This window comes from Anolis sagrei, chromosome 3 (genome assembly GCF_037176765.1).
Source record: "Anolis sagrei isolate rAnoSag1 chromosome 3, rAnoSag1.mat, whole genome shotgun sequence".
Classification (NCBI taxonomy): domain Eukaryota; kingdom Metazoa; phylum Chordata; class Lepidosauria; order Squamata; family Dactyloidae; genus Anolis; species Anolis sagrei.
This window is the reverse complement of record NC_090023.1, coordinates 32,834,034-33,122,391: the sequence shown is the minus strand read 5'-3', so window position 1 is coordinate 33,122,391 and position 288,358 is coordinate 32,834,034. Positions and strand designations below refer to the sequence as shown.

Here is a 288,358-nt window from a genome sequence, read left to right as displayed (position 1 = left end):
GGGCTTTGAAGCACCCAGCCTTCGTCCGGGAGGGGTGGGGGGTGGGTGAAGCCTCCCTCCCCCAGGACCCCTGTACAGACCTGTAGATGCTCTTCTTATCCCCTTAACCTCTTTTCTTTTCTTCTCTTCTTTGCTGAACCTCTTCAGGCTTCTTGTCTTCGCTCTTCTCTGCGACCTCTCTCCCCAACTTCCAGGCGCGGAATGAGCCTGGGAGGGCCTGGCCTGTGCTAGCAGGCCACGCCCCCGGATGTTCTGGAGGGTTCCTCCAGAACTCCTCCCTGCCTCGTGTGAGGCAGACAAATGTTTTTTCTCTCCCCATTTCTTGGGGAGAGGAAAACTGTTTTGTTCAGGCTTCAGCTACGCAGGTGTTCAAAGAGATTCAGCGAGAAGCTGAGAGAAACAGAGTTTGGAGTGTGTTCTTGCTTCATGAGATGCTGAAGGAGTTTATCCACATGGACAAAAAAGACCATTTTAAAGCACTCATAAATGGACATTATGTGAGTAGATGAAACTGATCGCATTGTACATATGTCATTCTGAACTACGAAGAACTACTTGTTCTTTACTGTTCACCTGCGTGGCATATTTTCTTTCTCTGGCAAGCTAGTGTGTGGGCTGATCAAATGTGAACTACATGTGGTTTATTTTACATTATACCACAGTTTTATATCAAGTCATTTCTGGTTTATGGCTACTGTTAACACAGAGTTTTCTTGGGAAGATTTGTTTGAAGGAGGTCTGCTTTGCTTTCCTTTGATGCTGATAGAATGACTTGCCCAAGGTCACGGAATGGGTGGCCATCACTGAGTGGGATTCAAACCCTGGTCTTCAGAGTCATAGGACTTTATCACATGAGGGAGGCTGACATTAAAGTAGGACTGTGTCTCATTTAATGATGAACTCTATCACGTAAGACCTTATGCATCTTATGGCTGGCCTGCCTCTTCCCCAGGATTAACCCTTCACATACTATTGATGGACAAAACTCACCAATAGCTGCCGATCCTATAACAGTGTCATCACCTACTGTATGTATGTATGTATGTATGTATGTATGTATGTATTTACAGTATTTATATTCCACCCTTCTCACCCCAAAGGGGACTCAGGGTGGATCACAGAACACAAATATGGCAAACATGCAATGCTGTTATACAGACAACTGTACATAGATAGAGGTATATATTGGCTTTCCCATCTTTTCCATCTTGGAGGGGCTTGTGCTCGCTTCCGGCCATGCATATGTGTGTGTTGTCTCTTCATCTTCCCTGCCAAAGAACTTTGTTCATAAACTTCCTCCTTGATTAAATTGCCTGCATTTTTCTGGTGTTTCCTTATGGGTGCCTTAAATACCTCCTCACTTTAAGTGATACCTATTTACTCACATTTGCTTTTGAATTGCTAGGTAGGCAAAAGCTGGGCTAAAGGCCAGGAGCTTACCCTGGCCCGGGCTTTGAATTGTCAACCTTTCGATTAGCAAGATTCACTACAGTTGGCTGTTAACCTGGTGTGCTAAAGCCCGGTCTTTATGTGATGGTACTGTTCTCCTTCTGTGCTAACATGATGCTACTGAAGTGATGTCAAGGGGCAGGATTCTTTTGGTTTCCCACTCCCATATAAAAACTTTATATAGTTATTTTTTAACTATACACTCAATTTAAAATAATAAATTAAATATTACAGATCAGCAAAAGGGCAGGAAGGCACAGTTATGAGGATATGTGGAAAAATGGCTATGGGACTATGGATCAGTGAATCAGTTCTTTTTTGCAAATTGAAGGAGATGGGATAGCGAGAGTGCTCATGTATCTGCTATGACTGCTGCTATGACTGCTGTGGAATAGTGGTCTTATGCAATAAAGTCCAAAGCCCAATGCTTAAGCCACTCTATCACGCTAGCAGTCATGCATTTAATTCCACTAGTGTGGGATGAGCTGCTTGGATTAGAGCTCACCAAAGAGGCTTCAGCTTAGATGATAACATGGAGTTATATCTCTAGCTCTGTATCATACACAAAATAATAATATGAAATGTGATGTTTGGAACTGTAGAGTCAAGGCATCTTGGGCCATTTGGCAAAAACAAATGTTGGTCTCAGATTATGCATAGGAATATGACTGTAATGTTACCATTGCACCACTGAGAACTCTTACAGACTTCACCTTGGGACTCCAAATGTAAACACCCAGTTGCATTTACAGCCTCATTGCATCCCAACAAGTCTAACTGCCAATGAAGAGGGGGGTACCAGGTAAGCAAGGGAAGGAGCAACCTTGCTACAACACCCAAACATTTTAATTACCGTTTGAAACAGAGAACTGAACCCACATTTAATTCCACTCAACCTTTGTAAATAAATGTAGTTCTAAAATACTTAAATAGGACTTGATCGTGCTTACAGAGTTCATAAAAACTCTGTGATCCAGAGCTTTAGTCTCTTATTTATCAAATGAGATACTTCACGTGGAAGAAAGATCCTCTTCTTGTCTTTCCGAGACTGAAGGAATGAATGAAAGTTAATTACTGATCAGGTACATGTCAAGATGTCAGTTCAGGAAGAGAAATGCTTGCTTGAGGGAGAAACCATGGCTCCCATAAAAATACTGTTTTCTTTGTGAGGGCAATTTAATCAAATCAGAATTCTACCGGAAGAATTGCCAAAGGAAGAAGGAATTGACCTAAAGTTCCCAGTGAACAAACTGCAGAGATCTGAACATCCAAGCTGGTAGGGAGGGAACTTATGAAACTGACAAAGAGCTCAAAAATCTGCTGGCTGAAAAGCAGAATCCTGTGGAAGTCGGTGTGCCAATGTGTGTCTGTGGCTACATCTACACTGACAGTTTGATGCAGTTTCAAATCAGTATTGAAGAAAGTGTTTTTGCTATGCAGATGATTACATAGGAAATCTGGGTCTAGCTTCAAACTACATTAAATGGCCATTGTAGATGGGGCCTCTGAGTGTGAGAGAATCTCCCATTTCACACTGCTCCCCTTGAATATTAACAAAATATTTTGGCTGGACCACCCTATAGAACTGGTTTGTTAATGATACCACATCTGATATCATCTGATTTGGAAGTTTATCAGGATCAGACCTCCTTTGTACATGGATGGAAGGTCACCAGAGAGCTCCAAGGAGTAGAACAAAATTCTGGCTGACACTCTGTAGAGCAGTTGCCAGTTAGAATTGACAATAGTGGGCCAGACATATTCCTCTGTTCAAATAAGGAAAAGAAAAATGGAACAGGTCTGTGATGTGAGCCATATTTAGGTCAATGAAAAAGCATTGGGTATGTTTAAAATCTTACAGTTTAATGCTAGAGTAGTTCTTGTTTAACTAGGCATACTTAACTATGCCTGGAGGCACAGCCATAATGTTCTTTTTACTGCCAAAGCGAAATTTTGTTGTTTATTTGTTCAGTCGCTTCCGAATCTTTGTGACCTCATGGACCAGGCCACATCAGAGCTCCCTGTCAGCAGTCGCCACCCCCAGCTCCTTCAAGGTCAAGCCAGTCACTTCAAGGATAATATCCATTCATCTTGTCCTTGGTCGGCCCCTCTTCCTTTTCCCTTCTATTTTCCCAAGCATCATTGTCTTCTCTAAGCTTTCCTGTCTTCTCATTACATTGCCAAAGTACTTCATCTTTGCCTCTAATATCCTTCCCTCCAGTGAGTAGTTGGACATTATTTCCTGGAGTATGGACTGGTTGGATCTTCTTGCAGTCCACTCTCAGAATTTTCCTCCAGCACCACAGTTCCAAAATGTCTATCTCCCTTTGGTCAGCCTTCCTTATGGTTCAGCTCTCATATACATAGGTTACTACAGGGAATACCATTTGCTTTAATTATGCAGATCTTCATTGCCTTTGTGATGTCTCTACTATTCACTATTTTATCAAGATTGGACATTGCTCTCCTCCCAAGAAGTAAACGTCTTCTGATCAGTCTGGTTGCCATAATCTTGGTTTTTTTATGTTTAACTGCAACCCAGCTTTTTGCACTTTCTTCTTTCACCTTGGTTATAAGGCTCCTCAGCTCCTCCTCACTTTCAGCCAACAAAGTGGTACCATCTGCATATCTAATGTTGTTAATGTTTCATCAAGCAATTTTAACTCCAGCCTTGCATTCGTCAAGCCCTGCACATTGTGTGATGTGTTCTGCATACAAGTTGAATAGGTTGGGTGAGAGTATACAATCCTGTCATACGCCTTTCCCAATCTTGAACCAGTCTGTTGATCCATAGTCACTGCTGCTACTTGATCCTCATACAGATTCTTCAGGAGAGAGACAAGGTGATTTGGTATCTCCATACCACCAAGAACTTGCCACAATTTATTATGATCCACACAGTCAAAGGCTTTAGAATAGTCAATAAAACAGAAATAGATGTTTTTTCTGAAACTCCCTGCCTTTCTCCGTTATCCAGCAGATATTGGCAATTTCTTGCCAGTTTGTGCACCTGGCGACATTCTCTCCATGTATTGCTGGAGTCTATCTTGCAGGGTCTTGAGCATTACCTTACTGGCATGTGAAATAAGTGCTACCTATAAAAGCGAAGTTTTACTTAAGGTCAACTACTTACCTAAATACCTTTAAAACACCAAATCCCATCTGATCTTGGAAGCTAAGCAGGGTGAGCCCTGGTTAGTACTTGGATAGGAAATTTCCAAATAATACCAGGTGTTGAAGGATATAAATTAGAGGAAGGAACTGGAAAAATACCTCTAAGCAGTCCTTGCCTAAGAAAACACTGAAATTCATGGGATCACCATAAATTGGTAGTCAACTTGCTAGTGTGCACATACACAAATCTATCAGGCTTCATCCTAAGGACTGTTGAAAGCTTCCAGAAACTTTTCCAGCACCTGCTTCATATGGAAATATTTCAATAATGTGAATGGAGGGATTGTTGAAAGGAAAACCAGAACATACTCATCTATGCATGTTTTTTTCTTCTTCTTCTGAAAGCAAAATATAGAGCTGAATTTCACAGTTGACTCACTTCTTCAACAAATCATATCCAACCCCCAGGCAAACATGTATGACCTTTGGGGAGAAAAATCTGATCCAAATCTACATTTACAATTCAAGCTCTGTTTCAATTTCTCAAGCGAAAACAATGAATGAGCCAGACGCCACATGAAATCCGCCTAGGTTTAACTCATTTTTCTACAGCAATAAAAGTCACATCGCTCTGCATGCAAAGGTTTATTGCATGGCTTTACAAAGGAAACATCTAATGTTTCCAATATAAAATCCTACAAACATCTACACGCTGTTTTAAACATTATGTAATCCTACAGCAATTTGCTTCTTCTTAGCATATAGTAAAAGTGTGCTGGTGGAAACACATATTCATAAAAAGGTCATCCTGCTAGAAACAAATTGATTAGATTTTGAATTAATGTCATTGCATTCTAGTACCATGTCTATTATGCTGATAAAGAAATAAACGATGTCTGCATTGTTGTTGTTAATTTGAGATGTTGCCAATGTATACTGTGCCTTGTGTTTGCCAGTTGTTTAGATGGCCAACAAGACACTGTTATTCTACTAACACTACAATACAAAAATAAATTGAATTTTTTGTGAAAACCAAAGGGCAGAATAAAATAAATAGCAGCAACAACATTATAGCGAAGTGGGAGAAGATAAATAGATTATCCTAGAACAAAAGTGGGCACCATTTTGAGATGGATTAAATAATAAAACTGATGTATTCGGGGGTAGTACAAGATTCTGCATGTGTTCTGTAGTTTCATGTTTACTGCACCTTCTTCCTTTTCCACCCAGGATTTTAAAACTGAATTTCGAATAAGTATCATCATATATTCCAGACTTTTAAAAGTTCCAAGTAAATATGCATAAACTGGATTTTTGGGTTTTTTTCCTGCTTTGCATTGCTTCTTCTGAGAATGGTAAATATTCAAAGAGGCTATTTTGAGAATGCTTTGCCGATGTGCATTTTCTCAACAATGATTTACGTTTGAGTAAAATGCACAGCACTATAAAATAATGCAAATCATGCTCTGTTATCATCTTATTCCATGGATTCTTATTAATTCTGTGGACATTATTTACAGTGTACTGGAAGTGATTTAATAATAGTAAATAGCTAATTCATAAACATGACAATTGAAGAATGCTGCTGGATCAAATCAAATGTTTATAATTTAGCATCTTATTTCCCCAGAATGGCTAGCTAGATCCCTCCAGGAAGCTCATAAACATATTATTCTCCAAGAGCCAACATTACATGTCAAAGAGCTGAATGTAGCTTCTAAGCTGTGGTTTGAGCTTCATGACTTCCCAAAAATTCTATGTTGGATAGAGAATGCATTGGTAGATAGAATGCATTGGCAGTGATCCTATTGTATAAAATTGTGTAAAATACAGTTCTAATGGACATGTGGTCACACACCTGCAGAATCATTAAATGGATAGTGATGCATTACCTAAGGGACATGCTGAGCAAGATCGAGTCATGACCATGTGACATTCATGACAAGGGTTGCATCATTCATTTCATCCCTGGCTGATGACAGGTCAGAGTGGATATAAAAGAAGGCAGGAAATGCTTATTCTTTCTCTTACCATGCATCTCTTGCAGAATTATTTTGCCCGTGCATTTCATTGACTGTATCAGTTGCTTACGTCATGAGTATATCGCTGTATATGCCATTGACTGATTGGGAATCAAGGGATCCTAATCTCTCTGTGTGTATTTGTATACAAAGCAACATGTTAAGAATAAAAGCCTCCTGAATTTGGATGGAAACTGAATCAGATAGTTTTTCTAAATAGTGTGCAGAACAAGGTCAGATGGTGCAGTTACATTCTGCAAATAAGCACTCTGCTCTGCTGTGTGTTTATTAGAGATGGATAGTTCATTCGGATATGGCGGAACTCATAATAAAATTGGAAATTTTAGCTTTCTGAAGGGACTTCCAACTCTTCCTTTGAAGCCAAAAGTCCCTTATAGTTTTGAACCACATTGTGCTCTTTTGCTTCGGAATGAGGAAGTGAGTCGGAAGAATGATGAAGCATTTTTTATTTCAATTAAGCCTGCTGGGAGGTGAAGCCTAAGATGCTTGCCTCCCAGCCAATGAGGGGATACGTTTTGGGGACGGAAGGGGTTTTGACAGCCATTGCTCTATATAAAGGGAAGCACGTGGTTGGGAGGCTCATTGTGAGCCGGGAGAGGGAGAGGGCAGGTTGTGTGTGAAGGAACTGTTGCCTTGGTGTTGTTAGATGTGTGGGCCTGAGGTGGATGAAGGATTGCAGGGAAGAAGAAAAAGAGGGGCTGGGAGAAGGGAAAGTTTTGGGAGAGGGGTTGTTGCCTGCCCTGCCACTTCTTGTATGTTGTTGTTGGGGTTAGGGTGGGCTGCGTGGATCTTGGGGTGTGTGGGTGTGCGGCATGGGTGGAAGGAGTATGGAGGAAGGGAAGGGAAAAGGGAGGGTTTGTATTGTTATTTGTTTGGCACCACGAGCCAGGGGAGAGAAATATCGTGTGTAATTGTGTGTGTGTGTGTTTGTATTTTGCCACCAAAATTTACATCTCCCATTCCTTCAAGCCTCCAAACACATATTTCCAATGTGTTGGAAAGGCCCTGGGGCATTGCTGTGTGTTGTTCTTCTCTGAGGGCTGTGTGTTTGTATATTGCCACAAAAAACTACAACTCCCATTCCTTCAAGCCACCCCAAAAACTCATTTCCAACATTTTCAAAAGGCCCATGGCCACTGCTGTGGGTTGCTCCTCTCCGAGGACTCTGTGTTTGTTTCTCCAGTGCCAGTGCAGTTTTCCATGTATTGCGCAATAGTGTCCACCATTAACAAAGCGATTTGGAAGTTTCGGAAAGTTCTGACTTTTTTCGGAAAAATTTGGAAATGACTTCCGAATTGAACCACCAGTGCCCACTAGATCTGAAACGAGCTTTGAACCAATTTTTTTGTATCAACCTAGCCTAGTGTTTATTTTTGCTTCCCTCTGAGGCATTCAGTCCAGTACACAGCATTTCCAGGGAGGGCACGACTGGGAAAACTATAAATCACACACCTATTCTGTTTCAACATTCTCTCTCATTACAAATAACATGCCTCCATTGCCAAGATTTGGAGATTTTACCTCAAGAATGGAAACCACTGCATTGAACATCCAAAACAAGACCCCTCTCTCTGCCTTTGGTGGAGGAGATCACCTATTCTTTATGATCCCAGACGTGCACTCCTAAAAACATAGGATTGCTCTCCTGCGGCTTTTAAAGACACAAGTTTGCCATCCAATTCATACACACCATAAACATATTAAAGGTTTATTTTGTGCAAACATGATTGGGATTGCATTTCAAATGTACAAGCATCATTAGTACAGTACTTGGTCTAAGCAAAATGTAAAAACATCATCAAGCTATTTGAAATCATTGGATTGCAATATAGATACATAGCAACAGAGTCATTTGGTCACATTATCATGGCTTAATTAAACAGGGGTGAAAACTGTGTTGTCCTTCAGAGGTTGTTGACTTGCAACTCCCAGCATTCTTCACCATTGCCTATGTGAGCTACGGATCCTAAGAGTTGTGTTTCAACAACCTGTAAAAGGTTGTTGAAAATACATAGCATTCAAAGGGATGCCCTTTGCACCTTCTGTAAAATTAAACTCTGCAAATGTACTTCAGAGCATACTGCAAGTAAATTACACTGAGGAATTCATTATTTCCACTTTCCCTGGGGTTAGGGATGCAGGAGCACTGCAAAAGTGGAAAAATGTGAATTAAAAACCACCTCTCTTGGAATCCCTAGGTCTGGAAGATAACCATGAATCACCCTGAAGAATCTAGAGATTCCTAAAGAGATCATATTTATTAAATGCAGGAACAATCAAGTACGCAAAAGCTAAACCTGCAAATGTGGAGTATATAACGAACAATATTACTGAAGAGCCTTTGCTCAAGATATTTACTAATCAAAGGGATATATCAGCTGCATTTTAAATAGCATGTGAGATAAACCAAGTAAATGGGAAACTACGCAAGCATCTTCACGTCTTAGATTTTGTATTGCTTTCCCATTATATATAGGTAGCAAGCAATAAGCTGTGAACAGTTAAGTGAAATGCCTATATATTGATGCATACTACTGTCAAATTATTCAGCATTAGAAGTCCCAAGGCTCCTCTACAGGGGATTTTTGATCACTTTTACAATTCACAGCATCTGTATCAAACTCATAATATGCATGCGCAGACACTGATTTAAACATTTTCTTAGATAATTTTTTTTAAAAAAAAACAACAGCATTTTTTCTGGTGCAAGAGAAAAAAATAGTGCTTCCTGAAAGTTTTGGCCATTATAATCTAGTGGTGTTTAACAGCTTCCATGTCAGTGGAACGGAGAATCTGCTCTGGGTTTTAATCCAAACTTTGAAGGAGCTGTCCTAGGTGCAAAACCCTACACTACAAAATTGGGTCAGCACCATGGATAGCTACTTTGCTGTTTGGCCTGGAACCTAGAATAGCCAAGGCATCATTGACAAGTAAATCACCTGTTGTCATTGCATTGGTCTGTCTGGCTAAGCAATATCTAGAGATTCCTAGACAGAATATGTCTCTGGGCATTTGTAGGTTCTTCAGCATGATTCTGTCACAGTTTCATTGCTTGTTTTTCAAGGGCAAAGCTTATTCTAGTTTTGAAACTGAAGAACCAAGTATTCAGATTAGATAGCTTTATGAAATGCAAAAATCTCAGCATTTTAAACTCATGACATTTTCCCACCAATTTTATATTCATGGCTGAAAAGATGTGTTATGCTAAATAAATATGATGACATTTTGCTCTCTGAGATGTGAAGTCTACGTAATGGGATTTTCCAACAAATGTAGGAAAGGTGCTTATAATTTTGTGATGGCACGCCCAAGCCTTTGGGAAAACTATAGTGCCTGGCTTTACTCGGGGGCTATCTGTATATCTTCTGTTTAGATTAAGACCCTTTAACGTACAGAGACATTTTAGGCAAGGTGAAAAGGTAACCAAAATGAGTTTACTGCAAACAAGATGAATAAAGGGTTAACTCCACATGGAACTATCATAAGGTAACTTAAAACAAAATGTTAGAAAAAGAGATTTTGCTGGTTGCAGTCATTTCTCTGGAGTCATCTGCCTCTGGTGCAAAGCGATGGTTTACAATTTGGTGCTTAAACTGTTTCAATCTTTTTTCTTATGAGGGTTAAGCTGGTAATAAGCTTCTGTTGTCCTTTAGACTGCTGGTATAAAAATACTGCTAAATGCAGGTGCTAAGGAAGCCTGTTTTTGGATTGCTTGGGCCTAGGATTACTAAACAATGCCCCAAGCCTCTAGTGATTGTAGAAAAAGGGAGAAGTCCAGCAATAGAGCTCTATACAGACAAATGGCTGACCTTGGGGGGGGGGGTGTGTTATGCTCCACCCAAAAACAAATACAAAGGAAAATATCTGCACTATTGGGAAAATCTATGAACAGAAGAAACTGAAGCAGAGGAGAGGAAAAGTCAGAGTCAAGACTTCACAAATTTCTTCCTAACATGATCGAGTAGGCACTTCTGAGGCTACACTGTACATCTAAGCAGGGTAGGTTTATTAAATCAAGCTATCTAAACAATTCCTTGGCGTAATTAGTGATTTCAGATTCTAAGTTAAGGAACCCCATTTCTGGAGGTACTTAACTTATTTCTAAAGTAGCAAGCAAATCAGACTTTCTCCAGTTCCAGAGGTTTCGGTGCAAAAGCCAAGGCCCAGGGATGACTTTTGTGATGTCACAGTAGATGGCTTCCAATGATGTCATTAAGATATGATCCAATGATGTCATTTATGATAAATGAATCATAAACCACAGTTGCTTAGAATGTGCAATTAAAACCATCAGACCTAACAAATGAAGAATGCATACACACATGCTTTGCAAGACAGTGCTCTCACCCTGATATTCTTCTTTCTTATCCTGAGCACTGGCGTATGGTCAAGCCCTGAGATCTAGCAATCGTAAATCTTAGATGTGGGTCCTAAAGTTGTACTCTGATGGCACCACTGGCATGATCTATACCTGTGTGGATGCAGCTACACACGTATCTTTTTCTAGCTATACCTTCACGAACAGATGTTTCTATGGTTTGCTGCTGAGTAAAGCCAATGCTGTATTGGTTTCTGGTAAGGCTGGCTGTAATCAGAAGGAGGTCACCTCCACAGGTAACTGATGTTAGAAAAGGAAGATATTGCTGTTTATTCATCCAGATGCTTCAGATTCTTCATGACCTCATGGACCAGCCCACGCCAGAACTCCCTGTCGTGCTGTCACCACCCCCAGCTTCTTCAAGGTCCCCAGTCACTTCAAGGATATCACTCATCCATCTCGTCCTTAGTCGGTTCCTCTTCCTTTTTCCTTCAATTTTCCCAACCATCATTGTCTTCCCAAAGCTTTCCTGTCTTCTCATTATGTGGCCAAAGTACTTCATCTTTGCCTCTAATATCCTTCCCTCCAGTGAGCATTCGGGCTTTATTTCCTGGAGTATGGACTGGTTGGATTTTCTTGTGGTCCAAGGCACTCTCAGAACTTTCCTCCAGCACCACAGTTCAAAAGTGTCTATCTTCCTTCGCTCAGCCTTCCTTATGGTCCAGCTCTCGCATCCATAGGTTACTACGGGGAATACCATTGCTTTAACGATGCGGATCTTCGTTGCAAGTGTGATGTCTCTACTCTTCACTATTTTATTGAGACTTGGGAGCTCTCCTCCCAAGAAGTAAACCTCTTCTGATTTCCTGGCTGCATCTGCAGTAATCTTCACTCCTAGAAATACAAAGACTGTCACTACCTCCATGTTTTCTCCCTCTATTTGCCAGTTCTCAATCAGTCTGGTTGCCATAATCTTGGTTTTATTGATGTTTAGCTGTAACCCAGCTTTTGTACTTTCTTCATTCACCTTGTTTAGAAGGCTCCTCAGCTCCTCCTCGCTTTCAGCCATCAAAGTGGTAAGGAAGGAAGATGGTAAATATAATATAAAGTAGTGTTAGGTGACTATTTAACTTGATCAGCCTTGGCTAATATTGATATGTGTATTGAGTTTTTGGACTGGAGAGTTCATACTTGTCTGCCTTAGGCAGTGACATTTCTTGCTGAAGGATCACTATTCTCCTTACAGGCTTGCAGTTTAAGAGAGCAACTCTGTATCATTTGATATATGCCCAGTTTAAGCTAAATAAGTAATATAGGTTATGAATTTTGGAATATATATATATATATATATATACACACACACACACACACACACAGAGAGAGAAATATCTCGCAGCCGGGACCCATGTCTAAACACTAAATTTGTTTATGTTTCATGGATACATCATACACATAGTTTGAAGGTGATTTTATACAGCACTACAGTCTTAATAATTTTGTATATGAAACCAAGTTTATCCAGAAATAAAATGTTCACTATTTCAGACATCCAGGTGGACAATTTTAAATTTTTGAGTATTTTGTATTTCATAATTCTTGATAAGAGATACTCCATATGTAATTATTAATCTTTTCTGAAATCCTGCATGGAAGACATAGCTACCATGAGATAGTTATTCTCCATCTCCTGAACTGACCCCCTAAACCTCATTTTAAAAAATAGTCAGTCAAAGCAGACAGATGGTGAGTGAAATGCTGAAAAATAATACATTCAGACTGCTTCTAGCAGTGAGCCATCATGAGGTGGACGGAACCTCCTTTGTAGCTCCTCGGTGCATAGCAGGTCACAGAAGTTATCTGAACACAGAACTCCTTTGGATGGTATGACTACCTGGTTCTTAGGGTGAGGTTTAAGGAGCATTTGCAACCATGACAATGCTGTCATGATCATAAATATGTACCAACATTTACAAGATTGTAAATCTAGCTTATAATATCATCATAAATTCTGAACAGAATGCCAGCCATTTGATATGAGCTGGAAACTGATCTGGTTTTTGCTGTTAATTGCTGACAGATTGACTTTAATTTATGATATGAATGAGAGACCTTCAAGCCACCTTATCCTCAATAACCCTGCTTAGGCCTTGCATGATTCAAAGCCATGGCTTCTTTGATTGAAGACTGTATTTAATCTGTATTGCATTCTTCCTCTATTTCTGCTGCTTTCTGCTATTCCAAACATTATTGCCTTTTCCAGTGATCCATGTCTTTTCTCAATGTGTTCAAAGTGCAATAGTCTCATTTTAGTGATCTTGGCTTCTATGAAGAAGTCAGGCTTAGTTTGCTCTAGAGCCCATTTATTTTTCCTTTTAGCAGGCCACAGTATACATAGAACTCTTTTCCAGCACTACATTTAAAATGGCTTGGTTTTCTTCCTATTCATTTTTTTTTTAGTGTCCAGCTTTCATAACCATATATAGAAATGGGAAATATGATGGTGAAGACAATCTTAACTTGAGCATTAAAAATTATATCTTGAGACTTGATGATCCTTCATAGCTATCCTTCCAGGTCCTAGTCATCTTCTGTTTACTTGACAGCAGTTTCCATTCTGATTAATGTCTGAATCAAGTTCTTCATTTCAATGCCTTCATCGTCTACTTCAGTGTTTCTTAACCTTCCTAATGCTGCAACCCCTTAATACAGTTCCTCATGTTGTGTGACCCCCAACCATAAAATTATTTTCATTGCTACTCCATAACTGTAATTTTGCTACTGTTATGAATCATAATGTAAATATCTGATATGCAAGATGTATTTTCATTCACTGGACCAAATTTAGCACAAATACCTGATATGCCCAAATTTGAATACTGTTAAGCTTTTTTTTGTGGGGGGGGGGGGATTGATTTTGTCACTTGGGAGTTGTAGTTACTGGGATTTATAGTCCACCTATAATCAAGGTTATTCTGAACTCCACCAACAAAGGAATTCAACCAATCTTGGCACACAGAACTCCCATGACCAACAGAAACTACTGGAATGGTTTGGTGTGCATTGGCCTTGAGTTCTGGAGTTGTAATTTACCTACATCCAGAGAGCACTGTGGACTCAAACAATGATGGATCTGGACAAGACTTGGCACAAATACTCAATATGTCCAAATGTGAACACCAGTGGAGTTTGGGGAAAATGGGCTTTGACATTTGGGAGTTTTAGTTGCTTGGATGTATAGTTCACCTACAATCAAAGAGCATTTTGAACCCCACCAATGATAGAGTTGGGCCAAACTTCCCACAAAGAACCCCCATGACCAACAGAAAATACTATGTTTTCTGATAGTCTTTGGTGACCCCTCTGACACCCCCCTTGTGAATACCCCAGGGGTCCTGACCCCCAAGTTGAGAAACACTTATCTACTTAATTAAATCATATTTGATCATTATTTTCTTTTTTTAATGTTCAACTATAGGCTTGTCAGTCCATTTTCCTCCTTAACTTTTTTCAGTTATTATTTCAAGTCTTGTTTATCTTTTATTAGTGGTATGCTATTAAGAAAAATAAAATAGTTTGAGAAGAAATCAAACCTGAACACTCCCTAGAAGACAAAATTATTCAACTAGCATGCTGTTGGTTAGTTCCAACTACAATAGATCCATTAAATTGAGTGTTGAATAATATGTCAATGCACAGGTAAATCCTATTGATTCAGTAAGACTATCATGACTGCTCATTGGAGGGAAGGATACTAGAGACAAAGTTGAAGTACTTTGGCCACATCATGAGGAGACAGCAAAGCCTAGAGAAGACAATGATGCTGGGGAAAGTGGAAGGTAAAAGGAAGAGGGGCCGACCAAGGGCAAGATGGATGGATGGCATCCTTGAAGTGACTGGACTGACCTTGAAGGAGCCTGGGGTGGTGACGGCCGACAGGGAGCTCTGGCGTGGGTGGTCCATGAGGTCACGAAGAGTCGGAGACGACTGAACGAATGAACAACATCATGACTTGGAAGGTGCTGAACAGATTGTGCTGTGGCACCATGAGATGCAGAGCCAACCTTAAGAAATGGGGCCACAAAGTGGAGTCCATGACATGCGAGTGTGGAGAAGAGCAAACCACAGACCACCTACTATAATGCAACCTGAGTCCTGCCACACGCATAATAGAGGACCTTTTTATAGCAACACCAGAGATACTCTAAGTGGCCAGCTACTGAACTGTGGGTACAGTTGTAATGTATTTAAAAACACAAATAAAGTTTAAAAACTTGGCATTATACCAAGTATAATGCCAAGTTTTTAAACTTTATTTGTGTTTTTAAATACATTACAACTGTTCCCACGGTTCAATTCTGACATGATAAATAAATACGTGAGGCTATCTTAGTGAAGACTAACATAATTTAAGCCACCATGAGATAATATGATTTATTATTAAAGACAATCATTCTTAGTGCTGCAAGTTGTTAGGAAAGTGGAAGACCATATTACAGGTTGAAACCATCAAGGAAAGCATGCCCTTAGTTTGCAAGACCTTAGCAGAGCAGTTATTAACAATGTTCCTTGATATTCATAGAATAACCTTAAGTCAAAGCCAACTTGATGGCAGTTAACAATAGCAATACATAGTATCCCCAAGCCTTAACAACATCTGGGATGAAGGGGAGGTTTTGCATCTCTGTGTAGATATGATTCCACATTAATTGAGGTGTCCATATTAAAAAAATTAAATTTAACAATTGTAATGATGAGATGATTTCAACATGTACAGTTTGTCATCCAGATGATCCACAAGAGAGGGAAAAGTCAGAAAATATTTTAACAAGGACTAAGTAAAATGACACAAATGCACGCATGCTTTCAAGACTTTTATAGGACATTTTTACAAGTTAGATGGTAGAAAATTATGGGATGGGGAAAAAAACAGATGATCCAACATTTTGGGAAGCTTACTTTCAAAATGTAAGTAAGCTTCAGACCAAATTAATTAGTCATTAATTGGTGTGACTGGTGTCAGATTGTGCCTAGCAACATGTTCTGTGACTGTGAAACAGTGGTGAATTTTCAGTTCTCAAACCAAAACAAACATAGGGAGAGGTTAGAAATTCACATCTGTTTTTTGCACCTTGGGCAAGATACCTAATTTCCGAAGTAAGCAGAGAGCAGATAAATGAGGGTTTAGTCGGAATCACTCACTGTCACTCAGCATTTTTACTGTGCAGGGTAATTACATATCATGGGTTTCTCGATCTTCTAGGAGGTAACTGTGTGCATGTTCTTTCTAGTTAGGATATAAAATGACCATTTCTTTCTTATTTAGACATTTAAAACAGAGTCTTGTCTCTTTGACCACTAGAGAGCAGTAATACACCATATCTTTTTAATAGTTTCATCAAAAATGCTAACTCTTAGCATAACATAATTCTCAGAAAGTTAACCAATCATGGAAGGTAATGACAGCTGTTTCCCCCAGGTATTGTTCAATACAGGTATTACTTGACTAGTGTTTCTGTGCATAAACTCTTTAAGTATTGTGCATGTTTGCCATAACCTTAGAATGACAGGCAAAAAAACTAATTGGGTTTTTACTAATGAGATATCTCAGTGAATGAGGAATTACCTGAAAGATACAGTTCAAAAGGCTTCCAAATACATTTTCTATTAATATAGGGTCATTTATCTTCATTAAGGACACATGAAACAGAATAGCTAATAGCACAAACTATGGGATCCTGATTCAATCTCACCTAGAATAATAAAATCATAGAATAGAGTTGGGAGAGATTACATGGGCCATCTAGTCCAACCCCCTGCCAATCAAGAAAAACACAACCACAGAACTTCGACAGTTAGTCATCCAGCCAATGATTAAAAGTTTCCAAGGAAGGAGCTTCCACCACACTCCAAAGCAGAGAGTTCCACTGTTGAATAGCTCTTACGATCAGGAAGTTCTTCCTAATGTTCAGATGGAATCTCTTTTCATGTAATTTGAACCCATTGCTCCAAGTCCTAGTTTCCAGGGCAGCAGAAAACAAGTCTGCTCTCTCTTTCATATGACATTCTTTCACATATTTATGCATGGGTATCAGGTCTCCTCTCAACCTTCTCTTCTGCCAAAAAGCCAAAAACCTATCTAAAACAAACATTTTGCAGTGGTTTTACTTCTGAAAGTTAATACAGTGAATAATTTAAATCAGTGATTCTCATCCTTCCTAATGCTGCAACCCCTTAATACAGTTCCTCATGCTGTGGCGACCCTCAACCATAAAATTATTTTAGTTGCTACTTCATAACTGTAATTCTGCTACTGTTATGAATTGTAATGTAAATATCTAATATGCAAGATGTATTTTCACTCACTGGACCAAATTTGGCACAAATACCCAATACGCCCAAATTTGAATACTGGTGGGATTGGGGGGGCGGGAGGGAGGCGGGGTTGATTTTGTCATTTGGGAGTTGTAGTTGCTGAGATTTATAGTTAACCTACAATCAAAGAGCATTTGGAATTCCAGCAATGATGGAGTTGCACCAAACTTGGCACACAGAACTCCCATGATCAACAGAAGATACTGGAAGTGTTGGTGGACGTTGACCTTGAGTTTTGGAGTTATAGTTTACCCACATCCAGAGAGCACTGTGGCCTCAAACAATGATGGATCTGGACTAAACTTGGCATGAATACTTCATATGTCCAAATGTGAACACTGCTGGAGTTTGGGGAAAATAGACCTTGATATTTGCGAGTTGTAGTTGCTGGGATTATAGTTAACCTACGATCAAAGAGCATTATGAACCCCACCAACGATAGAATTGGGCCAACTTTCCCACACAGAATCCCCATGACCAACAGAAATACTATGTTTTCTGATGGTCTTTGGTGACCTCTCTGACACCCCTCCTTGTGATCCCCCTCAGGGGTTCTGACCCCCAGGTTGAGAAATGCTGATTTAAATGGTGGGCTGCTGAAAATAGTTGATACAACCTGTGCAGAAGTTATGGGGCAAACTAGCAGAGGTATGGAGGTAGGTCGCTTCCCGGCTGCCCCCTCATTCCAAGGGATCAAAAATATTGAAAAAGTTGTGAATGATAGATCAGGGAGAAATATTAGTCATGCTCTCCAAAGTTGAAGTATTACAGATGGTCCTCTAAAAAGGATCCTTGTAAAATAATTACACTCAGAGTGTAACATTAACCAGTTGCCCCAGTGTTTAAAAACGTTCATTTCCCTTCTTTCATTTCTATTAAAGTAAAAGTGGTGGGATGAACCACAGCCCCTGTGTGTGTGTGTGTGTGTGTGTGTGTGTGTGTGTGTTAAATACACAGTATCTCCAAGCAGAGTCACAGAACCCGAAAAGGGCTGTGTAACCTGAGCTAAGATTCTATCTCTGCAAACTTTAATCTATATCCATTCCTCAGCAGATACCTAGACATACAAACGCCTTCTTATCAACTGGATCACAACGCTAACATGCCTCCTAGAAGCAGAGAGCAGAAGCAAATAAAGTACAGCTCACTAGTCATGCCTCAAGGCAATGTGTGCTGTGGTTTAATAACAATTTGCTGGATTAAGTTCCTTGGCTGCATTACTTGCTACAACCATGCTATATCCAAAGAAAACATCCACAGTCACTTGGCAAAACAGGAAAGTTAGGTCCTGAACCAATGAACTTATTTTATCGACTGAGATTTTCTTGGCTTCTTGGATGCCCAAATCTGTTGGCCATTTCATTTTTCCATCTCCTAGCAACTATTTCATCCCACTGACTTTAAGTCCCCTTCTATCTCTTTCTATGTTGTAAAATTGTTAATGATGTGGTCTACTGGTCTACATTTATTTAAGTCAAACTGCAGCAAATAAATTTGACTTTTCCCCTTTCAGACAAGTTAGTTTTCTACTGAGTCCCTGCCAAAGGAATAGGGTGGTCCAAGGTATTTTCCTGCCTGAAGGACAAGAAGGTGCTCCTCCCCCATCTCATATACAGAGGCTGCTAGGCTGACAACTGAAGCTTATTTCTAATACTGTTGGTAGGGTGTTGTTTGTGAAAGAGCAAACTTATTTAGGGGTTCCAGAACAGATTGTGTAGCTCAGGGCCCTTCCACACAGCCATATAACCCAGTATCAAGGCGGAATAACCCACAATGTCTGCTTTGAACTGGGTTATCTTAGTTCACACTGCCATATATTCCAGTTGAGGCACGAATGGAGGGCGAAAGAGAAAAATGTGCCAAGAGGAAGGCGTGTCAAGCCAACCCCGACCGGGACCGCCTTCTACCTGGAAACCGATGCCTTCACTGTGGGAGAACATGCAGGTCAAGAACAGGGCTCCACAGTCACCCACGTACCCACCGCCAGTACACCGACCTTGGGAAACAATCTTACTTGGATAATGAGGGATCGCCTAACTAATGAACTAATATTCCAGTTCAAATCAGAAAATTTGGATTTTATTCAGCTGTGTGGAAGGGGCCTAAGTCTTCTAACAATAACCTAGCCGCTGCTCTTTACACTAATTGTAATTTCCAAATTGTCTTCCAAGGCAGTCCCATGTAGAACGCATTGCAGTAATCCATCCAGGATGTAACTAAGGTGGCCAGATCTAGCTTTTCAAGGTACGGGTGCAGGTGGCATGCAGGCTTTAATTGTCCCTCACAGCTACTGCCAACACCTGAGTTTCAAGGGTCAGTAGTGAGTCCAAGAGGATATCAAGCTGTGGAACTGCATCCTTAGGGGGAATTTTACCTTATCCAGCATAGGTTGCCACCCTATACCCTGATTGGCCTCCTGATTGACCTGAAGGACCTCTGTCTTATCTGGATTGAACTTGAATTTATTAATCCTCATCCCAGCCATCACAGCTGCCAGGCACTGGTTCAGAACAAGGGCAGCTTCCTTGGCTTTAGGTGGAAATGAGTACTAGAGCTGAGTGTCACTTGCATACAGATGGCACCGAACTTGAAAACTCTGGATGACCTCCCCCAGCAGTTTCATGTAGATGTCCAATAGCACGGGGGATAAGACTGAGCCTTGTGGGACTCCACAAGCCTATGGCCAGGGGTTCGAGCAGGCACCATCTTCTGGGTCTGGCCCTCCAGGAACAAGCTGAGCCACTGTAGAATAGTGACTCCAAGTCCCATCCCAGAGGGTCAACCCAAGAGGATGCCATGGTCAATGATATCAAAAGCCACTGTGAGGTCCAGGAGAACCAAGGCGTACACAACCCTCCTGTCTAGCTCTCTAATTCTTAAACTCAGTGGAGCTGCTCCATGCAACAGAGGTCTATGGCATGGTCCATTGAGGCACTTTGGTATAATGTAACTAGTCTCCTTCTGACCTTAGGCTATTCTGAGATGAGCCCTCTCCTGTCCCCAAAGCCACAGCATAATGAGCAGAAGCTTTTACTCATCAAACCGCGGCTTAAGGGCTAGCAGCATCCTTGTGACATGCCACACTTTACTGCATTTCAGACCTCCCTTGAGTTTATGGTGGGTTCTGACACTCGATTCTTTAGGTCATTTGTAAGTATGTTTATGTAGTTACAAATGTGATGTAGGATCTTGGCTACCATAAATGATATAAAGTACAATTAAGAGTCAATTTCTAAAAGTAGTAACAAAGGTTGAATACCACCGAAAGACATGGACAGAGAATTTACAGCCATAACGTCATCATTCAAGGAAACATAATTTGTTGGATTTTGTTTATTGAACTATTTCTCAGAATTCAGAAGGCAATATTTTTTTTGTCTGATTGTCAGTGCAGCAGAAATTAGCATTTTTTTCTTCATTCCCATCCTATTCCAAAATAAAACACACATACAAAAAAAAAAAAACAACACAAAAAACCCTGAATCCATAGCTAAGTAAAAAGATAAAGGAAAAAAGAATACCTCTGGAAAAATGAACATCGTTTTTCATCTTTGTTATCTTGTTTTTTGGAATCTTTTCAGAAGAGGGGAAAATCCCTGTTTGATATTTGCTTATTGGTGAGATAACATTCTGGGAATGCTAAATTAAAATAAATTTATATTACAGAGCAGGTTATATTAACATTTTAAATGTTTTATGAATAATAGGATGTTAATAAACTTGAGGCTCACTCATGTTAAACATTTATTTGAGGCATAAACACATCACACTTTGGCTGCTGATAAAAAGCTTCATCCAATATTTTTATTATTGCAAAGCACATATTTTGAAAGGAAACTAAGCAATCGTCTTGCTTCTCATCAATATTGACCCGTAATGACAAAGAAATTATGTTTAAATAATTGTCAATACATTAAATAAAGATCTAAAGAAATATTAAGTGTCTTCTGCCATACCATAACATGCAAAGAGAAAGAATGAAGAAGGCAAGCTGGTTTACGGTATTTTTAGAACAAGCTTTCTTCTATATCAGTTCATTTCTTCAGTTGCACTAATGGAGTTTGAAGCACAGCGACAGGTATATTATTGTTACTTATGCAGTTTGACTCCTGTATCCACTGGGGATACATTCCTGGTCTTAGAGAGATTAGCAATAATAATAGCAAATAATAATAGTAATGGGTTGTTGTAGGTTTTTTCAGGATATATGGCGATGTTTTAAAGGCATTTTCTCCTGACGTTTCGCCTGCATCTATGGCAAGCATCCTCAGAGGTAGTGAGGTCTGTTGGAACTAGGAAAAAAGGCTTTATATACCAAGATCTTTTTCACACGTACTGCTGTCGAGCCAGGCATTCTCCATTCTGTGGAATCCTGGTTTTCTAGTCTGCTTGAGAATTCTAGATAATTCTTCTTGAACTGCAGATCTCAAGATAGAACGATGAGAATTAAAGTGGAATCATTGTATATAATCGTGTGATGACTCTCTTTACATTCTTTGTTGAAAGAATAGTCTACCATTCTGTTTGGAAATACTAGAATCCTAGAAATACTAGAATCCTAGGAAGAGACAACAAGGGGCATCCAATCCATCTGTGGCTTTGAACTGACAGTCAAGCCTGCTTTGCTATGTAAATTTATGCAAAACGGATTTTAGAACTCTTCATTTACAGTCTTCCATTAGGTGTTACAAATATTGTTCTCTGATCTGTGAATTAGCTGAGATGGATAAACTGACTTATGCTGATTAAGGAGCAGTCTTTGATTAATTTCATGAAATATTGGGATTTATTTATTGCTTTTTCACAACAATGACAGGAGCAAGTGTTGGCTTTAGATTTATGAATTAGAAAAGTGTTACCAAAAGTAAAAGTGTGGTTATATAATTTAAAGGGAGTAGAATAATAAGCATGAAAAGGCTTCAGAAAGTGAGTGTGAGGTTCATGGAATTGTTGTTTGCTTGTCAGTGTAGTTTGTGTGTTTACATGTCTATATGCTTTGTCTGTGTTTATGTTTTGCTGTACTTTTGTAGTAGCTAGAATTTAGTTGCATACCTTTAGCATTCCTTGTATTATTACTGCTTTTCTGTTTTTTTTCTTTAGGAAAATAATTACCTTTAAAAAGCAAAAGCGAACATTCTTCTGTGTCTTAACATATTTCTAAAACAATATACTGTAGATATAGATATAAATATAGTTAGAGATATATACACATGCACATATGCCCGTGCGCGCATGTATTTTGTAGGAGACTCCTTTTCTTCTTCTTTTTGTTCTTCTTCTCTAGCATTTGGATCCTCGGGGGAATTTATTTTAAACTAAGTTGCCAGATGGAGATGAAGGCATTATGATGCATCTTGGATAGCAGTCTGAAAACATCAGTGCTTACCAGACAGGGAGGGATGTGCCCAGCACCTTTGTTACCAGTTGTAGAACAGAGAATTGCAAAAACAATGTCACAGTGCAGTCATTTCAAATCCTGCTGCATCTATGACTCCTTCATCTTCAAACAAATACATCATAGCAAAAAGAAAGGAGGAAGAGGGGAAGAGTATTGCATCTCACAAAGTATATTGAAATCCATGAGAGCTCAGGCTGAAATAAATCAGTCCGAAAGGTTCTGCCAGGTTCCTTCTCTTGCTATTCCCCTTTTCGTTTTATGCAGTAGAAGTTGGTCTAAATTCTGGGATTTATGAGCTAATTAACTCAAAATCTATTATCATTTCATCAAATCATGAACCAAGGATGTGGCTTTTGGAGAACTCCACACAAAATAGACCTACTGAGAAAAAAGAAAGATCTGAAATGGGTTGTTGTAGGTTTTTTTGGGCTATATGGCCATGTTCTAGAGGCATTATCTCCTGACGTTTCACCTGCATATATTCCAAAATCCAAAACTATCGACTTGAATAATTATAATAATGACTCATTTGATTACTGATGATTCAATGTACACAAACTTTGTTTCATGCACAACATTATTAAAATATTGTATATAAAATTATCTTCAGGCTCTAAGATGTATACGAAATACTCTACTACTACCAGATTACTAACGGGTGGGGGGGGGGGGGAGCTATAGGGAGAATTCCATAACCTTATTAAAATAGCTCCACTGGCTGCTGACAAGTTTCCAGTCCCAATTCAAAGTGCACAGTCCAACCTATCTTTGTGACCACATCCTCCCTAAGAATCTACATGGGCTATAAGATCGGTCGGGAAGGCCCTCCTCTTGGTCTCACCTCTGTCTCAAGCACGGTTGGTGGAGACGAGGGGGAGGGCCTTCTCGGTGGTGGCCCCTCAGCTTTGAAATGCCCTCCCCAGGGAAATTAGACAAGCCCTGCACTTCAGTGTTTTTGGAGGGAGTTGAAAATGTGGCTCTTTAGGCAGGCCTTTAAAAATGACTAAGACATCAACTAATCTAGAGGACAAAAGAAATTGATATTAACTCTGGCATTTTAGTATTACTTGTAATTTGGTGGTGGCTGGGATGTTTTACATGGTTGTACTGCTCATTTTAACAGTAACTATTGCTGAGTTTTATTGAGTGTTTTATTTAAATTGAGCTGGGCTTTTTATCTTTTGTAAGTGTTGTTTTATGCTAATTGATATTGTTATTGTTTAAATGTTGGTATAATTTACTAGTATTTATATGTGTTATATGGCGCTATTATGTGCTGTGCTGTAAGCCACCCTGAGTAGCTTCTGGGAGATGGTGGCAGAATACAAATAAAGTTGTTGTTGCTGCTGTTAATGCCATGTTTAGATTTTGGTCCCATCTCGAAGAAATTTCATTATGCATGTATATGCAAGTACAGATATTCCAAAATCTAAAAAAATCAGGAGTTCCAAACATTTCTGGTCCTATGCAACTAGTACTGTTCTGCTTAGTGATCTCAAGGAGGTAAAAAGCTTCAAGTAGGAAGGAGTATCGTCCTCTTAACCATAAAATGACACAAGAGTAAAAAAGAAAGGTGGGGAGTATTCTGTGAGAAGCCATCATATTGTTGGCCATCAACAATGCTGTCTAGTAATATATTGTTGCCGGCCCCACTTTTGAGTTTCTGTTGAGTGTTCTGGCCTTGACATATTTATTTTCTGCCAGGCAATTTTATCTGTGATTATCTTCTTTATTTGATGTGATACAAAATATCACTTTGGCCTTGAGAGAAGGGAAAAAATTCTTCAAAGAAAATGTTAAGAAAATATAATTCCAAGAGCATATTATTGTGAATGTTTTTCTGTTTCTAGATAAATGCAAGAAAAAGGCTACATCTGCTTTCTAAGGAGCTTGCAGTCCAGATTTTGAGAAAAGGGGACTGTATATACTCGAGTATAAGCCTGGTTTTACTGCTCTTTTTTAGGGGTAAAAAGCCCTCCTCGGCTTATAAGCAAGTCAAGGTTATTTATTATTTTACTCTGTTATTATTATTATTATTACATTTACTAGCTGTCCCCTGCCGCGCATTGCTGTGGCCCACATGTGTGGGAAGTTTGGCCCAATTCTATTGTTGGTGGGGTTCAGAATGCTCTGTGATTGTATGTGAACTGAAAATCCCAGCAACTACAACTCCCAAATGTCAAGATTCTATTTTTTTGAAACTCCACTAGTGTTCACATTTGGACATATTGAGTATTCTTGTAGAGTTTGGTCCAGATCCATCATTGTTTGAGTCCTCAGTGATCTTTGGATGTAGGTGAACTACAACTCCAAAACCAAACCCTTCTAGTATTTTCTGTTGGTCATGGGAGAACTGTGTCCCAAGTTTGGTTCAATTCCGTCGTTGGTGGAATGGTTCAGAATGCTCTTTGATTGTAGGTGAACTATAAATCCCAGCAACTACAACTCCCAAAGACGAAATCAATTTTTTGAGTGAAGGACATACATTGGGTTGTTAGGTGTCTTGTGTCCAAATTTGGTGTCAATTCATCCAGTGGTTACATGTTTATTTAGATAGATTATTACACTAGCTGTCCCCTGCCGTGCATTGCTGTGGCCCAGTCTGTGTATCTGTGTTTTTTTGGTTTATACATGTGGTTTTGCACATGTGTTGTAATGTATTTTTTATTTTTTGGCTTTTTAAGACTCTTCAGTTGTGTTTTTCAGTGTTTTTGTGAATGACGGTGACTCATTGGCCTGATAGGTATATTGTGTCCAAATTTGGTGCCAATTCGTCCAGTGGTTTTTGAGTTATGTTAATCCCACAAATGAACATTATATTTTTATTTATATAGATTTATTATTTTACTCTATTTATTATTATTACATTTATTATTTTGCTCTTTGTATTATTATTGGAAGGATACGTAAGCACATTTACGTTGAAGAAAGTCAAAATAAACATTTAATCAGAGTTGGACAGTCTTATCTTAAATTAAAGTTTTATGTAAATATTCAAAAACATTTAACCTACTGATGCCTCAATTAATGTAATTTTATAGATATCTATTTTTTATTTTGAAATTTACCAGTAGTTGCGGCATTTCCCACCCTCGGCTTATACTCGAGTCAATATGTTTTACCTGGGTTTTTTTGTGGTAAAATAAGGTGTCTCGGCTTATTTTTGGGTTGGCTTATACTCGAGTATATAAGGTAGTCGGCAACAATATGAATTTTGCAGATTTTCAGATTGTAAAAATATGTGGTATATGCATGCGCAAGGGAGAGCGATTGTCTATGCAGAGTACCTACTTTCCATTTTACCCCTTCCTAATCATCTGCAGTGGTTCAATTATTCCCAGTTCTGACACTTTCTGTAGCAGGACTGGAGATGCTCTTCGCTATGACAAAGTCATTTTTGCGCTCTGTAGATTGTTAATGATGCTGTCTGCAGTCTCTTTCATGGGCAAGTCGATTTCTATTCATTATTATCCACCTTTTCAATTATTTGTCTTGAAATGAAGGCATGACTACTTCCTATCTCACTGAGAGTGGGCTGTTCAACTGAACAATTTGTATTAAAGATCACCAAGCACAGCACATTGCCAACTTACTGCCTTTCTGTTTGCAGGGCTTAGCATGTTCTTGGCAATATGTCATTTCTGAATCAAAAAGCCACCAAAAAGAAAACAGGGAAAATGAAAGAAAATTCCAAAACACTGGCTGACATGCCTTTAGTACATTGTGTATACACGTGCGTATCTACAAGTCACATTTCTTAGGATTTTCTTAAGCAAGGTATACTCAGAGGGAAGTATTCCCAGGAGGGTATACTCTCCTGGGAAGTTCCAGAAGAACATCTGAACACCCACCCCAGAAATCACACACTTTCAGGGGTGTGTGTGGATAGGGATCCAGGAACATCTGCGTTTTTTAAATGTGGATGCTCCTGGGATAAAGGGCTGTGTGGAAGCGCCCTGAGTCCACACTCAGATAATGTGGGATTTTTTACCTTGATATTATGGGATATAGGCCAGTGTGGAATGGCCTTTAGATGTGAAGAAATACAATAATCATGCATTTCCCAAGGTGGGGGTGATGAACAAAAATGCAAACCACTTATTTTAAAGTTTTGAACTTGAAGCAGTGCTCTGATACTATAGGAGCTGAAAACTAAAGTCCGGTTATGCATACAGTGGTAAATATCTGTTCCATCTCTTTTTTTAAAAAAAAAAAAGGTCTCAGAGAAGCTCCTACTCTGCATTCACGTTTTGTCAGGAGAAATAAATAAGAAAGATTTCTTTTTGTTAAACAAATTAGATTACTAAGCAGTATGTGTGTGGTTGACATTTTATGGATGGGAATGATAATAAACTCAATTCCCAGAGGGCTAGCAGTGCGGGCAGACATCAGTAAACACAGTCTTGTGGCACTTTTTCCTACAACAAAATGGGATAAACTTTCATTGATAAGACTCTACTTCACCAGGCAATAAACTCAGTGTGTCTTTGGATGTGACCTCTGGTTCAGAGCAAGAGGCAATAACTGGAAAAGAACATGGATGAAACCCAGTGTTCATGAAGATTTTGGGGTGGAAACTAAGTTTTGTAGTTGGACTGTACATCCATGGGGAATGCTGTGCTTCTGGAAGGTTTATAAGTTTTCTCTTTCTCGCAGCTCTCCCTCCTCCTCACCCTTAAAAAGAAAATCCTTCTCCGGTGTCTCCATGCATGTACTCGTTTCTGGATCCATGAACATAAAGTTCATTTCAAGAAAGAAGTGTCAGCCCTGCAGTTCTCATTAATCATTCCCATTAATCACCGCCAATAGTCTTACAGAAAATCAGCCTTGCTGAAATATTTGTCAGTTAATTATTCAGCTGACTGTACATCATCCATGTTTGCCAGGGCGTCTTGACAAGACATAATTTTAGCAATAACTGCAAATACGGTCTCTGTTGTCCACATAAAGACAATGATTCTTTTCGGCATGATGCCTTGTGAAAGGAAGCCATGCCCGAGGCTCTGAAAACACACTAGCTACTTTGCAGTGGATTGCAGGGAAACTGATGGTAGACTTTATTGAGAAGTGGCCTAATATTAGCAACTGCTGAAATCAACACATTGACTTAATTTTCAGTTCTTGTGATTATGTGTGAAACTTATGTTGATTAGCAAACTGGCAAATGACTCATCAGGGAAGGAAGACTGTGTGGTATTTGCTTTCATAATGAAGCAGATAAAATGAGATGAAAATGAAAAAAAGTCGTATGACCAGATGTCGGGAGCTATGCATTCCTCTGAATGGTCCCAAACGCAGCTGAAATGGTAGCTCCTTGCCAGTCTTCTTTAGTGCTTCAATCAAGCCCAGAATGAAAGAAAATCAAGAGCAAATGTTGTTTCTGGGATGTTAAGGGGACTAACATGAGGTGAAGTTATGGGCCCTCCCAGATTGGTCTAACGAAGCATGAGTTCCTATCACGTTGAGCCTTGTCATCAACTCCTTGTCCACTCTCTCCATTCTTTGTGTGTTGGGGAGGGTGTGTGTAGCAATTTCTTCGATCTGCAATGAGACTTTTCAAGATTTTTTTTAAAAATGGGCTCATGGCAATGATGGAGTGTGGGAGGGGGTTTCACCCTCCCCCTCAAGAGAGAGGCAGCCAATCATAAAAAAGAGAGAGGCGATACAAAACAGTATGTGTCACATTGCCAGGGCTCTACCTTGTTTAGGTAGAGATGAATCAAAACTCCTAGTTTAATCAAACAGTTTAATTAAAACAGCACTTACTTGCTGGCTGTTTTAATAGACCAAAATATAAAACACAAAGATAGCACTCAGCTACAGAATAAACAAAAACGGATAGCAAAAATAAATTTGCAGTCAAAAGGGTCCAGTCCAGTGGTCAAATGCCGAGAGTTCAATAACAGAATCCAGGGATCAAGAGTCTACACTGTAGTCAAAAGCCAGTCCAAAGGTTCAAGGTTCCAGGATTCCAAGATTACAGGAGACAGGTCAGGACACCAAAAAATCCAACAGACCTGGGGGAAAAACCAGCAAAATTCACCACCAAAATGCTTTCACCCATGAACTCTTACTTACAGATTACTAAACCCTTTACATTTACCCTTCCATCACCAAGCACCATCAACTGCAGAACATATGACATTATGTAAATCACAGCCTTATAGCCCCTTTCTTATAGCTAGCAAAAAAAAAAAAAAAGTGCGTGGTGCCTTTAAATCTCTCCTCACTTCTCTCTCACCCACGGAATGCGATTTATAGATATAGCATCCCTACTTCATGGATTTTCACTTTTCGTGAGTGTTCCTGGAACGTAACACTCACAATACGTGAGGAAACACCGTATCTCATTGTGTTCCTATACAGAAATACAGGTATTCCCAAATCAGATTTAAAAAATTGAAATCCAACACATTTCTAGTCCTGAGCACTTGTACCCCTCTGTAGAGAAGGTTAACTGTAACACTAAATGTATCTACATTACAGTATAAGTAGTTTGATACCACGTTAAATGCCAACTCTCCAACGAAATCCTGGGATAAGTAGCTTTTTTTTGTCGTGTCAGGAGCAACTTTAGAAACTGAAGTCGCTTCTGGTGTGAGAGAATTGGCCGCCTGCAAGGACGTTGCCCAGAGGACGCCCGGATGATTTGATGTTTTTATCATCCTTGTGGGAGGCTTCTTTCACATAAGTAGCTGATGAGGTACTAAAGAATCTTTGCTATAAAAAACTCTACTCCCTAAAGTACAGTTTCCAGGTTAAGAAAATGCAGGGGAAGGTCTGAAGCCTGCAGCAGAATTTGGATCTTTTCCTGTGCGGGGCAGTGGAGACACTGATACTGGATTTTGATGTGGAATTCAGGATCGATGTCCCCACAGCCACTGACAACTCCCCAGGCTCAGGCAGCTTGCGGAGATTGGGTAGCCGTCCATCTTGCCCTCTGAACCTCCTATTATCTCGCCTCCGCCAAAAAGACTGAAAATTGCACTTATCTGAGCTCTGGGATATTTACTTCCTGGTCCTGCCATGTGACTGAGCAAGTCATCTTGGGGAAGAAGGAGGGGGTCTTGCAACTGCGCACTGAAGAAACGTGTCATATTGGTATGTTTCTGCTATCAATGATAGAGCAACTGTAATGAAATAGTAGTCTCATGAAGTGTAGGACTTTGTCACAAGAAGTTGACAAACTGGCATAAAGGTTGTATGGAACTTTTATGCATGACTCTGTGAAAAATCCATTGCTTGTCTACCACCGTTCCATGATGCAGCCGTCCCCAGTTATTGATAGGAAAATCCACGAGTAGGCCCTAATTGCATCCCAAAACTACAAACTAACTTGTGTGATGATCCCAGGTATTTGTAGCATCATGTTAATGATATCAGGGGCCAAGATTTTTTCCGTACTCACTCTGTTATGAATAACTTTTTAATGAGTTTAAAGCATAGGTCCTTTTTATTGTGAGAGGATATATCAGAACTGTGACATAACAACATTTATACAAGGAACAATATTTGACATACAGACATACAGATTCTATGCAACTACATTGGATTCACAAACAACTTATAGTTACTTACATTGGCTAACAAGCAAACAAAGGAGAATTACATTTTTACACAGCCTTTACGCACATATACATGCATTTATCCTCATGCATACATCATCCTTTCTCCTGCTGTCTCCTGGAGAAGAAACACCTGCTAGGCCAGACCCTGCTTCCCTACAGTCCGCCAACACATTGTTCCAAAACTTCCAGAACTTCTCAAATGTCAAAACTTCAAAATGCCAAAATGCATCATTTTCCTAAGAACAATGCTAAGGACCAGATCTGTGTTTTCCCTACAGCAGAACCTGACTTCCCTGCACAAAATCCAAGACTCCAAAATTGCACTCCTTCCTTTTCCCTTGAGAAAAGGTGGCAGTGAACAGAATCCTGCTTCCCCATAGCAGATCTGACAGTCTCTATGGTACACTATCTCTCTCCTTCCCAATGGAGTAGAGCATAGTATTTGGAACAGACTCCCACAGTCTGCCACACTTGAGAATTATTAGATTGAGTATTTTATAGGAATAGTCTGCTGATGTAGTAAATAATTGTCCTGTTTGAAATTATCTTGTCCTAACATGGATGTTTGTCTTCAGGTAATGAACCATCGTGTTCTGGGTTTGGCTTGAAAGAGCATTGTCTTTGACTAATGTAAACAGAGATAATTTCCTTTAGAGTTAATCTGGTTTCTAGTCAGTAAATGTTGACAGATGTAAACATTTCTCTTATCACTGTCACAATTATTATCACAGTTTACTATGGCAGGTCAAGCATTTCCGTTTTCATTAGCAACTTTTAATTACAGTTCCTCAAGCAGGTAGTTAGTCCTTGCAGGCCTTAATCTTCAAAATGGTGTTTCCAAAATTATTAGTTCTCATTCATTCATCTTTCATGCAATTCCATTCAAACCATATATAGTATATCAAATCCACGTTTATCAAATCTGTGCATTATATTTTCGTGACCCTCTCCAGCTGTAAAAGGACAATGTCTTTTTTTAGTATGCCGGAGTAAATAAAATAGAAGTGGGAAAGTGGGAGAGCAGAGCCTTATCTCTCATTCAACATGATCTCGTACTGAGGAAACATTGTCAGGAGTGGTGTGATGAGGAAAGTCACTATGTCAGGAAGCTGCCACTATCCCTGATGGCCTGGGTTAGTAGCAGCGTGCAGTAAAGTCCAAAGTCTTATGTCAAAAAGATGTTGCCGTTTGTACTTAACCGTCACTCACAATTTATTTTTGACTTGTTGACTGTAATATTTTCAGAAAATTAACTTTCATATACTTTCAGGCAGTTTCTGAATGTTTCGACAAATTCAGAGTTAGATTCATTAGGTCGCTTCTTAGGTCAGCAATGAAGGAAATTGCAGCTGCTGAAACATCTGCAAGGGACTTTTGTGTCCCAAGTGTTGCCTGTTCTAGTCATTTACAATCACATCAGTATGTATGTCTACGTGTATAATTTTACTTGGGACAATGATGTCCCTTCCAAGGGAGGGAGACCTGATGTTATCTCTCATCACAGACCAGGCATGTAGCCGGGGGGGGGGGGGCAGCTTGGGGGGCTTCAGCCCCCCCGAAATTCTGATGGTGGTCCGTGAGAAGGCCTTACTGGTGCATTATTTAAACTGCTATGTTTATTCATATCATGATCTGATCACTATACTCAATATATCCCATATGCATGGGGGTATTGGGGTAACGATACAAAAGGTTTGCTAGGGTAGACCCTCTTTCACTCAGACTCAGCCCCCCCCTCCCGAACCAAACTCAGCCCTCCCGAACCGAACTCAGCCCCCCCCCCCCCAAAAAAAAAACAAAATCCTGGCTACGGGCCTGTCACAGACCTTACAAAAATCTCCCCTCCAGCTGTGATCCACCCAAGAAGCGAGGTTTCAATTGATGTGAACAAGAGCTTCTCTTCCAGGACTTAAGAGCAGCTGACAGCATTATGTGTATTGTGGGTGTGTTGCAGAGAGAAAGATTAGATCTCCCCTGCTCCCCCGAGTCTGTGGTTTGTGTTTGTGAGACAGATACAAAAATACTCAGTTCATTTTCTCTCCACTCCTTTTCTAAGGAAAACACAGCACCATGAGTAATGTTTCAGAAACATATATTCAGTCTTAGTCAAAGAATATGAGAGGTGGAAATAATCTGAAAACCTAAGAAGCTTTGGTTTTGGACTACTCATTTGTAATTTAGCAGCAAACAGGCCAGGATTACAGATGTTCAGTGGAGTGTACTTTCAGGGAATTAAACATGATTGCCTAAATCCATCTCTCCTCCCCCTCCCCCTCCCCCCAAAGAACTATTGGATCTATGGGAAACACATAAGCATTGGTTTCCCAAACAAGCTGAATGGGTCTATTATTTTTGTCATTAACAATTATTATTTTTAGTTGTTATTATTTATATGTCACTCTGTCAGGCCATCTGTCAGGGGTGCTTTGAATGCAATATTCCTGCTTCTTGGCAGGGGGTTGGACTGGATGGCCCATGAGGTCTCTTCCAACTCTATGATTCTATGGTTCTTTCATTCTTAACAGAGACTCAAAGAGACAATGTATAGCCTGTGTGTATAGTAGGTATGGGCAAACCTTCTAACTCTGGAGCCACATGGCAGTCCAGAATGGGGTGGGCGGGCCCAGAGGAAAGGGGTTCTCCCCAAGCCCCCTCCCTGCCCTTTCCTCCCCTTTCTTTTCTCTTTGTAGGCAAAAGTGAAAAAAAGACTGGGAATGTTTGGATCCCAAAAGAGTTAGCCTTGGTCAGGATGGGATGGTGTATCCATTAGACCCCGTATTGCCTACTCCTGATATAATCCTAGAATCCTAGAACTGGAAGAGACCCCCAAGTCCAACCCCCTGCTATGCAAAAAGGCACAATCAAAGCACTTCCAATAGACAGCCACTGAGGAAAAGCCTCCACATTGTCTTTTGCAGTGAGAACATACATTTCTAGATGGAAGGTGGTCCTGAAAAGGGTTTGCTTGACATGCCTTCCTCTTGACAGGTGTGGTCTAACACAATATTCCAGGTGTGGTCTAACCAAAGCAGAATAGAGGGGTAGCATGACTGCCCTAGATCTAGACACCATGCTCCTATTGATGCAGGCCAAAATCCCATTGGCTTTTTTTGCCGCCACATCACATGTTTAACTTGTTGTCCACGAGGGCTCCAGGATCTTTTTCACACGTACTACTCTCGAGCCAGGCATTGTCCCCCATTCTGTATCTTTGCATTTTGTTTTTTCTGCCTAAGTGGAGTATCTTGCATTTGTCACTGTTGAACTTCATTTTGTTAGCTTTGGCCCATGTCGCTAATCTGTCAAGATCCTTTTGAATTCTGCTCCTGCCCTCTGGAGTATTGGCTATCCCTCCCAATTTGATGTCGTCTGCAAACTTGATGATCCTGCCTTCTGACCCTTCATCTAAGTCATTAAAAAAGATGTTGAACAGGGCCGGGCCCAGGACAGAACCCTGCAGCACTCCACTTGTCACTTCTTTCCAGGATGAAGAGGAAGCATTGGTGAGTACCCTCTGGGTCCGTCCATTTAACCAATTACAGATCCACCTCACCGTAGTTTTGCCTAGCCCACATTGGACTAGTTTCCTTGCCAGAAGGTCATGGGGGACCTTGTCGAAGGCCTTACTGAAATCCAGGTACGCTACATCCACGGCATTCCCCGCATCTATCCAGCTTGTAATTCTATCGAAAAAAGAGATCAGATTAGTCTGGCATGACTTGTTTTTGATAAATCCATGTTGAGTATTAGCGATGACCGCATTTGTTTCTAAGTGTTTGCAGACCACTTCCTTAACAATCTTTTCCAGAATCTTGCCTGGTATCGACATGAGGCTGACCGGACGGTAATTGTTTGGGTCATCCTTTTTTTCCCTTCTTGAAGATTGGGACCACATTGGCCTTCCTCCAGTCTGCTGGAACTTCTCCCATTCTCCAAGAATGTTTTCAAACTGTTAAGTTGGCAGAAGCTGGGGCTAACAGCAGAAGTTCACCACACTCCCCGGATTTGAACCGCCAATGTTTCGGTCAGCAAGTTCAGCAGTTCAGTGGTTTAACCCGCTGCACCACCAGTGAGCCCTCAGTAAAAGTTACTCCACAGTAAAAGGCTACAAAAAGTTTGATGTCCTAAAAGAAGAAGCAAACTGTGAGAATGATATTTATTGGAATGAGTTCCTTCATATATTATCTAACCAAACAGATTTGTTTGATGGGTTTCAATATAGAGGGTGATTCAGATGATATGATTAATTTTGCACACACTTTGTTGTCTTGAAAGATGAGGGCTTTTGAAGTTATCCTAGTTCCAGAGAGAGAAATGTCTGAAAAACAACTGGGTATATTGAGAATAAGCCTTGTAAAATCAGTCCTAAATGTCAACAATCTAGGGAGGGCCCTGAGAAATATAATTAAAAGACCTCACCATTTCCTTTTTGCTGCATAAGAGAGCTAACTAAAATCCAATCCTCAGTTCAATGTTTGCATTGTAAATGCAGTACTAGCTCAGACTGAGTGGGAAGAGATCCACTTGTAATTTGATGTGCAATTGTGTGGAAATTATGTGTCAGTGAAATAGACCATGAAATGTTAAAGACACGAACATATTTTTTTAAAAAACTTTTTTACAACTTGTCATTTTTATAGCTAGCCACACAAGAATGTAATTGGTTTATGATTTCCGAATGCTGTTTTGTTTTTCACTCCACTGTTTTAGCTCTCAATGTCATCCACACATTGACACTTCAGTAAAGTGTCGGCTTCCCCTCACTGTGTTTCCTGAGATATTTTATACGTAGACAGATTTATGTCCTGCTCAATGCTATCTGGGGTGTTACGAATTGTAGCATGCCTTGGGTGCCTGTTAAAAAATTATTTCTTCATGCAGGCCTTTCTTGAATGCTACGGAAGGATTGCACTGCACAGATTGCTAGTGAATGGTTGTACTATTTTCAAATTGTTGTATTCTGTATTTCCTCCTGCCCTTGATGTTCTTTTTCTAAAAATTCAATTATCTAACTGATGGCGATTTTTTTTTTGCCGTGTTTTTGCTACATTTTCTATTTCATCATATGTTGTGTATTTTGTATTGTGCTATTGCTGGATATGGCTATGTGGGGTGTCTGTACATTTATGGTATTCAATCAAACTTTGTGTAAATATCCTGAAAAGGAAAAAAATGAGCTGTCTGTATTCCTGTTTCCCTAAGTACAATGGGGAAAGTGATAAAATTTCCACTTATCATGTTCCCAAACTCAGTATTCCAAGACTCTACCCTTGGAAGACAATAATGTTTGGCCACAAGTGATCTCCAAGAATGTAATTACAGTTTGACACTAATTTCACTGTCATGGATTCATCCCATGGAGTTACAGAATATGTTTTCTGAAACACTTAAAATCCTCTACTAGAGAACTAGAGTACAGTTCTACTCAATCTTCAGTCCTTTAGATCAGCGGTTCCTTTATTTTTTCAGTCATAGAACCCTTCAGAAGACTTTTTTTCAATAGAACCTAACTCTACCCATGTTTTTGCTAAGCATTATGGACTCACACATAATGAGAAGACAGAAAAGCTTTGAGAAAATAATGACGCTGGGGGGAAAGGAAGGAAAAAGGAACAGGGGCCGACCAAGAACAAGATGGATGGATGGTATTCTTGAAGCCACTGGCTTGATCTTGAAGGAGATGAGGGTGGCCACGGCTGACAGGGAGCTCTGGCATGGGCTGGTCCATGAGTTCATGAACAGTTGGAAGCGATTGAATGAATAAACAACAAATGGACTCACAAAGTTCTACCTTCTTTCTTCTAATCCTATTACTAAGAAACTATGGAATTCCCTCCCCAGGGATATTAGATCGTCCCCTCCCTCCTGACTTTCCAAAAAAGGGTAAAAACCTGGCTCTTTGAGCAAGCTTTTGAGAATACAGTGGAATAGGTAACATGAAACTATGAATGATGAACATGAAATGGTCAGACGATGTTACTGGAAAATGATTTTAACAAGATGACATTGGTGACTACATGTTTTAATGGTTTTATATACGTTTTTATATTGTTATGTTGACTGTTTTCAATCGCACTTTTATGAATGCATGGCATTGAATCGTGCCAATCTGTAACCCGTCTTGAGTCACCGTATGGTTGAGAAAGGTGGGCTATAAATGTCATAAATAAATAAATAAACAAGCAACTGTTTTATATAATGTAGTAGGTTTGGAAATGAGAAGAAAATATTTTAACTATAACCACACATGTGAGATTGCCTTGAACTGAATTGAATGAAGAGAGTAATGACACACTAGTGTTTATAAGACAAAGAAACTTTAGGATGTTGCTAGAGAAACCAAGAGCAAAACTTCTGTGCGCTTTCCCTGGAGAGGCTGTGCAGGTCTGAAATGCTGGGCTGTAACAAAAGAACTTCTATTGGTGAGTGGATGTTTGGAGATAACCTGTACATTAGAGACAATAAAATAGTTGGGCATTGTGTGCTTTAATTTTTAAATCTATTTGAAATGCAATTTTGATAAGTTCTTTTTGTGGAATTTCTACCATGCTTGTGTGGAGCCCTAGGGTTTCAAAGAACATAGTTTGGGAACCACTGATTATGGGTGGCCAAAGTAAGGCCCGTGGACTGGATGAAAAATGGTTTCTAGAAGAAGTAGAAGGTATTTTCACCATGTTTGGGAACTCCTTGTACCCTCCTCCCCAGGTGAAGACAACTTTTGTAAAATATTTGAATAAAATTAATTTTATTAAATGCATCTTTTATTTAATGCATCTGAAAATGCATTAAAATCTCTTCTAAGGGTCCAAAGTGGGGCTAAAAAACATGCTCAGAATGCCCCTGTGTCTCCTAGAGCAGTGGTTCTCAACCTGTGGTTCCTCAGGTATTTTGGCCGCCAACTCCCAGAAATCCCAGCCAGTTTACCATCTGTTAGGATTTGGGGATCCACAGGTTGGGAACCACTGCCCTAGAGGGTCTTTGAGGACATATTAATAGAATCAAAGAATCATAGAGTTAGAAGAGACCACAAGGACCATCCAGTCCAACCGCTGTCAGTAGTTTGAAGGAGTCTTTGGGTTGATATGGTTCCCTAACCTTCCATAGTTGCCCATCCTTGGTCTATATAGTTTAGACTGCAGACTGCAGACTACTAGCTACCAGCCAAGTCAATATAACTTGGGGAAAATACCTCCATCCTCTCCATCTCAGGTCAGTTGCAGAAGTTAGTACTAAAGATCATTTATAGATAGCTCTGACAACTGAAAGTTGTTGACTTCTGGGACCAAGCAGAAATATTCTTTGAGGATATTACCATACAATCTGTAAATGTGACCTTTTACTTTTATTATTGATATTTCATGTCACAAACATTTGGATTTCATAGCAGCACATCTTGAGATAATGATGCATTGAAGACAGTCTAGACAGAAAAAATGTTCATGCCTGGTTAAACAGAATTTGGAATTTAGTCTTGACATTTAAATTGAGCAGAAAATCTAGACTTTTTAGTATTGTAACTACAAGAGGAAGCTTTGAATTGACGTGGTACCCCTTTATTAACTTTCCAAATGTGTTAATAGTCCTTCTTGGACTTTTGAAATAATCCATAGTATTGAAAACATAATATAATAACCGAAAGCCTTCAACAACACAATATGGTAATCCATATCCTGGCTGTATGATGAAGTGTAGTTAATTATTGGTTGTACTATTTGTTGTCCATTTTTTAAACCCCACCAAAACCAAATCAAATAAATATAAAGTGTATTTATACCCAGTATCTATACCCTTTAGGGAGGAGAACAATGACCAATCTCGATAAATTAACTAAGAGTAGGAGTAGAAGATCTGCATAGTTGAAACAATTGTATTCCCAATAGTAACCTATGGATGCGAGAGCTGGACAATAATGAAGGCTGAGCGAAGGAAAATACAGACTTTTGAACTGTGGTCTTGGAGGAAAATTCAGAGAGTGCCTTCAGACAGAAGGTCCAACCAGTCCATACTCCAGGAAATAAAGCCCAACTGCTCATTGGAGGGAAGGATATTAGAGGCAAAGATCAAGGACTATGGCCACATAATGAGAAGACAGGAAAGCTTGGAGAAGATAATGATGCTGGGAAAAATGGAAGGAAAAAGGAAGAAGTGCCGACCAAGGGCAAGATGGATGGATGGTATCCTTGAAGTGACTGGCTTGACCTTGAAGGAGCTGGGGTGGTGACGGCTGACAGGGACCTGTGGCGTGGGCTGGTCCACGAGGTTGTCTTCTCAGGTAAAAAAAAAAAGCAGTTCCTTTATTTGCAATTTTTCACTTTCATGGGGACCTTGTGGAGAGCTAATTGTAACTTGTGACTTATTTCCCTATTGATAATTTTCAGGACTACAGACCAGTGGCATGCACTTCCATCATCATGAAGTGCCTTTATATGTCTATAGGCATATGATTTCTTGCCTTCCATATACATTTGATAAGCACCAGTTTACATATAGAACTAGCAGATCTACGGAGGATGCTATAGCCATCACTCTCTGACTCATCTGGAAAAATAGGGAAACTATGCTTTTTTGCAGACTTTTGTTCCATGTTTAACACAATCCTTCCACATAGACTGGTGTCTAAACTTATCGATCTTGGACATTCATATTCAATTTGGTTTTGTATTAGACTGGTAATCATATCTTTTTGACTCTTATTCTCAACACTGGTATGCCACAGGGCTGTGTGCTGAGTCCTCTACTTTATACTCTTTGCACATATGATTGTACCCCTGTTCACCATAGTAATATCATTGTCAAATTTGGAGGTGATACGACAGAGATGGGGCTTATCTTTGAAGGGGATGAGTCTGCCTACTGTATTGATATGGATTGGCTGCTTTCTTGGTGCAGGGACAATAATTTGGTTCAATAATAATAATATTTCTACATAGATAATTGTTTTCTAGGTAGAAGATACTGTTGTCTGTTCAAAACAACCATGTCTTGATTTTGCTTATAACAAGTCCAGAATTGCTAATAGACTTTGAAAACTGTGTGGTGTACAAAGACATTTTCAAAGCAGAACAAACATTGATAGAATTATTCATTGTTTCATTCAAGAATAACATTAGTGAAGAATTATATCCCTGTCTTACATACGAGGGTTGAATGAAAAGTAATGCCTCCACCTTCGTTACTTGGGTTTGGATGGGAATATTTTAATAAGTCAAATGCAGAAATAATCCTTACAATGTGCTCTTTTACTACTGCTATTCACTTTTCATCATAATTACCGGACAATTGGATACATTTCTGCCAACAATAAACAACTTTTCTGAAGCCGTCACAGAAGAAGTCAACACTCTGTTTCCATAACCCATCATGCACAGATCTTCCGATAGCCAAGCAAAGCAATAATGTGACCACACATTCTTGTAAAATGCTGATTATGCTTGAAATTTCTCTATTCCTGCTTCTTGGCAGGGGGTTGGACTGGATGGCCCATTAGGTCTCTTCCAACTCTTTGATTCTATGATTCTATGATTCTGGGTGATATGACAATCATCCTGAATCAATCTGTCAACCTTTTGCTTGTGAAAACCCGGTGATGGCTGTGACAGGACTTCCAACTCTTTGTTTGTCAAGCGAGTCAGATATTCCCACCTCAACATCTTTAAACTTACTTGCCCAACTACACACAGTACTCACATCAACACAATCACCATAAAAGGCTTGCTTGCATTCTCTGATGAATCTCCTTTGGAGTGACACCTTCTGCTGTCAAGAATTCAATGACTGCACGTTGCTTAAGTCGCATTGACCCACTGTCTGTGCAGGGTTCCATATTTCGCACTTTAACAACACAACAGTTCAATGCTAAGGCTTCCTGCCAAAATGAAACCGTAGAGGAGAGTCTACTGAACAAGCCAGTACTTGCCGCATACCAGTACTGCCATCTGTTGAGGAGTTACGAAGGTGGAGGCGTTACTTTTCATTCAACCCTCGTACATATACACACACACACATTTAGTTCTGGGCATCACGTCTACTGCACTCACTTTTTTTATATAGCTCATGGAATTAATGAAGCAATAATAGAAATATAATAGGATAGTTGCTTCTTTGAGTAACAGTCCTGGCTGGAGTTGCAGTCCAACTAAATAATATATCCAAGCTCCGATCTCAGACCATTTTCATGTGCTTCTCTCATCAGAGATTTAGACTGTTATCCCTGGAGTGGCTTATTCAATGCTGAATGTTTCACCTTCTTAGTACCCAGTGAAAAATTTATTTTATGTTTGAAATGAGTTAGTTGACAATGCTGTTGGATGAATGACACCACACTTCAGTCTCCTTGGCCTAATGCTTTCCAGGTGGACTACAAATCCTAGAAACCAAATCCAGTCCAAATGCAGAAAACCCAGCTTGGATTGCTTCCAGACTGATTTCTTCTTTTGCCCTCCTCTATTTATTGGTAAGTTCTCCCTCTTTAGAAAATTTATTCTGTTTTCAAAAACTTGTTGTAAATCACTCAGACTTAAGTGTGGGTTATTAAATGCTTCAAATAAATATAGTTTCCAAAATATTGATTTTCAGAAAGAGCTAACTGTATTTCTTTTACTAAATGTGGTTAATATAAAAATACATAAAAATGAACAATCTTGGCAACCAAGTGATCTATATATTATATACAGCACAAAGTTTATTTTGTTGGGGGTGTGGAATAAGATGGTGCATCAAAATTATATAAAGAAATAGAATAATAAACCAGATGATATTTCTGACTGCAGTTTACTAGTGTTGCATTAGTCATTTCTCTAGAGTTCCTCTTGACCTTCAGGAATATCTTTTGGGGGCACATGAAGAGCCTTTTAAAATGCAAGGTGAGTGCGTAAACGTCCGTATGCAGTCATCTGGATCTTAGCCATTCCTCCAAAGGGAGACTTACCGCATTAGGAAAAAAAATATTTCAAACATTTAGTTTTCTTTATGACCATATTTCTATTGATGTACTTGGGGAAACAGGATTAAGATATGTCCTATTTTATACTTTTCTAGGAGAACGCTCCCAAGAGACAGAAATTGCAAGCAGACTTTATTGAGCTATAACTTTCATCTGATTTATAAAAAGGACTTTTTGCTTCATGTATAACAGAAATAAAAAGATTCATCCAAGCAGGGACTTTGTGACTTAAGCTCATGGACATTTCGCTTCTATGTTGGTTCAGCACTAAACATGGTCAGGCCACAGTCTGTGTATATATTATCTAGGAAACAATAGTCCCAATCCCAATTGAAAGTTACACAATGTAAACAGAGAAGGTAAATTGATCTTGGATTATGGCAAAAAAAATGTTTTAGTGAGATCTTCAGACGCACCAAGACGCCCCCCCCTCCAAAGCACTAAAATAAGAGTAAACTTACCGGGCCACCATGATGCCTCTCTGCACATCTCCTGGAGCATATTAATGACTTCCTCGTGTGACACTGGTACATTCCAGGAGGTGTGCAGGGAGGTCTAATGGCAGCCTGTTACGTTTATTCTTATTTTTAGGGTTATTTTGGGGAGATAGTTGGGATTGGGAAGGAGGTTGGGAAGAGGGTCCCCAGGACTACTGGGTAGTCAATCCCCATAGGGCCCATAGCCCATTAGAACCAGGCCTTTCAGGAAGGCCCAGATCTAATGGGCTACCTAATTAATTTGGAATAAAGCAGGGTTTTCTTGCTTTGTCTCAAATTAATTCATTTTACCGGAGGCATCATTTGGATGCCTCCTGTAAAAGTGCGAGAGCTCACACATTTTGTGAGCTCACATGACATTTAAGGTGCATCAAAGAGTATTGATTCTACAGTGTAGATGCACCTCAAATGTGGTCTGACCAGCATCGAGCAGAAGAATTTTCAGTTTAATTCTAATGCATCCTAAGATAGCACTGATGAGGCCTAGAAAAATTGGAAGACAGTAGTAAAAGATTAAGGCTGCATTATAAGTGAATTGATTTAATCAAGGAAACGACGGATTTTGCAAGATCTGAGCAGGGCAGTTGATGATTGGAGATCTTGGAAGTCACTCATTCCTCAGTTCACCAATTGACTTGATGGCAATTAACAATGACAAATACTATGCTACTGGCTTATTATTAAGTCCTCAAAGTCCCTTTTACTCATATTTTGGTACAGACACCCTTTCTCTCTCATCCTATACCTCTCCCTATGGCTTTTCTTTTCATCCTAGAATTATGGCACCATTTTATTTTGTTCCTAAATGCAAGTGTTAACATACATCTCCGTTGACTTCCCCTTCCTGGTACTACTAATTCCTGAGAATCTCTAAAGAGGTCAGACCATAGAATATTCACAAGCAGGTGTAACAGATGATGAGTATCCTTCCAGAACATTATAATATTGTGGATTGCTTTATATCACTACATATGCTAGCTGTCTTCCTTTGATGAACCATCCATTTGCCTTTCAAAAACTGTGAATTCCAATTAGTGGTACATTCTGGCAACTGCTTTAAGAAAACTACCCACAATCGCATTTAGCAATGTATAACCTAATCCAGTTCTAGAATGCAGAGTAACTCGATTGAACTGTATTATATGAGTTGACACATCCATATAAGGCAGTTCAAGTCAGTTAATCTGTATTCTAAAACTGAAAAAAATCTAAAATTGACAAGCTGGAATATCTCCAGAGAAGGGTGACTAAAATGACCAAGGGTCTGGAGAACAAGTCCTATGAGGAGTGGTTTAAAGAGCTGGGCATGATTAACCTGCAGAAGAGAAGGCTGAGAGGAGACATGATGGACATGTATAAGTATGTGAGGAGAAGTCATAGGGAGGAGGGAGCAGGCTTGTTTTCTGCTGCCCTGGAAAGAAGGATGCGGAACAATGGCTTCAAACTACAAGAAAGGAGATTCCATTTGAACATTAAGAAGAACTTCCTAACTCTGAGAGCCCCAGAGTGTGGTGGAGGCTCCTTCTTTGGAGGCTTTTAAACAGAGGCTCTTCCAACTCTATGATTCTATGATTAACTGTAAATCCTGCCATATAATTACTTATTTGTGTCAAGTTTGTATTTACAATCCCCATGTATTCTCTAGTATGTACAGAGCTCATAAAAATGCCTCAGCAACAGGACTGTTCTTTAGTTAGTTGGGAAGCAGCTGACTCGTACTTCAATCCCATGTGTAGTCTCATGTCCTTGGGTTAAATACAAGATCCCCATTGTAATTTCCCACTGCCATGGAAGAGGGTGATAGAAATGTCAGTCTGTGATCTAAGGAGAACAGAACACTGTTGCTTGCTGTGGCTGCTACCCAGAAGAGCTGGGCAAGGATACACGATTTAGCTACATAAGTAGGGTAGTTAGGTTCCCTTTTCAATGAAAAATACCAACCTTTATTGTACCTCACAGCCCTTCCAGACTGGCCCTATATCCCAGAATCTGATCCCAGGTTTTCTGTTTATCCCAGATTATCTGGCAGTGGGGACACATATAATCCAGTTCAATGCAGAAAATTCTGGGATCAGATCCTGGGATATAGGGCCTGTCTGGGAGGGCTCTCAGTCCTATAACACTTTGCATCCCTGCTGTTTTGCATCAACATTCATTCATTGCCATCATGTTTAGTCTGGTTCGAGTATAGCAGTGATTGAGGAGGGGCTGGGAAGGTTGCAGCTTTCAAAAAGATGCTTACTGATAGCTTCAGGCCCGTAGCCAGGATTTCGATTGGGGGGGGGGGGGGGGGCTGAGTTTGTTTCAGGGGGGAGGGGCTGAGTCTGAGTGAAAAAGGGTCTACCCTAGCAAACCTTTTGTATCGTTACCACAATACCTCCATGCATATGGGATATATTGAGTATGGTGATCAGATCATGATATGAATAAACATAACAGTTTAAATAATGCACCAGTAAGGCCTTTTCGTGAACCACCATGAGAATTTCGGGGGGGGGGGGGCGAAGCCCCTCAAGTCCCGCCCCTGGCTACAGCTTCGTTTCTTCTTTCAATTAAGTAAATAAAAAGAAGAAGTTTAGTTGCTTCTTTTAGGGTCAAAATCTGCCAAAGGATAGCTGAGAATTGCATGTTCTAACATTCTTATTATGGAGAACCATATATATCCGCTTCTGACAGCCACATTAGCTTGAGGTTAATGTTTGCTCCAGCTTTTATATTTAGATCAAGTGATACTGGCCATTTCACTGAATACCAAATAACTTTTTTTGCATCTGCATAATATTGCTGGAGGTAATGGAAATAAAACAAGAATGCTTGTGGTCAATTAACAGCGAGTCACTTTGCTGTTGTCATCGTTATATTAATTGGGTCAGAGCCTCTGTGGGTCTCTTGCGAATGGGAGTTTGCACTTACTACGTTTTTCTGTTGTTTTCTGTTAGAAAGGCCCTTGAGGATCTTTTTAATTAATTTTGCCTAGGAAAATAACAATTTAACACACACAGACATGCACGCACAAACATGCACATTTCTACCTTGCTGAACACCACCAGCAACAAAAAAAACGAAATGGGAAAAGGCTGTGGGCAAGATCCTACATCACCTCCTTAGGGCGAGTCTGCGTTGGCCAGTCCAGAGAAATGCGACTTGCAAAACAGTCAAATGCAAATGCACAAAGAAACACAACATACAAACTATCTACAAACCCACCAAGAAAATCCAACAAATGCTATGCTCAGCAAAGGACAAGAGGGATCCCTTCACCTCTGCAGGAGTCTACCGTATACTTACTTACTTACTTAGGCGATCCCTCGTTGGACGAGTAAGATGGTCTTCCATTATGGATTTCCCTGTGGGTCCGTATGTGGCTGTGGAGCCCTATTCTTGCTCTGCATCTTCTTCCGCAGTGAGGGCATTGGTTTCCAGGTGGAAGGCGGTCCCGGTCGGGGTTGGCTTGACGCGCCTTCCTCCTGGCACGTTTCACTCTTTCACCCTCCACTTGTGCCTCCTCAAATTCTGCAGCACTGCTGGTCACAGCTGTCCTCCAGCTGGAGCGCTCAAGGGTCAGGGCTTCCCAGTTCTCAGTGTCTATGCCAGAGTTTTTAAGGTTGGCTTTGAGCCCATCTTTAAATCTCTTTTCCTGTCCACCAACGTTCCGTTTTCCGTTCTTAAGTTCGGAGTAGAGCAACTGCTTTGGGAGACGGTGGTCAGGCATCCGGACAACGTGGCCGGCCCAGCAGAGTTGATGTTGGAGGACCATCGCTTCAATGCTGGTGGTCTTTGCTTCTTCCAGCACACTGACGTTTGTCCGCTTGTCTTCCCAGGAGATTTGCAGGATTTTCCGAAGGCAGCACTGATGGAATTGTTCCAGGAGTTGCATGTGACGTACTTTGGTGGAGAGGTGGCTGCCAAGGTCTTTTTCGGGCAGTCCCTTCCAGAAGAAGGTGTAGCCTCCTTTTTCTTCCTTCAGCTGTCCCTCTCCTGCTCTCAGGGTCTCCTGAAGGGCTGCTATGTCGATGTTGAAGCGTCCCAGCTCCCTTGCAATGATGGCAGTTCTGCGTTCGGGGCGTTCACTGCCACTGTTGTCCATCAGAGTCCGTACGTTCCACGTATCGAAGTTCATTTTCCTTTTTTGGCCGCAGGGTGGTGACCCCACTGGACGCGGCAGTCCAGTCAGGGATAAGTCTACATAGGGACCACCAAAAGCAGCATTACCCAAACACGAATCAAGGAACATGAAAGGCTCTGCGGACTACTTCAGCCAGAGAAGTCAGTCATAGCAGAGCACCTGATGAACCAACTTGGACATAGCATTTTATTTGAGAACACAGAAATGTTGGACCACTCTAACAACTACCATGTCGGACCACACAGAAAAGCCACTGAAATCCACAAGCATGTGGACAATTTCAACAGAAAAGAGGAAACCGTGAAAATGAATAAAATCTGGCTACCAGTATTTAAAACCTCGAAAATCAAGACAGTAAATAAAGAGCAATGCTCAAGAAGCAGGGGAATTCCAGACAAGAATCAATCAGGGCTAGCTAACACCTCCCAACAAAGGATTCCCCCTGGCAGCAACCAGTCAGGCTTTGAGGCTGCTAGTCTATTAAATGCTAATCAAGGTGGCCATTTGCAACATTCACACTTGCCTCAAGCAGACAAGAGTTCTTTCTTCCACCCTGGACATTCCACAGATATATAAGCCTCACTTGTGTAGTTTCCAACAGATTTCTCAACCTCTGAGGATGCCTGTCATAGATGTGGGTGAAACGTCAGGAGAGAATGCTTCTGGAACATGGCCATACAGCCCAGAAAACTCACAGTAACCCAGCACAATGCTGAAATGTCCTCAACAAGCAAATCTGAATATCTTAAAATTTTAGCAGGTTCATACTGGAAGATGCATTCATTCAGATAATATGGTCCTAAAACCTTTGTATAGCATGACCAACACTTTGAATTATTCCTGGAAAACTGGTAGACAGTGATGCTGTTTTAACAAGGGTTATTTGTTTTAAAGGGGAAATTACATAAGAAGCTGTAACAAACCCATAATTCTAGTTATAAATCCATAATTGCACAAATCCATAACTGTAATGTCGGATCCTGCTAGCATTTGTAGCAACACTCAGCAATCCAATGTTTTCCAGATCAATTACTGTTATACAGCTCCTATGACATTCCATTTGTGGTTGTACATCCATGTACCCTTGTAACTGTTTTCCTATACGATATTATTATTATTATTATTATTATTATTATTATTATTATGCAATTCTACAGTTACTTTATCTCAGTCCCTGACATACTTCAGTGATTTTATTTCCATGTCAGGAGCAACTTGAGAAACTGCAGGTCGCTTCTAGTGTGACAAAATTTGCCGTCTGCAAGGACGTTGCCCAGGGGACACCTGGATGTTTGTTGTTTTATTAACCTTGTGGGAGGCTTCTCTCATGTCCCCTCATGAGGAGCTGGAGCTGACAGAGGGAGCTCAACCTGCTCTCCTCTGATTCGAACCGCTGACCTGTTGGTCACTTCAGTGATGGCATGCCGGCATAGATGCAGAATCCTTGTGGGAAGCTTCTCTCATGTCCCCGCATTAGGAGCTGGAGCTGATAGAAGGAGCTCATCCACACTAAGGGCTAGTTTAGGGGCTACATAGGGACCATGAATACATAACAGTTGTTAGTGTGTAACTGCAGGTAACTGATACAGGATTCCTGCCATAATGTGTTTTTGGAAATACCTGTTTTACAGCATCCTATTTTTTAAAGCCTACTGCCAGTTTACACAAAGGAACCCGAGTGCTCAAATGGGTGCATTATAAATAGTTAAAGGTATGTTTCTGTACCGTGTTACTTGCTTTTGTCTCTGTACGTGCTTCCATTGTGCGGTTGCTATTTTAATAATATAGATAAAGGTGGTTAGACTAGAGCCCTGTGTCATGGTGAAGTGCTGTTCTGAAAGTATGCAATTAAAAAAGCAAAGCGGGTTGGCAGCCTAGCCGTGGAAGGAGAAGAAAAAGAGTCAAAGAAAGAAAAAAGTAATCAGAGAAACCACACATAAAGTCAAGGAAGATGGGCATCTGGGTTTTCAGGCAGAGCAATCATTTTCTAAGGCAATTCTGTTGTCGGAAAAGGAGGAGAGGAGAAGGGAAGAAGCAGGATATAAAAAATGTATGTGGAAACAGAAGAAGTAGAAGCATCATAGAAATGCATTGCTTTTTTAGCCATGAGCAGAGAACACAGACATCCACAGGCAAGAAAGAAATTAGACACCTCTCAAGATGTTGAGAAGATGGTGCTTTTATTAGTAAAATGGCCCAACCAATTTTGATTTGTGTGGCTTCTTAAGGCCATTTTCTGGATTTATGTAAAATTATAAGACGACTCATGAATAAGTGATTTCACATTATATAACATCATGATTATATTGATACATTGCCCGTGGCCTGTACATAGCCATTTATAATCAAAATTGAGAAATTTCTAGACCAGGAAATCTCAAACCATTTAATAGATAAAGGAAATGTGTACAAAACTAGAATTTGTGTGTGCGTGTGTGTGTGTGTATTAGAAGGGGAGAGAGAATAGCAAACTATGTTTGGGAGTTGCAGTTTGGTGAGGTACCAGCCCTCTTTGGCAGAGAAGGCTAAAGATCTTGTAAAACCATAATTTCTGGGAATCCTAGCATTGAGTCATGGCAGTTTAAATAATAATAATAATAATCATCATCATCATCATCATCATCATCATCAACCCCTCCCCCTACATCCATCAAATGTAAGTCTAATTGTAAAAATATAATCCCTATTCAAACCAGCCAGAGGTATGTGTTGGGCAACTAGAATTTGGTGTGTGACTCTTTGGACCTTATCATAGAATCATAGACTCACGGAGTTGGAAGAGACCTCATGGGCCATCCAGTCCAACCCCCTGCCAAGAAGCAGGAATATTGCGTTCAAATCACCCCTGACAGATGGCCATCCAGCCTCTGTTTAAAAGCTTCCAAAGAAGGAGCCTCCACCACACTCCGGGACAGAGAGTTCCACTGCTGAACAGCTCTCACAGTCAGGAAGTTCTTCCTCATGTTCAGATGGAATCTCCTTTCTTGCAGAGAACGAATCCACTTAAAAAACAAACAATAAAATAGAATGGAAGGGAAGGGAAGGGAAGTGTTTGTAATGACAAAATTAATTAATAATTAATAATTATTATACCAAGTTCTTACTTCTTGGGAGGAGAGCAATGACCAATCTTGATAAAATAGTGAAGAGTAGAGACATCACACTGGCAACAAAGATCCGCATAGTTAAAGCTAAGGTATTCCCCATAGTCACCTACGGAGCTGGAGCATAGGGAAGGCTGAGCGAAGGAAGATAGATGCTTTTGAACTGTGGTGCTGGAGGAAAATTCTGAGAGTGCCTTGGACAGCACGAAGATCCAACCAGTCCATACTTTAAGAAATAAAGCCCGACTGCTCATTGGAAGGAAGAATAGTGGAGGCCAAGATGAAGTACTTTGGCCACATCATGAGAAGAAAGGAAAGCGTAGAGAAGACAGTGATGCTGGGGAAAATGGAAGGAAAAAGGAAGAGGGGCCGACCAAGGGCAAGACGGATGGATGGTATCCTTGAAGTGACTGGATTGACCTTGAAGGAGCTGGAAGTAGTGACAGCCAACATGGAGCTCTGGCGTGGACTAGTCCATGAAGTCACAAAGAGTCGGAAAAGACTGACAAAATGAACATCAACAACAATACCAAGTTCTTTATCTATTTTTTCTCTAGTTAGAGCTTTGGGTTTTTGTTTTTCTCTAATGGACCTCATCAGACTAGAGAATGAATCCACTTTAAATCCAGTTTCTGCATCCCACAGAATTCTGGGGCTTGTGGTTTAGCGAGGCTGTTAAAGGCTCCTCCCTAAACTACAAACCCCAGAATTCTGCATGGGAGTTTTTCTCTCTTTTCATTTCCTCATAGATGAAAACTGGGACATGCATGGCCAATATAGCCACAGTTATTTGTGAGGAAGAACTCCCAAGTTCAGAGAGGTTGGTGCAGTTTGCTTTTGCCCGATCCTATAGGGAAGACCACGATTCTGCCCCTAGCGGACAACCTATTCCTAGGAAGTGGGAAAGTTATCAGAATCGTTGACCACATTTTTTAAATACCAGATTATAAAAACTGTGCAGTTTCCCAATGCTTGAAAAAAAGCATAAGAATCAGGTTAAGGCAGTTAAAAAAAAAAAACCTTCCTCAGTATGGATTAGATAAATGGTACTAGCACATAAATTCCTGTGAAATAGAAGTTGGAAATATTATTAAGACGGAATGGATCAATTTCTCAGTAGTGTCAGGTTTAAAGAAGAGTGTGCCATCAGGCTTATTAAGAGGAATGGTACTTGTAAGCCATGTTGCAGGGCTGAAATAAAGCTGACCTACAAACATTGACCGAGTTCCAGTGTATTGTTTGCAGTCAAACTGGGGCAGCCGTAACCATTTTTTTTATCATAAAATGCACACAAGGATGAGATTTTAATAGAAGTATTATAGGTGTTCCGAACCATTGATATTCATTAAATCATTCAATTACTTCTCATTACCAACCTGTCTAGATGCTAAAATTGTCAGGAGAAGCTCTCTTGAGAATGATGGGCATGTGGGAAAAGCTGTCTACTCTGTTACATTCAGAGCGTGGAAGGCACGTCCTTCAAAAGTTCAATCAGTTCTGAATGCCTCTGGATTTGGGAAGAGCATAAAGACTCATCTCTTCAAATTGGCTTTTCAAATTGTTTGGATGTGAGCCGATTATTGTGATGATTTTAATAGCTTTACGGCCTAATTTGCTTTAATTAATGTTTCCTAGCTGCCTTGAGAGCATCTTTGATTTGTGGAAAGGAAGGATAAGAATGCAGTCGACTGCAATATGCCCAATTAGTGCTTTACGTTCACATTTGACCAATCTGTAAGAAGATATCTCCACTGGCACATAACCCAGAGGTTTCCCAGGGTTTTAAAGGGGCACCGTGGGTTTCGCCACAAAGATCCCACTCCCTGTTCTCATTCTTGTGGAGGCAGTGGAGTCTAACGGAAGTATATATTTGAAGGTTTAAGTTTAGCAAATCTGATCGAATCATCAAGTTGGAAGACACCAAAAGGGCCATCCACTCCGATCCCATTCTGCCAGGCTAGGAAAAATATCAAAGCAGGTGGATTCTTTTTTCCTGCAATTTGAATCTACTGCCCCGTGTCCTAGTTTCCAGAGCAGGAGAAAACAAGCTAGCTCCCTCAATATGACTTTCTGTATATATTTCAGATTTCAATATTGATGTCAAAAATACATAATATGATTTTACATAGGATTTGTGCTGCATTAGAACAGTAAAGACAAATATCACTTAAGCAAAATAAACATTAAATATTAAATAACCAGAAAAATAAAATAAGGTGTAAACACTAAACTAATCTGGGAATCTGCTATTGCAACACATCCAATGAAGTGGTTTAAAACATGGCTATCACGTTCCCTCTTCTTTTCTCCAAACTAAACATATCCACCTCCTCCAGTCATTTCTCATAGGGCTTGGCTTCCAAACCTTTGATTATTTTGGTTGCCCTTCTCTGGATACGCTCTAGTTCAGGCATGGGCAAACTTCGGCCCTCCAGGTGTCTTGGACTTCAACTTCCACAATTCCCAACAGCCCACTGGCTGTTAGGAATTATGGGAGTTGAAGTCCAAAACACCTGAAGGGCTGAAGTTTGCCCATGCCTGCTCTAGTTGATGATTTATGAATCTGATTAATCTGTCCTCTTTTGGAATTTAGGTTTTCCAGCAAAATTCTATGAAGAATTATAGAATCATGCTGGAGGACCTAGAAATTCTTAGAGACATATCTTAAGAATACCTAGGTCCTCCAATGTGCTTCTGTGGTCAGCTTCAGCTGGGCGTTGATCCACCACCTAAAGGTGTAGGAGAACTTCGAGATTCCTACAAAGGGGGTCTTCTAATTTTTTTTAAGAGAGTTTTTTAATGGTTCTACACCTCTAACTCTCATGAAAATGTAAGTCCTACTACCATTCAACCCTGGCCATAGGATTTCACTGAAAAGCATTCAGAGGATAAGATAGCAAAGTCAGATGATGAAGCAAACCAGCAGAAGTGTGGAGGAACACACCTTTAAACAACTATGAAGATCATTTACCATTTAAAGTATGGCACTGAAAGTTATCAAATTGATAGTAAGGTTGTTGTCAAGATATCGACTCCCCATGAAGCGATTCTCCTATGCCATCAACTCCGCTAGACCGGCCACATTGTCCGAATGCCCGATCACCGTTTCCCAAAGCATTTACTGTACTCCCAACTCAAGAACAGGAAACGTAATGTTAATGGACAGGAAAACAAATTTAAAGACAGGCTTCAAGCCAATCTTTAAAACTGTGGTATAGTCACTGAGAACTGGGAAGCCCTGTCCCTTGAGCGTTCTACCAGGAGGTCAGCTGTGACCAGAGGTGCTGCAGAATTCGAAGAGGTGCGAATGGAGGGCGAAAGGGAGAAATGTGCCAAGAGGAAGGCTCATCAAGCTAACTCTAACCAGGACTGCCTTCCACCTGGAAACCAATGTCCTCGCTGCAGGAGAACATGCGAATCAAGAATAGGGCTCCACAGCCATCTATGGACCCACTGCTAAGACACTACACTTGGAGGACCATCATCCTCGGGGTTCGAGGGATCGCCTAAGTAAGTAAGTAAGTAAGTAAGTACCCCCCCCCCCAAGAATAAACACAAGTTGCAAAAGTCAATATGAATTTTATTATACCATAATTTTTATACTATATGAAGTTTCGAAATATCGAAGTATTAGCACTTCCCTAATCTGCAAGAGCAGCCCTGATGGAAAACTACACATTCTGGAGAGGATTAGTCAGCCTTTCATCAACATAACTGAGGAAGAAATGCATGTCCACAAATTCCAGACGAAGCGCGGAACTACTAATCCCCTAACAAAAGAAGCTTTGCTCTGTGCTTCAAAACTATACATCTCTGGTTTGTCTTAAAACATGATTTATAATATTCATATGGTTATAACCCTCTTGAGACCCACAGATATATGTTATATATTAAGATAACTAAACTGTGTTGAAGTGGGAAATCATATCTGTACATATGCAGTCCAGAAAAATCTAAACAAAATCTCCTGCTTGTGTATATGTGTGACTGAGGGGCTTTTCTGGCTTTCCACCGACCAGAAAGTCCATCAAGAGAAGACAATGCAAGTCAGAAAAATTAATTTTATCAACAGAAACTTCAATCTCCTGGGGGAATCTGGAAATGAAATGCTGCCAGACACCAACAACATATAGATAAAATTATTTACATAAGAGCCACATTGTGTTTCTGAGGCTCACCCTTTGTGCAAACTGGACTTGGTCAATAATCTCATCAGGGACTGTTTTTACATATTGTCTAAATACATGTTACCTGTCTCCCCCTTTTTTGGTGGACCGTTCCAAATGACTCTGGATGCAAGCCGTTGTAATGACAATGTATTGTCGAAGGCTTTCACGGGCAGAATCACAGGGTTGTTGTAAGTTCTTCGGGCTGTATGGACCTGTTCCAGAAGCGTTCTTTCCTGACGTTTTGCCATCTATGGCAGACATCCTTAGAGGTTGTGAGGTCCGTTGGAGACTAGGAAAAGGGGTTTATATGTCTGTGGAATGTCCAGGGTGAGAGAAAGAACTCTTGTCTGTTGGAGGTAGGTGTGAATGTTTCAACTGGCCACCTTATTTATTTATTTATTTATTTATCTACAGTATTTATATTCTGCCCTTCTCACCTTGCAGGGGACTCAGGGCGGATTACAATGTAGATACACATGGCAAACATTCAATGCCATAGACACACAACATATGATTAGCATTTAATGGCCTAGAAGTTCCAAGGTGTGGCTTCTTATTGCCTGGGGGAATCCTTTATTGAGAGGTGATTAGCTGTCCCTGGTAGTTTCTTGTCTGGAGTTCCTCTGCTTTTGAGTGTTGTTCTTTATTTACTGTTATGATTTTAGAGTTTTTTTAATACTGGTAACCAGATTTTGTTCATTTTCATGGTTTTCTCCTTTCTATTGAAATTGTCCACATGCTTGTGGATTTCAGTGGCTTTTCTGTGTAGCCTGACATGGTAGTTGTTAGAGTGGTCCGCCATTTCTGTGTTCTCAAATAATATGCTGTGTCCAGGTTGGTTCACCTGTTATGGCTGACTTCTCTGGTTGAAGTAGTCTGCAGTGCCTTTCATGTTCCTTGACTCATGTTTGGGCAATGCTGTGTTTGATGGTCTCTATGTAGACTTGTCCACAGCTGCATGGTATACGGTAGACTCCTGCAGAGGTGAGAGGATCCCTCTTGTCCTTTGATCTTGTCCATTTGTTGGATTTTCTTAGTGGCTCTGTAGATAGTTTGTAGATTATGTTTCCTCATTAGCTTCATTGACAGCTGTTTATTTTTCCTACCACGGAGGAGACTTCATCAATTCCTGACATCATGAGGATTCCCATCCAACAGGGGCCCATATTGAAACTGGGTCAGTTTCCGACCAATCAGGGGAGGGCGCGGGGAACTCAAATGGCTGTCAAATAGGATAAAATGTCATTCACTGCATTGCATGGTTGTTTTTTTTATAGCACAGACTCTGTATCAGACATCCTTTCAGGCCTGAAAGCAATAAACCCCTATTCCTTTTGCCTTCAAACTCAATTTTGTGTGTTGATCCGGTCTGCAAGGTAGTGGGGCACACCAGGCACCGAATTCTCAGTCCACTCCTTAGCGAGTTGCTGGATTTCGACTTTAAGGGTTTTTTAAAAAAGATTATCAAGTAACAATGATATTTTTTTCTTGTCTCAGATGACCAAATAATTGTACTTTCTCAACTACTAGGAAACTCAATTTTGTGGGAGCCATTTGCTGCTCTGTTTCTGACCTTAATGTATATGGCTGGCAATGTCTTCTCAAAAAGTATGTCCAATTAAGTTTAATGGAACTTTTTCCCAGAATCAATGAAACAGGAGTGTAATCTCAAGAGCCAGACATGTATACCCGAGTTGTATACTGATGTAATTAGATTGCCCTCTAAGCATCAAGTCCATGTCAGATCTTGAAACAGCTTCCCATGGCTAGTGGCTATGCCGCTATGGGAGTTGTAGCCCAAAAAAGCAACTTTCTTGCACTCTGTCTAAATATAATATTGAGATCCGTAATGGTAAAATAAGTACTGCAGTTTTCAATTGCTGATAATTTCAATTCAACAGACAACTGATTATGTTAGATCTGTAATAATTTCTCTACCTTTTATTGTATAGTATTGCACTGTATTTTTTTTTTGCTGTTGTACCAAATGTAGTTTGTATGTGGTTGATGGAGAGAGAAGCTTCAGAAGGCTGCATGTATTTAATTTCCCTTGCTACATTGTCTTGATCTGAATAATTCATCTCATAAATGCTAATTGTTTTACAGCAGAGGAATATCAGTTCTTCTGTCAGGCTTGTGCCGCTTTCCCTATAGAGCAAATAACAGTTTGTGGAGATAGGTGATTAAGGCAAGGAAAGATCCTTGCCCTAAATCCAATAATTATTGTGCTAGAACTTTTTTCCCTCTCCTCTGCACTGCAACTCTCGGAGCCTGTGCCCCAAATAAATTATCTCTGGAGGATCTGTAAACCCTATACCCACCCAATGGAGGAAAGTCTCAAGTATTTCAGTTTGTCATTTTCCTCTTTCCAGCTGTAGTTAGTAAAAATAAGTGAATAAGAAGAATTAGAAAACCAGTCACGGATTTTCCAACAAAACATAGTTTGTCTTAAGCAATATAACTGTAATTGTTTTATACGGTAATTGTGGCTGGGACGAAGGGGCAACGGGTCATCAGGCAAACTTTCATATGAAAGGGAACAATGCACCTGTGCCTTAAAAAATATCAAGGCTCATTTATTAGACATTTAACTGTTCTGGGTTCATGGAATATAAATAACGTACAGTACTTATCTTGTAGAAACATGTTTAAATGCTATGCACCATTTGACCCACAGTTGCATATTTTCAACCGCATATTCAATGAATCTCGCTATACTGAAATGAAATAATCAAATGGGCTGTTAGAGCTGCAATGTAATTTCCAAAGGGGAAAAAAGAACAATTGGCCCATCTTAAGATTCTGGATGGCGTGATTTTAATAACTGGTTTTAAATTGTGTTGTTTTAATGTTTGGTTTTAATGTAAATGTTCATTGTATTGTAGGTTTACGTTTTGGCATCGAATTGCTCCCTAATTTGTAACACTGCTCTGAGTCCCCTTCAGGGTAGAGAAGGGCGGGATATAAATGAAGCAAACAAACAAATAAATAAAAATACTGCCAGTTTAAACACATTGAAGAACTGGGCTGTGGCACAGCTAGTTAGTAGCCAGCTGTATTAAATCACTACTGACTAAGAGGTCATGAGTTCGAAGCCACCCCGGGTTGGAGTAAGCTCCCGACCATTAATAGTCTAGCATGCTGTTGACCTATGCAGCCCAAAAGACAGTTGCATCTGTCAAGTAGGAAATTTAGGTACCGCTTTATGCGGAGAGGCTAATTTAACTAATTTATGATGCCATAAAAAACCTTCAAGCAGCATGCAGAAGAATGAGGAAGTACTCCATCAAAGGACCCGGTGTCACAAGTGGACAGTAAGGCAGCAGCTCCCCCTGTGGCCAGAATTGAGCATACCCCCATGAAGCCCAAAAAGCTGGAAAGTTAAATTGCCTCTGTGTCTGTCTATATATGCTGTACAGTATGCCTAAATGACATTGAATATTTGCCATATATATGTGTGTTGTAATCTGCCCTGAGTCTCCTGCAGGGTGAGAAGGGCGGAATATAAATACTGTAAATAAATAAATAAATTGAATAGCATTATATGAATCTACACTGACCAGATAATGCAGTTTCAAATTGCATTATATGGCGGTGTCATTGGGTACTGAGTCTTCTCTTCAAAATTTGGAGATAAATGTTCCAATACTTACAAGGTTGGGCAAAATGAGACCCATGGATACCATGCAGTCCTCAAACCCCTCAGATCTCATATTTGTGGGGCAAAAATTCAATAAAAGGGTAATTTCTATTATTTTAAAGTCCTTCCCCACCCCACCCAGGTATTAGTATGTGAACTTCAAGACATTTCTGGTTTCAATTTCCCCCTGCTGGGTCTTTCACTTTAATTTCGGAAAACCACTGGTCACATAACCCTTTGGATGAATGCAAATCTCTAGAATCTTTTGGAAATTCTATGATCTTTGGAAAGGCATGACCTTGTTAGAAGGCAAAACATTTTGGAAAAAAAATGATGCCATAGCCTATTGTTAGAGTCATAACTCTTTTGAGAAAATGACATTCACTAGCATTCATGCAAGGCAGCTAGGTTTCTCAGCTGTTAAACTGATGTGTTTAGGTCTTTGAACTGTAAGGGACAAAGATATGCCGATGCACAAACACACACACACACATATTCAGCAGTTTCAGAAGTGTTCCTTTTAGTTGCCCCAAAATCTACTCTCCTTTAAAATATAGTTGCCTTCAAATCATGCTCTCAAGAGACAAAAATAAGTAGACTTATTTAGAAGAAACATAGTTGGTTTACTCAAAAACTTCATGTATTCAGCATACATGTACTTTGCTTATCAATCCAGTTACAAATAGTTTTGAAGTAGTTTCTCTGTGTAGGTAACACAGGGCATCATTCTTAGAATCAATAGTCCAAAGTCCAAAGCATCTTTCTGTTCTTAGAGTCTCTGTCTAGTCTCTAAACATACAGTTCCTACATTGAAGCCTAAAACGTACTTCTGTTCCTACTGTAGTCTAAAGGCACCTGAGATCTAAAATGGAGTCTGTGTCCTGAACATGCCCAGTTCTGATCACATGGTCTGCAGCTCCTCCCACAAAAAAGAGAGTAAAGAAAACTGCAAACCAATGCACACATTTACAATACAGTAAGCAATTATATACTTTTTTGTTGTGTCAGGAATTACTTGAGAAACTGTAAGTCGCTTCTGGTGTGAGAGAATTGGCCGACTGCAAGGACGTTGCCTAAGGTACGCCTGGATGTTTTGATGTTTTATCATCCTTGTGGGAGGCTTCTCTCATGTCCCTGCATGAGGAGCTGGAGCTGATAGAGGGAGCTCATCCATGCTCTCCCCGGATTTGAATCTGCGACCTGTTGGTCTTCAGTCCTGCACCACCAGGGGCTCCATAATTATATACATAATAAATAACTAGCGGAGGCTTGAAAAGGCTGCTATTTCCAACATTTAATGCCTGGTGTGCTTCACATTGAGTCTCCAAGCCTTGACTGCCCTTGTGGTAACAGCTCCAAGAAGCAAAATCATCTCAGATGTTATTGATATCAAGGAGTTTTTTTCAGGGGTATTGTAAACTGTGAGAAGGATACCTCTTGGATCTCTTTAGGCCAGAAGTATCAAATGTAAATAGGACTATACTAGCCAATGCCAACATGATGCATTTTTCTCACAAGCAATTCTTCACTGTCCCCACTCTTAATATGATACGCTGCACTTCATTCTTTGCCATTTTGCATGCTGTCTGTCTTGAGTTATATTAAGCCTCTTTTGGAGCAAAAAATAAGGATAGCTTGGGCAAATATTATAGCCCATTATTTCTGACTTGAAATTGTTTCATTTTATTTTTATTATGCCTCTCAATATCCCACTAAAAGTCTTGCCTGTCCCAGATCCATGTTGTGTTCCAAGACCAGCACAGAAATTTATGCTAGAAGACATTCCTTATATATGCAGCTTTAAAACACATTTCCTGCATTGACTAAACTCTGCAGAGTTTTCATAGAAATATATTTTTAGTCATGTGCACTTTTAAATTTAAGAAGGTCCTTGGCCATATTTTTCATCACTGAAATGCATCATTAGCCTTGAAGACATGGAATTCTGAGGCAAGATACAATTTGTCTTGTCACTGGACTTGGGAGGTGTGAAATCGATATTTCCATTAATAAATTTGAACCACAAAACTGCTCTTTCAACCCTTTTTTCAGCTGTGAAGGGAATTAAAATATTTTATATGGATTGTGCTAGGGATGTTGTGGGCTGTTCTGTGTCACCTTAAAGTTACCATCTTCTAAAATGATGCTTCCATTTTAGGAGCATATCAAACAACAGTAGTATTCTACAATTGCACTGCATAGGTCCAGTTTTTTCTGGAGTTTATCACACAAAATCTTGGTTCCCCTGGTGTTGTAATATGCTGCTACCGGGTCTTTTGGAAAGAAATTCTTTTCCCACTAGAAATAAATCATTAATGGCCTTACTATGGTTTAATAGCCACTCTGTATGTGAACGCCTCATTCTGCATCATTGTGACATCAGGAATATAGTTAAGTGCACTGCAGGTGTGAGTTCATTCTGCCCACACTACTTCTGGTAATTGTGCTCAGAAGGCATTGGGATTCCCAAGAGTGCCCGAGTGAACATTTGTTCTTCTGCTATTTTTTAAACATCATTTTTTATTTTTTTCAAAATTAGGGAGTGGCACAATTGCATAATTCTGATATACTCATGTTAAAGAATAATGTCAAAAGAAGCTAGGACTCCAGTGACTGCTTTCACACAGCCATTGAATCCAGAAGAGAATGTGGATTTTAGAGATACGTTTTGCTCCGGAGTGCCTACACAGAAGTTTCTGCAAGCTCCCATGGAGTCCACAAAGAGCCATTGGATCTCTTAATCAACTTCTGATCCTGATTGGCTCTATTGAAACCTAGGATTATCTTCCCTTACCTAATGGCAGACACAAACAGTTTTCCCAGGTTAGCTTCAGAGGCTGTAAAAGCCTGAAAAGGGCTTTAAAATCTGCCTATTCATGGGAACACTGTGTTTTCATTGCTGGGACAAGAGTGACTGCTGCTTGCTCCAGTTCCAACTCCTCTGTTTATATTTTCCATTCATATTTAGCATTTAGATCCTTCCTGTACCTGGTTATACTCAGGAGGGCTTCTGTGGATTCTATACCTGGATTTGATGAGTCTTTCTGTCATGCGGTTTCTAGGTGAATGTGAGTTGGAATTTGCATGGTGCGATGTTTTGTGGACACTCTGGCCTTGAACTAGCTTTTAGCTGGATTTTAGTGCCTGTGGGAATGGGGCCAAGGAGTAATATAAAAAATCAGAACAAGGCAAATGCTGGTTTGCAGTGAAAAGCACAAGCTAAAGATGTGAAAATTGTGCAGTGTGGGTTCATATTCCTTATCTGAGTGGAGGATAGCATTTCCCCATCATCCCATAATGCACAATATGTCCAGGATGATGTAAATAGTATTGTCCTATTTCAAATCTAAGGAGGCAAACACATAACGCATGCCACTCAAGTGTAAATGTAGTGATGGTGCAAGAGCATCCGTTGCCATTCCGCTAACATTCCAAGTGTGGGTGAAGCAGTTCTCAAGCTGAACAGCTCAAAATGACTGACTAGTGTGATAAGCACTTTAGGCAAGAGTCAACGGCTCCACAAAAAAAGATATATCCCAGCCAGGAACTTCCATTTGTCAGGCGGATGGTCAGCCAGATTGCTCAGTGATTAAATTCTGCCAGTGATACTGGTTCTAACTCAGCTTTATGGAACTAAACAAATGGCAATACTGCCACAGCCCCCAACAACAGCTCTGAATTGACACCACAATTTTCAGTTTTGTTTTAAGGTTTTTATGTGCTCTTTTTCAGATGTGTTCATAACCAGGCTAATATGCATACACTGCTGATGCAGATGATATTCCCATTTCACAGTCCTGCCTTGGACCCCCTTGCTATTTGGCACTTCCATAGATAGTGGTCCTACTTGGGAAACACATGATACAACACTGGGTAAAAAGCATTCTCTGAATTTGCTCCTATTTCTCTTCCCTTTCTGTTTCCTTTGTAATATGACAGACTGTGTGCCATTACTTTAACTCACCAACCACCTTGGAGTGCATTCATAGAAGGGAAGTGTACTAAATAAGTCCCATGAAGCAATGATGACCACCAACCACCCATTCCGTTTAAAAATCTGTAGAACTGTATGCATTTCTAGGGGTTTCTTTGTTTGTTTGTTTAATTTCTCCCTTGGTTTATATACACGACATTTTAACCTATCCTTCTTTTTGACTGAAGCAGGCATTTTATGCCGAAATGTTTCCGATTTTATAAAAGCTTTATGTTTAGAAAGTTCTGTGAACTTATAAACTGGATGTGAGATTGATGGCAGTAATTGCTGTTTCGGAGAGCTGTTCACATCACACCGCCTACACATAGGTTGAGTTCAGTGCAATAAATATTGAATTAACTGGATTTGGCTTTTGAAAGCTGTGCTATGGAGCAGCAGTTTGAAAAAAAAATCAGATTGTTTTATTGCTGCAGAGAAAGAACCCCAGCTCTCAACTGGTGCAACTAATTTTGAGCTGAAGTCACCAAAGGTCTCCCCTGGAGGTGGGGTTCTGTAGCACCTACGACCTTGGTGGCAATTATAAATGGTTTCCACAGATTTCATAGTAAGATTAATACATTCATTAATTTACCTGAATTCACTGTATTTTAAAACTGGAGCAACCAATGTAGTGCAGTAGTTTAACTGGTGGAAATGATTCTGGCAGACCAACAATTGAATGCATACTAACTCACACATGGAAACCCTCTAAATGACATTGAGTAAATCATACTCACCATCAGAGGAAGACAAAGGCAACCATCCTCTCAAAAATTCTATCAAGAAAACTATCAATGCAATTTGATGGCCAACTTGCTTCTTATCATCCAATTAACTGACTTCAGACAGTTGTTTCTACTTCATCAGCGGTTTTTATCTTTATTTACATTCCATAAATGATAAAAACCTGATGAAAGAGTCATCTTAGTCAGAAACAGCTTGAAAGCTCACAACACTCAGACATCATATTAGAGGTTTCAGAGTAATATAAAATGAAGTAAAGTTAACAAATGCTATCAATTATAGTTAAGAGAAATACCTCAGTAAAACAGCCATGTTGCTTGGGTTTGTATTTTGGCATTAAATAGGCATAAGTGCATGGACCTATTGAATTCTAAACTACAAAACCAAACATCTGTAAGCAATATAAACAAGTAAGAACCAGTGAAATGGTTTGGTCACTGGACTACTACTCTGGAGACTAGGTTTCAATTCCCTGCTTAGCTATGGAAACCCACTAGATGACATTGGGTGAGTTGGACACTTTGAGCTCTAGAAAGCCCCATGATAGGTTCACCTTAGGGTCAACATAAGTTGGAAATGACTTGAAGGAACACAACAAGAAGTGTACAGGGTGTTGTTTGGCAAAATTACAGGGTCACAAATCTTTGAATTGTGCTCAGAAACTACTTAGAAGGCACACATATTTTGAAAAATGTTAAACATGATGGGAATGGAATATGCTAAGCACTGGATATCAGGTGACCCATCTGAATGAGTGGCGGACCATAATATGAAATACACAAGTGCTGGAAAAGCCCTTAGCAAATATTAAAAAAACAACATAAACACAAGAAAAGTGACACATTCATCACAGACTGGATTGCCTTTAATGCGATTTATATTATCTTTATTGAAAGTTTAAAAGGGTAAGCATTAAAAGGTAAAGTCAGATGTGGGTTGGGAAGGAAAGGGAGGAGGGAAGGAGATGATTAAGGGGCTTGAAGGAACAGGGAATATAGGAGGAAAAGAAGAAGAAAAAAGAGAGAGAGAGAAGAGAAAAATTGTTTTTAAACTTCCAGTCTTCTGTTTAATGGTGCTTAAAAAAGTAGAAACTGTGTTGTCTTCCTTCCTCCTTTCTAGGTTGTTCAGCATCTGTAGTTCTCAGCTCTTAGTCTCTGTTCATAGTAACATCTTGAGATTATTTTATTTCATCCATTCTTTAATGGGGGTCCAATTCGTTGTTTTGACATATTTGCTTTGTGATCTTGCTAGCAAAAATGTCAAGTGGACCATATTAATTATGTTTAGTATCTTTTCTAACCAGTCTTCCTTCGTTGGTATTCTGTTTCCAAACACTTGCATATACAATCCAAGCTGCTGATGTCAAGTAGCCGAATAGTTTATCTGTATTCAAGTCCCATTCGGTAGTAACCATTCTTAGTAGATAGTGCTCAGATTTTAGGGGAATAGTTGTTTTCAGGATCTTTTGACATGCTTCTTGGATTGCTTTCCAAAAGGACTTGGCTTTTTCACTGGACCACCACATATGGTGGAAGGTCCCTTCATTTTTCCCAATTTTCAGCATTTGTTTATGTTTTTTGAAAATGTTGCCAATTTGACTACATCAATGAGCACTCTTGTTCCTTGCTTTCACTACAGATTTACTAAGATTTTTAGACTGACATCTTATCACTGGACTTTGCGTTTTCAAACATTAGTAGTCAAGCCATCATACATCCATAAAACGAATTATGATATGTTATGATTTATGTATTTATTATATACTCTCAGCAGATTTTTTTATATCCATTGGTATTGTCTTCTAGTGTTAGGTTTCTAAAATGGGAGGCAATATGGACCAAAGTCAAAAGGTAAACTGCTAATGCCTGTGATGATCACACATATTCCTTAAAGGAGCAATCTAGAAAAATATTAAATGTTCTGGCAAAGTACTGTTATCTGTAATGGTTACATTTATTATATGTTCTCCACACTTAAGAAAGAAGAACATTTCATAAGGATTTGACAACTTGTATTCTATCCTTGCAACTTTTTCAGCTTCCAGACATCACATTAACCAAATATAATCAAAATATCTATAAAATTCTATTGAGAATACCATGAATTAAGATTCTTTTTACAAGCCAGCAGATGTTATTGAGACAGATCCCCTTAGCTATACATCATATTAGCTTCTAATCAGCTACACATCATATAATACTAGCTGCAATTCAACAACAATTACTTGTAGAAGCCTGTTATTTCTAGTCAAATACTTTTTTTTGTTTCCAATAGGTCACTGTAACCTTTTAGTGCTTGAACATGTCAGCAATCATGATCTAATCTCAAACATGTCAAAGAACCTTTTTGGTTAAGGTATTGTATGCAGTTAATGTCTACCATCTATTTGTCTTCTTGTTAAATACATTCATCATAATAAATTGATGGTTTTTGATGGTTGTGTTTATATCAGCAGTCAGGCATGGCTAATATACAAAGCTATCTATGCCAGAGTCTTGCTAGGGCAAAAAAATGTGCAAACAGTTGTGCTTTATCAGCAGATGCATAAGTGTGCTCCCTTGAACAGGCAATCATTTTGTAATTGCCCACACAACCCTGTCTCTCACTTTTGACTTGGTAGATGGGGAGATAAGTGATCTTATGCAATGGATGAGCTCAAGGTCATAGCATGAAATGTAGAATCAGTTGGGCAGCTCCAGTGTAACTACATGACACATATTTGTCCTAGAATAAAACAGTATAACACCTTGAGTGATACCTTTTTAATTGGATAGCTAGAGGCCATAATTATTTATCTGCTGTTCATTCCTATTCCAGTGTGCACACATATACACATGCATGTATTATTTATATAAAGATATATACTGAAGACTGGACAATGAAAAGCACCTCTCTTGTTAAAAGTCAATTTCCAAAGATTTGCTGGAAGTGAAAGGTCTTTATCTGCCACCAAAAAGGAACCATTCTAGCTTCCTGGGCATTGGAAGTTTGCCTTTTACATGTATGTAAACCCTTTGGGGAGAGAGGGAGATCTAGAAATAATAATAATAATAATAATAATAATAATAATAATAACAATAATAATAATTCATAAAATCATTGAATCACAGAGTTGGGAAAGACCTTGTGGGCCATCCAGTCCAACCGCCTGCCAAGAAGCAGGAAAAGCACCCCTGACAGATGGCCATCCAGCCAAAAATTTCCAAACATTTTAAAAATGCAGCCCAATGGAAAGTGCATTACAAAAATCCAATCAGGGTGTATACAGCTAAGTTATATGTCACCATAGCTTAGGCCAGACATCCCAAAGAACATCTGCATCTGTTGCACTGCATAAATGCATCACTGGTCACTCCAGAACCCTGAATATCCAGGATCAGGGCTGAATCTAAGAGTACAGGCAGTACAGGTACTTAAAAACAGGGGTGATACAACAGGAGGTGAGAGGAATCTATCCCTCAGATGGGAAATAAGCTCCTGAAGAAGTTATCATGGGGAAAAGGTGTCTCAACTGAAGCTCATCAATCCTTGTTTCCACAACAAGCTAGATATTTCAAAATCCAATGATCACAGGGACAGAAAGTGAGGTGATATCTTCTGAACTGGGGCACAGACAGCAAAACAAATACCACAGGGTGTTAACCCTTTCCTATGCTATCCAAAGCTTTTGTGTATGTGTGTGTGTGACTGGAGTTACACTTAAAAATATACCTGTCTTGACTTACAAACAAATTCAACCTAAGAACATACCTAGAGAACCTATCTTGTTCATAACTTGGGGACTGCCTGTACACTCAAACTACAAATTTCTGTCTTCATGGTGAATCTAAGGACTTTAGTTTTTAAATGCTTGTGTGTTATTGTTATTGTTTATTTTTTGTTTATGATATTTATATTAACTTTTTTGCATTGATTATTTTGTTATTGCCTTTGTTTATTGATGTACTGTGGGCTTGGCCTCATGTAAGCTGCACCGAGTCCCTTGAGGAGATGGTAGCGGGGTATAAATAAAGTTATTATTATTATTATTAGTAGTAGTAGTAGTAGTATTAGTATTGTACGAGGCAGGCAAACTGGCATTGCAGCTAGACCAAAGATGATGGTCTCTATGTGCACCCCCAACAATCTGCTTCCTCCCCATGACTCTTCTGTTCCTAGCTATTAAGAGATAAAAACCCTTTTATAGCTCCCAGTCCCACAATGTTCCCATCACTTATCTTGGTGCAATGCATCCCTTCCACTTCTGAGCTGGCATGCCAACAATCAAGGGGCATCAGGGGGCAAGACTCTCTCTCCCCACTACCTTCCCTCACTCTTCCCAAGCCTACTTTTTCCTTTTATTTTATATTTTACATTAATATTTGTCAAGAAGGGTTAAATCCTGGAATTGTGTAATTGCACTAAAAAAATTAAAAACCCAAACAGCAGTATGTAGGAAGGTGAAGTTATGAGGGCATGAAGATTGATAACAAGACCACAAATTGGCAAAATTGTGCTAATAAGGCAAAATAAAGTGAGATGCAATATCGAGGTTGTTCCATACCATATGTATCTACTATCAACTATAAAGCAACTGTAGGGGAATAAGGTGTGTGTGATAAAGCCCTGACCCCATCCAACACAGGTTGAATTCTGGAGGCTGTTCTGCCTTTTAATTAACTGGAAGCACTGCTGTCTTGTCTGGATGGAGTTTCAACTTGTTCACCCTCATGCAGTCAATCACTGCCTACAGGCACTGGTTTGGATCATTCACAGCTTCCTTGGATTGAGATGGAAAGCAGAGATACTGCTGGCTATCAGCAGCCTGCTGTTGACACCTGATCTCAAAAATATCTCATCCTTTCAGTGTATAGTCATGCTGCTATTTCTTGCTTCGTTATAGATGTTAAGGTATTGATGTGGATAGGAGGCTGTGTTTTGAATAAGGCCTGTGGCTCATAAGGTCCAGGTTCCTTTTTTAAAGTAAGAGCAACTTTTTAAAGTCACTTTTTGAGGAACTAAAAAAACCTTTAAAGAAGCCATTGTATAGCTTGGTAGCCATTTACTTTGGGAACCTTGGAATTAAAATTGTAGATAACTGTTTTTAAAGAAGCCTTTTGCAATGGTGGAAGTAGTGTCATTATTGTAAGCATGAATATGAAGCAGACGTGAATATGTAAATTGTTGCACTCAAGTGGGTTTCAGTCAGGTCCAGTGCAGAAGACACAATAACATTGCACACAGGCAAGAGGAAAATGAACAGAAAAAACTTTACTCTTATCAACAGAGTTAAAACATAAACTTGCAGTGTTGCAAATAAAACAAACAGTGCAACAAACTTACATAGTCCTAGTAAGCAATACAGAATAAGGCTTCTTCAACTTCCTCCAAATGAGAGAGCAATACAAATGGTTGAGCAAAATGCCTGAGCAAAGGCTCCTCAGAGCAAAAGCTAAACTGTATTCTAAAACACATACAGTTATACCCCACCGGGTGTGGTCCAAACTTACTTGCTGACCTACATTAGCAGCTGCACACAATGACCAGCAGTATCAGGTTTTCTTTCACACACGCACACACCACTTGATCCTGTTACGACTTACTGTAACAAAAATCTATATATATTTTTACTGCTCAACCATAGGTCAGCCATAATTCATCATCTCTTATTCACACTAACCATATGGAGCACCCAGTGGCGCAATGGGTTAAACCCTTGTGCCACCGGGACTGAAGACCGACAGGTTGGAGGTCTGAATCCAGGGAGAGTGCGGATAAACTCCCTCATTCAGCTCCAGCTCCCCATACAGATGGTAAAACATCAAAACATCCGGGCGTCCCCTGGGCAACATCCTTGCAGGCGGCCAATACTCTCACACCAGAAGTGACTTGCAGTTTTCAAGTCACTCCTGACACAATAAAATACAGCAATTGCTGTAGATAAAACAACAGTATTTGATCTCAGAAGTATAAAGTGGTAATAAAGAATCTAAATGTCCTCACATATATTATTAGTCTAAACATGGTTGAAGATTTATTGGGAAAGCCAGGTCTTTAATTATGTGTGGAAGGTTTGGAGGGTGGGGGCTGGCATTCCAAAGTTGGGGGGCCACCACCGAGAAGGCTCTCTCTCTCGTCCCCACCAACTGCGCTTGAGACGGAGGTGGGACCAAGAGGAGGGCCTCCCCGACAGATTTTAAAGCCTGTGCCAGTTCATAGTAATGTTACAGTTACTCCTTACCGATTATAGACATTGCAGAAATGTGCCATTCTGTTTTCCCTAGAGATACGTCCACTTATGAAGATCTAAATCCTTTACTAAACTCTGGGTAATACTTCCTGGACTTTTATGCATTGGGCCATATATAATGTTTCCCTTTTCATCTAATCTTTCTAGCAGAGTTTTAGTAATTATTTGAACCATAATAAAAGAACATATACCCATGCAAAACATGATCATGATCCTTTCCCTTTTAAAAATAAGATTGCTTTTTTTATATATAAAAAAGCACAATTCAGTGATGCCTTCAGACTTTCCGTTGCCCCTTTTCCTCCATTTTTAGCTCAAATAAGCTATTCACGAAATGCATAGTTGTTATTCACTTCTTACAGAGGCTCCATTATCAAAGATGTGCTTTTGTTGCTGGGTTGACAGATTTTCCCATTACTCGCCCTGAAAAATCTTGTATTGCTAGGAAAAATGCTATTTTTCTCTCAGCTAGTCTAAGCATCCCCTTCATTTACGTGGCTACAGCTCCAATTACTTTAACGGGTTTTTCCCCCTCAGATGTTTTAAAAGAGAGCAGCGGCAAGATACAAAACGTTCCAAAGTGATGGCCCACATCCAATTTCCCTCACCAGAGTATGCACAACCGTCGGACGACTGGGAAGATTTTCTCTCATTAAGTAATGCTTCTGGATGAAGAAAGGGTTGCTATGGCAATTGCAAGCAGAACTTCACACTGGCAAAGTACAAAGGTGAACACAAAAACTGCAACCTAGATGTCACAGTGAGAATTGAAAGAATGTGAAGTTATATCCAAAGGACGGAACAGACAGAGATGTATGAGGTGTAACTCTTTGTGTAGACCAACAAAGATCTACATCAAGAAGCAGGCAAATTTGGCAAAACCGGCCATGTTATAATGTTGCCGGAACAAATAACAGGTCCTTTCACCATATGGAAATATCAACTACAATACACCACAAAATAATAATTTTCCATTTAAATGTTTTATTTGAAAGGAAAATATATAGCCAAATTAATTAGCATTTTAAAATATGAGAAACTTTCAATGTCTCAATAATTTTCTAGTAGTCTACTTTATGCAGTAGTTCTCATCCTTCCTAATGCCACAACCCCTTAATACAGTTCCTCATGTTGTGGTAACCCCAACCATAAAATATTTTCGTTGCTAATTTTTAAATTTTGTAATTTTGCTGTTGTTATGAATCGTCATGTAAATATCTGATATGCAGGATGTATTTTCATTCACTGAACCAAATTTGGCACAAATACCCAATATGTCCAAATTTGAATACTGGTGGGGTTGGGAGTTGATTTTGTCATTTGGGAGTTGTAGTTGCTGGGGTTTAAAGTTCACCTACAACCAAAGAACATTCTGAACTCCACCAACAATGGAATTCAACCAAACTTGGCACACAGAACCCCCATGACCAAGAGAAATTAATGGAAGGGTTTGGTGGGCATTGACCTTGAGTTTTGGAGTTGTAGTTCACCTACATCCAGAGAGCACTGTGGACTCAAACAATGATGGATCTGGAGCACACTTGGCATGAATACTCAATATGTCCAAATGTGAATACTGTTGGAGTTTGGGGAAAATAGACTTGACATTTTGGAGTTGTAGTTGCTGGGATTTATAGTTCACCTACAATCAAATAGCATTCTAAGCTCCAACAACAACATAATTGGGCCAGACTTCCCACACAGAACACTCATGACCAACAGAAAATACTGTGTTTTTTGCTGGTATTTGGTGGCCCCTCTGATACCCCCTCGCAACCCCTCCAGGGGTCCCGACTCCCAGGTTGAGAAATACTGTCTTTATGGATAATGGTTAATCAACAGAAGAAGAAGCAGTGTAAAAGAACACCCATGAAATAAAGAAGTTCCCCCAAATGCAATGTTTGTGCATCCCAGGGAAGGGAAACATGTGGCCCTTCACATGTTCTTTGACTTCAGCTCTCACCATTGCCTCATCATCATCATAGGCGATACCTTGTGGCCGAATATGATTGTCTTCCAGGGATAGAGTCTTGGCGATTAATCAACAAGTGATTGTAGAGACCTATTCTGGATCTGCATGGTTTTTCACCGTGAAAACATATATTTCCAGATGGAAGGTTGTCCCGGCAAGTGTTTGCTTGATGTGCACATTTCTCCCTTTCGCCCTCCATTTGTGCCTTTTATTTTTAAAGGCGTTCCAAACAGGCAGCAACTGTAATGCACACCTTTTTTTGGCAAAATGACAAAGAGGGGACTTAATAATAATAATAATAATAATAACGTCTTTATTTATATCCTGTTTTTTCCCTCATGAGACCCAAAGTGGCTTACAACATATTAAAATAATGTAAACAACAATCCATATACATCAACAATAAGTATAAAATATGATAAAATAAGCAGTATAAAACAACAATAATATACATTCGCATTCTTGTGGCATCATATCAGATTACATTGCCATAACATAATGGTGTTTTAATCCCTTTTTGCCACTGTGCATTACATCTGCCAGTAAATACTTCTTTGGGTTTCAGGGTTTTGAAATTAAGATGCACGTTAGATTCAATGGTGCATTAGACTCGAGTAAATAAGAATAGTTTGGTTTTTTTTAATCATTTTTATTGGTGTTTTATGCAGTGTTTCTTTCATAACCACTGTTTTTCCATTTTGATGTGAAGTTTGTTTAGTTGTTTTAGAAGTGCTGTGACATATTTTCCCCATCCCAGGATGCTTGAAATTTTGATGGAGTGGCAGGGTTTAAATGGATTAAATCAATAAAGTAAGTGTTCAGAACTGTCAGGTGACACATTTTTAGCTTCCACTCACAGGGCTGCACTGCCTCAGAATAGAGGAAAGGGCCTGGATCCTGCTTTTGAGAACAATTGAAATAGTAACTGAAAACTCTTGTTCCATTCTGTCATTAAAGAACTTTCTTCCTTTTTGAGGATACTTCAGACTCTATGCTGAAAAATATTTTACTACTTTTTTGAAAACCTTAAATGAAAAAGCAGCTTTGTAAACCTATTTAATTTGAACTATAGAAAATTGTAGCAATATCCAACTAATTTCTGTAATTTGATATAAGTGTGTGATTGTACTGATAAAATAATAACTTGGATGACTTAACTTAGCACAGGTATTGTTCATACAAATAGATACATGATCACCATTCCTCTCAGTAGTTTCTACTGAGGTTGCTACTTCACAAATAATGGATTTGCATAGTAACCCCCCCTCCCCCAGTTTAATATCCTATCCTGCTCTATGTCACAAAATCTCAGGACAAGCTACAAGTCATATTCACATAAGCAGGTTAAAGCAACTGGTCACCTTGATTAGCACTGAATGGCCTTGCAACTTCAAAGCCTGGCTGCTTCCTGCCTGGGGAATCCTTTGTTGAGAGGTGTTAGCTGGCCCTGGTTGTTTCATGTCACAAATTCCCGTTTTTTTAGTGTTCCTCTTTGTTTACTATCCTGATTTTGGAGTTTTTTTTAATGCTAATCAAGGTGGCCAATTGCAACATTCACACTTGCCTCAAGCAGACAAGAGTTCTTTCTCTCACCCTGGACATTCCAGATATATAAACCTCACTTGCCTAGTTTCCAACATACCTCACAACTCTGAGGATGCCTGTCATAGATGTGAGTGAACCGTCAGGAGAGAATGCTTCTGGAACATGGCCCTTCGTATCACTACTCATCGTGGAGCACAAGTTAGGACCATGGATAAGTCTTGTCTATTAGACTTGAAACAGGATTTTCATGAGCAGAAAAATCTTTCCACAAGAAGAAAGAGATACACATAGAGGTTAATAAGCTAGTAAGAACAGTTCCTGTTGAATAGAATTTATTTTCTTATTGGTTTGAACAGTACATTCCCTTAGTAGACATTTCAATTGCCTGCCATCAACATAAAGATTAAATATAGATCGCCAGATTATTTTCCCAATTAAGATTTGATTTTTTAAATGAGACTAAACTACTCTAGCTCATTATTTTGCATAATGTTTAGAGTCAGTAGTGAACACTGAAAACAGAGTTCAACAACCAATTATTTGAAGTGGATACATACTTAGCCACTCTTCAGTGCCAAGATAAACCACACTCCAAGATGCTGGACAGGATTCTTCTTGGCTATGGATGTGTTTAATCAGATGTATGCCATAATTTAGATGTTATGGTGTTTAGCTACTTGTCTTGCATTTTTAATGATTTCTAATATATTGGGACCCCTGGTGGCACAGCGGGTTAAACCGCAGAACTGCTGAACTTTCTGACTGAAAGCTTGACAGTTTGAATCTAGAGAGTGGGATAGGCTCCCATTGTTAGACCCAGCTATTGCTAACCTAGCAACTTGAAACATGCAAATGTGAGTAGATTAATAGGTACCACCTTGGTGGGAAGGTAATAGCGCTCCATGCTGTCATGCTGACCACATGACTTTGGAGGTGTCTATGGACAACACCAGCTCTGGCTTAGAAATGGAGATGAGCACTACTCCCCAGTGACACGACTATACTTAATGTCATGGGAATATATATACACACACACACACACACACTTGTATTCTTATGTTGTGTATTTGCATTGTTGTACTGCTGGGCTTGGCCTCATGTAAGCTGCCCGAGTCCCCTTGGGGAGATGGTGGCGGGGTATAAATAAAGTTTTATTTTATTATTATTATTATTATTATTATTATTATTTACTTCTTAATATATTGGGTCAAGAGGGGTCCCTTTCTGATGACAGAAAAAAGTGTTACTAACAGTGTGCACATATGTGCTGGTTCCCCTTTTCTGCTGTAGAAACTTCCATGATTTGTTAGATCACTTGAGTTTTATTGTAAGCTACCTTGAGTCCATATATTGGGAGAAAAGTAGAATACAAATAAAATAAAATAAAACTAAATAGAAATATTTTTCTAGATCAGGGGCCCTCAAACCTTTTGAGCGGAGAGCCAGTTCACGGTCTCTCAGACTGTTCAGGAGCCAGATTATAGTTTTTTAAAAAAACCCATAAACAAATTCCTATGCACATTGCACATATCTTATTTGTAGTGCAAAAATGGAAGGGAAAAAAATCAGTATTTAAAGAGAAGAACAATTTTAACCAACCTAAACTTACCTGAATTTTTGTTATTGTGTGCTTTCAAGTTGTTTCAGACATAGTTTAGAGCGGAAACTGTGGAAATGACCTTGAATGGCCTTAGCTTGGGGACTCCTGTTCTAGAGGACTTTGAACCCGCTAGAGCAGAGTTTCTGTGGCCATAGGAAAAAAAGGGGGACCAGTAAAAATCATGTGTATTTTCTCAGTGTTCTGTGAGTTGAGGTATACAAATAAGAATTTTGAATTCAGACAAAGGTGTGTATGTGTATGATGATGATGAAACTTGCCTAGTTTCCAACAGACCTCACAACCCCTGAGGATGCTTGTCACAAATGTGGGTGAAACATTAGGAGAGAATGCTTCTGGAACATGGCCAAACTGCCCGGAAAACTTACAGCATCTCAGTGATTCCAGCCATGAAAGCCTTCGACAACACATTATGGTGTTTATTTATACCCAATTTTTTCTCTCAGTAATCCAGGCGGGATGTAACTAAGGCCGCCATGGCCAGATCCAGTTTCATAGAATTATAGAATTGGAATTGGAAGAGACCTCATGGGCCACCCAGGAACTGTAATAAGGGGTTGCGGCATTAGGAAGGTTGAGAAACACTGCCATTGAAGTAAAAACATTCTCAAGACTGCTATGTACAAGACTATTAGACTAACAGAAAGTGGTGCAGTTTGAGAATTTAAAGTCAACATTGAGTCACATAAATTATATTTATACAACAATATTACGTCTAATTTATTCAGAGATGTATTTATAAAACTGGAAGGTGTGACACTTTCTGAAGTATCTCTGACCCCACACTTGGAGAAAATGCTTTGCCCTTCATTAAACTGTCAGATTTCCTCTGGGAAAAATGTTTTTAATTGCTACCTCTCAGGTAACTACAGGTCTGCTGACCTTCAAAAGGACTGGTTGGTAACTTTCAGCATGTAAATTAACACCCACATCAAAAAACCATCTGCTCAGCAATACTGTCATATCTACCTATTTACACACCAGGCTTAAAATGCACCCTTTCTCCAGATGGTGAAATGTTTGAAGTCTGTAATGCACAAATATTGTAGACATATGAGCATTTCAAAATTACTATTTGCACCCTAATGCTATCCATTTACTTTACCTCTGGCTCTGCAAATATGGGTTTCTACCTCAGTGGAATTGTGTTTGCGTTTTCGATCTCTGAACAATGCTTTATATAGCAGAGGAGAATGCAGTGGTGAGTGATGGGAGGCCAGGGCCCAGTTTTTGAATCCCTGGGACCCATCATGGGATAGTGGTTTGAGTACTAGGTTTGCATTCTTGTTTGGCCATGGAAGCCTACTGCATTATCACCCATACCATCGCAGAAGAAGGCAAGGGCAAAACAAAATTCCTCCTAAACATTAGGAAAAAGTTCCTGATTGTAAGAGATGTGTTGCCTTAGAGTGTGGTGTGGTCTCTTTCTCTGGAGGTTTTCAAGTAGCTGGCCATCGGTAGGGAGAGTTTTATTTATGTTTTCCTGCATGGTAGGAATTTGGACTGCATGTCCCTTGGAGTTTCTTCCAACTCTATGATTCTTTATTATGTTCCAGCTCCTATGTGAACATAACTATCATTAGGTACTATTCACAACGACGTGGATGTGCACTTTCTGTTCTACCTCGGATAGCAAAATGTCCTGGGCAACTCATGAAGCTTTGATTATCACCCAGAGAAATAAAAATCCTAAAGGCACCAGATCATCTCTGACCTTAGAAGTCAGACCTGGTTAGCACCTGAGTGGGAGTACATAGTAATTTTGTATTTCAGAGGAAGGAGCTGGCAAAACCACTTCTGAGTCTTCCTTGTTTTTAAAAAAGCCCTATGGATTTATGGGGTCACCATAAGCCAACAGTTGACTTGAAGGCACACACACACACAGACAGGATCTGACCTTGGTCACCTTTCCCCAAATGCTGCAGGGTAGAACTTCCAAGAATGGGAAAAGGTGACTTTTTGGACTGGATCTACACTGCCATAAAATCCAGTATCTGATCCCAGATTATCTTCTATGACTGAATTATATGAGTCCACACTGCCATATAATTCAGTTCAAAGAAGATAATTTGGGATCGGAAACTGTATTATGTGGCAGTGTAGACGGGACCCCATAACCCCTTAGCCCAGTGGTTCTCAACCTGGGGTCCCCAGATGTTTTTGGCCTTCAACTCCCAGAAATCCTAACAGCTGGTAAACTGGCTGGGATTTCTGGGAGTTGTAGGCCAAAAACATCTGGGGACCCCAGGTTGAGAACCACTGCTGGGGCTTAGCCAGTCGAAAGAAAAACCTTTCCCTACAATTGCTTCTTTTGCCCTGCTGAAACCTGTCTCTGATGTGGTTTGGAGGATGCATAGATACTGCAATGGGTAATGGGGACAAATAATTACTCACCTCCTGACTTTAAATCCTACACATAGAACACACTGGCAATGTTCAGTGTTAGATCTTGCATGACACCCAACAAGTTTATAGACAACACTGTCACCAGGGCTCAGAGGTGTTTGTGAAAGAATACTAGTTATAACATGGCCAAACATCAAAGTTTTAATATACAATTAGCGGATTAAATGAGTAATTTAATTGATCTATTTCAATTATACCCAATTAAATTGAGAGCCATTTATTTCTACTGAAAGAAAACAGCAAACTAATTTCTTGCAATTTCACACAGGGCAAGGGGATTAGATTGTTATTTACAAATTGTTGTTGTCTTCAGTCCTGAGCCATTTCATGTGCTGCTTTTTCTTCCATTTGGTGAATATTTCTTCCACAATATGGGGAAAAACAGCTATAGTTATCAGAAAGTTTTAAATGAGCAATCTAGTGATCATAATTCTATAAATTTGGGCTTGTTCATTAACACAAATGAACAAGCCTAAGGTAGGAACGCTTGGGGAAAAAATCCAATATTTCTGGACACAATGGCACAGTTAAAAAATGACTCCCTTTTCCTATCAACAAACTGAATAATAAGGAATTGCTTTAGTTAAAGGGCCATAATTTAAGATATGGCCTATCTATGGGATGAAAAGGACAGGGTGAATAAAGAATTTAATGGACATATAATAAGAGCCAGTCTTTTAGCAACATGGAAAAAGGTACAAGAAGGAGATAGAGCCAAAACAACAACAGAAAACTCCTTATGGTTGCATCCACTGGAAGCAGTGGAGAGTCCAGCTACACACACTGAATCTGGAATGTACAAGGAATATTTGGTCAAAGAGAAAGGGCAATGGACACTTAAGGGTTAAGAAGAATTTGGGATAAAAGACTGGTTCCGCTTCTTCCAACTGCATAGATTTAGGAAGGACACAAAGGCAGGATTTGCCTCTAAAAAAATCAGAGTTAACAAACTGCATCGTATTATATTGAAAGTTAAATATCTGTTTGTCACTTTTTGGGTGGATGGGATCTTAAGTGGCTTCCTGTTGAACAAAGTCTTTTCTGGACTTAAGGGTACATCTACACCAGGCATGGACAAACTTTGGCCCTCCAGGTATTTTGGACTTCAACTCCCACAATTCCTAACAGCCAGTAGGAGTTTGCCCATGCCTGATCTACACTGTAGAAATAATGCAGTTTGACACCACTATTACTGTCATGGCGAGATGCTCTCTTCTTCTTCTTCTTCTTTTTTTGTCGTGTCAGGAGTGACTCCTGGTGTGAGAGAATTGGCCGTCTGCAAGGATGTTGCCCAGGGGCTAGATGCTCTGTAACCCTGGGAGTTGTAGTTTGGTGAGGCTTTAGCATTCTTTGGGAGATAAGCCTGAGAGCCTTGTAAAACAACAAATCCAAACTATAGCGGTGTCAAACAGAATTAATTCTGTGTAGATGTACCTTAAAATAACCCAGTCCCCCCATAACGAAATTGCCCCTTATGCCCCAAAGTGGAACATCCAATAGGGGGTTTCCTAAGGACCTTGCACAGCGTAAGGGATGGGCTTTTCTCATCTCAGCTGTACGTCATGGCGGAAGCATATTGCAGAGCATCTGGAATTATGTAGCTAGATCAACAGGAGTATGTAAAGAAAGCATTCCATTATGCCTTAAGGGGATTTTCCCTGCCTCCCCAGCAATATACCTGTGTGCTTGAGTAGTAATGGAGGTGAGAATGGATTATGCCAGGGGCAATCCCACACATTTTGTTGCCTGAGGCAAAGAACAAGATGACATCCCTTTTCATTCCATGATCAAGGAACAACTTTGGTGTGTAGTAAAGCTTTAATTACTTTTAACATGCCCAGTTTTGTGCATTAATTTATTAATAGCATGCTTGTAGCCTTTTATTTTAAACCATCTTGAAACTGATTTTATTGATATTGGGCAGGATATAAATGTTTTAATTGCTGAATGAACAGAACTGGACTGGTAGTTGAGTGTTTCTTCAATGCAGACATGTCTAAAAATGCCCAGACTAGCTTTGGGGATGCAGGGATGATTGTGAGGCACACAATTTCCTTTTCCAATATCCCACCGTCATAAGGGTGTAACCATGGATGAAATTAGGGCATTGAGACCCAAATAAGAATTCTGCCCTCCTGTAGTTTCCCGTCAACCTCCAAATTTCTAGTGCTGCAATAATTTAAAATATCAGCATTTAGAAATACAGTTTAGGTACCTAAAGAAAAGTACCAGGCAGTTACCAAGGGAGTAAGAACATCGCAAATAGAAGAGTGCTAGCATGATTGATTTTCGGTGTCTGCGTCTAGCAATTTGGGAATCAACACATTTTTATGGAGGAACAGAAGCCTTCTCTCACACACAAATTCAGGAGCTACAAGGGGCGTTCATTAAAGATTTCACCTGACCCACTTCTATTTAGCACAGGATGCTGAAAGTGCCCATGTGTAATAATATAAATCTCTATAGGTTACGTGCCAATTAACAACTCAGAATGGATGTCTTGATTTTACAGGTGCTGAAGTGGTGTGAGGTTTGATAATGGACCCAGTGGAATACAGAGCAGTCATCGTTCCTTTCCTTGAAAAGCTTCACACCAAAAGAGATGTTCGATGAGATGAAAGAGGTTTGTGGTGATGATTCCCCATCATATGATGTAGTCAAAAACTGGCATCGTCATTTCAAATCTGGTCGGACTTCAGGGCAAACAGCTCCAATTCCAGAGCGACACCACTCTGATATTGATGAACACAAAATCCAGCAAGTGGCGGTTGCCATTTTGGAAAATCGCTATATAACCATTTGCCACCTAGCCCAAAATGTCAAGATTAGTGTGGGATCCATGGAAAAAAATCATCCAAAACCATCTTCACATGCATCTGCTCGCTGGGTCCCCCCAGCTGCTCATACCTTTCCAGAAGCAGGAACGAGTCAAATGCTCTCAGGTTCTATTGACAATGTGTCATGGAAACCAGGAAGGCTTTTTCAGAGACTGATCACACAGGACACAGCTGTGTCCATCACTATGATCCTGAGACAAAAGTTCAGTCTATGCAATAGAAGCATCACGACTCGCTGCCCAACTCTCGGCAGGCAAGGCCATGCTCACAGTATTTTGGGACCAGCTCAGAGTAGTATTGATGGATTTCCTAACAAAGGCTACCATGATCACTGGGGCATACTATGCTTCACTGCTGCAGAAAATGCAGGATGCCATCAAAACCAAGAGATGTGGCATGCTCACCAAAGGTGTCCGCCTTCTCCAAGACCACTTTACAACTCGCATGTTGCCCAAATGGAAGCATGTTCCTGTGACTTTGAAATTCTACCACATCCCCCTTATTCACCCAACCTCGCACCATTGGACTTTCACCTCTTTCCAACAATGAAGTTATCTTTGAAGGGCAAGCATTTTTCAGATGATGAGACTCTGATTTCCAAAGTCATTACGTGGCTTTTGGAGCAACCTGTCAAATTCTACAAGCGAGGTGTTTTCAGTTACTTAAAAAGATGGGAGAAGTGTGTGTCCCTAGGTGGCACCTATGTAGAGAAGGACTAATAACTGTGCCAAGTTTCATTGCTCTCAGTCCACAGGAAGTGGGTCAGGGGAAATCTTTAATGAATGCCCCTTGTATGCCCCTCACTACTACCTTACAACTTCTTCTGACTCACAGTCTCTATCAACAGTGCTGGATCTGGACCATACCCTCAACTTTCCTTGCTTGTAGGCAGATTGTGCCTTTATTTAATAAAGAGGAACACATATTTAGAATGCCAGATAGAGGTGGAAAAAAGAAATACCTGATAAATCAGTCTGCTCATTTTCCAAAGTGTGGTTGATACATTTCATGTTTCAGCCTGAATGAGCTGTCTCAGGTTTACGCTGATAAAATGTACACACATGATTAGCCAATGTGAGCTGCTGAGATATGCTAAAAAACCCTGAGACACACAAGGCTGTGTATTATGCAGCTGCATAAAGTGTATCTTGGAACGGCACAGAACCATGAAGATAATTCCACACAGGCAATTCTATATAGAGGATGGGGATTAAATTGCCACCTTGTTCTTTAAAATTCCTCCAGCTGCAGGTTTTAATACATCATAGGCATTAGTGATACAGGAAAATGGGCAACACGTTTTATTAGTGTTAAAATCAATAATTTCCACTTAAAGCTCCAAAAAATAATAAGCGAATCAGGCATTATGTGTCTGTTTTTGATTTCATGATGACTGTCCAATGTTGAATTTCACCTTGGTCTATCCAGAATAGAAGTGGTGAACAAAATAAATTTCGATTGAACATACTTAAATCTATTTTATGGTGGCATTAATCTAAAGGACGTTGAAGTTATTATGCAGGTTCAGGAGGGTATTTAAAGCTCCATTATTGATGTAGCTCTATCCCTTATAGAATAACACATGAGAAGAGAACAGATACATGATCTAGGCTGTATGGTTAATGCCTGGTATTCCGTGTGGTACATAGTTCCAGCATTACAACTAACCTGGAACCAGGCCCGTAGCCAGGATTTCGATTCGGGGAGGGGGGGCTAAGTTTGTTTCGGGGGGGGGGCTGTCTGAGTGGAAGAGGGTTTACCCTAGCAAACCTTCTGTATAGTTACCCCAATACTCCCATGCATATGGGATATATTGAGTATGGTGATCAGATCATGATATGAATAAACATAACAGTTTAAATAATGCACCAGTAAGGCCTTTTCATGAACCACCATGAGAATTTGCCCCCCACTCCCCCTGGCTACATGCCTGTCTGGAACTGAATGGCTATCAGTAGTTGAGGGGTTGATCTAAATTTTCAATCTGCTTCTCTATCCACACACTAGACCAGAGAAAGTTGACATACAACTTGGAAATTACAACCTTCTTCAATCCTCCTCTAGTAATTTGTTTTTCTATAATCCTGTTGCTTACTTATTGTGTGTATTTTCTGAGTATGCAGCTTTTTTTCTTTGCTCTATGTTTTTTTCCTGAAAGTTGTGCGAGGGGCTGCAGACCATGTGATCCACTTTTTTAGACTTTGGGACTGCTCAGATCACAGACCTACAAACAGTTGATTGCTGTTTATTCTAAGAGAGATGTTGTGACCAGATGGCACACAGAAACTATCTCAAACATATCTGTAACTGACTGAAAACTTGTGTACCTGTGTATGCTGAACACATGAAGGTTGTGAGTAAAGCAAATATGTTATTTATTTATTTATTTTACCAAAGTGTACTTTATTTTGTTTCTTAAGTGCATAACATAAAACAAGTTGTTTTGTGGGAGAGTAGATATATTTTGGGCACTGAAAAATATTTCTGAAGAACTGCTATTTTTATTCACTGGCATATTCTCTGTTTCCTAACTGACCAGCGACAACAGGTTATTCAGTCTAACCACTAAAGCAAATTGCCTTGCATAATTACATTTGGTTGTATACAACTTGAGAAGATTCTACTCAAATGGGTTTTTGGCTCTTCTCTAAAAGGCTATAAATGCAATTCTCTAAAACAGTAGTTCTTAAACTGTAGGTTCCCAGGTGCTTTGGACTACAACTCCCAGAAATCCCAGCCAGTTTACGAGCTGTTAGGATTTGTGGGAGTTGAAGGCCAAAACATCTGGGGATCAACAGGTCGAGAAGCACTGATCTAAAAGGTTAGGATCGCTAAAGGGTCACACTTTTCTAAAACAACTAGAAGCTATTGTGCCCTTTTCTGGATTCCAGGGAATCGAAATGCAATTGAATATTGCAAACACAATTGAAATTTATGTTCCCCACATATTTTTAGCAACAATATAACACATTATGTATTAAATCTAACACATACATATTGTCCCAAAAGTTTGATTGAGGTGCCTATGTAGGACTTGATTGCAAGACTTTTCTGTCTGGGCTGCTCAGTTATGGCACAGCCTTGAGTGCACTCTTAAAGCTCTAAATAAAAGATACAAAACAGATGCAACTGGAATATAGACATCCCAATATAAAGCATTTACCCGCTTGTTCCCATCTAAATCCACAAGTGAAAATCTCCTTCTTCATTCAAGATGAAGAGGGTGTGCTCCTTAATCCGGTCAACTGCAGCTCTTCTGCCTTTGAGCTCATCCTCTGTTTCTAAGTAGTAGGTAAAGGTTTCCCCTGACATTAAGTCTAGTCGAGTCTGACCCTGCAGGGTGGTGCTCATCTCCATTTCTAAGCTGAAGAGCCAGCATTGTCCGTAGACACCTCCAAGGTCATGACTGCATGGAGTGCCATTACCTTTCTGCTGGAGCGTTATTGATCTCCTCACATTTGCATGTTTTCGAACTGGTAGGCTGGCAGAAGCTGGGGCTAACAGAGGGAGCTCATGCTGCTCTCCAGATTCGAACCTGCGACCTTTCGGTCAGCAAGTTCAGCAGCTCAGCACTTAAAACCCACTGTGCCACCGGGAGCTCCTTGAACCAGTAAGTACATACCCTTCTTTTTGGTTTCTTCACTAATTATGCCAAACCAATCTTAACAGGAGTTTTACTACCACAGAGAATTAATTGGCAACCGATACCATCCATGTACAATGACAGAGTGGAACGGGGAACTGGGAATTATCTAGTTTAAACTTCTTCTCAGTGCAGGATAGCTACAAATATTTATTTATTTGATGATTTTATTCCCTGTCCTGTTTCAAAAAAGCTCCAAGAGTGGTTTACAAGATAGACTTACAAGACAGCTCCTGCCCTCAGAGTTACAAAGTATGTAAAATATAAACCACAAGGGAAAAACAATAGAAAGAGAGAGGGAATTCCTACATCAAAAAACATCTTGTAGAACTGCTAGGACACTATGCATACAATACCTTCCCCTTGACTTAACATAAGAAACCATTTCCCAAAAGACAACATAAAAAGTCAGAAACTGTCTGGCAGAATCTAACTCCAGCACAGTCTGTGTGAAACACCCTGGCAATAATGGCCCAGTTGCTAAGAATCACTTGTCAAAAGTCAAACCACTATAAATAACGAATTCCTTATCCTTCCTACATGAACACTTGCGATGATTGTCCTCAACCTGACTGCTCTCACTGGCAAGTTTCATAGCAAGAAGTTAAGCTTTTTTTCTGTGCAAAGGCCACAGAGGCTGCCGGTCTCCACCTCTGAGATCTGGGGTGAAAATATAGAGCAGCAATTATGGCCTTGCAATTGAGGTCCAGGAAGAAATGTAAGCCAAGTCAAGAATTGCGCAGATAGCACTACTGTGCTAAGGATAATTGATGTCCGTTCCATATTGTCAAGAGATACTGTAGGTACAACAGACAGAAATGATCTGAAGTCTGTGATGTGGCCAAGTAGATAAACCTAAGCAGGACAGTACACCCTAATTCAGTAGTTCTCAACCTTCCTAATGCCATGACCCCTTAATATAATTCTTCATTTTGTGGTGACCACCAATCACAAAATATTTTTCGTTGCTACGTCATAACTGTAATTTTGCCACTGTTATGAATCGTAATGTAAATATCTGATATGCAAGATGTATTTTCATTCACTGGATGAAATTGGGCACAAATATGCAATACGTCCAAATTTGAATACTGATGGGATTGATTTTTTCATTTGGGAGTTGTAGAACTCCCATGACCAACAGAAAACACTGGAAGGGTTTGGTGGGCATTGACCTTGAGCTTTGTAGTTGTAGTTCACCTATATCCAGAGATCACTGGGGACTCAAACAATGATGGATCTGGACCAAACTTGGCATGAAAACTCAATATGCCCAAATGTGAATACTGGTGGATTTTAGGAAAAATAGACTTGACATTTGGGAGTTGTAGTTGCTGGGGCTTATAGTTCATCTACAATCAAAGAGCACTGTGAACTCCACCAAGGATAGAATTGGGCCAAACTTCCCACGCAGAACCCCCATGACCAACAGAAAACACTGATGGTCTTTGACGACCACTCTGACACCCCCCTCGTGACCCCCCCAGGGGTCCTGACCCCCAAGTTGAGAAATGTTGACCTAATTGCATATTTGGTTTTACTTCTTAAAAAGTGTTAGTTTCCCCATCATGCAGCAACATGACATATATTTAAATTAAAAGGCTGGTACATATGGCAGGAATTAGTCATATGTAATTGCGCAGAGAAAAAGGGAAGTTTCCAACAGATGCATCAGGCAATGATGGCATTTAGAGGAGACGTTCTCTGCTTAAACACTCAATTATGCAAGATTAGCACATCAGCCAACCGAAGCAAGGATAACATACAGCTGCTTCACAACTGGAGGTTGTGCAAACATTGTGTCTTAGTATGATCCAAGGCATGGTCTCCTTTGCTCTTCTTTACTCATAACAATACTGTGAGGTAGCTTAGGCTTAAAGATAGTTTCATGGCTGTGTTGGGATTTCTAGCTGGGCCTCCCTAGCGTTTCCTAACATACAAACCACTACTTTCCTATCTTGATGCTGAACTCAAAGGTTCACAGAGCAGCTAGCAACACTCACAATCACTACAGAATAAACAATACAATACAATACAAATATCCGCACAGTTAAAACAATGGTATTCCCCATAGCAACCTATGGATGTGAGAGCTGGACCATAAGGAAGGCTGAGCGAAGGAAGATAGATGCTTTTGAACTGTGGTGCTGGAGGAAAATTCTGAGAGTGGACCGCAAGAAGATCAAACCAGTCCATACTCCAGGAAATAATGCCCAACTGCTCACTGGAGGGAAGGATATTAGAGGCAAAGATGAAGTCCTTTGGCCACATAATGAGAAGACAGGAAAGCCTGGAGAAGACAATGATACTGGGGGACATGGAAGGAAAAGGAGGAGGGGCCAACCAAGGGCAAAGTGGATGGATGTTATCCTTGAAGTGACTGGCTTGACTTTGAAGGAGCTGGGGTGGTGACGGCTCACAGGGAGTTCTGGAATGGGCTGGTCCATGAGGTCAGGAAGAGTCAGTAGTGACTGAACAAATAAACAACACAAAGAACAGCCAAAAGCAACAGACATTAAAAAAACCCTAGAAATTGTGGGTGTTTCACAAAGGGGAAGGTCATTTCCTACTGGTGCCTCACCCATGAAGAGGAAGTCGACCAAGAAGGGCCTCTGTGATACCTTAATATCTGGATAGGTTCATGTGAAAAACAGTGGTCCTTAAATCTTTTAGTGAATATCGTGTGGAGCACAGTAGTGGATGCCTCCTCTGTGGTCCCTCAATCCAGCACTATTAAGAGCAGATTTTTATGTTATTATTGATCAGAAAGCACTCTGCCTCTATAAATATATTTGAATACAGCATATAGTGAGCTACAGCCAAAGAGAGAACCCACTTTGCAATCACAATTTAGCTGCTTCTTCTATGATTTTTTTTTTTTTTTTGCTCCTGATCATATTGGTATTCTAGGCAGAAGTGTGAGCAAGTTTAATTCTTTAGGGTCAATGAATGCAAAAAAGGAGCTGAATAAAATCCTCCTTCAATTTCCACATGAACAGAGATTAATTATTAAATGCATATATAGGTGACTACGAAGGTCTGAAGACACAGCTCTTGACATTTGGGGTAAGTCAACATTTTTCTGACAGTTTCCACAAAATGTAAGGAAGACTTAACGTTCTTTGGATATGCACCAGGAACGTTGGCAAAATGCTGTGTGTGACTTCAAAATTTGCTGGTGTGTGGCAAGAAATATTAGGGAGTATAGCCAAGATGTTTTTGATATTATGGGCCGTGACTGATGCCTCTTGGATGACGAACAGCATAGTTCTTTAGACAGTAAATTGACTGACTTCCTCATTTGAGAAACAGTTCTAATTTCCAACTGCATTTTGATTCCTAACCTAGCTCTCTACTTTTTGACATAGACATCCCTTTGCTTTTTGTATCCCTTACAATAGTACTATTCAAAGAGGTGTTTGATGGACCAATGCTGTTCTGTATGCCTTTGGCTGCCAACATGCAGCAAGTTTCCAAGAAAGTTGTAGCCAGTGGACACAAATATTGTGCAGATTCCTAGCACACTGGACGTGGGTGGGGTGGGGACATCTCCTGATAGGCATAGAGATACAGTGGGGCTATATCAGGCATGGATAATTTTTTTTGCCTTGGGGCCACATTGTGGGTCAAGCCAGGAGGGAGAGGGGCCAGGAACAGAGCCCAGGAGAGGGCAGGGCCAGAAGGGGCAGGGCATGGCCTGCGTCATCCACAGGTTGTCCTCACAGCATAAGGACGGGGCTGCATGTCCTATCCTTATGCCGGGAGGAAGGCAGGACACACGCCAACTGCCCTGATCCTCCCCTCCTCCCAGATCCTCTTCCACAACTTCTTCTCCCAATCCTCGGGTTGTCCTCTTGGCATTATGCCAAGAGGAGAGCGGGGCAGGCAGCGGTTGAAAGTGCTCCGAAGGGCTCTCAGCCTTGTCTCTTCCTCAAGTCGTCCTCTCGGCATAAGGATGGGGTTGCTTGTACTGTTCTTATGCCAGGAGGAGGAGGAGAGCAAGACACATGGTGACTGAGAGCACTCCAAAGGACTCTCAGCTGCTGCATGACTTCCTCCCTCAACTCTTTGGCATAAGGTGGCGGGCCACCGTGTCCTTATGTCAAGAGGACAGGGAAAATGAAGAGGGCCTGTTCTAGCTCTGCCCAGGATAATCTTTTGGAGGAGTTGTGGACATCACAATCTCATGTTACTGTAAGGATGGGAAGTTTCTACTATGTCCATAGCCCCTTCCCAAATATTCAGCACAGTTTAAATAATCCAGCCAGTGTGTATATATAAAATAGAGGGATGTACCCTCTATTTTTGCTTTTCCTGCATGGCAGGGGGTTGGACTACATGGTCCATGTGGTCTCTCCCAACTCTATTATTCTATGATTCTACCAATATATATTCAGACTTACCATAGTCTGAAGAGAAATTTACGATGGAATTAGGACATTTAACCATTTTATTGTCAAAGGCTTTCATGGCCGGAATCACTGGGTTGTTTTGTGTTTTCCAGGCTTTATGGCCATGTTCCAGAAGCTTTCTCTCCTGATGCTTCGCCTGCATCTATAGCAGACATCCTCGGAGGTTGTGAGGTCTGATCTCACAATCACTGAGGATGCCTGCCATAGATGTCTGACCTCACAACCTCTGAGGATGCCTGTGAAACGTCAAAGAGAGAAATGTCAGGAGAGAATGCTTCTGGAACATGGTCATAGAGCCTGGAAAACACAGAACAACCCATTTACTTTTATTATTTTCTAACAGGAATATTAGAGAAATAACCAGAAAGGATAGACCTAAGTCCTAGCAACATTCTTTGGGTCTGTTGAGCTCCATTTGGAAGGGGAGAGGGAATTGATAGAAATTGGTTAATGCTGTGAAGACTTCAAGAGAGAGAGCTCCTGTCTTTTATCTTTCAAGTCAGATGTTCCAAACTCTATGTTGCATTAAAAGCCTCAGCAGGAGTTGTGCTGTGATTTATTTTATCTTAAAAGGAAAAAAAAAATATTGATAAGGTTTAGCAGACAGGGGATGTTACTTTTCTAAAGGTAGAATAAAGAGAACCTTAGTCAGGCTTTTAAGTAAGATTAAAGAATTCTGACTTAATATATATACCTGAGGGAAAGAAACAGACTTATGCATAGGTTTGGAAATATAAACTCTTGAGATACTTCTTTGCTAATGTTAAAAGAAGCAGAAGTAAACTATTTGTGGGACATTTATTTATTATTATTATTTATTAATTATTTATTTATTTACTGTATTTATACCCCACTCTTCTCAACCCCGAAGGGGACTCAGAGTGGCTTACAGATTATGGCAACATTCAATGATGCATCATACAACAAATAATAAATATAACATATCAAATTATAAAATAATCAAAACATACAAATGCAGTAAGTGCAACAACAAATAATAAATATAACATATCAAATTATAAAACATTTTAAACATATAAATGCAATAAAACATATTAAAATAGTTTTAACAGATCAGATGTTTCATCAGGGGAAGAATGAGATGCCACATTGGGGTGGCAGTGTTCACTCGAGAGGGCTCAGGTGAATCAAGGGCCATGGCTGGAAGAAACAAATGTTGGTATCTCTGTGCTGACCCAAGGATGCTCCAATGGAGGCCAGTCAAGATAAGTCCAGCAGCACCAAGTGGCCCCCAGAAGTTGAGTGAGTCCCTAGAAGCTGAGCCAGAGGCAGCAAGGGAAACAAACACTGCCCCTTCCCTCAAAGCCCTGGTGATGGTACCTTCACTTCTTGCTTAGACCTGAGGCCCTGCAGGTGAGGTTCTTTTTATGCCCCAGCCTCTGGAGCAAGCGGGTGTTGCTGGCCTTGAGCTGCAGAGTCAGGGCCTCGGTTCTGCCAGGAGCGAGTCTACAGGAGCTGAACCAGAGGCAACAGGAGAAACAAACGCCGCCCCTTCCTTCAAAGCCCCTGGTGATGGTACCTTCTCTTCAATGCCTTAAATCAAGAAATAGCTTCATAAGATCTACAGGGACACTTGCAGGAACATCTCAGCAAGAGTCCAAAAGTGGCAGGCAAAAACCCAGAACCTCAATAAATGACTTATACTAGACTCCCCCTGGGCACACAGAAGACTGGGCAACCTGGAAGGTGCTGAACAGGCCGTACTCTGAGACCATGAGATGTAGCCAACCTTAAGAAATGGGGCTACAAAGTGGAGTCCAAGATATGTGAGTGTGGAGAAGAGCAAACCACAGACCACCTGCTGCAATGCAACCTCAGCCCTACCATATGCACAATGAAGGACCTCCTCACAGTGACACCAGAGGCACTCCAAGTATTCAGCTTCTGGCCAAAGGACATCTAGCATAATGCCAAATTTTTAACATTCTTTGTGTTTTTAAATATATTATAACTGTACCCTCAATTTGCTTCTGGCATGATAAATATAAATATCAGTTTTCAATCCAAATTCTTCAGAGAAACCAATCTTCCATATATGTGTCTGCAGTCCTAAGCATGCTTAGGAGCAACATGCCTTGATTCAAAAGTATTTATGTTAGAGATTATGTCTGAAACATGCACAGTATCAGGCTATATACAGTTTTTTCTCTCCTATAGCTACTATTCAGTTAAAATAGGGGAGAAATGCTGCAGAAACTTGATTCATCAATCTGTTGAAAAGTAAGTCCTAGTACAACACATTATTCCATTTTAAACAATTCAGTTTTATTTTACTTTCCATTTATATGGTTTTAAAGCAGTGAACATAAATAACAATACACTCCAAATGGTACAAAAACACATAGAATATTGGCTACCAGTAGAAATATCAATAGTATAAGGCACTGAGAGAAGGAACAAAGGGAAATAACTGGTTCTTCCAACTCAAAACATTTGCCCATTTTGAATGTGATCATCTATCATACACTTACAAAAGCCGAGTTACATTCACATATGTGCATACTGCTCTTAACAATTCCCGAAAGAGCAATTTCTTTCACATTTAGGCCAATGGCAAAAACTACATTACTCTGGAAACTAATGGAGTGGTTAAACATGTATGAAAACAAGTATGGCTTTAAGATCTCGTATTTGGTATAGCAAGAAACATTACACTGAAGTTTTCAAATCTGCATTCAAGTCAACACATGTTGTTATAAAAGTCAGAATGTCATGTCAAATTCATTATTAGAGCTGCGCTGAATTTTTACCCACCAAATGGGTTGGGGGGGGGGGGATGGAGAGTTTGCAGTGATGGTGGTGGTATGAATGCTTAAATGATTGCTTAGTTTATCTTTTATGTACTATATGCCATCACCTATAGTGGTTTCCTGTTCTGTGATATTAATGCCCTTTAAAAACAACCATGGGATTATTCTGAAATAATTCCATGAATGTTCTAGTGGGTAATGTGGTGCTACAGTATTGCTATGTAGGTACATTATGGCAACAAATCAGAGGGAAGGAAAGGTTTCTACTACTGCTCTGAAGAGGCAAGCAATTTCTCTCAATTTGCAGTTCCTACCTCAAAAAATTACTGAAATCAGTGTTTGTTTCTGTGTGGGGAACCACCTCTAATTTGTGAAATATGTACCCCTCCCCGACTAACTTAGCCTAACTCTCAACAAAACTAAATTATACAGAAAGGGAAAGTGAAGCAATTTTCAATATGTAGCATTTGACATAAAATATTAACTGGAACTCCCGGTGGCACAATGGGTTAAACCCTTGTGTTGGCAGGAGTGCTGACTGACAGACCAGCAGTTCAATTCCAAGGAGAGTGGGTTGAGCTCCCTCTGTCAGCTCCAGCTCTCCATGCAGGGATGTGAGAGAAGCCTCCCACAAGGATGGTAAAACATCAAACATTCAGGTGTCACCTGGGCAACATCCTTGCAGACGGCCAATTCTCTCACACCAGAAGCGACTTGCAGGAAAATAAAACATACAGTATTGCAGTGAAAAATATAAATATAGCCAGTGACCTTCAATTAATATGAATATACTCAACTATACCAGGTACATACGCCAAAGGCACATAGAAAAGAGATTTATACACATGTTAATTTCAGAAAATGTAAGGGGTATTTGTTAACAGATACAGACTTTCTGAAAAGATCTGTTTTTAATCGGTTTTTCTGAGTATCAGTAGTCAGTGACATCTTGTAGCCATAGATAATTTTCAATTATCTATAAATTATATTTTGTTCAAAAGTGTAAGTCGACAAGAGAGAAGACTGGGTTGTTTTGAGTTTCCCGGGCTGTATGGCTGTGATCCCGAAGCATTCTTTCTTGATGTTTCACCCTATTTTCCTAGTTTCCAACAGACCTCACAACCTCTGAGGATCCCTGACATAGATGCAGGTGAAACGTCACGAGAGAATGCTTCGGGAACATAGTCATACATCCTGGAAAACTCACAACAAGCCATTGATTCCGGCCATGAAAGCCTTCGGCAATACAAGAGAGAAGACAATGACAACCAACACTTTCTCTAGAATAGTGGTTCCCAACCTTTGGTCCTCTAGGTGTTTTGGACTTCAGCTCCCACAATTCCTACCAGCTGATAAGATGGCTGGGATTTCTGGGAGATGAAGTCCAAAACAACTAGAGGACCAAAGGTTGGGAAGCACTGCTCTAGAATACTTAGCACACATTGATAGTGAGTTCTCTTATCTTACCAGATCAGAGTTACCTACAGATGAAGAACCAAAAAAATTCTTAACAACTTAAAGGAGTTTGACATATTTCATTCCTAGGCACACACCTCCCCGCAATATGCCACAAATAATCAGAAAAAGGAGAGGGAGTAAGGGTGACAAAGAGAAGACAAAGACAGACAGGTTGTTGATGCTACTTTTTAAAAATAAATCCTTAGTTTTTGACAGATGATGGATGGATGGATGGCTACCAAAGTCTAAAGCCAAATTATACAAACCCTAAACCTAATAAACAAATATATATACGATCATGTATATATGTATTCTGAATGGAGACAATCAGGGTATGATCCAGTACCACTGTGGATGCAATATCTGTGGTGTCGATTCCCATAGGGATCAAAGCAGCTCTTGCCCCACTCCCCCCAGTTGGTACATGAACCCAGCATGCAAACTGATAAGAGTGTTACAAAGAACAAAAGGTCTAAGCCTACTTCCCACATTACGTACCTGCTCTTCCTCATTATGTGATACATGTTACTGGTGCTTCCAAGAAAGTATGCCAAAAATGATACTGGAACATGACTTTACAATTCTGTACAATATTCTGTAGCAAACCATTATAAATACAACAACCCATTCAGTGGATGTTAGGCTTACACAATGTTTAAATATTAAAGTATTTACAGAATTACAAGTCCTCCCTAAGATGCCTGTCTGCATCTTGCAATTCTCTCACGTTTGGTGCCAGCCACTGGAAGTATACTTTCACTGGATCAACATTCCAGTGTTTGTGAAATGATATTGGAACTTGATGGGAAAGATAGTCCTTCGAGTAATCCATTGGCCGAGCCTAGAATAGCAGAAGAGAGAAAAATTCCACTTAATATGAAAACTTCAATTACATTTAAAAAAATATATTGTTGTGTAAGATTCAATTATAGACAAACCAAATACATAAAGATCACATGAAGATATTTAAATCCTAGGTACATCAAAGGGGTAAATACTGCATGAAAGAGAGCACTAGCAGACACTGTGTTATCTTTACCTTATTCTGACATTTGGAGGGATGGGTGGGAACCTGGGTCCACACATAATCCCTGCCCCCAATACTGCAAAGAACTTGGATTTTTGTATGCTAGCCAGAAAGATCTCACAAAGGCTATTTAATGCAGGATGGGGGAGCTGTGGTGGCGTAATGGGTTAAACTCTTGTGCTGGCGGAACTGCTGACCTGAAGGTTGGCGATGCAAATTTGTGAGGAGTGAGCTACCGTCTGTCAGCCCCAGCTTCCCATCCGGGCATGAGAGGAGCCACAGGATGGTAACACATCCGGGCATCCCCTGGGCAACGTCCTTGCAGGCGGCCAATTCTCTCACACCAGAGGTGACTTGCAGTATATTCTCAAGTCACTTCTGACACTACAAAAAATGCAGTATGGTCCCCCGGTTCTTAATCTTATCAGCGTTTCCAGAGCACAGGAGTTTCGTTACAGCATCCAGCTACATTCAGAGTGCCTAATTTGCACTTTCATTTTCCCATGATTCTCCAGAGTTTCTATCCCCAAGTTTCAGTATCTTACATATAAAGGGGCAGCGATGGTTGCTGGTTGGGATTCCATGTGTATGCACCATCCACAACTGTCTTCAGTTTTAAATGTACATGCACTGAAGATAATGTCTAAACAGGGTTTATGCAGACCCATGTCTGCACAATGTGAAATGGAGCTGGTGGTTTTTGTTGTTTATTTGTTCAGTTGCTTCCGACTCTTCGTGACCTCATGGACCAGCCCACGCAAGAGCTCCCTTCTGGCTGTGGCCACCCCCAGCTCCTTCATAGTCAAGCCAGTCACTTCAAGGATACCACCCATCCATCTTGCACTTGGTCAGCCCCTCTTCCTTTTTCCTTCCATCTTCCCCAGCATCATTATGTTCTCCAAGCTTTCCTGTCTTCTCATTATGTGGCCAAAGTGCTTCATCTTTGCCTCTAATATCCTTCCTTCCAGTGAGCAGTCGGGCTTTATTTCCTGGAGTATGGACTGGTTTGATCTTCTTGCAGTCCAAGGCACTCTCAGAATTTTCCTCCAACATCACAGTTCAAAAGCATCTATCTTCCTTCACCCAGCCTTCCTTATGATCTAGCTCTCGCATCCATAGGTTACTATGAGGAATACCATTGCTTTAACTATGCGGATATTCAATATGTGGGGATCTTCATTGCCAGTATGATGTCTCTACTCTTCACTATTTTATCGAGATTGGTCATTGCTCTCCTTCCAAGAAGTAAACGTCTTCCGATTTCCTGGCTGCAGTCTGCATCTGCAGTAATTTTCGCGCATCAAAATACAAAGTCTGTCACTGCCTCCACGTTTTCTCCCTCTATTTGCCAGTTATCAGTCAGTCTGATTGCCACAATCTTGGTTTTTTATGTTTAACTGCAGCCCAGCTTTGGAGCTGGTGGTAAGCTAGTCTTATTCCATTCCACCATTGCACACTGGATCTGAATATCTACATACGGCTGATATAATAGAGTTACCATATACAAAAGAGAGATAACACATTTACCAACTTTTTCAAGCCATCGATCATTATGATGTCTCTCACTTTAAACACTCATATTATTTCAGCTGTTATAATGTCATAGCTGGCAAGATGACAATGAAGAGGCAGCATTAGCAGGCGGGAGACAAAGAAGTAATGAAAAATTTAAAAATAGCAGTATTTTTAAAATCTGCCTGGACTAAAATTTCCAAAAAGGGACACATCTGAGGAAAGGAGAACATATAGTACACTTAAGTTGGAACAACATTGCTTTTCCCTCTCCCTGCATGTGTCCTAAATACAATGAAAACATTCAACTTGTAAAGAGTTTTAAGGACCATGAAGTTACTAAACCCATTATCACCTAATCCATAAAATTGTAAAACTGTTCTATTGACCAAGAAAGGTTTATGTTCTGAAAGAAGCAGCAGCAATGAAAAGCTCAGCTTCTTTTGCATCAAGGGACTGCAGGTAACAAAGCACAGGTTTGTTTGTTGTTTTAACAGAGCTTAGTGTTGTGAAATGGGACTATTGTGCAATTAAGAGCCCAATTACAAGATTTCAACTAGAAAACTGTTGGGAGTACTCATTCAAAATAAGTATTCTTTTATTGATACACACATCACATTGTGCTTTTCTCATCTCAGTGGGGACATATTAATGCTCCTCCCTGGAAGCTGGGACTGAATCATGTAAGCATATACTATGTGTTGGCCACAGAAAAATCGTTATGCTAGCAACATCCATGTGCAAACATTATGTGGCAAGAATTGCATCTAAATGTCAAGATTCCTTAGATTTTCAGATGCCCATGCCACACATGACAAAGTGCCTTGCAGAAGCAATTACATGCACCCTTTGGCTTTTCCACATTTCACCATATTTCAGCCTGGAATTGTATTGGCATTGCTACAACATCATTTGTACAAGATGCTCAGCATTGGGAATGTGTAAAATGTTTTAACCATGGTAAAAACAACTACTACCTGTATACGTATTCACCTCCTTTACTGGGACACACAAAAGTACAGTGTGGTAGAAAAATACTGCCTCCATAGGTCGCAGAAGTAGTTGAAGTGCGAAGAAAGATTTGGGATAAGGGTGGAGATTCATCTTCCTGCTAAACTATGACCATAATCAGAATATGTGGCAAAATCTGAAAGCTGTTGTTCACCAAACAGTGCACCTGACAGAACTGCAGTAATTTTCTTGGGGAATAATTGCAGGATCCAGAAGTGCAAAGCCTATACAAGACTTAACAAATAAATTTTGTCAAAAGTGCTTTTAGCAAGTACTGCAAGTCGCTTCTGGTGTGAGAGAATCAGCCATCTAGAAAGACATTTCCCAGGGGATGCCTGGATGTGTTGCAAATCCTGCAGGGAGGCTTCTCCCATGTTCCCTTGATTAGCATTTAATGGTCTTTCAGCTTCTTCCTGCCTGGGGGTCCTTTGTTGGGAGGTGTTAACTGGCTCTGATTGTTTCCTGTCAGGAATACCCCTATTTTTTTAGTGTTCCTCTTTTACTGTCCTGATTTTAGAGTTTTTAAATAGTGGTAGCCGGACTTTGTTCATTTTCATGGTTTCTTCCTTTCTGTTGAAATAGTCCACATGACTGTCGATTTCTCTGTGTAGCCTGACATGGTAGTTGTTAGAGAAGTTCAGTATTTCTGTGTTCTTAAATAATACGCTGTGTCTATGTTGGTTCATCAGGTGCTGTGCTATGGCTGACTTCTCAGGTTGAATTAGTCTGCAGTGCCTTTCGTGTTCCTTGATTCATGTTTGGGCAATGTTACATTTGGTGGGCTGTATCTAATCTTGTCCAAACATCCCAACAAAGAATCCCCCAAGGCAGCAACCAGCTAGGCTTTGAAGCTACAAGGCCATTAAATGGTAATCAAGACGGCCAATTGCAACATTCACATTTGCCTCAAACAGACAAGAATTCTTTCTCCCACCCTGGACATTCCACTATATAAACCTCACTTGCCTAGTTTCCAACAGACCCCTTAACATCTGAGGATGCCTGCCATAAATGTGGATGAAACGTCAGGAGAGAATGCTTCTGGAACATGGCCAAACAGCTCAGAAAACTCACAGCAACACAGTGATTCTGGCCATGAAAGCCTTTGACAACATACCTTATTTTTGTTTAGGTAAAGATAAAGGTTTTCCCCTGACATTAAGTCCAGTCGTGTCCGACTCTGGGATGAGGTGCTCATCTCAATTTCTAAGCCGAAGAGCCGGCATTTTCCATAGACACCTCCAAGGTCATGTGGCCAGCATGATTGCATGGAGCGCCGTTACCTTTCTGCCGGAGCGGTACTTATTGATCTACTCACATGTGCATGTTTTCGAACTGCTAGGCTGGCAGAAGCTGGGGCTGATAGTGGAAGCTCACGCTGCTCCTCGGATTTGAACCTGCGACCTTTCATAGAATCATAGAATCACAGAGTTGGAAGAGACCTCATGGGCTATCCAGTCCAACCCCCTGCCAAGAAGCAGGAATATTGCATTCAAATCACCCCTGACAAATGGCCATCCAGCCTCTGCTTAAAAGCTTCCAAAGAAGGAGCCTCCACCACACTCCGGGGCAGAGAGTTCCACTGCTGAACGGCTCTCACAGTCAGGAAGTTCTTCCTAATGTTCAGATGGAATCTCCTCTCTTGTAGTTTGAAGCCATTGTTCCGCGTCCTAGTCTCCAAGGAAGCAGAAAACAAGCTTGCTCCCTCCTCCCTGTGGCTTCCTCTCACATATTTATACATGGCTATCATATCCCCTCTCAGCCTTCTCTTCTTCAGGCTAAACATGCCCAGCTCCTTAAGCCGCTCCTCATAGGGCTTGTTCTCCAGACCTTTTACCATTTTAGTCGCCCTCCTCTGGACACATTCCAGCGTGTCAATATCTCTCTTGAATTGTGGTGCCCAGAATTGGACACAATATTCCAGGTGTGGTCTAACCAAAACAGAATAGAGGGGTAGCATTACTTCCCTATATCTAGACACTATGCTCCTATTGATGCAGGCCAAAATCCCATTGGCTTTTTTTGCCGCCACATCACATTGTTGGCTCATGTTTAACTTGTTGTCCACGAGGACTCCCAAGATCTTTTTCACACGTACTGCTCTCGAGCCAGGCATCCCCCATTCTGTATCTTTCGGTCAACAAGCTCAGCAACTCAGTGCTTTCACCCATTGCGCCACTCAAGTCTAATATGCACCTTTTAAGGCTAAATTATGTCGCCAAAATCAGGGTGCACGTTAGTTTCATGTCATACAGTAAAGGAAAGGGGGAAACTACTTCAGGAGTGTAGACAAACTCAAGGAGAGGGCTTGGGAAGCAGAGAAGGAGCCCATCCCTGGAGTGCTGTGGGAGCAAGAGAGAGAGGAGCAGCAGCCTGGCCTCACAAGGGTAGAGGACACATCCACGCCTGTCTGCCTACCTTTGGGCTTCCTCTGTTCAAGCTTCGATTTCCTCTATGGAGGGCAGCTAGGCCTCAGGGAATCAGTCCCGGCAGTTGGAAGTGGCAGTGAAAAGGGCCACCCACAGTCACACACAGTCGCCTTCTCCTGCTGACCTTCCCCTCCTCCTTCCTCCCTATCCCCAGACTCTCCCTTTTCACCAACGCACTGGCTTTGCTGGCCTCCTCCTCCTTGCAACTCGGCAACTTTTGTAACACAGTTAAAATACATTGCATCTTTATAATGTTGAGTATCTCAAGTGCTAACAAAGCCACTCAGAAATTCCAAGTTGCAACAAAATGCGGAAAATTAAAAGGGGTTAAAGATGTTTGCACCATACTGTAAAGTAGCTCGCAACCTGAAAGTAGCTTATTGCTACTGCTAAGTGGAAAGCAAATATATTTTTCTTTTCCCAAGCATTTAGAATTGTACTTTCGTTTCTTGAATTGGTATTCACTATTCTTTATTTATGCACTTTATCTTGCTTTTATAAACAGAATTGGAATCTCTGCCAGAGGACAGTATCTTAGTCATTCAAATAACTAGTTAGAAAATTAGCATTTTCCCAATTCCAGTCTATTCACATTTGCTCTGAAATTGCAGAGGAATGATTTTATCTTATTTTCTGGCTTGAATAATGTGAAATAACACCAATTGCCATTGTTGTTCCAATACTAGGCTCTGGCTTCCACAATTATGATGCTGGAAGATCCAATTAGAGACATTATTACCACGAAAGATACACAGTAAACGTGTAGCTTGTGGATGTACAAAGCCTATTGGAGGAGGAGGAAGCTGAAACAATGAGAAAATTATACACATTTTGTATATGAATGAGTTCTCAGAGTCACAACAGGATTTACTTTTCATTGTCTCAGAACTCTACAATAAACATTAGTGAAGTATTTAAACAGAAGCAAACATTCAGTGGCTGCCATTAAATATTTACAATTGTCTCTGGAAGTAGGTTGCAGTGAAATAATTAAGAGGGATTTTAAAGAACAAAAGAATTAATTATTCCTCAGCAACATTTTCAGTATTGTAATCAGGCAGCTATCTGAAAGAGCAACTTATTGCAAAGAGATGCTTTTCTCTCATCTCTTTTGTCTCATCTCTTGGACAAATGCATTTGAAATTTCAATATTTAATTGAACACCAGAAAAAAAAGAGAAACTGGTATAAGACAAAAAATGAATGAGCTATGATTTCACAAGCTCCTAGTATCTCAGTTACTGTATTAGAGAGACATAATTAGGAGATGTCTGTTTTCCGCTTCATTGTCAGCTGAGCAAATGTCATCCACGTTCTGTCCTTGAGTGTGAAATCAGAACGCAGGGTCTCTTTGTAATGAGAGTTCTAGCCTAAATCTGACCTTCTCATAAGTTTTTGTCATGTCTAGTATCAACAGCAAAAGCAGTGTTTAATTAGACCTAGTACTTGCATTTCTTTGGGTCTTTTTCTGTCCAATTTGAAACTGCTTGTTAACGTTCCCAGTATCCATGTAAAGTTTATGACCCAGAAAAGACTTCTATAACCTGATGCCTTCTGGATGTGTTGCAGTACAACTCCTATCACAACACAGACAGCAGGATAAAGGTTGTGGATAGTTTCTGGTTGTGATACCAAGTCTGGGATGTGCTGATTTGAGGATTAATTTTAAATATACCTGTTCTGCATGCAGAAAGTTCCAAATTCAGCCTGCTATATTTCTAAGATTTTAAAAAAATATTAGGTAGCAGGTGAAGTGAAAGACATGTGCTATACCTTCTGAACACTTCTGTGGATATCTATGTTTCCTAAAACCCATATAATAATAATAATAATAATAATAATAATAATAATCTTTATTTATACCCCGCCACCATCTCCCCAATGGGGACTCGGAGCGGCTTACATGGGGCCAAGCCCAGACAACACATTACAGCAATAAAATCAAAACATAAACAACAAATAAGAACACTATCATCAAAAATACATTTTAAAAAAGCAGTCATAAAAGAACATTCTAATAAACACAATCACGGTGACGATAACAATGGGCGGGCCGCATATACAGGATAAAAACAATTCAAAGACTGAAATGATATAAAATAGGAGCAGAACATTTACGGGAACTCATAAAATACATAGAGTTGTGAGGCTAAACTTCCCATTTGGGGGCACGAGCTCCAGTAGCGAAAACGTTGAGGGGTGCAAAATGTCGTGGTATGCACCTACCCACCAAAGACGCAGCGGAAGAGCCTGGTTTTAAGGTTCTTTTTAAACATTTCTAATGAAGGGGCTTTCCTGATTTCTCCAGGTAAAGAGTTCCAAAGTCGGGTGTGGTGGGTTGGCTGAGGAACACAAAATTGTGATGGCTTTTGGGTTCATGGGGGACACATATTCTCTTGTTCAGTGGTTCTCAACCTGCGGGCCACGGACCACCAGTGGGCCACAGGGACAAAAATCTGTTCTGCAAGCCTCCTCCTTTCTTTCTTTATTTTATTTATTTCCGCTCCTTTTGCATCACCTGCCACTCCTTCCTTGTTGCTGACCATGGCATATGTTCTGTATTAAAAACTAGAGCTGATGTGGTCTATCCAATGCAATTTTCTGAATCAGCACCCCAAACCAATCTAAAGTTGACCAAAAACTGATTCGCAACCCTTTTGGTACTAATGCTAGAGGGCGTTCCCCGGTTAAAGTGGTCCCTGATCAAGTAGGACTTGGTGAAAAAAGGTTGGGAATCATTGCTCTAGTTGGAGTAATCATGCCAATATAATATCAGATTTGGCCTACTTACAGTGTTGACTGTTTGCAATGTATACCTCAAAATAAAAGACTAGCGATACTAGATGTTTGATTTGGGTGTAATGTCTCTGAAATGTTTCTGTGGGATTATATTACTTTATCTAAGATTTGAGTAGGTATATGGATTCCTGGATACTTCTCTTGCAGAAGGAAATGGATAGTCCAAACTTCATAGACACACTAACGGCATCTTCCTTGGTGCTTCTCAAAGAGAACGAAATGACGTTTGCTTTCTAGGGCAGTGGCTGAATTGTGTTCAAGACAGTTTATCTACAGTTTTACTTTTGTTCTGAGATGTTGTGTTATTTTTTAAGGAAAAGAATATGAATTTCAATAAAAGTGCAAGCTTAACTTGAAGATTGAAAAATTGCAGCAGACATGAAATAACTGCTGGTAGAAATCCAGTAACATCGGAACTTCCTTATTTAAAAAATCTATTGAAAGATGTACATAGTTTATGGTCACTATAGCATAGTTTTTAAGAGCCTTTTTCTTATACAATTAGTAAAACACCCTTTTCTAGTTTTCATATTATGATTGTAAATAGGTTCTAAACAAATATGCTCTACCAGGAAATCACACATTGTATTAAAATACCCAAGGATTATCATTTAAGAAATTTAAATTGGATTAAAGGTAAAGGTGTCCGACTCTGGGGGTGGTGCTCATCTCCATTTCTAAGAGGCAGTGAAGCACCGTTACCTTCCTGCCAGTGGTACCTATTGATCTACTCATATTTGCATGTTTTTGAACTGCTAGGTTGGCAGAAGCTGGGGCTAACAGTGGGAGCTCATCCCACTCCCTGCCAACATTTCGGTCAGCAAGTTCAGCAGCTCAGCAGTTTAACCTGCTGCATCATGGGGCCTCCTTGTATAAAAAACCAATATATTGTATTTTTGGAGAAAACTACAGGTGTATCAAAAAGTGAACAAAATAAAATGTTTAATCGTGTCAATAAAATTCACAGCAGAAAAATGATCTCATTATTTTAGATTATAAGACATAAACATCTCTTAAACTATATAAAATATTGTGACTGCAGCATTCTAACAAGAGAATAGTTATGAGAAAAAAGGATCGGATTTGACTGAAATTGATAGGTGTCAAATTAGAAATTTTAAAAAGAGAATAATTCTCTTGCACAGATACCATGATACCAAACTTCTCTTGAAATGATGTCAAAACCAAATAAGATGATATAATGTACCATATAGTACAAAAGGGGTAATATTAGTGGTCTGTTTTTCTCACTTCTACTCACCCATCCCACTTAGTCTTAGTGGTTCCCAATCTTTGATCCTCTAGGTCAGAGGTTCTCAACCTGTGGGTCCCCCAATGTTTTGGCCTTCAACTCCCAGAAATCCTAGCAGCTGGTAAACTGGCTGGGATTTCTGGGAGTTGTAGGTCAAAATACGTGGAGACTCACAGATTGAGGACCACTGCTCTAGGTGTTTTGGACTTCAACTCCCAGAAATCCCAGCCAGTTTACCAGCTATTGGAAAATATGGGAGCTGAAGTGCAAAACACCTGGAGGATCAAAGGCTGGGAACCACTGGTCTAAAATATTTTACAATTTTAAAGTAGCCTTTACTTTTTCTATGTTTTAATAATTTACCTGCCTGCCAAACAAAAAAGCAGGAATGTAAAGATTGCAATGATTCCTGTGTCCCAATTCTTGCCACTGACTAAAGGAAACATTATGCAGAAGCAACAGTGTTTTCGATCTGTGCTCTAAAGCCAGGAAAATGCTTTGCACAGAAACATCCTTGATATTATGGAGAAATATGGGGTAAACATCCCAATGCTTACCTGATGGAAAAGAGGGCTGTGTGTTACAGGAATTCCTAAACCACTGAAGCACATTCCAATGACCATATCATCAGGGGCATCATTGCTGTAACACCGGCATTTACTAGCAAATAATCTCCGAATCGCTTCTCTGCTGAAGACCATCCTTAGGTGAAAACGTCAACAAGACAATGATAACCAAAAGACAACCACACTTTCAAAATAAACACTGTCTCATCCTTTCCCCCTCCCTACGGACTCCCTACGGAGTCCTTTCCGTGATACGGGAAGTGCCATTCAAGTTATTTGGAAAAAAGAGGTCTCTCTTGGAGCTAAAATGGTCCAGCCGCACCCCCCATGGTGAAATGCCAATTCCACCCCTAGAACGACGGTTCTCAACCTCTGCTAGATGTTTTGGACTTAATTGCCCAAATCACTTTTTGATAGCTATAGTGGCTGAGGCTTCTGAGAGTTGAAGACCCAAACATTTGGAGGACCAAAGGTGGAGATACACTGCCCCTGAAAATATTTAGGGGCACATTTTGAGGGAGACAACATTGTTGTGGCACAAGATGTGTGTGTGTGTATGGGGGGGGGGGTGTCATGTTACCATCTGCTTCCAACAAATGTGTATCTCAAGTGAATTGTCGTGACTACCATCATTTTGTATTTTAGGTAAGAGATTCCACAAGAGGCACTAGTAACGGAAAACTTAGCCAGGCTCTTGCATAGGAGACATACTCGACACTCTTGCATCATGCAGTATATTCACTGCACTTTAAGTATTTTCTGGTGTCCTTTGGTCTTGTACTGAAAATATTCTTCAAAACGAGTCAGCATTTTTCCTGTCATGGTTCTTACATATTATCATATCGCAGCATGACTAGTTTACACTTTAATTCTGTAAGGGACCCTCTCCTATTTGTCCACATTCCAGCCATGTACAGTATTTGAAAAAAAAATGGCCCACAGTCAAACAACTACTATATACATAAGTGGTTCCTAACCTGTGGTCCGTTGACCAACAATGGTCCACAAGAACTAAAATATGGTCTGCAACCTCATTGTTACTACACCGTTGCAACGAGAGTGTCTGGTCTCGCAAAACCTTTATATTGCCGAGGCTTATTAAACATGGTTTTTTGTGGGCGAGCAGAAGGTGACTACTGGATGGCATATGTTCTGCATCAGAAACTAGAGCTGATGTGACCTATCCAATTCAATTTTCTGAATCAGCACCCCAAACATTCAAACCGAATCTAAAACTGATTCTTAATCCCTGATGAAAGTGGTCCCTGGTCAAGTGGTCCCTGGCCACAAAAAGGTTGGGAACCACTGATATACATCTTCATTTACAAATGGACCCCATGTATAAGTGCATGTACAACATCCATAACTTTGGGGGACAAAGTTATGGATGTTGATGTGACCCATGGAAGAGGAGAAAAAGGTCAGTGCTGCCTCAGGGGGCCAATCACGCTCGACTGCTGGAGCGATTTCTGTTGAGGCATTCAAAAAAGTCCAGAAGTGGCACTGAGGTAGAAAAAAGTAGAGGGAGTCAGGGCTTCTTCTGTCTTCTTTCAGGTCAGAGTGTGCTTTTCTCTTTTGCCACTCTACTCAGAGAAGGGGATTTTTTTTAAAAAAAACCAAAAAACCCAAAAGTTAAGGTACATTATCTACATTGACCTGTGGATAAACAGACCCAGGTTTTGGGGGGTTAATTTTGTTTACTAAAATTTCTAGACTTATAAATGAGTGTATTTAGTAAATAGGTTTGTTTGAATGTAATCTCAAAAGTTTGATTTCAAATCTGTTACTCCTCTGAAGATTCAAATGATACGGCTTACCCTCCACCACCAGTGATGTAACTGTAACCTCCTGATCCTAAGCCATAGCCGTAACGTTCTCCAAGAATCACTGGCTCACTTGGCTCATAGCAGCTGAGCAATTTCTGGAGCCTAGATATGCTGAAATAGAAAACAAAATGTTCGAACATATAAGGATACATTGAATTCCTTTATCTTTCAGTCTAAACTATACACATGTGGATTAATAGCCCAAACTGACTATTTTCCCCAGACTATTTCCTAAAGATGGCAAATAGAACTGTTAACAGAGTCTGATCCTGAACAGATCTGCATTAAAAAAAAAAGATCACTTATGTTATTTATTTATTTACTATATTTATATCCTGCCTTCTTCGACCCTGACAGGGACTCAAGGTGGCTTACAGATAGGCAATAATTCAATGCCTTAACAACAATATACAATTAAAATAAACATTCAAATTAAATTAAGATCAAAATTGAAACACATTTTTAAAACATTACAATCACTATAAAACCACACTATCTGCAATCATAATTCAGGTCTTTCCGGTAGTCACTGCACATAATTATAGTCCATCTATTGTACTATGATTCTTCTCCAAAGGCTTGATTCCAGAACTACGTTTTCAATCTCTTTCTGAAGGTCAGGAGGGAGGGGGATGATCTAGGTAACATCACTGGGGAGGGAGTTCCACAGCTGAGGGGCCACCACTGAGAAGGCCCTGTCTCTCATTTCCACCAGTCGCACCTGCAAAGGATGTGGAATTGAGAACAGGGTCTCCCCGGACCTTAATCTTTGAGATGGGGTCATAGGCTTCATTGAGTTAATATACATGGTTCTATATTAAAACTGCATCATGCGGAACTAAGGAGATTCCCGCATCTCACCACTCAAAATGAGTATTCCAGATTTTGTAACTAGTTTGTACCATTCAACCCTTTGTTGTACTTCCAAATCAGAGTGTTGCCTCCTCAGCAACATAAGGCTGTACTAGTCAGTAACAATGTTCAAAATCTCCATCTAGAACAGGGGTCCTCAAACTAAGGCCCGGGGGCCGGATGTGGCCCTCCAAGGTCTTTTACCCGGCCCTCGCTCAGGGTCAACCCAAGTCTGAAATGACTTGAAAGCACACAACAACAACAACAACAACAACAACAACAACAATCCTATCTCATCAGCCAAAAGCAGGCCCACACTCCCCATTGAAATTTGCTAAAATTGTTCATTTTAATTATTGTATTGTTTTTAAGTGGTTTTGCACCACAAATAAGATATGTGCAGTGTGCATAGAAATTAATTCATTTTTTTCAAATTATAATCCAGCCTTCCAACAGTTTGAGGGGCTGTGACCTGGCCCTCTGTTTAAAAAGTTTGAGGACCCCTAATCTAGAACATCCTCATTTTTTATGTATATAAATCATTCATATATCACTTGTTAGCTCACCAAACCCCTGGGGACAATGTACAACAGACAGATATTTAGGACATTAAATACATATATATAAATGGTTAACGCTAGATTAAAATAACTTCTTAAAAAAATGTAAAAGCTACAGCCAGTTAAAATAACCTGAGCAGCCATCCTTAGTTTGAAAGCTGAAAGGCCATATGAAATATCACAGTTTTAGCTGTCTACCAGATTCTCAAAAGGAAAGGAGCCAGCCTGACTTCCCTTGTGAGAAATTTACACAGCTTGTGCTATCTTGTTGGTTTCCCAAGAGTGTGAAATAACACATCATTCTGAAGTCCGTATGTTTGAATTATGATATTAAAATAGATTATTCAAGCATATATATTGATTTGATTTTCTTAAAGTCACTTAATAATTATGTTGCAATAGAAAGTCTGCAAGGCTTTAATATTGTAAGATTCAGAAATGGTGACGTCTGTTTATAAATAGAGTTCAGATAAATCAAGAAATCCTAAACACTTCAGGTGGATGGTGGAAGGCTTTACGATCCTTTTTAGTAATTGTCTTTGCCTCTTTCTTTTTATTCACAGGTAGTCTCAGCACATGCCATAATTCAACTGTGTGATATCTAAATGGAAGCAAATTAAAAATAACCACGTTTCCACTATAAAATGTTCTTTTATTGCACATGCTTTGTTCTGTTGGCTTTGTGTCAAGAGCGACCTAAGAAATTGCAAGTTGCTTTTGGTGTGAGAAAATTGGCCATCTGCAAGGATGTTGCCCAGGGAATGCCCAGATATTTTACCATTCTGTGGGAGAATTCTCTCATGTCCCTGTATGAGAAGCTGGAGATGACAGACAGGAGCTCACTCCACTCCCCAGATTCAAACTGCCAACCTTTTGGCCAGCAGTCCTGTCGGCACAAAGATTTAACCCATTGCACCACCAGACCTATTGGCTACTTCCACTTGATGTTTGCTGCACAGTAATGTTGGAAAACTCATCTCTTGCTAGTACAGCTGACAATGAAAAAAATGCTTGTTTTTCAGGGCATTTAGAGAATGATTTGGTTATACTTATATTCAATAATGACCTTTAAAAACATATTTACAAGCAACAGGAAAATATATTCATGGCCATAATCACTGGGTTGTTATAGGTTTTTGAGGCTGTATGACCTCACAACCTCTGAGGATACCTGCCATAAATGCAGGAGAAATGTCAGGAGAGAATGCTTCTAGAACATGGCCATACAACCCGAAAAACCTACAACAACAACAACAACAACAACAACAACAGGAAAATATCAAGGGCATTAGAAGGTGTGATTGCCAACTAAAGCAGACAGTCATACATGTATGCACCTTGAAAATGCCTTCTCCTGTTCCCTCTCATTCTACCATGTCTTCTGCTCCTCCACAGTTACCCTCCTTCTCGTCCATAGTTTTAGCTTTCCCAGCCCCACATCTCCTCCATCTTCTCTATTTCATTTGAAGTAATTTCCCTTAAAGCAAGGCACTGTGAGCTATGTGGTAATGAAAACCCACTTCTGCAAAACACAATCACCACAGGGTTGCTGTGAGTTTTCAGGGCTGTATGGCCATCTTCCAGAAGCATTCTCTCCTGATGTTTTGCCTACATCTATGGTAGGCATCCTCAGAGGTTGTGAGGTCTGTTGGAAGCTAGGCAAGTGAGGTTTATATATTTGTGGAATAATGTCCAGGGTGGGAGAAAAAACTCTTGCCTGTTTGAGGCAGGTGTGACTGTTGTACTTGGCCAACTTGATTACCATTGAATGGCCTTGCAATTTCAAAGCCTGGCTGTTTCCTGCCTGGGGGAATCCGTTGTTGGGAGATGTTAGCTGGCCCTCATTGTTTCCTGTCTGGAATCTCCCTGTTTTTTGAGTTTTGCTCTTTACTTACTGTCCAGATATTAGAGTTTTTTTAAAATATTTGTTATTTTGGCAATTCTCATGGCTTCCTCCTTTCTATTGAAATTGTTCATATTTTTGTGGATTTCAATGGCTTCTCTGTGTAGTCTGACATGGTGGTTGTTAGAATAGTCCAACGTTTCTGTGTTCTCAAATAATATGCTGTGTCCAGGTTGGTTCATCAGATGCTCTACAATGGCTGACTTCTCTGGTTGAGTTAGTCTGCAGTGCCTTTCATGTTCTTTGGTTCATGTTTGGGCAATGCTGCGTTTGGTATACGGTAGACGCCTGCAGAAGTGAGGGGCTCCCTCTTGTCCTTTACTGAACGTAGCATTTGTTGGATTTTCTTAGTTGGTCTGTAGGTAGTTTGTATGTTGTGTTTCTTCATCAACTTCCCTACGCAGTCAGTGTATGGTAAGAACCACAGATATATGAACCTCACTTGCCTAGCATTTGTTGGATTTTCTCAGTGGGCCTGCAGATAGTTTGTAGATTTTTTGATCATCACAGTACCTCTGCTCACAATGTCTGGCTCTGAGGAAGAAATCACCAGAGGAGTGCTTCTAGGTCTGATAGGCTCTTTTGAACACCCCACTTTGCAGAGACCAGCCGGCAACCTTACAGATGGCCTACCCGGATGTGCTTAGAATCACAGAATGATAGAGTTGGAAGAGACCTCATGGGCCATCCAGTCCAACCCCCTGCCAAGAAGCAGGAATATTGCATTCAAAGCACCCCTGGCAGATGGCCATCCAGCCTCTGTTTAAAAGCCTCCAAAGAAGTAGCCTCCACCACACTCCGGGGCAGAGAGTTCCACTGCTGAACAGCTCTCACAGTCAGGAAGTCCTTCCTAATGTTCAGATGGAATCTCCTTTCTCGTAGTTTGAAGCCATTGTTCCGTGTCCTAGTCTCCAGGGAAGCAGAAAACAAGTTTGCTTCCTCCTCCCTGTGACTTCCTTTCACATATTTATACATTGTACTGTCGAAGGCTTTCATGGCTGGAATCACTAAGTTCTTGTGGGTTTTTTCGGGCTATAGGGCCATGTTCTAGAGGCATTTCTCCTGACGTTTCGCCTGCATCTATGGCAAGCATCCTCAGAGGTAGTGAGGTCAGCCTGAACCCTGCCACATGCCCCATGGAGGAGGACCTTCTCTCAGCCACACAGAAGCACTCCAAGTGGTCAAAGCACATCTAGTGTCATGCCAAATTATTAATGATGTCTGGATTCAATCATTTATTTATTTATACATTGCTTGCTCGTTGTGATTTGGAAACCAAGTCCTATGAAGTATGGTTGAAAGAGCGAAAAATGTTCAACACAGAAGAGAAAATTTTAAGGAAAGACAGGACAGATAACTTCTAATATCAGAAGGCTGTCACACAGATGAGTAGAGTTGCTTTCTTTAACTGTAGGTGGCAAGCCTAGATCAAGTAAACACGCAGAAAAGAAAGGGCAAAGGGTTTCAGATCAAAGCTAAGTTGCTCCCCCAACATGCTTGGCTCGCCTATTTAAACAGACCCTACAGTAAGCAGTGTATATCACTACATGAATTCCAAGGTTCTTTCATATCTTTCTATGAGGGTATGTTTTGAAGATCAACTCCTTTCAAAAAGCTCGAAGATTTAAAATAATACATAACAGAGGCTCAACACAGATGTGTCATGTTGCCTGTCAATTTTTGATAACCTCGTGAATTTCACAGGGTTTTCTTAGGCACAGATTAGTCAGAGGTGTTTTGCTATTGCCCTCCTCTGAAATATAGCCGAAAGCACCTGATATTCCTTGGTGGTCTCCTATCCAAGTAATATAAAGGAAGGGAAAAGGTTCAAAGTAACTACTCCTGTTTTGCTGAAGGATGGGGTGTTTCACAATTCATCTCTTGCCGCAGGACAGAAAAGCCTATTTTTGAAGTTTATTTCAGAATCTCTGTCAACATTCCTCTGATTCTTTTTTTCCCCATCTGCAACTGAAATCTCTAAAACTTCTCTTATACTCATGCTGACCATGGCTTATAGTGGTTTCCAATTATGGAAAATAGGGCATGAGCTACCATAGCCAACAGTCAGCTGTAAGCCCTAAGCACTGAAGAAATTATATTCTAATACAGTGCTTCTGATATGATCTCGCCTTGTTATCAGGTAATGTAGCTAGATGCATCAGTGAGTAAAATAGCACCGTGACCTCCAGGATCCACATATAATAAAGCAAATCTTTTATGCCAGAAAATTGTTCTGCAAAGATCAGAAATTCTCATCACTAGTTCAACAAATGTGAAATGTGAAAAGTGGGAAATGTCCAAACTGGGTGTCACTGTTTGCAATAGAGAAAATGTGTTCTACTTTCTTATTCCATCTCAGAGGGCAAAAAGTATTGTTTCATAATAGCTTTAAGGTACAAAGAGGTGGAACTATTAAAAGAAAAAAAAATGAGCTACTCAAACAGCTAGAGATTATGTGATCTTTTCTCTGTATTTTCAAAGATGTTAGTATGGATTTTTGAGATGTACTAGAGGAAAGAAATATTATGAAATCTTGATGTTGATTACAGAAAAATAGTTCCTTACAGTGGAAATAAATTAATCTAATAGCTGTTGCAGAATTTTGTAGAAGCTGGCCTATTAGGTAGCATTTTGACCTACAATTTGTCCTTTGAAAGTGGTTTTTTCCCCTTTGTGAATGATAAAATTACTGCCTGCCACAATGAATCTTCAATTTTCTAATTTAGCAAATATTAAATAGGAATTTAGCTTTTTAATTTTTTTTCTGAGATAATAGGTCAAAATCAGAACCCCTGGTGACACAATGGGCAGGACTGCTGACTGAAAGGTCATCGGTTTAAATCTGGGGAGCGGGGTGAGCTCCCATCTGTCAGCTCCAGCTTCCCATGCAGGGACATGAGAGAAGCCTCCCACAGGATGGTAAAACATCTGGGTGTCCCCTGGGCAACGTCCTTGCAGACGACCAATTCTATAAGACCAGAAGTGACTTGCAGCTTGTCGTCACTTCTGACACACACACACACACACACACACACAGAAGAGAACTAGAGGCACTGTGGCGGGTAGCTTCTCTATTCAGATAAGTGAGATCTCCTCCTTGTTTTTGAGGTAACTACTATAGATATGTCTTTTTTGATAGAGCTTCTACGGTTATGAATTACTCTCCTTAGGGAAACTGCCTGTCATGATCGTTGTTCTTCTTCTGTTGAAAGGCAATGACATTTTTATTTCCCAAGTCCTTTGAATATATTACTTTATTCCTCATTATTTGATGGTATGTGTATCTTCTTTTTTGTTTCCCAATTAGCTTCTCATTTTTAGTTGTACTATCTTCGCTAGTGTTACAATGTCTTTATAAACACAAGAAACTAAAGTTTATATTAGGACTGTATGACACTTAATGAATTTGTTTTATAGGTGTCCTAAACATCAGTCAGCCAATCAATCAATCAATCAAGATTGTATTAACTGGAAATGCAAGCTAAAATATACACTGCACGTTTTATGTTCCTGAACTATTGTGTGGTCTTAATTTGCATCTCTTACTTTTAAAATCTGATCCATACTTCAGATAACATTGTTTTCGTTATCTTGCTGTAACTGAACTTGATTACATGAGATCGTTGAAAGAAAATCGCTTTTAAAAAACAATTTTCTTTAAAAAAAATCCCCCACTGCAGTAATTGAAAGGAAAATTAGCTTTACAATAATTGAGAAAAAAATCAGTTTCACAATAAAACAGCAATTGATTGGATCTAAAATTATGGCTGTGGAATCAGACCGGTGCACTGCTCAGACAAGTGCTCTGACCGCAGAAAAGGGTTTGAGGTTTGAAGAGAAGAGAGAGAGGAAATCTATTGATTGACCAGCTTCTACTTGCAGAACTTTATAATGTATTCATCCTTTGAATAGGTTTACTTCTGTACGTGAAAATATTTTTGGACCACTGAAACAGTTCTAAAGAAAATTTCCCTTGGCAAAAAGTTTGTATAAAGAAATACATCAGAAAAGAGATACTGTCTCTTCCTATGTTGCTTCTGTTGTCTCTCAGGACAGGGCTGGAACAGTGTTGTCAATTTGTCACCTTAAACGCAGATCCAATTTCCTGCCACAGTAACTACTTGACGTATCTAATTGTATTTTTAATTTAAACATTTGATAGATGTTTTTAATTTGCTGTAAATTTCTGCATTTCCTATTTGACAGGACACATTGCATTCTATCATGAATGTTAATATTTCACACTTCACTTGGGATATATATTACCGCATCATGATTCTGCAATAATGGCTTCCAAAAGTCTGACATGTAAGACAGTGTATGATTTAGATTCCCTTGCTTCTGAATTCCATACCTTATTAATGTATCATCATCCACAATGACTAACCAAGGTGTTGCAGCAGGACGATTTAAAAATCTTTCCAAAATGGCAAAAGTTTTCCCACAATGACCTAAATAGGGAGTAAAAAATGAGTAAAAATAAAATAAACAGTTATAAAGTTGGAGCAGCAGTCAAAAATTGTTCTAATTCATGGGATGAGCAAAATGTGGCTGGAAGCTGGAAATGCCTCCCACCCTTTTCAGGACATTTTTGGTAACCCTGGGTGGGTCACATTCTTTCTGCAAACCTTTATTTTGGCCCTAAATCCCCTAAAAGCACTTTGGAGGGTGTGGAGGGCACGTTCAGTATGTTTAGTGTATCCTTGGATCAAACACCTATTCAAATTCTATTTTAATATTGTTCAATTCTATTTAATGTTTAACTTCTGGATGGTTTTAATTGTATAGTTTTTAAAGTTGTGAACTGATCTGAGTCTCAGTCATGAGAAAAAGAAGGGTGAAAACAGCAAAAACAACAATAATGGCTTTAAAAAAGAAAAATTCCCCCAAATGCCCTGTAGCGGATATAGGGTCATTTCCACAAGAGCTTGGATTTCCTCTGGTTTCAAAAATGGCCTCTCCTGGGCTTAAAATAGACCAGGAAGGCCCCAAAATGTTGAAAATATCCAATTTTCCTCAAGGAAGTATTTTAATTGTTTTTTGGGGGGGGGGGCATGAGAGCAACAGGGGGGTGCAATCATCTCGGGGGGGGGGTGTATGCCCCCCCCCATTTGCCTACAGTTGCCTACCCAGTTTAGTTCCTAGGGCCTGAAATAATATTGGGCCCCATCTACACTAAACACTTAGGTAGAAGTAGAGGAGAATTAGCCACATGTTGACCAAACACAACACAGGGCTGACTTTAACATGGCCTTGGCCCGTGGTAGCCAAAGTTAGTAGGGCCTATGTGAACAGTTAGGAAAGTTCTGAAATGGAAGTGGCCACCATTGTCCCCTCTCCTATACTGTGTTTCCCTGGCTCAGGCGGCCACCTGGGGACATCAGATGACAGTCCCCTTCCTTCCATTCTCTACGCCATGATGTTGGCCGGAACAACAGAGTGTATTGGGAACAGAAGGGAAGAGGACCCACATTGCAGTTGGAGATCATCGTGACATGAAGGGTGGGACAGTTAAGGTGGCCACACTGTGTCACCAAACCACATTCACACTGCTGAGCAGACAGGGTATCCCCCTGCCTCTGCAGCAGCTGGGGAATCCAGACCCTACCCAGGACCGATCCAGCACCTAGCATACCAGATTGCCTCTGGGATATGGATCAGTGCAGATCTGCCCTTGGCTTGCTCATGGCTTCTATTAGGCACTGATCTTTGCTCCTCACTATATGTACAGATCCATATGGCTGTGAGTAACAAGCAGTTGATATTTATGCATAGGAGGTTTTCAAGCCAAAGGATCTGTCAGATAGGTACATTGGACAGTTCTGTTCAGTTTTTAATACTAAGTGATTTCAACTGAATGAAATTTCACTAAAATCACTGTGATACAGATTTGCTGGAAATTCCCTGTAACTTTCATAGGATTTATTCTGTAAATTCAGAAATACAGTTGACCCTTGGTATCTGTTGGGGTTTAGTTCCAGAATGCTTCAGGGATACTTAAATCCACCAATACTCATATTCTATTATATACTACGGCATAGGAAAAGTATGTTCCTTATTTAACATGGCAAAATCAAAGTTTGTTTTTTTAAACTGAAGATGGATAAATCTGTAAATTCAGAACATGTGGATACAGAAGGTCAAATGTACTGTTTCGTGATGGATAACAGATGTGATGAAAACAATCTTTTGCAGATTATATTGTTAAAGCAATTTGCATGCTCATAGTTCTTGAGAGATAATTGCTTCCATTATTGTGCTAGTAAACCTCAATACAAGTATAAAATAAGCTTGAAGGTATGATTAACTTTCAAGTTCAGAAACTACATCACAATTAAATAGTCATTATTATGCTTTGTAAATTATTCTAGCTCTATAAACTTCATAATATATTTTACATTTTAATGAATCAAGAAAATGGTTCTGGCATGTGTTACACAGTCAGTTTCCTGCTCCATGATTTCCTATGACATGATGAACTTGAAAAATAATGCAAAACCTAGAAACAATGAATCTATACTGTGAATACCCACAATTCAATCAACTGTATCTTCAAATATATGAGAATAACAACAAAAGCTGCTTAAATACCCCAAATCTACCATTTTATTTAATGTCAAAATAGGAGCAACAACTGATTTGAATTATTAAACTTAAGGTGAAAAACTAAACTAAACAAAACAAAAAAAGACACAGAAAGGGAAGCAAAAAAACCTAGTCCTATTCAGGGATTCTACTGTATATATATGAAAACTTATTTTACATGAGATGGGGACTGTACTAACTCTGTCTCTTTCTATCTTTGTTTTTCTCATGTGAAAAGTGAGCAAGGATCCCAACCTTTGTGGCTGAAAGACATCTACATATTTTTGCGTGCAGTTTTGTGTTCTCTTCCAACTAGATGATTCTATAAATCTGAATCCTGATTTTCTAGGGCTCTCATTGATTAAGAGAGCACCCAGAGAGGACATCCTCTGGGTCAAGCTGGCTCTCTCACCTGCCGCAAGGCAATCTACAACATATTGTTTTAAACAGAGCAATGATATAATTTTATAATATTTCTTCTGGGAAGAGATCCTATCAAGACACAACGTTTCAAACCTGGGGAGTCAATTACAGTGCATGCTTTCTAAAAAAAGTATTTATTTATTTATTGCATTTAGATTCTGCCCTTCTCACCCCGAAGGGGACTCAGGGAGGAGCACAAAATATATACGGCAAACATTCAGTGCCGGAGCATAAAATAAACTATAAATATACACAAGCACTAAAAACAGTTAACTCCACTTTAAAATCCATTGTTTAAAACCATCTCAGATCAGCCATATTAGATCTGGTCAGCAGGGTAGTTTCCTATTGTTGCTTTATTGCACTGTCCCAAAGGCTTGGTCCCACAGCCAAGTTTTTACCATCTTTCTGAAGGACAGGAGGGAGGGGACTGACATAATCTCGCTAGGGAGGGAGTTCCACAGTCGAAAGGCAATCACTGAGAAGGCCCTCTCTCTCCAATCTCTCTCTCTCACCAATCACACCTGTGATTGTTGTGGGACCAAGAGCAGGGCCTCCCTGGAAGACCTTAATCTTCATAGAGGAGAGGTTCATAGAGGGAGATGGGTTCAGACAGGTAGACTGGGCCGGGGCTGTTTAGGGTTTTATAAAGAATCCAATGAGCTGGATTCAGGCTTAGTTATAGAGTACTTCCACTGAAACTCATGCCAAATTTACATCCTATAATTTAAATGGGTATTTTCAATGTATTATTAAATCTATATCTAACCCAATATTCATAACTCAGAAGAGATAGTTTTCAAAATGATTTGTTGTTCATTCGTTCAGTCGTCTCCGACTCTTCGTGACCTCATGGACCAGCCCACGCCAGAGCTCCCTGTCGGCCGTTACCACCCCCAGCTCCCTCAAGGTCAGTCCAGTCACTTCAAGGATGCCATCCATCCATCTTGCCCTTGGTCGGCCCCTCTTCCTTTTGCCTTCCACTTTCCCCAGCATAATTGTCTTCTCTAGGCTTTCCTGTCTCCTCATGATGTGGCCAAAGTACTTCAACTTTGTCTCTAGTATCTTTCCCTCCAGTGAGCAGTCAGGCTTTATTTCCTGGAGGATGGACTGGTTGGATCTTCTCGCAGTCCAAGGCACTCTCAGCACTTTCCTCCAACACCACAGCTCAAAAGCATCGATCTTCCTTCGCTCAGCCTTCCCTAAGGTCCAGCTCTCACATCCGTAGGTGACTACAGGGAATACCATGGCTTCGACTAGGCGGATCTTTGTTGCCAGTCTGATGTCTCTACTCTTCACTATTTTATCGAGACTGGACATTGCTCTCCTCCCAAGAAGTAAGCGTCTTCTGATTTCCTGGCCACAGTCTGCATCTGCAGTAATCTTTGCACCTAGAAATACAAAGTCTGTCACAGCCTCCACGGTTTCTCCCTTTATTTTCCAGTTGTCAATCATTCTTGTTGCCATAATCTTGGTTTTTTTGACGTTTAGCTGCAACCCGGCTTTTGCACTTTCTTCTTTCACCTTGATTAGAAGGCTCCTCAGCTCCTCCTAGCTTTCGGCCATCAGGGTGGTGTCATCTGCATATCTGAGGTTGTTAATGTTTCTTCCAGCAATTTTCACCCCAGCTTTGCATTCATCCAGCCCCGCACATCGCATGATGTGTTCTGCATACAAGTTAAAAAGGTTGGGTGAGAGGATGCAGCCTTGCCGGACGCCTTTCCCAATCTTGAACCAGTCTGTTGTTCCGTGGTCAGTTCTGACTGTTGCTACTTGGTCCTTGTACAGATTCCTCAGGAGAGAGACAAGGTGACTTGGTATCCCCATACCACCAAGAACTTGCCACAATTTATTATGATCCACACAGTCAAAGGCTTTAGAATAGTCAATGAAGCAGAAGTAGATGTTTTTCTGAAACTCCCTGCCTTTCTCCATTATCCAGCGGATATTGGCAATCTGGTCTCTCGTTCCTCTGCCTTTTCTAAACCCAGCTTGAACATCTGGCAACTCTCGCTCCATGTATTGCTGGAGTCTTCCTTGCAGGATCTTGAGCATTACCTTACTGGCATGAGAAATAAGGGCCACTGTACGGAAGTTGGAGCAGTCCTTCGCATTTCCCTTTTTTGGTATGGGGATATAAGTTGATTTTTTCCAGTCTGATGGCCATTCTTGTGTTTTCCATATTTGCTGGCATATGGCATGCATCACCTTGACAGCATCATCTTTTAAGATTTTAAACAGTTCAGCTGGGATCCCGTCGTCTCCTGCTGCCTTGTTGTTAGCAATGCTTCTTAAGGCCCATTCAACCTCACTCCTCAGGATGTCTGGTTCTAAATGGTTCAAAATGATATTGGGACATATTTTTCTCTAGAACAAAAAAATCCATTGCTAATGGAAAATAGGATTTGCTCATTTTACAAAACATATTATGTAATAAAACATATAAAATAAACAAATACAGGATAAGGGAATTTAATTCAGTGATTTCACGTATTCTAGGAAAGTAAATGTTATCCGTTCAAAGCTAATGAATATAATGCATAAAAATTCTTTTTTAAAACTTTACTATAAAAATGCTGAGTTTGAATATATGATAGACATCGTTGGCTATTATTCCTGGATATATATCTAGTGCTTAATGCACCAATAACCTCAGGTTGAATTGGCTGAGGTTCTTTGCTAGGGATATAAAAATCTATCATAATCTGATATATCCTATAACCAGGAGACTGTGGAGACAGAATATGTATATTAGTAGAATAGGTCTAAACTATCCAGGAACATTTGAATTAGTTTTCTAAAATTATGTATTGTTTGTTGTTCTTTATTTGTTCAGTCACTTCCGACTTTTTGTGACTTCATGAACCAGCCCATGCCAGAGCTCACTGTCGGCCTTCGCCACCCCCAGCTCATTCAAGGTCAAGCCAGCCACTTAATTATGAGACTGGTGGAGACAGAATATTTATATTAGTAGAATAGATCTAAGCTGCATAAAGGAACATTTGAAGGATTGGTTTTCTAAATTTATGCATTGTTTGTTGTTGTTTATTTGTTCAGTCACTTCTGACTCTTCGTGACCTTATGGACAAGCCCATGCCAGAGTTCCTTCTCGGTCGTGGCCACCCCCAGCTCCTTCAAGGTCAAGACTGCCACTTCAAGGATAACATCCATCCATCTTTCCCTTGGTCGGCCCCTCTTCTTTTTTCCTTCCATTTTCCCCATCACCATTATCTTCTCCAAGCTTTCCTGTCTTCTCATTATGTATTGTACCATGGGCTATTTTATGGGGCTGGTACCATTTTTATTTAACTTTTTAGTTAGAACCAGATTTCTGATCAAAGTTCTACCCAAGCTGGCATACAATAAAACCATGTTAAAACATTAATCATCATCATCATCATCTCATCCTGTTTTAGCTCTCTAAAAAGAGACCCAAAACACACACAAAAACTTTTAACAAAGCATTTCAACATTAAACCACGTTAAAATGGGGGTGGGGAGTTTTGTGCCGAAATAAACTATTGTGGGCAGCACTGTAATTAAAAATGCATGCAAAGAAAGGAAACTAGAAGCAGACATACAATTTCAGTTTTGGCTTGGGTTACCAGTAGAATGCAGCCCTGAAGAACATCTCTGAAAGTGAATACATTCCTCGGCCAGGTAGACCTTCCTCATCCTTGTACTAAAGAAATGAGTTTGAAAATGACCTAAACATGAAGAGTGATTCAGGAAGCATGGGACTCAAAATGTCCCATTCTTGTACAATTTATCTTGCTCACGCCAAGTACTCCAATGTTTATATATTTCATTTCTTGTTTCATGATGTCTAGCTTCCTTCGATTTTTAAGTCTCACATTCCATATTCTTAGTAACCTCTTTTGAAGCACTGGGCTTTCTTTTCTCCTCAGTTGTGTTGTTAGCTACACTACTACTTGTAGTTGTCTTCTGGTATACCCCAGTAGTTTTTTGAGTTCTTTCCAACCTAGGTCTCATCTTTTGTCACTAGCTCTTGTTTCATTTTGGATTGTGCCATCAAAGGGTTTCATGGTTAAATACATTCAAAAGGGATTTAATGTGCCTCCTTCCGATCAGTACTAACAACCGTTAGCAATGATGCCAATGCCATTGTCTCTGAGAGATGCTCCACCAATGTCACTCCCTACTACTGCTGCTGTTTCTAGTAACTGCTTGGTGCATTTAGTCTGGCTCCTCAGCAAAAGCCTATCTCACATTGGAGATCATACCAGCAGACATTACAAAAAGGCAGTATACTAATCAAGGATAATATTATCTGTATTTAATACACCACACATTATATTGTATTAATTACATACTCACCTCTTTCAGTGTTTGGCACTCCTAAATCAACAGTGGGTATTGAACTCTCTGCAAAATCACTGTAATATTCAATAAGAGTGGCCTCTCCTTCCCAGGTCTGTTTTACAATGGGTACTAAAAGGCAAGCAAGCACATTAAGATGTAGACAGAGCAGTACTAATTCAAATATTTAAAAATTGACATAATGGCCTGCTTAGATAACAGACCTTTCATCCTATTAAACACATTTTCCTTTGCTGACTAACTACAGTAGCCTAAACTGGAAACAAGTAAATTATTCAGCAGTAACAGGGCACACATAGCATGACATTATAGCTAAATAATCCAGGCAGTTTCCAATGGCAGAATGCAGAGGAGAAAGGAAGAAGCAGCACAGAGTGTGTGGGCATAATTATTGTTTATATCTTGGCTTCTTTTGAGGTATGTTTGGTTTTTTCTTGTAATCACCTTGGGAAAGCGAATCAACAGATATTAAGACTTTGTGGGAGCAGAGATCAACTTGGGTTGCTGTGAGTTTTCCGGGCTATATGGCCATTCTCTCCTGAATGCTTCTGGAACATGGCCATACAGTCAGGAAAACTCACAGCAACCCAGGGATTCCGGTCATGAAAGCCTTCGACAACACACTGATCAACTTCCATACAGATCAATGCCACAGTTGGAGAAGCTTAGAAGTTAGATAAATTGAGGTTGCACAGCCAAACCAGAATGTAACATGTATGGCTTTTACAAGATCCAACACTCCCTCTTTGCTTTGTCTCCTACAGCATCTAGGAATATGAAATTCAGTGAATGGTGTAAGTGCATTACAGGTTTCCTTGTTCCCCTTGACTGGTTGCTATCCATGGGAATTGGAGAAACCCAAAAATACAATTATCATATTGTACCTTTTGTACCACGAGCTATCAGTGAGGAGAATAGGGAGAGAGACAGGGCTGATTTTGTTTTGTATTAAAACACAAGGCAGCTTTGTGTTGTATATGTCTAGATTAGCCAGAGGCAATGGGAATGACCTAGTTATTTTCTTTTCTTTCCAAAGGCAAATCACTCTGGGACCAAGATGAAAGATAAAACTAAAGATACTATTTTAGTAATAGTAATATTAGCTATGGTTATAGGGAAGTTTTAAAGAATTTGTCTTTACTTCACATACCCCCAGCTTGAGACTTAAATACCTAGACCCATATGACATATTCGAGTACAGAAAAAAAAAACACAAGAAAATACATTTAATGTAAGATAGCAGCTGAGCACAAGTCACTTGTTTATGTAAACGAAGAGTCCCTGTGGTTTGTCATGTGATAATTATCCTATCACAGCATACACCGATTTAGGTATTTTGAGGGATTATTGTTTCTGTAAAAACACTCGTAAAAATGTGTCATTACATTACACAGAGATCAAAACAGGTTTTTAAAAAATGTTTACTGTGCACTCATTGCAAAAGGGACATTTATATGAACTCCACCGATTCTCACCTAGTGCTAAGTTTGTGCCAGACTACTACACCTCTAACAGTATGCAGAGGAAAACAACATTCATAATTTCACCACTACTTCATATCCCTATTTTGATCTTGGAAGAGAGGGAAACAAGTGTATGTACAGTAGAGTCTCACTTATCCAAGCTTCAGTCATCCAACATTCTGTATTATCCAATGCAGCCTGCCTCCTACCCAGATTCACAGCTTTTTCAATACATTGCGATGTTTTGGTTCTAAATACAGTAATTACTACATAACATTACCATGTACTGAACTGCTTTTTCTGTCGATTTGTTGTAAAACCTGATGTTTTGGTGCTTAATTTGTAAAATCTTAACGTAATTTGACATTTAATAGGTTTTCCCTTAATCCCTCCTTATTATCCAACATTTTCGCTTATCCAACGTTCTGCAGGCCTGTTTATGTTGGGAAAGCGAGACTCCACTGTATTTTGGAAAACCCAATTTCTCACTCACTCCACCCACTGAAAGGAAAGAAATCAGGTTAAAAATTAACACAAAAAGTACAAAGGATGGGGGAAATAAACCAACTAACAGAAAATCACTATCCATTTTGTAAATTATATACATCCCTCCAGTGTCGAAATCTGTCCCCTTATCTCCATATCATCTGCTTTCCCAGAAGGAGGAAGAAAAGACAGGAAACACTAGGATGTTAATTGTCATGTTGCTAGAAGGGAGAAGGCAAAACTCAGCTCCACCAATCCTTCCTCCAGTTTCATCATTGCTCAACATTGGGAGAAGACTCTAATAGCCTCATCACACCAGAGCATGTATCCCTTTTAAATACGATTACTGCCTCCTGCAAAATTCTGGGGTTTGTAATTTAGTGAGGCCCAGGACCTGACTGCCTGAGCAGTTTAAAGTCCCATATGCTAAACTACAAGCCCCAGAATTCTGAAGGAAGTAGAAACTGTATTTAAAGAGGATCAATTCTCTAGTGCAGTGGTTCTTAACCTGTTGGCACTGGTCCGCGAGGATGAAAATCTGGTCTGCGAGCCTTGTTCCTCTTTATTTATTTTATTTCTGCTCCTTTCATGCGACCTGTCACCCCTTCCCTGTCGCTGACCATGGCATGCGTTCTGTATCAGAAACTAGATCTGATGTAGTCTATTTAATGCAATTTTCTGAATCAGCACCCCAAACCGAATCTAAAGTTGACCAAAAACAGATTTGTAACCCTTTTGGTACTAATGTTGGAAAGTGGCCCCTGACCAAAAAAGATTGGGAACCACTGCTTTAGCGTGATGAGGTAGTTAATATAGAAGACAAACTAGGTCACATTTTGGTACTACTATCAGCAGTCTTCTTAAATCTCTATTTCAGCAGTGGCAATGGAGATAGCAACTGTAGCAATGTAATTTGCACGTTCCAATTGGGCATACGTAGGCAGTGTAGTAGTACAAGCTACTGCAGCGCTGTTGGTTGTATCCCCACAATTTCAGTATCTCAGCCACCATTTATTATTTATTTACCATTCTGTCTGAAGCTTGAGAGGTTTACTGGGTGGTGGTGTGGGGAATCAGCCTTCCTATATAAATGCGAAGGGGTTATTCTACTATCTATCTCCCAACATTACAGCCACCACTTTTTGGTCAGTTAGGTGGGAATGAATACTATAATAAAGTACAATCACTACACACAACTGTTAGTTCTAATTATAACATTTATAACATTTATAATAGTAGCAGCTATAACATAGCTTTCTTAGACAGGCAATCTTGGATGCATGTACACTATAGAATTAATGCTGTTTGACAACACTTTAACTACTAAAGCTCAATGCTATGGAACCCTGGGAATTCTGGTTTGGTGAGGCATCCGCAGTCTTTGGAAGAAAAAGGATAATATCTTATAAAACTACAAGTCCCATGATTCCATAGGAATCATTCTTAAAAGTTGTGGAAAACTGCATGAATTTTACAGTGTAGATAACCCTATGATTGGACTATATTTTGTGTATACATTTGCATGTGAATGTGTGTGCCTAAGATACACACACATTGTTAAGATCTTTGAGAAATATTTCAATCAGCAAACAGCTTTCACTCAAATATTTGGGTGCATAGGCAAGAACAGTCAAATGGCAATTCGTCCACTAAGCAAGTCTGCCATAAATGTTTAGTATATGCACTGGTATGCTCCTCAAATATAAATTGGGATCTAGATTTTTTTTTTCTGGCAAGACTGCAGGCAGCAGAACAGAGGGTGACACCAGGTCAGTCCCCTCATAAGGTGCAGAAAGGCAGCACTGTAATATACTTAATACTGTTCATGTTACTGCTGAAATTATGTTTTAGTTGGATCTGTTGAATCAGATGTGAATGAAGGGCAAACTGCTGTATCATCTAAAGTCCTGATGCAAACAAACCAGAAAATTCCTCTAATATCCATCTGTTTAAAGACTTACGATAGCTTGTGGTACATCCACAACTTCACTCACAGCCATGATCATGTTGACCCTGAAATCAGCCACCGCTATTCTATCACTTTACTAGGCATTTACATCATCTTATACATCTGGGTCAAATGTACCAATTGGAAAATGATATCCTGAATGAGAACTAGTTTTGGGACAGGGTGATTCACTAAAGATGAATGTTATTCAAGCAGGAACTTCTTGGGCATATCCTGTCTATAGGAAGATTCCTTGAGCAAACTCTTTAGGTGCCCATTTTCTCTCAGCCACTAGATGCAATATGGTGTTGTAAATAATTGATGTGTTCTCTTTATATGTTAGGAGCTGGAGAAGGATAAGAGGATAAAAAAGATAAAAGGAAGTTAAGGAAGTGGAAAATTGAGAAGATGTGGTCTACCTGGTTGCCTGGTTACCTTATTGTTAAAGCTGTGGCTAGTAAAACTCTACCTTGACATGCTTTTTGACATACCTGGTGTCTTGACATAATCCATAGGAGAAATGTTGATTCAGCTGAGCCAGCACAGTTGAAGCATGATACTGCCTTTTTGCATGCATACAGGTACGAACCCAGCTCTTTGCTGGGATCAGATTCAACTGCAGCTTTGGATGCAAATTATGACTCCTGTAAGGTCGTTACAGCAGTGATTTCCAGCTTTTGGTCCTCCAGTTGTTTTGGACTTCAACTCCCAGAAATCCCAGCTAGATTGTGAGGAATTGTGGGAGCTGAAGTTCAAAATATCTGTAGGACCAAAGGTTGGGAACCACTGAGTTAGGGAGACAAGACTCATAGTAGGCCCTTGTTTTGTTTCAAGTTAGTGCTGCTCATTGCACTCAGGTAGGACAGGCAATTCAATCTTGCCTGCTTTGCTGAGAAGTTAGTTCCCTAGGTACATGTTATTGATACCCATGGAAAGATAGGCACCAGTATTCAATCTGTTGAGGAAAGTATCACTACACTACATATGCAAAGGATAGGCAAAAGATTTGGTGGGGAACAACATGGCAACAACAACAAGGGAAGAACTTTCAGTGAATTTGCTGAAAAGGGCCCAAGTCCAATTTCTCTACCTGAATTGTTTAGTTTTATCACACTGATACCCTAGAGATCCTGGGATTTTTTAAAATATGGATTTCAGTTTTATTACTGGACTCTGTATACCAGCATTCAGAACCCTTTTAATATGTCAAATTCTGTTCAGGGGGTGGAGAATATTGTCAGGAAGATGATAGAGAAGGAAAGGAGTGCAGGAAGGAATAAGGTACCCTTTCAGATTTCATTTCCAATCTAAGAGCATGACTGCTGGGATAGTAGGTGAACTCAAGCTTTATACACCACCCGTTCTACTGTAGAGGAATCTCAGTGAACAAACCCTACTCAGTGAGCTCTGCACAGTTAAACACACATAATTTGACCTGATTGTGAGTAAGGTGATGGATGTAAAGTTGGAACTGGGTTAGCAAAATGTGCCATTGTTTACTTCATGTTCATCTTTTGGATTTTCAGTTATTAGGTATCTGTGTAGGGTACTCAATGTCCTGTTTGCATTTGCATGTTTTATGACTAAGGCTGAGCTTTTAAATTAAACCGTTCATTATCTGCAGGATGTCTTATTCACAGGGCATGCTGGCAATACACACAGGCAGGTACAACTTCACCATGCCTAGAGCCAGCAGCTGAGGAAAAACCCTTCCTCCATCCCATTGTTAACTGTTGTGTACTCCACAAAGAAAGAAGAACAGGCATGGACAGCTCTATCTTACCTAGGCCCAGCAATTGATGAAAAGCCCTCCTCCGTCCCAATTACCACTGCTATGGCCTCAAAGGGACAGAACAACAGCAACATCCACTGGACCTAATCTCTTTCACTTCCATCGCTTTTTCTTGTGTATCATGTCTTTTTAGACCGTAAATCTCAGTTCAGGGGACTGTACAATCAGCAACTGAACACTGGTCATCGAACTAGGTTACTAAAATGATGATAAAGTAAAGGAAAGGTTTCCCCTGACATTAAGTCTAGCTGTGTTCGACTCATCTCCATTTCTAAGCTGAAAAGCTGGTGTTGTCTGTAGACACCTCCAAGGTCATGGGGCCACCATGACTGCATGGAGCACCGTTATTTTCCTGCCAGAGCAGTACCTATTCATCTACTCACATTTGCATGCTTTCGAATCGCTAGGTTGGTAGAAGCTGGGCCTAACAGTGGGAGCTCAGCCTGCTCCACAGATTCAAACTGCCAACCATCAGCTAAAATGCTGATGCAGGATTTTACATAATTTGTGAATATGTCTTTGGCACATGAAAAGGCAGTCTGGCTTCCAGTTAAATGTACATTTTTAGAATTGGATATGGATAAGCAGCACTGTAGGCGACCTCAGGATAAATGGATGAACATGAAAGTAAACGTGTCTGAGGCAGGATCTAGAAATAAAATGACACTTAAGCAATTTGAAAAGCCTGCTGAGCATTTGAATTCTGCCTGTACATTCACTGTCACAACTTGAGCATTTCTGAAACATTTAGGAAATGCTAGATGGAAGTGAAAACCAGCATCATTAGTTAGGAGGTACTATGGATATGAGGGTAAGTTGATAGTTTGGGAAACACTTATCAGAACGTTTAATGGTGTATCATTTTTGAGAGTAAAGAAATAGGTTGAAACCAAGTTTCACATTAATGTGGATGCTGCAGGGACTTCTGGTTTTGCTATATATTTCAGAGGGCATTGGTGTGCTAGTGATTGGCCAGAGGAATAGAAATGGTAGAATTACCAAGGCCCTTACATTTTATGAATTCTTTGTGAAAGTAATCATTGTATTCTTCCATCAACATGAGAACTGTTTAACTCCTAGAATTCATTTTGCTACAAAAACATGGCATCTGTTCAGGTGATTTACTCTTTGGCATCCGATTAAGGGGGTCATGCAGCTCATATGGCCTTTCACCTTATAATGCTTTCAATGTAATATCTTGTTCCCAGTTAGACATATTCTTGGTGTAAATAATAGCACTGCTGATGCTCTGTTCTGCAAATGGACAGAGAGGTTTTAGTGGCTAGATCCCGAGGCCAAACACAAGAAAGAGGTAATGCTTTTGGGTTGTGGATGTTTGGAGGGGTGAAGTTCAAAGGCCAATAGATTTAGTCTTCCCCACATAGGAGTTATCATAGAGTAGGATATCAGTCATGGCCAATGCAAGTACCCAACACTTATGCAATATTATGTTTCTTGGGGGAGGGGGGGAGACTCATTTCCATGTTACATCAGAGGCAAAATGGCATTTTTAGCAAAGCTATGAAATTATGATTTTTCTGGTGATTTTTGATTGAAAAAAATGTGAAAGCTGCAGATTGTTCATCACGGGAATAAAAGGCAGTATTTAACCTGTGATAATGTAATCTGGGATTTGCATTGATAGCTCTGAAGTGGATTTATGTGCTGCTGCTATTTGGTGCACTTCATATCTCTGAATTGGTAGTATTCGTGAAAGGAGATTTTTCCAGAAATTAGAGTTTCAGGGTTTGTGCTTCCTGGGGAGTCAAACACTAGGGTGTGGTGACTGAAGACTGATCAACTTAGGAAAGGAACAGACATCCATCTTAGCAGCATTGTTTTGTCCTGCAGTAGCTTTAAAAGCAGTAGCTTTAAAAACCTTTATGGAACAGTGGAAAGAAGGGACCCCTTTGTGTTCACCAAGATTATACTCCTCTCACCAAATACCAGTTTTGCATGCTCGCAAACAGCACTCAAACAAATTGGTTCGGAAAGTCACACATTTTGGACTCATTTGTTTCACAGCAAGTTAAACTGCCAGCTATAGAAGATATAGACGACCGGAAGGTTGGCAGTTCAAGCAGCAGGTTGCGGTGAGCTCCCACTATCAGCCATAGCTTCTGATAACTTAGCAGTTTGAAAACAGCAACGTGAGTAGATATATAGGCACTGCTTTAGTGGGGGATGGAGGGAGGTGCCCCTGAAGACATGCTGGCAATTTGATCAGGAAGACATCCACGGACAACAGGCTCCTTGGCATGGAAACACGGAACAACAGCACCTCCCAATGCCTGAGTCAAGCACAGCCTTCAGATGCCGGAGATAAAAAAAGAGGGAAGCCTTGCCTCTGTTTATGTGCTGTGCAACATCTACAGCATTGCTATTGGTTATGAACCTACAGCTCTTAAGAATGTGGAAAGGTGGTATCCTATTGTTGTATGAATTATATTAATCTCTTGACAGTTTCTTATATTGGGAGAAACTTTCAAGGAATGATCATAATATGCTGCTGTTAATGTTTGTTTTTCAGGTATCAGATGCCAATTGGTCCAGAGCCATTTGCTGATCTGAGGCCATAACATTGTTTTTTGGGTTACTGTTATTGGGTATAAACAACAGCTGTCAGATATTAGTTTTGGCTCAATGAGCTGGCAGTAAATTAATAGTTGGGAAGAGGAGGGGCTTCTGCTGGCAGAATTTCCTTTCATTAATGATTGAAGAGAAGGCTGGTCCCCCTCCAAAGTTCTTGTTATTCCATTTAGGTAGAAATGATTTGGGTTTGCTAAAAGAAAGGGGAATAATCTCATGGACATAAGAAGATATGCATGAGACAAAGAGGTGTTGATCTTCCGTGCAGTTGAATTAGTCAGCTATTTTGCCCAGGTGGATATGGAGAGGGACAATGATAGTCATATGCCTGTTGAGAGCAATGTATTATAGGAATGTATTGGTTTGATGTGGGGTGTACCACACCATGCAGCCCAGCTGCATAACAGAGCTAAATAGTTAATAAAGTGTCCTTTAGTTCACCATTATATTTCTATGCTGTATTTGTCTTTTAAATAAATGAGCAGATGGGCTTTCCCACTCCACCAAGCAAGTTATGTGCTCCACTACAGTTATGTGGTTATTTGTAAGGCAGTGGTTCCCAATCTTTGGGCCTCTGGGTGTTGTGGACTTCAACTCCCAGAAATCCCAACCAGCTTACCAGCTGTTAGGAACTTTGGGAGCTGAAGTCCAAAATACTTGGTGGCTCAAAGGTTGGGAATCACTGTTGTAAGGGAAGCATTATTACATCAGGGACACATAACTCTTTCTTTATATTGTTTGGAGGTTATAGCAGGGGAGTGCAGCTATCATATACCCGGGACCAAAGGCTGGAGACCTTGGTACACTCCTTCTATACCTGGGAGGTTGTCCTCTTCCACCGAGCGCACAGCTTCGGGAGGAACACACATGGAACGGTGAGGGAGGAAGGGGACACCTGCCTAGCCAGCCAGATCAGCTGAATCAACCTTGGTGATCAATGAGGTGACAGATGTCGCAGCCAGATCACCCTCATATCTCTTTATATTGTTAATTGCACTTTTTAGCATCATTATTTGAATTTGTTGTTTCTCCTTAATTAACTTAGCATTTTATTATTATCCAGTTATTTCTGTTTATAAACAATGATAAAAACAATATGCAAATATATTAAATCTACCTGTAGCCAGATTCTCCTCTCATTCTCAGGAGTCACAGTTCAAGAGCTAAAGAAAGTATTCGCATTTTGTAGCACAATTATCACATTTCCTATGAGTTGATTCAGAGTCAAAGGCTGCTCAGACAACTGACAGAAGCATAAACAAAAGCAAAAGGTAAAAGACTATGCACAGTTTAACTGCTATGATTTATAATATATCACTTTTAATGAATAAATACAAGCAATTCAATATGTGACCATGGGCTTCATTATTTACCCCTGTCTCAAGGTACACCTTGAAGAAATAAATGTAATGACTCAGTGACCCATACATTAAGAATGTTTTAACTGGATTTTCTTTTTATTTGTTAGGCATTTTACCCTATATCTTTCCTAACTCATAATGCTGTATGGGTCAATGCTATAGCTCTCTCTGTTCACAATGTACAATGTGGTAATTTCAAACCAATCCTAGGGCTATTCAGAAAGTACATTAAAGTGCATTTATAGGCTTTTAAATTTATCCTGACCTTGCGTTCCATTTGGTTCCATTTTAACCAACACACAAAACCCGTTCTGTCACAAATTTTCTGTTGCCTACTGTGTTGTTCTGAGCATTGTGCCTTATGAACAATTCCACTGGACAAAGAAAGAAAGAAGTAGAGGAAAAGAAAAGTTCTGAACAGCAAGCTGATTGATGTGCATTCTGAGTTCCCATTTTCTCACTAATTGAGACTTAAGGCAAGGAACCTGGCTTTATGCCATGTAATAAACCACTGCAGTGTATTACAGAACACAGAACTGGGCCCCAAAGCTAAGCTGAGCATTAATTCTGAGTTCCAAGCTGGAAGCAAACAAATAAATATATCAAGGTAAATTTTAGCCTAAAATGTACTGTCAAGCCATATCCCAAAGGCACAGAATACCTTTTTCCTGGGCCAGGGCAGGAGGTGTTTTATTCTATGGGTGCAATTTAGCACAGGCTTCGCTGATTTGTGTTCTTATTACTGACATATGCCTTAGTTGGAAATATTCCAGGAGGATAGCTACTTTTTTGTTTTTGTTGTTTCACTGGCAATACAGGTAACTCCTTACAACATGAAAAGAACTAACATCACTAAACCAGGCTTGACATATCCTAGAGTTCCTAAGCCAAATGCCCAATTTGCATGTTATGCAATTTAATGTCTGCCCCGTGCAAATTAAGTACATTGAGTATTGCACTATTTTTTCTACAACTATGATGCACTTTCCCCCATCCTAAACCGAATGCCTACCTCACTGTTTATCCTTTTTGGGCTCCCCTCAATTACATATTTTATTTTCCTACCTCATCCAGGGTTTTATCATTTTACCCCGTTCATTAGACCTGCCCATTCTGTTTGATTTTACGAGGGGTATTTTTTAAGTAAGGTCCGTTTTGTTGTAGACACTAGTAGTTCATGCGCATACCGCAAGGAGTGTGTGCGTCGTGTACCGGCATGCCTCGAGAACAACTGTGCTCAGTTTCCGCTCTGTAGCTAACCTGTACGGTTCTGTTCTGTGCTTTAAAATATTTTTAAGAATATCAACTCACCCTCCGTATGTGAGGTTCACTCAGTGATACAGTTTTTGTTAGCAAGGAACCTCCCTGCTGCAGAAATTCATCGACAGATTTGTGAAGTGTACGGTGATACTGTTATGAGTGAAAGCAAAGTGCGTAAGTGGGTACGACAATTCAAAGATGGCCGTGACAACGTCCATGATGAGGACCGCTCCGGTCGCCCTTCTTTGATTACAGATGATTTGGTGGCTTCAGTTGAAGCGAGCGAACCTCACATGCGGAGGGTGAGCTGATAGTCTTAAACATTTTTAAAGCACAGAACAGAACCATACAGGTTAGTTACAGAGCAGAAACTGAGCACAGTTGTTCCTGAGGCATGCCGGTACACGACGCATGCGCTCGTTGCGGTATGCGCACGAACTGCTAGTGTCTACAACAAAACAGACCTTACTTAAAAAATACCCCTCGTATATTATATTAATTTGCTTCATTTTATTTTGCTCCTGTACTTATTTTATTCCGATGTAATTTTTGTTGTCTGTATTTTGTATTTTATTTTGCTGTATTGTACTTTTGGGCTTGGCCTTATGTTAGCTGCCCCAAGTCCCCTTTGGGGAGATGGTGGCGGGTTATAAAGAAAGTTTATTATTATTATTATTACAACTATGCTGGTAGCATTTATATAGTAAGCACTCATTTGAGACCGCCAGAATAGCAAGATAGTTAGAGTGTGCTGGACTTGGAATCGTGAATCTTAGGAGTTACCATTACAAAGCTTGATACTTGTTAGCGTAGCACAGAACATATAATGGAAGAATTATATAGTTAATGCACCCTTAGTCCAGTAGTGCTTTCTCAAGCACAGAAATAAACATGTTTCTTGCCTTAAAAAAAAACCCATAACCTCTTCAGTTAGACTGAAGCCATTCGTTTTAGAACCTACTGCCCATCTCACTTGTGAAAATGAAACCTTTGCTACCAACAGCACATTCTACAGCAATCTTCTCCAATGTAGTATTTACCAGAGGCATTAGACTACAGGTGTAATGTTCACACTCAGGACAATGTTCAATATTGCTTAGATGTGGAAGTCGGCAAGACTGCACTGGCAACAAAGATGCATGAGGAAAACTCTCCTCATGCATTGGATTTCCCTAAACAGCAGGTTCCCCTGAAAAACCGGGCACACAAGGATGCCATCCTCACATATAATATTTCCTTGAGTGGGTCTTCCAGCAGTTCCATCCAACATATTGGTTCCCAAATACAAGGTGCAAAAAAGCTGGAAATTTGAGCCAGTAGGAAACAAGCACTGGGTGATGTGGAGGTGAAGGGTTGAGGGCCCAGGTAAAAATGGCCAGTCAGATAACATGTCTTGTCTCATTGTGACAATTATGTTCTTGAAATACTTAAAATATATGCTCTCTTTACAATTACATTTCTAAAATTATATTTAGAACATTTTAGGTTTGTTAAGAGAACGACAACCTTCAATGCAACAAACATCAAAAAAAATTAAGCAAAGGACTTCTGCTCAGCTTCAGGAGACAATCTGAATATGGATTCCCATTCAGTGGCCAAATACCTCCAGAATTATACTAGCTTCTTGGTGGAAAATTATTTTTTCATTTGGGAGTATCTAGATTGCTTCTAGAGGGACCTTGAAGGTAGATTCTCAATTCAAAGACCAAATGTCTTCACAAATGTACTAGTATTTTGAAAAATTAATACTTCATCACTGTCATTAATGTGAAATATGCACAATATACCGTTAAAATAAATTGATCTGATTGGCATGTATTTGGAAGTCGGGCCAATTATTTTTGCTTATATGCATATAGAAGTACAAAGATAATTTAAATGCCAGTTTTAGATACTCTGCACATCCACTTAAATCAGTCATGGGCAAACTTTGGCCATCCATGTGTTTTGGACCATTAGGTTGTTAGGAATTGTGGGAGTTGAAGTCCAAAATACCTGGAGGGCCAAAGTTTGCCCATGCCTGACTTAAATACTTCTCCATTATGGACTATGATTTCTAATAATAGACAAGCGATTTCTCATTATAAGACAAACAATCAATGCACATGCAAAACCAAAAGGACTTTCAATGATACTTTTCAAGATTTTAGACATTAAGAAAATCAGTTTCAGAACAGATAATTTAAAGAAACTCTTAAATCTAGAACTTACTTCTGTCTCCATGGAATTTCCTGCAAGTTTTTACAGCAACAAAGATATCCATTTTCTTCACAGGATCTCCCTAAAAATACATATTTTTCTATTATTATTATTATTATTATTATTATTATTATTATTATTATTGCATGAGTAAGACTTTATAAAAAGAAGTCTTTAGAAAATATCTTTATATTCCACAACATATTAAAAACAGTTTAAAGAGCTGTAACAAGACACATTTTCTATATTTGAAAATTTAAATAATTCAGAGTTAATGTTGCCTGACTGCACTTTTCACTAAAACTATAAAAAAAATCTGACTTAAGTATGTTTCAAGATATTAGGCAAAACAACAAAAGGAAGTATCTGCCTGAAGAAATATAAATACAGAAGACAAACTAAACACTGTCAAGTCCCATTGATTTCAATAATAGAGATGTAAATATCTACCACTAAAATCAATGAGATGTTTGAAGTCTGAGTTGGATCATGCCTCCTTTGTGACTATGGAATCCAAATAGCTGCTTCAACAAATGTCTTTACCGTATCACAGACTTTTTCCTGATTAGATCTTCTATAGAATATTTTCTTTTTGCACTTCATGTGCTCTCTTTCTGAAATTTTCTAGCTTAACGGATTTTTATTAATCACTTTTATTTGTAGTAAACTGTTCCGCTACATCAGAATTGAAACTTTGACTCATGGAGATTTAAACACAACTCATAATCTTTAAAATAAATAGACTTGCAATTAATTAAATGTGAACATGAAACAATGACCAATGAAGTAATTACATTTGATTTCATAAAAAGCCAGACTCGTCAGATAACTCTGCACCTATTAAACTCTTCATTTCTTGTCTACACAGCCCAACTCTGCAGTTAACAACTTCCTAGGACACAAAGGTAAAGACTGCCCCTACAACAGAGTGTTCAATAGCAGCCTTTTGAAAAATTGTGTGTGTATGTGTGTGCTTTCAAGATGCCTCTTGACTTCCTTAGACTGTGAATTACATGGGGTTTTTCTAAATAAGAAATAATCAAGGTGAACAACAGACTGGTTCAAGATTGGGAAAGGCGTACGGCAAGGCTGCATCCTCTCACCCAACCTTTTTAACTTGTATGCAGAACACATCATGCGATGTGCGGGGCTGGAAGAATGCAAAGCTGGGGTGAAAATTGCTGGAAGAAACATTAACAACCTCAGATATGCAGATGACACCACTCTGATGGCCGAAAGCGAGGAGGAGCTGAGGAGCCTTCTAATCAAGGTGAAAGAAGAAAGCGCAAAAGCCGGGTTGCAGCTAAACGTCAAAAAAACCAAGATTATGGCAACAAGAATGATTGACAACTGGAAAATAGAGGGAGAAACCGTGGAGGCCGTGACAGACTTTGTATTTCTAGGTGCAAAGATTACTGCAGATGCAGACTGTGGCCAGGAAATCAGAAGACGCTTACTTCTTGGGAGGAGAGCAATGTCCAATCTCGATAAAATAGTAAAGAGTAGAGACATCAGATTGGCAACAAAGATCCGCCTAGTCAAAGCCATGGTATTCCCTGTAGTCACCTACGGATGTGAGAGCTGGACCTTAGGGAAGGCTGAGCGAAGGAAGATCGATGCTTTTGAGCTGTGGTGTTGGAGGAAAGTTCTGAGAGTGCCTTGGACTGCGAGAAGATCCAACCAGTCCATCCTCCAGGAAATAAAGCCTGACTGCTCACTGGAGGGAAAGATACTAGAGACAAAGTTGAAGTACTTTGGTCACATCATGAGGAGACAGGAAAGCCTAGAGAAGACAATTATGCTGGGGAAAGTGGAAGGCAAAAGGAAGAGGGGCCGACCAAGGACAAGATGGATGGATGGCATCCTTGAAGTGACTGGACTGACCTTGAGGGAGCTGGGGGTGGTAACGGCCGACAGGGAGCTCTGGCGTGGGCTGGTCCATGAGGTCACGAAGAGTCGGAGACGACTGAACGAATGAACAACAACAAGGTGGTTTTGCCAGTTCCTTCTTCTGAAATACAACCAACAGCAGCTGGTATTCATGGGTGGTCCCAATCAAGTGCTAGCCAGGTCTGATCCTACTTAGCTTCCAAGAACAGATACAGGGTGAGGCAGCATAACTTCCTTTTTTAAAATGCGTGCCATTCAGTTGGTTGAAGACGTAGCGGAGCACTAGTGGTCTCATTCGAGAGGCGTGAGTATAAAGTTTTTCCTGACACAATTCAGTCGCCATCATGTGTTGGAACAGTGAGGCGCGTGCTTTTGCCGTTGAGGCCTACTTTTTGAGCAGATTTGGAGTGGCCGGCCTGCTCTCCAGATTTGGCCCCTTGTGATTTTTTTCTATGGGGTTTTTTGAAATCCCGTTTTTATGTGAACCGTCCAAGGACCCTACAAGATTTGAAGACCAACATCCAGGAAGAAATTGCCAACATAACGCCTGCTATGCTGGGAAGAGTCATGACAAACGCCAGAAATCGGTTTACTCAGTGTATGTAGAATGGAGAATGGGGGACGTCATCTACCTAATTTGATCTTCAAAACCACGTAAAACAAAACTTTAGGTATGCGCCTACATTATAAAAAAAATTAAAACATTCTGATTCATACAATGGGTTTTATTAAGTTTTGAAAAAAGGAAGTTATACTGCCTCACCCTGTAGTATCCAGTGCCTTTAGACCAGTGATTCTCAACCTGTGGGTCCCCAGATATTTTGACCTTCAACTCCCAGAAATCCTAACAGTTGGTAAATTGGCTGGGATTTGTGTAGGCCAAAACACCTGTGGGCACACAAGTTGCTTTAGACTATTAAGGTCCTCACTGAAACATGACTAGCTTCTAAAAACCTAAAGAACTGAATGCACTTGAAGAGACCGAACTCTTGTCTGAATATTAATTGAACATTCATAAACACAGAGCGCAGAACATTCCACAACTGTATTGCATATTGATACTTGGCATTAAGACCAGACTGTGAAGTTGGGTTGAAGAGTACCTCTTGGGAGCACTAAGACAAATAGAATTCTACTAGATTCTTGTTTTGACAAATTCAGCATGACTGCTCTTCTGGACAATCATTCTATTTCAAGTGTTCAGATGCTGGTACTGGTTATCAGAAAGGCAACTACTGGTTGCATGATGAAAATATCATAAACCCAAACAAAATAATCTAGGATTGAAGAAATGCAATTTTTTAAAGAAAAATTCAGTCGGATGGGACCAAGGTTATACGTGCACCAGAAAACCGTCCAATGAAGACTAAGAGTGTTTAGTAGTTGAGGAATACTGTCAATTGGGTGTGCAAGACAGTATCCAGTATCATGGGGTTACAGCTGACTGAATAGTAATGTATTTTGTAATGTATTTTGCAATCCCAATTTGTTAAGCAAACCTTACAGAAGCTCGGTTGTTGTATGTTTTTTGGCTGTATGGCCATGTTCCAAAAGCATTCTCTCCTGATGTTTCGCCTGCAGTGATTCTGGCCATAAAAGCCTTCAACTTACAGAAGCTTCTCAATTGAGGTCTTTGATAAAATAGCTCCACTGTTAGTTTTTTTAAAGAAAATAATTATTACCATATTTTTCTTACTTTATTTTTAAAAATCTGCAACTTCATTTTGTCTTTACTTTCAGTGAGGAACTTAATAAAATGGTTGTATATTTACCACGAGAAAGTATATCATACCATTTTTTTTTAAAAGGAACATAGCCTTGTTTTGAACACAGTGAAATTGAGGTCTAAAAGGTTAAAGTGGTTATGCAAACTAAATCAACACTAGGGTTGGGGAAAATAATCTCATCTCACCACTGGATAAATAATAAATATTCGGCATTTGAACATTGAAAGAACTTCACATACATCTTCTAGTAAGCCCTTGTTGTTTCTCCATATCGAAGATCCCGTATATATAATTATTAGGCCTGATCAATCCATGGTTCTAAATGGATCTAAAGTACTTACAAAACTAAAGTTCTGGTGATGAAAATTTCAGAACTCTAACAAAATTCTCAAAATTTCATCATAAATGGCAGTTCCTAATTAGTTCTATCATAAAAATCACCAATAATGAAATAATATTCCTGTATGAGATAAAGGTAAAGGTTTCCCCTGACTCTAGGGGGTGGTGCTCATCTCCATTTCTAAGCCGAAGACCCAGCATTGTCCACAGACACCTCCAAGATCATGTGGCCGGCATGATAGCATGGAGCGCCATTACCTTCCTGCTGATGCGGTACCTATTAATCTACTCACATTTGCATGTTTTCAAACTGCTAGGTTGGCAGAAGCTGGGGCTAACAGCAGGAGCTCCACCGGGGGCTCCAGGGGACATGATAGCCATGCTTAAATACCTGAATGGATGTCACCTTGAGGAAGGGGAAAGCTTGTTGGGGCTGACAGAGCAAATGGCATGTATAAAACAGCCAGTGAGTTTCATGGGAGAGGCATGATTCAAATGAGACGTTATCCCAATCCACACCATTAATCATTACCTCAGCTGTTCAGATTTCTTCATATTCTTAAGTATAACTTTTACAAATGTGGGGGTTTTTTTAGTCCAAGACTGTCACTTTGCTGCTTATGGAATATGGTATACATGGCCCCTATTAAATAGTATTCTGAGTATTTTCAATCTGCACGTGCTTCATGTAAATCCTGCTGTGCGAACGTCTGTGTATGTTAAAATTAGCTGTGACTCACTTTTTAACTTAGTTGTACTTTGTCATAGAATTTGATTTAGCTGCAGCTAGAGATGGACAAATTCTCCTTGTAGAGCCTGAAACTGTACTTGGCCCATCTCTTCTGGCTTCTGTTTCAAGCCAAGTTGATTTTTTCATATTGCAAATTCAAATGTAACCTCATTATACTTGCAGTAATGTTTTCAGGAACGTAATGTGTCTGTCTGATTTTGCCGGTCTCTCTGGTTTGTCAAAAGCAGTTTGTCATAAAGACTGGACGCCGCATTAACGGCAGTCTCTGAGGATGTAACACGAGCATCTGCTTGTCCGATTTTGATGGATTCATTTCAATTGGTTCAATCCGAGGATGTGGACAAGGTGCTTGGAGGAATGAGAGCTACCACATGCATCCTAGACCCCTGCCCATCCTGACTTCTAAAGGAGGCCAGGGGGGATTGGCCGAGTGGGTTAAGGTGGTGGTTAATGCCTCCCTTCGGGAAGGCATTTTTCCAGCCAGCTTAAAGCAAGCTGTAATAAAACCGCTGTTGAAGAAGCCATCACTGGACCCCACTCAATTGGTAAACTATCGGCCTGTTTCCAATCTTCCCTTTTTGGGCAAAGTCATGGAACGTGTGGTGGCCTCACAACTCCAGGCATTCTTGGTAGACACGGATTATCTAGATCCGGCACAGTCTGGCTTTAGGCCGGGACATGGTACCGAGACAGCCTTGGTCGCCTTAGTGGATGATCTCCGTCGGGAGCTCGACAGGGGGAGTGTGTCCCTGTTGGTGCTACTCGACCTCTCAGCGGCCTTCGATACCGTCGACCACGGTATCCTTCTGGGACGCCTCGCGGGAATGGGTCTCGGAGGTACTGCTCTGCAGTGGCTCCGGTCATTCCTCGAGGGTCGGTCTCAGAAGGTGTCACTGGGGGACTCCTGTTCTACCCCACAACCTTTGTTTTGTGGGGTTCCTCAGGGTTCAATACTGTCCCCCATGTTGTTCAACATCTACATGAAGCCGCTGGGCGAGATCATCCGGAGTTTCGGGGTGCGGTGTCATCTGTACGCAGATGATGTCCAGCTCTGTCACTCCTTCCCACCCGCTACTAAGGAGGCTGTCGAGGTCCTGAACCGGTGCTTGGCCGCTGTGACGGTCTGGATGGGGGCGAACAAATTGAAATTGAATCCAGACAAGACAGAGGTGCTCCTGGTCAGTCGCAAGGCTGAACAGGGTATAGGGTTACAGCCTGTGTTAGACGGGGTCGCACTCCCCCTGAAGACACAGGTTCGCAGTTTGGGTGTGATCCTGGACTCATCGCTGAGCCTGGAGCCCCAGGTTTCGGCGGTGACCAGGGGAGCATTCGCACAGTTAAGACTCGTGCGCCAACTGCGACCGTACCTTGGGAAGTCTGACTTGGCCACGGTAGTCCACGCTCTGGTTACATCCCGTCTTGATTACTGCAACGCTCTCTACGTGGGGTTGCCTTTGAAGACGGCCCGGAAGCTCCAACTAGTCCAACGGGCGGCAGCCATGGTATTAACAGGGGCTGGGCGCAGGGAGCACACAACTCCTCTGCTGTACCAGCTTCACTGGCTACCGATTAGCTACCGAGCCCAATTCAAAGTGCTGGTTTTGACCTTTAAAGCCCTAAACGGTTCTGGCCCTACATACCTATCCGAACGTATCTCGGCCTATCAGCCCACCAGGACCCTTAGATCTTCAGGAGAAGCCCTTCTCTCTATCCCACCTGCTTCACAGGTGCGGCTCGTGGGAACGAGAGATAGGGCCTTTTCTGCGGTGGCCCCCCGGCTTTGGAATGCCCTCCCTACTGAATTAAGATCAGCGACCTCGCTAATGGCATTTAGGAAAAAACTAAAAACCTGGATGTTTGAGCAAGTCTTCAATTGACCTTCGTCGTGATGTTTTACCTGACCATGGATTAGCAATCAAGACAACGAATTGGATGACGATTTTAACTATGAGATGTCCCGATCTGTATTGGTGGCCCAATACTGCGTATGTTTTTTGTATGTATTCTTAATTTTAATTTTTATATGCTTAAGTGAATTGTATTTTTAACATTGTATATTTTAACATGTTGTAAACCGCAATGAGTTGCCGCACAGGCTGAGATATTGGCAGTATACAAGCATACCAAATAAATAAAGATACATACCACGAGGCAAAAATGCACAAACAGAAGAAAAAGCCATTCCAGACTCATCGCTTGTTTTTAATGTTTTTTCTTCTTTGAACCAAGAGCCTATTTTTCTATTCTAGGCATAGTAAAGGTAAAGGTAAAGGTAAAGGTTTCCGCTTGACATTAAGTCTAGTCGAGTCTGACTATGGGAGGTGGGGCTAATTTCCATTTCTAAGCTGAAGAGCCGGCGTTGACCGTAGACACCTCCAAGGTCATGTGGCCAACATGGAGTGCTGTTACCTTCCCACTGAAGTGGTACCTATTGATCTATTCATATTTGTGTGTTTTCGAACTGCTAGGTTGGCAGATGTGTATGTATGCCAAAACACCTGGGGACCCACAGGTTGAGAACCATTGCTTTATATGTTTTGGTACATCTCTCTTAAGTTTTATTCTTGGCTTATATAGAAATTCATGATTTGGGCCCGAAAATCTGTTCTCTACTTATACAGAAGATTAATTTATATATAAGTATACTAGCCGTCCCCTGCCAGGCATTGCTGTGGCCCAGTTTGGTGATCTGGAAAATAAAGTAATGAGAAAGCGTTGGTTTCTAATATATGTAATTTCTTCATGCTTGTGGGTAAACAGTATTTCTTGCTGTTTCCTTGTCAATGTTGATGTGGAGATTGTCTGGTTTGCCTACTCTGGAACATGCAACATATCATTGTCCTTCTTTAGGGGTCCCTTTCAAATCTATGATACTATATCTCTCTGTGTGTGAATCATATATATCTATCTATATCTATGGCTGGATGGCTCTTTGTCAGGAGGGCTTTGATTACGTTTTCTTGCCCTGGTGGAGAGAGTTGGACTGGGTGGCCTTAAGTATTTTCTGTTGGTCATGGGGGTTCTGTGTGGGAAGTTGGCCCCAATTCTGTCATAACATGGGGTTCAGAATTCTCTTTGATCATAAGTGAACTATAAATCCCAGTGACCACAACTCCCAAATGTCAAGGTGTATTTCCCCAAACTCCATCTGTATTCCTATTTGGCATATGGAATATTCGTGCCAAGTTTGGTCCAGATCCATCATTGTTTGAGTCCACAGCGCTCTCTGGATGTAGGTGAAGTACAACTCCCAAACTCAAATTCAATGCCCACCAAACCCTTCTAGTGTTTTCTGTTGGTCACGGGAGTCCTGTACGCCACGTTTTGTTCAATTCTATCATTGGTGTAGTTCAAAATGCTCTTTGATTGTAGGTGAACTTTAAATCCCAGCCACTACAACTCCCAAATGACAAAACCATTTTAATGATGGTCACTCCTTGGGTTAGTAGGAGTCTTGTTGCCAAATTTGGCGTCAGTTCGTCCAGTGGAGAGCTGAAGTCTGCCCATACCTGATATATGGTAATCAGACACAGTCGGATCTATCATATCAAAATTGGCCAACAATATGGCAAAGAGTGCTTTCATGTCTGATTACAATATACTCATGCATATACTCATCATGCAATTTTACTGAAGGTGCCATTGTGATCAAGATATTTTTTTTCACTGTTGTATGTGCATTTTCTGTAAGTTCTAAAATCTCTTTAAGGAAGGAAAGGCCGGAATACCAGTGAATTATTTCCCCAGCAGCTGGAGAGAAACATACATGATTAGGGCTCAATGGGAAGAACAGTTCCCAGGGTCGGGAGATGAAATGGTACGGATACCCCTTTCTTCACTTGCCATTGATTTTTTATTGCAGAAGCATTTCATGTCCTGCAAAGCAAGTCCTTTCCCTCATGTTAAGATTTCACCGAGCTTACAAAGCAGGGGATTAGTTCTCACTGACTAATCTGAGTTAACACACAGAGGATCTAGCTGTAAGACTCACATCTTACTGGCACTTGATCAATCTTCTTCAAAAACTGAAAGAATAGGGGCACTGATGCCATGCAAGAATGGGAAAGAAAGACAAACGTATCAAGCTGTCAATTGCTGACACTGCTTTTCCGTTTTAAGAACTGTGGTTTGGAAATAATGAAGTCAAAGGAGCAAGGAGTGTCCAGAAAAAACTGAGGTGGGGGAAATGTAGCAAACTTCAGCAATTTTCCAGCCAGTTTTTGAAACTTACCAGATAGTTCAGGGTCAGGCTAAATGGGTGAGGAGCAAACGGACCAGTTTTTAGATTGGTTATAAAACTGATTAGAAAAGGTTAGAACATATATGCCTATCATAATCATATTTACTCAGAAGTAAATTTGCAACACACTACTTCTGCGTGACAGGCAGCGGACAAAAAATTAAACATATACACAGAGCACAAAATAAGCTGCTAACACGTTGCCAAGAACCACCTGCTTCAGCAATCCTTAAAGGATATACTTGAGTTATGAGAGGTGAGAAAAGGAAGAAGACAGCACTACATACTCCGCTATTGATGTTCATAAGTATAGGCAGATCATGGCATTATATTCCTGAAGTGAGGACAGCCAATAGAAATTTGACTTTCAACTGACAGTGGTAGAGTACTAAGCGGTAGTACTAGGAACCATCTGTGCAGAAGCATGCAACAAACAATTATTTCTGACTCTTTGCACTAACGTTATCTAATCACATTCATTTTAGTTTATTTTAACCAACTTCCTATATCTCAGAAAAAAGTTGGAGCATGTAAGATATTAAAAATATTTAAATAAAGCACTATTGCTTTTACAGAAGAAAACTGGTAATACTTACACAAAATGGAAGGAAATGAAGGAATGTAGTGGCACAGAGAGCTGCATCAGGCGAGTTCACGTCTTCTGTACAAAATTCAGGGACTGGAGTGAGATGAGGCCCATTCCCTTTTTCCCAGATATATAGTGCAATCTTCCAAAACATAATGTAAAATGCACAAAAATATAAATTAGCATTTAAATATAGTGCAATCTTCCAAGAAACACAAATACACCAGAAATAACTTGTATATGAATGGTAGATTGCAAAAAAGATTAAGGCAAAAAACTGCTATTTTGATGCACAAAAAATTCTCAAAATTGAACCTGAGGTTATATTAATAATTCCATTATTATTAGACATAGAGTACACTACTAATACACTACTTGTTCTTCTCCATGTAAAACTGTAAATACAGTTTATACTCGAGTATAAGCCGACCTGAATATAAGCCAAGGCACCTAATTTTACCACAAAAATCTGGGAAAATGTATTGATTAGAGTATAAGCCGAAGGTGAGAAATACAACAGCTACTGGTAAATTTCAAAATAAAAATAGATACCAATAAAATTACATTAATTGAGACATCAGTAAGTTACATGTTTTTAAATATTTACATAAAACTGTAATTTACGATAAAACTGTCCAACTCTGATTAAACCATTATTCTAACCTTCTTCAATGTAAATGAATAATAGAAGAAAATAATAATAGAAGAAAATAATAAATGTAATAATAATAATAATAATAATAATAGAGTAAAATAATGGAAATGTAATAACAGTAATAATAGAGTGAAATAATAAATGTAAGAATAATAATAGTAAATAGAGTAAAATAATAAATGTAAGAATAGAGTCAAATAATAAATATAATAACAATAAATAGAGAAAGAACAACAACAACAACAACAACAAAGCAAAATGATAAATAACTTTGACTTGAGTATAAGCTGAGGGGGGCATTTTCAGCCTAAAAAGGGTATATAGTACATCTCTAGTAATGAGAAACCCTCCATTGATTACTAAACATTTTTTTTCTAGAGCTTTCTGAGAAATGCTTTAAAAAGTCTCAAATTCTTGAGTATTTTTCTAAGAAAACTAAAAATAAACAAACTGGTAAATGCCCTCAAGGATAGAAGGAGGCTGCTTTTTGAACTCCCCTAATTCAGAATTTGGCCCCATCATTAACTGTTTCATATAAACATAAATAATGCCTATGTGTGATGTATACAATGATTCAAGAGACTGCACATATGTTCAGTGACTATTGTTTATTCCCAACTGTGGAACAACAAAACACACACTGAAAATAAGTTCAGTTACAGCTTGACACAAACAGATGGCTGTGAAGGTTAATAAATTTTCACACAGCTGTGCAGATACACACTGACATTCCTCTTTGTTGCTACTGTTAATGTTTAAATACGTCAATTTCTGAATATATTTTTAAAAATATTGTTTTAATCGGTTAAAGACTGTTATACATGATCTATGTTCAAATCTTCTTTATTTTGACAACAAAGGCAAACTGTATGGATGTCTAGTGGAAAATTTTGAGGAGGAAGCCAGGACTGCTGGCTCACAACCAACGTAAGTTAAGGCACTGCTGCATGCCATGATTGTTTCCATGACTTAGCCTGCAGGAAGTTATACTTACAGCAAGTGCAAGCTGGTTGCCCTGTTGAAAAAGAAGGCACGGTATCTCGAGGCTTGTCTATCCTTACTTCAGCTCATCAGGAAATATGATAATGCAGGGCAGATAATCTTGGAATAGCAAGAGGGGTGCTTCCAAGAATGACCAAAAATATCAAATACATGATATAAGCATTGGGAAGCATGTGAGAGATAAAATGACTGAGGGAGTTATGATTGATCCCAGGCACACATCATGGATGGTGATTCTAGGAGAGCAGCCACAGGATTCAGAGATCATAAAGGTAGTGCAGAAAAAGTCTGTGGAACGAAGGATTCCTACCATTTCCCAGAAGAGAAAGAAACGTGATGGTGCCAGCTCTCAACTTATGATGAAAGAAACAATAAGGCAGTGTTTCTCAACCTTCCTGATGCTACAAACCCTTAATACAGTGCCTCATGTTGTGGTGATCCCCAACCATAAAATTATTTTTGTTGCTACTTCAGAACTGTAATTCTGCTACTGTTATGAATCATGACGTAAATATCTGATATGCAGGACATATTTTCATTCACTGGACCAATTTGGCACAAATACTCAATACACCCAAATTTGGATACTGGTTGGGTTGGGAAGGGAATTGATTTTGTCATTTAGGAGTTGTAGTTGCTGAGATTTATAGTTCACCTACAATTAAAGAGCATTCTGAACTCCACGAACAATGGAATTGAACCAAACTTGGCGCACAGAACTCCCATGACCAACAAAAAATACTGAAAAGGTTTGGTGGGTATTGACCCTGAGTTTTGGAGTTGTAGTTCACCTACATCCAGAGAGCACTGTGGACTCGAACAATGATGGATCTGGACCAAACTTGACACGAATACTCAATATGCCCAAATGTGAACACTGGTGGAGTTTGGGAAAAATAGACCTTGACATTTGGGAGTTGTAGTTACTGGGATTTATAGTTCACCTACAATCAAAGAACCTCACCGACGATAGAATTGGGCCAAACTTTTTACACAGAACCCCCATGCTTCCCTCTAGCCTCACACACTCTCCCACGGCCACACATGTGCACCACGTTGCTATGTGCTGAGCATGCCTGCTCTCCCCTCCCCAGAAGTGAATCACTTGTCATACAGATGTGTCTTTGAGAAAGAGATGTCCTCTTGGACCATAGTCTGTGCTTTCCTGAAGGATATCTGTGAAGAGACAGAGTGTACCTCACAGAATAGGAAAAGATATTTGAAACCTTATCAGGAGGATCTTTTAACTGAATCCTGCAGGGTAAGGAGATAGTTACTGAGGACAATAGCATCAATGATGTATGGGAAACAAGGGAAATGGTAGGGAAACATGTCAACAGGAATTAAAACAATAAGAAGAGAACACCCAGAGTTCCAGATGTCTACACCAACACAAAGAGCATAGGAAATAAACAAGATGAGCTTGTATTAACACAAGAAGGGAACTTTGATCATGATAGGATGGAATCCTTGATTGGAACACAGTAATTGAGGAGTATAGCACGATCACGAAGAATTGGCTAAATAGCAAGGGTGCAAGGAGTACCATTATCTGTAAGGGTGTGTACACCTGCAAGGTGATCCATGACTGCTTGAGTACAATTGAGTAAACATTATAGGAGAGGGAAACAACAATGATATTGCTATGGGGTTGTTTTTCAGATCTCCAAGCTGACTGAATGATGCTTTTTTAGATCATATTATTAAACTTTCAAAATGAAAAGATATGGTAGTAATGGGAGACTACAACTATCTTGGTATTTAATTGAAGGCAAATTCTACCAAGAATATAAGCTCCAACAAATATCTTTCTTGCTTTGCTGACAATTTCTCCTGAAAAGCCCAATGAAAATCAGCCATCTCGGATTTAATTTTTATCAGAATTGAAGAACTGGCCACAGAGATGAAAATAGTGGGGAAGTTGCATGGAAGCGATTATATCTTCCTGAGTTTGTTATAAAGAAAGGGGTGGCCATATGTAGAAAAACATAAATATAGACTCTAGGAAAACGAAAATGAGTAAACTTAAGAAAATACTGTGATCCTCTTGGCAGAAATACTCAAAGAGAAAGGAATTCATGAGGGATGGGAATTTTTAAATGGTAAGATATTGAAGGAAAGTTACAAACAATTCCAATGAGAAAAAAGTAGGAAGTGTCCATAGACCTGAAGGTTACTGAATAAGGAACTTTTGTATCAACTGAGACTTAGAGGGGGCATGTGTACGAGAAATGGAAAAGGGGCACATTACCTAGGAAGAGTAAAAACAAGTAGCAAATGCATGTAAGGGAGAAGGGAAGGGTATGAGAAAGGTCAGAATGAGCTCAGGCTTGTAAGAGCTGTTAAAAATAACACAAAAGGAGGTTCTGCAAGAGAAGAACAAAAACTGTAGCTTCACTGTATGAAGAAACTGGAGAAATGCTGTAAGGAAGAGGGAACAGACTCGTTTTCTACTGCCCTGGAGACTAGGACTCAGAGCAACGGATTCAAATTACAGGAAAGGAGATTCTAATTAAATATTTGGAAGAAATTCTTGACTGTAAGGTCTGTTCAGCAGTGGGACTCACTGCCTTGGAGTGTGGCAGAAGCTCCTTCTTTGAAGGTTTTAAAACAGAGGCTAGATAACCATCTCTTGTCAGTGGTACTTTGATTGTTCTTTTCCTGCATGGCAGGGGGTTGGACTACATGGCCCATGTGGTCTCTTTCAATTCTGTGATTCTATTATTCTAAATGCTAACAGGTGACAAAGAGAAGATGGAACTGCTCAACAAATACTCTTCCTCAGACTTCTCTTAAAAATAAAACAATGTTGACTGGTGAAACAATAAATATGCACTGAGAGGGCTATAGTCCAAAACAAGTAAATAGGTGATACAGGGACATCTACCTACTTTGAATGAATGGAAGTCCCCAGAGCTAGATGAAATGTACCCAAAGGCCCCAAAGGAACTTGTAAATGCAATTTAAAATCCTCTGTTTAATTTTTTTAGAATTCTTGAGAATAGGTAAAGACCCTAAGGACTGGAGAGAGGCAACTATTACCCCAGACTACTCTATTATCACTGCCAGAAAAGAGTGTGTCTCCCTGGGGAGATAGGGTAGAATACAAATGAAGTCCTATTATCATATATTATTATTCTAGAACACATAATAAGTCGGTTGTGAGTTGGAAGAAAATAATGTAATAATAAAAAAGAACCAGAATATTTTTTTCAAAATCAATTAATGACAGACCAACATTATCTCTAATTTTATAGAGTCACAAGCTTGGGAAATCACAACAATGCTGTGGACATGATGTATCTTGTTTTCAGTAAGGATATCTCTATGACAAGCTGGTAAAACGTTGGCTAGATTATGAGGGTATATTTATACTTGGTTGGCAGATGTAACCAAAGAGTTTTCACCAATGGTTTCTTGTCATTCTGAAAAAAATGAGGTGTCATATGGTTCTGTCCTAAATCCAGAATAGTTCGAGTTCTTTATTTATCACTTAGATGATGAAGTAGCAGGGACACTAATCAAATGTACAAAAGACACCAAACTAGAAGAAGTATCTAATACCTCAGAAGACAGAACCAGAATTCAAGAGGTTCACAAATTGGAGAAAAATGAAGTGTATCATGAATTTCAACAATGATAAATGCAAGGTTCTACATTTATGCATGAAAAGCCAGATGTACAAAATAGAGAATGGATGACAACTGGTTTGATAGCAGTATATGTACGAAGTATCTAGGTGACTTAGCACAGGGCTTCTTGAATGTTTCCACATTGTCCTGGTTGGCCTGACAAATCTTTACATGGCCCTGAGTACCTAGGTATATAAAATAGGTATAAAAATGAATAATTTACTGAAAACAAATCAGCTTTTGCAAGGCTTGCTAAACAGACCTGATTTTTTATGAAGTACAGATGAAGAAGCTTCTGCAGAGTCCATTGTAAACACTGCACAGAATATTTAGGTAAATGTCTTAAAGGTTAAAACCTTTTTATTCAAACAGGTTTTCAAAGAAGAAAGTTTTAAAGACCGATTCTTAAGACCAATATTTCTGCATCTTGGCAGGGGGTTGGACTGGATGGCCCATGAGGTCTCTTCCAACTCTTTGATTCTATGATTCTATGAATTCAGGGGGTGCTGTGGTTTTAACTTTGAATATGCATTGAATATGTTTGAATGGTTTCTAACTGTGATTTTTAAAATACTGTTTATATTTAATTCTGTTTTAATGTTTGTATATTAAATTGTGTGCTAATGCTTTCATGTAAAGCTGCTTTGAGTACCCTTCAGAAGAGATAAAGCAGAGCATAAATAAATGTAATAATAACAACAACAACAACCACCATGAGGTGACGTTCAAAAAACGTTTATGTTACCAAATTTTTCAGAACCCTACTGAGCATTTTGGCTTGCGATAAACACTTTAAGAAGCAGTGTCTTAGCACACCGCAAACTAAACAACAATCTTCAGTGCGAAACGTTAATGCAATTCAGGGTACATCAAGAGGAGCTTAGTGTCCAGGTCACGGTGTCTATCATCAACCATTTCATGATTCTTTAATCAGATCTCATATGGAATATTGTCTTAAGTTCCAAACATCATAGCTTAAGAAGGATATCAACAAACTGCAATGTGTCCAGAATGGGTGATTAAAATGGGAAAGTATCTGGGAATTAAGCCCTTAAAGTTGAAATCAGTTAGCTTTGTGATGATGATGATGATGATGATGATGATGATTATTATTATTATATTTACACCCTGCTTTATCTCTTCCAGAGACTCATAGCAGCTTAACATAAAAGCATCAGCATACTATTTAAAATATACATACATCTAAACATTAAAACAAACATATAAACAGTGCTTTAAAAATCCCAGTTAAAAACAATTAAAACATATTAAAGGGGTTTTTTTTAAAAAAAAGGATTGAGATGCTATAATATAATATTATATAATATAAAATAATATGCTACAAGGCACGTAACTCTCATAGGGAATTTTCGTGGGGGAAGCTGGTATTGCTGCCGTGTAGCGGGAAGCCAGCGGAAAAGAACGAGCAGTGCCAGTCGTCAGTAGTTCATCGACTGGTGTTGTGGTGAAGGTTAGAGATGAGCGTCCTCATTCCATTTCCCTTCTGTCTCCTTCATGACAATGCGCGTCTGCACACTGCTCATGCAACACACGAGTTGTTGACTTCATTTGGTTGGGATGTTTTAAGCCACCCCTCTCACAGCCCCAATCTCACATCCATTGACTATCGTTTGTTCATTAAATTGAAGGAACACTAGGGCGAAATCACTTTTTTGATGAAGAAGTGAAAATTGAAGTGACAAACTGGCTGAAAAAGGCGGTGGGAGACTTCTATGATACAGGCATCAAAAAACTCATCACATGGAAGACAAAATGTAGAGCTGAATGGTGATTATGTAGAAAAATAATGTAATACCCATGCTACAATCCATGTAAGTTTTATTAAACTATATTCATTTTTTGTATTTTAAAAAAATCTTGTAACCTTACTTCCTGGATAATTTATTTTATTTATTTATTTAAAACTTTTATACCCCGGTCTTCTCAACCTCCGCAGAGGGACTCAGTCCAGCTAACAACAGAAAATCCATACACAAATGCAACTAAAAACATAATAACATCATAATAAGTTAAATACAATCAAAATAATAAATAAAGCCAAATCACCAAGATAAAATCACCCTTGCAAAATATATCAAGAGCTGTCACATAGAAGATGGAAAAAGTTTCTTTTTAGGACCTGGATTAATGGATTAAAACTGCAGGAAAATAAATTCTGACCAAATGTCAGAAGGAACTTCCAGATGGCAACTGCTATTTGATAACTGATGGATGATATCAGATGTTGGAAGCATTTGAGCAGAGGTTGGCTGACCACCTTTCAGAGATTTTTAATTTGTGGATTATTGCATTGGGCAGGAGTTGGACTCACTGATACTTTCCATGCGAGAAAAGTTATTAGTTTATCAAACAATTTAACTGCTTACTTCATGATAGTTTTATTGCCAATTATGCTGTACTATAGATGTCCTTTGATTTTCTCCCTGAAAAAGCATATTTTCATCCCTTAACAATAAAAAGTAACTCAGCATTACAAGGAGCTTATAAAGCATACAACTTCTTAAGGTTAGAAGCCAAGAAGAGTACATCAATTCAGGACTTTCACTGAAAACCAAGTGACATAAGAAAAGAAACTTTGAAAGGATTAACTGTAAAGAAATCCACAATAGGCTCAGCATGTGTCATAAAAAGAAAAAAATTAATACACCTGAAAGATGGATTGCAACAGAATGCAGTTAAAAATGAATCATATTCCACCTGGAAAGGCACAGCCGCATTGAATGTGGTTGAGAGACACAGGAAAGGAATAATGACCTGAGGCATCCGATGCTTTTTGAGTGCACAGGAACAAATTACAATTCCCTTCACTTCCAATAATACCAAGTATTACCATAAATTGACAAAGGAAATGGAAAAGAAGATGGTTACCTTTAAATGTATATCTCATTATTAATAAATACGGCTTGCACTGTGCAAATATGGATTTCCAAATGCCACTAGAAATCCCTTTGTCCCCAATCTGAACATTATTAAAGCAGATAAAAGTAGGAACACCTATACATGTACAGCTTGCCTATTTTCAGGCATACATTCCAAGCTAACAATGAAATACCTAGCCATACACATTGCATTGAGGGAGTTGAAGACGGAATTCCCACCGTCCCACAAGCATCTAGCCGTTATTATGAAGAAGAATTCAGAAAAATGTTGAGGTTATGAAGAATAAAAATGCTCCATAATTACACTTTAAAAAGACAATTAGGGTGTTTTGCATTAACTGTGTACCAAACAAAATCTTTTACCTGCTATGGAACAACTTCAATCATAGCGTTGAAAAGTCACTTTTTTTATTATTATTATTATTAAAACCTCCAAAATCCTATTCCCACTGTTCATGCTAATGATGAGTTCGAAAGTTGTAATCTAGCAATTTTCCAAGCTCTGGGATGATGTCTCTATCAGTAAGCATCTTTTTCTATCTTCCCTGTTTTGCTATCTCTAGGATATGGATTTACAGAAGCAAGCCCTCTTTTTAGCTCATAGGAACGACTGTGTTTTTAATCTATTGTTCATAATTTTATTGTTAATTTCTTACTTGATTGTGCTGTATTTTGTGTTTTATATCGTTTGGATGTGTTATTATTTATTCTACCTTATGCATTTTATTGTATTGCACTAATTGTATTATTTATGTTGTAAGCCACCACAAGTCTCCTGAGGAGAGGGAGCGGGATATAAATAAACATTATTATTATTATTATTATTATTATTATTATTATTACACAATTGGTTTTGAATAACTAAAGTGAAGAATGCCTAGGATCAGGTGAGGGGAGGGTTATGTGAAGTAGGGAAAACTGACATTAGTTATGATGTTTCCTAACTGCACACTCACACTGTAATTCATGAGGAATCCTTTGCTCATGTGGGTTTAACCCATTGTGCCACTGCGGCTCTAGGCTCTTGAACCTTTGAAAAGACTTTATGAATAAGACTTTAAGCAAAGAAAAAAAAAGTTTAGAGATTGGCATCCTACAGTGAAAATCATGTAGGGAATGTACAATATTTATTTTTAATGAGTAATCATTTATCACGTGGCCATGACTTCTGAAATATTGCATGAATGTGTGGGAACGTTTGAACATACAATTTTTGAGGTTTTTGTTTGTTACATTAGCAAAGTGAATCTCAGAGGAAACAAATAACGTAAACTATGTGAGGCTTGTTCAATTACAACTATCACCCTAACTTTGTGGCAGTTTGATCTGGATTAGATTTCCGTTGTGGACTGCTAGTTTAAAAAGCTTCTACATGGATCTGAATACAAGTGCAATAAAAAGAACCATGCTATTAGGCTAATTCCATGCAACCAAGAATGCTTCGAGCATTTCTGATACATGTGGTCCATGGTCTTTGAAGCTAAGTGAGATATTAGAAATTAGAAGTAATATGGGTGTAGGCTTTAAGCAACTGTGCAAAAAAGCAAGTGTCAGTAGGTTTGGGTTGTTGTGAGTTTTCCAGGTTGCATGGCCATGTTCCAGAAGCATTCTCTCTTGACATTTTGTCTGCATCTATGGCAGGCATCCTCAGAGGTTGAGGTCTGTTGGAAACTAGGAAAATGGGGTTTATGTATCTGTAGAATGTCCAGGGTGGGAGAAAGAACTCGTCTGTTGGAGGCAAGTGTGAATGTTTCAATTGGACACCTTGATTAGCACTGAATGCCCTAGCAGTTTTAAGGTCTGGCTTCTTACTGCCTGGGGGAATCCTTTGTTGAGAGGTGATTAACTGACCCCGATTGTTTCTTGTCTGGAGTTCAGTAGGTTTGTATAACCACTTTGGATATCTCCATACTTATATGCAGCTCTTTGTATCCTATCCCATATCTCTTATATGTTCTAATATGTTTTAATCAATAGATTCTTCACAAATAGGACCTAAATCAAAAAGAAAGGATTCCCAGCCAAACACTTTAAAAAAAATTCTGTATGCAAGTCATCATTTTGTGACAAATGAACATGTCCAGATTTCATATAGTCATTTTAAGCTTTCTCCAGCATTTTTTCTCCTTAAAATATTTTCCTCTTTTGTGTATAAATTATCATTTTGATTACAAAAGAATTGGCAGAGAACGTGTTAGTTGTTACTGAATATAATGATACGAATCCCTCATTTTCGATATACTGAGTAATGAATGAAGGAATTAGACATTGAGATAAGAAGTTGAGAAAGTAAAACAAGTTTCCAGGAGTAACAAAAAGGACTTACCTCATACTTTAAATCTATTGTGAAATCTGATTTTAAAGGCTCATTTTTCAGTCTCTTTGCAAGCCTGTGAAAAGAAAAGATAGTATAAATGGAAACATTAAACTGAGATTTTAAAAAAATATATCAAGAGGCCATACCTAGTAGCATAATAATTTTGTAGCTACATCCTAGAATGTAAGGTGCAACCTATACATCTACAATCTATAAATTATTGAGATTATTGTCCTGGTTACTGACTGTTGAGTTTGGTTTGATATACTTTTAATGATGTTTTAATGACTTTTAATGATGTTTTTATACCTTGGTGTGCTTTTAATTGTTTTAATTGGATTGTTATATGCTGTTATGTTTTTAATTGTGTTCTTAGTTGGTGTAGTTTGTTGTATGTTTTGGGCTTAGTCCCACCTGAAAGCCGCCCCGAGTCCCTTTAGGGAGATTGTGGCGGGGTATAAAAATAAAGTTGTTATTTTTTTCCTCCCAAATAAACCAGTTCTTCTCTGGCAATTCAGTTTCATTGTTTATTGGGGAACTATGAAACCAGCAGAATGAGAAATAAAATGCACACTGAACAATCCCACAATTGATATGACAAAACATTCTGTCAAAATGTTAGGATATTACTATGTTGGCTGTGTGGCAATATTGGAGGCAAAGTATTTGTCTCCACTGTAGCTTCATGTACCATCCAGTAGAGTTTACCTGTGTGATGTTATGCTATGGTACGAATTTGGAGGAATCACCAGAAGAGAGTCTGATAAATCTGCTAAGTACAAGAGTCTGGCTGTTCATATCCATGTTGACCTACTGCTGTTATTGATAAAGGTCCAGTGCAGATGCCCAGAACTCAGTGTAGTCAACTTGTGTAGAATCTGGGTTGCTGTGAGTTTTTTGAGCCATATGGCCATGTTCTAGTAGCATTCTCTCCTGATGTTTCACCTGCATCTGTAGCAAGCATCTTCAGAGGTATATTCAGAGGTCTGTTGGAAATGAGGCAAGTGGTGTGTGTGTGTGTGTGTGTGTGTGTGTGTGTGTGTGGAATGTCCAGAATTGGAGAAAGAACCCTTGTCTGTTTGAAGCAATTATGTATATAGGAACCACCAAATGCAGCATTGCCCAAACACGAATCAAGGAACATGAAAGGCACTGCAGACTACTTCAACCAGAGAAGTCAGCCATAGCAGAGCACCTGATGAACCAACCTGGACACAGCATATTATTTGAGAACACAGAAAAGCTGGACCACTCTAACAACCACCATGTCAGACTACACAGAGAAGCCATTGAAATCCACAAGTATGTGGACAATTTCAACAGAAAGGAGGAAACCATGAAAATGAACAAAATCTGGCCACCAGTATTAAAAAAAAACACTAAAATTGCAACAGCAAAACAACAGAGAGGAAACCATCAGGGACATCTAATCACCTTTCAACAAAAGATTGCCCCAGATACTGCCAGGCTATCAAATGCTAATCAAGGTGGCCTGTTAAACATTCACACCTCGCTCCAGCAGACAAGAGTCCTTTGTCCTACCCTGGTCATTCCACAGATATATAAAACCAATTTTCCTAGTTCCAACAGACCTCACAACCCTGAGGATGCTTGCCATAGATGCAGGTTAAACGTCAGGAGAGAATGCCTCTAGAACATGGCCATATAGCCTGAAAAAACCTACAACAACCCAATTATGTAGAATCTAGTTTCATGGATATCTGTAGAATCTAGTTTAATGGATAAGGTCTGAGACTGATTATCCATGGGAGCCAATCTTCATACTTTTTACCATCTATATAAATTCACATCTATATACATATGATGACAAGCTGATGTCCCTGTCATCTGAATCAAGCAAAGCTGTGCAGGTATACAAATGGTGTCTAGGCTCAATAGTGGGCTAGTTGAGAACCAGTAAAGTTGAATCTCAACAAACAATTGAGGCATTGGGAGTATGTGGTTATGATTTTTTTTTAATTTTTTTGGAACTGGATATAAAGCCTGTTCGAGAAGTTTTTCCTCTGAAAAGGCAAGACATATATCTTGCTGGTACAAGTTTTGCCAATTAATCTAGACAATCTCAGGGTTATTATTAGTTTCAACGATTTCCCCTAACTACAACTATTCTTAGAGCAGTTTGGCTACATAGACTTATTATTCCCTAGCATTCTTCCTGCTGACTTATTGCAATACTTTGTACATAAAACTATCTTTAAAATGACCTGGTGGCTTCATCTACTACAGAATATGAAAATTGGTATAACTCAAAATATAACTGATATAGCCAAGTAGAATCACATTGAACTAACGCTAAAGAACTCATTTTAAAATTTAATTCACAGTACTGGTGCTATTTTAAAGACATAAATGGCACAGGATCCAAAGATATGTCCATTAGCTTTACTCTGAAAAGCATTTAACAAATGTTTTAGAACACAAATTTGGAAAACACTATAAAATGGGAGTTCTTACTTTTTTACAAGTGGGATACTTAATGCCCAACCAGCAGCAAAATCTGGAAATTTAAAAACAGTAGGGTTTTCTGCAAAGGCATAGTGGTGAATTATTGTAGATTCATCATCATGTAGTGCTTTACCTAAAAACAATTCCTGCAGGAGAAAATAAGTAGAGTTTAACATGCCTTGTATATAAATCAACCAAGCTGTTGGCATCAAATTGTTGCTGGTTGTAAGCTGCCCTGAGTCCCCCCTCAGGGGTTGAGAAGGACATGGTACAAATGTTTTAAATAAATAAATATGTAAATAAATAAGCTGTGCTGTCAAATACAGTATATGAGCAGAAAGACTTTTTAATTCTTTTAAAGAATCTCTATTATCCAAAGAATCTCAGAAGGCTCTTGTCTGTGAGTATGCAAGCATGCTTGTGTATACTGACAAAAGACAAGTATAACTATGGCCAGCGTTCTCTTAGAGACATGACATATACACCTGTAAATATCCCTTATGAGTGCAGATGTATTTTTTGGGAGGTTAATATAAGTAGCACTGATAAGTCACAGTGCCCAAACAGATTTTCAAATGTATTGTCGAAGGCTTTCATGGCCGGAATCACTGGGTTGTTGTAGGTTTTTTTTGCGCTATATGGCCATGTTCTAGAGGCATTCTGTCCTGACGTTTCGCCTGCATCTATGGAAAGCATCCTCAGAGGTTGTGAGGTGAGGTGACCTCACTACCTCTGAGGATGCTTGCCACAGATGCAGGCGAAACATCAGGAGAGAATGCCTCTAAAACATGGCCATATAGCCCGGAAAAAAACTACAACAACCCAGATTTTCAAATGTAATTCTACAGTCAGAATCTGTCTTCACCTAATAGTCAGCAAAGCAACTGTGAATGAGGGACTGTGAATTAGTGCACTCCTTGTTCATAGCGTTAATGAAGGACTGTACCATACAACAGCAGAGCTAGGATTGGTGTCACCCAATGTGGTAACTCATGGTGTCTATCTATTCGTGTAGTTAACAGCTGTTAAAGGAAATTAATGGAGACACATTCACATGACTCAAAGTGATAATTGCTAAGCCGCTTAGACACAATATTTTGTCCCACAAGTGAATGCAACTTGTCTGCTTGTTTATTTTTGTATTGTGGCCAGAAGAGTGATAGATTGTGTGAATGACTACAAAGATCTCTCCTTTTCACTGACATTTTGACACCTTCAGATAATTCTACATATTTAACCAGGCAAGGGTTTGATTATTCCAAGATTATCTTATTCTGGAAGAATGGCAGCATATCTATCCAAGAGAGACATGAAATTAGGAAGGGAGGTGTGGAGCCCCCGGTGGTGCAGTGGGTTAAAGCCCTGTGCCGGCAGGACTAAAGACCGACAGGTCGCAGGTTCAAATCCGGGGAGAGGCGGATGAGCTCCCTCTATCAGCTCCCGCTCCTCATGCAGGGACATGAGAGAAGCCTCCCACAAGGATGATAAAACATCAAATCATCCAGGCGTCCCCTGGGCAACGTCCTTGCAGACGGCCAATTCTCTCACAAAAGGAGCGACTTGCAGTTTCTCAGGTCGCTCCTGACACGACAAAAAAAAAGAAAAGAAAAAAGGGAGGTTGATTGGTGTCTTAATCATTTTGATATATTCTCCATGGATTTTTTCAGTATCTAGATTTAGGTTGAGAATCTGTAATTTCTCAGATGTTTTAAATATGATGGAAAAGTGATGCTATCTGTAGGTAAAGGTATTCCTCTGACATTAAGTTCAGTTGTGTCCAATTCTGGGGGTAGGTACTCATCTCTATTTCTAAGCTGAAGAGCCAGCGTTGTCCGTAGATACCTCCAAGGTCATGTGGCCAGCATGACTGCATGGAGCACCGTTACCTTCCCACCAGAGCGGTACCTATTTATCTACACATATTTGATTGTTTTCGAACTGCTAGGCTGAAAGAAGCTGGAGCTAACAGAGGGAGCTCACCCAACTCCCCAGATTTGAACTAGCACCCTTTCGGTCAGCAAGTTCAGCAGCTCAGCAGTTTAACCTGCTGTGCCACCAGTGGCTCCTGTACATGGTATTTATTCTTGGTATTTCTGAGAGGATCTTTAACATTGAATCAAGACAGAGAGATAAGGCTCTTACAATGCTGTAACCTAACTAAAGCTGTAATGTAATAAAGATTCCTTGACATCTCGACACATAACTATGAACTACCTTTACCTTCCATTATTTAAACACATCAAAACCCACAGCGCTTTCTGTACTCAGCAAGGTGTTCTTTATATTCACAAAGTAACCAAAATCTACTTTTCCTCTCAGTGTATGAGCACTTCAAAATGTCATTTACATACAGGAACCCACTTATTATTGTAAAATTCACCTTAGATTTGTCATATCTTCCAAGTGTCTCCAATAATCTTATAATATGTATTCTTGTATCTTCTTCACAGAAAAAAATCCAGGAGGAGTTTCTACTATATGTAACAGAAAACCTGTCAGGAATAAGAGTTGATAATATTGAAGCAATCACGTCTCACAAATACAAAAATAAAGGACATTTCAATAATAATTTGATCTGATGTTCCCAGCAATACACTAGGGCTAATTCATACAGCCAAAAGAGAAATCGTTGTCCTACTTAGATCTGTTAAGCCATGTTTTTCTATAACACACCTTGAATTGGTATTTTTTTCTCCTCCTCCAGTTTTTCACACCAAGTTGACCTCTTCTAAAATTTACAGTCTCATTTATAAATGGACCACATATCCCCAGGTATACAAACCTGAGCAATTGTTAATTTGTATTTTTGAGTAACTCAAGATCTAAAATCATAGTTTGATAGTAGTTTATAATAACTAATCATATCTATTCTAACCAAGGATCATTTGGATGCAATCATATTTTGGGGAAGCATTTTATAATAATTTAACTCAATCAATTTCAAGACTGGGAAAGCTTATCTATCATGTTATTAATAAAGATTATTTAGAAATTTGTCAGCCAGAAAAATTACCTACTCTTTCTTCTTCATAAACATATCCTATTTAGGCATTAGCCTTACAATTAGAATGAAATTTGTTGTATTTTGCCCATAAGTTTCTTTATTGTCTACACCTCTAGAATCGTAGAATCATAGAGTTAAAAGTGACCTTTGGACTATCCATTCCAACCCCATTCTGCCAAGAAACTGGAAAATCATATTCAAAGCACCCCCGACAGATGGCCATCCAGCCTCTGTTTAAAAGCCTCCAAAGAAAGAGCCTCCACCACATTCCGGAGCAGAAAATTCCACTGCTGAACAGCTCTCACAGTTAGCAAGTTCTTCCTAAGGTTTAGGCAGAATCTCTTTGTTGTAGTTTGAAGCCATTGTTCTGCATCCTAATTTCCAGGGCAGCGGATAGCAAGCTTGCTCCTTCCTCCCGATATTTAAACATGACCATCTTGTCTCCTCTCAGCGTTCATTTATGAAGGCTAAACATGCCCAGCTCTTTAAGATGCTCCTCATAGGGCTTGTTCTCCAGACCCTTGATCATTTTAGTCACCCTCTGGACACATTCCAGCTTGGCAACATCTCTATTCAATTGCGGTGCCCAGAATTGGACACAATATTCCAGGTGTGGTCTGACCAAGGCAGAGTAGAGGGGTAGCATGACTTCCCTGGATCTAGACACTAGATTCCTATTTATGAAGGCCCAAATTCCATTGGCTTTTAAAGCTGACACATCACATTGTTGGCTCATGTTGTAACTTTTTGTCCACGAGAAGTCCAAGATCTTTTTCATAATTACTGCCATTGAGCCAGACTTCCCCCATTCTGTATTTTTGAATTTCATTTTTTCTGCTGAAGTGGAGTATCTTGAATTTGTCTCTAACTAATTAGATCCCACCCCCCCCCCCCCAATGCTGCTGTCTCCCAATTACTGTGTGAATTAAGTGTTCAACTATAAATCACTTTGGATAGCTGATACAGCTGAAAAACAGGACAAAACACTGACATTTAAATTAATAAATCAAATCATTTGACATGGAGGATGTAGTAAGTATATGCAATCTTTAAAAAATTGAGATCACACATAATAATTTATGCAAAATATTCACACGCAATAATTTATGCAAAAAAAGTGAAATAGGTTGTAGACAAGTATTCCATTTTGCAATGGTTTTACTATAGATGATAATATCCAGTATCTAATTCTGCCAAAACTGTCATAAGCATCATCCACCTGTGCTCTGATCTCCAACTGAATGAATCTTCTGATGAAGTATCCAGTACAATTGCTCTCAACCTGTGGGTCCCCAGATGTTTTGGCCTTCAACTCCCAGAAATCCTAACAGCTGGTAAACTGGCTGGGACTTCTGGGAGTTGTAGGCCAAAACACCCAGGGACCCACAGGTTGAGAACCACTGAGTGGGAGGAGATACAGCTGGGGCAGTGATTTTTATTTTTTTATTTATTTAGTATATTTATTTATACCCCGCTTTATCTTTCCCAGAGGAGACTCAAAGAGGCTTTACATAAAAGAATTAGCATACAATTTAAAATATAGATTGAAACAGAATTAAATATAAACAGTATTTTAAAATCACAAGTAAATCCATTATGATTTTCATAATTATGATAAAATAGCGATCCTGAATACAGAATAGTTACTTTACTCATCGGTATTAATTCTATATTCACAATCGCTACTTAAAATTGTGATTCTACCTTTACCTGCATGGGAGAAAGGAGGTACATTCTGTTAGCAATCAGATCATGGGTGAATTATATTTTACCAGGTTTTCCATGTGGAGGAGGAAACAGTGGATAAGCCAGGAAAGGCTATTTAGTTAAATATACTTAGTTAGGTAGCTGATGTACATTGATCAATGGCCTTTGTTTCTATTTTTCACACATTATCTAAAACTGGCCTAAACGACTGCCCCGTAATTCATACTCACTTACTCATGCATTAAAGGCAGAATTGTCCATGCACCCTCATTGGCCATCTGATGAATAAGCAGAATAGTGGGCATCTCCTTTAAGAAGAAGAAAAAACACATTAATATAACAGTAGAAAATTGCCTTGCTAAAATTATTGGCCCTGTCAATTTCTTTGTCATCATTTGTTTCAGAAGAACTTTTAAAATTAAACAAAAATGACCTAATCATGTTTTGTAATAGCATCAATAGAATTCAAACAAGCCACCAAGCTTCCACATTAGCCTTTTTTAATCAAATAAGCATTTCAATTCAATTTCAAATTAATTAGTACCTATAATCAACAGCATGAGAACAAAATTCAAATTGTGGTTAAGATGCAAAATACAAGGCAAACAAGTTCTAGCTTTTAGTCTCAAAAGATACACATCTGAATTGTTTAGATCCATCAGGATTTGTATTAGAACTTATTTAAGGTCCTTCAACTAGATAGTTCTTTAATGTATGCTTAATGAAAACTAAAATAACATGTTCAAAATGAGAATAAATTAAATAAATGAAAGATTATTTTTAACAACCTATTTTGTTGTTTTGCTGTCAAGTTGACTTTGCTATATAGTGACCTTATGAATGAGAGAGCTCCAAATCATCTCATCATAAACACCTGGCTCATGCCTTGCAAACTTAAGGCTTTGGCTTCCTTGACTGAGTCCATCTGGAATGCAGTCTTTATCTTTTCCTACTGTCGTCTACCTTACCAAGTATTACTGTCTTTCTGGTAAGTTGTCTCTTCTCATTTGACTAAAGTACAGCAATCCAATTTTAATCCTTTTGGCTTCTAAGCAGAGTTCAGGCTTGATTTGTTTTAGGACCTATTTGCTTGTTCTTTCAGTGGCCCATAGTATCTGTACCACTACATAACAACAGCAAAATTTTGTATAGTCTTACAGGAAAAGTCTACTAAGCAAACACATAATTCTGATACCCTGAAGAGCTGTGTAGCTAAATGCAAGTAGATAGGCTGGGTAAAGTATATTTTATTCAGTCACCTTCTAAAACATTACAATAAAGTATAGACAATTTTTCTTCAACTCCTGTGAGAATCTGAAGATTCAGTTAATACAATCTTGGTCATTGGACTGGACCTCTCATATCTGGAAGCAGCAATTAGCAAGTATATTTTGATGAAACCAGGAGTGGGAATAAGCAAAGTTCAAAGTGGGCATTTGTTTTTAAAACATCACAGTGCTTGTAGTTTTCATAAAAGCCACTGTTGGGCTATATTTACTAAAATTATTTGCGTGATCACTGAGATAACCTCAGGCTATCTTCCATAACGAGATCAGTGGTGATCTCAAAAAGACATCAGGATTGCAAGGCAATTGCAATGGGAAGCTCATCCAGCATTTATAAGGTCGCCATATCCAGTTCAGACAAAGTCCTGGGTTTTAAAAACTTTTTGAACGTCTCAAGACCCTATCTTGTTTATGTTTGATCATTTTGTCACTTCATTTATTACTCTAATAATAATAATTTTATTTCTTATCCCCCTCTCCTCATGGCTCGAGGTGGGTTACAGCATAATTAAAACACATAAACATTGTAAAATTCTATAAATATGCATATTAAAATGTATTTCTATAAAATATAGACAGTAAAAGGTATTTTTATACAATACAAATTAAAAGACACAGAACAGTGATTAAACACTAGTTTAAAATTCATGCTTAAAACTGGCTGGGTAGGCCTTCCGGAAGAGATAGGTCTTTAGATGGTTTTCAGATTCCTTCAGCTGATCCAGCTGTTGGAGCTCTTCTGGCAGGTTGTTCCAAACCTTGGGATAGCCAATGAAAAGGTCTTCCAGGTGACGGTCACCAGTTGGATTTTAACTGGTTGGAGTAGCCACCCCCCAGAGGACCTAAGTGTGTGGGGCAGATTGTAAGAGAGAAGGTAGGTAATCTGGTCCCAAACTATGCAGGGCTTGGGTTTGATTCATTTTATTTAGTTGACTTAAGCAAAGTTCCTGTTGGGTGCTTTAAAGTTTTTTTCAACTTACAGTGACCATAAGGGTCACAAGACTTTCTTGGCTAGATTTGCTTAGAGTATGCCTTTGTCTTTCTCTAACGTCAAGCGTGTAACTTGTCCAAGGCTGCCTGATAGGTTTCCATGGCCAAGCTGGATTCAAACTCTGGCTTCTAATTTTATGCTAAAATTGGAGAACGTACGAACAAAGACTGATTAATAGTATTAATCTAATAGTAATGAAACCTCCGCTCCAGTCATGTTATATCTATTTAACTCACTATATAATCCGTGAATTCCAATTTAGGACTTGCATGCCAGAGTTGCCCTTTGAACAGCAAAGAGAAAATTCTATTTATTTTGTTTGTAATCGAAACAATAACTTCCTTTCTCATAACAGGTTTTACTTTACAGCAAAATTGAGATAAATGCATAATAACCAGTTACTGTGTAGCGGGGAAGGGGGGTCCCCAAAAGATTCCAGGAGGAAGAGGAAGAAGGAAGAGACAGAGACAGCTTTGCAAGTTCACAGAATTTAATGCTTACCCGGGTAAGGGCACCTCAGCTCCAATCTGGCTGGTGAGGTACAAAATACTGATCCAAAACACCCAGTATTTATAGGCAAAATTATCCAGTTTGCACATGCGTACATCCATTTGACATTTACACAATCTAATCAGTTTGTCCTCGAATCGTGGCCAAGAACATTTGTTGGCAAGAACACTTGTTGGCAAAATATTATGTTTTCCACAACTTTCCCCTTACATCATCTGACCTCGCTCCCAGATGACCATTAAAATGAATCATAACTTCATATATTTCTTCACACATCATATTATATGATTCCACACATCTTCATCTCTGTATCTTTAACTTATTAAAAGCAAGCATTTCCCTTATTAATCCTCCTTAATTATCTTCCCAATACATTCACAATACATTTGTTCTTTCAATTGATCCATTTAAAAAGGTGTATTACATTTTGTCTGCTATTTACTTCAACCAGACAGGAGGTGGCGCTGTTATACCATATCTTCAAATGTTTGCTTCTCCCTGGATTAATAATTATCAAACTTGTTCTTGGCACCAACCTTTGTAACCTTCCACAAATAGCTCCTGCCCGACCTCGGCTTCCTCAAATATTGACATATGATAGGCCTCCAGCCTTCCTGTCCTCCACACCATCTGTCATTTTTCCCTTCCACCAGAGAATCACCACCAGAATTCCTTCTTCACTCTATTAAGAATCCCTTTTTAAGGTAAGATTTCATTAATTTCATTAAGTTATAATTATTTTTCTATTTAGCTGCTGCCACATACCCCACAAAATCTTGTGACGAAGAAAACTTCATTTTTCGGAGTCACACCCTTAGTGTGATTATACCACCTTATTTCCCCTGGATAACTGTTGCATCTCTTCTATCTCCAGAGTCACGAGTTGTTTCAATTGACTTCCATGTCGGGCATTTGCCGCAGTAACAATTCTTTCAATCATATTTCTTAAGCAAGCAATCACACAAGGCAGTAGGAACATGATTAGAATACCAATTATCAAGATAACAAATCCTACGACGATGAGGTCTTTTAACCATTGGAAATTCGGCAACCAATCAGTTAACCAGCCAAAAACACTCTCTCCCTTTGGGGCGTATCCAATTCTGATGGTAGATACTACTTTCTGTATCTTATTTATATCAGATTCAACCTCTCCTGATTTGTTTATATAGTGGCAACACGTGGTATTTAGAAAAGAACATAGTCCTCCTTCTACAGACAATAGGTAGTCCAAAGCAAGTTTGTGTTGCATCAGGACCCCTGCCAAGGAATCAACTTCTGTCTGCAGAGCTCTTATTCCAGCCACAGTTTTGTTCGCCAGCCTCTCCACTTGAGCTGAGAGTCTCCGAATCTGTTTTATATTTAGAGCTACGCCCACAGCAGGGAACAAGATGGCTCCCAGCCTTTCTCCCTCATTTAAATAAGTTTGGTCTGGATCATATCCAAGTGCTTCATCATAAGCTCTTTTCAAACGCTGTTCTTCACGCTCCCTTCTCCAAGTCACCTGGGATTGTTGTTCTGGGTATATTGTCACATCTGCTAACATCAGAGTGCCAATCGTGCACGTACCTTCCCAAAACGGCGGTAGAATCTTTCCTGCCCATTGTCCACAGATCCAATACAATCCCTGAGACAAGCCACCCTTGGCTACCAACGATTTAGGCACTTCCTGGTGGGCTTCCACCCCTTTTACCACTTTTGCAGGATTTGATTCTCCTCTACTCTGCTGTGGCCCTTCAACAGGTGGTTCCCCCTGGCCCTGAGGCAGCCCTTTGCTAGGAGCCTTTGGTGGATCACGACCCCTGCTGGCTACTTTTGCCTGGGCCTGTTTAATGTGCGTGCCCAATTCTGGTGAAACAACTCCATCAAATCTTTTTACCCTTCTTGAATGTTCCAAACGGGCTAAGAGGCTAATATCTTCAGACGCCTCCGTTTTGAATACATGGAGAAGGAGATTACAATTGGGATAATGACCAAGTTCTATTTGGTGTGTGTGTGGAGAGGGTTGTCTCTATCTTGGGTCCATCTCTCATCTTTCTCCCAAATAATGCAAGCTGGGGCCTCTGGCGAAGTCCCTGCATGTGTTACTATAGCTTGTCCTGGATCAAGTAAAGTTTCAGTCATCTCATAATTTTGAGGCCTTAAAGCGCTCCATCCCTTTTGACTTAATAATGTTCCTACCATAAGTGGCCATCCCTCACGCTGGGAAGTAGGCCCATGACTACAAATCCAACAGTCAGTAGCTTCTGTCTCATTCGCTATGTCCCGAATCATCTGGTGGAATATGTTCTGCTCCCATCCTCCCTGCACTAACTTCGTGACAATTACACTCAACACCATCAGGTAATAAGTATTCCACATTCCAAAACGAATAAGCTTTCCCCCATAAAACATGCTTATAACGGTAAGCCAACCAGATCAACCCCACGATAATCAGAAGTCCCACAAATACACCCCCGTCACCCAAAAAGTCCATTCGCTCTTCTTCTTTCTTCTTTCTTCTTTCTTCTTGCTTGATTGTAGTTTCAAAAACTAAGTCTCTCTCCTATTCAGGGCAACTTTATTCTTATGTTTTAAGTCTTTGAAGTGTATGTCTTTTTATTTTATTTATGTATGGTTTAATTAGTTCTTTATTCAATCATCCAACTCTTAAGTTTATTTGCTGTAAGTCAGGGTCCTCTGCTGTGTAGTCTTCTCTCTCTTAAGCAGGCTTAGCTCATCCACAATTTTACTTCCTCGTACCCGTGGGAATTCATCAAGTAGCAGACCCCTTTCACTCCTGTCTCAGATGTCACACTCCCCAGGATCTTTCATCCACTTTAAATCTTCGGGTAAAACAGGGGGATACTGTAACAGGTAATTAATTAACATTTTTAAAATCTGTACTTCTTTCCTTGATGTTTAATCCTCCTCACTTCCATCTCATATTGCAACAGTTTATCTTCCTTTTACCAATTCAAATTTCTTAACATTTTGAACCTTAAAAAGCATCTCAGTATTTTAGCAAAGCAACCCCACAACATTCACTTTATCACAGCTCTCCCCACAAAATCTTCTAAATTTAAATGCATCTCAAATTGCCACTACTTTCTCTCTCAGACAGTTTCACAACTAATATCAATTTTTTTTCCCAAAAGATTTTCCCAATTTCTTCTCTCCCCGTGAGGGCATTTAAGTGGCCATCTTAAATACTCTCAACACATAATTTTTCCCTTTTCAATCTCACCAGGCATTTGCAAACAATCAACCTCACACAACCTCACACAACAAACTTATTCATCCCAAAACTGATTCCATACATACACTCATTTACTCTTTACTGCAATTCTCTTCTCAAAAGGGAATCTAATCATTCACTTCTCACACTTCTTTCTCACACATCTCAACAGTTTTCTTTCATTATCTTTAATCCCTCTTTACTTCTGTACTAACATTTCATCACTACTGTATGACTTTCTTTTACATTCTCATTCTCTCTTTTCAATTCTTTTCCCACATGGTAATCACACACTCTGGTTCTTCTCCTGTGATTAACCATTTCGCTCTGACTTACTTTTTCCTTGCTTTCTCAACATTCTCTCAACATACCTTAACTTTTCTTCTTGGATGACTCTCTTACCCACATACTTGGTCTTTCCCCATCATATGTATTGTTCCAGGTTTTTCCTGAATTATCCTCTTTTTCCTTTTATTTGAAACCTGTAAAGATTATTTCTCTCACAACACAAACAGCTACACACATTCTTTTTCTTTTTCTAACCACACACACATTCAAGTTTTCCAGAGAATGTATACAGACATTTTCCCTTTTTCCCAAAAGACAGACACATATTTCACATATTTTTCTTTTCTCTTTTCCTTTTTTTTCCCATTATTTTTTCTCATTTCATCATCATTTCTTTCTTTTTCCTTTTCTTTTGGCTTTTTCCCGGAAGCCTATAACCATTAGTTTCTTTTCTTTATGAACATACTGACATTTAACAAAGAGACAAAGCAAAAACAGAAACAGACATACGGTTGCAAAGCAGCTAGAAGGGACAATGCATATAGACACAGCCAGATTCCACAATACACAACACATAGGATCAACATAACAATTTTCCCTTTTAAAAAAAGTGCACTTTTTCCCAACCTAAGAGTGAGCCTTCTGTGGCGAACGCAACACTCAGGGGGGTTTTCTTCTTGAGGTCTGCAGTACCTCCTTTGAAAAAAATGTTCCCCCAAACCTGTTTCCTCAGGCATATCCACAAATGCCTATACCTTAAAAAGCTAGCTTTTCCCTTTTTCTGGAACTGCAGCTGTTACTTCTCAATGCACTCCCAGTCAAGGAGCCAGCGAAGGAACAGGCCAGTGGAGGCGATTTTTCTTATGGGTACCCTTTTTCGTCTCCCCTGATCCATGCCTTGTCCAGCCCTCGAGTGAGAGGCACCAGCTTCCAAAAGCTTACCTTTCCTTCTTCCTGTTCTCCAGCCCCACGTTGGGCGCCATTTTGTAGCGGGGAAGGGGGGTCCCCAAAAGATTCCAGGAGGAAGAGGAAGAAGGAAGAGACAGAGACAGCTTTGCAAGTTCACAGAATTTAATGCTTACCCGGGTAAGGGCACCTCAGCTCCAATCTGGCTGGTGAGGTACAAAATACTGATCCAAAACACCCAGTATTTATAGGCAAAATTATCCAGTTTGCACATGCGTACATCCATTTGACATTTACACAATCTAATCAGTTTGTCCTCGAATCGTGGCCAAGAACATTTGTTGGCAAGAACACTTGTTGGCAAAATATTATGTTTTCCACAACTTTCCCCTTACATCATCTGACCTCGCTCCCAGATGACCATTAAAATGAATCATAACTTCATATATTTCTTCACACATCATATTATATGATTCCACACATCTTCATCTCTGTATCTTTAACTTATTAAAAGCAAGCATTTCCCTTATTAATCCTCCTTAATTATCTTCCCAATACATTCACAATACATTTGTTCTTTCAATTGATCCATTTAAAAAGGTGTATTACATTTTGTCTGCTATTTACTTCAACCAGACAGGAGGTGGCGCTGTTATACCATATCTTCAAATGTTTGCTTCTCCCTGGATTAATAATTATCAAACTTGTTCTTGGCACCAACCTTTGTAACCTTCCACAAATAGCTCCTGCCCGACCTCGGCTTCCTCAAATATTGACATATGATAGGCCTCCAGCCTTCCTGTCCTCCACACCATCTGTCATTTTTCCCTTCCACCAGAGAATCACCACCAGAATTCCTTCTTCACTCTATTAAGAATCCCTTTTTAAGGTAAGATTTCATTAATTTCATTAAGTTATAATTATTTTTCTATTTAGCTGCTGCCACAACTGTGTTGGGCATACCTTTAATTAAACTGTCACATTCTTTCCTATGCCATTGCCACTTAAACATTTGTAATTTTTATCTTTCCTTTTTACACGTTTGTATATACATTTTTGTATATACACATAACTGAGGTCATCCACACATTCAGTGAAGTGAGCTCTAATTTAGAAAAAGACAAATCTATTAAACTCAAGTTCTTATTTTTCCAGTGTTGTTTCCATTCTGGTTCTGCTTAATATCGGCTTTTATTAACCTGAGAACTTATATATTGTGGTGATCTTTTTCTATTTTATACACATATTTCCAATAGATTCAAATGTAACACTTGTTTGACCTTGCAAATATTTATTTTCTATTTAATAAAGGATTTTTGTGTTCATTTCCACACATACATACTTTTTTCTAGTCAGTGCCTTAAATATTTATTTTGCAAAGATTTTTTTTCATCTGAACTGCATCACAAACTTCAGGAAAGCACATATTTTGACATTTAGCTCTGTTTTGTACGTGGGATGTATGAATTTGTTAAATTCACAATGAATCGTGAAGCAAATGAATTTATCACCAATTCCAGAAAATCCTGAAGATGTATGCTATAATACGAGGGTGGGTCAAAAAATAATGCCTCCATCGCTCTAACTTTTATTTCTTTCACAGCTACTGGACTATCTATGCATGATATGATAGAGGTAGCCTTACTCTACTGATACAGCCTTTTCTTTTTCCAATTTACTGATTAGAACCATGAATCTGAAGCTAAAATAAAGAATCATCGTTTAATTTCTGGCAAAAGAAATTTGTGCACCAAAGGTCATCCATAATCAATTGAATAATAATGCTTATGATTTAGCCCCTTCTGACTTTTACCTGTTTGGACCTCTGAAAGATTACCTAAATGGTTGAATGACATTAAAACAGCTTTAAAATTATGGGTCACAAAACAAAACCCTGAATTTTTCCAAAATGGTTTTGATGCCTGGGTTACAAGATGGCACAAATGTGTACAAAATTATGGGTTAAGGTAAGGGTTGAATGGTAATTTTGTGTAGAGGATAATTCAGGCTATGATCTGTAGCAACTTCTGCTGTTACATGTTCATTCATAACGTTTTTATGACAAAGGAGGCAAAACTTTTTGACCCACCCTTGTAACTTGTGCTAGTCCTTTAGTTTAATAATAATAATAAACTTTATTTATACCCCGCCACCATCTCCCCCAGCGGGGAATCGGAGCCCTAACAACAAATTACAATACAAAGAAAAAAATACAAAATTACATTAAAATAAACAACATAAAATTAAAGTATAAAGTGGAAAAACATCAAAGCATATAAACAATATACACAGAACATAGAAACCAAACATAATGACAGAGAGCGGGCCGCATGTACATAAAATGATTTTAAAACTCCGGGTGAGATAAAGGGGTAAAACTAATTGTAAGTCATCTTCGAATTATTATATGAAATAAACTAGTATTATAAAATATAATTTGCTATTTTAATTCCTTGAATACTTATGGGAATTTTAAATCATATTTTATCTTATAGCTGCACCTCACTACACCATATTTAAATATGATCAGTAAGTACAACAAACTGTGCTTAAAATGAATCTAGCCGTTCTTCTTTTGACAGGTATTCTACTTCCATGGATTTCCCTCCAGAAAAGAAGATTGATTTAGATGGTAATCTGATTATATAATAAATCTGTGCTGTTTTTTGAACATATAGTCAAAATCTGCTATGATTACTTCAGTTTGAAGATCCTTTGGCAGATCTTAGGCATCTTTATTACCTGATTGATTAATCATGAAGGAGACAAAAGAACCCTACAGCTAAAGAGGAGAAGGGAAGACAGGGACATGATTTTATACCCTGTCTTGATAAAATCTAGATAAAGTGCTGTTAAATAACCACAAAGAAAATCCAACAAATGCTACGTTCTGCAAAGGACAAGAGGGATCCTCTCACCTCTGCGCGAGACTATCGTATACCATGCAGCTATGGACAAGTCTACATAGGGACCACCAAGTGCAGCATTGCCCAAACAGGAATCAAGGAACATGAAAGGCACTGCAGACTACTTCAACCAGAGAAGTCAGCCAGAGCAGAGCACCTGATGAACCTACCTGGTATATTATCTGAGAACACAAAAATGCTGGACCATTCTAACAACTACCATGTCAGACTCACAGAGAAAGGCCATAGCCCGGGGGGGGGGGGTGTTGTTGAAAAAGAAACCTGGTTTACTCATAACTTGGCTAACCAGTTAAAATTCTTCAGTAAACCAGGGTTCGGGGGGGGGGGTGGAACCCTGGCTACGGCCCTGCACAGAGAAGTCATTGAAATCCACAACCATGTGGACAATTTCAACAAAAAGAAAGAAACCATGAAAATCAACAAAATCTGGCTACCAATATTTTAAAAAAAAATCTAAAATCATAAAAGTAAATAAAGAACAACATTCAAAAACAGGGAAACTCCAGACAAAAACAATCGGGGATAGTTAATCACCTCTCAACAAAGGATTCCCCCAGGCAGTAAGAAGCCAGACTTTGAAAACTGCTAGGCCATTAACTAATCAAGGTGGCCAATTGAAACATTAACACATATCTCCAACAGACAAAGAGTTCTTTCTCCCACCCTGGATATGCCACAGATATATAAACTTTTCTAGTTTCTAACAGATATCACAACCCTGCCACAGATGCAGGCGAAAAATCAGGAGATAATGCTTTTGGAACATGGCCATACAGCCCAAAAAACTTACAACCCAACCATGACAGAAAGTCTGAAGCTGGCTAGTTCAGTGGAGAAAAAGGCAGGTTCTTGCCTCTCAAATCTCAATTTAATAATAATAAAAATGACTGAACCAGACTACTTTTTAAACAGAAATAAAATTCCAACGTGCCCTCTATATAAGAATCCCTCAAGCTAGAGTTCAAACATCTGGAAAATGTCATAATGGGGAAAGCTGGTACAGACTCAGCATTGAGGAAGAAAGAATCGTCAGATGTTTTCATACACAGTTTATTTTTGATTTAGTACTGATGTAATGAATAGGAACCGATTCAATGGATGGGATAAATTCATATGACGAACAAAATAATGCATACGTCTTTCAGCCCTTTCTAAGCTGGAATATTTATTTCAATTTTTATACTTCACAGAAAACCTGCAAAATCACTTCTGCACATCTCATAAAAGATATACCATTTTTTCAGAAGTCTGGATTTTTAACTAGGATCAATATAGAAAAAGAAGCTATTTATAACTGAATAGATGTGCATGCTATGGCTCCGTGTCAAACATTTCCCTTCAAATAGAGGCGGACAAGCTTCTCATCTCAGCAGCTTTTTAAGAGAAGAAAAGGGGGGAACTGCATGAGAAGCTTCCAACAAATGCTTTGATTTTGCTTGAAAGACAGTAGCTGTATCCAAGTTTTTTAAAAGCCATTTCATATAAACCTGGTGCTTCATTTGCATACTCAACTTCAGAAATTTTCCTTTCGTGACGGCTATGATTACATATTCTGCAACTTTATCCAGTTGTTTTAGCATCTTATAATTTCTCATACTCCATAAGGCAACTGAAATAAAAATGTCTGAAACAGTCTCTATTTTATTTCTTTTAAACCTATTTAAACAAATTGAGTTCATGTTTGTTTGTTGCTGCATCACAGGTAAATGGCTAAACGGACTGTCAATAAATTTGGTGGCGATATTTGAGTTGGTCTAACTTAAAATATAGATCCCTGTATTCACAAAATCCATATAGAGGGCACCCCAATTATTTTTTCCATTCACACAGAGTAGCTGATTGGGAAAGACATGCTTTCTTAAGGGCCAATGAGACTAGTACACAACATGAGGGATCTTTGAGCACTGAAAGGCATAGGCATTGATCCTCTAGAATGTGTGAAACTGAATTATCATTAATGATTATTGTTGATTCTCCCAAGCAACACTAATCTGATATAATTGGTAATAAAGCTGTTATTTACCGAATGCATACCAGTCTACCATCCAACTTTATTTATTTATTTAACAGCTGTTAGCGCATTGCTACCAAGCACAATTCAAAGTGCTGGCTTTAGCCTATAAAGCCCTAAACCAGTGGTTCTCAACCTGGGGTCCCCAGATGTTTTTGGCCTTCAACACCCAAAAATCCTAACAGCTGGTAAACTGGCTGGGATTTCTGGGAGTTGTAGGCCAAAAACATCTGGGGACCCCAGGTTGAGAACCACTGCAAACAGTTCCGGCCCAGCTTACCTGTCCGAACATATCTCTCCCTATGAACCATCTAGTAGCTTAAGATCATCTGGGGAGGCCCTGCTCTCGGTCCCACCTTCTTCACAGATGTGACTGGAGGGGACGAGAGACAGGGCCTTCTCAGTGGTGGCCCTTCAGTTGTGGAACTCCCTCCCTAGGGATATTAGATTAGCCCCCTCCCTCCTAGCCTTCAGAAGAAGAGTAAAAACCTGGCTCTGGGACCAGGCCTTTGGAGAAGCAGTGCAATAATGTATTATAATTGGAATATGTGCAATGAGTACTGAACAGCCTCAGACTACGATTTCTGGATTCTTGACCTTCTGTAAAGAAGTAAAAATGTGGCTATTTGAACAAGCCTTTGAAATCTAGTGCAGCTCTCAACAAAGGATTGCCCCGGGCAGGAATCAGCCAGGCTTTAATAATAATAATAATAATAATAATAATAATAATAATAATCTTTATTTGTACCCCATTCCATCTCCCCGATGGGGACTCAGTGAGGCTTACATGAGGCCAAGCCCAAAACAACAATTACATGAAATAAAACAAAACCGAAAATGCAAATGAACAATAATAACACAATTACATAAAACAAAGGCAACATAGCAATATAAAATTACAATAATCACTATCACAATAACATGGGCGAGCTACATGTAATGGATAAAAGAATGCTGAGTAGAAACAGATTTAAAACTCAGGCGAGATAAACACGAGATAAACAAGGACAGATTATTTGCGAAGGAGAGCTTGTTTTAGTGGAGGTCGTGAAGCAAAGCTTTCCTATAGGGGGGAATGCACTCCAATAACAGAAACAGTTAAAACTAAGCACTAGTATGAGGATGTAAATCTATTCATCAAATGCGCAGCAGAAGAGCCAGGTTTTGAGGTTCATTTTAAAGGTTTCTAGAGTAGGGGCTTTCCTAATCTCTCCAGGAAGTGAGTTCCAGAGTCGGGGAGCCACAAAGGAAAAAGCTCTCTCCTTTGTACTCACCAGACGAGTCTGGGAGACTGGCAGGGGCAAAAGAAGGGCCTCCCCAGAAGAATGGAGGGCCCAAGATGGTTCATGGAGAGAGGTACGGTCACGAAGGTATGTGGGTCCCTTTGAAGCTGCAAGGCCATTCAATGCTAACCAAGGTGGCCAATTGCAACATTCACACTTGACTCAAGCAGACAAGTGTTATTTCTCCCACCCTGGACATTCCACAGATATATAAACCTCATTTGCCTAGTTTCCAACAGACCTCACAACCACTGAGGATGTCTGCCACAGATGTGGGTGAAATGTCAGGAGAGAATGCTTCTGGAACATAGCCATACAGCCCGGAAAATTCACAGCAACCCAATTTCAGAAATGTTATCACAATGGTTCGTTATTTGTAAAGATTTATTCTAATTGGTAAGTGTTTTTAAGTGTCTCCTTTTTAACACTTAATTGATACTGAACAACAGTTCAAACAGAATTATTGTCACCATCCCACTTTTTATCACTTAAAATAGATTCAAAGCAGCTAATAATGCTAAAAACAATACAATTTACAATGTAAAACCCAAAACATATAAACACTAAAATAAAATAAAGCATTTCTTTATTAAAATAATTTAATAACAATATAATAATAATTTATTTTTGTACCTCGCCTCTATTTCCCCGAAGGGACTCAGGGCAGCTTACATGGGGACATGCCCAATCAATATAGTTAAAATAATATAAAACAGCAACATAAAGCAAAATAAAAACAAACAAACAAGAGCGTAACACAATGTAAAAACAACAATCATAAACATCTACTAGTTAGAAAAAGCAAAACAGTTCTGGTCATTAAAATCATTAAAATTATTTAAATGCATAAAACATAAAAGGTAGAACTAGAAGAAAATAATAATACTCTTAAATATGCTTTCTCAAATCAAAATACTGAATTTTGTTAAATATTGCATACCAAATTCTGAAACTGAAATAAAATTTAAACCAAGAAATTGTAAAAGTTGTAAGATTGTTCAGCTCATACTCTATTGGAAGAGACAGTATTCCGTGGAAACATACTGTAATTCAAGTAATGGACTTCATATCCCAAACTAAAGAAACAGAAATGCATTTAGTGCTTCCAACTATACCCTCAATTTAAATGAACCACATAATTGGAGGCATGTTGCCAAATTGTCTATAAAGCCTGAAGCAAACAGCTAGTACTAAGTGGAATTTAGTACATTTTTTATTCCTAGTCACTGGCTTTAATCCACTGAAAGTCTGAGGCATCCCAAAGAATGTAAGAGAATTAGTCCAACTTTCCAAAATCAAGATGAGTCTTAAAAGCCTGTCCCATTTACAGTGGTACTATCTTGACCAGGGGTCCTCAAATTCTTAAAACTAAGGGTCAGTTCATGGTCCTCCATACTGTTTGGGAAGAGGCACAATGCATATATTTGTAGCGCAAAAAATAAATAAATGAAAGAACATTACAATATTTAAATTGAAAAACAATTTTAACCAACATAAACTTACCAGTATTTCAATGGGAAGTGTGGGCCTGCTTTTGGCTGATGAGATAGTCACGTTAATTAGGATTGTTGTTGTTGGGTGCCTTCAAGTCATTTCAGACTCAGAGCAACCCTAAGTCTAAAGTTTAGGACAGGGGCTGGGTAAATGACCTTGGAGGGCCACATCAAGCCCATGGGGTTTAATTTGGGGACCCCTGATCTTGACCAATCATAAGTTTTTTATTTTTTTATTTATTGTATTTGCCATATTTATACCCTGCCCTTTTCAACCTCAATGGGGACTCAAGGCAGCTTTACACATAGGCAACTATTTGTTGCCTTAAAACAATGTAGAATTAAAATAAACATTTCAAGATAGAATTTAAAACACGTTAAAACATATAAAAACATTATATTCACTCTTAACCACACTTTTCACAATCGTAATCCAGGCCATTCCAGTGGTCATTGCACATAATTTCATATCCATCTATTGCACTACAATTGTTCGCCAAAGCCTTGATTCCAAAGCCATGTTTTCAACCTCTTTTGGATGGTCAGGAGGGAGGGGGCTGATCAAAAATCCCTGGGGAGGGGATGCCACAGCCAGGGGGCCACCACTGAAAAGGCCCTTTCTCTCGTCCCTGCCAGTCATACATTGCGAAGGAGGCGGGAACAAGAGCCTCCACAGACCATCTTAAATTCCGAAATGGTTCATAGGGGGAGATAAGTTCGGACAGGTAAGCTGGGCCGGAACCATTTAGGGCTTTATAGGCTAAGGCCAGCACTTTGAATTGTGCTCAGTAGCAGATTGGCAGCCAGTGGAGCTGATGTAACAGGGAGGTTGTATGCTCCCTGTACATCGATCCGGTGAACAATCTGGCTGCCGCCTGTTGGACCATTTGAAGCTTCTGAACAGTCTTCAAAGACAACCTCACATAGAGCATGTTGCAGGAGTCTATTCAGGATGTAACCAGAGCGTGGACTACAGTGGCCAAGTCTGACTTTGAATTAAAACACAAGTATTTGAATTTGTAAATGTTTTAGCATAAGAAATTAATATCTTTCACATGGATGTCTTCATCTCATTCCACATTTCTTTTTGTGCAAAATTTCCACTTAATCATTCCACTAAGAGTGTTTGGGTGGGTTGGATGAGGGCTAACAAGCTAACGCAGTACCTCGGTAATTTAGAAGCAATGTGATGAGTGTCTCCTTAGTCCATGAATTAGACTAAGCAATTGCCATCTCTAAGCAGAACATACACTTTCTCTGAAGGAACGCTTGACAGTTTGGTGGTACTCCTTTATTCACACTGTCAAATAAAGCCAAAGTACTTTCTCTAGGAATGTAAACTACTAACCAAGTACACCTGTTATTGGAAAGCAATAGCCTGACTACCATGATTAGTAACCTCAAGGCGGTATTGCTGTAATATATTCTGATAACATTACATATTGGCAGAGGGGAGTACATTTTACACTTATGTCAATAGTTCTACAATAGTTGGCAGACTACTTCTAAGCAAGGGTTATATATATTATTAATATATAAAGTCCTACACAATCTAAGACCAGGTTACAAGAAGGAACATCTGTCCTTCAATAATATACCAAGCCCTAAACAGTTCCAGCCCAACTTACCTATCCAAACGTATCTCTCCCTATGAATCTGTTAAGAGCGTTAAGATCTTCTGAGGAGGCCGTGCTCTTGGACCCACCTCTGTTGCAGGCGCAATCGGTGTGGATGAGAGACAGGACCTTCTCAGTGGTGGCCCCTCAGCTATGAAACTCCCTCCCCAGTGAAATTACACTGGCTCTTTCCCTCGTGGTTTTTAGAAAAAAGGTGAAAACTTGGTTTTGCACTCTGAATCCACTTCGGGGTGAGAAGAGTGGGATATAATTATAGTAAAGCTATATAAATAAAAATGTAATGTTCGTTTGTGGGGTTAACAGAACTCAAAAACCACTGGACGAATTGACACCAAATTTGGATACAAGACACCAAGCAACCCAATGTATGTCTTTCACTCAAAAAATTGATTTTGTCATTTGGGAGTTGTAGTTGCTGAGATTTATAGTTCACCTACAATCAAAGAGCATTCTGAACTCCACCAATGATGGAACTGAACCAAACGTGGCACACAGGACTCCCACAATCAACAGAAAATTCTGGAAGGGTTTGGTGGTCATTGACCTTGGGTTTTGGAGTTGTAGTTCACCTACATCCAGAGATCACTGTGGACTCAAACAATGATGGATCTGGACCAAACTTTACACGAATACTCAATATGCCCAAATGTGAACAATGGTGGAGTTTGGGGGCAAAATAGAATCTTGACATTTGAGAGTTGTAGGTGCTGGGATTTATAGTTCACCTAACATCACATAGCATTCTGAACCCCACCAACGATAGTATTGGGCCAAACCTCCCATACAGAACCCCAATGTGGGCCACAGCAACGCATGGCAGGGGACGGCTAGTAAATAAATAAATGAATGCCAGTAACTAGAGCAATAAGAGAAGAAATACTTACTGTGGCAGCATCTGTATTATGCAATGACTCCACGTCCTCCATCCCTGCATACTTTGTAGCTCAAGAGCTTTAGGGGCTTATTACAGGTACACCGTTTTAGCTTGGATTTCTCTAAGGCTGTTTGGAACTCTCTTTGTGTTTAAAATGTTTTTTATCTTGTTATTACAAACCCAGAGAAAATCGGTAAGGGTGCATATAAATACTTCAAATAAATAAATGGAATTGCTTTAAGTCTTGAGACTCCAGCGTAACTTAAGGAAAGAACAGAACATTACGGTGGCATCCGCAGCCAATTTTATGATGTAAAAATGCAATTAACCCAGGGCAAGATGGTAATCTCCTGACTCTGTATTTGTGCCAGAACTGTGCAGTGAGAACTTACCCAGTACATTATCATCCTTAATATCACACATTATGAATCATGTGCAGCAGTTCATTTGTCAGTCTCAGGATGTACAAATACCCACTGTATAAGTAGATAGATGGAAGAGCACAGGAACGTGGTTCCATGCCAGCTCCCCAGCGTCTTTGGCAAGTGTCATTCCTATCTCCTATCTGATCCTTTTTAACTGGAAATGTCAGGGACTAGACCTGCAAACTTTGGAGTGCTAGGCATGAGCTCTACCACTGAACTATGATTCTTCTCACATTGGGGGCACAATCCTCTGGGAAGTGTTTTCTGCACATGGCTTACTGAAGTGAAGGGAAGCCTCAATTTATCCTCTTGATATTGTAGGCAAGAGAACAGATCTATCAACTGGGCCCTACAAGAACCCTACATTAACTCCAGCTGTAACAACTACCCCAAGAACTAGCAGTAATTTGCACCAATAAAGTCAATTTCTGGGTTGTTGTAGATTTTTCAGGGCTATATGGCCATGTTCTAGAGGCATTCTCTCCTGATATTTCGCCTGAACCACCTAAACAGGGCTTTACAGGCCAATAGATACTCCACCTCAGACATCAGAAGAGCTGCAAGACCTAGAACAAGCCACGAGGGAAAAAACAAAGATCCACCCAGAGGAAAAGTGTTCTTGCCATACATCAAGGGAACCACTGACCGCATAGGGAAGCTGATGAGGAAACACAACATACAAATGATCTACAGTCCCACCAAGAAAATCCAACAAATGCTACGTTCAGCAAAGGACAAGAGGGATCCTCTCACTTCTGTAGGAGTCTACCGTATACCATTCGGCTGTGGACAAGTCTACATAGGGACCACCAAACGCAGCATTGCCCAAACACGAATCAAGGAACATGAAAAGCACTGAAGACTACTTCAACCAGAGAAGTCAGCCATAGCAGAGCATCTGATGAACCAACCTGGACACAACATATTATTTGAGAACACAGAAATGCTGGCCCACTCTAACAACCACCATGTCAGACTACACAGAGAAGCCATTGAAATCCACAAGCATGTGGACAATTTCAACAGAAAGGAGGAAACCATGAAAATGAACAAATCTGGCTACCAGTATTAAAAAAACTCTAAAATTACAACAGCAAAACAACAGAGAGGAAACAATCTGGGACATCTAATCACCTCTCAACAAAAGATTGCCCCAGGCACTGCCTGGCCATCAAAATGCTAATCAAGGTAGTCAGTTGAAACATTCACACCCAGCTCCAGCAGACAAGAGTCCTTTGTCCCACCCTGGTCATTCCACAGATATATAAACCCATTTTCCTAGTTCCAACAGACCTCACTACCTCTGAGGATGCTTGCCATAGATGCAGGCGAAACGTCAGGAGAGAATGCCTCTAGAACATGGCCATATAGCCCGAAAAAATCTACAACAACCCAGTGATTCTGGCCATGAAAGCCTTCGACAATACAAAGTTGATTTCAGTGCCTTATTCATATAATGTATTGTATACATAAAAATTCACAGTCAATGTTTGTTTTTTCAAAGGAACCACAATGGCTTCCTTTTCTTTCCCCACTGAGCTATCCTGTGTATGCCAATTAACATATTTCAAGTGTTAGCAAAGAAATGGGATGTTTTACTACTACTACTTCACATCAAAATAAATACGAACATGTTGCAGTAAAAAAAAAAAACAAATGCAGAAAAATTAACAATCCACTAGCTAGACAGATGGAAACGGCACAACACATCCTGTAATTATGTTGTTGGCATGCATAATAAAACAAAATGGGAATGCTCATTAGCAGAGATAATAAAACTTAATTCAAAGAAAACAGTCACCTGTAACACTCGCTGCTATACAATTCTGTAATTTGATTTCCATCCCAGCAATTTTTAATGTTTGCTATCACTTATTTTCTGTGTTTGTTTCTACGGCTTCATTAGCATCCTACATTTTTCCTGACATTGTATGGGGAATTTTAATTACAAAGCAATCCTGCAAAGTTCGTTATAGTAACAACATGCCCAAGACCACCCCAAGAATTTTAGAGAAAACAGTCATTTGAACTTGTGCTTCTTAAATTTTATTATTATTATTTTATTTCTTACCCTATAAAATTCTACAAACACAGATATTAAAATGCAGTTCCATAAAAGATATATATCAAGCACTTCTATAAAAGGCACATTAATCACACAGATTACTAATTACTAATCCTTTTACTAATTACTAATCCTGTATTCTAAGCTTTCTGACATGGGGAACTGGCAATTTCCTCCCCAGTGTACCAGGGATTAGTACTATATTTATGTCAATTGGCTATAATTGTCTCTTTCTTTTCTAGACACTATCCAAAGACGGCTAGCCAACGGCTCAAAGACCAGCGTCAATATATGGACCACCATTATGAGTAACTTCACTACACTAAGCTCACTGGGTTGTTATTTTATATTGTGTAAGCAATTATACACAGGTGTAATTCACTATGCCCATAATGGTGTCATTTCAATTATATGTTTCAGAAATACCAGAAAATCACCTTCTGTTTAATTCATCAAATATTTTGATGAATTTTCACATTTTTTTGACACAGATTTTCAGAAACACTAGAAAAACACCCTGCCTTGAGTCCCCTTGGGAAGAGAGGGTGGATTATAAAATTTTATAATAATAATAATAATAATAATTATTATTATTATTATTATTATTATTAAATCAGTGATTCAGGTGAAATTTTGCAAAAACCGAGCTGCAGACTCACAAAAGCAATTTAGATTCTCACCCCATTCAATAGAGTTCCATCAAATAATTGCCCATAAAAATAAAACAAAATCTACAACAGAGCAAATACCTTTATTGGCCAAACAAAATGTACAATACACTTTGTGCAAGCTTTCAAAATTCCACTGATTTTTTCACCAGGCAAAAGAGGCTTTAAAGTCATATGGGGGGGGGGGGGGGAGAGCTGATAGTATTTGAACAGCAGGCCTACATTTTGTACCAGATGTTTCTGTTGTTGTTCAGTTAGTCTGGAGGGATTTCAATGTGCGTAGGGGTCACTACCCTTTTTACAGTCATATGAGAATCAAGACAAGGGGCAGTAAAGTTGAAACTCCACTATCACCAGTAAAATAACTTCTCCTGGGATTGAGGGCGTCTGTGATTGTCAACTATGGCCACTCAAACTACAAAGAAGAATGCACTTTGAGTATATTAAAACAGTTAAAAGATGAATCCTTGCAGAACTATATAGCTATTACTAGCAGAACGCTGATATTCATTTTGCATAACATATACATCTGTTTGTGTACGGACCTATGTGTACATAAGTGTATGTGTTTGAGTGGTAGATAGACAAATAGATAGATAAAGGTAAAGATTTCCCCTTGACGTTAAGTCTAGTTGTGTCCAACTCTAGGGGGTGGTGCCCATCTCCATTTCAAAGCGGAATAGCTGGCGTTGTCCATGGATGTCTCCAAGATCATGTGGCCTGCATGACTGCATGAAGCATCGTTAGCTTCCCACCAAAGCGGTGCCAATTGATCTACTCATATTTGCATGTTTTCGAACTGCTAGGTTCACAAAGCTGGGACTAACAACAGGAGTTCACCCCGTCTGCGGATTCAAACCGCCGACCTGCCAATCAGCAAGTTCTGCAGCTTAGTGGTTCAACCCGCTGTAGCACCGTGGCCCCATAGATAGATAGACAGATAGATAGATAGATAGATAGATAGAACACCATCTGGAACTGAAGGGACCAGGTTGGGTCTTTGGATTTTTGTTGTCTAATTTTGCTCTGTATAGTGCAACAGGCAGTATTTCAAACCAACACCAGAAACACTGAAGTTCAAATTTTCACTTATCCATAACTAAACAAGCTTGGACCAATTGCTAGCCCATAATCTGATTTACTTAATGAAGCAGTTATAATTGTAAAATGTGAGGGTGTGGTGAGGAAAGCAATGTATTCAAATTTAATTCCCCAGAGAAGCAGTAGGATAAAATGTGAAAGAATTCAAGACTAATATTCGAGAGGTGTAAATTTCACACTCAAAGACAAATCTTGAAAAAGAACTAAATTTCTAGAGTAATTTACATAATTTATATAAGAGGTTTTTTTTACACAAGTTATAAACCCTAGTTGTGGATGCAAACACATGTAACAATGTGCTGACATCTAGTGGTAACATGAGACCTTTTAAAATCATTAATTTATGTGAACAGACCTGCACTGATAAGATTCAATTTTGTGCTAACTTCTTCAGATTAATATATGAAGTCTCTGGACCATTCACAAACAGCACTCTTCTACACCACATCTCTCTGGCCATACTGATATTAGGCATGGCTGCTATAAATGATCTAGCAGTTTTTATATCTGCCAATCCATTAGTGTCTATGGACTACAAAATAATCCAAAAGACTGGACAAAATGTCCCACAAGGAGAGCTTAAACTGTTTAATTTGGAAAAGAGGATATTAAGAAAAGGAACAACTGATATATATAAAATTATGCATTGTATAGAGGAAATTGGAAGAACCTGGCATTGTCCACTGAAGCTAAACAATGGAAGATTAGATCAGATAAAATGATGTACTTCTTCACATTGCACATAGTTAAATAGCAAACTCACTGACAAGATATAGAGTTGCCTGCAAAATTGTTTGGGATTTGTGAAATTTATGAAGAACAGGTCCATCAATGGCTACCAATGTAGATAGTTCTATGTCACCTACAGCATTAAAGGTAGCATATTTCTATGTATCAACTGATGCAGAGCACACTCTTCCACTAACATCATCTGGTGGGCTTCACACAAGAAACCAACTAGGTACCAAGTGAACAAAATGTCACCTAGCTAAATATTTGGACTGGTCTAACATGGCGTTTATGTTCTTACATCTAGACCAATTCTCTGTTGATGTAAAATATCCAGTTTGGCTGATAAGTAACCATTCCACAAATAGAGTATACCATATTCTAGGGCAGTCTATTCTACTACCCAGATATCTATACTATGCAGTTTTGATTCATACTCAGTCTTAACCTTTTATTTGTAATTAACCCGTCGTGTCACTACTCTCTGGAAAAATAGTGCATAAATACCATCTATTCCCTTCAAATATTTGAAAATACAGAAGTTAAAGACTATATTAGAATAAGACTTGCAAAGGAGGCATGATGTAGATGTAGAACTCATAATTTTAAAAAATACAGTATGTCCATCATGGGACCCCAGTGGTGCAGCAGATTGAACCACTGAGCTGCTGAACTTGCTGACTGAAAGGTTGTCAGTTCAAATTCAGGGAGTGGGGTGAGCTCCCACAGTTAGCCACAGCTTCTGCCAATCTAGCAGTTAAAAAACAAGCAAATGTTAGTAGATCAATAGATACCGCGTCTGCAGTCATGCTGGTCACATGATCTTGGAGGTGTCTATGGACAACGCCGGCTCTTCGGCTTAGAAATGGAGATGAGCACCACCCCCCAGAGTCGGACTCAACCAGACTTAATGGCATGGGAAACCTTTACTTTATGACCATCATACCCATGGAATTAGTATACTTAGTTTCATCTACCCGCATGTGACAAAATATGTCTTCTCTAGGAATTATTTAAGTCACCTAAATGACTAAGGTATGCTCCTACAGAATCTTGCTAAAGTGCCTAGAACATTTCCAGAGGGGATAACTTTCTAGGAATGTTCTAGGCACTCCGGTTTATGGTTATTCAGTTGTTTATTTCATTAGATGTTAATTTTCATTATCCATCACTCCCTTGTTACACAGATGGTTCAGGAATGTATCCGCTAGAGGTACAGGAATCATATTTTAGTTTAAACAACTTAATTCCTGATCCAGAATTAAAAAATGCTTTGTTCATGTAACCTTGTCATAGCGACAGACACAAGAGTGTGGGAGGGAAAACCAATAAACATGCATATTCCAAAATGAAGAAATATTATAATGGGGAACACAGTCACAAGCAAATGAATCAGTCTTTAAAGGTGGTGGAGTATACAATTAGGCCAGCCAGTTTACCAGCTGTTAGGATTTCTGGGAGTTGAAGGCCAAAACATCTGGGGACCAACAGGTTGAGAACCACTGAGTTAGGCAATTTCTATCCCCATTTGCCCATACATTCCTGACCCTAATGTACATGTAGGTATTCCTGGTTAAAAGAAAACATTGCACAGGTCCCTGCCGCTGAACAGTAAAAACAATCTTGCAGGCATAAAAATCAGACACCTTTCTGTCAACTAAAATAAATCCTAATCCATATTTAAATAAAACTCTTTCCTTAGTTAAATAAACTTTACCAATCACATTCTAGAACTATAATTCAAATAGGAAGTTTTAAGACAAAGGCAACAGATTTATCACTGCATCTGTTCATACCTTTCCAAGAGCTGCAGCCTGATTCAAAATATTTTGTTTCAGCTCCTCTGCTTTCTTCAAATGAAAAGAATTCCTTTGACTTTGGATGACAAATACAATTTCTTTTAGTTCTGCAAATGAAAATAAACAATCATAATTAAAGGAAATCACAGCCAAATGAATAAGAATACCATTGCAAATAGTACATAGAAACACCAAATAATTAACATAAAGGATTTCTGGTTCCTAAGCTCCCTGGAGAACCTGAAAGAAAGGCTTTCAATTTTGATGAAAATATAGTCTTTGTTATCCTTGAACTGGGCTAGAAATGTTCCTTAACTATTCTGAAAGATCTCAGTTCACAAATTCTATGGTGTAGCCAATATTCAGTAAAAGTGTAAATAGTCCATATAAGGGTTTCAGCCAAATCAGACCAGACTGTATCTATATTGGAGCTAAAGCAATTTACTCCTTAGCCTAAAGTAAACAGTTGTCAACAGTTAGTCACTGCTGCAGAAGAGGCATCATGCCTCAGTAGAAACAAATCTAAATTTGTCTCCCAGGTGCAAACTAATTCAGTTGATGTCCTTAATATTTCTGATAGTCTACGAAGCATACATAACACAATCTGAGATAGATATATAGCTATAGATATAGATATATGCATCTTCTTGCTATTTCACAACTGTTAGCTTTTCAGCAGATGTTCAAATATACCATTGTTTGTAAATACATTGAGTAAAAAATATTGTCTCTCCTAACAAAAAAGTTGTCTAGCAATATATTATTCATTGCACCAGCTGGTTGTTTGCTCATGCCTTGAAGCACAGATGTTTTATGTCAATGCAGCTACATTTGCTATTACCTAAGCATTTCTACATAAATCTTACTTAGATCCAAACTTCGCCATCACAAGTGAAAGACCCTTCTTCAAGCCAAATCTCTCCCAGAGTATGTTTACACAGTAGAAGATCAGAGGAAGCAACTTCTGCTACTTCTCCATTCTCTTTGTAGCCCCATGTATACTCCCAAAAACTGCTTGGGAGGGTTGGTGACACAGTGGGGAACGAAAGAGCTAAATGCAGCAGAAGTAGTGGTTGTGTTGGGGGGGGGGGGGGATCTGCCTCCTCTCTACCAGAGTAATCCCTTTAAAGTAGAGCTTTCCAAACATTTCATTCAGTGACACTTTTTTAGACATGTATCATTTTGCGACACAGTAATGTAGTTTCATGAGCAAACCAGAGGTTAACCCAACCCCTTATAAGAGATACAGACACATACGTAAAATGTAATAACAAAATGTATGGAGACACAACATATCTCATTAAAACTTTTCATTTATATTTTAACTACCTTGGGGACACGGCGCTGCCCGGGTTATTAGAGAAAGTGGGTAATGGCTGTTCTCTATGCCAAGTTTAGTCTTTATTGGTCATTGGATAACGGCTGCATTCAGGAAGTGAGTGAAGGTACTTGAAGTCCCATCTTCCATGGTCCACCCTCCTCCAAACAGCAGCAGGATATAGAGTGGGTCATGGGGGCTCTGTATGCCAAGTTTGGTCTTGATCAGTCATTGGCGAGGGTCTCAGTGGTCTCAGGAAGTGAGTGAAGTGACTGCAAGTCCCATCATCCATTGTCAAATTCTTCCAAACCGCACCAGGATGTAGAGTGGGTCATGCGGGCTCTCTGTGTTAATTGTGGCCCTGATCCATCATTGTTGGCAGTTGTAATGGTCTTAGGAAGGGAGTGCAGGTATTGCAAGTCCCATCGTCCATGGTACCTCCTCCTCCAAACTGCACCAGGATGTAGAGTGCGTCACGGAGACTCAGTGTGTCAAGTTTAGTCTTTATCGGTAATTGGATGTGGGTTGCAGTGGTCTCAGGAATTGAGCAAAGGTACTGCAAGTCCCATAATCCATGGTCCATCCCCAGCCAAACCACACCAGGGCGTAAAGTGGGTCATGAGAGGTCTATGTGCCAAGTTTGGTCTAGATCAGTCATTGGATGAGGTCAACAGCAGTCTCAGAAAGTGAGTGATAGGACTGGAATTCCCATCATCCATGGTCCATCCTCCTCCAAACTGCAGTAGGCTGTAGAGTGGGTCATGGGGTCTCTGTGTGACAAGTTTGGTCTGTATTGGTTATTTTCTGACACAGCATCTGGCCTTTTCCTTTCATCTCTTTGTCCTCTCGGAATCTTGGAATTGAGGCTGGCCAATCAGAGACCATATGCAAATTTCCCTCTATCATGTCCCCGTTTCTCTCATTAACCGTCTTCGCCACCAGGGGGTCCTGTTGAGGTTGGCCAATCAGAGACCATATGCAAATAGCACCACAGTGGCAGCCAATCAGAAAGCTGCCACAAAGACGTCCGCCCTACATCCTACCTACCTCTGTCCTACGTCGCATACAAACTTTGACTTTTATTATATGTATAGATATATGATTTATTGCTAATTTCACAGAGACTTAGATGTTTCTTGTTGCGTTCACATGATACATCTACACCAGTGATTCTTAACTTGTGGGGCTCGGACCACCAGTGGGCTGTGAGAACGAAAATCTGGTCTGCGAGTCTCCTTCCTCTTTATTTTATTTCCACTCCTTTTGTGCCGCCTGCTACTCCTTACCTATCACTGACCTGCCTCACCCCCTTGGATAGACCACATTAGCTCTAGATTATTAAATATGGTTTTATGTAGGTGAACAGATGGTGACTACTGGATGACATATGTTATGTATCAGAAGCTATAATAACAGTAATAATAATAACTTAATTTTTATACCCCGCCTCCATCTTCCCGAAGGGACTCGGGACAGCTTACAAAGGGACAAACCCAAGAAATACAGGTTAAAACAAGCACAAAAAATACAATCAACAACAACAAATCAGTAAAACATCATAATCAGGCAACATCATATAAACAATATCATGGCTGAATAACAAATGCTGGGTTCGGGCTCATGGGTCCTAAGTGCAATGATTACTATGTAGAGCTGAGGGAAAGTACGACAATCAGAGGGCTGGGCTGGAAGGATAAACCATTAAAGTGTGGTAAGTGCAGGAAAGGGGCCAAGCTAAAGTACAGGAGCTCAGATATGGTTGGGAAAATTCTCTGGTGAACTGACTAATCAAAAGCACAACGGAACCAATTTTTTAATTCCTAGAGCTGATGTGATCTATCCAATGCAATTTTCTAAATCAGCACCCCAAGTAGCCAAACTAAATCAAAAGTTGATGAAAAACCGATTCGTAACCATTTTGGTACTAATGTTAGGGAATTGTCCCTGGTCAATGTGGTCCCTGGTCAAAAAAAAAGGTTGGAAACTATTCATCTGCAAACTGCAGCCTACCCCCTAACGCAGATGTGTCAAACATGTGGCCCTCTAGGTGTTTTGGACTTCAGCTCCCAAAACTCCAGGCCACTGGACAAACTGGCTAGGGCTTCTGGGTGCTGGTGGCCCAAACATCTGGAGGACCACCAGCCTGATACGTCTGCACTTAATATATCACAAGACATCGTTTGGAAAGTTCTGCTCTTAAGAATCCAAACCTCTCTTTTGAGAGTGAGGCCTTTCATATGTAGCAATTGAGGTTTCTGATACAAATCTATATGTCCACAAACAAGTGGCAAGTGAGTGCAGATGTATGGTTTTATTATGTTTTAGGTATTAACTTCTAGGTATATTTCCTTGAATATTTAATTGCTGACTTTGTGAAAAGAAATGGGAAGAACTGCACTGCATAATCACATCATTTAATCTTTCTTTTGCACAGTTCCTGCATTATTGTATGTTTACACTGTCCTCTAACCTTTATAATATCCTCTGTGCTAATCAAAAGATATACAAGCTTGCAGTGCAAAATTATTTTACTTCATAGCTGCTTCAAAGGCTAATTAGAGAAGTTTCCTATTTACATCTGCTTCCCAAACAATCACAAAGACTCTCAGGGCATTCTTCAAATGTTGCAAATCTCATCATAAAACTGCGTATTAATATTTTTCTACTGTGAATTGTTTATGTATATTAGACTGTTATACATAAATAAACCCCCAAATAATTCAGGCACATAAAAGAAATAGCATGCCAATATTTGTTGCACCATAGTATAAACGCCAGTAGTTCTAGGAAGCTTCTAAATTTCATGTCATTTGAAGTCTAAATTGTCTCCACACTGATATTCTATTCCATTAAATGTAGACTAAATAGTAAGCCCAGGCTGTGTGTGTGTTTAGCAGAACAAAAAAAAAAAATCCAGTTGGCAACTTAAAATATTTTTTCCCTTTTTCTTTTCTTTTCTTTTTTTCCCTTGGGAAAACATTTACAACATGTTTGTGAATATGTTACTTGCAACGTTGGCTGCTTTTCTTATCCATCTCATTGCTCATTCTAATGACAAAGTAGCACATGCCAAAATTCACTGAAAATAATTTTGAGATTAAAAGATGTTCCAAAAAGACTGATTAATTATGAACTCGGCACAAATCAACTTGAGGATCTGAAGAACAAGATAGATTAATTCTAGCTTATTATCATCATCATGTTTAATCAGTATTCAGCTGACAACCATACATGCAATGATACAGTTTTACACTGCTTCATTAATAAAATATATTTTTGACTAGAGGAGTGGCATTAAGAAAGAGGTTAACACAACCATACTAAACTGAAGCATAGAAACACTCTATCAAATTCAGAAAATCCTTAATTGGTGGTAAAAGGGGAAAGGGGAATTAGGAGCAACTACGTTCTTAGTGATGGAACACATGCTTTTGCATGCAGAAATCCAAGATTCGATCTCAGGCTCATTAGCCAAAGAAATTAGGTAGCAAGTGATAGGAAATTTTGCCTGGCACACTAGAAAGACACTGCCAATAAGCCAGATGGGCAAATAGTCTGTCCTGTTCCAATACAAAAATGGAATTGGAAAATAATCTTGTCAGTACCATGAACCGCTTCTACAAATCTCTGAGGAAGGCACACGTGAAATACTGTTTAAAGCTCAAGTTACCAATTTCCAAATGGATTCGATAGTTTGAAAAGGTAAAGAAAAAAAGCAACCAAAATCTTTTGAAGAAAGGCTTAGGGAGGATTCAAAAATTGGGGGAGGAAGCACCCAAGAAGAAATACTACTGATATTTACAGGACTATGCATAATGGAAAGAATGTAGAAAGAGGTTTCTCATGAAGCCCTGGCCCTTGAACACTCTAACTGGAGGTCAGCTGTCACCAGCAGTGCTGCAGAATTCAAAGAGACACAAATGGAGGGCGAAAGGGAGAAATGTTACAAGAGGAAGGTGCATCAAGCCAACCCTGACCGGGACCGCCTTCCACCTTGAACCCAATGACCTCACTGTGGGAGAACATGAGGATCAAGAATAGGGTTTCACAGCCACCTACGGACCCAAGACACTACACTTGGAGGACCATCATCCTCGGGCTACGAGGGATCACCTAAGTAAGTAAGAAAGAGGTAAGTTCTTCTTGCTCTATCATAATGCTAGAAATCGTGTAATCAGATTGCTTTGTAGGATTCAGAGTATCCTACAAAATCAGAGCATTTTCATCCAAGATTTAATTTATAGATCTTACTCCTTGACAAGATGTGGTGAAGGCCACAGCTTAAACAGTCGTAAAAAGGAAACAGGACAATTCAAGGAGGGTACATCTATAATGGTTTACAGCTGGCCTGCTAAATCAGTTGTAAATCAATGGCTATAGTGACATTTTAATGATTTTATTTAATAGAGGTTGCTTTTATTAATTTTATATGTCTGGTTTTATGTAAATGTGTTATTGATTTTATATGTTGATGTATTGTATTTATGTGTTGGTTGGTACCAATGAATGCTAATTTGCAAGCCGCCCTGAGTCCCTATGGGAGATGGTGGCGTGATATAAATAAAGCTTTATTATTATTATTATTATTATTATTATTATTATTATTAGAAACACAACAAGATGAGTCCACAGCAGACACTCTGCTGGCGGTTGTATTGGATCACACATCCGATATTTCCCAAGTGTCTAGGACTGTGTGATGTATTGACGAGTAATGCGTGCAGATCCCAGTAAGGTAGCCTTCTGCAGCTGGGAGATGGTAATTTTGTCAGCACCGATTGTGTTCAAGTGCAGGCCAAGGTCTTTAAGCACTGCACCCAGTGTGCCGAACACCACTGGGACCACCTTGACTGGCTTGTGCTGGAGTCTTTGCAGTTCAATCTTTAAATCCACATATCGTGTCAGCTTTTCCAGTTATTTCTCTGCAATCCTGCTGTTACCTGGGATTGCGACATCAACAATCCATACTTTGTTTTTTAACACGATTGCGAGGTCAGGAGTATTATGCTCCAAAACTCTGCCTGCCTGAATTGGAAGTCCCAGAGGAGTTTGCCGTGTTCATTCTCTGTAACTTTTTCCGGCTTGTGATCCCACCAGTTCTTTGTTGCAGGCAGATGGTGTTTGTGGTACAAGTTCCAATGAATCATCTGAGCAACGGTGTTATGCCTCTGCTTGTTGTCTGTCTGCGCAATCTTCTTGCAGCAGCTGAGGATGTGATCTATTGTTTCATCTGCTTCCTTGTTTCATCTGCTCCCCCAGAGCCAGATCGACTTTTCAATACTGGCTTTGATGACATTGGTTCAAATGGCTTGTTCTTGGGCTGCCAGAATCAGGCCCTCCATCTCCTTTTTCAGAGTTCTATTTGTGAGCTACAGCCATGTTTTTTCTTTGTCAATGTGGCTCTCAATTTTTCCAGGAACTGTCCATGGAGAGCCTTCTTTTGCCAGTTTTCTCTTCTGCTCTGGATTGTGTTTTTACGGTATTCACTCTTTGTCTTTTGCATTTTAAGCAATTTACTACTATTGACTTCCCTCATCATCATCATTATTATTATTATTATTATTATTATTATTATTTGCCAGCCATAACATCTATATGCATCCTCTAACGTCACTGGCAGTATGAACAAACCCAAATAAAAACTGAAAGACAGAAATAGAAACTATAGGTTGCTCACCTGTAACCATGGTTTCCTGAGTAGTCACCTGTGAATTCGCACATATGATATCTCAGCGCTTGCGCAATAGCTTTCGGAACCTTCTAGAATAAAGAAAAAAGCATTTGACTCCCAGCTGGCCCCACCCACCTCGCCCCGAGTATAAATAGCCCGTGGGAGGGGCCAGCCGTCAGTTCTTTTCCGCTGTGAAACAGATAGAACGCGGGCATGACACTCGAGGGGAGGATGGGTGGGGATGTGCGAATTCACAGGTGACTACTCAGGAAACCATGGTTACAGGTGAGCAACCTATAGTTTCCTGTCGTAGTCCCTGTGAATCGCACATATGATAGTTTAGCGAGCTTGTACCTTGGATGGTGGGCGTCATGCCACCGCGGAAAACAAGACAGCTCTGCCAAACTGTGCGTCCCTTCTGGATACGACGTCCAACTTGTAATGTGTGACAAAGGAAAGAGGTGACGACCATAATGCCGCCCGGCAGACTATGTCCAAAGGGACACCCTTCCAGTGAGCTGTGGACGTCGAGACAGACCTCGTGGAATGGCCTCTCACCGGGGCGGGTAGGTGGGTACCCGACATGCGATAGGCCAGTTGGATCGTGGATACAATCCATGAGGACAGGCGTTGGGAAGAGACAGGGCCACCCAGAACATCAGGGCGATACTTTATGAAAAGTCTAGGAGTTTTCCTGACAGGGGCGGTCCTGTCCACATAGAAGGCTAACGCCCTACGGACGTCTAAAAGATGTAGGCTTTGCTCCAAAGCGGAAGTGGGGTTCTGGAAAAAGGAGGGCAAAATCAAGTCCTGTGAGAGATGAAAGGACGTTGCAACCTTGGGCAGGAACGCTAAATCAGTCCTCAGGACGATCTTATCAGAGTGGAACTTCAAGTAAGGCGGATCAGCTCTGAGGGCACAAAGCTCACTAGCCCGGCGAGCGGATGTGACCGCTACTAAAAATGCGGTCTTCCACGAAAGGTAGGGCAAATCAACTGTCGCCATCGGTTCAAATGGAGGTTTCATCAATGCTCTGAGCACTAAGTCCAAACTCCAGGAGGGGACTATGGGAGTGGTAGGGGGTCTAATGTTCAGGGTTCCTCTCAGGAAAGTCCTTACCAACGGATCTGTAAAACAAGAGGACAACCCCGATTTCCTGCGGAACCAGGATATGGCGGCTAAATAACACTTAATGGAGGGGTGCGAGAGACCAGCGTCCAAGAGGGAGGCCAAAAAGTCAAGGATGACAGGGGTCGGTGCCGCAACAGGGTCCATTCCACGCGCTCTAGAGAAAGATGTAAATCTAGACCACTTGTATAGGTAGGAGCGCTTAGTAGAGGGCCTATGGGCCGCCTCAATAATTCGGAGTACCGAGTCGGGGAGGTCGGAGAAGGGCCTCAAGCGATGGGGAGGATCCGCCATGCCGTGAGCTTCAGTCTGTGTACCTCTGGGTACAGCACCTGGTCTTGTTGGCATGTCAGGAGGTCGGGTCTGGAGGGAAGCCGGACGAATATCCCCTTCGCTAGGTGGCGGAGGGGGGAGAACCATGGCTGTCTCGGCCACCAGGGTGTTATCAGGATGCAGCAGGTGGTGTCCCTCTGTATCTTCGCTATGGTGCGGAGCAGCATGGGGAAGGGGGGGAAGGCATAAGTTGTCCACCCTGTCCAAGTGTGCAGAAAAGCATCCCCTAGGCAGCCCTCCTTCGTGGAGGCGTGAGCCCTCGCACAGAAGAGGGGGCATTTGGTGTTGGACGCCGACGCGAAGAGGTCGATGCTCGGAGTCCCCCACGCTCGGAAGAGTCTGTGGACTTCCTCTCTGTTCAGGGACCACTCGTGATGTGCCAGCGGATTGCGGCTGAGAGAATCCGCCAGCACATTCTGCTCCCCGGGTACGTGTGTAGCTAGAAGATGAATCCCCCTGTCTATACACCACTCCCAAATCTGGGTGGACAATGTCAGTAGGTTTGGGGAGTGGGTACCGCCCTGCTTGTTCAGGTAGTACATTACCGTCGTATTGTCGGTAAGCACTTGCACTACCTGACCCGTGACCACCCTCTCGAAGGATTTTAGAGCTCTGTCGACGGCCAAGAGCTCTAGGACGTTTATGTGGAGATCGTTTTCTTGACCTGACCACGTTCCGTGAGCTACCAGGCCGTGTGAGTGTGCGCCCCACCCTGTCAAGGAGGAGTCTGTTGTGATGGTTCTTGTGGCGGCGGGAATGTGGAAAGACAGACCCGAGCAGGCCCATGCAGGGTCCAACCAGCATCGGAGTGAGGAACGGACCCAGGGAGGGGCCGATAACTTGATTGAAGGGTGGTCCAGCAGGGGATTGAAGGAGGACAGGAACCAGGACTGTAGTGGGCGCATACGAAGTCTGGCATACAGGATCGTCGACGTAGTTGACGCCATGTGCCCGAGAAGAACCTGTAGCTGTCTGGCTGTCACGTAGGGCTCAGCCAGGACCTGACCCACCAGTCCTGCGATGATGGTGAAGCGTTCTTCTGGAAGGTAGGCCTTCTCGTGGACGGAGTCTAGGAGCGCCCCGATGAACCGGATCTGCTGCGTCGGCACCAGGACGGACTTCTCCCGGTTGAGGACAAGACCTAGGGACTGGAGGAGAGACAAGACCATGGAGACGTGTGTTTGTAGTTTACGGTAAGTGTCTGCCACAATAAGCCAGTCGTCAATATAGGGGTAGACCGTGACTCCCCTGGTCCTCAGGTGGGCCATCACTACGGCCATACATTTGGTAAAGACCCTTGGGGCCGTAGAAAGACCAAATGGAAGGGTATTAAAACAGTAAGACTGGCCGTTAATCCTAAAGGACAAAAACCTGCGGTGGTGTGGGGCGATGGAAATATGGAAATACGCATCCTTGAGGTCGACCGTGGCAAACCAGGCGCCCTTAGGGAGAAGCGGGGTTATAGAAGCAAGAGTCACCATTCGAAACCTTTTCGGTTTGATGTATTTATTGAGCTCTCGCAAGTCCAGAATGGGACGCAGCCCACCACCTTTCTTAATCACCAAAAAATAACGAGAGTAGAAACAGAAAGGAGCAGAAGTAGATTCAACCATAGAAACAGCCCCCTTATCAAGTAACATTGTAACTTCCTGCATGAGTTGCACGGAAAAGGGGGTGTCCCGGAACAAACCAACCCTGGGGGTGTCATCGAACTCTATAGAGTAACCTTGTGAAACAATAGTTAATACCCAACGATCTGTGGTAATCTTTTCCCACGCGGGATAGAACCCAGAGAGACGGTCGGTGAAAAAGGGCAACGGCCCTGAAGGGATCTCTTGAACCTCAACTTCTAAACAGAGGGGAAAGGGTATCTTAAGTTGCGGGGTCCCGGAGGAGCAAGCATCTGGTGTTGCGCCTGGTCCAGAGTCGGGGAGAGAGGCGTCAAAGACGCTTCTTTGAGGCGCCAGGGGCTTTTGTCTTTCCCTGGAAGGGTTGTGCCCTCGGTTTCTGGGAGTACGGAGTTCGCCTCCCTCCCTGGAATCTAGGCTGGCCCCCGAACCTGCTCCTAAAGGGGGTAGAATAAGAATTACCAAATGGCCTCCGGTAGGAGGGGGTACTTGGTTGCCACCTCCCTTTTTGTTGGGGGTACGGCTGCCATGTGTAGCCGAATTTGGATGCAGACTGCCGCACATCCTGCTTCTGTTTAAGTCGGTCGTCGGTGTTGGGATTAAACAGCCCCTCCTCGTGGAAAGGAAGGTCCTCAGCGAGGGCCTTCCCTTCCTCCGAGAGGTTTGCGGCTCGTAACCAAGCGTGCCGCCTGATAGAGGTGGCGGTGGCGAACAAGTTGCCAGAAGCCTCCGCCATGTGCTTCGCGAAGTCCTTTTGGAGCTTCGCGAGGGCCAGGGCTTCGGTTTGCAGGGCTCTAGTGAAGCGCTGGTCCTCGGGCGGCAAGACCTCTATGTAGGGTAGCAACCGGTTCCAGAGGAGGGTCTGGTACCCTGACATATAGGTTGCGTAGTGGGCCATACGCGTAAAGAGGCCCGCAGAGAGGTAGGCCTTCCTACCCAGTGTGTCCAGTTTCCTGCCCTCCCTGTCAGGGGGGGCAGTCTGGGAAGGCTTGGAGCGTTTTGATTTAGACACCTCGGCTACTACCGTGTTGGCCTTGGGGGGGGCTAAAACCCATTTGGCAGTAGCCATATCTATCTTGTACATAGAATCTAGGCGTCTAGGCACGGCCGGTACCGACGAAGGGGGCATATCAATAACTTTAGCCAATTTCAGTAGATATGGGAGGTGAGGGAGGGTGGAAGACACAACCACGTTCTGTTCCTCCGAAGGGAACATGGGATCCTCCACGTGCTCCGGGGGTTTGGGAGCGGGGATCTCCAAAGCCTTAATCATACGTTCCACTAAAGCAGCGAATTTATTAAAGTCTGCAGGTAAGACATTGTCCTCACCCCCCAGCGGCTGAGGAGCCTCATGCGGCTCAGCATCCGAGTCAGAGTCTTGTGGTTCCCCGTCGTCGTGAGTCGTTGGATCAGGGAGGTCCGTGTCAGGGACCATGAGTGGGGTCAAAGCGGCCTGCGGTGCGGGCGGGGCCGTGACCGGGGCGGCAGCAGGATGGCATGCTAGGGCCAACGTGCCCGCAGAGCTGGGGCCGATCTGAGGGTCCGCTGCAGGTGTGTGGACAGGGTTGCAGTCCAAAGCCCCACCTGAAGGGGTGGGGTCTGTAAGAGGTACAGAGGCCACGGGCCTGGCAGGTGTTGTGGTAACCAGCCCAGCCATCCGTTGCGCAGACAGGAGGTGGGGTGCTGCTGTAACAGGAGGCATCCCAAGATGCGAGGGCATGGGCACGTAGACCAGTTGACCCGTCGGGCCCAGCTGCCAGCACCCAGGTGGAGGCGCATGGGCTGGTGTATAAGCCCCTCGGCGGTGGGATGAAGAGCGCGAGAACCTTGAACTGCGCCGGTGCCTCCTGCGCGGAGGGGAGGAGGAGGAGGAGGAGGAGGAAGAGGAGGAAGACGAGGACGACGAGCGTGTCCTGCTCCTGGCATGACGTCGGCGGCGTCGGGAGCCTCCGCTCCTTCGGGATGGGGATCGAGAACGCCGCCTGCGCCTACTTGCATGGCGCGTAGAGCGGCTCGATCTGTGCGACCCTGCCCCGGGTGAAGGAGGGTCCGCTGGTGGGGGCAGCATCACGTGAGGATCTGCAGGCGGAGGCAGCATCACGGGACCGTAGTTCCCTGTTTGCATGGCAAGGCTCTGTGTAGACAGAGCCCCAGTAGCAGGGCCCACATCCGAAGGAGCCGGGACGCTCGAGCCCTGGGTGGGCGGAGCTCCGGCATCCGCATGGGTGGGCGGGGTGTCCCTGCCGGCCTGCTGTGTAGGCGGGGCCGCAGGCAGATCAGTGCTCGTGGCTGGGCTGTTGGCGCTCTGGATCCCGGCCGGGATCGAAGCCACATCAGGCCCTGGAGAGAGGGACGCGGGCATCAGCGGCGTCCCTCCCGAGGCCGGAGGGAAGCAGGTCTCGGGAGTCAGGAGCAGAGGCATCGGCGAACGCGATGCGGAGTCCTCGAGACCCTGCTGCATGGCTGAGGGAGCCGCAGCAGGGGAGCTTGTGCGAGCTTCGGCGGCCGGCAGAGGGCGTGAAAGGGTGCTCAAAGCTCTCCCGGCGAGGGGCGGGGGGGCGGTTGCCTCGCCCGCGGTTCCCGCTCTTTTAGCGGTCGTTTTCTTCTGCAGGAGAGGGCGGCCGCCATCTTGGATGCCCTTCTCCTTAGGCTTTTTGGCCTTCTTTTTGGCCCGTGGATCATCCCGAAGGGAAAAAGGTAAGTTGGGGCCGGGAGAGGGCCCAGTATGCCCAGGAGAGGGTTGAGGGAGAAGCGCCTTTTCGTACAAAGCAGCCTTAAGGCGCACTTCCCGGTTCTTTCTAGTTTGGGCAGTGAAGGCCAAGCAAACTGCACAAGATTGGGCGAGATGCCCCTCGCCCAGACAGGCCAAGCATAGAGAGTGGCCGTCAGTATCAGGGAAGGTATTGGGGCAAGAGGAGTTGGAACACCTCTTAAAAGAGGTAGTAGACATGACGGGTCGTCGAAAACCGGGCCGGGTCGAGGGCTGGAGAGGTTCGAATGGTCAAACAGTCCGAGTCCAAACCAGCGGGAGAAAAACAGTTCAAAACGTTGTCCAATACCTTCGTCAATTAAGCCAAGCCAAGTCTGTTAAGGAATGATCAGTCCGATAGGAGTCAAAGAGTCAGACACGAACAAGGGTTCCCAAGCTATTCCGTGGAGCGCGGAAAAGAGAACTGACGGCTGGCCCCTCCCACGGGCTATTTATACTCGGGGCGAGGTGGGTGGGGCCAGCTGGGAGTCAAATGCTTTTTTCTTTATTCTAGAAGGTTCCGAAAGCTATTGCGCAAGCGCTGAGATATCATATGTGCGATTCACAGGGACTACGACAGGAAAACATGGTTCCTACTGGACATGGTTTCTTCCATGTCCTAATCTGATTGCGAAATCTGGGAAGCAAGATCCTAAATGTGATGGACAGTCTTATTCAGAGATCTTTTTATGACAGGAAAAGCAATTTATAATCTTGAATTTCAAACCTGTCAACTATTTCTCCAACAGTCCTAAACTGTATTTCACAGAATAAACTAACAATGTATGAAACATACATGATTCAAGAGTACTACAAATTGGAGTAATGAAAGGCTTTCTTACCTTGGCTTATTTGACTTGGGTTTCCACTTTTTTCAGCTGTCTATATGAAGAAAGAAAATGTCAATGGAACAATATAATGACATACACATAAACAAAGCATTCAGGCACCCAATATATATTAGCCAGTTTTAGTATGCTTGACAAACACAATTTATGTACCAATATTTTTGCCCTCATATATTGAAAAATTGTTACCAACATTTGTGCATTTGAAGTGTTTAACAGGCTTCAAAACAGCATCTCAGTTATATCCATCAAAACCTCACAATGTTGGGATACCATTATTATCCTCGTACAGAACGTAGATAAAGAATGGGAACTAAAAATCAGCTAGGCTAAGGTACGATTTTAACTACATGTTCGTATTCTTAATAGGGCCGCAGTGGCGCAACAGGTTAAACTGTTGAGCCGCTGAACTTGTTGACCTGAAGGTTGGCAGTTCAAATCTGTGTGTTGGGGTGAGCTCCCACTGTTAGGCCCAGCTCCTGCCAACCTAGCAGTTCAAAAACATGCAAATGTTGAGTAGATCAATAGACACCACCTCAGTGGGAAGGCAAACAGGCGCTCCAAGCAAACATGTTGGCCACACAACCAGGAGGTGTCTATGGACAACACAGGCTCCTCAGCTTGGAAATGGAGATGAACACCTTCTTGAGAGTCAGAGTTGAGCACCACCTCCAGAAGCCAGAGATGAAAGGGAAAGCCTTTGCCTGTGCTTTTGTCTATGAATGTCTGTCTCAGTCTACCAAGGCATTAAATGTTTTCTGTGTTTGTGCTAGTACATATACTGTAATCTGCTCGGAGTCCCCTGGGAGAAATTGAGTGACATATAAAGTTATTGTATTGTCGAAGGCTTTCATGGCTGGAATCACTAGGTTCTTGTGGGTTTTTTCGGGCTATAGAGCCATGTTCTAGAGGCATTTCTCCTGACGTTTCTTCTGCATCTATGGCAAGCATCCTCAGAGGTTGCTTGCCATAGATGCAGGCGAAAACGTCAGGAGAAATGCCTCTAGAACATGGCTCTATAGCCCGAAAAAACCCACAAGAACCTATAAAGTTATTATTATTAATCACTGTGCTAGACTACCCCCATCTTAACTGAACGTATTAAATGGAAAATGAATTCAAATAATTTTATATTGGTTTATAATAATCCACAATTAAGAAACTCGCCATAAAAAAACTTTTCTTACAATGGATTTGGACAAAGGAGTAGTAAAAATCACAAAATGGGTGAATTAATGCAGATTACAGAAGGGATTACTACCCTATAATGACATACATATGCAAGTAGTCAATCTAAATTACACTGTATCCTAAATAAATATGAAAATGTTGCTGCAAAGGGAAAAACAAAAGCCAGTAATTCAATCTTATTTATATTTGTCTCAGAATTTAAGCTTTGTGCTTAAAGAGCAAAGAGTTCACAGTACCATCACCCAGGAAACCAAATTCTAAAAATATCTCAGCAGCTATTCGACAACCACTAAACAAACTGAAATAGCATGTGCTTGTTGGGATTGCCTATAGGTTTGGAAAACAAACAGTGTAATTAATGCCAACGAGAAACATTTCTTTGATTCTTTTCATTAAATTATGGCACATGCTCACTCTCCCAGATATTAAAGACATTGTTCATGCACCGAATCCAGATAACTGAGGCCCTCTGCTGACCCACAACCACTCTGACTTTTCAATTCACTCTCTGGATTTCCTTCTTTATTGACATACTGAATCAGAATGTCCTAACAGACTCAGCCTTTCTGAATTTCTCTACAATGTATAAAAAGATCTTCCACATAAACAAAACCAACCGTTCTTCATGGAGAAACTAAAAATGTTTTTGAAAAGTTTCTAAAGACAATTAGAAGTTTCTAGCATGACATATTATGAGTGTTCTTAAATCAAGCAGATGATTGTGGATGTTAGATTGTGAAGATATGGAGGAAGGCAGTGGACATAGTTGCTCCGAAACAAGCAAACACAGGTGAGATACCCTAAGTATTCTTTGGCCTTTGGGTGGTGAACTATTATTTTACATGTGTCTTATGTTTCACTGTTTTAATTGATTTTAAGTTCATAGTTATATGTAGTAATTAGTTATTATGATTTCTTTGTGTACTGTATGTTCACATTGAATTTTCACCATTAGTATGTTGTAAACCGCCTTGAGTCTCCCTAAGGGTTAGAAAGACGGTATATAAATACAGTAAGTAATAAATAACAATGTACTGGATAGAAACAAACTTGACCCAGACTATTGCTCTGGGTCTGAAAAAAGGAAGGCATCACTACCCTATGGCTACTACAACTACAACTAATAATAATAATGTATTGTTAAAAGCTTTCATGGCCAGAATCACTGGAGCATTGTATGGTTTCTGGGCTGTATGGCCATGTTCTAGCAGCATTTTCTTTTGATGTTTCATCTGCATCTGTGGCTGGCATCTGTTGGGTGAGTGGGCTTAATAACAAAAGGCCCTCCTAATCAATGCACAGCAGAGCAACTTATTAGTAGCAGCGTGACCCAGCACCACAAATAACACAAATAAATGGGTTGTTGTAGGTTTTTTCGGGCTATATGGCCATGTTCTAGAGGCCTTCTCTCCTGACGTTTCGCCTGCATCTATGGCAAGCATCTTCAGAATGCTTGCCATAGATGCAGGCGAAACGTCAGGAGAGAAGGCCTCTAGAACAGTGGTTCTCAACTTGGGGTCCCCAGATGTTTTTGGCCCACAACTCCCAGAAATTTCAGCCAGTTTACCAGCTATTAGGATTTCTGGGAGTTGAAGGTCAAAAACATCTGGGGACCCACAGGTTGAGAACCACTGCTCTAGAACATGGCCATATAGCCCGAAAAACCTATAACAACCCAGTGATTTCGGCCATGAAAGCCTTCGACAATACACTGAACACAAATAAAGTTATTTGTACTTCTTTCTTTGCTTCCATGCTGGGCTTCTTTCTCATGCAGATCAACAGCTTCACTCTAAGAGAGCCTCTTCTCACACCAAAGTTACACAGGAGCTTCCAACAGTAGCTTTTTAGACACAGCAGCCTTCACACACAATGGTCTTCAAGCTGGGGCTTCTTTCACCAAAGCTTCTCACACCAGGCCTACTCATACTGAGGCCTTTCTCCCACTGAGGCCTTCTCACACTGAGGGCTCTCTCAGACTGACGCCTCTCATATACTGAGGCAAACTAACACAGAGGCCTTTCATACTGAGGTCTACCTAACACACTGAGGCCCTTCTTCCACAAAAACCTCTTACAGCAGTGGTTCTCAACCTGTGGGTCCCCAGATGTTTTGGCCTTCAACTCCCAGAAATCCTAACAGCTGGTAAACTGGCTGGGATTACTGGGAGTTGTAGGTCAAAACACCTGGGGACCCACAGGTTGAGAACCACTGTCTTACAGACTGAGGACTGCTAAGCTACAGGCACGCCTGCTTATATTGAGCTACAGCTTTTGCTGAGTCATTGCTTGAGTCACATTTTTGTAATTAAAAACATATAGTTAATATTTAATATTTCTGACAGCATATTCAGAGCATCATAATCCTCTGAAGATGCCAGCCACAGATGCAGGCAAAACGTCAGGAGAAAATTCTGCTAGAACCCGGCCATACAGCCTGGAAATCACACAACACCCCAATAATAATTAACCTTATTTACTACTACTATATTTATATTCTGCCTACAGTAAGACCCCCATATCCACAGATCCTATATAGGCAATTTTGCTTATCACCTATTCACACAATAGCCCTAGGCTTCAAGCAAGGAATCTGAAAGAATTACCTCTATTGCCATCAACTTCCTACTGAGGATGTAGTGTGCACATACACACAATAGTCTCTGTTTAGGGAAGAACAGCTGCTGTCACCACCGCTTCACTGACAGGGAGAAGAAGGAAAACCATCCTGCCTTCTCTGGGTGTCAAAGCAGAGCAACTGCTCCATCACTGGATAGAAAAGTAGGAAGCTGCCTTGCCTTCTCCTGGGCAAGGAAGCACAGTAAGGACATCATCACCAGGAAGAAGTCTGCAGAGAACCTTCTGCACTTTGCTCTGCCTCAATAACACAAATGGCTCTCCCACATTGTTGCTGGGTCTCTGCTCAAGCCAAAAAAAAAAGGCGAGGAAGGAGGGCTACTTTTCTTTCTATGGTTTGAACAATAAGGTGGGGGTGCTTCTTGCTTCTGCTTCTTTTCTCTGCCATTGCACTGAGTCCCTAATGCACTAATGGCCCAAATATAAGTCGACATAGTTATTTTGTGTGGCTTGTTTTTAATCGACAAGTGTATCTTTAGTGAAAGAAACCTTTTAGTACATTAAGGAGAGTGGGTAAAAGGGTTTTCCTAGGGACACAGTTTTCACTTTCTTTATTTTGCTTCCAATGCAAAGTTAAATGTTTTGTTGTTAACGTCTTTTGCCAGATTACGTTGTGCATCTTGGATTGTTTTTCTCCCGTAATTATTTCTGGCAGCTTCACTATGTTTATATATTGGGTTTTTTAAAAGACTATTTGTATTTTTTTCTTAGCACTTTTTTGTTGCAAAGAAAACTACTACCTTTTATAAAATAAAAATAAGACTGAATTGCATGAGCCTACCAATATTTATAATATAAACTATACTAAGGTACTTTATTATTTATATTCTAAAATAGAGACTGAAATGAAAAGAGAGAAGCATCCAAGTGTGATTAATCTTTAAACACTGTGCTCTTGGAATACAGAGCGAAGCCTTCACATGTAAGGTAGTATATGTAAAATATTTAGGATAAATACTCTTACAAGGCAACTTCCATAAAAATGTACATAAAATTAAACATGCAAAAAATATAAACTGCAAAAATATATAAACTACCATTAAAGCAACAAAAATGACCATAAAATTATTGTATTCAGTTGTTACACAACAGTAACAATCACGATTGATTAGAGAACAGATGAAAGAAAACCTGACTTATAGCTGACAAGATTCATGATCTAGAGAACATCTAAGGTGGCAATATGTGCAGATACGAATGCCTTCACGTCTGCATGCATAGCATATGGGAATTCCCATTCTGCTGAACTCCAACTCCTATTCTACAGTATTCTGCAGTGATGCTTTGAATAATCATATCTCAGATAAAATCTCTCACATAAGAATCAATTTAAATGCTGTACCATGGGGTATCCAGCAATTCCATGAGTAGAATTACACAGGACCCATTTCAGTTGGCAAGAACTACAGACGTGAACAAACTACTAGGAAGAGTAAGAAGGACAACTTGTTCCCTCGATCTTTTGTCTTTTTTGGCTGGTCAGCCCAAGCGAGAATGCAGTTAGAACTCAGCTGCAACGAATTATTATTACCCCATCTGTCTACACGGCAGTGAAATTTAAAAGAAGTGGTGGTACAATCTCTTTTTTAAAAAGTCCTCCCCGGATCCTCTGGACTTTTACAACTATAGACCAGTGTCAACTCTTCCTTCATGGAGCAAGATGATTCAGAGGGCAGTTGTATTCCAACTCCAGACAGTCTTGAATAACAGAGGTTTTTCTAAGCCCACATAATCCCTCATATTTTTTACAGTGCTAGGAAGTCTTAAATGTGAAAATATCCAGTCGTTTTAATATCAGATTCTAAAATTTATTTTTTGAAACACACCCACATACACTCAATATGGAATCCTCATCTTCTTGCCTTCAGGTACTAAGTACCCTAACCCTGCCCACTGTGATTTATTTTCTGTGTTTAAATTATTGTGATTTTACATTACTTGATGTTTATTTATATTGTTTCTTGTATTTTATTTTTATATTTATATTTATATTTTACTGTTGTTTTATGTTGTTTATTTGCATTGCTATATTGTTGGGCTTGTCCTCATGTAAGCTGCCACAAATCCCCTTGAGGAGAGGGTGGCGGGGTTTAAATAAAGATTATTATTATTATTATTATTATTATTATTATTATTTCAAGCTAGCTTCAGATCAGGACAGAGTTAAAACCACTATTGTCATCCTACCAGATAACAACAACAACAACAACAACAACAACAACACTTTATTTATATTCCGCCCTTCTCACCCCGAAAGGGACTCAGGGTGGATCACAGTACATATATTTGGCAAAAATTCAATGCCGTTTCGTGTAGACAATACACAGACAGACAACAAAAGGAGGTGGTTTGTTTTTTTATTCAGTGTCCAGCTGGAAGGTTGGGCTTGAGTCCAGGGGGTGCTGTTGCTCTATCCTCTATGACGATGAGCTGTCAGGACTTCCTCCTTCCTTTTGGTCACCCAGCATTTTCTGAACTTCTTTCTTTATGGTGTCATAAACACCTCCCCCGCTTTTTAGCAGTACCTAATTTCTCTAATTACAGCTAAAGCTGTTTTCGAATTGCTTAGGTAAACAATGGGCTACAGTGTCATTTGGCAGCTTACGCCAAACCCGGGGTTCGACCGTGCAACCTTTTGGTTGATAGATCATACAATTGCTGACGATTTACCAGTTGTGCTAAACCTTCCCCATAAGTGTTCATCTGAACACTTAGGGGGAAATACTAGTGCTTTTAGATCTCTCAGAAGTGTTTGATACCATCATCAAGCATGGTACCTTTCTGGAACATCTGAAAGATTTGGTAATAGCTGGTAATATGCCTCAGGAGTTTCAGTCCTATCTCTCAGGTAGGCTCCAGATGGTGGCTCTTGGGGATAACTGCTTCGCAAAAAAAGAAATGTTATATGTGCTATCTATCCTCAATGATGTATGTGCCACAGTGGCATAATGGGTTAAACCCTTATACCGATGAATATGCTGACCTAAAGGTCAACAGTTCAAATCTGTAAAATAGGGTGAGCTCCTATCAGTCAGCCCTAGCTTCCCTGCCAACCTAACAGTTTAAAAACATGCAAACGTGTGAGTAAATAAATAGGTACCCTTCAGTGGGAAAAGGCAGAGACACCCCAAGCAGTCTTGCCAGCCACATGATCAGGAAACAACATCACAGGCTCCTGGCTTGAAAAATGGAGAAAGAGCACCTCCTAGAGCCAGAAATGAGCACCACCTCCAAAGCCAGAAATGAAAGGAGCAGTCTTCGCCTTTGTTTATGTTGTATGTCTTACTGTATGTCTGTAAACAAGGCATTGAATGTTTGCCTTTGTCTGCTGTGATACTGTAATCCACTCTGAGTCCCTCTGGGGAGAAGGGTGAAATAGAAATAAAGTGTGTTGTTGTTGTTTAAAACTACTGGGAGACATACTGTGGAAGCATGGGTGCTACCACTGTGCCAATGGCCCACAAATATATTCTGTATGCCTTGTAAAATGACACCAGCATAGTATATCGCCTCTGAATGAATGCCTATATGAAGTAATGTTGGAATCCACACTGAGTCCCCTCGGGGAGAAAGGGCGTAATATAAATAAAGTTTTTTATTATTAATATGCTGCACGAGGAAAAACAAATTGAATTTGAACACAGACAAGATGGAGGCACTTACTGTATAGGGTTCTAACCCAAAGTTGCAGATAGATTAACCAGTCCTGGGTGAGGTTACAATCCCCATGAAAGTTTATTCACAGCTTGGGAAGTTTCGGCATCAACCACTCCAAAAGACAACCCAGCTAGATTTGATGGCCAGGAGTGCTTCCTAAAAGGTTTTGGCTGATACACCAGCTGTGTCTCTTCCTAGAGTTGTAGGACTAAATAACCTTTATTTAAATCACTCTACTGGCTGCCAATTAGTTTCTTAGAAAGGTACAAAGTATTATGCTGAAAGCTGGACATAGTTTGGGTCCAAGTTATCTATAGGATTGTCTTCTCCGATATAATGCCTCCCATACTTGCTAGTTCTGTGGGACAGTTGCCAGGACCAGGCTGGCAACGTTAAGCAGATGACTTTTTCATCAGCCACTCCCAAATTGTGAAATGACCTGCTGGAAGAGATTTGACAGCTGCATACGCTGTCTGCATTTAAAAGAGCACTAAAGACCAATCTCTTCCAGCAAGTCTATCCTGATTGCTTTTAAATTACAAGTTTTAAAATGATGAATTGGTTGTTTTTAATATGTGTACCTTTTTAAATGATATTATGTTCTTTTACTGATTATGCATTTTTAATTGGTGTTTGTGTTTTTAAGTGTTATGTATCATTTTGTTCCTGCATTTTAATCTGTTGTTCCCTACTTTGATTCACAGGAAGAGGCAGGTAATTCTCACTTGTCTCTTCCAATAGATTGGGACTGGGAACAACAGATTAAATAATAATAATAATAATAATAATAATAATAATAATAATAATAAACTTTATTTGTATTCCGCCCTATCTCCCTGAGGGGACTCAGGGCAGATTCCAACATAACAATGACAAGCATTCAATACCTACATAAAACACACAATACTAATATAACATCCCAAAAAATCCCCACACATTAAAACCTAACATCAAATTAAAAACCTAATATCAGTAAATTAAACCTGACACCAATAAATTAAACTAAACATAGTCAGACAAAATTATATAATAACAGAAATCTAAACAAAACACCCACAAAACAGCAAAAAACAGACACACGACACAGTTAAAAATACAAACACCAATTAAAACATTATTATTAAGCTGTTGGCTTTCCTACAGTTCTCTGATAATATTATGCTGTTTATGATAACTGATAGGATGTTAGTGTACTCTCAATGACAATACTGGTGCTGCAAATAAGAAACCAGAGACAACGAATTAATATTAATTATGTAAAAATGTGTTTTGTGTAAAAAACCAAAAACAAAACCAAGCCACAACATAAAGTACCTTTTCTCCAAAACTCAGGAAATTTTTCCCAAGACAAAAATGAAGGAGAGCATGAAAAGTTGCCATGTTAGTCCCCACAGTGTCCCTCCCCAAAGTGATGGGCAAGTGTGAATAGAAATATGATTGTAGGGACAACAAAGAAAAGCTCCTTATGGCACAATCCCTTATGGTATTAGGAGGGGTGTATTTTGTGTGTGTGTGTGTGTGAGAGAGAGAGAGAGAGAGAGAAGGAATGGTTTCAGACAAGGGAGACAGGAGAGTGAGAACTTGCGAGGGAGTGGTAGGCATAAAAGTGAAAGGAGAGGGAGAAAGGGGGAATTTGAGAATTTGAGCAAGACATGTGAATAAAAACAGCAAGGAAAACTGAACAATGAGCAGAAGCAAGGTTAGCAAAGTGTACAGTCATGCAGTTCCAGGTTCTAGAAAAGGTGTGCAGAAGACAGAAGAGGTGGGTGAAGAGAAAAGGCCAAAAGAAATTGAAAGTAATAGCAGTGACACATTTATTGCCAAAATCACAGTGAAAGAAGGTGAGGATGATAAGAGTGTGCCAGAAGAGAAGTTAGGGATGGGGTTCATAGATGTAACGAGACTAATAAAATAAGGAATAATTTTGTAGATAATATAATTTTCCAAATTTTATCAAGTGTTTTTGGGCCAGAAATAGAGAATAGTATATTTTCCACACAAGGAATAAAACTAATTTGAGAATAATAATAATAATAATAATAATAATAATACGAAATCCAGCATATATATCTTGTTTGCTGTGACATACTGCGATTTTGTGTCAGTAAAATAATAATAATAATAATAATAATAGTAATAGTAATTTTATTTCTACCCCACCACCATCTTCCCGCCGGAGCACTACCTATTGATCTACTCACATTTGCATGCTTTTGAACTGATAGGTTGGCAGAAGCTGGGGCTAACGGCGGGAGTTCATGTTGCTCCCCGGATTGGAACCCGTGACCTTTCGGTCAGCAAGTTCAGCAGCTCAGCGGTTTAACCCACTGTGCCACCAGGGGCTCCTGGTAGGTATATGTAACAGGACTAATATATCTAGTCAGCAAAGGAATTGATCTTCTGGTGAAGTGCAGCATTTGCCCCAACTCAATGGAAACAGCCATTTCTGTAGATTTAAGTTCCTAAGTCAATATGGAACACTATTTTAAGGTAAGTCTTTCTCAGAGTGGCAATATTTTGTAGCAGTTTTCTTTATTCTCCTATAACAAGGTCTGTTCTTTAGAACTTGCCAGGTGCTTTGAATGTGCTGTGAATATCCCTTTCGTCCAATTTTGTCTCAGGATTTCTATTTTTCCCCTCTTCGCTTTTTAGAGAGTACATCCTGAGAAATGAAGGTCACTGGAGGAAAAAGGGGAATGATAAGAGTGTCTGAACAGCAGACTGATGGCCCCCAGGGAAGCAGCAAATTCAGAGCAGTACTGTTAAGTATGGGAACGTCTGTTTCTCCAATATATGTCTGACCGAAAATAAGAAAATAGTCATTGTTGTGGTTTCTTGTTTTTTCTTTTTCTTTTAAACACACATCAGCCATCTAAGGGAGATTATAATCTTTATCATGTGGAATTTGCAGGCAGGAAGGTGGCTAGGGTATAGTTTTTAGTTTTGCTTTTGTGCAGTACTGTTGATAGCAGAGTCCTGGAACCAAGTACCAGCAACTACCAAAGGCTCACTGTAGTAGGTTCAATTGAATGGAATGAAAACAAACACACCCATTTTAACATAAACATAACACACAAGGTTTTCAAAGTTTTAGTGTAACATAGCATCACTTTTTCATAAATGTATTCTCTGGAAATAACCATGCAATAAGGGAGTGGTTCTCAACCTGTGGGTCCCCAGATGGTTTGGCCTAATAATAATAATAATAATAATAATAATAATAATAATAATAATAATCTTTATTTGTTACCTCGCCTCCATCTCCCCAATGGGAACTCGGAGCGGCTTACATGAGGCCAAGTCCAAATGACAATTACAATAAAGAAAAACCAAAAACACAAACCGAAAATGCGAACAACAAACAATAACATCATAGTTACATAAAACACATGAATACATAGCAATATGAAAAAGAAAGAATATGCACAGGCAAAATAATAATGGGTGGGCAACATGTAGTAATTAAAAGGACAAACTGATTAAAACTAATTAAAAAGTCGGGTGAGATAAAAGAGGGAAGCAGGTAATTTACGGAGGAGGGCTCATTTTAGCAGGAGTTGTGGAAGCAAGCTTTCCCATAAGGGGAGATGTATACTCCAATGACAAAACTTTGAGGCAAAGCAATCATATGGGATTATATACCTACTCATCAAAGGCGCAGCGGAAGAGCCAGGTTTTAAGGTTCTTTTTGAAGATTTCTAGGGAAGGGGCTTTCCTAATTTCTCCAGGCAGTGAGTTCCAGAGTCGGGGAGCCACAGCGGAAAAGGCTCTCTCCCTTGTACTCACTAGGCGAGCTTGAGAGACTGGCAGGGGCGAGAGAAGGGCCTCCCCGGAAGATCGGCGGGCCCGAGATGGTTCATGGCGGGAGATACGGTCACAAAGGTAGGAGGGTCCCAAACCATTTAGGGCTTTGTAGGTGATAACCTGCACCTTGAATTGGGACTGGAAAATAAACGGCAGCCAATGGAGCTCAATTCCTAGAAATCCTAACAGCTGGTAAACTGGCTGGGATTTCTGGGAGTTGTGGGCCAAAACACCCAGAGGACCCACAGGTTGAGAACCATTGCAATAAGACCTCCATCCAACATGATTCCTCTCCTATGAGATCATAAAACTAATGACAAAAGGACTCACAAGAAAACAGCAAACCTAGATTAACCATGAAAGTTTAAACTGTATCCCAATGAAAACAATCTGGAGTACACAAAACAAATCACAAAACCAAACCCCAAAAATAAAATTGCAGCACACCTTTATTTGATTTCTAATAGGCCCTCACTATAAGGCTAAGCAGATATCATGCACTATTATTATTATTATTATTATTATTATTATTAACTTTATTTGTACCCCGCTAGCATCTCCTGAAGGACTCAATGCGGCTTACGTAGGCCAAGGCCTCAAAACACAACACAACAATACAACACCTAAAGCAAATTAAAAACAGTTAAAACAATATTAACAACAAGCAATAAACAATACATCAAGACACTATAAAAACTAGCTATCCTTTAGATCTGTTAACAACTTTCTGGAAGTGAGACAGAAATTTGAGTACCTGTGACAGCAGCGTAGTCTCCTCCTTTCCATCTTCACTAGCATCGTTTAGCATGAAGGCTGGAAAATGAGAGGGAAAAACATGAGCATTTTTTTTCAAAATGACACCTTATTTTCAAATTTGACAAATTATGTCTAAATAGGATGTAAGAAGCAATTTAGCTAATAGTATCGCTTAATGCACAAAAAAGCCTGTCATAATTTTATTCAAGCTAAAGACAATTCTATTTCAAAACTTGTATCACTTACTATAGTCAGACGATTTTACTCTCATGCATCTCTGGACAGAAAATCGTTCTTTGATATAGAGCCAATTTATTTTGGCTTCAAGTCAAAACAAATCCAATTTTTAAAAAATCTGGCCACTCTAGTTTACAGATTATTACGTGATCGCATTGGAAACCTGAATTTCTCTATATCCTTAGGTTAAGGTTTGTCATTATTAGAGGGAAAAATCTTTGAATCCAGGGTGAGAAGGAGTTCATGCTTTAGTTTATTGAAACAATGCCAGGCATGAGGTTCTTTTACATTTAGAGGGAACAGTCATTCTTCTTAGGTGCCAACTGTTAACAGCAACCACAGCTGCTACTAATATATCAAGGTCAAGCAAACCAGGTTGTTATATCTAAAGGTAGACAACTACAGGTCAGATACCAGACTGAATTGCTACCATCTCATATACATTAAAATAAATTTGTAAGTTTTCTATCTGAAAAGACAAGACATGTTTTCACCCATCAATCCTTCTTTGCCAAAGTTATTATCTATTAGAGACTAGCAAATTACAATCAATTTGGTTATCAATTAACTTTTAAAATTCCTAATGAAATTGGATGGCTTTATTAAATTTGATGGACTTAACTAGTTTGCAGTAACTTAATTCCAGAATCTGCCTGAAGGAGGAACAGTTTACCTTGCCTTCTGAATCACATCAGTGACAGCTTCTCCCATGTCCATGGTCTTGAACAACTGTTCCTTGACATACAGGTATACATGCATCACGCCTGTACTGCTGCTATATAACATCTGAAGTGTGCTATATGCCACTCCATCTTTGATAGATGTGCCACAACACTCTATCCCTAGTTGTCCAGTACAGAAAGGAACATCATCCTGCTTAAGGTAGTTCATAATGCAGTGTGTAATAGTAGATAATGAGCTCCATCAGTACTGGAGTCTTATAGGTTCGACTGAAATAAATGACTATTTATCACACTTATTTCTTTATATATCATGTCAGAAGTGAATTGAGAATACAGTTATAATGCAATTTGGCCCCCTGCTATGACCCAAGGTCTAGTCCGTGCACTTTACTACTTTCCCCGTCCATAGATATAGTGTTCTCACTTCATCTTGCCCTTCTACTCCTAATTCTGTCATCTGGCTTTTGCATTTTATCCATCAACCTTGTCCTTACAACTGATTGCACCAGCCTGCTCACCCAAGTCCAGTAAATGTTTACCATATCAGGCTTCTGGTGTTTTTATACCCTGTTATGATGTTGTTCATTTTATATTGTTTTATGATGTTGTTTTACGAATTTTACTGTGCTATATTTTAAATTATATTGTTCGGGCTTGTCCCCATGTGAGCCGCCCCAAGTCCCTTCAGGGAGATGGAGCCGGAATACAAAAATAAAACTATTATTATTATTATTATTATTATTATTATTATGCTTAAAAAATCTACCAAGTGAAAAACTTGCCATTATACTAAATTTCCTTTGACCAGAAGCTGACCATTTCAAGTGCTTCTGGTGTGCTGTAAGAAGGTCCTCCATTGTACATGTGGCAGGGCACAGACTGCATTATAGTAGGTGATCTATGGTTTGTTCTTCTCCACACTTGCATGTTGTGAACTCCACTCTGAAGACCCATTTCTTAGTTCTACATCTCATGGTATCAAAGCACAGTCTGTTCAGCACCTTCCAAGTAGCCCAGTGTTCTGTGTGCCTAGAAGGGAGTTTCTCATCAGTCACTGAGCGAGGTTCCGAGTTTTAGCCTGCCACTTTTGGACTCTCGCTTGCTGAGGTGTTCCTGCAAGTATCTCTGTAGATCTTAGAAAACTGTAATGGAATTGTATAGGTCCCAGATCATTTTATTAGGCTATCTCACCCACAGTTTGAGAAATGCCATTTTCGTGTTGGTTTTACGAGAGTGGAGCTAAAGGAAATCCTTTCTGGTTTGGAGCAGTAAGTTGGCCTGCCCCTTTACCTAGGGAAAGGGAGACATTTTTACTTTAAGTTTATTACCACCAGGGAATCTTGGAAGCAAGAAGTGTTTATAGTTGGTCCCAGCAAGATCCAAGCTTGGACAAGCCATTTCAAGCCAAGTATTCCATTCTAGGAACTCATGCAGAGATACTGATCTACCGCTGGTCAGTGGCAGCCTGTGGAGTTTCCTGCACCTTCAGCAAGGTGCCGGGCCTTAATAGGAGAGATCTCTCAGCATCTGGCCTGATCACTTTGGGCATTGGGCATCCCTTTACAAGAGAAAGTGAGCAAGGAAATCTTTCATTTGCCCTTTGTCTACGGAATCATCCATGGACAGCGACTTCAAGAACCAGTTTCCTTCAAAATGTAGGTATGAACTTTGTTGTGGGGAAATCAAGATAGCCTGTGCGGAGATAAGTCCAAGACCAATCAATAAAATGTCACTGTTTCTTGAAAGTAATAGCGTGAACATTGACTCTGTGGGGTTCCTTGCTCAAATAGGAAGGCAGACCAGCATCCCCCAAGCCGATAGAAAGTTAGCACTAAAGTCATTTAAAGCACCTTGGGTTGGCATGCTGGCTGATATCCGAACAGAGGAGGTCCTTTCATTACTGGCTGCTACTTCCCACTGTTATCACAACTGATGAATGCCAAGCTGGCAACAGAAAAACAACAGCTATCCAGGATGTTATTCTGTATAGGTATGCCAATTTGACACCTTTGTGGATGAGCTGGGTGGGGGATCTCTCTGCACAACATAGCAGAAGGGTAGATGTAGTTGACCAGGCACTGTATCATATCACCAGGTTTTGATTGTGTATGCTGTTCAACTGTCTCCATTTCTGAATTAGCCAGAGTTGTCTTGGAGATTGCCTTCTGGTTCTGAGAGCATTCAATCAGGAGTGGCTTGGGATTTCATGGTCTCTATGATGACATCACATCTGTCTCAAAAAAATATCTGGACCCATTCATTCTGTGAGCCACACTTGGGGCCTTGTTTCCTGTGCTAGATGGGGTGATGGTGATTTTGATATGAAGCAACTGCCTGGAGTTTACTGCTAGATCACTGCTAGCAGAAGGCTGATCAAGAAATAATGCCAGAAGACTGTTGCAGTCTGTCTGACAGAAGATGAGCTTGAACATACAGTGTGGACAACAAACAAACTATTCCTTGCTGGTTCCCTTATGTCTGCAAGGCGGTATCCAATGGAACTGTCTGGAGTGGTGAGAGGTCTGCTACATTATGGGCCAGAAGAAGGTAATGCAGATGATTTTACAGGATCATGTGAATAATCTGCATAGCATTTTGCAAATGAAATCATTCAGATCTGTTACAACTCTGATACCATCATTGATACAGTCCAAGAGTGTTAACGCTGGCTCCTGTTTGCTCAGTTATAATGGATCCTTTTCTATTTGTACAGCCTGAGAATGTGGACAGGGTCCTTGTGGGAGCTACCACAAGCCCACTATGACTCAGGCTCATTAAAAGAGCCCGAGTGTCGCACCTCAGAATAGATTCCCCTTGCTGAAATCATCAAAACTGCACACAGACTGAAGTCTTTGTAGCTTATTAAAAAGTAAAAGATGAAAAGTTTATAAAAGCAAGTAATGTTCCAAAGATCAATAAAACATAGCACTGTAAAGTAGGATTCCAAGAGGCACCAATGAAACAAAGTCCCATGAGAACATGACAAAATCCCAAGATCATGGACACAAGAACTATAAGATAATCCAGGCAAACCAGCACAAGCTGCTTGGTTGAGCGAGAAGTTGCTCTGACAAAGGTTTGTTTTCAAACACACTGCTTAATACCCTTTGCAATACATGAAAGTATTTCTTTGGCCTCTGACCTCTTTCTTGTTGGCTATTCTCACACTCCTTCAAACGCTGAATTCCAGCCCAATCTAAGATTCCCAATTCCTCAATGTCAGGCTGCTCATTAGAGTCAGCCTGGTTGCCTTCCTGCTCACTATCAGGCTGAGAACTCTCCTTCTTTTCTGAGTCAATTTGCACCTGGCTAGTTTCAGTATGAAAAACATCATTCCCTGCTGTGGGAAACTGAACTTGCACACCCTGTTCCTCATTGTCTACAACAGGAACATTTTGAACCTGATTGTGAACCTAAATCCCATCATCCTCGTCAGAGTCACTCTGAAACCCCATCTGAGTCACAACACTATCAGTCTATGTCTTTGGTTCCAACTGAGTCACAACACCGAGAAAGACTGGCTACGTGAATACATTCACATCCAAAACTATGCTGAACCTTTCCACCCATATCAACCACTGCAGAAGCCAATGCTACTCTGGGGCCTCTTCCTGACTTTTCTTTAACAACCCCCTCCCCCCTTTGCAAACGATTTCATTACTATAATTCTTAATAACAGCAGCTTCCAAACACAGGGTAATCTACTAGATATCCTGCTGCAAAATATCCTGCCTCCTGCTTGCAACTGGGTAAGCAGTATTTTACAATTTTGTGGGAAACAAACCCATCTAAGCAGTGTCAACCACTGCCATCTCCATCCTTGGTTGTACTATGCAATTTGCTGTCAAGAATCAGTTTATGCAGCTTGGTTGATTAACAGAGTGTAACAATTGTATTAGTGTTCATTTTCTAATTAAAGGGTTGTGATACACACAATAAAATATAATACTGCTAAAATAAAAATATAAATAAAATATAATACTTGCACCGGGATTGTGGTGCAGTTAGCTGGGAGTCAGCTGCATTAAGATCACTAGTGACTGAAAGGTCATGAGTTCGAAGCCAGCCCAGGTCGGAGTGAGCTTCCAACCAAAACTGTGTAGATTGTTGTCGACCTTTGCAACCTGAAAGACAGTTGCATCTGTCAAGTAGGAAATTTAGGTACCACTTATATGGGAAGGCTAATTTAACTGATTTACGAGGCCATACAAAATCTCCAGGAAGTATGCAAAGAATGAGGAAGTACTTCATCAGTGTCACAAATAGTCAAGAAGAAGAAAAATAAAATATTCACTAGAGAAAGACAATAAATGCAACCAGATCAAAACAGAGAACGTTGAAGTTAAATCAAAATCATATCTATGGCAGGGAGATCAAAATAGTAGCCATATTGTGCTAACAAACCACCACCACCATACACACACACATTCAAGACAGGTTCAAACACCAGCAATTACAGATAAGAAGTGATAAAATTGTAGGGAAGGATAGTATTTTTAGTATAAAAAAGGCTCTTGAGAAAGGAGAAACAAGAAAACGTATTCAGCAAGATAGAATACAAAGGCACTGGGATAAGAAACAAGCCAAACCTCTCCTGAAACCTCACTACAGTTATTTCAAAGATAAAGTGACAAAGAAAGCAAAACTTAATAAAAATGAAAGTGATGTTTTATCATTCTTTCCCAAAAGCATTGTGGCTAGAAAACCCTGATAAGATAACTTTCTGAGATGAGAAGCTGGATCTGCCAGACATAAAATTGCACTCTCACTCTTCCTCTCTACTCACCTTGTTTTGACAAGAAAACAAAACATATTTAAATACAGTAAACTAAAGAAATTGCTCTTTTGAGAAAGTTCCAATTAACAAGGCCATGGCGGGGGGAGGGGGGGCACAATACTAAGGGCACAGTGGGAACCACGCAAGAATATGTGTGCTGGGTGGAGATAGGATTACTAGTAAAATTTATTGTCCAGCCCTAGAAGGTCCCAAATTACTCTGCACAAATGCAAGAAAGTGCATACATACAAGCTCCAAAACCCATGAAGAAGCAGCTAATCAGATATATATATATATATACATATACATATATACATATATACATATATATACACACACACACACACACACACATATATATATATATATATATATCTGATTAGCTGCTTCTTCGTGGGTATATATAGGCTAAACATGAATGACTTAGGAAACATATCATCATCATCATCATCATCATCATATTTAATTACTTATTAATCGCCCTCCATCCGAGAATGCTCTAAGCGATTTACTAAATTGTAAAAGATAAAATACATACATACATACACACATACATTTAAAAATTAACAGAGATCGACTGCTCTAGTGAAAAGCCAGGTCTTAAGTGCTAGAGTAAAAGGCCCTAATAGGGCGGCAAGGAATTGGGGAAGCGGTAGAGTTTTAACACATTTCCCCCCTTAAAAATCATAAAACTGAGTAACATTTTTCATGTATGCTATTTTTAATATTTAATTTTTATTATTAAAAAATAAAATTACTTTTATTTTAACTCACCCCCATTCATGCTTGATTATTACTAAATATAAATATTTTATATATAAATATTATTTTACATTTTATACATAAATGAACTTTAGATGTATTTAAATCGAGATTAATAAGATGATTAGTATTGGATACTGGCAATCACATTGGCCAGTATGATTCTGCAGTCTACTGACTATAGTGCATTTAGTGGTTTGACACGAGAGAGGAGGAGAGGAGAAGCTGAATGCCTCCATTAATGTAAATGTATTGGTATCTATTTTTATTTTGATATTTACCAGTAGCTGCTGCATTTCCCATCCTAGGTTTATACTCGAGTCAATAAATTTTCCCAGTTTTCTGTGGTAAAATTAGGTTCCTTGGCTTATATTCGGGTCGGCTTATACGCGAAAAATACAGTAAATAAGTTGTGGAGAAGAGCATAAGATAGCACAATGCAATTCCTCATATTTTCGTATTAAAAATTGCTTTTTTGCACCAAAACTCCTCAAGAGAATCAGATTCAAATGCGTCCTTACAGTTTCTATCACATTTGAAATTCAATGGGCTCCTTCTGGATTTCTTCTGCAACCTCTCCAACATTAGTTCCAATGTCTTTTTCATAACAAATGAAATTTATTCCAATCATCATTAAATATGACAAAAATTAATATGAATATTAGGACTCACAGTGCCGTCGAATCACTCGAACAACAAAACAGAATCACTGACACAGACGAGCAAGACAAAAGAATGTGTGCAACTAACTGACACTGGGTGGTGTGACATGTGACGTCAATCGTTTGCTCTCCCCCTGGCCTCCAGCGCTTGCCCGACGTCCTACTCACTGGCGCTGCCCACATAGCAACAGATTCATTAAAGTGAATAAACGTATAATTTGTTTAATGTTTTACAGAACATATTTTAGTTCTTGTGGACCATTGATGGTCCACAGACCACTGGTTGGGAAACACTGAGCTACATAGTTACAAAAAATCTTTCACATCTCTCTCTCAAGAACATAACGAAATTACTCTATATGCATAACCTAATGAAAGCTCATCTCAAGATTTGAGAAATTGTGCTTAAAATAGGACAAAAACACAGTTTAGGTAATAGGGGCACAGGAACAAAGCACAGGAAATTATTTGGAAAGCCTCCATATCATGACAATTACCATCTAATTACTATTTTTATACTTTAAACCCATCCACTATCCATTTTTTTCAAGCACTGTTTTAGCACTGCAAGTCTAAATACACTTACTTTCAGAATCCCACTAATATAAATGGGATTTATTTTTCAGTAAATACAGTTAGAATTGGGGTGTGAGAAGTTTAATTGCATTCTGAGCTTCATAGAAGAGTTATCTTACATATGCAAATTGCATTTTCAAGGTCATCACACAAATACTGCTTTACCTAGCAAAACGCAATCACTTGCAAGATTTTTACATGAAAATTGTGTTCACAGCTTTGCGTGTAAGTGAGAAGCCATATAAAGAAATATACACTTATATATGCAGCTAACACTAAAGACATTCTACTTATCTCATCATAACTTTCAAATATCTCATGCGGTTCAGAGCCCATGAAATATTAATACTTGTGAACCCTGAAAGAAGTCAAGGATTACAGATCTATCCTGGATACAAGGCTAAATTCACTTTAATTCCAATACTGTAGAAAAAAATCCAATAAAATTATGTATAATCTTCTTTCTGCCACAGAAGTCTACAACGTCTACTCTTAAGGAAGGGCCACTGAGGTCAACAGTGATTACTGTAATTCCAGGTAAGTGGAAGTGCAATCCCAGTCACATGGAACTCTTCTTCCACTGAAATTAGCACTTTTGCTCCTTTTTCTTACTTCCTCCTCAAATAGTTCAATCCAAATTGTTATTATTGATTACATCCTGCATCTCTTTTTCTTTTTGCATTTATTTAATGGTTCTATTCCTTAAATTATACACTTTAGCAAGCAAATGGTTACCTGGGAGACCACCTTCTCTCTTAAAGATCCCGTTCAGTCTTTGAAATCATCTTGAAAGTCTTTCCTGGCAATACCACATGGAATTCCTCAGCAATCAATCAGAGCACAGAGTTTAATGTGATGGCACCTACTAAATAGTCAACACACTCCAATTATTCTTAATTTTAGATGTATGTTGACAGCATACATTTTTATGCAAATCTTCTCTGTTTAGTTCAAGTTAGTATCTACTGGGCCACATTAATAACATATAAGTTAATTTGTGTGCTGTGTATTTTGCATACTTTAATTTACCTTCCCAAATCACAATTTTCATGATTGCTAAGTTTAAAACTTCAACCAACCCTTAGCACAGATTTATATTCAGATTACTGAATGATTTTATTTCACATCCATAGGGAGACCAAGGTGCTTGTTTATAAAGCCATTGTCCTTCCAACCCTGCTATACGCCTGCAAAACGTGGACTGTCTATAGACATTATACACAACTCCTGAAACAATTCCATCAGCACTGCCTCCAAAAAATCCTGCACATCTCTTGGGAAGACAAGTGGACAAATGTCAGCATGCTGGAAGAAGCAAAGACAGCAGCACTGAAGTGATGCTCCTCTGCCATCAACTCTGCTGGACTGGCCACACTGTCCAAATGCCCGATCATAGTCTCCCAAAGCAGCTACTCTACTCCGAACTCAAGAATGGGAAGCGGAATGTTGGTGGACAGGAAAAGAGATTTAAAGATAGGTTCAAAGCCAACCTTAAAAACTGTGGCATAGACATTGAAAACTGGGAAGCCCTGGCCCTTGAATGCTCTAACTGGAGGTCAACTGTGACCAGCAGTGCTGCATAATTCGAAGAGGCATGAACAGAGGGTGAATGAGAGAAACGTGCCAAGAGAAAGGTGTGTCAAGTCAACCCTGACCGGGACCGCCTTCCACCTGGAAACTGATGTCCTCACTGCGGGAGAACATGTGGATCAAGAATAGGGCTCCACAGCCATCTATGAACCCACCGCCAAGACACCACATCCGAGAGACAATCATCCTTGAGCTATGAGGGATCACCTAAGTAAGTAAGTAATTCAGATCACTAGAAATGATGTCATTTGAGAAGAAGTTTTAACAAAGAGCATAAACCTTCACAAAACTACTCAGTTTACCCTTAAAATCAACCTTGGTCAAATTATACATGTGTCAATATGAGTACTGCACTTTAACACATTTTTTTAAAAAGTAGAGTAGTAAAAGGCAAGAGCTTAGTCTGTCCCAGGAGAACTTAAAAGAAGCATCAACCCTTTACTCTCTTTGCCATGGCATTGTTTCTGGGCTTTTTGAATCTTTGGGTGGGAGGGGAGCAGAAGTGACAGACAGCAGTGTAGGTTCACTGAGGTTGCCATTAGTGCTTTCCCCTCTCCAAGGAATGACTCCCAACGTATCCACAAGTCGTCTAAAAATTCCTAATTTGGCCCTCGACCTATATATGAGGTTGAGTTATACACAAGTATATATTGTAATTCCTGGAGCTCAGAAATGGTCCCTGGTCAAAATGGTCCTTGGTCAAAGTGGCCCCTGGTCAAAAAACGGTTGGGAAGCACTGCCTTAGAAGGATACAACTGCATTGCTATATTATATCCAGGAATAAAACTATTGACTGTTGCCTTCACTTCACTATACATAATCTTCTGGAAGACAATAACATCATTGACTGCTATTGAATATCCCTTTCCTAGGAGATCTTTCAATGTTTGATCCTAAGCAGTGTTATAACTATATACACTTGGGGGTAAAGGCTTGAAAAAAACAATAGTTTGATGTTTCTCTTGATTATCTCCTTGTTTGTAGGCTCCATACAAACAAGGTGCAACATAAGCAATATCTGCTTGCAGACAAACTTAGTTGGTTTGATCTAGCATAGCACATAATAGCTGTTCTCAGGGAGAAATTCTACCTAACTAACAAAACACTAGCAGCCATTTTGCTATTACTTTAGAAAATCATACTGGAGGTAAAGTGAAGCTGTACTTACAGATATGCTGTATGTTAACCTCTCTCCATTTGTAATCACATGAAGTCTGTTTCCCCAGATAACAGAAACAGAAATAAGAATCAAAAGAAGAGATCAGGCTTCCCAATTTTCACCCACCGTCTGATAACACTTTATGCTCATATATTTTCAGTCACACATTTTCAGTAAGAGTTTTTCCAATTTTATGTTTAAACTATATTCAGCACCAGAAATCTAGATGGGAAGTGCCACTAGGAGATGAAAAGAGAAAACTCTTTCACTGTTCAAGAAGACCATTTAAAAGTACCATCTTTACAGCATAAAACTACACTACTATTAAGTCTCACTCTGCAACAGCAAGGAAAAGCTTTTTGGAACGTCTGTTTTTAAACAATTATGCTATTATCAAACCATTAATCTATTTTAAGAATGTTTTAAACATTCTTATTTACTACGCAATACATACATTATATTTTTATTTGCACATAATTCTTTCAATCTTCTTAGCCTTTAATGACACCGCATCACTATGTGCTTTCTTAGCATTCTCTAACATACCTGAATTAATGAAATCTATACGAATTTTCCCCAATCCAGACAGAAAGCTCTACCATACTTGTAATACAATGCAGATCCAGCCAAGATGACACAGATTAATTCTCCTTGTATTATACATATTATACACTATGAACTGCTTGTTCCATGTCCACCTTGAAAAAAACAATATAATATCACTGTACAGAATTAAATTTCCTTTGACCAGAAGCTGGCGACTTGGAATGCCTCTGGTGTTGAAGTAAGAAGGTCCTCCATTGTGCATGTGGCAGGGCTCAGGCTGCATTGTGGTAAGTGGTCTGTGGTTGGCTCTTCTCCACACTCATATATTATGGACTCCACTTTGTATCCCCATTTCTTAAAGTTGGCTCTGCATCTCATGGTGCCAGAGCGCAGTCTGTTCAGCATCTCCCAGGTTGCCCAATCTTCTGAGTGCCCAGGAGGGAGTTTCTCACCCAGTATCAGCCACTGATTGAGGTTTCTGGTTTTTACCTGCCACTTTTGGACTCTAGCTTGCCGAAACGTTCCTGTGAGTATTTCTATAGATCTTAGGAAGCTGTTTCTTGATTTAGGTCGTTGGTATGCTGACTAATATCCAAACAGAAGATGAGCCGGAGATGTCAATGGCTTGGTCCTTTTTATTGCTGGCTGCTACTTCCCAGAGGATATCAAGTGGTGCAACACTAGCTTTAAACTAATGCCAAGTTTTTAACTTTGTAGTTTTTTACACATTATAACTGTATTCTCAATTTGTTTCTGATTCGGTAAATAAATAAATAAATACTGTACAGAAGTGGTATTGCTATACTACAATAATGAAAGTAATACTGCAACAATCCCTTGAGATAGGCACACTACACACCCTAAGAAGCTATTGTGTGAAACTGAGCTCTGGGAGCTTCATAAGATGTTACAGAGAACTGAGCTCTCAAAAGCTGTTTTATGTCAGTGAGCTGTGCTTTGTAGCCTTCGCCGAAAACTAAACTGGGCTTTGGATGCTGGAAAGCTTTTGCACTGGGGCTTATTAGGAAAAGACATGCATAATTTGAACTATGTTTTGTCTACTTGGGAGGAACATGTCCATAACATTTACAACTGGCCCTGACATTTTGTTTTGCCCAAGCTCTTAGTCCTGTCAACTGCTAAAATGCATCTTCCCAAGATACTTTCCAAATTGGAATTTGCTCCAGGCCATAAATGTTTTCCTGTCCCTGATGTATGGCAGTCACTTCTTCTGTGCATGCTGTAAACTCTCACCTTTCTGTTCAAGAACCCTTGCCTGCACAGGACATTCAGCTCAAATCTGCATGTTTATAAGCTACTATAAATATACTTAATGCGGCTTTCCTTTGTGGCCCCATCTACACTGACATCACAATGCAGATTGAACTGCATTATATGGTCAGTTAGGTGGAAGAAAAGCAGGAGAAAATGAAGGAGGTGAAGAAAGTGGGGATAGGAGAAGAGAAAATAGAGGAAGAAAAGGAGGAGGATGCGAATGAGATGGGTGCGGAGAAGGAGGAGGTGCGGATGGAGATAGAGATGAAGGAGGAGAGATAGGTGGAAGAGAAGTGGGAGAAGGTGAGGCAGGTGAAGAAAGTGGGGATGGGAGAAGATGGAAGAGAAGATGGAAGGAGAGAAGGAGATGAGAATGAGATGGGTGTGGAGAAGGAGGAGGTGTGGATGGAGATGGAGATGAAGGAGGAGGGAGAGGTGGAAGAGAAGGTGAGGGATGTGAAGAAAGTGGGGACAGGAGAGAAGATGGAAGAAGAGAAGTAGGTAGATGAGAATGAGGTAGGCATGGAGAAAGAGGAGGTGCAGATGGAGATGGAAATGAAGGCAGAGATAGAGGTGGAAGAGAAGTGGGAGAAGGTGAGGGAGGTGAAGAAAGTGGGGATGGGAGAAGAGAAGATGGAAGGAGAGAAGGACGAGGATGAGAATGAGATGGGCATGGAGAAGGAGGAGGTGCGGATGGAAATGGAAATGAAGGAGGAGAGAGAGGTGGAATAGAAGCAGGACAAGATGAAGGAGGTGAAGGAAGAGGAGACAGTGAAGAGAAAATGGAGGGAGTGAAGGAGGATGCGAATGACTTGAGTGCGGAGAAGGAGAAGGTGTGGACGGAGTTGAAGGAGGAAAGAGAGGTGGAAGAGAAGTGGGAGAAGGTGAGGGAGGAAAAGATTTATCTAGGTAGAACTTGAGCTTTTAACTGATCGTGGCAGACAGGTCTTTTTAATATTTTTTTTAAAAGAAAAGAAAAAAATGAAAAATAAGAAAAGTCTTTAAAAAGAGGAAAAGCAGCTGCAAATGAAGAAAAAGCTATCAATTGCACTAAAAAACAAAAATAGAATGTGCGTAACAAATTGATTGGAAATGAAACAGATATGCAAAGATTTCTATAACAACTTATATGATTCCAAAGTGCAGGTAGTCGAAGTCAAACTATATGTTGAGACGGAAGAAATCCTGATAGTATTATGGAATGAGGTAATTGCAGCCATAAGTAAAATGAAGCCAGATAAATGGCCAGGAAAGGATAGAATAGGAATAGACCATTTAAAGGCAGGAGGCTATAATCTTCAAAAGGCAATCGCAGAACGACTTGCAAAGAGCCATCTTACCTAAAGATTGGACAACGTCTGAAACCATACTTCTAATGACGAAAGGTGACACAGAAAACCTCAGCAACTATCGCCCTATTACACTCCTCTCTCGCATATATATCCTGTTCACAAGCATCCTACTACAAAGAATATCTCAAGATGTGGAAATCAACAGAGAACAAGTGGGCTTCAGACACAGCTACTCCACCCTCGAGCATATTAACGCAGTCAAACAGCTACTGGAGAAAAGCAGAGAATATCAAGTTCCGGTTTGTCTTGCTTTTGTTGATTACCAAAAGGCCTTCGACTCAGTTGAGATAAATGCTATCCTTAATGCTCTGCACCAAGTCAGTGTAAATCCAGTAAAGTCAGTATTGATGCTTTTTACTATGTGCACATAGTAAAAAGCATCAATACAGAGTGCACAACAGGTATTAAACTGTTGTCAGAAGTGTGTCATATCAGAATAAATAAAGGAGTGTGTCAAGGAGACACAGTATCACCACAGCTGTCTGCAGCGACTTTGGAAAGCATCTTCTGAAAAAGTAAATTTAAAGGCGGGATTTCAATTGCCGGTGAACAACTTTCTCATCTCCTCTTTGCAGACGATTGCTTCTTTTTGCCAAAAAACCAGAAGATTTCCAACATGATCTCCAACAACTAGGGTGGCTCTCAAAATCAATAGGGCTGGAAAAGAACTTGAAGAAAACGAAAAAGATGAAAAATGAGCAGTGTGTCCAGGGCCGCATCGTTATAAATGGAGATGAAATTGACGAAGTGACTAAATACGTATATCTTGGACAACAAGTACAATCAAATAATTTGGCAAATGGCAAATGGGCAATAAGATGCAAACCAGCTTAGATGGCTTTTAACCTGGTGGCGCAGTGGGTTAAACCCTTGTGCCAGCTGGACTGAAGACCAAGAGGGGAGACCACAGATGAGCTCCCTTTGCCAGCTGCAGTTCCCCATGGGGGGAAATGAGAGAAGCCTCCCACAAGGACAGTAAAACATCAAAACATCCGGGCATCACCTGAGCAACGTCCTTGCAGACGGCCAATTCTCTCACACCAGGTCGCTCTTGACATGAAAAAAAAAAACCCCAAAAACGGACAGTGCTAACAGATAAGCTACCAATGAAGGTCAGAGCAGATATCTTCAACACTATAGTTTTACCGGCAATTTTATACACATCTGAAACACTTCCCCTGAAGACACAGGTCCACAGTCTGGGGATCTTTCTGGATTCAGTGCTGAGGCTTGATGCTCAGGAGTCAGTGATGTCAGGGAGGGTCTATACACAATTAAAGCTTGTGCGCCAGCTACGAGAAGTACCTCAAGAAGTCTGACTTGACCATGATAGTCCACACTTTAGTTACCTCCAGGTTGGATTACTATAATGCACTCTACATGGGGCTGCCTTTGAAGACGGCCCAGAAACTGCAGCTAGTGCAAAGGTCGGCAGCCAGGCTGTTAACTGGAGCAAATTACAGGGAGCGGTCAACCTCCCTGTTCAAACAGCTCCACTGGCTGCCGATAAGTTTCCGGTCCCAATTCAAGGTGCAAGTTATCGCCTATAAAGCCCTAAACAGTTCGGGACCTGCCTATCTTCGCGACAGCATCTTCCCTTATGAGCCGGCATGATTTCTAAGATCTTCTGGGGAGGCTCTTCTCTCGCTCCCACCCCCACCACAGGTACGGTCGGTGGGGACGAAAGAGCGGGCCTTCTCGATGGTGGCCCATCCGCTCTGGAACTCCCTCTCCATTGCTATGGTTTTATATTATCTTAATGTTTTTAATTGTAATTGTCTTTTATGGTCTTGGTACCAACTGCAAACCACCCCAAGTCACCTGCGGGTTGAGAGGGACAGTATATAAATGTTGTAAATAAATAAATAAATAAGATTAGTGCCCACCCTGTCCACCTTCCACAAGGATTTAAAGACATGGATGTTCTGCTGTGCTTTTGAGTAGACAATTCCTTTGATTACTTGGCCCCAGCTAGGACCCTTTGCCCTTTACGATTGTTCTGTATCCAAAGTTATAGTGCTCTATCTCACATTGCTCTCTATCCTTGCAGTCGTCAATTGACTTACGCACTTTAGCCATCAGCCCTATCCTTATAATTGATTTGTACCAGTCCGCCCACCCATGCCCAGAAACTAATTATTATTGCAGGTTCATTGGTTGTTGATTGATGTTTGCTTTTATATTTTGTTATAATGTTGGTTTTATTTTCTTTTATGCTGTTGTTTGTGTATTTTAATGTGTTATATTTTAACTATGTTGATTGGGCTCATCCCCATGTAAGCCGCCCCGAGTCCCTTCGGTGAGATGGACATGGGCTACAAAAATAAAATTATTATTATTATTATTATTATTATTATTATTATTATTATTATTCTAAATACTATAAGCCACCTTGCAATATAAACTGTATACATAAAAATGGCAACATCTGAAAATTCACATAAGAGAGAATTTCCTTTCTTCATTGCATGGAATAAAATTGTAGTAATTAATATTGTCACATATTTACCTTGGGTTTTTTACTTTTTTCTATTTCCTGTATCTGATATTTTGACTTTTATAAGAGCAATCCCACAATATTGTTTGATATTTATCATTTAACCAAAGTTGACTTGTTTGTCCAATATTACATTTCTTTAAAATCTCCTTTCAGAACATGCCAATCTGATTACAATGAGTTTGCCTTATATTGTAAGTCAGAAGGTTTGGGAACTTTGATACAGCGGCAGCCAGGTGCAGTAAACCAGCAAAATAAATCAGTGAAATAGCTGTGAAGTTTGTATATCAATTTTCTTGACAGCAGCTGCATATAACAGCATTAGCCAGTGATCTAGTCTGATAAGATTTGCTATAGAATTGAACTCAATATTGTACCATGATGCTCACGGTGAAAAACTTAAATGTCATGGCTTAATAATACGAGTATATGGATGCTCTGTGTCTGGCATATCTTGAGAGAGAAAATAATGAATGCTGCATGTTAATACTATGGATTTTCATTTTAGCATCTAAGAGTGGCACAAGCATGAATCTCAATCCTCCATTCAGGACTTGATCCCAGATTAACATGGTAATGTATTAGAGACTTGGCTGGATGAGGCAGGGAAGGCTAATTTAATTCAGCTTTGGCCAACTGACAAGCCCTGGAGGGTCGGGGAGACAGTTGCAGTGATCTCTCAGATTAAAACCCCCCTGACCATCACTCATTCCCAGGACCTGAATATGTTAGTTTAAAGATGGGTGGCCAGGACAGATTAGAGATTCTACTCAAGTACTGATGACCCTGCTGCTCAACAGCCTCCAGTCATGTGCTAGCCAGGGTGGTCCCAGGGTGTGTGTTAGGGTTCCCATGAGTTGTGATACTATGGGACTTCAACGTGTATACCCAGATTATCATGTTTGCATGATAATCGCGATAACCACTGGTCTGTTCCAATTAGTATATGCCCCCATTCATGTTGTCAGGCAAACTCTGGACCAGAGCTCCCCAAACTGCATGTCGCGACATGTCAGTGTGTCAGCTGCAGAGTGTTGGTGTGTTGTATGAATGTAACAATAAACCTGAGTACAAAAATGACAAGATTGAAAAGAGACTTAGATATGTTAAACAGAAGCATTCTGATTCGGCCAATAAATCAGGTTGATGGCTTGCTTTTAGGTTACAGAAAGAAAAAGAGAGGAAACAAATATCAAAAATTAGAGTTGGAAAATAAGACATTATTAACCAAGACAAGATTACATCAGTACTCCATAATTTCTACTCATCTCTCTACAAAACTTCTGATCCATTTAAAATTTTCGACCTGTGGGTCCCCAGATGTTTTGGCTATCAACTCCCAGAAATCCTAAGAGCTGGTAAATTGGCTGGGATTTCTGGGAGTTGTATGCCAAAACACCTGGGGATCCACAGGTTGAGAACTACTGATCTAAAGCATCTCTGGGAAAATATCTGGGGGGAAAACCCTCTGTACACGTAATGGAGATCAAAGAAAGAGACTTGAAGACCTAATCTCAATGACGGAGCTTGATGAGGCAATCTTCAACATAAAGATGGGAAAGGCTCCAGGTCCAGATGGATTGACAGCGCTATATTACAAGGCTCTGCAAGATCAACTGTGTATTCCACTATTCTCAACAATGAACAGTGCCTTAAATAATAGCATCCCCTTTTCCTTGTAACACTTATTCCTAGAGAAAACTGAGATATTGAAACCCTTGAAAATTACAGATCTATATCTCTGCTAAATAATGACTATAAGATTTGTGCTGCGATTTTGGCTAAGAGGTTCAAGAAAGTCCTACTACAGGCATTGATACATGAAGATCAAGCAGGGTTTCTGCCAAAGAGACACCTAAATGGTAATGTTAGATGTGTTTTAGACATTCTGAAATATTATGAGACCTGTAATGAAAAAAGATGGCCCTGATTTTCTTAGATGCTGAAAACACTTTAAATAATGTGTTGTCAAATGCTTTCATGATCTGAATCACTAGGTTGCTCTGAGTTTTCCAGGCAGTATAGCCATGTTCCAGAAGCATTCTCTCCTAATGTTTACCTCTGAGGATGCCTGCCATGGATGTGGGCAAAATGTCAGGAAAGAATGCTTCTGGAACATGGCTATACGGCCTGGAAAACTCACAGCAACCCACTTTTGATAATGTATCCTGCTTTATAATGAGCAAAGTACTCAAATTTTGGTCAACAGGGAACTGACTAAATCTTGCAAAACACAGAAAGGGATTAAACAAGGCCATCCCCTTTCTCCACTGTTGTTTCTGTTGGTTATAGATATTTCTAACAATGCCATAAGAAAAGCAAAAAAAACATCAAAGGAGTAAGGATAAAAGGACAAAGTTATAAGTTGAAATCTTTTGCTGATGACTTAGTGATTTTTCAGACAAGCTTTTGAATACAGGTAAGGTCTGAAACCTATCCTGAAAGAATATGGAAGAGTATCAGGATTTAAAATTAAGGAGAAAACATTATTGACCAAGAACATGACAAAAATGGAACGGAAAACCTTATCTGAATTTTTTTTTTCATGCTATACAAAAAATTAAACATATGGGCTATTAACAGTTCTATTAAAAACTCAAACCTTTAAGGACAATTACGACTTAATATGGAAAGAAGTAAAAAAAGATTTACGTAGGTGGAAAGGTCTGCAGGTATCTCTTATAGGCAGAATTTCAGCTATAATGATGAATGCACTACCAAAGTTGCTTATTTTGTTTCAAGTCTTGCCTATTATGAATTATCCCCCATTTAAACAATGGCAAAAAGACTTATCAACATTTATTTGGCATTAAAAAGACCAAGGGTCAGATTCAATGTATTTTAAGATAATACAAAAAGAGGAAAACTAGGTCTTCTTAATCTTAAAACCTACTATCATGCATGCTGTTCGACTTGGTTGAAGAATTGGCTGTTCCTGAGAAATGAATGTTTACTACAACTAGAAGAAGGTCTGGAATTTGGGATTCATGCCTATCTATGGTATGATAAAACGAAGACAGACTCTAATTTTAATAACCACTCCATAAGGGAAATCACTATTACAAGTGTGGAATAGGTACAAAAAAGATTCTATACCAATAAGTCCTTATCGTGTTCTCCACATTAAGCTTTATTTAGAAGGGAAATTGCCCTGCAGGAGAAATGGTTGACTTATAATACTGGACAACGACCAATTTAGAACGAGAAAAGAATTACTGTCTGAAGGCCTCCCAACACAATGGTTCACCTACAGACAATTTTTAGAACAACTGAAAATGTTCTAGACCAGTGGTTCTCAACCTTCCTAATGCTGGGACCCCTTAATGTTGACCCCTAACCAGGGCCGTAGCCAGAAAAATATTTCGGGGAGGGTTGACAATTTTGGGGGATGGGTTTGAAAATTTCGGGGAGGGTTGAAAATTTCGGGGGGGGGGGGGGTTGAAACCTGCCTCCTAGCTCACGCTGAAGTAAAGAGCACAGCAGGGGACAGAGCAACCTTCAATAGCCTGCAGCTCCGCCCCTGTCAACCACCTTGACCAAGTCTGGCCTCCTTAATGAGAGCATTCAACACACACACCTCCAACTTGGTTGCTTCACTACATCAGCTATTGCTGCAAGTAATGACAGTGTGAATAAATTGTCAATATTTGCTTGAGATAGTACTTACAGTTCTGGAGGGACTCTTAATTTTTTGCATCTTATAGACTTAGCATGGGGATTTGGTTAACCAGTTAAAATTCATGAGTAAACCAGGTTTTTTAAAAAAAATATGAAACATTTCGGGGAGGGTTTGAACCCCTAAAACCACCCCCTCGCTACAGGCCTGCCCCTAACCATAAAATTATTTTCATGACTACAGTGATTTTTATACTATTTTGAATTGTAATTTAAATATCTGATATGCAAGATGTATTTTCATTCCTTGGACCAAATTTGGTACGAATACCTGATACGCCCAAATTTGAATACTGGTGGAGTTTGGGGGAAATAGAACTTGACATTTGGGAGTTGTAGTTGCTGGGATTTATAATTCACTACAATCAAATAGCATTCTGAACCCCACCAATGATGGAATTGGGCCAAAGTTCTCACACAGAAGCCCCATGACCAACGGAAAATACTATTTTCTGATGGTCTTTGACAACCGCTCTGATACCCCCTCACAACCCCCTCCCCCACAAGAGATCCCGACCCCCAGGTTGAGAAACACTGTTCTAGACTCTGGAGATGACCACTTAATTGGTAGGTGAATAAATTGTTGCTTCTCTTCCATTTGAAATGGTGGAGAAACAGGTGAAAGACTGTATGGTCAAGTGGGCACAAAATGTTGGGAAACAACAACAGAACAATGGGAAAGGGTCTGGACAAAGAGTTTGAAATTTGCACTGAGTAATGACTCCAAATAAAAATTTCTGTAAGATGACGTACGGATGGTATCTGACACCAGAAAGAATTACTCAGATGTATAAAAATGCTAACAAATGTTGGATTTCTTTTTCCATGTCAGGAGCAACTTGAGAAACTGCAAGTCACTTCTGGTGTAAGAGAATTAGCCGTCTGCAAGGACGCTGTGCAGGGGACACCTGAATGTTTTGATGTTGTACCATCCTTGTGGGAGGCTTCTCTCATGTCCCTGCATGGGGAGCCAGAGCTGACCCAGGGAGCTCATCTGCACTCTCCCCGGATTTGAACCTGTGACCTGTTGGTCTTCAGTCCTGCCAGCACAAGGGTTTAACCCATTGAGCCACTGCGGGCTCCTATTGTGGAAAATGTGGGCATATTTTATCATATGTGGTGGTTGTGAAAAGGGCCCAGAAACACTGGGACAAATACATGTCGTTTTAGAAGAAATTGTTAAGGTTAAATTTGAAATGAAACTTGATCTCTATCTGCTTGGGATGTTAGATGATCAACTCGAAAGAAAATTTGAAAGGTTACTGTTATACATGACAATGGCAGCAAGAATTATCAGAGGTCGTGAGGTCTGTTGGAGCCCAGGCAAGTGGGGTTTATATATCTGTGAAATGTCCAGGGTGGGAGAAAGAACTCCTGTCTGTTGGAGGCAAGTGTGCATGTTGCAATTGGCCACCTTGATTAGCATTGAATGGTCTTGCAGCTTCAAGGCGTATTATTATTCTATGCTTTATTTATATATTCACTTTATTCTTAGCTCTCATTTCCCAATGGGGACTCAAGGGACAATAACACGACACAAACCAGTAAGTTTTAAAACATGGCGAATACAAAAATTAAAAACAATTAAAAACAAAAACACACATACAATTAAAATTACATTTAATACATTTATTTGCATGCTGCAAGTCGCTTCTGGTCAAAGGACATTTAATCAACTACCAAGCTTGCAAACTTTGTGTGTTGTTTGTTTGTTTGTTAAAAATGCAATACAACTGTTTGGCTTGCTCCTGACACGATAAATAAATACATTTATTCCACCGACAAGCCTAAATTGATTACCAAACTTCAATAATTACAGTTAAATCACGATTAGATTTTTTTCTATCCTTTTCAGCAATTTTTCATCAAAAATAAGAACTGATCGTGTAGTTCATGCAGTGCTTATAGTTATTTTCTTACACGACTGAATGCACAGTAATAGTACACCACAGCCATACACAAGATAATGCTCTTAGATGCTTGCTTTAAGGGCCATTACTTCAAAACAATCCATGTGCAACACTGAGATGTAAAAATCGTGCGGAGCATTAACCTTCTGCAAAGAAATGCTAATTTTGTGACCAATTGCAATGTGACCAGATGCTTACCACCAATGTGAAATATTCTCAAGAATGAAAATGGTACTCACAGGATTGCAGATAGCTTGGAAGTTAATTTGTATTAAGGCCTAAACAGCCAAAAGGCACAAAATGCTGTCTGATCTTGGAAGTTAAGAAGGATCAGCCCTATCTAGTCCTTAGTTGGGAGATCAATGAATACCAAGTACTTTAGGACATTTTTTGGAAGAAGAAATTCACAAAACCACCTCTGAGTACTCCGTAGCCCAAGAAAACACTATGAAATTCATGGGGTCACCCTAAGTTGACAGGCAGCTTGAATGTAAACATACAATCAGTTCAAGTAAATGACCCCTTTTGACAAACTTTGCAAGATATAAACACATGTATACTCATTTAGAAGCACATCCTGCTTCATTCAGGAGTGCTTCTTTGTGTGTAATTTGGATCTGCTTCTCAATGAGTGTGAAACCTGTCAGGGGTTTCTCTCAACAGGTGCATCTATACCAGGCATGGGGAAAATTTGTCCCTCCGGATGCTTTGGACTTGGACTTTGTGGGACTTGAAGTCCAAAACACCTGGAAGGCCAAAGTTTGCCCATGCCTGATCTACACTGCAGAATGAATACAGTCTGACACCACTTTAGCTGCCAATGCCATGGCACCTGTGGCTGGCAAAAGATCTTATAAAACCACAACTCAAAGGAGCCCCCAGTGGCGCAATGGGTTAAACTCTTGTGCCGACAGGACTACTGACCAAAAGGTCAGCGGTTCGAATCCAGGGAGCAGAGTGATGCAAGGCAGCTGAGATTACTTTTAACCCAGTGGCACTGTGGGTTAATCCCTTGTGCCAGCAACACTGAAGACCTATAGGTCACAAGTTCGAATCCAGGGAGACTGTGGATGAGCTCCCTCTGCCAGCTCCAGCTTCTCATGCGAGGCTATGAGAGAAGCCTCCCACAGGATGGTAACACATCCCAGCATCCCCTGGGTGACGTCCTTGCAGATGGCCAATTCCCTCACACCAGAAGCAACTTGAAGTTTCTCAATAATAATAATAATAATATAAAACTTTATTTATATACCGTTCCATCTAACCGAGGGGACTCAGAGCAGTTCCCAGGTAACATCACAAAACATACAAAGTAAAAAACAACACAACCATAAGATTAACAAAACAAAATATAAGCATAAAAATTGTCACCATAACACACATATATTAGAAGTAATCCTGCCTGTTCAAGGCAATTAAAAAATTTAAAAGGCCGGGCCAAGATTTGTGCTTGCCCAAAAATTCTCAAGACACTCCTGACACGAAAAAAAACTCCACAACTCACAGGATTCCACACCTCTGAGCTACTGCAGTTAAAGTGTTGTCAAACTGCATTAATTTTACAGTATTGATGCACCTGATATCTGAAGATAACTAGGTCCCAGCCTTGGAAAGAAGCTTCTGCTGAGCATGCATTAAATCCACCTTGTTTTGAAGCGCCTCAAGACTATGAAAGCACCTCTGGACCAAGTTGAGAGAAAAATTATTTACTTTATTGTCGACATGATAGGTAAAGGTGGACATGATAGGTAAAGGTAAAAGTTTCCCCTTGACATTAAGTCTAGTTGTGTCCGACTCTAGGGGGTGGTGCTCATCTCCATTTCCAAGCCGAGGAGCCGGCGTTGTCTGTAGACACCTCTAAGGTCATGTGGCCAGCATGACTACGTGGAGTGCTGTTACCTTCCTACCAAAGTGGTACCTATTGATCTACACACATTTTCATATTTTCGAAATACTAGGTTGACAGAAGCTGGGGATAACAGCGGGAGCTCACCCCATTTCCCGGATTTGAACCGCCGAACTTTTGGTCAGCAAGTTCAGCAGCTCAGCGGTTTAACCTGCTGCGCCACCGAGGGCTCCAGGGGACATGATAGCCATGCTTAAATACCTGAAAAGATATCACCTTGAGGAAAGGGAAAGATTATTTTCTCCTGCGCTAGAGCAAAGCTTCTGAAACCTTTCCACTCGGGACCCATCTTGGCCTGAGCAATTTTTACATATAAGTATGTTAAATGAATCTTAAATGATGTCATAAGGGATAGGGAAGCTAGCTTGTTTTCTGCTGCCCTGGAGGCTAGGACTCAGAGGAATGGGAACTTCAAATTACAGGAAAGGAGATCCTACCTAAACATTAGAAAGAGCTGTTTGTTGCCAAAAAGCGTAGTGGAGTCTCCTTCTCTTGAGGCTTTTAAGCAGTGGTCGTGTGGCCATCTGACAGGAGAGCTTTTTAAAAATCATAGAATCATAGAGTTGGAAGAGACCTCATGGGCCATCCAGTCCAAGCCCCTGCCAAGAAGCAGGAAAATCGCAATTCAGGGCACCCCCGACAGATGGCCATCCATTATTTATTTTATTATTTTATTGTTTTATCCCACTCCCACCCTCTGCCCTGTTCCCTTGGACATACTCTTTGTACAATAAACTACAGAAATTACACAATGCAATTGAACTCCACAAGCATGTGGACAATTTCAACAGAAAGGAGGAAACCATGAAAATGAACAAAATCTGGCTGCCAGAATTAAAAAACTATAAAATCAGGACAGTAAATAAAGAGGAACACTCAAAAAATGAGAATTCCAGACAAGAATCAAATCGGGGCCAACTAACACCTCCCAACAAAGGATCCAAAGGGAGCAATCAGCCAGGCTTTGAAGCTACAAGGCCACTCAATGCTAATCAAGTTGACCAATGGCGACATTCACCCTTCCCTCAAGCAGACAAGAGTTCTTTCTCCCACCCTGGACATTCCAGCGATATATAAACCCCACTTCCCTAGTTTCCAACAGACCTCACAACATCTGAGGATGCCTGCCATAGATGTGAGTGAAATGTCAGGAGAGAATGCTTCTGTAACATGACCATACAGCCTGGAAAATTCACAGCAACCCAATTTCAGAAATGTTATCCATTGTCCACAGATATATAAACCCCACTTGCCTAGTTTCCAACAGACCTCACAACATCCAAGGAAGCCTGCCAAAGATGTGGGAGAAATGTCAGGAGAAAATGCTTCTAAAACATGGCCAAATAAAACTCACAGCTTGCATCTATGGCAAGCATCCTCAGAGGTAGTGAGATTTTTTTTCTCCCACTCTAGACATTATTCTACATATATATCGTCACTAGTTGCAACATTCACACTTGGCTCCAGTTGTCTTGCTGTTGAAATTTTAGAGATTTTTAATACTGCTAGCCAGATTTTGTTCATTTTCAAGGTTTCCTCCTTTCTGTTCAAATTGTCCACATACTTCTGGATTTCAATGGCTTCTCTGTGTAGCATGGCATGGTAATTGTTCGAGTGGTCCTGCATTTCTGTGTTCTCAAATAATACGCAGTGTTCAGGTTGGTTCATCATGCTCGCAACACCACCTAACAAATAACCCCCCCTCTAGGCAGGAAGCAGCCAGGCTCTGAAGCTGCAAGGCCATTCAATGCAACATTCATATGTGCTTCAAGCGGACAAGAGTTTTTTCTCCCACCCTGGACATTAATCCACAGATATATAAACCTTCCAAACAGAGAGGAAACAATCAAGGAGATCGAATCACCTCTCAAGAAAAGATTGCCCCAGGGACTGCCAGGCCATCAAATGCTAATCAAGGTGGTCAGTTGAAACATTCACACCTAGTTCCAACTGACAAGAGTTCTTTGTCCCACCCTGGTCATTCCACAGATATATAAACCCATTTTCCTAGTTCTAACAGACCTCATTACATCTGAAAATGCTTTCCATAGATGCAGGCGAAACGTCAGGAGAAAATGCCTCTAGAACATGGCCATATAGCCCGAAATAACCTACAACAACCCAGTGATTCCGGCCATGAAAACCTTCGACAATACATCTTCCAATATACCTCACATCCTCTGAGAATGCCTGCCATAGAAGCAGGCGAAACGTCAGGAGAATGATTCTGGAACATGGCCAGGCAGCCCGGAAAACTCACAGCAACCCACCTTGATCATAGAATCATAGAGTTGGAAGAGACCTCATGGGCCATCCAGGCAGGAAATTTGCATTCCAAGCACCCCCCAACAGATGGCCACCCAGCCTCTGTTTAAAAGCTTCCAAAGAAGGAGCCTCCACCACACTCCGGGGCAGAGAGTTCCACTGCTGAACGGCTCTCCTTACAGTCAAGAAGCTCTTCCTCATGTTCAGATGGAATCTCCTTTCTTGTAGTTTGAAGCCATTGTTCCATTGCGTCCTAGTCTCCAGGGAAGCAGGAAACAAGCTTGCTCCCTCCTCCCTAGGACTTCCCCTCATGGCTATCATATCTCCTCTTAGCATTGAACGGCCTTGCAGTTTCAAAGCCTGGCTGGTTGCTGCTTGGGGAGGGGGTATGAGGACAAGCTTGCTCCCTCCTCCCTAGGACTTCCCCTCATGGCTATCCTATCTCCTCTCAGCATTGAACGGTTTTTCAGCTTCAAAGCCTGGCTGGTTGCTGCTTGGGATATGAGGATTCTGTGAGTTTGCCAAGAGGCGCTCTCTCTGGTTAATGCAGTTCGGAAAGAAAAGAGAAAGGAAGCCGTGCGGCTCCCAAAAGAAAAAGGGAAGAGTGAGACTCCCGGAAGAAGAAGAAGGAGGAGAAGCAGAAGAGAGAGGAGGAGAAGGAGGAGAAGCCCAAGGGGAGGCGAGCCCTGCATATCCCACCAACAAACTTCAAGGGAAGCGGAGGGGGCGCTCCCCGCGCAGTTCTCTCTCCAGTCTTGCATTTAATTTCCCGCCCGAGGAAGAGCAGAGGAGGAAAGGGAGGAGGAAGTAGAGAAAGAGGAGGACAAAATGTCCCCGGCGACTCACTCACCCGGGGAGCCGAGCAACAGCAGGAGCAGGAGAGCGGCCCAGGCGGAGGAGGGAGGCAGCATCGCGCCCGCCTGGCTCCTCTTCTCCTTCCCGGCGCAGAGACTGAGCAGGAAGCGTCAGCAGGAACGGGCTCCTCCGCCGCCCAACAGCAGCAGCAGCAGCCACGGAAGCAACGGCGCCGCCCCCTGGCGGAGAGAAAAGGAAGGGCGCCGCGCTCGCCTCCACAAACAGGCTCCCTCGCGCGCGCCGCTCGCTCTCACTTCACACTCAAGAGCAGACATGGCCCAACTTGGACCTTCTTCCTCCAGGGATTTTGGACTCCAACTCCCACAATTCCTAACAGCCTCAGGACGCTTCCTTTTCCCCTTTCAGCCGCTTATGCTGAGAATAATCACAAGCTGTCTTAAACCTACACTGGCTGATATCTTCTTCTATATATATATAAATAAAATGTAATGTTCGTTTGTGGGATTAACTTAACTCAAAAACCACTGGACGAATTGACTCCAAATTTGGACACAATATACGTATCAGGCCAATGAGTGACCATCACTCAAAAACACTGACAAACACAGCGGAAGATACTTAAGAAGCAAAAAAACAAAAAATACATTACAACGCATGTGCAAAACCAGATATATATACACAAACACCTATATACACAAATATATACACACATAAAACACATCTGGATGAGGGCGAACAAATTGAAATTGAATCCAGACAAGACAGAGGTACTCCTGGTCAGTCGCAAGGCCGAACAGGGCATAGGGTTACAGCCTGTGTTGGATGGGGTCGCACTCCCCCTGAAGACGCAGGTTCGCAGCTTGGGTATGATCCTGGACTCATCGCTGAACCTGGAACCCCAGGTTTCGGCGGTGACCAGGGGAGCATTTGCACAGCTAAAGCTCGTGCACCAGCTGCGCCCGTACCTTGGGAAGTCTGACTTGGCCACGGTAGTCCACACTCTGGTTACATGCCGTTTAGACTACTGCAACGCTCTCTACGTGGGGTTGCCTTTGAAGACGGCTCGGAAGCTCCAACTAGTCCAACGCTCGGCAACCATGATTTTAACAGGAGCGGAGCGCAGGGAGCATACAACCCCCCTGTTGCGCCATCTCCACTGGCTACCGATTTGCTACCGGGCTGAATTCAAAGTGCTGGCGTTGGCCTTTAAAGCCCTAAACGGTTCCGGCCCAAGCTACCTATCCAACTGCATCTCTGCCTATGAACCCACCAGGACTTTGAGATCTTCTGGGGAGGCCCTGCTCTCGATCCCGCCTGCTTCTCAAGCACGGCTGGCGGGGACGAGTGATAGGGCCTTCTCGGTGGTGGCTCCTTGGTTGTGGAACGCCCTTCCTACGGACATTAGACTAGCACCATCTCTAATGGTATTCCGCAGGAAAGTGAAGACCTGGCTGTTTGAGCAGGCGTTCGAATAATTAGTGCAATGATTGGTTAATGAACATTGGAACGGAATAATGGATGACGAATCTGGATCATGTTTTTGATGATGAGACGATAGAGAATAGTGAATGATTATTGTAGTAATTGTTTATTAATTATGTAATATGTTAGGTTGTTAACTGTTTTTACACTGTAGCATTGAATTTTTGCTGTTCTTATTTGTTGTGAACCGCTGTGAGTCGCCTTTGGGCTGAGAACAGCGGTATATAAGTAAAGTAAATAAATAAATAAATATACTCAGACTGGGCCACAGCAACGCGTGGCAGGTGACGGCTAGTCTTCTATCTATATCAGGGGTCCACAAACTTTTTAAAGAGAGAGCCAGGTCACAGTCCCTGAAACTGTTGGAGGGCCGGATTATAATTTGAAAAAAACATGAATGAATTCCTATGCACACTGCACATATCTTATTTGTAGTGCAAAAACCACTTAAAAACAATACAATAATTAAAATGAAGAACAATTTTAACAACTATAAATGTATTAGTATTTAAATGGGAAGTGTGGGCCTGCTTTGGCTGATGAGATAGGATTGTTGTTGTTGTTGTTGTGTGCAACCTAAGTCATTACAGACTTAAGTTGACCCTAAGCGAGGGCCGGGTAAATGACCTTGGAGGGCCGCATTCGGCCCCCGGGCCTTAGTTTGAGGACCCCTGATCTATATAAATAAAAATGTAATGTTCATTTTGTGGGATTAATAAAACTCAAAAACCACTGGACGAATTGACATCAAATTTGGACAAAATACACCTATCAGGCCAACGAGTGACCACCACTCATAAAACAATGGAAAACACAGCAGAAGAGACTTAAAAAGCAAATAATAATAATAATAATAATAATCACAAGCTGCATTAAACCTACACTTGCTCATCTATATAAATAAAAATGTAATGTTAGTTTGTGGGATTAACATAACTCAAAAACCATTGGACGAATTAACATCAAATTTGGACACAATACACGTATCAGGCCAACGAGTGACCGTCACTCATAAAAACAATGGAAAACACAGCAGAAGAGACTTTAAAAGCCAAAAAAATTACATTACAACACACACACAAAACCACATATATATATGCAAACACATCTATATACACATATACACAGACCAAGTACATATACACAGACTGGGCTACAGCAACGCGTTGAAGGTGGCGGCTAGTCTTCTATCTATATAAATAAAAATGCAATGTTCATTTGTGGGATTAATAAAACTCAAAAACCACTGGACGAATTAACGCCAAGTTTGGACACCTATCAGGCCAACGAGTGACCATCACTCATAAAAACAATGGAAAACACAGCAGAAGAGACTTAAAAAGCAAAAAAATAATAATAATCACACTTTGTCTTAAACCTACACTTGCTGATATCTTCTTCTATATAAATAAAAATGTAATGTTAGTTTGTGGGGTTAACATAACTCAAAAACCACTGGACGAATTGACACCAAATTTGGACACAATACACCTATCAGGCCAACAAGTGACCATCACTCATAAAAAACACTGAAAAGCACAGCAGAAGAGACTTTAAAAGCAAATAAAACCCCATTACAACGCACACACAAAACCACATATATATATGCAAACACGTATATACACATATACACACACAAAGCACATATACACAGACTGGGCTACAGCAGTGTGTGGCAGGGGATGACTAGTCACACATAAAAACACTGAAAGACACAGCAGAAGAGACTTAAACACCAAAAAACCAAAATTACATTACAACGCATGCGCAAAACCACATACACACACACACATATATATATATATGCAAACACACATATACACAAATATATACAGACACATATACACACATAAAACACATATACACAAACTGAGCCACAGCAACGCGTGGCAGGGGATGGCTAGTATCTATATAAATAAAAATGTAATGTTCGTTTGTGGGATTAACAAAACTCAAAAACTGGATGAATTAACACCAAATTTGGACACTGCACCTATCAGGCCAACGAGTGACCATCACTCATAAAAACACTGAAAAACACAGCGGAAGAAACTTAAAAAGCAAAAAAAAAACAACCATTACAATCTATGTGCAAAACCACATATACCCACATATACACATACACAAAACACATATACAAAGACTGGGCCAAAGCAACGTGTGGCAGGGGATGGCTAGTCTATATAAATAAAAATGCTCTATCCTTCTTGCCCTTGGTCAGCCCCTCTTCCTTTTCCCCCAGCATCGTCTTCTCCAAGCTTTCCTTTCTTCTCATTATGTGGACAAATACTTCATCTTTGTCCAGTGAGCAGTCAGGCTTTATTTCCTGGAGCATGAACTGGTTTGATCTTCTCGCGGTCCAAAGACACTCTCAAAATTTTCCTCCAACACCACAGTTCAAAAGCATCTATCTTCTTTCACTCAGCCTTCCCTATGGTCCAGCTCTCGCATCCATAGGTGACTACAGGGAATACCATTGCTTTAACTATGCAGATCATCGTTGCCAGTGTGATGTCTCTACTCTTCACTATTTTACTGAGATTGGTCATTGCTCTCCTCCCAAGAAGTAAACCGTCTTCTGATTTCCTGGCTGCAGTCTGCGTCTGCAGTAATCTTTGTGCCTAGAAATACAAAATCTGTTGCTTCCTCCACATGATAGACTTTGTATTTCTAGGCATGAAGATTACTGCAGTTATTTATTTATTTGTTTATGCCATGCTTTTGACACATAATAAATGCATAACTGTAGCAAGATTTTTTTTGTAAAATTTGAAATAAATTATCCCCCCCCCCCCAAAAAAGGGGGGGAAACCATTTTCTCCTTTGCATGGCACATCCATCAGTGTTCAATGGTTGGATACAGTGTGATAGCAGGTTGGATAGAGCATGACAGCAGAAGGAATTAAGATGTATCTCTCAAGTATAGGCTAGCTAACTTCACTCTTGCAGAGTCTTCCTTTTTTCCTTTTTTAAAATTAATCTCTCCAACATATACCTACTGATTTTTAATGCACAAAGGAAAAGTGCATTCTCAGGATCTCATATTAATAACTGAGCTCCAAATCGGGGATTAGCATTATCTGCAAGTATCCAAACAAGCAGCCATCAGAACATCCACACAGAGAGAAATCGCTCATATTCCATCCTTGCACTTCTCAATCTTGCACCCTTAAGCAAATCTATAATATGATTCCAGTTTTATGCCCTGTTTTAGCTGTTGTTTACCCTGAACACTACCTCTGGCCCCAATAAACATTTTACAGCATCTTACTTTAATTCTGCAGAAGCATTCAATCAAGGAATAAATGATGCCTGTTGTACATAGTTAAAAGGCATAGCCTCTGATGAACTCCATGAAATCTTTAGCTCCAGCCCTTTCAGCACAACAGTCTTCACATAACTCCTGTCCACAGTAATTTTCAACATGAGCATCTCCCATAGTTCTTGGAAGTGCATGCCCAGCTTCATTTAGTATGCATTATCAGTTAAGTATAGTTTGGCATCCTGTTACATTTCTCGGATGAGATTCTCGCTGATGATACAGAGCAAGGGGAGTAATTGCCAAAATTCATCATTACCTGATTCAGTACATAAATATGTCCATTTTGCAATAATGCCTGAATTAAAGTCTTAAGAGCCATTTCCACAATGGGTACTTCAGCTCTGAATACGCACAATCAGTACTCTACACAAAACCAAGTACTTTGTAGGCAAATTTGCAAAAGTTAATTCCCTCTTTACACTCAGCTCCTCTGATTATGATGAAGTCCCGTGATTAAAGCTCTCCTTTATATTGGCACAAGTACAAAAGTTAATATCAACTTGTTCATCTCAGTTAAATACATATCCATTTGCTCTATAAAGCCCTACATGGCTTGGAGCTCCATATCTGAAATACTGCCATGCCCCTGTGTGTGCTCTTAATTCTACTGCAAGCCTATGGTGTTTTTGTTGGCAGAATTTGTTCAGAAGGGATTTTCCTTTTCCCTCCTCTGAGACTGAGAGAATTTAACTTAGATTTCCATAGCTGAGCAGGGATTTGAACTCTGATCTCCCAGAAACCTAGCAGTTCAGGAGAAGGTACTTGAATGGATCGTGGCCCTGAAGACCAAAGCAGAAGCCTTCCAGACTGCCATTGCCAAGTATTATCTAGAACGTGGAGATGCAGTGGCCAAGGTTTCCAAGGACACTCTGCGATGGATTATCGCTGCCCTGTTCACGAACAGGATGAAGCAATCTACTGGGCAATCCAGACAGTGGTGCTTGATATCCATACCACATCTTGAGCAAAAACCTGGAGAAACTGACCAACCCTAAAGGCGAAGAAAAGCCATCCATGTATTGAGGATAGACTTCTTCGCCAGAGAAACGACTGTCAAATTTAAACAAATTAAATATTAACTCTGACCTCCCAGAAACCTAGTCTAACTTACAAATTATTATACCATACTGGCAATCATGACACCTCTTTACTCACCCAATATATTTGAATACCAGACTTGTTATGTGAAGTCCTTTCTGACATTGTATAGTGTTTTCGGCAACTATGGGCCTGTCTACATGGATCACATACCTTGGAAATGATCTGGAATGGGCTACTCCAGTTTGCTGCCAGGAGTCTTCTCAAAGCCAGCCACCAAACCAGCTCAACAACTGGCAGGTGTTCATACTACATGGTACTGAGGTGGTCTCATGTCTGGAAAAAGTCCATACATCCCAGCAGCACCAAGCCCAGTTAAGTGCCACTGAACGGCCACCCTTAACCATTCCTTTCATGTCCACAGCTTAATAGTGACCATCAGACTTGCAATTTCTGGTGGTCATCACTTGTCACATCTATTGATGCTTGCCAGAGCACCAGAGCAACATGAAAGAGGGGAAAGGAGAAATCACCACTCCCTTCCCATATCCCTTCTCTGATGGCTCTGTTACTCCAGGCAGAGCCAGTAGACGCAACAACCACCAGTGATTACATGCCTGATGGTCACCACTAAGGCAAGGAAATGAAGGGATGGTAAGGTAAGTAATGGTGCCCCTCTATTCTGATTTGGCCAGACCTCATTGGGAATACTGTGTCAAATTCTGGGCACCACTATTCAAGGGGGATATTGACAAGCTGGAAGGTGTCCAGAGGAGGGCAACTAAAATTATCAAAGGTCTGGAAACCATGCTCTATGAGGAGCGGCTTAAAGAGCTGGGTATGTTTAACCTGCAGAAGATAAAGTTGAGAGGAGATATGATAGCCATGTTTAAATATTTGAAAGGATGTCATAAGGAGGAGGGAGGAAGCTTATTTTCTGCTGCCCTAGAGACTATGACTTGGCACAATGGGTTCAAATGATAGGAAAGGAGATTCCACTTCAATATTAGGAGGAACTTCCTGACCATAAGAGCTATTCAACAGTAGAACTCACTGCCTCAGAGTGTGTTGGAGTCTACTTCTTTGGAGGATTTTAAACAGAGGCTGGATGACCATCTGTTGGGGTTGCTTTGATTGTACTTTCCTGCTTGGGGGGGGGGGGGTTGGACTGGATGGCCCATGTGGTCTCTCCAACTCTATGATTCTATGATTCTAAGTGCTTTTTTGTGTATCAGGAGCAACTTGAGAAAATGCAAGTCGCTTCTGGTGTGAGAGAATCGGCCATCCCCAGGTCATCCAAGCCCAGGGAGAAGAGGGTGTCTGGCACTGAACCAGCACTGGCTCAACAGTTTACACTGCCACAAAGTGTAAGCAGGTTCCAGGGATTTGGGGAAATCTCTGGAGCATCTCCCAACTTTTTTTTAAACAAGGAACAAAACTGTGTTAGGGTGAATTGATGTCATAGTCTATTCAGCTCCACTTCGCCTCATTTGATCCATATAGACGGGCCCTATGAAAAGTAGAGGCATCACACTGGCAACAAAGATCCGCATAGTTAAAGCAATGGTATTCCCCGTAGTAACCTATGGATGTGAGAGCTGGACCATAAAGAAGACTGAGTGAAGGAAGATAGATGCTTTTGAACTGTGGTGTTGGAGGAAAATTCTGAGAGTGCTTTGGACCGCAAAAAGATCCAACCAGTCCATACTTCAGGAAATAAAGCCCTATTGTTCATTGGAGGGAAGGATATTAGAGGCAAAGATGAAGTACTTTGGCCACATCATGAGAAGAAAGGAAAGCTTAGAGAAGACAAGGGGGATGCTGGGAAAAATGGAAGGAAAAAGGATGAGAGGTTGACCAAGGGCAAGATGGATGGATGGTATCCTTGAAGTGACTGGCTTGATTCTGAAGGAGCTGAGGGTGGTGACGGCTGACAGGGAGCTCTGGCGCGGGCTGGGCCATGAGGTCACGAAAAGTCGGAAGTGACTGAACAACAAACAACAAATTTTTTAAAAGATAGGATTTTTTCAGTCACAGCTCTTCAGTTGTGGAATATTCATCCACTAAGACATCCATTTAGCACATTTTAGTTCCCAGGTAGTAAAAGAATGGTGGGCTTGTACGCAGCTCCACCAGTATTCAAAGCAGTGAGAGAAAACAAACCTTTCCTAGACCTCACCATGGTAGCCTGTAAATTCTGAGTCATTTCCAAATGGAGCCAAGGGGGATTTGTCCATCACTACTAATTAATTTAAATGAATTGTCTCCAGTGAATGACAGAAAAGTCTCTCATCGTGTAATGTAATTCTCACATCTCAATGATGGGTGGCTCTTCTCAAGGACATTCTAGCTGCAAGACTTTACTTTTAGATCACCTTCAAAAAAAATTTTTAAATAACACAATGTATATTTTTCAGCACAGCTTGCCTTACCATGAAACCAGCAGGATGCATCTTTGTATATCTTTTGTTTTAAGTAGTGGAGGGGAAAGTCATTTTCTGGCTGTAGTTTCAGGTGTGAGCATGAACAAAAACATTTGGGAGATAAAACAAAGACCACCTGCATTTCTGAAACTGGCAAAGGACAAAGCATTTCTATGCAGAATGGATTCAGGCTGGGTTGTATTCATGCAACATTCACAGAAGCGGATCAAGCAGGGTGAAGAATAAAGCAAGAAGAGGAAAGTTATATGAATTTTTTTAATCATTGAGTAAGACTGTGTGATATTTTATTTAAAAGAAAGCAAAATTAAGTTTTAAAAAATTCACAGACCGGAACAGCATGGCTCATCTTTATAGTTGCAGTGGACTCTCCAGCTGAGATTTCCAGCAAACACAGATCATATACACTATACATATTTCCCAAAACTTCAAAATTTGTATAGAAAATGCTATAGTGATAACCATCTTCAAGCACCCAGTTTGCTTCAGGGAAAGCAAAACAAAAGTAATTTAGACGTATTAATATGTCATGGCAAAGAAATCACAGGTGCTAGATACTATCAAAGCTCACAAATTTAAAAAAATGAAGGCTTGTTTGATAATGTATTTTTGAAAAATGATGCTGCTCTTTAAAGCAACACAAAATATAAATTATGAACCTAATGTTAACTTGGTAGATGCTTATGTCATCATATATATTTTTTCAGGGAGTAAGTCCCAGTAAACAAAGTAGGATTTATATATGAATCATAGAATCGAGTTGGAAGAGACCACATGGACCATTTAGTCCAACCCCCTGCCCTGCAGGAGAAGCACAATCAAAGTATCCCTGACAGATGGCCATCTAGCCTCTGTTTAAAAGTTTCCAAGGAAGGAGCCTCCACCACACTCCAAGGCAGAAAATCTTGTGTGGTCAGGAAGTTCTTCCTAATGTCAAGGTGGAATCTCCTTTCTTGTTGTCTGAAGCCATTGTTCCATGTCCTAGACTCCAGGGCAGCATAAAACAAGCCTATCCCACTTCCTCATGACACCCTTTCACATATTTATACATGGCTATCATGTCTTCTCTCAGTCTTCTCTTCGGCAGACTAAACATACACAGTTCTTTAAGATGCTCCTCACAGGGCATGGTCTCCAGACCTTTGATCATTTAGTTGCCCTCCTCTGGGCACCTTCCTGTGTTTCAGTATCTCTTTTGAACTGTGGTGCTCTGAATTGGACACAGTATTCCAGGTGAGGTCTAACCAAAGCAGAATACAAAGGCACTATTACTTCCCTTGATCTAGACACTCCTTTTGATGCAGCCCAAAATTCCATTGGCTGTTTTAGCTGCTGCATCACACTGTTGGCTCATGTGCAACTTGCTGTCCATGAAGACTCCAAGATCTTTGTCACATGGACTGTTGTTGAGCCAGACATCACTGCTTTGAGTCCCCTCTGGGGCAAGAAAGGCGGGGTAGAAATGAAGTAAATAATAAATAAATAAATCATCCATTTTGTTTGTTTGCATTTCACTTTTTCTGCCTAAGTGTAGTATCTTACATTTGTCCTTGTTTTGTTTTGTTTCAATCTTTTTTGTGTCATGAGCATCTTGAGAAACTGCAAGTCACTTCTGGTGTGAGAGAATTGGTTGTCTGCAAGGACGTTGCCCAGGAGACGTCTGGATGTGTTACCATCCTATGGGAGGCTTCTCTCATGTCCCTGCATGGGTAGCTGAAGCTGACAGATGGGAGCTAGCCCTGTTCCCCTGGTTTGAATCATCAACTTTTCAGTCAGCAATCCTGCCAGCACAAGGTGTTCTTGTTGAAATTCATTTTCTTTTTTTACTTTTGGTTCAGCTTTCTAATCTGTTAAGGTCACTTTGAACTCTGATCCTATCTTCTGGAGTATTAGCTATCCCTCCTAATTTGGTGTCATCTGCAAACTTGATAAGCACGCCCTCTAAACCTTCATCCAAGTCATTAATAAAGATGTCGAACAATACTTGGGGGGAGGGGGTAGATATAAATAAATAGAAGCTTTACCACAACTTCTGAACCAAGATAAACCCTACAGTATAATAAAGTGTTACCCGGGCTTGTGTAACAAGTAGCAGCATCTTTACTTCCGTTCAAAAGATCAAACAGGGCAACAATATATACAGCTGTCTCTTTGAATTCACACAGAGAATAGAGGGAATCAACAGTCTCTTTAAAATATGCTTCATGACTTAGAAATGATCAGGCTTCATAGAGTTGGCAGCCATTTCCTTCCTGGCTGTTTCCAGTCAGTGCTCTCTTCACTCTCTGAGGTGAAAGTGGCAGTTAAAACCATTTGTCCCAGCAGCAAGCCAGAGACAGTAGCCAATCAGAATTTTGGCTCCTGGCATGCTTAGCCAATCAGCTGCCAACACATATCTTTCCAGTCGACCCACCACATCATGGCATCTTTTTACAAATCTCCACATACTGAGCCCAGGACCTAACCCTGCAACACTCCACTAGTCACTTCTTTCCAGAATGAAGAGGAACCATTGGTGTGCACCCTATGAGTTTGGTTGCTTAACCAATTACAGATCCACCTAATAGTATTATTGTCTAGCCCACATTTGACTAGTTTGCTTGCAAAAAGGTCATGGGGGACCTTGTCAAAGACCTTACTGACATCAAGATATGCTACATCCACAGCATTCCCTGCATCTACCAAGCTTGTAATGCTATCGGAAAAAAACATGATGGCACTGCAAAATGTACAATTCAATTCAGCCTTATTTTTGAGTGTTTCTCACTGAATTCAGGAATAGACATGAACAGGATAATGCTCCAAGACTTAGTTTTTAAAAGCAAGCTACCATTCACATGTAATGTCTTTTTTTCAGTTTAATGTACAGGTGGTGATACAGTTGTACATATGTGACAATTTTCCATCGAAGCGATTCTAAATGTGTTAAAAGTACTTGATGGAACGGATCAGCATTCATTTCTCACTTCCTTTTATAAAGGCTGAAAGACCATTCCTTCCTTAGGCTTTTCTGCCACATGGAAAATAGCATGCCATTAACCATTAAGAAATAGTTTGCAAATTGAAAACCTATGTGTTAAAATGTCAATGAAAATACATCAACTAGCAAAAAAAAGAAAAGATAAAAATGTATAAAGTACTGCATTTGTGGTTTTAACACATATTCTAATGGAATAACAATTTAAATATTTTCATTTAATTTTTTTTGTCAGAACGAATGCAGGATATTTCCATTAACAAAACCTTTGACAAACAAGCTCCTTTCTTTTCACAAGAGTCCATTCCTTTTCTAATTTCATGTCTAGCTGGAAGGTTTGTTTTGTTTTGGCAACAACAGAATTAGACAGGCAATCCAGTGTGGCATAGTGCTTTAAGCATCTGACTACGACTTTGGAGCCGGGATTCAGATCACCACTTGTCCGACTTGTCTGTACGAACCCACTGGGTGACATTGTGCAAATCATACTTTCCCAGCTTCAGAGGAAGTAAACCTGATGAGAGGGTCAGCTTAGGGTTGCCATGAGATGGAAACACCACCACAACAAAATTGGAGGGAGGTAGGGTGAGGGGGTGAATGAGGATCAGGCAAAGATAGACTTTTGGTGTTGGATTGCAGAAGTGAGTCTCCATAAACAATAGAACAAAGCTTGACCTGAGGGGGGGAAAATGCCCAGGAACACATCAGCTTTGTTAACTGAGGTATACCTTTAAAGCCGTGAACAACATGCTGAGCGTGATTCAGAGTTAAATTATGTTATGGCTACCCAGGGAGTCTCACTAACAGATATCATTTACCTAAATGGAACTTTAGTGATAATGTTTATGACTAAAGCTGTAAGTCACATTGATTTTAGAGGGAAAGATTTAAGTGCGTGCTTAACTCTCTTGTTGAAATTGATAAGAGAAAGGTGAGCATTTGGCTGAGTCTCTGGATAATGTAGTTCTAGCATCTATTTTGTTAAATTAATTTTTCTTCGGCACTGATAGTGCCTTGGCTATTGGTGTTAGGAGCTTCCCAAGCAGATGAACAGATTTTTATTCAGAAGTGTTAGAAGGTGTCTACAGTCACTGTAAAATTAAATAAGTTTGATATCACTTGAACTGCTATGGTGAAATGGATTAAATCCTTGTGCCCGCAGGACTGCTGACCGAAAGGTCGGTGGTATGAATCCAGGGAGCAGGATGAGCTGTCAGCTGCAGCTCCCATCTGTCGGCTCCAGTTCTCATGCTGGGATATGAGTAAAACATCCGGGCATCCCCTAGGCAACATCCTTGCAGGTGGCCAATTCTCTCACACCAGAAGCAACTTGGAGTTTCTCAAGTCGCTCCTGACACAAGAAAAAAATTAAATAATGGGAGTTGTAGTTTTGTAAGGCAAAGAGTGATGGTGCATCACCAAACAACAAATCCCATGATTCCATAGCATTAAGCCATGGCAGTTAAAGTGTTGATGAATTGCATAAATTCAAGTGTAGATGCACATTTACCATGTGATGAAAGCCCATTAATAAGATTTAAGGAATATGTTCAAATCTTGTTTGAGCTTATTTTGAAGTTCTTTGGACCCAGGCACAACAAGGCGCTCAGGGCAATTCCACACAGCCCTTTAACCCAGGAGCAATCGTGTTTTAAAAACACGATTGCACCCAGGTTGAAGTCCACATACGCATACTTTTCGGGGGGGGGGGGCACATGCCCTCCCAGAGAGGACAGGGAGACACCCACACCCCCTCTCCAGAAACCCTTAAAAAGCCTTTCAAAAAGACAAAAACTTACCTGGCCACCATTAAACTGCTGTCGGAATCTCCTGGCACGTAGAAATGATGTGCCAGGAGCAGGGGGAGCCAGGAGCAATTTTACTCCTACCCCCTTCTCCTGGCACGTCATTTCTACATGCCAGGAGAGCTCTGGCAACAGTTTAATGGTGGCTGGGTCAGTTTTTGAAGGCTTTTTAAGGGATTTTGGGAGGAGGTGAGGCCGATCTTGGGTTTCCTGGGCTCCAGGAGCCCAAGAAACCTGAGACAGTTGTGTAGATGGGCACCAGAAGTTGCACAACACAATCCTCAATCCCCATCTACACAGCACTCGCACCTGCAACGACTTGGGTCTTCTGAAAAACCCGGGTCTTTCCAGCTAACAAATTACCTCGGGACAAAACAGAGTTTTTCTGCTTTGTCCTGAAAGCATTCGCTTTTACATGGGGTGTCATTAGCGCCCCCCCCCCCTTGCAAAGAAAGCAAGAGCTTGCACATTTCCGAGCTGCCTAGATGTTCCCTCTGTTACCTGGATGTAAACTTATTTTTCAGTTTTAAAGTACCCAATAACCAGTGTCCTCCAAGTGATGTAGAACCTGAAAGCATAACAAAATACTAATGCAATCAGTGAAATATATTTCTGAGTAAATATATGTAGGCTCGCAGGGAATATCTGTTATTATTGTGCAACTTGTAATTTCAAAATCAAACACCCATGGGGGAAAAAGGAATACATTAGCATGGTAAGAATAATTCCATCATCACAATTTGTCTGCATGCTGCTTTGAGGTCCATGAAGGAAGGAAGACAGGGTACGCATATAAGAAATAATTTGAATGAAATATAAAGGTATTTTTTGTGCCTCATCAAATTTACACTGAATTTTGGGACACTACATCTCCAACATTTACTGGCTCAGCACAGCTGTTCTTCCAAATGACTTGTGTCGGTGGATTTTACAGCATATATGAAACACCATATTGCATTTCTCAGCTTTATTTTGAATTCTGAAAGCACTGCTAGTGTGAAGGACAATGACTGTAAATATTTATTCACTAGCAGTAAAAGCCTGTCTAATATTATGCAGCTTGAAATAATATTGCAAAGATTTCCATATGTAGATTATTAATGTATCTGCTTTCTAATACAGGATGCCAGAATGGAGAAGAGACATGACAAAGACACTATTTATTACGGTTTTAAAAGTTACAATGACTTTGGCATCAGATTTGAGTGTGACCAAATTAAAATAAAATTTAGGAATATTTCAGTACCCCCTTCCAGTAAAAAAACACACAAACATTTTATGTAAAATTATGTGTAGTTTTAGGTGAAATGTATATTCCTTGCAGTATTCTTCCAACAATGGATTATATGTGCCTCAGTAATTAGATTTCTGAATTAAGCAAACCTAATGACTAAACACACTTGGTTCCCATGCATATCAAATGCAGGTGAGAGAATGTTAAATTCAACCTGAAATAATTTAAGTACATATTGACAGGCAAAACAATTGCACGTAAGAATGGATTGTCTGAACTGTTTCCAATTGTTCAGTATATGCACCTTTTTTCACCCTCTTTTGACCTTTTCCCCACACATCAACTAGAAATCAATTAGAAGTATAACTAATTAGCTGAATTTACAACTGAGCAGTAAAACACAAGGGCACGGAAAGCAAACTAGGCAAATTTACTTAATTGAACTTCTTTTGTCAATTCTTAAAAAGAGATTTCTGGCTTTTACAAGAAGCAGTAGCATTCCAAAGGAGTCTCTTGGTGCCACCTTCTGAGTGAGAAGTACAAAGGGCAAATTTTCATATTTCCCATCAATCTGCTATCTTGGATTATATAAATGCATCATATTTTAGAGCTTTAACCCACTAGGGCAGAATGTCAAACTCATTTCCATCAAGGGGTCACATCACCTTTATGGCTGCCTTTCAAAGGGTCGTTGACTTCATGAACAGACCAGTGTATACTTTTTTTACATTGTGGACAGTGTTCTTTAGTTTTTGCCCAATTTGGTTCCCTGGATGTTATTGAGTGGTAAATCCCATCACTTTTGATTATTCACCATGCAGCCTGGGGCTAATGGGAATTGCAACCCAACAGCACTTGCAGCTCTGAGATTGAGGAAAGATTAAAATCAGACATAAACTATACGAGGCCTGCTTCTATCCTCTTTTCCTCCTTCCTCCCACTTTACCAAGCATTATCATGTTTTCTAATGAGCCTTGTCATTTCATGCTATGTTCAAAGTACAACAATCTCATAGTTCAGTCGCCATGGCTTCTGCAGAGAGTTCGGGTTTGATTTGCACTAGGGGCCATTCCACACAGCCCTATATTCCAGAATATCAAGGCAAAATATCCCACAATATCTGCATTGAATTGGGTTATCTGAGTCCATACTGATAACCCTCGTATCTCCCAACCCTGCTATATGCCTGCCAAACGTGAACATTCTACAGACGTCACATGCAACTCCTGGAACGATTCCATCAGTGCTGCTTCCGAAAAATCCTGCAAATCTCTTGGGAAGACAGGCAGACAAATGTCAGTGTGCTGGAAGAAGCAAAGACCACCAGCATTGAAGCAATGGTCCTCCACCATCAACTCCGCTGGCTGGCCACATTGTCCGAATGCCCGACCACTGTCTCCCAAAGCAGTTGCTCTACTCCGAACTCAAGAACGGAAAACAGAATGTTGGAGGACAGGAAAAGAGATTTAAACATGGGCTCAAAGCCAGCCTTAAAAACTCTGGCATAGACACTGAGAACTGGGAAGCCCTGGCCCTTGAGCACTCCAGCTGGAGGTCAACTGTGTCCAGCAGTGCTGCGGAATTCGAAGAGGCACGAATGGAGGGTGAAAGAAAGAAATATTGCCAAGAGGAAGGCGTGTCAAGCCAATGCCGGTTGGGACCACCTTCCACCTGGAAACTAATGCCCTCACTGTGGAAGAACATGCGGATCAAGAATAGGGCTCCACAGTCACCTACGGATCCACCGCCAGTACACTGACCTTAGGGGGACAATCTTACTCGGACGACGAGGGATTGCCTAAGTAAGTAAGTAAAGTAACCCTCATATGTGGGATTTTCTGCCTTGATATTCTGTGATATAGGGTTGTGTGGAAGGGCCCTAGGACCAACTGATTTGTCTTTTCAGCAGTCCACAGTATCCGTAGAACTCTCTTCCAGCATCACATTTCAGATGAGTTGATTTTCTTCCTTTCACCTCTCCCAACCATACATTGAAATGTTACATAGTAAGGCAGGAATTGGAAACACTGCAGAGAAACTACTGTTGCTGTATGCCTTCTAGTAGTTTCTGAAGATACAGATCAATAATAGGGCTCCACAGTCACCTAGGGACCCACCGCCAGGAAACCCATCTTGGAGGACTATCATCCTTGGACAACGAGGGATCGCATAAGTAAGTAACTAAGTAAGTAGTTTCTGACTTATGACAACCCGAACACAAACCTATTTTCTTGACCAGATTTGTTGAGAGGGGGGTTGTCTTTGTCTTCCCCTGAGGCTGAGAGAGTGTGACTTCTCCAAGGCTACAATGTGGTTTCTGAGCATAATTTTAAATACAAACCTTTCCTTGACTTTCACATGAAGTCAAAACAGTACCTGGACATCAAATACAGCTACCCTGCTTTCTGTGTCAATCAAACTCTTCAAGCATTTTGAGCAGCCAGTTCTGTCTACAAGAGATGAAGTTAGTATTTTATTTTTTAGCAGAAGATTCTTTCAGGAAAGCACAAACCTGACATACCTTATGAGAATTGTAAAACAGCAGTAGTGTTTAAAGAATACAGTAAAAGAGCAATGAAACTGCAGGAATGTTATTTTTACAAATATGTGGAGTGGGAGTCTGCTGCATGATGGTTTCAAAACCTTTAGTGCTTTAACTATACAAAACAATGTTATTGTTAAAGGAATGACCACTTTTTATTATAAAAATAATCACAAATCCTCACTACCTCTGAGGATGCTTGCCATAGATGTAGGCGAAACGTCAGGAGAGAATGCCTCTAGAACATGGCCATATAGCCCGAAAAAATCTACAACAACCAGCAGTTTACTCTTCTTAATTCAGAACAACATATGTACAATATGATCAGTTGCATCAACTCACTAAATGTCCTTTTATAGAGAGATTTAAAATTGTCTTTCTTTGTCCATGTAGATAAATCTTCCTTGGCAGCTTATGGAGCCAGAACACACTCCAAACCGTCTCTCTCTCTGCTTCTCTCTTGGTCTGCTAAACACCTGGATAGCTCAAGCCTGAACAAAAATGTAACAGTAATCAAAAGTCCCAGGCACATCTTATTTTAAAGTTGACACACACACACACACTCACTGATTCCTTGCATGCTCCAACAGACTCCACTTTGCTCTGAGGCAGCCTATTCCACTGCCAAACAGCTCTTATTGTCAGTCAGTCCTTCCTAATGTTTAGGTGGAATCTCTTTCCCTGCAACTAGGCAGCTAGTTAGAACACTTGTCATAATCTCTGTGACATTTGGATCTTATTTACCAAGGAACTTCAAAATAATCCAAGCAATTTACTGGGATTGGAGGCAAAAAGTTGGGTTTCCGCAGCCTGGCCAGTAGCTTTTGGCCCATGTATTAACCTAGAAGCCAGATGACAACCAACACACCTAAACAGATTGACGCATAATCTAAATAAGACAAAACCACTGGTTTAAAAAAAGACTTCTTGAAGAATAATGGATGCAGCATTGTTTTACAATGAAGAAAGCAGAATGTTTTATCTACTACTGTAGGTCCTGGCCCACACAGACCATACTTTTGAAGGCTGTCATCTATCCAGGAAGACATGTTGAGGAGCCAAAGCAATGGCTGTAAAATTGAGGCTTATATGTTACCATTAATAGATAAATGAACAGAAGCAGCTACAGTAAGATAACTCAAGTCTTTGCACAGGGAGCTGCAGCAAAGCCCACTAGTTCATCACCACAAGTATGTGGATGATGTTAGTCCTCAGGGCATCTTTTCTCTTGGAATCACATGAAAGGTAAATAGTTCAGAGAGACCTGCAGTTTTAACTACTTCTCTGAACAAGACAACTTTATACTGTGCTTTCTGTACTTCTGTTTTATAATATTCTGTGAATGATTGCTATGTTTGTGGCCGCTTGGGACATTCCCAAGCTGCCACAAACTCCCCAGCCACCGATATTTGCCATACTGTTTGACGATATACCTATACAAACCTCTGCAATCGCTAGCAAGGGGGTAATAAGATGCAAATCTTCCAAGGTGCCTGTTTTCTGCACATTTGCAGTTATGTCTCTACTTAAATTAATACAGTATGGTCTATATCAATGCACAAATATACAGTAGTTCAGTTGCAATATAATCACTCTAGACCTCTTTTTTTTTTTTACAGAACTGCATTTTAAAACTACATAATTAAGTCCTCTACAAACCACATTTACTGTCTATAAGTAAAGTTATTATTATTATATTACTGGTTGTGATACTTTATGGTTCATGTATTGATGATTTTGTGGGAAAGTTTAAATAATATTAAGGAGCTTTTCTATAACGGAATAGGGTATAAGTCTGTTCTTGTATTATGCCTCTTTTTGCCCTAATATAAATTTATATCAATTTTAATACTTGAAAAGGAATGCATGGGCGTAAGGACCTGCAATCTCTAAGCCTTATCTTCAGTTTCAAGGAAGCGCAATGCACGTTTTCGGGAATTTGTAAAGACAACATCCATGAAAAAAGAAACAACACTGAAACAAAATGCAACAATATTAGTGCAAACAACATTATTTCAATAATTTGGCATGGGCTGTCCTAAGAAATCCTCTGTTTTCTCACTTTTTCAGCTGCTGTTAAAATATCCCAGTTTCTCTTTACTCATCTCAGCTTACTTCAATTTCTACAAAATTGAGTTCAAAGGCCAAAAGTAGTTTGCACTCAATTCCGCAGGGAGAAAAGCGGTGGGGGCAAGGTGTGCTCAGGCAAAAACAACATGCAGTAGCCTCTCTGAACTTGTGTGTGCATATTTATGAACAACTCTTGCCATCTCGACCACACTCTGGTGTTATCGGTATATCCCCTACATCTCCTGATTTTCAGTTATAGATTGTTGGAAGGTGTGGAATAGGAAGCAGAAAAGGTTGGTACCAAGAGGTATATATATATATACTCCACTTGCTTGACTACCACCAGATCCTCTGAATATGCCGGCCACTGATGTAGGCAAAACGTCAAGAGAAAATGCTACTAGAACATGGCCAACAGCCACACAAATCCCTGTTGGTATCAAGACATTGACTGGATCTACACTGCCTTATAATGCAGTTTTAATCTGCATTGGATGATCAGTGTAGACCCATATAATGCAGTTCAGTGACAGTATGGAGCCAGCTGTTGTGAGAATTATGAATCCAGAATTCTGGCTGGCGTGTAACATAAGTACAAACATAGAAAAACAATACAGCAGTGGAGGATGCCTATTAGAATAGGACTTTGGAGGACAAGACCAGGACAAAATTAGCAGATACTGGGGAATAGTAGTAGCAAGAAAAAGGTGCATGTATGCCCTGATTGTATCATGTCATCACATGCCCTCTTTTATTTCTTTGGCATATACTCTTGCCATCTTCAAGTAGCCATGAGAAAAGGCAAGCGGTTTGCCGTAAAGGACATTGCTTGAAAAAACAATTATTTCCCACTACCTGATAGACAAGGATGGGGAAGAAGAGCAACTAAAGTGTCAGTGGAAAGGACAGTGAAGCATTAGGCGGTGAAACAGGAGTGAGTGGCAGCAGACTGCTAGGGAGGGTAAAAATAGAGTAGAATCAATGCAGCTTGACACTGTTTTAACTGTCCAGGTTCAATGCTTTGGAATCAAGGAGGCACTCTTGGCATATAAAGCTTGGACCTTGTAAAACTACAACTCCCACAATTCCCACCACTCCCACAACTCCCTATGAGGAGCTGCTTAAGGAGCTGGGCATTTTTAGCCTGCTGAAGAGAACGCTGAGAGGAGACATGATGGCCATATATAAATATGAGGGGCAGTCATAGAGAGGAGGGAGCAAGCTTGTTTTCTGCCCTGGAGACTAAGACACCCTAGCCCTGGAGACTAGGACATGGAACAATGGCTTCAAACTACAGGAAAGGATATTCCACCTGAACATTAGGAATATCTTTCTAACTGTTCAGCAGTGGAACTCTCTGCCCTGAAGTGTAGTGGAGACTCCTTCTTTGGAGGCTTTTAAACAAAGCTGGATGGTTTTGGATGCATTTTCCTGCTTCTTGGCAGCGGGTTGGACTGGATGGCCCAACTCTATAATTCTATATTTTTTATGATTTCTATGATTCCATACCACTGACAGTGAAAGTGGTATCAAACTGCATTAATCCAACAGTGTAGATGTACCATGGGTTAATATAAAGGCAGAACAGCATCTTGCATCCACCAGAGACTGTAGGAGCAAGCCACGGGATGTTGAACAATAAATGGAGAAGCATGTATTCAAAATTAAAGCATACCTGTAATTCTATATAAAGTACAAATAAAAGGGTTCAGGAGTTAAGGCTTCTGGCTGCCATAATCCCTTGGCAGTCACCTAGAAATTGTGAACCCATATTGTAGAATCCAGATAATCCAAAATATCTGAAATAGTTATTCAATGGCATAGGAAGGGCATTCTCTACCTGCTATAATAATATTCACTGCTGCATCTCAAGCAGGATCAAGCAGAAGTTCTACAGAAATATTGCTGATTAGGGGAGTTTCTCCCCACAAGAATCTCAGGAAACAGAGACAAACCTTTTATGCTAAGGCTGTTATATTTCTTTTTAAAAGTTTAAAAAATGTTTTTTGTTTGGTTAGAGCTCCCCCTAGTATTCTCATTAGGATTAGGAAGGACTTTTTCTGTTGCTGTGCTATTGGATAATCTTGAGTTTAACACAAAAAAAAATCAGCGATGACAACAGGAAATAAGTATGCAGAAGAAGATTTCTGAAATTCCTAAAGTATTTTGGTTGCAATATCTGCTATAATGAGAAATTTGGATCGTAAGTCTGTAACATTCACTGATTCTTGCTTATTTAGAAGGCAAGAGTCGGTGAATGTTACAGATTTAAGATCCAAGCTGAAATGGACAAATTAACATGTCTACTAAAAGAAGAAACATTGAAGACTGGAAACCTTTTATTCACTTTTTGTCTGAAGTAGAGAAGGGTTTGCCAATTCTGAGTTTTGAAGAATAAATTATTTTTTTCTTGATGTTGTTATAATATGAGAAAAGCGTTAGTAAAGTGAGATCTAGAGGGTGAAGCATATGATATTAGCTTTCTTTGTGAGTAGATCAGGATAGACCAAGTTCACTTATCTTCCTGCCACGCCACCCTCCCATTTTTCTTTCCCCCCTTTTTAAAATAGAAGGATGTATAAAAGAGAGGGTACAGATAAAAGCCATGTTACATGGAAATAAAGTGTGTAGAAATATGAGTACCAATGGGAACTAAGTGTAAGCAAGATATTGTAAAGTTGAAACAACAACAAAAATATTGTTATAAGATCCAAATCTTAAACTCAGCATCTGTATGCTTGCCCACAATACCCTGCCTCATTCACAGAGGAAGACAATGTGGACCCTGGGCCCTTCCACACAACCCTATATCCCAGAATATCAAGGCAGAAAATCCCACATTATCTGAGTGTAGACTCAGATAACCCACTTAAAAGCAGATGTTGTGGGATTTGATATTTTGAGTTATATGGCTGTGTGGAAGGGCTCACAGTCTCTCTTACCTTATGCGCTATTTGTCCTGAATAACATTTGGCCTCATATTCCCCCACAAAGTAATGATGAGTATCGAAGAATGGTGTATGAATGTAAAACCAAGGATCTACCTTGCATCTTTATGACCTTTCTCTTAGGGCCCTTCCACACAGCCCTATATCCCAGAATATCAAGGCAGAAAGCCCCAAATTATCTGAGTGTGGATTCAGATAACCCAGTTCAAAGCAGATATTGTGAGATTTTCTGCCTTGATATTCTGGGATATAGGGCTGTGTGGGTGGGCCCTTAGGCCCCTTCCACAAAGCTGTATAAAATCCACATCGAAATGGATTATATGGCAGTGTGGACTCAGATAATCTAGTTCAAGGCAGTTATTGTGGGATTGTCTGCTTTGATATTCTGGGTTATGTGGCTGTGTGAAAGGACTTGCAGACTGATATCTTGCACATATTTAACAACAGTAAATGTGCTTGGCAGCTTTCAATCCATTAGGGGCGCATCCAAACAACCTGTTTATTGCGGAAACTCCTGCAAACAAAAGGGGGGGGCTGCCCAGATGACGTCCTGGACAAACCCGAATTAATCCCCCACCAACCAGGAAAACCCTGGTTTGTGGCGAATTAATTGGATAGTGAGCTTATTCTGCGCCTTCTTGGAAGGCGTGGGATAAACCCACAACTTCTGATGTCTGGACTGCAGCCCATACAGTATTCCCACGGTTTAGCCCAGAAAATTTAGCCCGGAAAACTGTGGGAATACCAATCCCCTCCCCAAAAAGCCCTTTAAAAAAGAGAAGAACTTACCCAGCCTCTATTGGAGAGTTGCTGCAGCTCTCCTGACGTGTAGAAATGATGCGTCAGAAAGCGGGGGGGGGGGGGTATTTCCTGCCCCCTTCTTCTGGTGCACCATTTATCCGCGTCAAGAGAGCTGCCGCAACTCTTCAATGGAGGCCGGGTAAGTTATTCTCTTTTTGAAAGAGCTTTTTGGGATCTTTTGGGGAAGGGGTTAGAGTGTCCCAGTGTTCTCCTGGGAAGTTCCAGGAGAACATCTGGATACCCACCTCAGAAAGCATATGCTTTCTGGGATGTGTGTAGATTTGCCTCGGGAACATCCATTTTTTAAAAAAATATGAAGGCTCCTGGGATAACTGCCTGCCCAGAAGCGCCTTAGGAGTGATGGGAGATTATTTCTGCATTTTCTGGGACAGAGCATGAGCTCATATTAAGGCAAAGGTCATGAACAGCACACAAAGCAGCAGGATTTCAGTTTCAGGCTTATAAAGCCACAACACACCCTTCTACAACCATCTATTCCATGGACTATCTCTGGGCCCTTCTACACAACCATATAACCCAGAATATCAAGGCAGAAAATATTACAATATCAGCTTTGAATTGGAATATATGGAGGTGTGGACTCATATAACCCAGTTCAAAGCAGCTATTGTGGGATTTTCTTTATTGACATTCTGAGGGTCCTTCCTGACAGGCCCTATATATATCCCAGGATCTGATCCCAGGTTTTCTGTTTATAGCAGATTATCTGTTTTAATTCTGTACCCATTACTCTGGCCCGGCCCAGTTTTATTGTGTCTTGGTGTAATGTTTATTGCTTGTTGTTAATATTGCTTTAACTGTTTTTAATTTGCTTTAGGTTTTGTTTTGTTTTGAGGCCTTGGCCTTTGTAAGCCACATCGAGTCCTTCGGGAGATGCTAGCGGGGTACAAATAAAGATAATAATAATAATAATAATAATAATAATAATAATAATAATAATAATATGGCAGTGGGGCCTCATATAACCCAGTTTAAAGGGTTATAACCTGGGATATTAATGTCTGGAAGGGCCCCCTGAATGTCAAGGCAGAAAATCCCACAATATCTGCTTTTTACTGGGTTATATGAGTCCACACCGCCATATATTCCAGTGCAAAGCACATAATGTGGGATTTTATTCAGCTGTGTGGAAGAGGCCTGTGTGAAAGGGCTTCCTTTCTGTCTTCCTCGCCTGCAAAACTGCGCATGCTCCCGCACAACACCCTCTTTCTCTCTCTCTCTCTTATGTCCCGCCTCTTTCCTGCGTCAATCAAAGCTCTCGGAGGCTTGGGGAAGCGAGGCGTCCGCCGTCGCCCCAGCAACGGGTGACGTCATCGGACGCCCGGCCTCCCCATTGGTCAGGAGCGTTCCAGAACGCCCGAGAAGGCGGAAGCGGAAGCCGCACGTGGAGCCGGCGACGGGCTGTCGCAGTTTCTGGAAACTTCGGTCTATTGTCATATTGAAGCCTCGGGGCTGCGGGAGGCGGGTTCCGCGCAGGGCGGCCATGGCGGTGGTGGGCTTCGATCTGGGCTCCCAGAGCTGCTACATCGCGGTGGCCAGGGCCGGAGGCATCGAGACGGTGGCCAACGAGTTCAGCGATCGCTGCACCCCGTGAGTGGCTGGGAGGAACCCAGGGGGAGGGGTGGCGGGGCTTTGCAGGCCGCGGGCCTAGAGGTGGGGCTGTGTTGAAGCAGCCATGGGGTAGATTTGTGTGTTGGGAGACAGCCCTGAGTGAGATGCGGCAGCTCAAAAGGCCAATGCGATTCTAGGCTGCATCAGTAGTCATATAGTCCCACTCTATTCTGCTCTGTCAGACTTCTCCTGGAATATTACTGAGCCCCACAATATTGACAAGGCGGAAGGTGTCCAGAGAAGGGTGACCAAAATGATCAAAAGGTTGCTATGTGTCTTGCCATGTTCCAGAAGCATTCTCTCCTGACGTTTCGCTCACATCTATGTCAGGTATCCTCAGAAGTTGTGAGCAGCTATTCTGAGGATACCTGACATTGGAAACTAAACAGATTTGGTTTATATATCTGTGGAATAATGTCCAGGGTGGGAGAAAGAACTTTTGTCTGCTTGAGGCAAGTGAGCATGTGGCAATTGGCCACCTTGATTAGCATTGAATGGCCTTGTAGCTGCAAAGCATGGCTGATTGCTGCTATTTGGAGGATCAAAGATCTGGAAGCCAAACCTTTGGGCTGGGAAAAGGAGTGAAAGGAGAGAGCATACAGCTGCAAAGAGTCCCTGGTTGAGGCTGCTGGGGCACATTTCATCAGTTTTGGCCCAACTTGGAGTTCAGGAACTGTGGAACTCCCTGCAGCAGGTCAGATCAGCTTGAAGGCAGGGGTCTGGGATGCCCTCCACGACAACCCTATAAGGAGCGGCTGAGGGAGCTGGGGATGTTTAGCCCCAAGAAAAGATGGATGAAAGTGGACATGATAGCCATCTATGGAGGCTTTGAAACAGGCTGGATGGCCATCTGTTGAGAGTGCTTTGATTGTATGTTCTCGCATGGCAGAATTGAGTTGGACCAGATGGCCCTTGTGGCCTCTTCCAACTCATTTATTCTATTTGTGAGATATGAGCTTGGGCCTCAATCAAAAGAGAAAAGTTGTTTATCAGTCAATATTACTGTTGTTCAATAATTCAACATTCATTGATACAGAAGTAAAGAGTTAGAAGAGACCTCGTGGGCCATCCAGTCCAACCCCATTCTGCCAAGAAGCAGAATCACTTTCAAAGCACCCCTGACAGATGACCATCCAGCCTCTGTATAAAAGCCTCCAAAGAAGGAGCCTCCACCACACTCCAGGACAGAGAGTTCCACTGCTGAACATCTCTCACAGTTGGAAAGTTCTTCCTAATGTTCAGGTGGAATCTCCTTTCCTGTAGTTTGAAGTCTTCCTAGTTTCCAAGGCAGCAGAAAACAAGTCTGCTCCCTCCCTCCATGACTTCCTCTCACATATTTATACATGGCTATCATGTCTTCTCTGAGCCTTCTCTTCAGCAGGCTAAACATGCCCTGTTCTTTAAGCTGCTCCTCATAGGGCTTGTTCTCCAGATCCTTATAGAGTGTCTAATCTATCTGAGAGGACTCAGCATGCTGGCGTAGGTTGGGTTTTGGACTGTGGGTTCATTTTACACTGTAATGTGAATGTAGTTTGGCACCCCTTGAGCTGCCATGGCTCAATGCTATGGCATCCTGGGAGTTATAGTTTTAAAAGGTTCTTGGCTTTCTCTGCCAAAGAGTGCTGGATCTTCACCCAACTACAACTCCAATGATCCCATAGCATTGAGCCATGGTAGTTCAAGTGGTGTCAAACTGCAGACCATGGTACAAGATCAGGCATGGACAGACTTTGGCCCTCCAGGTGTGTTGGGCTTCAATTCCCACAATTCCTATCGGCTGAAGTTTGGTGAAGCTCCAGCACTCTTTGACAGAGAAAGACAACTTTTTAAAACTACAACTCCCAAGATGCCGTAGAAAGTTTGCCCTTGCCTGAGATAGATGCACCCTTTGAGTCTGAGGACCAATGTTCAAATTCCCACCACAGTGGATGACCGTTGGGAAGTCAAGTCACACTCTCTCAGCCTCAGAGGAAGGCAAAGAGCAAATTCCTCTCTGGATAAACATTAGTTTGTTATAGGGTCAAAAATGACTTTCAGGCATACAGATCTAGTTGACTCACAAGGAAGTTGGAGAGGAATAACAATATCCTCTGCTTTTAAGTTCAGGGGTCAGGTTTGGTGTCCACTGCCCTCCTAACTTCAATTCTTTCCCAGCCTTAGAAAAGAAGATCTGTGCAGTTCTCTGGCTTAATACATAGCCAAGTTATACCAGTGGAAATGTGGGGGCTTTCCCCCCCAAGGTTAGTCATGTTTTCTCAGAAGTGAATCTCAGGCAGGATCTACACTGTCCTGTAAGTTTCAGAATGTGGATTAACTGCATTGATCTGGATTATAGAGCAGTGTAGATTGATATAATCCAGTTCAATGAAGTTAAAATACATCCTGAAACTGGATTATAGGGCAACCTCAGTGACGGAGGTGTTTGCTCTGGAGGAATTGCATTTGGGACTGCAGCCTAAGGATTGCAGTGGTGCCACCTGGTAAGGTTTCTTCTGAATTACATTAACTTTACTCCCCAGATCTGTGTGCTTACAACCCTAGGATGCTCTATATTTTAAAAAAGAAAGATCTGATGTCTGCTCAGAGAGTGATGGAGGTTCATTGTTTGGGACACATTTATTCTGCCCACATATGTTGTTACTACTCTCTGCTTCCAATTCCATCTGTCATTTCTGTCTCCCTCTCCCTCATGGCATCTGTGGAGGGGCATCAGGGAAGCCAATGCTCCACCGCACTCCTTTGTTGTGTCCACGTGTGGCAGGATTACAGAGATTTTTATATTCGCTTTTTCCCTTGATTAAACAGGGAGGGGCTGAAGAGATGCTGCAGTGCTGGTATCTCACAATTCATTGGCCTGCCATATGCCTTTCCCCTGCGGAGTTCTTGTAATCTACTTGATGCTTAGAAGAGGGAAATAGGTGGGGAGGGTTGCTTGAAGGAGGAGCCTATTGGGTCTTGAAGAGCCAGGATTAGCTATGTCCGATTTAAGACTAGCATCTGGAAGCTTCTACTGGTTTCTCTAATCAGGTAGTGGATACAGGAGAGTGGATACAGATGTCATATCTAGACTGGTCTTTGTTGAGTTTAGATGGAGCAATCAGAAGATCATTGTGTTTAATTCAAGACCTCTATATCCAAACAATTGAGCACACAATGGGGTAGGAGACTGTGGGTACATCTAGACTGAAGAATGAATGCAGCTTAACACCCTTTTAAGTGCTGTAGGTCGATGTTATGGAATCTTAGGAGTTGTAGTTCTGCAAGGCCTTTAGCCTTCTTTGCCAAATGCTGCCGGTGCCAACCAAACGACAACTCCAGAATTCCCTAGCATTCAGCCATTGCACTTAAAGGTTGTCAAACTGCCTTAATTCTAAAGTGTAGATGTGTTTTGAGGTACAGAGATGCTTCAGTGGCAAGTGATAAAGTAGAATCTAGTCCACAAAATTTAGATCATAATATGTCTCATGTGGTTCCATGAAATTCATTGTTTTTTTTTATTTGTCAGTATTTCTGTTAGTTTTTTAATGGTTAAATTTGTGACCTCTGGATGCGTGTTCTGGTTTGCAGACTTTTTCACATTAATTTTTGAAATCCAGTTTATATTCCTGTCATCAGGATTTTCACATTTCACATTAAAAGATGTTTGGCACATAGTGGATTTTTAGTAGTAAAGAGTTTTTCATTTTTAAAACCCCACCAATATTGTGACTACTAATTATGACTTCAATATGTACATACAAGTTGAAGTGTACAGTGGAAATTCCGCCCACCACCCTTTATTTTGATGGATTCATTTAAACCAGATGCATTTAATCACCAAAGGAAAAGGCCAGTATAGATAAATGATTTAAATCAAAGGGATGGTTAGTGACAAGCAAATGCCCGTGTTTGTTTGCAAAGACATAATCATAATGTGAGAAATAAACAAATTGCAACTATTTAAAATATGAAAAATTATTAATGTAAAATAATTCAGACAGGTTTGTGACATCTCTTGGAGTCTGACTACATTCCAGTGTCTTTATTATTTTTATCTATTTGTTTACAATATTTATATACTGCTTTTCTCAGCCCGGGGTTGGGGGGGAAACTCAAAGTGGTTTACACAAAAATAATAGCAAATTTCAATGCCTTACATACATAAACCAAAATTTTACTCACAAGTCACCCCCCCCCCCCAATTCCCAATAGCATGCTCATAATGCCATACTATAGTATACAAGACATTGTCATGGTCTAGGGCAGAACTTTCCAATCATTTCATGTTGATGACACATTTTTTAAACATGCATCATTCTGTGGCACACTAATTTGCTTTTCCTAGCAAATTGGAGGTTAAACCAACCCCTTATAAGATGTATGGGGACACAACATACCTCATTAAAACCTTTCATTTATATATTTAAAAATATATGATTTGTAAGATAATTACAAGTATTTCCAAGATGTTTGTCATTTCTCATTATGTTTGTATGACACACCTATACATTGCAACACATTAGTGGCATACTAATGTGTTGCAATAGACAGTTTGGAAAGCTCTGGTCAAAGTTTTGTTGTTGTTTTTAAAATGTTCTTATTTTGAAGTTGACTGGCTGCTATGTCTGAAAGTTTTGCCAGAGATAGGAGCTTGCACGGTGCCCAGCTTTGCCAGTTTGATTTGATTGTCCAAAAGAAGACTATTTAGGGAGAGAATTAATAAAGGATATGAGGCAATATGTCAATATAGCTTTGTTGCAGCCAATAGCAAAATCATGGAAAAGTGAAAAAGAACTATCAAAAAAGGACTGGAGAGAAAAGTTACTATGCTGTATTCAAATGGCCAAGTTATCTAATGGTATTTGGGGAGGAAATAATGAAGAGTTTGTAAAAAAAAAAAAATGGAGACTGGCATTTTAATACATGGAAAGCATGCATTAAAATAGCCGCATGGGAATTTACTAAACTAGGTGTAAGCGTAGATTTTATTAGATAAGGGACTTAAAAGTGAGTAGTGTTAGAGGTCATGTATTAATATGTGAGGGGGAGTCATAGGGAGGAGGTAGCAGGCTTGTTTTAAGTTAAAAAAAAGTCAGATCACATGCAATCTGTATATTTGTGCTTTCAATTAGTTTCTGACTTATGGCAACCCAATTACAGGATTTTCCGAGCAGAAATTGTTCAGAAGGGGCCTGCCCTTGCCTTCCTGATTCTGAGTGTGTGAGACTTGCCCAAGGTCACTCAATAAGCTTCCATGGCCTAGTAGCAAAAAGTCAAACCCTTTGATCACAGGGCCCTTCCGCACAGTATTATAACCCAGAGAATGAAGGCAAAGGGACTCAGGTTGGCTAACAATGGCATCAATTCGATGCTGACAACATACAACACATTATGTGCAACATTATACAAAAGATAAAAACATATTAAAATACAGTTAAAACATTATTATCATGTAGTTGAATTTAGAAGAAGCCTCTTTAAACCATCACACGGTAGAAGAGCTTCAAATGTAGTAACTTTTAATCTTGGAAGTTTATGCATTTTATATTTGTAAAGATTAGTAAACCTAGAAATGGAAATGTTACTTTTTAATCATTGTCAAATTAATCTCTTTTCAGGTCAGTGGTGTCTTTTGGGTCCAAAAACAGAGCAATTGGAGTAGCTGCTAAGAATCAAGTAAGTCATCTCAAAAGAGGAAGACACATTCATTAGTGTGAAGAAAATATTCTGAGAATTCATTGGGCATTTTAAAATTTACCCCACTCTTTTATGGGTCTGCAGCATTCCACCAAGAGTTAAATTCTGGTTGAGCTCCTTTAAGCAGTTCTTTTACTGTGTGGAATGGTCTATCAATGCGTGGAAGCTACTCAGATGGAGGGCTCACTTGTATTTTAAAAATACATGCTTTTATAGTGCTGCAACTGGTGATGCTTCATAAATTATTTTATTTATACTAGTTTCCAACATTTCATAATTTTCCAGCTTGACCAAGAACTGGGGCACAGGATAGTTTTTCCGTTGAGAGGAACACCCTTAGTTCTCTAGACTCATAAGGTCCACAGGGAATGGCTTCTGTTTCCCATAGAATAATATCCTCAGAAGCTCTCTTTTGCTATTAGATGCTTCGACATAAAACTTCTGTTTTGTGTGTGTGGATATGGATAATAAAATACAGTACTTTGATCAGCCCAGCTTGTTTATTTGGTTTTGAATACATTGTAGTGACTGTAGCAATAATTATGTAATTCTTCCCCCTTTCCCTTATTTATAAAATTTGGTATGTGTAGTAATGGCAAAGAAGTTGCTTTGTTACATTTCTATCTTAGTGGCATTCAATATTTTTATATAGCTAGTAAATATTTTGTTAGTAAAGATCTCCATAGCCATATTGTTTTTCTTTCCTCTTGCAGCTAATTACACATGCCAACAACACAGTATTTAATTTCAAGAGATTCCATGGGCGTGCATTTAGTGACCCTTTTGTCCAGAAGGAGAAAGAACACGTGAGCTACTGTGTGGTTCCAATGAAAAATGGAAATGTTGGAATAAAAGTAAATATATATTTGTGCAAATATCAAGAAATTGTTTACAGAAAAAAACGAAAGAAAAAAATTGGGGAATAGCAGTTGGTTCCAAAGAAGATTGAGTCCAATTCAGGAGAAACGCAAGATATAAGTGAAATAGATGATGAAATAAGATTGAATAGAACTGTGTTCACCAACTGAGTTTTCCCAGCCTTCTCTGCATCTGCTTGAAATATTATTCATGAGGGCTTGGCAGGGAGTGTCTTTGGGACAGGTTCAAACAGAGGGAAGCTGGTGGGGCACAATTGGTGAAAACCAAGGAAGGGATACTGCTTCATAACAATGGGTCCCTACCTAGACGGGGTCTCCTTATCTCTAATTTGGCAATGGTAAAAGTTTTCTGAAGTTTACCTGGTGGTCGTTTAAACATTTACACAAAGCTGTTGTGCAGTGTTTAGTATGCTCTGCAGAAGATGCTTCAGCTTCACTTTGTAAAAAGGAAAACCAGCCTGTTTAGCAAGCCTTGCAAATGCTAATTTGTGATCATTAAATGTTTGATGTTTATACCTATTATTTACTGTTATTTATTTACTATATTTGTATACCGCTCTTCTCAGTCCTTGGGTGACTCAGAGCGGTTATATACACATTCGTACATAGCTATATGCCTGAATAGCACAGTTAAAGGTTAATACCCCTGTGGTGTTTGTTTTGCTATCTGTGCACCTATTCAGAATATTTCACCTCATTTTTTTGTCCCTGTGATGATTTTGAAAACATTGGCTTTTTGTGAAAACAAAGATTGGTGATAAAGCTTCAGTAGAGACATTATTTCCCCATGATAACTCCTTTAGGTGTGAATTTCCCTTCCTAGAGGTAGATTTCTCTCACTTCTATTGTCTCGCCCCCATTCTTAACTATGAGTCATTTGTAAGTCAGATGTTTGTAACTTGGGAACTGTCTATAGGGTAAAACTGTAACTCTGTGGTAATTCATATACTTAGCATAAAGGAGCTCCCAGCAGCATTCCCTGGCATTAGCAGGTATAGGCCTGGATCCAACATGATGCTGACAAAAGAAAAAGAATCCATTAGCTTAGCTGCCCTGGATTTAATTGTTGCATAAGTATTAGTTCAAAACAGTATACAAAATGGTAAACCACATTGGCTTCTTCCTTTTTGCTTACTCTAGAAATTAATTCCCAGTAATTAATGGAGGCCTTGTGCTTCTGAAGTCTGAAACCCAGGAGAAGTGCTGTTAGTCCAGTGGAGTCAGTCTGCCCATGTATGTGGCTGTTTTCTATTTTCAATGAAAGTTCTGCGCTTTGAACCAGAGTCAGAGTAATACTGGTTTTATGCCTCACATCTACAGATGCCAATCTACATTTTCTAACCTATGAGTTCCACACAATTCAGCAAATGTCTATAAAAGTAAATGTCTTTAAAAGTAAACCTCTAAAGAAAAACGTGAAGTCAGATTTGAAGGCCAAACTAAATGCATCTTCAGACAAGAAAGATTGATTGTTTCCCTTAGGTTATTTTTCCACTTAAAAACTCATTAGGAACTACTGTTTGCCCAAAAGACACATCAAACCAATAGATTAATTTCCATTAAACAGCACAATAGAAAGCATAAGGAACCGTTGTAATTGTTTTTATTCATTAGGAGCCCCCGGTAGCACAATGGGTTAAAAACCTTGTGCCGGCAGGACTGAAGACCAACAGGTCGCAGGTTTGAATCTGGTGAAAGCGTGGATGAGCTCCCTCTGTCAGCTCCAGCTCTCCATGCAGGGACATGAGAGAAGCCTCCCACAAGGATGGTAAAACATCAAAACATTCAGGTGTCCCTTGGGCAGTGTCCTTGCAGATGGCCAGTTCCGTCACACCAGAAGTGACTTGCAGTTTTCTCACAAAAAAGTCATTAAGACATAGCACATTAATGTACGAGACCTTGTGACACCCATTGCTCCCTCACAACAGAAACATTTGAGTCTGTTAACTAAGCTTATCACTTTCAAGCATTGCTTAAGAACAACTAAAGCCTTCAAGTACTGTTTAAGAGCTATTGTATTAGAACAGTTGGCTCCTTGGCTGCATTCAGATAATGTGGTAATGTGTGGTTTACCAGGCCCAGAAAGAACTTTGCCATTTTTCTAGTTTAGCCTTCTTCGCCCCTCTCAGTTGTTATAATAAAATTGTAAAATTCAACTTCTGATTTTGATTATTTTGACTGCAATGCCATAGATTTATATAGTTTGAAGGGACCACAAATGACATTGCTTTGAACCTCTTGCAGTCTCAGAAACTTAGTAACATTCAAAAATTAAATGGTTCTAGTGAATAGATTAAAGAAAGCTGAGAAGGCCTGATGGTAAATGGTATGCAAAAGTAATACTGGATGCATTTCAGTTACTTTAATATTTACTCCTGTATTATGTTTGCAGGTAACATATATGGACGATGAGCATTTATTCAGCGTTGAGCAGATAACAGCTATGCTACTGACTAAACTGAAGGAGACTGCTGAAAATAACCTCAAAAAGCCTGTAACAGACTGTGTTATTTCAGTGAGTAGTTACATTTAATCTTAGGAGCATTTGATTCCTCTTATATGTTGGAATATTATGTTGAACAAACTTTTAACCATCTTAGAATATGGCTGTTTTTTAAAAAATATGACAACACCTGGACTCACAGAATGATATGAAAGTATTTTAACATTGTGGAAGCTAATCAAATGCAGAAGAATGAGCAATCTGGGTGGAAGGCGTCTAATTCCCCCATATCAGTATTAAAGAGGGAAAACAATAAAAAGTCCAGTTAAAACTGTACAAAGGTCACACATAGATGTAGGTGAAATAGCTTCAAAGTAACAACAAAAGTTAAGCGCATAAACCTTATAGTGCGGCAAAATGCAGTAAGATACTCAACAGATAATTAATATTTACATTTCTACAAATATTTGTCAATATAAATGTGTTTTCCATAAATATTAATTCAAATGGTATAAAGTTTGTAAAAAATGGTTTCAACTCAGTCTTTAACAGGTGATCACTGTAATTTTACCCTTCCCACCAAAGGGTGGTTTGTGTTGTAGACTTAATCAATTTATTTATGTGTGAAATATATTCCATGCAGATTTCTAATTGTGGAAAAGCATGATATTAACTGGCCTTGATGGCTGGGGAATTCTGATTATTGTAATCCCGAAAAACAAGTATTACGAAACCTGTCAATTAGTCGGAATTCAGTTTGAAGCCTTCTGTTTTCTCTTTAATGCAGTAATTAGCTTCTAATAATTTATCAGCCTTTCTGATGCCTCTAAGAAGGCCAATATGTTCCTGTCTACTCTTTCTTTCTTCAGGTGCCAACATTTTTCACTGATGCTGAAAGGAGGTCTCTGCTCGATGCTGCTCAGGTTGTTGGATTAAATTGCCTTAGACTAATGAATGATATGACCGCAGGTAAGCAAGGGAAAGTTATTCCGTCTATGGTTCTATGATAAAATGTGTGTCCATGTAACAAGGCAATTGTAATATGTTAAATGTTTTAAAGTAAGTAAAGTTTGGGTTGCTGTGATTTTCCGGGCTGCATGGCCATGTTCCAGAAGCATTCTCTCCTGATATTTCGCCCACATCTATGGCAGGCATCCTCAGAGGTCTGTTGGAATCTAGGCAAGTGAGGTTTATATATCTGTGGAATGTCCAGGGTGGGAGAAAGAACTCTTGTCTGCTTGAGACAAGTGTGAATGTTGCAACTGGTCACCTTGATTAGCATTTAATGGCATTGAAGCTTCAAAAGCCTGGCTGATTGCTGCCTGGAGAAATCCTTTGTTGGGAGGTCTTAGCTGGCCCTAATTGATTCTTGTTTGGATTTTTTAGTGTTGCTCTTTATTTACTGTCATGATTTTAGAGTTTTTTAAATACTGGTAGCTAGATTTTGTTCATTTTCATCATTTTCTCCTTTCTGTTGAAATTGTCCACATGCTTGTGGATCAGGTACTCTGATGAACCAGCCTGGACACAGCATATTATTTGAGAACACAGAAATGCTGTACCACTCTAACAACCATGTCAGATAACACAGAGAAACCATTAAAACCCACAAGCATGTGGACAATTTCAACAGAGAGGAGGAAACCACGAAAATGAATAAAATCTGGCTACCAGTTTTTAAAAAACTAAAATCAGCAGCATTGGAGTCCTTGGCATAACTCTCTATATAGAAGTTCCATCTGCAGTTCTTGATGTTGTTCAGATTCAGTAATTGCAAGAAGCTTGGCATAAGCTGGTGATTATTTCCCTTTTTTAGTGGCTCTGAACTATGGAATTTACAAGCAAGACCTTCCAGCTCCAGAAGAGAAACCACGAATAGTAGTGTTTGTAGATATGGGCCATTCGGCATTCCAAGTATCAGCTTGTGCTTTCAACAAGGGTAAACTGAAGGTGAGAAGAACCGTAGAGTCACTATGACCTAGTTTTTTTTGTAAAATCCTTTTCAAGCAAATCAATAAAGATGTCTGCAGTCTGGAATTGGAACAAAGGGCTTTTGTACATTCTCCTGTATCAGGCCTTGTTGCATAAAACATAAAATAAGTAGCTCTCAGCCATCTTGGAACTTTGGGTGGCAGATCTAAAAAAAAGCATTGCTAGGGTATACCGAAAAAAAGAAGAAGAAACTTGTCAATTTAAAAAATGTGAAAAATCTTATGTTAAGTGAGACTGTTTGAAATATAAAAGATTTTAATTTTATCCATGCTGTCAGAACATTGCAGTGTAATTATACTTTCTGGTTTAAGTATCTTGTGGTTCTAAAGTCATAAAGCTGATGCTATAACTGGGAAATTGTACAGACTGCAGATTGGTCGATTAAGTTCAATTTCTGAGAGTGAATCACAGAACCTGTTGTTCCCCCTTCAAATTATATTTGTGGAATGAGATTCATCCAACTCAAGTGTAGTGTAAGATCATTACCTCCACCTTATCATTCAAAGTGTAAACAATCATCTTGGGAAGCTCAGTTAAAATGCCATTCTTTTCTTCAAACTAGGTGCTTGGTACAGCTTTTGATCCTCTCCTTGGAGGAAAAAACTTTGATGGGAAGCTGGTGGACCACTTCTGTGCTGAAATAAAAGCCAAGTACAAACTGGACCCAAAATCAAAAATAAGAGCACTCCTCCGTTTACATCAGGAGTGTGAGAAGCTGAAAAAGTTAATGAGTTCAAACAGCACAGACATTCCACTTAATATTGAATGTTTCATGAATGATACAGATGTGTCTGGAAAGATGAATAGGTAAGATATTCTTTGTATGCAGACAGATTGCATTGGAAGAAAGTAGGTATTGTGGTTTCCATGATACAAGCAAGAACTATGCAGAAGCCAGTTTAGTCCAGCATTCTCTTCTCACTTTGGCCATCCAGGTACATTTCAGAAGTTCCCAAAAAGAATGGGACTACTGTCAGCAGTCATCATAAGAGGTGTACTGCCTTTGATAGTGAAGAGATATGTAGTTGTTGTCACCAACAGCCGTTGACAGCCTTATCCTCTATTGATGTATCTACATTGCTTCTCAAGCCACCTGTTTTTGGTGGTCATAATGGCATATTAGCAAATTCCATAGTTTAGCTATGTAATGTGTTAAGAAGTACTTAATTAACTTGGCTGTTCATCTTCCAACATGCAGTTATGTCAGGTTTTTAGAATTAATGTAAATCCAAGAAGGTAAAATAAATGCTTTCTGGGAAGCTGTACTAACTGAAATATGTGGTGACTTCCCCATCATTGCTGCTGTGCATCTCTACTGAATTATACAGTATAATGTGACACTCTGGATGAGGGCAAACACATTGAAACACATTGAAACTCCTGGTCAGTAATAAGGCCAAATAGGGCATAGGGTTACAGCCTGTGCTGGATGGGGTTACACTCTCCTTGAAGACAAAGTTTTTGCAGCTTGGGAGTGATCCTGGACTCATCGCTTAGTCTGGAACCTCAGGTTTCAGGGGTGGCCAGAGGAGCTTTTGCACAATTAAAACTTGTGCACCAGTTGCACCCATACCTTGGGAAGTCAGACTTGGCCACACTAGCCCACGCTCTGGTAACATCCCGAATAGGCTACTGCAACATGCTCTACGTGGGGTTTCTTTTGAAGACTGCTCAGAAGCTCCAGTTGGTCCAACGGGTGGCAGCCAGGGAGCACACAGCTCCACTGCTGTGCCAGTTCCACTGGCTGCCAGTCTGCTACCAAGCATTATTATTATTATTATTATACTACATTTATACCCCGCCCTTCTCACCCCATTGGGGGACTCAGGGCAGCTTACAGACCAAGGCAATGCCACACTACAAATATAAAAATAAACATGATATATCAGTTTAAACAATTCGCATATCAGTTTAAACAGACAGTAATAAACATGACATATCAATTGAACAATTCAAATATAAAAACAATAAAAAAGCTTAAAAGCAAACATTCAATCCCATCCAAAGTGGGCTGATGACATATCAGTTAAACAATCAATTAAACAATTCAATAAAAATACAATAAAACATCTTAAAACAGGGTTGTGGGAAATTCGGTTCAAAGTACTGGCTTTAGCCTATAAAGCCCTAAATAGTTCCAACCCAGCTTACCCGTCCGAACGTATCTCCCCCAATGAACCATCTTGGAGATTAAGATCGTCTGGGGAGGCCCTGCTCTTTGTTCCACCTCCTTCACAGGTGCAACTGGTGGGAATGAGAAATGGCCTTCTCAGTTGTGGCCCCTCATCTATGGAACTCCCTCCCCAATGAAATTAGATCATTGCCCTCCCTCCTGACCTTCAGAAAAAAAAGCAAAAACATGGCTGTGAGACCAAGCTTTTGGGCAGTAAGCAATACAAGGAATGAACAGGGATTACGTGTAATTGATATTTGATATTGCAAGGGCCTTGGACTGTGTTTTTTTGGATTATGTGATTTTAATGTTTTTATTAATTTTTTTAACTTCACGTTTTAATGTCTAAATATTGATACATTTTATGATTTAATTGGTGGTTATATGTTATTGTTGTTTTGTGTTAGGTTTTTATAGGTTTGTGAGACATTAAGTTTTGCTATGAATATGTTGGAAACTGCTTTGAGGTCCCATCCCCCCCCCCCCCCCCGAGTGAGAAAAGCAGTATACAAATGAAGTAAATAGTACCTTATTGTATTTTGAGTGTTCTAAGAGAGGTCGTCCTGTTCTCTTCCTACCTCTGTGAAACATTCCAGCATTGCCGCTTTGCTGACTTCTCTGCTAATGTTAAGTTAATGATAACTTGTACATAAATGTTGAATGACCTTGAGGGAGCTGGGGGTGGTAACGGCCGACAGGGAGCTCTGGCGTAGGCTGGTCCATGAGGTCACGAAGAGTCGGAGACGACTGAACGAATGAACAACAACAAATGTTGAAATTGATCTGTTTGTGTCAGACATGGAATACCTAATTAAAGCTAGTATACCAACTCCACCCATTCTTGAAAATGTATGATTTGGCTGTAATGGTGCATGCTTCAGTTTCATCCTGTTTGGTTTCTGTGATTCACTGCCTTTGGAAAAGGGTTCAGGAATTCAATTGGCCCAAAGAATTGCTGACATATTGCTAACTGACCTGTTTCTGGGCAAAAGTCTAGGTGCTCGTTTTGACCCATAAAACGGTATGACTCACATCCAAACTATTTGAAGTAGTGTATTTCCATGTATGAGGTTACCCCACTTCTAAGGTGCATCTACACTGTAGAATTAATGCAGTTTGACTCCACTCTAACTGCCATGGCTCAGTGCTATGGAATCATTGGAGTCACAGTTTACAAGGTCTTTCACCTTCTCTGCTAAAGCGTGCTGGTGTCTCACCAAAGTACAACTTCCAATGATTCTGTAGCATTGAGCCATGGCAGTTTAAGTGGTGTTGAACAGCATTTATTCTACAATGTAGACAGACAGTAAGATTCTCATGGAAAGCCTTTTTGTGGCCCTTTGCTTCCACAAACAAATCTGCAGGCCCTTCTCAGTGGCTGTTCCCAGGCTTTCAAAGTGTTTTCCAGGCTTTGGAAGCTGGGATGGCTACCTCCTTGCTGTGTTTTCATTAACAAGTGAAACTTCTATATTTCAAGGGCTTTTAATAATGTGTAGTTTTTCTAACGTTACCTTTTATGAATTTCTTTCAATGTCACAGGCAACTCAATGTATAGAAACTCAACTTTCTATACATTTTTATTTATTTATTTAAATAATTTTGTTTTGATTTTTATATTTTGTTTTGATTCCCATTTTGAGAGAAATGAATCAACAGTCTCAGAACTACAACTTTTCCTTCTTCCATTGATGTAGAAGAGTAACTTCCTCTTGTACAGCATTCTGTGTAAGCAATCAGGGTTGATTGGGTCTTATTTAACTGTAAGGAAAACTCAAATCTCATTTATTGATCATTTTTCATTCTAGATCTCAGTTTGAAGAACTATGTGCTGACCTCTTGCAAAGAATAGAGGCTCCTCTTCGTTCCTTAATGGACCAAATCCATCTCAAAGTGGACGATGTATATGCCATTGAAGTTGTAGGTGGAGCCACACGTATTCCAGCCGTTAAGGAGAGGATTGGGAAGTTCTTTGGCAAAGATGTCAGCACAACGCTAAATGCGGACGAAGCAGTAGCAAGAGGTTGTGCGTTGCAGGTAAGATTATGGCAGCTCTTTTTTTCTCAGAAGATATCACTGGATGATTCAGCTCTTGATTATTTACGAGTCAGTCTGTGGAAACACATTGTGTTGGCTGTATTGAAACAATATGAAAGATTGGTCTGTTGTGACTGTTTTGTTCAGGCAAATGTGTTTCATGATTGCCAGCACTAAGCTTTAAGAAGAAAGAGAAACATATTTGAGAGATGGAATTCAGAGTTTTTTTGTTGTGTCAGGAGCAACTTGAGAAACTGCAAGTCGCTTCTGGTGTGAAAGAATTGGCCGTCTGCAAGGACGTTGCCTAGGGGACGCCCAGATGATTTGATGTTTTTATCATCCTAGTGGGAGGATTCTCTCATGTCCCCGCATGAGGAGTTGGAGCTGATAGAGGGAGCTCATCCGCCTCTCCCCGGATTCGAACCTGCGACCTGTCGGTCTTCAGTCCTGCCGGCACAGGGGTTTAACCCACTGCGCCACCGGGGGCTCCTGGAATTTAAATTGAAGAGATCTTAATGGTTGCACTCAAACCCATCCAGTACTCTAAGACAAATGAAAACAAAGCTATCTTGCTATATACTCTTATATAATGCATAGTGGTCCATTTGCAATATGGCAAAATTATAGTTGCTTCCTTTGCTTAACTTTCTTCTTTGTGGATTTAGAGGGAAACATTTTATGGATACTATAATATGTCTCTTTTATCTTTAAGATGCTGCTGATGTCTCTGTTTCTTTACATACTAATATGCTTATATATTTGAGAGTGTGTCAGTTAGTCTAGTTGTGAGTGTAAAATTAGCTTCAAATGGTTAAACATGAAAGTAATAAATATTTAATTTCAATAATAAGATAAAAGTTTCCCCTTGACATTAAGTCTAGTCATGGCCAACTCTGGGGGTGGTGCTCATCTCCATTTCTAAGCTGAAAAGCCAGCATTGTCCATAGACACCTCCAAGGTCGTGTGGCCAGCATGACTGCATGGAGTGCTGTTACCTTTCCGCCAGAACAGTACCTATTGATCTACTCACATTTGCATGTTTTTTAACTGCTAGGTTGACAGAAACTGGGGCTAACAGCGGGAGCTCACCCTAATCCCCGGATTCGAACTACTGACCTTTTGGTCAGCAAGTTCAGCAGTTCAGTGGTTTAACCTGCTGCACCACCAGGAGCTCCAGTTAATTTCAATAGTTGGAACTTATTTCCTATTAACTAGGTATTCAGCATTACATAGTAATTTGATTCTGCTAATAAAATACAGTTTCTACTGTATTTCTATCTCTTTGTGATAGTGTGGGGACATATGTTTCTCCAGCTATTGTTAGTGTTATACTATACTTACCTTAATCTTCAATTATGCTTGCTGAGGCTGATAGGAGTTTGGGGGTTTAGCAACTTCTTCAGGGTCAAAGGTTCCTTGACTTAAGTCAATGATTGTAAACTTCATAGGGAGTAATTAATTATGTCCCTTAGGATGAGATAATATAGTGTTCAATTTTCTCTTCTTCTCTCTTACTTAGCTTGAGCAGAACTGTTAAAAAACCAACAATAACACTTGTGCATTGTGTTTTTGGTTGTTTAGTGTGCAATTCTGTCTCCAGCCTTTAAAGTCAGAGAGTTCTCCATCACAGATGCTGTTCCATTCCCAGTATCACTGATGTGGAATACAGAATCTGAAGAGACCGATGGGTACGTAATAACTTGAAGTTGGTATATTTTTACATAGTTGGTCCAGGGTATTCATGAGCATCTCAAGCTGGAACCATCTTTAGAGTAGTATTAAAATATTAATGATGACCGTTAATGCCATACATTATCATTTCATTTTCTTCATTTTTTTGTCTTTTTTATAAACTAGTAATGTTAAAACGTCTGATGTCACTATGTGTGATGAGTTATTGCTTGTACCAATTCATTGGTTGTCACTTAGCAGAGATGACAAGTTCACAACCCATTGCCATAATTGTACACATTCTGTATTACTAGACCTAATGGGGCCAAGGAGAAGGAGTCAAAAGTGTTTGTTTGAAAAACAGTAGCCATACAAGTATTGTTTAGAATGCAATTTGTGCAGCTTTTAAAGCTGATTTAGATCTAGTTGTGATCGTTATGTTAATAGTCACCCTTTTGGAGGCAATACACTTGTTAATCATCCAGTTTGAATGTATGCACCCTATGTGTAATGTAGTTAGCCATCTATATTTGTAAGTTCAACTTGGTGGATTTTATTATTGGCATATTTAATAGGATTTCTCTAGAATCTCTAGGTCTTCCAGTGCAAATTTTGGTGGAGGTTGGTCATAGAGTTTTGCTGGAGGAGCTACAGATTCCTAGAACATTATTCCCACCCCACCCCTTTTTAAAAGTTATTTTTATTTGTGATTTTTGCATGGTTTCTGTAGCCCTAGCCCCTATGAAAATGGAAGGTATACTGTATATATTTTTGCAGTAGGCTAATTTGCAGGCCAAAGGAAAACTACTTCAGTACAAGCTGATCTGAATCTCATTTTCACCTTTTCTTCTGATTGTAGGATTCATGAAGTGTTCAGCAGGCATCATGCGGTACCTTTCTCCAAAGTTTTGACATTTTACAGAAAAGGCCCCTTTGAACTCCAGGCTTTCTATTCAGAACCCAGTAGTGTCCCCTACCCTGAAAGCAAGATTGGTAAGTTATTGTTCATGCAAGAGGAGACCCTTCCTTCTCGAAGATTTATATTGTTAGTTATTGTTCAGAAGTCTGATATTGGAATGCTGGCTTGTTATAGACATATCCTTAGTTTGTATGCAAATGGAGGGCAGGTTGATGTTTTTCTTGAGATGTCACTTATCATGGTGTGTTTTTCTGTTGTTTTCAAAGAAGTACCATATTATTTTGTCTTCTCACACCATCAGTTAGATCCAGTCTTAGTAACAGTAATTCAAATGAATTAACTATTGTAAATAGTTAGTTGGGATGAACTTAAGTACCAGTAATTATAATTGATCTTCTCTCTGTATTTCCAAGTTTGGATCTAATTAGTTTTCTTTGAATAACTACAGTGAATAACTAGTGAAAATATGTAAATTATTTTGCAAGCATAGTCACTGACTATACTTGCAAAATAATTTACATATTTTCACTAGTGTATTGGTGTTTAAGTAAAAGGACATGTCCTTATTAATCAGTCAGAATATTTCTGAATTATGAACATTAAAAATGTGAAGGGACTGCCCACTTGTTAACACGCTTAAGGTGGTCCTTGAACTGCACTGTCTTTTGTAGCACAGTTCAGAGCAACTACGGTGATAACGAGAATGTGTGGAAGGTGTATTCAGTTGTGTTATACTTTTTTCCACTAGCTTGCAAAATACACGATCATAAGCTACTGGTGGAGACTCCTTCTTTGGAGGCTTTTTAAATAGAAGCTGGATGGCCATCTATCAGGATTGTGCTTTTCCTGCACGGCAAGAAGTTGGACTGGAAGATCCATGTGGTCTCTTCCAACTCTGTATGATTCTATGAAATCCTCCCTGCTTGATCCTCACAGCATCCAACTAGGTCAGGCTAAAAGACTCAAGGTCATCCATTCAGTTTAATGACATAGACGGATGCATCTCACTTATTTGAAAAAAAATGGCTTTCTGCTAAACTTAAGGAGGAAACCTGGTGCTTCATTGCTATTACTCACATGATTGGGAAAGAAAATATTTTAAGATGTGATTGTGTGTGTGCCCCAAATATACCTCACACATACTTGTGTGGCATTTGTGTAGATATACAGGAATGAAAATTCAGTGCCTGCAATAACAAATCAGAATTATGTAGCTTGTTTCCAAAAGGTACCAAATCCATCCAAACAAATTTTACAGGAACTGAAAAAAACATGCTGAGGATATGCGTTATTTTGCTATTCAGTGCAATTTTCCAAGCCCTGTACTGAAGTGATTTAATACGTTTTGGTAGTGTGGACCTATTCATCATATTCTGCTTCTAATCAACAATATGCTACCACTCATTTTTCAATTGTTTTGGATTTGGTACCCTTTGGAAACAAACCCCATAATTAGAACTTAAAGATCACCACCACAGACAGTTTGTTGCACATAATATTTATTTTATCATTTCCATAGAGCTTCCTAACATTGATTCAGGGAATAATTAAAGATTTCAGGGTGCGTTTTTTAACTCTGTGATTGTTCTATCTTTTTAGGGAAATACGTTGTTCAGAACATTGCCACTCAGACTAATGGAGAGAAAAATAAAATTAAAGTGAAAGTCCGCATCAATTCTCATGGCATTTTTAGTGTTTCCACTGCATCAAAGGTGGAGCAGATGAAACAGGAAGACAGTGAAACTCCTGATGTTGAAGCTGAAGTAGATCTCCAAAACCAAAAATGTCCTGAGACCATTGATGTAAGTTGGTTTCCTTGTCTTTAATGTTCAGAATACCCTTTAATTGGTTCCTCAGGGAAGTGGGGCAAAATTATGTTCTGTGTGTATGTAAAGTTAGTAAGTTATATCTGCCTTAACTGCTTTAATTCGAAAAAGTCTTGGCCTGATAAATTTTTATATGACCTGGGGTTTATAAAGCCCTCCATGGATCCCATGGACCTTAATTACAGAATAGTGTCTCATCTTCCTTTTGGGGGCAAGGTGATTGAGAAGGAAAATGCCCTTCAACCCCAGGCAGTTTTGGATGACACACACTTCCTTGACCCATTTCAAACTAGCTTCAGAGCAGGATACGGAGTTGAGACTGCTATGGTCACCGTAGTGGATGATCTCCTTCTCAACATTGACAGGGGAGTGTGTCCCTGTTGGTGCTTCTAGACCACTCAGCAGCCTTCAAAACCATCAATCATGGTATCATTTTGGAACTTCAAAATATGGCAGCCAGATTGGTTACAGGAGTGAATATATTACACCTATCTTGGAGTCACTCCACTGGCTGCCAATTAGTTTCTGGACAAAGCACAAAATGTTGCTTTTGATCTTTAAAGTGTTAGTCCAAAATGTTGGTTTTGATCTTTATGGTTTGAGTCCAGGTGATCTAAAGTATCGCCTTCTCCCATACAATCTGCCTTGCACACTTAGGTCCACTGGGGGGCTGCTACTTCAACCAGCCAGAACCCAACTGGTGACCGTCGCCCAGATGACCTTTTCATTGGCCACCCCAAGACTTTGGAACGACCTGTCGGAAAAGCTCCAATAGCTGGATCTTTGTTCTGTGTATTTTAACATGCATTTTCTAAAAATAGGTTTTAATATGTGTATTTTACAAAAAAAATAAAATAGTAAAATCAAGCATTTACTAATGCCAAATCAGCATTTTCAAGCAGATGATTTTTCTTTTTATAAAGTACAGCTGAAGCATTTTCCGTAAAGTCCACTGTAAACACCACATAATAGATTCATGTAAATGTCTAAAAGAGCCACTAGGTGACATTCAGAAAATTATTTCACAATCCCAATGTTGAGGCAAGCGGACACCATTTGAGGGCAGGACCCACAATTTAGGAAGCAGTGTATTAACTTACCCACCAGTAGGAACAAACTGCAATGGGAGGGTTCAGTTCTGCAGATGGAAGATCCCAGATTCAATACCCCTGACATCTCTAGTTAAAGCAGTGGTTCTCAACTGTGGGTCCCCGGGTGTTTTGGCCTTCATCTCCCAGAAATCCTAGCAGATGGTAAACTGGCTGAGATTTCTGGGAGTTGTAGGCCAAAACACCTGGGGACCCACAGGTTGAGAACCACTGCTATAGAGGTTTCCTTATAAAGCTCTGCTTTGTAATAATTCTGAAAAAGGTTCTTTGATCCCACTTGTCACTGATGGAAGGTAATACAGATTTCTTTACCCTCTCTTAGCTAGAATTCACCTGATTCCTCTCTACATCAGCAGATAATGCTTCATGTCTGTCCCTCCTTTCCCTACACAGAGATCTCTTATTTAATGCTTAGAAGTGGCAAGTGAGCTTGCTACTTCTTACTGTGCCCTCTTCCCAAAATGAAGAAGGGACAAAGGGAGCAAGGCTCTCAGTGTGAAACGCTCTGCTCAGCTTGTTTTGAGCTATGCGGTCGTGATCTGCCCAGATGTGCCGAAATTTCTCAAGGCAGCTTTCTATACCTTATGAATTTCAAACATTAAATATATTGTAGATCATAAACAGTTTCTCCTTGTGTGTGTACTCTTCACATCTTTTGTGCCTGGGCTCCCATTTCAGAAAAATATCCAGCAAGGCAACAATGAGGCTGGAGATCAGTCCCAGGTACAAACAGATGGCCAACAAACGTCACAGTCTCCCCCTTCTCCTGAGGCTGCCCCTGAAGAAAACAAAACCCCAGATGCTGCAAAAGTGAGTGACCCTTTAAATGCATTCTTTTGGAAAAGAAACATACTTTTTTTCACTGGGCATAAAAGTCGTCCATTGAAACTAGTAAACAGTGTCTGTTATGGGGATCTTTCAAAAGTTGCTAAGGTTCATTGAATTGGTGACTTCTGATGTAATGTTATTATTTCTTCCTTTCTTTTTCTTTTTTTGCTCTCCATCCCAGGGAGATGAAAAGAAAGGTGACCAACCTCCAGATGCTAAAAAACCCAAGATGAAAGTGAAGAATGTAGAGTTACCTATTGAAGCTAACTTGGTCTGGCAACTTGGAAGAGACCTGCTCAATATGTACATTGAAACAGAGGTGCGTTAAATGAGCTTTGACATCCACATCTAATATTGGTCCGATTGTAATTAAGTTAATTATTTAGCTCTCAGAATTGTAATATCAGTTGGATTTCATTATGCTATATTTCTTGGTAGCTTGAATGATCTTCTCTGTTAATTCAAAAGGTCAACAAAACTGCCACAGATAATTAGATGGACTTATAAGCTCTTTTTAGATGCATTAAATTGTATTATACAACATAATATTGGACAGCAACACTCTGTCCTGGTTTCTGCAAACATGACACCAGTTGATTTCAGTATTAACAAACTTGCAATACTTGACAATTACTGTGTAATCTAGAAGACAAAGATGTAAAATAATGGGTTGGACACAGAAAAATTATTCTGGTGTTTGTTTTGCGATGGTCTCTTTTAGTATAGAGGTGCCATAATGTGTAAATGTATGTGTGAATCAGTGCTGTTGCCATAAATGCCCGCTTTCTAATACACAATCCTGCCTAGCTTCAGCCTTAATTTTAATCACTATATGAAGCTAGTTACATCGGTTATAAGTTTATTTATTTTTTTTAAATTGAGAGCTTTATGGTACAATGTGTCTTTCACCAAACTATAGCTGCATTGGAGGAAAGTATTTGAAAAGTCTTATGTTTTGGGCTCTTAATAAAGTTTTTCAGCATTTAAAATATGATTCTTAATCTAATATAATTGTTCAATTTGATATAGGGCAAAATGATAATGCAAGACAAACTGGAGAAAGAAAGGAATGATGCAAAGAACGCTGTTGAAGAATATGTTTATGATTTCAGAGATAAGCTTTCTGGACCCTACGAGAAATTTGTGTGTGAACAGGTATTTGAGTCAAGTATTCCTCTTCTGTCCCACTTCATTAAGAAAACCTTTAATGTTTTCTTAATTTATGAACATTTATCAGTGGTTTCTTTACCCTCTCTTACCCAGGGAGATAGGGTGGAATATAAATAAAGTTTTATTGTTATGATATTACTTTAAGTTCTGACTCTTTCTTGTACTATTTATTATTATTTATTTACCGTATTTATATACCGCCTTTCTCAGCCCGACAGCGACTCAAGGCGGTTTACAGTTGGCACAATTCGATGCCCCCAACAACATAAAATACAATTTAAAACATTTAGCAATTAATACAAAAACCAATAAAAACATGAATCCTCCGTGTCTCCTTACTAGCTGTCATCCAGAAAATACAAAGTAAATTTATTGGCGAGAGCTACCAATTTTTTCCATAGCAAACCCCAAATGTCTATCCTCATCAGTCAAATTCTTTACAAGTAGAAATAGGATACATTCCACAATTCAATAACTTTTTGTACATTAAGAAATATTAAAATTATTAATGTCAGTGTTCAACATGGCAGCTTTACCTAAAAAAGATTTTCTGTCAGGTTTTAATATATTAACATATTAGGTTTTAAAGCATTCTTCAAACCTGCTTATTCAACCTTGCTCTCTAGGGACACAAAATTTGGTTTTAATATTCTGATGGTTTTTTTTACATTCCAACGTAAACAGTGTCACTTCTTTTTTCTTAATGCAGTGTTACTTTAATGAGTGGTTATCATATATTAATAAACTTATTTAACCCTAGGATCGTAATAATTTCTCCAAACTGCTGTCAGAGGTTGAAGATTGGCTGTATGAGGAGGGAGAAGACCAACCAAAACAGATCTATATGGATAGACTGACTGATTTAAAGGTAGGCCTACTCTTACCCTGTGTAAAGGTAAAGGTAAAGGTAGTCCCCTGACATTAAGTCCAGTCATGTCTGACTCTGGGGTGTAGTGCTCATCTCCATTTCTAAGCCGAAGAGCCCACATAGTCCGTAGACACCTCCAAGGTCATGTGGCCGGCATGACTGCATGGAGCACCGTTACCTTCCCGCCAGAGCAGTACCTATTGATCTACTCACATTTGCATGCTTTCGAACTGCTAGGTTGGCAGAAGCTAGGGCTGACAGCGGAAGCTCACGCCGCTCCCCGGAATTGAACCTGCGACCTTTCGATCAACAAGCTCAGCAGCTTAGTGCTTTAATCCACTGCACCACCGGGGGCTCCTCTTATCCTGTGTACTATGCTTAAAAAGTTATTGATTGTGTATGACAGAAGTTTATTGAAAGCAAGATACTTACACTGAATAGGCTTACTTCTAAACTGCCATGTGTAGGATTGTGTGTGTGTGTGTGAGAGAGAGAGAGAGACCTGTATAGCATTGCAGGTTGGTTATCTATATTTATAATGAATTATGCCACTCTCTTTAGAAATTTGGTACTCCCATTGAGATGCGGTATCAAGAAGCAGAAGAACGTCCAAAGCTGATGGAGGAGCTAGCGCATAAGGCTCGGAATTACGCTAAAATTATAGAGGAATACAGGAACAAGGTATGTAATCTTACAATACTGAATGTGGAAGAGTCTTTTTTTTTCCTGTTTCAGTACTCCATCTAATACTATAATAATAAAATTTATTTATACCCCGCCACCACCTCCCCGAAGTGGACTAAGGGGGCTAACAAGAGGCCAAACCCAAGAATTACAATAAGCAAAATAAAATACAAGCAAATAATAACATCAAGGTAAAATGCAAAACAATAATTAAATATACAATAAAACAACGTAAAAAATATAAAGTGGTAGAGGAATTAGAGCACGGTGGGCGGGCCAAAATGCAAAGGGTAAAATTTATAAAACCCTGAGTGAGATGAATGAAGTAATGTGTCTGGAGGCGGGGAGTCTCATAAGGGGTGAATCTCAGTTCATCTCAGTTCTATAATAATAATAATAATAATCATCATCATCATCTTAATTTAGACTCCGCCACCATCTCCCCAATGGGGACTCGGGACGCCTTACATGACGCCAAGCTCAACAGCACAGCACCAAAATAAAATCAAAACATAACCAACAAAATTACATAAAACATACACTATAAGAATATTACAACCAATATAAAATTACAGTAATGATTGAAAGAGGCACCTTCTGAACTTTGTGTTCATAATTCTCTGTACTTTCTACTTGTGAAGCTCTACACAAGTAGGAACTGCACAGAATTATTTATATAAAGAGGATTCTAGAAAAGGTCTGGATCAACTGAAAGCCACTTCTGTGGCATGTTGGGGCCCTCCTATCAAGGCACTCACCTGCCTAACTTTTGTTTTTCATGTCACAATAATGGTTATTAATGTACTGCATTGTTACACGTTTCAGGATGAAAAATATATCCATATTGATGAATCTGAAATTAGTAAAGTAGAAAAGTGTGTCCATGACACAATGGAATGGATAAACAACATGGTAAAAGCACAGGCAAAGCAGAGTCTGGATAAGGATCCTGTTGTCCGTGCCAGTGAAATCAAAGGAAAGCTGAGGGTAAGTGTTTATTTGGGTTCAGATTTGATCACTGCAGGAAAAACTAAAGCCTGGGAAACCCAAATGTGTCTGTTATTGGCTAATTAGGATGTAAAGCACTCCTAAGATATTTTGCTAAGAGGGTGGGGGTAATTCAATTAAGGTAAAGATAAAGGTTTCCCCTTGTCATTAAGTCTCGTCACGTCTGACTCTGGGGGATGATGCTCATCTCCATTTCTAAGCCGAAGAGGCGGTGTTGTCTGTAGACATCTCATGTGGCCAGCATGACTGAATGGAGTGCCGTGACCTTCCCGCCAAAGCGGTACCTATTGATCTACTCACATCTGCATGTTTTTGAACTGCTACGTTGGCAGAAGCTGGGGCTAACAGCAGGAGCTCACCTCATTCCCCAGATTTGAACTGCCAATCTTTTGGTCAGCAAATTCAGCAGCTCAGCGCTTAACCTGCTGCGCCACCAGGGGCTCCAGTGTTCTATTAAGTTTTTGGAAATAGGACAGTGTAGCTTAGAGAAATAGTTGCTGCCAGTTTACATAAATGTATGGTTTGTTGTGTCTCTTGCAGGAGTTATACGGTGTGTGCGAACCTATTGTGACCCAACCAAAACCAAAGGTAGACTCTCCTAAACAAGAGGAACCAATGGATACTACTTCTGTTTATAAAAACGAGGATGCAGAAGAGGAAATCAAAAACGTTGAAACACCACAACAAAATGGGGAATGTCACATGAATGAGAGCCCAGCCAACATGGACTTGAACTAGCCTGTTGTATCTCAACGAGCGATTTCACACGGAAAAAGACTTCCACTGTCTTGTGTGATAATGGGGGAAATGTCTTGTCCGAGGGAGCTATTTATATTTTAGAATTCTGTTGTATTATGTGGGGAGTGACTGTGGTGAAAAGAAGTGGAGAATCATGATCAATCCTAAAAGGAAAATTGCCTTGGTAACTTTCAGATTCCTGTGGAATTGTGAACCCTCGATACAATCTTCTGTGCAGCAATTTTGACCTTTTGCTTCAAATTAGGGCTGTGATGCCACTGAGTTGTTACAAAAGGTCCTGCTCCTTCAAAAGGTTTGCTCCTAGAGCTTTTTGTAGATGCCAAGGTAGTTTTTCTTTCTTCTTCGTGTTAGTATGTTTATTTGTTTGATGGCTGATGGAGGCATTGGGCGAAAAGCCGACATAAAAACCAAACCTAAAGAATGTTGTTCGTATCATTGTTCAAGATGTTTGCTAGAAGCAAAGATGAGAATGTGTGAAGCAGCATGCGGAATTGCTTACATTTTGTCGCTTGCTCAAGAAGTACACTCTCATGTAGGGAAAACCAAATGAAGGTAGTACACTGATCCTGTTAAATGTTCCTGTCAAGCCTTTAGTGAGCTTTAATAAAGTTCATTGAAATGGTTATGGTTTGAAAAAGGGGTTTGGTCTTAATTATTTTTAATGCACATGATACTCCTATGAAGGTTCCTTACTCAGATGGTAATTATGGCAAGAATTCTGTTATGAATTATTGTGAATTGGTAATTATGGAAACTTTTCCATAATTCCGCAAAGGTCGGTCCTGTTCAACATCTTTATTAATGACTTAGATGAAGGGTTAGAAGGCATGATCATCAAGTTTGCAGACGACACCAAATTGGGAGGGAGAGCCAATACTACAGAGGACAGGAGCAGAATTCAAAATGATCTTGACAGATGAGAGCAATGAAGTTCAACCGGGACAAATGTAAGATACTCCACTTACGCATAAAAAATGAAAGGGGGGGGGGGCCTGGCTCGACAGCTGTATGTGTGAAAAAGATCTTGGAGCCCTTGTGGACATCAGGTTAAACATGAGCCAACAATGTGATGCTGCAGCTAAAAAATCCAATGGGATTTTGACCTGCATAAATAGGAGTATAGTACTTATATCCAGGGAAGTAAAGCTACCCCTCTGTTCTGCCTTGGTCAGACCACACCTGGAATCACACTGTGTCCAATTCTGGACAGCGCAACCAAAAGGGAAATGTTGACAAGTTGTAATGTGTCCAGAGGAGGGTAGCTAAAATGATCAAGAGTCTGGAGAACAAGCCCTATGAGGAGCTGTTTAAAGAGCTGGGCATGTTTAGCCTGCAGAAGAGAAGACAGAGGAGACATGATAGCCATGTAAAAATATGGCTCTTGATCCTCCTAGCTAAACACTGGTACAGTGCACTGGTAAAGCAGGCTCTTCATTTTGGGGAGGAAACTTACTGTTTCCAATGCAAATAATAAATCTAGAAGCGAATGCTAATTGTACACATGTAATGGCATGTCTATAAAGAACTCTACAAATAATTAAATGCTACATTTTATTTATTTTCTGTCTTTTATATTTCGCATGTTATAGGACAATCAAATCAATATAAATGTCACAGTATCATGGTGAACCCTACTTTGCTTAAAAGTAATGTAAATTCACAATAATTAGCTTTTAGGTACACAAACTCTTTCCCCCCCTTTTATTGTTTACCCCATAAATTACCATACAATTTATACAAGAAACTACAGAAATTACATTTGAAATACCAGTTTTAGTCTCAATTTTTCCACTCCACATCTTAATACATTTTCTAAATAATTCCTAACTGGATCCCACATGTTCTTAATTATTATAACATTTTCTATTTTGTCTATATTGTTCAATTTAGAATTTGTTATTTCCACATTTAACATATTTACTATATAATTATACCAGTTTGTCAGAGTCCGCTTTGTTTTATCTTCTTCCTGGGAGGCTTTTAAACAGAAGCTGGTTGGCCATCTGTCGGGGGTGCTTTGAATGTGATTTTCCTGCTTTTTGGCAGGGGGTTGGACTGGACTGGCCCATGAGGTCTCTTCCAACTCTATGATTGTATCTTTCCAACCCCTCACTAAAACAATTTGCACACATGCTATTAATTTGTCAACCACTCTTTCCTTTTGCACATTATACACTCCTGGTATCCTTCCATGTAATACATTTCTATTGACTATTATGAGTTGAAGATTTAACATTCTATTAATTTGTCCTTCAATCTTTCTCCAATACGCCTATACTCTGTCACATTCCTATATCATGTGATATAATAATAATAATAATAATAATAATAATAATAATAATCTTTATTTATACCCCGCCACCATCTGTCCAAAGGGGACTCGGAGTGGCTTACATGAGGCCAAGGCCAAACACACCTCTTTGTTTACAACCATGTCAACACCTGTCCTTTACCCTGGTAAAAAATGTGAAAGTTGTGCAGGAGTCCTTTATCATTTTTGTAACATCTTTGTTCTTGCTTCCCTAAGTACATTATATTTTTCCTTTGTTATATTACTTATTTCCCTTTGGATATCTTCCCTCTCAATTTCCATACCTATTCTCCACATTTGAAATAATTCCTGTTTTTTTTCTTTTACCGAATTTTAGGAATTTTATAAAATTCCTCTCTCAAACATTTCCTAATCACCTTCTCAAATGGATTGTTCTGTTTCCTAATTCTCCGCCTCTATCTATAGATATTTTGTCTTATAGTCAAGTACACAAACTCAATAAGAAAATCATAGAGTTGGAAAAGACCTCATGGGCCATCCAGTCCAACCCCTGCCAAAAAGGAAGAAAATCGCACACCTGAGAAGTGCCAAATGCCTTTTGGAATTAGGAATTACAGCCTGCACCAAAGAGACTGATAAGATTGGGCAAACTTCTAAGAACAGAATTGTGGATTTTAGTCCGCATAGGAGGAAAAGAAAGAGCCAGTGCGATGTTATGATTTAAATGTTGGACTTTTGATAGGTGACCCAGAGTTCAAATCCATGCTCCATTATGGAAACACACTGAGTGATCTTTCTTTCAGCTTCAGAGGAAATTTAAGGCAAACCCCCTCTGAACAAATCTTGTCAAGGAAACCCAGGGATATGGTCATCATAAGTCAGAAACAACCTGAAGGCACACAACACACGCAGGAGAAAAGGTCCTTTCCTCCTATCGGCACAGGACATCTGATGTCAAAAATATTTGGAGCAGAACTTCAGAGATGCGAAAAGCATGTTGCAAAGGTATTTCTGTTCCAGTTGAATGAGGAGTAGAGAACCTGTCGTCTTCCAGATGCCAGACTACAACTAATTATTTTCAAACAAAATGCTGTCTTTCCATTTCAATCCTGAATTATGCTGATCTCATTTCCTGCTGAAACACACAAATCTGTAAATACTGTATGATGTGTAGTTCTGGAAAAGTGTTTGACTTACAATCAATAAGAACATCATTGCTTTATGAGAGGCGTGAGAAAATTCAGTCCTTTTCCTTCAGATTTCTTTTCCACTGCCAAAACCAATACAGATACACTGACTACAGTGTTCCCTCGCTACTTTGCGGTTCACTTTTCGTGGACTCACTGTTTCACGTGTTTTTGCCTCCCGGCAACGATGGGGTGTGGAAGGAGGT

The 288,358-nt window shown here is 40.1% G+C and overlaps 2 protein-coding genes across 2 annotated transcripts; one reads left to right on the top strand and one right to left on the bottom strand.

Annotated features, from left to right (window-relative positions):
- Window positions 1–88,379: 88,379 nt before the first annotated feature.
- B3GLCT (beta 3-glucosyltransferase) lies at window positions 88,380–234,546 on the bottom strand. The gene is made up of 15 exons (XM_067466595.1): window positions 234,398–234,546; window positions 207,674–207,732; window positions 195,626–195,665; window positions 181,954–182,063; window positions 157,981–158,054; window positions 155,416–155,527; window positions 153,045–153,181; window positions 150,579–150,642; window positions 140,074–140,205; window positions 130,543–130,612; window positions 117,430–117,543; window positions 110,438–110,534; window positions 102,760–102,879; window positions 100,934–101,078; window positions 88,380–91,188 (listed from the first exon to the last, which is right to left on the bottom strand). The coding sequence occupies exons 1-15, from the start codon at window positions 234,456–234,458 to the stop codon at window positions 91,027–91,029; spliced, it is 1,497 nt and encodes a 498-aa protein (XP_067322696.1). The 5' UTR covers window positions 234,459–234,546; the 3' UTR covers window positions 88,380–91,026.
- Window positions 234,547–258,414: 23,868 nt separating this feature from the next.
- On the top strand, window positions 258,415–285,330 carry HSPH1 (heat shock protein family H (Hsp110) member 1). The gene is made up of 18 exons (XM_060770862.2): window positions 258,415–258,634; window positions 264,253–264,310; window positions 265,045–265,185; window positions 267,602–267,724; window positions 268,522–268,621; window positions 269,469–269,602; window positions 270,207–270,451; window positions 273,623–273,851; window positions 275,433–275,539; window positions 276,382–276,515; window positions 278,041–278,243; window positions 280,055–280,186; window positions 280,386–280,523; window positions 281,234–281,359; window positions 282,135–282,242; window positions 282,804–282,923; window positions 283,752–283,913; window positions 284,475–285,330. Exons 1-18 carry the CDS (start codon window positions 258,528–258,530, stop codon window positions 284,670–284,672), a joined length of 2,565 nt encoding a protein of 854 aa, XP_060626845.2. The 5' UTR covers window positions 258,415–258,527; the 3' UTR covers window positions 284,673–285,330.
- Window positions 285,331–288,358: the final 3,028 nt, after the last annotated feature.

Coding starts and splice junctions, on each gene's coding strand:
- B3GLCT (XM_067466595.1), bottom strand. CDS start 234,458: ATGCTGCCTCCCTCCTCCGCCTGGGCCGCTCTCCTGCTCCTGCTGTTG. Junction 110,535..117,429: donor AGTGCCAAACACTGAAAGAG/GTGAGTATGTAA, acceptor CTCCCTATTTAG/GTCATTGTGGGAAAACTTTT. Junction 101,079..102,759: donor TACATCACTGGTGGTGGAGG/GTAAGCCGTATC, acceptor TTTTCACCTAAG/GATGGTCTTCAGCAGAGAAG.
- HSPH1 (XM_060770862.2), top strand. CDS start 258,528: ATGGCGGTGGTGGGCTTCGATCTGGGCTCCCAGAGCTGCTACATCGCG. Junction 258,635..264,252: donor TTCAGCGATCGCTGCACCCC/GTGAGTGGCTGG, acceptor ATCTCTTTTCAG/GTCAGTGGTGTCTTTTGGGT. Junction 267,725..268,521: donor TAACAGACTGTGTTATTTCA/GTGAGTAGTTAC, acceptor TTCTTTCTTCAG/GTGCCAACATTTTTCACTGA.